This window comes from Embiotoca jacksoni, unplaced genomic scaffold, assembly GCF_022577435.1.
Source record: "Embiotoca jacksoni isolate LCO1_2020_lvr unplaced genomic scaffold, fEmbJac1.0.p SCAF_48, whole genome shotgun sequence".
Taxonomy (NCBI): domain Eukaryota; kingdom Metazoa; phylum Chordata; class Actinopteri; family Embiotocidae; genus Embiotoca; species Embiotoca jacksoni.
The window spans coordinates 1,864,317-2,111,607 of NW_027185401.1; the positions used below are offsets into that span (position 1 = coordinate 1,864,317).

General features: G+C 40.5%; 14 protein-coding genes, 2 long non-coding RNA genes and 2 gene segments (V, D, J or C); 9 read left to right on the forward strand and 9 right to left on the reverse strand.

Moving 5' to 3' along the window:
• Positions 1 to 6,542: 6,542 nt before the first annotated feature.
• Positions 6,543 to 10,861, reverse strand: LOC138210775 (uncharacterized). 2 transcript variants are annotated; one of them, XM_069170094.1, is made up of 6 exons: positions 10,771 to 10,861; positions 9,871 to 9,934; positions 9,301 to 9,740; positions 7,439 to 7,732; positions 7,248 to 7,322; positions 6,543 to 7,012 (listed from the first exon to the last, which is right to left on the reverse strand). In XM_069170094.1, exons 3-6 carry the CDS (start codon positions 9,419 to 9,421, stop codon positions 6,879 to 6,881), a joined length of 624 nt encoding a protein of 207 aa, XP_069026195.1. In that variant the 5' UTR covers positions 9,422 to 9,740; positions 9,871 to 9,934; positions 10,771 to 10,861; the 3' UTR covers positions 6,543 to 6,878. The 2 variants fall into 2 exon arrangements, with proteins under 2 accessions (XP_069026195.1, XP_069026196.1); XM_069170095.1 differs by lacking the exon at positions 7,248 to 7,322 and having other exon boundaries at positions 6,545 to 7,012; positions 9,301 to 9,934.
• A 6,677-nt stretch (positions 10,862 to 17,538) lies between these two features.
• On the forward strand, positions 17,539 to 22,712 carry LOC138210771 (immunoglobulin lambda-like polypeptide 5). Of its 6 annotated transcripts, XM_069170088.1 has the most exons (7): positions 17,539 to 17,647; positions 18,160 to 18,424; positions 18,518 to 19,325; positions 19,456 to 19,905; positions 21,470 to 21,763; positions 21,880 to 21,933; positions 22,169 to 22,712. In XM_069170088.1, the coding sequence occupies exons 4-7, from the start codon at positions 19,761 to 19,763 to the stop codon at positions 22,300 to 22,302; spliced, it is 627 nt and encodes a 208-aa protein (XP_069026189.1). In that variant the 5' UTR covers positions 17,539 to 17,647; positions 18,160 to 18,424; positions 18,518 to 19,325; positions 19,456 to 19,760; the 3' UTR covers positions 22,303 to 22,712. The 6 variants fall into 6 exon arrangements, with proteins under 6 accessions (XP_069026189.1, XP_069026186.1, XP_069026185.1 ...); XM_069170085.1 differs by having other exon boundaries at positions 17,539 to 17,714; positions 18,518 to 19,905; XM_069170084.1 differs by having other exon boundaries at positions 18,518 to 19,905.
• A 13,149-nt stretch (positions 22,713 to 35,861) lies between these two features.
• Positions 35,862 to 36,800, forward strand: LOC138210752 (zinc finger protein 233-like). Its single transcript, XM_069170047.1, has one exon. The coding sequence runs from the start codon at positions 36,024 to 36,026 to the stop codon at positions 36,735 to 36,737; it is 714 nt and encodes a 237-aa protein (XP_069026148.1). The 5' UTR covers positions 35,862 to 36,023; the 3' UTR covers positions 36,738 to 36,800.
• A 9,276-nt stretch (positions 36,801 to 46,076) lies between these two features.
• On the reverse strand, positions 46,077 to 51,434 carry LOC138210778 (immunoglobulin lambda-like polypeptide 5). 2 transcript variants are annotated; one of them, XM_069170098.1, is made up of 4 exons: positions 50,720 to 51,434; positions 48,810 to 49,118; positions 48,619 to 48,693; positions 46,078 to 48,382 (listed from the first exon to the last, which is right to left on the reverse strand). In XM_069170098.1, the coding sequence occupies exons 1-4, from the start codon at positions 50,838 to 50,840 to the stop codon at positions 48,267 to 48,269; spliced, it is 621 nt and encodes a 206-aa protein (XP_069026199.1). In that variant the 5' UTR covers positions 50,841 to 51,434; the 3' UTR covers positions 46,078 to 48,266. The 2 variants fall into 2 exon arrangements, with proteins under 2 accessions (XP_069026200.1, XP_069026199.1); XM_069170099.1 differs by lacking the exon at positions 48,619 to 48,693 and having other exon boundaries at positions 46,077 to 48,382; positions 50,720 to 51,432.
• A 443-nt stretch (positions 51,435 to 51,877) lies between these two features.
• On the reverse strand, positions 51,878 to 52,204 carry LOC138210701 (Ig kappa chain V-V region HP R16.7-like). The segment is given in 1 exon segment: positions 51,878 to 52,204. A coding segment is annotated over 1 exon segment (327 nt).
• A 6,743-nt stretch (positions 52,205 to 58,947) lies between these two features.
• Positions 58,948 to 150,344, forward strand: LOC138210754 (immunoglobulin lambda-1 light chain-like). Of its 6 annotated transcripts, XM_069170056.1 has the most exons (7): positions 58,948 to 59,238; positions 59,575 to 59,839; positions 59,933 to 60,739; positions 60,870 to 61,320; positions 62,885 to 63,193; positions 149,495 to 149,569; positions 149,805 to 150,344. In XM_069170056.1, the coding sequence occupies exons 4-7, from the start codon at positions 61,176 to 61,178 to the stop codon at positions 149,936 to 149,938; spliced, it is 663 nt and encodes a 220-aa protein (XP_069026157.1). In that variant the 5' UTR covers positions 58,948 to 59,238; positions 59,575 to 59,839; positions 59,933 to 60,739; positions 60,870 to 61,175; the 3' UTR covers positions 149,939 to 150,344. The 6 variants fall into 6 exon arrangements, with proteins under 6 accessions (XP_069026157.1, XP_069026156.1, XP_069026154.1 ...); XM_069170055.1 differs by having other exon boundaries at positions 60,676 to 61,320; XM_069170053.1 differs by having other exon boundaries at positions 58,948 to 59,126; positions 59,933 to 61,320.
• LOC138210765 (immunoglobulin lambda-like polypeptide 5) lies at positions 71,485 to 75,021 on the reverse strand. The gene is made up of 4 exons (XM_069170075.1): positions 74,271 to 75,021; positions 72,353 to 72,661; positions 72,162 to 72,236; positions 71,485 to 71,926 (listed from the first exon to the last, which is right to left on the reverse strand). Exons 1-4 carry the CDS (start codon positions 74,389 to 74,391, stop codon positions 71,793 to 71,795), a joined length of 639 nt encoding a protein of 212 aa, XP_069026176.1. The 5' UTR covers positions 74,392 to 75,021; the 3' UTR covers positions 71,485 to 71,792.
• On the reverse strand, positions 75,675 to 76,718 carry LOC138210785 (uncharacterized). 2 transcript variants are annotated; one of them, XR_011179281.1, is made up of 3 exons: positions 76,536 to 76,718; positions 75,860 to 76,124; positions 75,675 to 75,766 (listed from the first exon to the last, which is right to left on the reverse strand). It is a non-coding gene; the product is annotated as an uncharacterized lncRNA (long non-coding RNA). The 2 variants fall into 2 exon arrangements; XR_011179280.1 differs by having other exon boundaries at positions 76,603 to 76,716.
• LOC138210849 (zinc finger protein 233-like) lies at positions 77,466 to 78,341 on the forward strand. The gene has a single exon (XM_069170187.1). The coding sequence runs from the start codon at positions 77,628 to 77,630 to the stop codon at positions 78,339 to 78,341; it is 714 nt and encodes a 237-aa protein (XP_069026288.1). The 5' UTR covers positions 77,466 to 77,627.
• On the reverse strand, positions 104,891 to 110,121 carry LOC138210762 (immunoglobulin lambda-like polypeptide 5). Of its 4 annotated transcripts, XM_069170068.1 has the most exons (6): positions 109,944 to 110,118; positions 109,237 to 109,501; positions 107,767 to 108,400; positions 105,791 to 106,099; positions 105,600 to 105,674; positions 104,906 to 105,364 (listed from the first exon to the last, which is right to left on the reverse strand). In XM_069170068.1, the coding sequence occupies exons 3-6, from the start codon at positions 107,885 to 107,887 to the stop codon at positions 105,231 to 105,233; spliced, it is 639 nt and encodes a 212-aa protein (XP_069026169.1). In that variant the 5' UTR covers positions 107,888 to 108,400; positions 109,237 to 109,501; positions 109,944 to 110,118; the 3' UTR covers positions 104,906 to 105,230. The 4 variants fall into 4 exon arrangements, 2 of the variants coding, with proteins under 2 accessions (XP_069026168.1, XP_069026169.1); XM_069170067.1 differs by having other exon boundaries at positions 104,897 to 105,364; positions 105,600 to 106,099; positions 109,944 to 110,121; XR_011179273.1 differs by having other exon boundaries at positions 104,891 to 106,099; positions 110,011 to 110,119.
• Positions 120,160 to 125,542, reverse strand: LOC138210764 (immunoglobulin lambda-1 light chain-like). 2 transcript variants are annotated; one of them, XM_069170072.1, is made up of 6 exons: positions 125,363 to 125,542; positions 124,655 to 124,919; positions 123,063 to 124,561; positions 121,168 to 121,476; positions 120,977 to 121,051; positions 120,160 to 120,740 (listed from the first exon to the last, which is right to left on the reverse strand). In XM_069170072.1, exons 3-6 carry the CDS (start codon positions 123,199 to 123,201, stop codon positions 120,625 to 120,627), a joined length of 639 nt encoding a protein of 212 aa, XP_069026173.1. In that variant the 5' UTR covers positions 123,202 to 124,561; positions 124,655 to 124,919; positions 125,363 to 125,542; the 3' UTR covers positions 120,160 to 120,624. The 2 variants fall into 2 exon arrangements, with proteins under 2 accessions (XP_069026173.1, XP_069026175.1); XM_069170074.1 differs by lacking the exon at positions 120,977 to 121,051.
• Positions 129,853 to 134,047, forward strand: LOC138210772 (immunoglobulin lambda-1 light chain-like). The segment is given in 3 exon segments: positions 129,853 to 131,053; positions 132,909 to 133,202; positions 133,609 to 134,047. Coding segments are annotated over 3 exon segments (573 nt in total).
• On the forward strand, positions 143,167 to 144,685 carry LOC138210757 (zinc finger protein 22-like). Its single transcript, XM_069170062.1, has 2 exons — positions 143,167 to 143,298; positions 143,683 to 144,685. Exons 1-2 carry the CDS (start codon positions 143,274 to 143,276, stop codon positions 144,309 to 144,311), a joined length of 654 nt encoding a protein of 217 aa, XP_069026163.1. The 5' UTR covers positions 143,167 to 143,273; the 3' UTR covers positions 144,312 to 144,685.
• A 7,122-nt stretch (positions 150,345 to 157,466) lies between the features above and the next one.
• On the reverse strand, positions 157,467 to 162,228 carry LOC138210845 (immunoglobulin lambda-1 light chain-like). Of its 2 annotated transcripts, XM_069170181.1 has the most exons (5): positions 162,212 to 162,228; positions 161,617 to 161,881; positions 160,133 to 161,523; positions 158,294 to 158,602; positions 157,467 to 158,177 (listed from the first exon to the last, which is right to left on the reverse strand). In XM_069170181.1, exons 3-5 carry the CDS (start codon positions 160,278 to 160,280, stop codon positions 157,969 to 157,971), a joined length of 666 nt encoding a protein of 221 aa, XP_069026282.1. In that variant the 5' UTR covers positions 160,281 to 161,523; positions 161,617 to 161,881; positions 162,212 to 162,228; the 3' UTR covers positions 157,467 to 157,968. The 2 variants fall into 2 exon arrangements, with proteins under 2 accessions (XP_069026282.1, XP_069026283.1); XM_069170182.1 differs by lacking the exons at positions 161,617 to 161,881; positions 162,212 to 162,228 and having other exon boundaries at positions 157,470 to 157,866; positions 158,103 to 158,177; positions 160,133 to 161,234.
• A 1,202-nt stretch (positions 162,229 to 163,430) lies between these two features.
• On the forward strand, positions 163,431 to 166,432 carry LOC138210861 (transcriptional regulator Myc-2-like). Of its 2 annotated transcripts, none has more exons than XM_069170202.1 (3): positions 163,431 to 163,756; positions 164,649 to 165,270; positions 165,388 to 166,432. In XM_069170202.1, exons 2-3 carry the CDS (start codon positions 164,658 to 164,660, stop codon positions 165,912 to 165,914), a joined length of 1,140 nt encoding a protein of 379 aa, XP_069026303.1. In that variant the 5' UTR covers positions 163,431 to 163,756; positions 164,649 to 164,657; the 3' UTR covers positions 165,915 to 166,432. The 2 variants fall into 2 exon arrangements, with proteins under 2 accessions (XP_069026303.1, XP_069026302.1); XM_069170201.1 differs by having other exon boundaries at positions 163,434 to 163,756; positions 165,385 to 166,432.
• Positions 166,433 to 181,213: 14,781 nt separating this feature from the next.
• LOC138210725 (CYFIP-related Rac1 interactor B-like) lies at positions 181,214 to 190,827 on the reverse strand. 2 transcript variants are annotated; one of them, XM_069170013.1, is made up of 11 exons: positions 190,694 to 190,827; positions 186,701 to 186,774; positions 186,285 to 186,406; positions 186,072 to 186,177; positions 185,512 to 185,648; positions 185,327 to 185,404; positions 184,983 to 185,099; positions 183,963 to 184,042; positions 183,705 to 183,831; positions 183,268 to 183,338; positions 181,214 to 183,158 (listed from the first exon to the last, which is right to left on the reverse strand). In XM_069170013.1, the coding sequence occupies exons 2-11, from the start codon at positions 186,771 to 186,773 to the stop codon at positions 183,089 to 183,091; spliced, it is 981 nt and encodes a 326-aa protein (XP_069026114.1). In that variant the 5' UTR covers position 186,774; positions 190,694 to 190,827; the 3' UTR covers positions 181,214 to 183,088. The 2 variants fall into 2 exon arrangements, with proteins under 2 accessions (XP_069026114.1, XP_069026115.1); XM_069170014.1 differs by lacking the exon at positions 190,694 to 190,827 and adding an exon at positions 190,268 to 190,324.
• Positions 190,828 to 192,241: 1,414 nt separating this feature from the next.
• On the forward strand, positions 192,242 to 205,038 carry LOC138210726 (prohibitin-2-like). Its single transcript, XM_069170015.1, has 10 exons — positions 192,242 to 192,291; positions 193,298 to 193,427; positions 194,018 to 194,102; positions 194,210 to 194,289; positions 194,943 to 195,127; positions 196,762 to 196,891; positions 197,742 to 197,845; positions 198,923 to 199,000; positions 200,967 to 201,043; positions 203,684 to 205,038. Exons 1-10 carry the CDS (start codon positions 192,271 to 192,273, stop codon positions 203,697 to 203,699), a joined length of 906 nt encoding a protein of 301 aa, XP_069026116.1. The 5' UTR covers positions 192,242 to 192,270; the 3' UTR covers positions 203,700 to 205,038.
• A 28,246-nt stretch (positions 205,039 to 233,284) lies between these two features.
• Positions 233,285 to 234,908, forward strand: LOC138210821 (uncharacterized). Its single transcript, XR_011179285.1, has 3 exons — positions 233,285 to 233,582; positions 233,890 to 233,940; positions 234,817 to 234,908. It is a non-coding gene; the product is annotated as an uncharacterized lncRNA (long non-coding RNA).
• Positions 234,909 to 247,291: the final 12,383 nt, after the last annotated feature.

Genomic DNA, 247,291 nt, shown 5'->3' on the forward strand with positions numbered 1-247,291 from the left:
CATAAATGTTTTAAAATATGTTTGTACGTTATGGTCTTTTCTCAAAATGTCTTGATAAACTGTGATTTTGACTCAGATCAGAAAAACTCTATGACATAAAATAAACACCGACCTCATGAACTCTACTTTAATTGAGATTTACTGCAGCTTTGTAACTTCCATTTACACTGTGAATACAGATCAGATACAAAATCACATCAGTGTAGCATTGATCCCAAATGAAGCGAAAATGACTTAATAAGCTTAAAGATATATTATAATGCCAGAATCATGTGACACGTCATGAGTGAAACACAGACGGCTACAGCGGTAAAAAATAAACATAAATTTCCCGGAGAGAAGTGGGTCAATGTGTGTAGTGAGGTGAATTAATTAAAAAAAAATTGATTAAACTCACTAACATGTACAAACTCTTTTGATGGGTTAATTTCAATGTTTTTATAGCACCTAAAATAATGAGGCCTGAAGTGAACCAACACCGAACAAGTTGCAGGTTTTGTTAACGTGTGAAACGTCATGACTTGTTTTTCTCTGTGGTTTGTGTTTCTGGTGAAAAGGCCGGGCTCACTTGGACTATTCCGCCACACCCCCTCGGAGTGGTACGTTCCATCTCTCAGGTGTGAACCAGCTCACCTGTGCAGGGCAGCTCTCTCCTGCAACAATATGCTGGAGGTGGTAGTCGTGAATGTGTGTTACAGCGTTTGAAGACTTCATGTGTGCGTCCTTTGACATGTAAGTAGTGATGGTGAGATGAAGCCTCATGAGGCATCGAACCACTTCAGCCAATTGGTTCGAGAAAGGGTTCATTACTCGAAGCTTCATGTGAACACGAAACCACCTACTGGCCAAGTGTATAATCACAGGCAGCTGTATCTGAACCACATGTGATGCATTGAATTTTTGTGTCTGTTATGGCTGTTGGGAATGACTATGAATTACAAAAATGCATGACCAAATAATTTCTGTACATAAATTATCACATATGTGCATAATAAAATATTTTTTGAATATATTCTGTGTGTGTAAATTTTCCCAAAATGGTAGTATCTGATGATATGGCAGGTTGTGTAATCATGTTTTTCTGTCACTTTAGGAAAATGGCATGGGCTTAAGCAGGCAGAGGACAGTGGAAGTGCTTGTGGAACTAGGAAGAGGGGACTGAATATGCTTGTGTAACTTGGACAATGATGTACAGGACAGGGGACATTTTATTCATTTTCATTCAGAAATAACAGTTTCTCAACAGTTTTTGGTTTTAAACGATTCCTTTTTTTTAACACAACCTCTCCGGCCTTTGAAAACACCCTTTCACAGGGTACAGAAGATGCTGGCGTGCACAAAAACGCAAGAGCAAGTCTATATAAATTTGGATACAGTAATTTTTGCCTCTCCCAGTACTCCAGAGGGTTTTCCAGCCTGCTTATATTTGGCTCTGAAAGGTAGCGCTGGACCTCCACAGTGGCATCTGCTGTCACATTTTGAGTCTTCCGTGCCTCCATGACGCTGGTGTCTAAAGGATGCCACAGTTTGCTACCTAAGAGGAAACCACAGATCATGTTACTAAGTGTTCTCATAGGAATAATTGATCTCAAAATGTAAAATAATAGATTACCTCCTGTGACATCATGAGAGGTGGAAGCCTGGGGGATTTCCTCTCTGCTTTGTGTTGACCGTATAATGGTGGCACACTCGGAGGTCAGTCGTTTTATTGCTTCGGTGGCTTTTGTTTGGCTGAAAAATCCTATTGCTTTAAATCGGGGGTCCAGGAGGGTAGCAAGAGACACGATGCTCGTCGACTGCAAAGTGTACAGCTTCTCCCGGAGTTGCCTGATGAGCTGGTCTCCCATTTCCAATGCTGCTGCAGGTGCCGGCTTTGTTATTTCCTCCTGAAGGGTGTGCTCCAGCATCTTCACGAGGGGGACAACTTTGGAGACAGACACATTTTCCTCTGCCGACAGCTCTACGGTGGCATCATAGAAGGGAGACAGCAAAGAAAGGCACCCTCCAACAATGTTGAACTCTTCTGATGTTAGGAAGGGGATGTCATGTTGTAACCCAGCTAACGCTGCTCCTGCTGGCTCCCTTTGCTCCACCAAACGTTGCAGCATCAAATATGTGCTGCTCCATCTGGTCTCCACTTTTTGCATTGGCTTCATGTTTGCCATCCCCAGATGAAGTTGCACTTGTGTAAGCTTCTCCTTTAAAGATGCAGATGAGTAGGCCATTAAATCACTGCAGTAGGAACACAGACAAACTATTAGCGTTATTAGAAATTGAAATAAAGGGAAAGAGCATACCTTAGCAGTGGTGCTGCTTCTAAAGAAGCCAACCAGCTTCCGTGCTTTGGCCCGGATGCCAGAGAGCGCAGGCTGCTGGTCAAGTGCCTTCTTCACTATCAGATTCAGTGTGTGTGCAATGCAAATATGGTGCCGAAGCTTCAGCTCTCTCACACAGCCAACCATATTGGGAGCACCATCAGTGACCATACATGTCACCTTATTAGCGATTCCCCATTCCTCCATCAGGGAGGTTTTCACACGAGCTATATTTTCAGCAGTGTGTGATTGGGGGAATGCCTGCACTCCTAACAGCACTGAACTGAGTGTGGTTTTCTCACCCACAAAATGGCATGTTACAGCCAGGTAGGCATCCATATTGATGGATGTCCACATGTCAGAAGTAAGGCTAACAGCAGCCACCTTTTCCACTTTAGCCTTCTCCTTAGCTGACTCATACTTGGCCTCCACCGTGGCCTTCAGAGCCTAAAGGAAAAAATATATAGTGCTGAACTGTGAGACACAATAAAGTACTCATTTGTTTCATGCATGCAGCCATACATACCTGCCTTGTAGGGAGAACATAATTAGGATCCAGTTTGGACACAAATGCCCTGAATCCAACATCATCCACAATACTGAAGGACTGTGTGTCCTTCACTATCATGGAGACGAGGGCTTCATCCAGCTCTTGTTTTCTGGTGGCTGGTTAAAAGAGAATAAATACAGTGTCTGTTACCTGTCTTTATTTACACAATAAACAAAAGTGAACAGTGAAAAATTGTGATGGTGCATTTGTAATATTGTAATGACTTACCTTGGCTGGGTGAAGCTCCAGTTTCCTCCTTATTCTCATGCAAGGCACGGTAACGCCTCAGCATGGATGAGGTGTTGTTATTGTACCCCAACTCCTTGGAGCACAATAAACACCTCACCTTTGAATAAAATAAGAAACTGTGAAAAATACAGTTCTTGATAAGCAAACCTAATGTGTCTGAAATAGAGTTAGATTTAGCTTATTAGGAGTTATCAAATCAAAGTGTTCCCACACAGGGGAAATCCTCCTCTTCCTAGCTGGCTCCATCTTATCACCTCCTTCTCTCCTCACTCTCCTAAATCTCCAAACTATCTCTCTCTCTCTAAACTCTCCAAACTATCCAAACTCTCAACTGACCTCAACTCTCCACCAACAACCCACATTTTGAACGGAGCCTGAGGGGTTTATATTGCTGTCAAACCTCCCGGCAAAATCTGAACCACTTCCCGAAGCAGTCACGTGGTACAGCCGGGCAGCGAGGCTTCGGACGTCATCATTTTTGGCTCCTCCCCTAAATGAAGCAAGCCTCGACACGCGCTTCGAGGAAACGCCCCCTCCGTTACTCGACACGCTTCGAAGCGTCGGCACATCTCGTAACATCACTAGTAGTCGTCCTTAATCATGTTGTTTGTTGTAGCCTGTAATGCCGAGTGCTAGCGCAATGCAGCATCCATTCATTCTGCACACGTGGCTTAATTAACACTGCATGCTTTCTTCAGCGCTCTGTTGAGATCTTGTTTAGTTCATCACTGACGTATGATATGTGTTCCTGAGTCTCATTGTTTCAAGTATTCTGACTGTGTTTTTGTTCCTTGAATCGATGTCAACACTTTGTGTTAGTTATGCCACACGGCGTCGAGTTGCCATTAACTTATTCTTTATTAAGTTACATTATTCTTACGTTGTGTGTTCTTCTTCTGTTTCAGAACCACACAAACACACTAACCCACGAATGTGAGCAAACCCCCTCCGTTCTGGGTGACTAACTAAGTTGAATAAAAGTTCTTTCACTGGAACCTCTGGACTCAGTAGTGATTTGACCAGTCACTTCAGTGGTGGGCTGTGATTTCTGGAACCCCAGTTTATTATCGAGGCCACAGTCAGCCAATCTCTTCGTTTCAGTGAATACAGATCAGACACAAAATCACATCAGTGTAGCATTGATCCCAAATGAAGCGAAAATGACTTAATAAGCTTAAAGATATATTATAATGCCAGAATCATGTGACACGTCATGAGTGAAACACAGACGGCTACAGCGGTAAAATTTAACATATTTCCCAGAGAGAAGTGGGTCAATGTGTGTAGTGAGGTGAATTAATTACATTTTATTCGATTAAATTCACTAACATGTACAGACTCTTCTGACGGGTACATTTCTTTCTTTTTATGAGCACCTAAAATAATGAGACCTGAAGTGAACCAACACCGAACAAGTTCCAGGTTTTGTTAACGTGTGAAACGTCATGACTTGTTTGTCTCAGTGGTTTGTGTTTCTATCTCTGTGGTTTGTGCGCTGTTGCTCTTTGTATTAATAGCATAACCTTATTAACAGGTTTGACATGAACAAAAATGCCATGTCACCAATACCTCACTCCAAGATTCGTCACTATTATTCTCCAAGATTCATTTTTGGACTTTTTCTTGTCATTTCTATCAGACTAAAAACACTGTAAATATCGGGTCATAAAAAGAGAGCAGGAAGTTTATGGTCTCTGCTTTTATTCCGTCAAAGTTCATTTCTCCGATCTCAATTTACGGTTTGAGCTGTTTCTCTCTTCGATGAATAACACAGCTCCTTCCTGGAATCATTCTTCCTCCGGAGTGAACGGTTGTAACTGTCGACGTCTTATTAAACCCACAATGTGGAGGCTGCAGAGCAGAAACCCCCGCAGCCCGTCTGCTGCAGGAAAGGAAGTTTTCATGAGCAGTCAACAGTTTTTTTTTGTTTTTCTAACCACAGAGAACAGATTCATATCTGCAGCTGTTATGAGCTCCCCTCTCTGTCGTTGGTCTTCCTTCTTTACTCGAAATAACTTTTTCCACTGCGCCCCCCGTCTGCCAAGAGTTGAAACTGAACGTGATCGCCCACCTGAAGCTCGGGGCACGTTAGTTTTACACTTGACATTAATGCAGAAGTACTTCGGTACATCACAAAATGACCTGGAGGTTTTTACACCTTTTTATAGTTAAATTATGAATCAGCAGAACAGGAGAGAACGTACACGTATACGAAAATTAAATTACCCCGCTGTCCGAGCTGAATCACATGAATATACAACAAAACAAAAAAAGGAGAGATTTACAAAGAAAGAAAATGCAACACGAGAAAATTAAACTCAATCTACTCTAATTCAAGTTATCGCTATCAATGAGTGATTAAGATTCATGAATTAATTGACCCAGTAAGAGGAACATCAAAGTGCACTTTCGGTTGTCAACTTTAAACAAATTCACCTCATAAGTTCCACTGACACATCAACCTACTGGGAATTAAACTGATTCTCTACTACTAATAAACACGCCCTTCATCTCTTCAGCATTCAGACTTCAGCCCTGTTATATCAAAAAGCTGCATGATTGTTGTTTTTGAGCATTTGTAGCTTCAGAGCAGCTCAATCTGCTGTATGTTCATGTGTGTAAACAACAGTGTCATCAGCGTAGAGCAGGGGTGTCAAACTCATTTTAGTTAAGGGGCCACATACTGCCCACTTTGATCTCAAGTGGGCCAGACCAGTAAAATCATAGCATAATAACGCATACATAACAACAATATTTCTCTTTGTTTAAATCATTGGTGAAGGTTTTTGGATGATAAACCCTGTTTTAAGGTCTTTCTACAATAAACTAGAAACATAAAGACCAAAAACTCAGACATCAGCCCACTGTTTATCTGCCCCGGCTCTCCTCTGCAGATTCCCTCGCTTTGTGACGCGTTTGACGTCAAACGCGTCACAAAGCGAGCAGCGAGCGCTGCTTCCTGTGGCACCGAGCGCTTCTTCCTCCGGAGCAGACGTCGCATTTACGCTGTTTTTGAAGCAATTACTGGATCGATTAAAACAAAAATAACACAACGTTTGTGCTCATAAACCTCCATATTCTCATAGAAATGCAATTTATGTCTTTCTGTAATTTTCACACTTAGCAAAGTCATCCGGCGGGCCGAGCTGGACCCCCCGGCGGGCCGTATGTTTGACACCCCTGGCGTAGAGGTTTACTTTGACACTGACACAAGTTAAAACAAAATGATTCATACACAAAATAAATGATCAGGAGATGCAGACCTGAACCAGCTGGATCTCACACACCTGCTTGTTTAGATAAAAAACTGCACGTTCATGTTTATCTAAAATAGTACAGGAATGGTTTGTGTTTATTTGTACAATGATATTCGTATCAGCCTGAACGTTTCTCTTTTTTTTACTTCAGTTTTGGATGGGAGAGAATTTATGTACAATCACGGTAAATTACTGTATGCAGAGACCTGAAACAATAATGTTTTTTTGTTAGTTTATTGAGAATATTGTACTGAATAAATGAGAGGAACCTACAACCTACAATATTTAAAAATAAGAACAAGACGAAAGAAATGTTAACTGTTAAAATACCAACAAGGCAGCTAAAAATTCAGCTTAATTTCACGTTTTGTTTGTCACACTTTAAGTTTTTAAAAACATTTTGACAACTCTATCCAAGTCCACATTTAAACCAACCACACGTCAAAAATAAAATTTCTGAAAACTGATTAAAGTTATATTTAAGATGACCAGTCAGTGAGCATGTGTTCAGTTGGTGGACGGTCTCTTGTTTCTCAGGCTTGTCAGCAGAGAAAGTCCACAGCAGTACACCAGACTCTTCACTATCAGCACTGTGTACAACACGCAGAGCAGCTTCACCCTGCGCAGAGACTGGAAGGACACTGACAGACAGACAGAAAGACAGACAGACAGGTCATTCATCTCTCCACAGTCTGTTCAAATATATACATTTCTTTAGTATATCATTCAATTTTTAATCGCTTTAACATTTCCTGGCGGGAGGACCAGTTTTGCAAGAAGACACGTGTCCACTACAGTTTGACTGAAAGCTCAAAGACCCTTCAGGACCTGACCAAGCTTTAATATGACCCCTACACCGACAGCAGGTGATCTTACAGTCAGCTTGCTGCAGAGATGGAGGGCCTGTTGGTTCTGTCTCTGGAGGATCGGTGGTTGCTGGAGCTGGAACCTCTGAAATAAAATGGAGACAGATGTTTGGAGCTGCAGTGAGACATGTCCGTCCTCTTTGACAGAGTCTCCACATGAAGCTGAAACCCTGCTGAACACAGTCACCAAGCCTTCATTACCTTCTCTCTGGTTCGACTCATGCTTGACGTAACAGTGGTATTTAAAGGTGTGGAGATCATCCTGATCAACCACCCTGATGGAGGCGGTGCGTCCCGGCTCTCTGAGCTCCAGCTGTTCTCCCTCAGAAGAGAGAAACTTCTGAAACCAGTCGTTCTTCTTCTGTCTTTTCCAGGAGAACTGGACCTCAGGAGGAAACATGGCTGAGGCCAGACACAGCAGGAAGGTCCTCCCCTCCAGGTGGGCTCTGCATGCTGCTGGGTACATGATTACCTCCGGCTTCACCACCGGCTTATCTGAAGTTTGACAGCAGCAACAAGCAGCACAGACACACAGTGACACAGTCAACAGCAGCTTCCAGCACTGCATTCAGTCTGATCCTGGAAACTACATGGACTCTGATCAATAAACTACTCATCAATACAGCACAAAGTTCACTACATACTGTGTTCACCTTCATATCAGACACAATCATCACTTCATGTATTCAAGTGTCACATGTAGAAGACTGAAAATGTTTGAAACATTAAATCATATTACAGATTTATTTGCACGGTTATGATTTTACCAAATACTTTAATGTAACTTAATGAAATTTACATGAAATCAATGGAAAATATTTCTTCAATATAAAGGTAAATAAAAAAGTTTCCGTAGTTGTCTCTAAAGAAAGAAACATTGTTGTTTGATTTAAAACATTGTGTTGCACGTTAAATATTTAGCACCATTAACTTTAACTATTAAACACATCAAAACGCCAATAAGTTTTAGATAATTATATTTCATAACAATTTTAAGTAGTCTGTTATGTAAGACATTATTCTGAAATTGAAAATTCAAGTCATAAAATGTGTTCATTTAAATATCACCTTTTACATTTGCAAATATACATATATTTAAAATGCATATATATTTATTACATTTTTGTTGATGTATTTTCACGTTAAAGTTGTACCTTCATATAACAAATAGTTAACAAGAATTTAATGTTAACAATTTAGCTATTTATTGACTGTGCGATAAAATTAACATATATCCGTACTTTTCTTAAAAATACTTTTAAAAATATGAAACATTAACTTAAACTTAAAATAAAGTATAATATTGGTTTTCCAAAAGTTCAAGAGATGACTCAAAACTACTGAGATGATCGAACATTTAATATTCATTAAGATATTAATTATCTGTCCAAAACAATTAACAGAAATGTTTACTTCATTATTAACAACAGGATTTAATCTGAACAATTAAGCTACTAATTGATGATTGATTACAATTATTACTTTTCATAGTTTTGTTTCATAATTGTTTCTTTTTACGAAATTTTAACTTAACACAAAATACTACATACATATATAATAAATAAAATTATTTTGTTTTTCCAAAACATCAAGAGATGACACAAAACTACTGAGATGATTAAACAGTTAATATTCATTAAGATGTTCATTAACTATCCAACACGATGATTTAAAACGTGTACTTCCGTGCACATTTAGAAGAACAATACAATATTAAATTAAATTGACCATAAATCTCATATTGTTTTCAAAAGTCAAGTGATGATTTAGAACTACGCAGATAATCAAACACTAAATATTCCTAACAAAACTAAAATGTCACTTTTTGTGGATAATTTCATTCTCACGCAGAGAAAAAGAAAACGATTTAGTTGTTATGGGAGATTCAAACATATTTTCAGAGATTATAGATTTTTTCTGATGTAACAATGTCTGCAAGATGAATTCTCTGCTATCTGTTAAAAAAAATAACCTGTGAAGCCCGAAGCAGCAGAAACTGACTTTAAACACATTTTCAGTTTCTACAATAAAATAGCTGAAGCAAAATAAATGTTTGTTCTTACCTGTTACATACAGTTTAGTTCCAGAGCCAAAGATCCAAACCTTCCACAGAGAAACAGACTGATACAAAAACCTGTCTTCTGCTGAACGTGTCAGATGAAGTGAACGAGTCCAAAGTGTCATATTTCAGCTCCATGATGTGTTTCTTTCAGGTTCATATCAACATGACTGTCTCTTCTTCTGATGGATAAGATGGACGTGAGGTCACAGTGACCTTGACCTTTGACCTCGACCTTTGACCTTCCAGTCAGTTTATCGTTGATGTAGTGAACCTTTGTGCAACATGTGAAGAAACTACCTCCAGGCATTCATGACATATTATATTCACGAGGATGGATCAAAGTGAACTGACAGTGACCTTGACCTTTGACCTGTGACCCCCAAAGTCCTTGAGTACAGGTGCTGATTTTATCCAAATTTGAAGAAATTCCTTCAAAGCGTTCTGAAATTCAAGGTGACAAGAATGGGATGACGGGATAGGAAAGACATGAGGTCACATTAACTTTGACCTTTGACCCTTGACCACCAAAATCAAGTTGTAATTCATCCTTTAGCCCGGTAAACGTTTGTACCAAGTTTGAAGAAGTTCTCTGGAGGCATTCTTGAGATATCGCGTTCACGTGTCGGTGAAGGAACCTGAAAACATAAAGACTCCCGTTATGGTTGTCGCTAAAAAACAAGATTTAAAGTACTTATATTTACAGAAGATGCAGCCTGTGTGTTCAATAATATAGTCACAGACTCTGATGTAAAACTACGTCACTTTTCTGAATCAGCACTTTTTATTTGACATTTTAACCCAACTAATGGTTCTTTAACTTCAGAAAATAAAAATGAGAACAAAAATATTGATCTTGAAAGCTGCTGAAAACCAAATGAAATAAATCTAAAATAAGTTCTGACAGCAGTAAAGAAAAACTTCCCTCAGCTCAGTCTGTTTGTGAGATGGAGGTGAAATGTGAACCTGAGCTGTGGTTTACTGCTCTCTTCCTGTCACAAACACTGTTTGACATCTGCTGGTTTTTGTTCAGGCTGCAGGGATCATTTCTCACTGTGGGTAACAGACTTATAACAGGAGCAGTAGTAGGTGGCTGAATGATGGAGTTTAACGTTCTGGATCTGCAGCTCCCAGCCGTTCCCTTTATTCACTGAAGAGAAATCATCTTTCTGAGGATGATTGTACCCTGAATATATTTCTCCATCGCTCCTACGAATACCAAGAATAAGTCTGAATGTTTCTGTTTCTTTCTTCTGGTACCAGTACACATTAACACTATCACACTGGTGAGTTTGTTTACAGCTGAATGAGACTTTGTCTCCAACTTTCCTGGTCAGAGTTAAATCATCCTGAATGAGCTCTGCTGCCATGGCAACCAGCGCTGTGGAGACACGGACGGACAGATGAAGGTCAGCGTGACGGCGTTAGTTAAAGGTGAAGTTTGCCGGCTCCCGATTGGCTGGAAAACACTCACCTGAACACAGACAGCACAGAGCAGCAGCCGGGAGGAAAAACATTTCGTTTCTTCGGTGCGGCGGCGTTTCCTTCTGGTGAACCTGGAGAGAAGTGACGCTCCGACGCAGCCGAGGACGAACGAGGACGAGCCGTGAGAGACCAGACGAGGGACACGTGGTTTCTAACAGGTCCTCAAAACCCTCCCATCAGCCCCTGCAGCACAAAGATAAGACTGCTGCTGCTGATTGACAGCTCGGCTGAAGCTGCTCGTGCGGTTTCATCGTCTGGATTTGAAAAAAAAAGAAAAAAAAATCTGGGTCACATGATGCAGAAACACTGAAAAACATTCAGGTTGGTGGTGAGTTTATAACACGGACTGTTATCTGATGTTTAAAATACAAAACTACAAATCCTCACAGCTCCTCAGAAACTGATTGAACTGATGGATTTAAATGAATTTAATGAAGTAAAAAAAAATTATATTCTTTATTTTGATTCTTTTTATTGGTTGTCATATATCATATTATAAATATTTCCCATCGGATTCAGTCCGACATGTTTCAAACTTTATAATCTGCTCTCACATTTTAAATAAAGTTCTTCTTTGATTTATGAGTTCGTGGAAACGAAGCCGTCAGAGATTCTGCTGGAAACAGAGTCGACTGCAGCTTCTTTTTTTTTTTGTCTCCTCCACCTTCCAGCTGATGTGAAATTCATCTCCAACGAGTCGTCTGGATCTCGTTGTACTTGCGGTGACTCGCCTCAAGATGGCGCCGCCTCTCTTTGCTTCTTCATTGAAGACACAGACGGCAACAAAAATCCTCCTGATGATAAAATATCAGTGTCGCTGCTCATTCTGTCAAATCCATCACATAAACCCAGCGGAAGTTTCAGCTGGAAGTTGTGAGGTTTTACATTTAAAGGGATAGTTTCCTCACAAATGTTCCAGTTTTGAATGAAAGCAGTTAAAATCTGAAACAAATATTTTCCCCCAGATTCAGTCTGACCAATAGAAACTCCCGTCTCCAGCGTTGGCCCCGCCCACTACATCCAACTTAACCTTCAACAATGCTTTTGACTTGAGAGTGAAGGTTTTAAATTTGCAGCCAAAAGAATTCTAGTTTCACGAGCAAAATTCTTCATCTGTGACCAAAACTAACAAAACTTTAAGAGCAAATTTGTTGGCAATGCAATAATTTTATTCTCAGTTTATATATGTTTTACTTACAAACTTGATTTGTGATTGCAGTGCCAGAAATTTGCTTTTAAAACTATTATTTCATTTGCTTGCATAATAAAGACACAAAAATGCCCTTCATAGATGTTAATGTTCGCCAGCAGATGGAAGTAGCGTCAACAAGATCTCAATGAAGGCCGCTGTGCTCCTTTACAACAGTTCGGTCGACCCAGTCGACCCAGCGAGACCGTTGGGACGGACGTTAGAAACACAGATACTCAATCGATGCTACTTTTATTTGTATTTTCAGGTAAGAAAATGACTAAACAATCGTATTAAGTTTGTTCTTGTTCGATATGCCGTCTGGTACGTTTGGTTGTCCAAGACGGGACTCGTGAATGTTTTTTTTGTTTGTTTGTTTTATCACTGTATGATATTTAGATGAAGGTCAGTGTTTTAGTTTCCTGTCTGTTCCAGTGACAGAGAAGCTGATCGTGTGACCTTCAGGAACATGTTACATTTTCCACAGTAAACCTGCTCTGTGAAGGATTTGAACTGCTTTCATTCATAACTGGAACATTTGTGAGGAAACTATCCCTTTAAATGTAAAACCTCACAACTTCCAGCTGAAACTTCCGCTGGGTTTATGTGATGGATTTGACAGAATGAGCAGCGACACTGATATTTTATCATCAGGAGCATTTTAAGTTAAAGGTCAGACAATGGACCGTAATTTTTCCACGTTTCTGGCTGGGGCCATTGTTATTGTTTACTCTCGTGATCAGCTGATCGCTGAGTAGGCCTCTACTGCTGCTGCCCGGAGCGAGGCCTGAGATCCCGGACGAACTTCGGAGAAGACGTCGGGGTTGCAGAGCTGGAGCTAAGCTGAAGGCGAAAAGGAGGAAATATAAACCAGCGGTACCGGAGATCTTAATGGGGAACGTGAGGTCGTTGGCCAACAAGACGGACGAGCTCGGCGCGCTGGTAAAGACCCAGAGAGAGTACCGGGAGTGCAGCATCATGTGTTTCACCGAGACGTGGCTGCACTCACATCTCCCGGACCACAGCGCGGCCGTACCCGGCTTCAGGACTGTTCGGGCGGACGGAGACGTTGTTCGGAGCGGCAAGAAGAAAGGTGGAGGGATTGCAGTCTATGTGAACGAGAGGTGGTGCAATCCCGACCACGTGTGTGAAGGAACGTTTCTGTATCCCGGACATTGAACTTCTAGCCGTGGGGATGCGCCCGTATTATTTGCCGAGGGAGTTCACGTCCGCCATTGTTATCGCTGTGTACGTTCCTCCATCAGCTGACGTAGAGGCAGCAGTGGACACCATCTACTCCACCGTGTCCAAACTGCAGACTAAGCATCCCGGTGCATTTTTGGCAGTTACTGGAGACTTTAACCAGTCTGGATAAAGTACTGCCAACTTTGCACCAGTATGTTAACTGCCCCACAAGGAACAATAAAACTCTGGACTTACTGTATGCTAATGTCATGGATGCATACAGTACTACTGCCCCCCCCCCCCCCCTTGGTAGATCAGACCACAACCTGGTCCTGCTGACTCCCCAGTATGTTCCCCTGGTGCAGAGGCAGCCTGTGACCACCAGGACTGTGAGGAGGTGGACACAGGAGGCTAAAGATGCCCTGCAGGACTGCTTTGAGTCCACGGACTGGGATGTGGTGTCCAACATGGGGAGGACATCAACAGCAGGACGGACTGTATCACAGAATATATTAAATTCTGTGAACACACCACCGTACCATCCCAGACTGTACACTGCTTCCCCAACAATAAGCCGTGGATCACCAGTGACCTGAAAGTTCTTCTTAATAAGAAGAAAGCAGCCTTCAGGTCTGGGGACAGGGAGGAGCTCAGGAGAGTGCAGCGCCACCTGAAGGAGAAGCTCAGGGAGTGCAAGGACTCCTAAGGAGGAAGCTGGAGGCCAAACTCCAACAGAACAACGTGAGGGAGGTGTGGACCGGTATGAAGGAGATTACTGGGTTCAAGGGGAGAGAGAGACAACCAGGGGGAACCTGGAGAGGTCAAATGAACTAAACTGTTTCTTCAACAGGTTTAGTTCTCCGCCCTCATCTGTCTCCTCCACACACCACACCTCCCAAACACCTCTGCTGCCTCCCCCCTCCCCCCTCTGCCCCCCCTGGTGAACTGCATAGAGCCCTCAATCTCAAAGGGCTCTTCCTCCATCGATACCTCGACCCCCCCCCCCCCCCCCCCACCTCTCTCTGTGATGACTGGCCAGGTTAGGAGACAGCTGGAGAGACTCCACCAGCGCAAGGCTGCAGGACCTGACGGCATCAGTCCCGGGGTCCTGAAGACCTGCACCGTCCAGCTGGCTGAGGTCCTACAACACCTCTTCAACCTGAGCCTGAAGCAGGAGGAAGTCCCGGTGCTGTGAAAGACATCCTGCCTGGTTCCAGTCCCTAAGAGGACGACTCCATCTGGCCTCAACGACTACCGACCGGTTGCCCTCACATCTCATGTGATGAAGGTGCTGGAGAGGCTGGTCTTGGCACACCTCAGGCCGCTGGTGAAATCTTCTCTGGACCCGCTGCAATTTGCGTACCAGCCTCGTGTGGGAGTGGACGATGCCATCATCTACCTGCTGCAACGAGCTCAGTCTCACCTGGATGGAACCGGTGACTCTGTGAGAATCACTTTCTTTGATTTCTCCAGTGCATTTAACACCATCCAACCACTGCTGCTGAGTGAGAAGCTGTGGGTGGTGGGGGTGGTGGGGGGAGGGGGGTGGACGCATCCACCGTCTCCTGGATCACTGACTACCTGACAGGCAGACCACAGTTTGTCCGTCTGGGCAGTGTGCTGTCTGATATGGTGGTCAGTGGTATTGGAGCTCCTCAGGGAACTGTTCTGTCTCCTTCCTGTTCACCTTATACACAACTGACTTCCAGTACAACTCAGAGTCCTGCCATCTGCAGAAGTTCTCTGATGACTCTGCAGTGGTCGGTGTATAAGGGATGGACGGGAGGACGAGTACAGGACAGTAGTGGAGGACTTTGTGGAGTGGGCGGGAAGAAATCACCTGCTCCTGAACGTGGCCAAGACCAGAGAGATGGTGGTCGACTTCAGGAGGAAGACGACGGCTCCACAACCGCTGAGAGTCCTGGGAGAGGTGGTGGACATGGTTGAGGAGTACAAGTACCTGGTGTCTCCATGACAACAGACTGAACTGGAAGACCAACATCAACGCTGTCTACAAGAAGGTGATGAGTCGACTCTTTTTCTTGAGGAAACTTCGATCCTTCAATGTGTGCAGCAAGATGTTGGAGATGTTCTACCATCTGTTGTGGCCAGTGCTTTGTACTTCACTGTGGTCTGCTGGGGGAGCAGCATTGGAGCCGGTGACACCAACAGACTTAACAAACTGGTTAAGAAGGCCGGCTCCATCATCGGCTACAAACTGGACAGCCTGGAAAAGGTGGTGGAGAGGAGGACGCTGAACAAACTATTGTCCATATTGGATAATCCTGTCCACCCTCTCCACCACCTGCTGCAGGGACAGAGGAGCACTTTCTCCAAAAGATTCCTCCAGCTCCGCTGTCACAAGGACAGACACAGGAGATCATTCCTGCCGACAGCAATAAGACTGTACAATAACTCACCTCTGGCAAAATCCATCACAGTACAATAACACTGTTGACTGTGTGTCTTGGTTTGTTTGAATATAATATATACAGATATATGATGTACTGTATAAACTGTGCATTTTATATTTTATATTTATATTTTTCAATGCTATTTTATTGCTTTTCTATTATTATATTCCATTCTATTATTTTATTCTATTATTTCTATTATTATCTTATTGCTTCTGTTTGCTGCTGTAGCGAAAAAAATTTCCCCTCGGGGATTAATAAAGTAACTACCTACCTACCTACCTACGTACCTACCTACCTACCTGCCTACCTACTTAACCGGTGAAACTAGATGATCCTTTCATGCTAAAAACAAGACCGACTGGATTTAAAATGTAAATCTAAGATTATTTTACCCGGTTACACCGTTTTGTAGTCTAAGACTAGAAGTAAAAATCATTTGATGTCAAAAAGGCCTCTGGCCAGCTGGAAGGTGGAAGAGGTGAGAAAAACAAACTGACATCAACATGCACTACAGAACAACAACAACAACTGTGTGTTTTTCTGTCTTTACGTTAATAATCTTTTTCTCGCATCTTTTCGTCCCTCCAGACGTCCCACAGCAACATGTCTGTCAGGAGGAGGAGGAGTTTCTCTCAGACCTTCAGCTCTGGAACGAGGAGAGGAACTCCGGTTTGGACCAGGAGGAACCAGAACCTCCGCAGATGAAAGAGGAAGAGGAGGAACTCGGTCGGGACGGAGAGCAGCTCGTTCTGAAGCTGGAGACGGAAACCTTCACGGGGACTCCAACTTTTGAGGAAAGCGACCGCAGCGACCCGGAACCGGACAGCGATCGCAGCTTTCTAGTCGCCGAGAGCCGAGATCAAAAAGGAGGCCGGCGCGCAAAGGCCGAGATGAAGCCGAAGAAGAGACGCCTCAGGAGCAACGCAGACGAGTCGGTCGCGTCCCAAACGGGTAAAAAGCCTCTAAAATGTGACGTTTGCGGAAAGCGCTTCGACTACAAGTCCCACACGGACAAACATCGGAGGATCCACGCGGGCGAGAAGCCGTACTCGTGCCAAACGTGCGGGAAGCGCTTCACGCAGACGGCGCACGTGAAACGGCACATGACGATCCACACGGGCGACAAGCGCTACGCCTGCGACACCTGCGGCAAACGCTTCACCCAGACGTCGCACCTGAAAAAGCACACGAGGACTCACGCGGGGGAGAAGTCGTAGCGACCCCGGGGAACTTTTTCTCTACCGGAAGCGCTTATGAATCATAATGTTAATTATTTTATTTTTTATTGTTAAATCAGGTTTCAATCTGTATCAGACTGCACAACCCGTGTAAGGTTGTCTTGATTGTGGAGGAATCTTTAGCAGAAAGCTCATTGCATTTTTACTTTTAACAGTCCTGCATCTTTTTTTTCTTCTTTTTTTTTTCCACTAATAGTGTTTTTGGAAAACGTCACGTTAAAAGTCTTCACTGATGCGAACGCGTGGAAAAACGTTTACAAAGAAAAGGGGAAGTGTAACGTTGCCATGGTTGCGGCGAGTTACACTTTGGGATTTTATGGTGCGTTCATAATAAAAAGTAAAAAGACACGTTTTGTTGTATTTATTTTTTAATATTATATTTACTTCTAAATCGCTGTATTCCTCAGACAAATAATAAACTTTGTAGTTGGACTACTTTTAGTCATTTTATTTAAATAATATTAAGATAAAAAAAATAAATTATTCTCAGTTCATATATTTTTTACTTAAAAACTTGATTTGTGTTTGTAGTGCCAGAAATTTGCTTTTAAATCTGTTTTTTTTTTTTGTTTGCATAATGAAGACACAAAAATAACCTTCATAGATGTTAATGTTCGCCAGCAGATGGGAGTAGCGTCAACAAGCGTTAATGGAACATTTGTGAGGAAACTATCCCTTTAAATGTAAAACCTCACAACTTCCAGCTGAAACTTCCGCTGGGTTTATGTGATGGATTTGACAGAATGAGCAGCGACACTGATATTTTATCATCAGGAGGATTTTTGTTGCCGTCTGTGTCTTCAATAAAGAAGCAAAGAGAGGCGGCGCCATCTTGAGGCGAGTCACCGCAAGTACAACGAGATCCAGACGACTCGTTGGAGATGAATTTCACATCAGCTGGAAGGTGGAGGAGACAAAAAAAAAGAAAGAAGCTGCAGTCGACTCTGTTTCCAGCAGAATCTCTGACGGCTTCGTTTCCACGAACTCATAAATCAAAACAGAACTTTATTTAAAATGTGAGAGCAGATTATAAAGTTTGAAACATGTCGGACTGAATCTGAGGGGAAATATTTGTTTTGTGGAAACAACGTGAACAACATGACGATCAAAATCTGTGATGTTAGAAGAGAGAAAATAATTCAAATCAATAGAATTTAATTTACTTTATTGAATGAATTTAAAAACATTTCAGAGTTCAATCAGTTTCTGAGGAGCTGTGAGGATTTGTAGTTTTGTATTTTAAACATCAGATAACAGTCCGTGTTATAAACTCACCACCAACCTGAATGTTTTTCAGTGTTTCTGCATCATGTGACCCAGATTTTTTTTTCTTTTTTTTTCAAATCCAGACGATGAAACCGCACGAGCAGCTTCAGCCGAGCTGTCAATCAGCAGCAGCAGTCTTATCTTTGTGCTGCAGGGGCTGATGGGAGGGTTTTGAGGACCTGTTAGAAACCACGTGTCCCTCGTCTGGTCTCTCACGGCTCGTCCTCGTTCGTCCTCGGCTGCGTCGGAGCGTCACTTCTCTCCAGGTTCACCAGAAGGAAACGCCGCCGCACCGAAGAAACGAAATGTTTTTCCTCCCGGCTGCTGCTCTGTGCTGTCTGTGTTCAGGTGAGTGTTTTCCAGCCAATCGGGAGCCGGCAAACTTCACCTTTAACTAACGCCGTCACGCTGACCTTCATCTGTCCGTCCGTGTCTCCACAGCGCTGGTTGCCATGGCAGCAGAGCTCATTCAGGATGATTTAACTCTGACCAGGAAAGTTGGAGACAAAGTCTCATTCAGCTGTAAACAAACTGACCTGTGTGATAGTGTTAATGTGTACTGGTATCAGAAGAAAGAAACAGAAACATTCAGAGTGATTCTTCGTATTCGTAGGAGCAATGGAGAAATAGATTCAGAGTTCAATCATCCTCAGCAAGATGATTTCTCTTCAGTGAATAAAGGGATCGGCTGGGAGCTGCAGATCCAGAACGTTAAACTCAATCATTCAGCCACCTACTACTGCTCCTGTAAGAAGTATTCGTACCCACAGTGAGAAATGATCCCTGCAGCCTGAACAAAAACCAGCAGATGTCAAACAGTGTTTGTGACAGGAAGAGAGCAGTAAACCACAGCTCAGGTTCACATTTCACCTCCATCTCACAAACAGACTGAGCTGAGGGAAGTTTTTCTTTACTGCTGTCAGAACTTATTTTAGATTTATTTCATTTGGTTTTCAGCAGCTTTCAAGATCAATATTTTTGTTCTCATTTTTATTTTCTGAAGTTAAAGAACCATTAGTTGGGTTAAAATGTCAAATAAAAAGTGCTGAGTCAGAAAAGTGACGTAGTTTTACATCAGAGTCTGTGACTATATTATTGAACACACAGGCTGCATCTTCTGTAAATATAAGTACTTTAAATCTTATTTTTTAGCGACAACCATAACGGGAGTCTTTATGTTTTCAGGTTCCTTCACCGACACGTGAACGCGATATCTCAAGAATGCCTCCAGAGAACTTCTTCAAACTTGGTACAAACGTTTACCGGGCTAAAGGATGAATTACAACTTGATTTTGGTGGTCAAGGGTCAAAGGTCAAAGTTAATGTGACCTCATGTCTTTCCTATCCCGTCATCCCATTCTTGTCACTTTGAATTTCAGAACGCTTTGAAGGAATTTCTTCAAATTTGGATAAAATCAGCACCTGTACTCAAGGATTTTGGGGTCACAGGTCAAAGGTCAAGGTCACTGTCCGTTCACTTTGATCCATCCTCATGAATATAATATGTCATGAATGCCTGGAGGTAGTTTCTTCACATGTTGCACAAAGGTTCACTACAACAACGATAAACTGACTGGAAGGTCAAAGGTTGAGGTCAAAGGTCAAGGTCACTGTGACCTCACGTCCATCTTATCCATCAGAAGAAGAGACAGTCATGTTGATATGAACCTGAAAGAAACACATCATGGAGCTGAAATATGACACTTTGGACTCGTTCACTTCATCTGACACGTTCAGCAGAAGACAGGTTTTTGTATCAGTCTGTTTCACTGTGGGAGGATACAGCTACGGCTACACCTTTGGCTCTGGAACTAAACTGTATGTAACAGGTAAGAACAAACATTTATTTTGCTTCAGCTATTTTATTGTAGAAACTGAAAATGTGTTTAAAGTCAGTTTCTGCTGCTTCGGGCTTCACAGGTTATTTTTTTTAACAGATAGCAGAGAATTCATCTTGCAGACATTGTTACATAAGAAAAATCTATAATTTCTGAAAATATGTTTGAATCTCCCATAACAACTAAATCTTTTTATTTTTCTCTGCGTGAGAATGAAATTATCCACAAAAAGTGACATTTTAGTTTTGTTAGGAATATTTAGTGTTTGATTATCTGCGTAGTTCTAAATCATCACTTGACTTTTAAAAACAATATGAGATTTATGGTCAATTTAATTTAATATTGTATTGTTCTTCTAAATTTATACGAAAGTACACATTTTAAATCATCGTGTCGGATAATTAATGAACATCTTAATGAATATTAACTGTTTAATGATCTCAGTAGTTTTGTGTCATCTCTTGATGTTTTGGAAAAACAAAATAATTGTATTTATTATAAATGTAAGTAGTATTTTGTGTTAAGTTAAAATTTCGTAAAAACAATTATGAAACAAAACTATGAAAAGTAAAAATTTCAATCAATCATCAATTAGTAGCTTAATTGTTCACATGAAATCCGGTTGTTAATAATAAAGTAAACATTTCTGTTAATTGTTTTGAACAGATAATTAATATCTTAATGAATATTAACTGTTTGATCATCTCAGTAGTTTTGAGTCATCTCTTGAAGTTTTGGAAAAACAATATTAAACTTTATTTTAAGTTTAAGTGAATGTTTCATATTTTTAAAAGTATTTTTAAGAAAAGTATATTTATATATTTTTTTTATCGCATAGTCAATAAATAGCTGACTTGTTAACATTAAATTCCTGTAAACTATTTGTTATATGAAGGTACAACTTTAAAGTGAAAATACATCAACAAAAATGTAAAAAATATATGTGCATATATATATTTGCAAATGTAAAAGGTGGTATTTAAATGAACACATTTTATTACTTGAATTTTCAATTTCAGAATAATGTCTTACATAACAGACTACTTAAAATTGTTATGAAATATAATTATCTAAAATGTATTGGTGTTTTGACGTGTTTAACAGTTAAAGTTAATGGTGCTAAATATTTAAAGTGCAACACAATGTTTTAAATCAAATAACAATGTTTCTTTCATTGGAGGCAACTATGGAAACTTTTATATTTACCTTTATGTTGAAGAAATATTTTCCATTGATTTCATGTAAATTTAATTATATTTCATTAAGTTACATTAAAGTATTTGGTAAAATAATAACTGTGCAAATAAAACTGTAATATGATTTAATTTTTCAAACATTTTCAGTCTTCTACATGTGACACTTGAATACATGAAGTGATGATTGTGTCTGATATGAAGGTGAACACAGTATGTAGTGAACTTTGTGCTGTATTGATGAGTAGTTTATTGATCAGAGTCCATGTAGTTTCCAGGATCAGACTGAATGCAGTGCTGGAAGCTGCTGTTGACTGTGTCACTGTGTGTCTGTGCTGCTTGTTGCTGCTGTCAAACTTCAGATAAGCCGGTGGTGAAGCCGGAGGTAATCATGTACCCAGCAGCATGCAGAGCCCACCTGGAGGGGAGGACCTTCCTGCTGTGTCTGGCCTCAGCCATGTTTCCTCCTGAGGTCCAGTTCTCCTGGAAAAGACAGAAGAAGAACGACTTGCTGGAGGAGCTTCTCTCTTCTGAGGGAGAACAGCTGGAGCTCAGAGAGCCGGGACGCACCGCCTCCATCAGGGTGGTTGATCAGGATGATCTCCACACCTTTAAATACCACTGTTACGTCAAGCATGAGTCGAACCAGAGAGAAGGTAATGAAGGCTTGGTGACTGTGTTCAGCAGGGATTCAGCTTCATGTGGAGACTCTGTCAAAGAGGACAGACATGTCTCACTGCAGCTCCAAACATCTGTCTCCATTTTATTTCAGAGGTTCCAGCTCCAGCAACCACCGATCCTCCACAGACAGAACCAACAGCTGACTGTAAGATCACCTGCTGTCGGTGTAGGGGTCATATTAAAGCTTGGTCAGGTCCTGAAGGGTCTTTGAGCTTTCAGTCAAACTGTAGTGGACACGTGTCTTCTTGTAAAACTGGTCGTCCCGCCAGGAAAAGTTAAAGCGACATAAAAATGAATGATATTCTCAAGAAACGTATATATTTGAACAGACTGTGGAGAGATGAATGACCTGTCTGTCTGTCTTTCTGTCTGTCTGTCAGTGTCCTTCCAGTCTCTGCGCAGGGTGAAGCTGCTCTGCGTGTTGTACACAGTGCTGATAGTGAAGAGTCTGGTGTACTGCTGTGGACTTTCTCTGATGACGAGCCTGAGAAACAAGAGACCGTCCACCAACTGAACACATGCTCACTGACTGTTTTCTGCTCGTCTTTTACCACCAACAAATATCATCAACTCATCTAAATTTGTAACTTTGATCAGTGTTCAGAAATTTTAAAATGGGACGAGTGTGGTTGGTTGAAATGTGGAGTTAGATACAGTTGGAGAAGTTTGACTTCAATTTAATTCCAAGTTTAGACGCTTTATTTGCTGACTTGTTGATGTTTTAGCACTTAATATTGTTTTCGCCTCGATCTTACTTTTAATTATACTCAGCGTTGTAGGTTCCTCTCATTTCTGCAGTACAATATTCTCTATAAACTGAAAAATATCATTGTTGTTGTTTTTATCTATGCTTGTAGTAGTTTACTGTGATTGTACGAAAATGATCTCACATCCAAAACTTAAGTAAAAAAAAAAAAAAAGGCTGATACGGATCTCGCTCTTTCTTTTGTCTTTTCAAACAGTTATTCTAAACATACAAAAACATAAATACACATAAATCTTTAAAATTATTGTCCCTCTGCTCTGAGTGTTATTTTCTAATCCAATAATAAAGAAAATTCAATTGTTATCTGTCAGGTATTTTTAACAGTATATCTCGTTTTTCATATAGTAACCTCAATTAGGAATAAATCAATTATATTTTCTGACTTCATAAACTTAAGTTTAGAAGAATTTTTGTAAATGATATAAACTGTGAACAATCACAGCCTCAATAGTTTAACTCTGATTTTAAATAACATTTAATACATTCTCAGAGAATGTCCCGAAGAAAATCTAAAAGAATACAAATAAAAATAAACATCAGGGTCAACAACGTTAAATACAGATGTTCGTTTGGTTTGGTTGTAGATTATCTTTTATAACTGTATTACAGTGCGGATGTAAACCTCTACGCTGATGACACTGTTGTTTACACGAGTGAACAAACAGCAGGGGGATGAAAACATGATGGGTGGTTTTAATCTTTTCATGAATTAGTTTCATTTAATATATTCATGCAACACATTTAAAAAAAAAGGAAACACAAACTAGCAATAATGTTTTATAGGAAACTACTGACAACACTATTTCCAATAAATTTCTTAATTTGAAATATACTAAAAATTACAATCTAAAAACATTAATTACATGTGATCATTCCATAAATGTTTTAAAATATGTTTGTACGTTATGGTCTTTTCTCAAAATGTCTTGATAAACTGTGATTTTGACTCAGATCAGAAAAACTCTATAACATAAAATGAACACCGACCTCATGAACTCTACTTTAATTGAGATTTACTGCAGCTTTGTAACTTCCATTTACACTGTGAATACAGATCAGATACAAAATTACATCAGTGTAGCATTGATCCCAAATGAAGCGAAAATGACTTAATAAGCTTAAAGATATATTATAATGCCAGAATCATGTGACACGTCATGAGTGAAACACAGACGGCTACAGCGGTAAAAAATAAACATAAATTTCCTGGAGAGAAGTGGGTTAATGTGTGTAGTGAGGTGAATTAATTAAAAAAAATTTGATTAAACTCACTAACATGTACAAACTCTTTTGATGGGTTAATTTCAATGTTTTTATAGTACCTAAAATAATGAGACCTGAAGTGAACCAACACCGAACAAGTTACAGGTTTTCTTAACGTGTGAAACGTCATGACTTGTTTGTCTCAGTGGTTTGTGTTTCTGGTGAAAAGGCCGGGTTCACTTGGACTATTCCGCCACACCCCCTCGGAGTGGTACGTTCCACCGCTCATGTGTGAACCAGCTCACCTGTGCAGGGCAGCTCTCCCCTGCTACAATATGTTGGAGGTGGTAGTCGTGAATGTGTGTTACAGCGTTTGAAGACTTCATGTGTGCGTCCTTTGACATGTAAGTAGTGATGGTGAGATGAAGCCTCATGAGGCATCGAACCACTTCAGCCAATTGGTTCGAGAAAGGGTTCATTTCTCGAAGCTTCATGTGAACACGAAACCACCTACTGGCCAAGTGTATAATCACAGGCAGCTGTATCTGAACCACATGTGATGCATTGAATTTTTGTGTCTGTTATGGCTGTTGGGAATGACTATGAATTACAAAAATGCATGACCAAATAATTTCTGTACATAAATTATCACATATGTGCATAATAAAATATTTTTTGAATATATTCTGTGTGTGTAAATTTTCCCAAAATGGTAGTATCTGATGATATGGCAGGTTGTGTAATCATGTTTTTCTGTCACTTTAGGAAAATGGCATGGGCTTAAGCAGGCAGAGGACAGTGGAAGTGCTTGTGGAACAAGGAAGAGGGGACTGAATATGCTTGTGTAACTTGGACAATGATGTACAGGACAGGGGACATTTTATTCATTTTCATTCAGAAATAACAGTTTCTCAACAGTTTTTGGTTTTAAACGATTCCTTTTTTTTAACACAACCTCTCCGGCCTTTGAAAACACCCTTTCACAGGGTACAGAAGATGCTGGCGTGCACAAAAACGCAAGAGCAAGTCTATATAAATTTGGATACAGTAATTTTTGCCTCTCCCAGTACTCCAGAGGGTTTTCCAGCCTGTTTATATTTGGCTCTGAAAGGTAGCGCTGGACCTCCACAGTGGCATCTGCTGTCACATTTTGAGTCTTCCGTGCCTCCATGACGCTGGTGTCTAAAGGATGCCACAGTTTGCTACCTAAGAGGAAACCACAGATCATGTTACTAAGTGTTCTCATAGGAATAATTGATCTCAAAATGTAAAATAATAGATTACCTCCTGTGACATCACGAGAGGTGGAAGCCTGGGGGATTTCCTCTCTGCTTTGTGTTGACCGTATAATGGTGGCACACTCGGAGGTCAGTCGTTTTATTGCTTCGGTGGCTTTTGTTTGGCTGAAAAATCCTATTGCTTTAAATCGGGGGTCCAGGAGGGAAGCAAGAGACACGATGCTCGTCGACTGCAAAGTGTACAGCTTCTCCCGGAGTTGCCTGATGAGCTGGTCTCCCATTTCCAATGCTGCTGCAGGTGCCGGCTTTGTTATTTCCTCCTGAAGGGTGTGCTCCAGCATCTTCACGAGGGGGACAACTTTGGAGACAGACACATTTTCCTCTGCCGACAGCTCTACGGTGGCATCGTAGAAGGGAGACAGCAAAGAAAGGCACCCTCCAACAATGTTGAACTCTTCTGATGTTAGGAAGGGGATGTCATGTTGTAACCCAGCTAACGCTGCTCCTACTGGCTCCCTTTGCTCCACCAAACGTTGCAGCATCAAATATGTGCTGCTCCATCTGGTCTCCACTTCTTGCATTGGCTTCATGTTTGCCATCCCCAGATGAAGTTGCACTTGTGTAAGCTTCTCCTTTAAAGATGCAGATGAGTAGGCCATTAAATCACTGCAGTAGGAACACAGACAAACTATTAGCGTTATTAGAAATTGAAATAAAGGGAAAGAGCATACCTTAGCAGTGGTGCTGCTTCTAAAGAAGCCAACCAGCTTCCGTGCTTTGGCCCGGATGCCAGAGAGCGCAGGCTGCTGGTCAAGTGCCTTCTTCACTATCAGATTCAGTGTGTGTGCAATGCAAATATGGTGCCGAAGCTTCAGCTCTCTCACACAGGCAACCATATTGGGAGCACCATCAGTGACCATACATGTCACCTTATTAGCGATTCCCCATTCCTCCATCAGGGAGGCTTTCACACGAGCTATATTTTCAGCAGTGTGTGATTGGGGGAATGCCTGCACTCCTAACAGCACTGAACTGAGTGTGGTTTTCTCACCCACAAAATGGCATGTTACAGCCAGGTAGGCATCCATATTGATGGATGTCCACATGTCAGAAGTAAAGCTAACAGCAGCCACCTTTTCCACTTTAGCCTTCTCCTTAGCTGACTCATACTTGGCCTCCACCGTGGCCTTCAGAGCCTAAAGGAAAAAATATATAGTGCTGAACTGTGAGACACAATAAAGTACTCATTTGTTTCATGCATGCACCCATACATACCTGCCTTGTAGGGAGAACATAATTAGGATCCAGTTTGGACACAAATGCCCTGAATCCAACATCATCCACAATACTGAAGGGCTGTGTGTCCTTCACTATCATGGAGACGAGGGCTTCATCCAGCTCTTGTTTTCTGGTGGCTGGTTAAAAGAGAATAAATACAGTGTCTGTTACCTGTCTTTATTTGCACAATAAACAAAGGTGAACAGGGAAAAATTGTGATGGTGCATTTGTAATATTGTAATGACTTACCTTGGCTGGGTGAAGCTCCAGTTTCCTCCTTATTCTCATGCAAGGCACGGTAACGCCTCAGCATGGATGAGGTGTTGTTATTGTACCCCAACTCCTTGGAGCACAATAAACACCTCACCTTTGAATAAAATAAGAAACTGTGAAAAATACAGTTCTTGATAAGCAAACCTAATGTGTCTGAAATAGAGTTAGATTTAGCTTATTAGGAGTTATTAAATCAAAGTGTTCCCACACAGGGGAAATCCTCCTTTTCCCAGCTGGCTCCATGTTATCACCTCCTTCTCTCCTCACTCTCCTAAATCTCCAAACTATCTCTCTCTCTAACTTCTCCAAACTATCTCTCTCTCTAACTTCTCCAAACTATCTCTCTCTCTCTAAACTCTCCAAACTATCCAAACTCTCAACTGACCTCAACTCTCCACCAACAACCCACATTTTGAACGGAGCCTGAGGGGTTTATATTGATGTCAAACCTCCCGGCAAAATCTGAACCACTTCCCGAAGCAGTCACGTGGTACAGCCGGGCAGCGAGGCTTCGGACGTCATCATTTTTGGCTCCTCCCCTAAATGAAGCAAGCCTCGACACGCGCTTCGAGGAAACGCCCCCTCCGTTACTCGACACGCTTCGAAGCGTCGGCACATCTCGTAACATCACTAGTAGTCGTCCTTCATCATGTTGTTTGTTGTAGCCTGTAATGCCGAGTGCTAGCGCAATGCAGCATCCATTCATTCTGCACACGTGGCTTAATTAACACTGCATGCTTTCTTCAGCGCTCTGTTGAGATCTTGTTTAGTTCATCACTGACGTATGATATGTGTTCCTGAGTCTCATTGTTTCAAGTATTCTGACTGTGTTTTTGTTCCTTGAATCGACGTGAACACTTTGTGTTAGTTATGCCACACGGCGTCGAGTTGCCATTAACTTATTCTTTATTAAGTTACATTATTCTTACGTTGTGTGTTCTTCTTCTGTTTCAGAACCACACAAACACACTAACCCACGAATGTGAGCAAACCCCCTCCGTTCTGGGTGACTAACTAAGTTGAATAAAAGTTCTTTCACTGGAACCTCTGGACTCAGTAGTGATTTGACCAGTCACTTCAGTGGTGGGCTGTGATTTCTGGAACCCCAGTTTATTATCGAGGCCACAGTCAGCCAATCTCTTCGTTTCAGTGAATACAGATCAGATATAAAATCACATCCGTGTATCATTGATCCCAAATGAAGCAAAAATTACTTAATAAGCTTAAAGATATATTATAATGCCAGAATCATGTGACACGTCATGAGTGAAACACAGACGGCTACAGCGGTAAAATTTAACATAAATTTCCTGGAGAGAAGTGGGTCAATGTGTGTAGTGAGGTGAATTAATTACATTTTATTGGATTAAATTCACTAACATGTACAAACTCTTCTGACGGGTAAATTTCTTTATTTTTATGAGCACCTAAAATAATGAGACCTGAAGTGAACCAACACCGAACAAGTTACAGGTTTTGTTAACGTGTGAAACGTCATGACTTGTTTGTCTCTGTGGTTTGTGTTTCTATCTCTGTGGTTTGTGCGCTGTTGCTCTTTGTATTAATAGCATAACCTTATTAACAGGTTTGACATGAGCAAAAATGCCATGTCACCAACACCTCACTCCAAGATCCGTCACTATTATTCTCCAAGATTCATTTTTAGACTTTTTCTTGTCATTTCTATCAGACTAAAAACACTGTAAATATCGGGTCATAAAAAGAGAGCAGGAAGTTTATGGTCTCTGCTTTTACTCCGTCAAAGTTCATTTCTCTGATCTCAATTTACGGTTTGAGCTGTTTCTCTCTTCGATGAATAACACAGCTCCTTCCTGGAATCATTCTTCCACCGGAGTGAACGGTTGTAACTGTCGACGTCTTATTAAACCCACAATGTGGAGGCTGCAGAGCAGAAACCCCCGCAGCCCGTCTGCTGCAGGAAAGGAAGTTTTCATTAGCAGTCAACAGGTTTTTTTTGGTTTTTCTAACCACAGATTCATATCTGCAGCTGTTATGAGCTCCCCTCTCTGTCGTTGGTCTTCCTTCTTTACTCGAAATAACTTTTTCCACTGCGCCCCCCGTCTGCCAAGAGTTGAAACTGAACGTCATCGCCCACCTGAAGCTCGGGGCACGTTAGTTTTACACTTGACATTAATGCAGAAGTACTTCGGTACATCACAAAATGACCTGGAGGTTTTTACACCTTTTTATAGTTAAATTATGAATCAGCAGAACAGGAGAGAACGTACACGTATACAAAAATTAAATGACCCCGCTGTCCGAGCTGAATCACATGAATATACAACAAAACAAAAACAAAAAAAAGGAGAAATTTACAAAGAAAGAAAATGCAACACGAGAAAATTAAACTCAATCTACTCTAATTCAAGTTATCGCTATCAATGAGTGATTAAGATTCATGAATTAATTGACCCAGTAAGAGGAACATCAAAGTGCACTTTCGGTTGTCAACTTTAAACAAATTCACCTCATAAGTTCCACTGACACACCAACCTACTGGGAATTAAACTGATTCTCTACTACTAATAAACACGCCGTTCATTTCTTCAGCATTCAGACTTCAGCCCTGATTTATCAAAAAGCTGCATGATTGTTGTTTTTGAGCATTTGTAGCTTCAGAGCAGCTCAATCTGCTGTATGTTCATGTGTGTAAACAACAGTGTCATCAGCGTAGAGCAGGGGTGTCAAACTCATTTTAGTTAAGGGGCCACATACTGCCCACTTTGATCTCAAGTGGGCCAGACCAGTAAAATCATAGCATAATAACGCATACATAACAACAATATTTCTCTTTGTTTAAATCATTGGTGAAGGTTTTTGGATGATAAACCCTGTTTTAAGGTCTTTCTACAACAAACTAGAAACATAAAGACCAAAAACTCAGACATCAGCCCACTGTTTATCTGCCCCGGCTCTCCTCTGCAGATTCCCTCGCTTTGTGACGCGTTTGACGTCAAACGCGTCACAAAGCGAGCAGCGAGCGCTGCTGCCTGTGGCACCGAGCGCTTCTTCCTCCGGAGCAGACGTCGCATTTACGCTGTTTTTGAAGCAATTACTGGATCGATTAAAACAAAAATAACACAACGTTTATACTCATAAACCTCCATATTCTCATAGAAATGCAATTTACGTCTTTCTGTAATTTTCACACTTAGCAAAGTCATCCGGCGGGCCGAGCTGGACCCGCTGGTGGGCCGGATCCGGCCCGCGGGCCGTATGTTTGACACCCCTGGCGTAGAGGTTTACTTTGACACTGACACAAGTTAAAACAAAATGATTCATACACAAAATAAATGATCAGGAGATGCAGACCTGAACCAGCTGGATCTCACACACCTGCTTGTTTAGATAAAAAACTGCACGTTCATGTTTATCTAAAATAGTACAGGAATGGTTTGTGTTTGTTTGTACAATGATATTCGTATCAGCCTGAACGTTTCTCTTTTTTTTACTTCAGTTTTGGATGGGAGAGAATTTATGTACAATCACGGTAAATTACTGTAAGCAGAGACCTGAAACAATAATGTTTTTTTGTTAGTTTATTGAGAATATTGTACTGAATAAATGAGAGGAACCTACAACCTACAATATTTAAAAATAAGAACAAGACGAAAGAAATGTTAACTGTTAAAATACCAACAAGGCAGCTAAAAATTCAGCTTAATTTCACGTTTTGTTTGTCACACTTTAAGTTTTTAAAAACATTTCGACAACTCTATCCAAGTCCACATTTAAACCAACCACACGTCAAAAATAAAATTTCTGAACACTGATTAAAGTTATATTTAAGATGACCAGTCAGCGAGCATGTGTTCAGTTGGTGGACGGTCTCTTGTTTCTCAGGCTCGTCATCAGAGAAAGTCCACAGCAGTACACCAGACTCTTCACTATCAGCACTGTGTACAACACGCAGAGCAGCTTCACCCTGCGCAGAGACTGGAAGGACACTGACAGACAGACAGAAAGACAGACAGACAGGTCATTCATCTCTCCACAGTCTGTTCAAATATATACATTTCTTGTGAATATCATTAATTTTTTTTATCGCTTTAACATTTCCTGGCGGGACGACCAGTTTTGCAAGAAGACACGTGTCCACTACAGTTTGACTGAAAGCTCAAAGACCCTTCAGGACCTGACCAAGCTTTAATATGACCCCTACACCGACAGCAGGTGATCTTACAGTCAGCTTGCTGCAGAGATGGAGGGTCTGTTGGTTCTGTCTCTGGAGGATCGGTGGTTGCTGGAGCTGGAACCTCTGAAATAAAATGGAGACAGATGTTTGGAGCTGCAGTGAGACATGTCCGTCCTCTTTGACAGAGTCTCCACGTGAAGCTGAATCCCTGCTGAACACAGTCACCAAGCCTTCATTACCTTCTTCTGTCTGGTTCTTCACTGTGTCCCACTCATGCTTGACGTAACAGTGGTATTTAAAGGTGTGGAGATCATCCTGATCAACCACCCTGATGGAGGCGGTGCGTCCCGGCTCTCTGAGCTCCAGCTGTTCTCCCTCAGAAGAGAGAGGCTCCTCCAGCGAGTCGCTCTTGTTCTGTCTTTTCCAGGAGAACTGGACCTCAGGAGGAAACATGGCTGAGGCCAGACACAGCAGGAAGGTCCTCCCCTCCAGGTGGGCTCTGCATGCTGCTGGGTACATGATTACCTCCGGCTTCACCACCGGCTTATCTGAAGTTTGACAGCAGCAACAAGCAGCACAGACACACAGTGACACAGTCAACAGCAGCTTCCAGCACTGCATTCAGTCTGATCCTGGAAACTACATGGACTCTGATCAATAAACTACTCATCAATACAGCACAAAGTTCACTACATACTGTGTTCACCTTCATATCAGACACAATCATCACTTCATGTATTCAAGTGTCACATGTAGAAGACTGAAAATGTTTGAATAATTAAATCATATTACAGCTTTATTTGCACAGTTATTATTTTACCAAATACATTAATGTAACTTAATGAAATACAATGAAATTTACATGAAATCAATGGAAAATATTTCTTCAATATAAAGGTAAATATAAAAATTTCTGCAGTTGCCTCTAAAGAGAGAAACATTGTTAATTGATTTAAAACTTTGTTTTAAACACATCAAAACACCAATACAGTTTAGATAATTATATTTTATAACAATTTTAAATAGTCTGTTATGTAAGACATTATTCTGAAATTGAAAATTCAAGTAATAAAATGTGTTCATTTAAATACCACCTTTTACATTTGCAAATATATATTTTTTAAATGCATATATATTTATTACATTTTTAAAGTAATGTATTTTCACGTTAAAGTTGTACCTTCATATAACAAATAGTTAACAAGAATTTAATGTTAACAATTTAGCTATTTATTGACTGTGCGATAAAATTAACATATATCCGTACTTTTCTTAAAAATACTTTTAAAAACATGAAACTTTAACTTAAACTTAAAATAAAGTATAATATTGGTTTTCCAAAACTTCAAGAGATGACTCAAAACTACTGAGATGATCAAACAGTTAATATTCATTAAGATATTAATTATCTGTCCAAAACAATTAACAGAAATGTTTACTTTATTATTAACAACAGGATTTAATCAGAACAATTAAGCTACTAATTGATGATTGATTAAAATTTTTTACTTTTCATAGTTTTGTTTCATAATTGTTTTTTTTTACGAAATTTTAAATTAACACAAAATCCTACTTACATTTATAATAAACACAATTATTTTGTTTTTCCAAAACATCAAGAGATGACACAAAACTACTGAGATGATTAAACAGTTAATATTCATTAAGATATTCATTAACTATCTGACACGATGATTTTAAACGTGTACTTTCGTGCACATTTAGAAGAACAATACAATATTAAATTAAATTTACCATAAATCTCATCTTGTTTTCAAAAGTCAAGTGATGATTTAGAACTACGCAGATAATCAAACACTAAATATTCCTACCAAAACTAAAATGTCACTTTTTGTGGATAATTTCATTCTCACGCAGAGAAAAATAAAAAGATTTAGTTGTTATGGGAGATTCAAACATATTTTCAGAAATTATAGATTTTTTTCTTATGTAACAATGTCTGCAAGATGAATTCTCTGCTATCTGTTAAAAAAAAATAACCTGTGAAGCCCGAAGCAGCAGAAACTGACTTTAAACACATTTTCAGTTTCTACAATAAAATAGCTGAAGCAAAATAAATGTTTGTTCTTACCTGTTACATACAGTTTAGTTCCAGAGCCAAAGATCCCCCCACAGTGAAACAGACTGATACAAAAACCTGTCTTCTGCTGAACGTGTCAGATGAAGTGAACGAGTCCAAAGTGTCATATTTCAGCTCCATGATGTGTTTCTTTCAGGTTCATATCAACATGACTGTCTCTTCTTCTGATGGATAAGATGGACGTGAGGTCACAGTGACCTTGACCTTTGACCTCGACATTTGACCTTCCAGTCAGTTTATCGTTGACGTAGTGAACCTTTGTGCAACATGTGAAGAAACTACCTCCAGGCATTCATGACATATTATATTCATGAGGATGGGTCAAAGTGAACTGACAGTGACCTTGACCTTTGACCTGTGACCTCCAAAATCCTTGAGTACAGGTGCTGATTTTATCCAAATTTGAAGAAATTCCTTCAAAGCGTTCTGAAATTCAAGGTGACAAGAATGGGATGACGGGATAGGAAAGACATGAGGTCACATTAACTTTGACCTTTGACCCTTGACCACCAAAATCAAGTTGTAATTCATCCTTTAGCCCGGTAAACGTTTGTACCAAGTTTGAAGAAGTTCTCTTGAGGCATTCTTGAGATATCGCGTTCACGTGTCGGTGAAGGAACCTGAAAACATAAAGACTCCCGTTATGGTTGTCGCTAAAAAATAAGATTTAAAGTACTTATATTTACAGAAGATGCAGCCTGTGTGTTCAATAATATAGTCACAGACTCTGATGTAAAACTACGTCACTTTTCTGACTCAGCACTTTTTATTTGACATTTTAACCCAACTAATGGTTCTTTAACTTCAGAAAATAAAAATGAGAACAAAAATATTGATCTTGAAAGCTGCTGAAAACCAAATGAAATAAATCTAAAATAAGTTCTGACAGCAGTAAAGAAAAACTTCCCTCAGCTCAGTCTGTTTGTGAGATGGAGGTGAAATGTGAACCTGAGCTGTGGTTTACTGCTCTCTTCCTGTCACAAACACTGTTTGACATCTGCTGGTTTTTGTTCAGGCTGCAGGGATCATTTCTCACTGTGGGTATCATCCTTATAACAGGAGCAGTAGTAGGTGGCTGAATGATGGAGTTTAACGTTCTGGATCTGCAGCTCCCAGCCGATCCCTTTATTCACTGAAGAGAAATCATCTTTCTGAGGATGATTGAACCCTGAATATATTTTTCCATTGCTCCTACCAATACCAAGAATCACTCTGAATGTTTCTGTTTCTTTCTTCTGGTACCACCACACATAATAACCACACTGGTCAGTTTGTTTACAGCTGAATGAGACTTTGTCTCCAACTTTCCTGGTCAGAGTTAAATCATCCTGAATGAGCTCTGCTGCCATGGCAACCAGCGCTGTGGAGACACGGACGGACAGATGAAGGTCAGCGTGACGGCGTTAGTTAAAGGTGAAGTTTGCCGGCTCCCGATTGGCTGGAAAACACTCACCTGAACACAGACAGCACAGAGCAGCAGCCGGGAGGAAAAACATTTCGTTTCTTCGGTGTGGCGGCGTTTCCTTCTGGTGAACCTGGAGAGAAGTGACGCTCCGACGCAGCCGAGGACGAACGAGGACGAGCCGTGAGAGACCAGACGAGGGACACGTGGTTTCTAACAGGTCCTCAAAACCCTCCCATCAGCCCCTGCAGCACAAAGACAAGACTGCTGCTGCTGATTGACAGCTCGGCTGAAGCTGCTCGTGCGGTTTCATCGTCTGGATTTGAAAAAAAAAGAAAAAAAAAATCTGGGTCACATGATGCAGAAACACTGAAAAACATTCAGGTTGGTGGTGAGTTTATAACACGGACTGTTATCTGATGTTTAAAATACAAAACTACAAATCCTCACAGCTCCTCAGAAACTGATTGAACTGATGGATTTAAATGAATTTAATGAAGTAAAAAAAAATTATATTCTTTGTTTTGATTCTTTTTATTGTTTGTCATATATCATATTATAAATATTTCCCATCGGATTCAGTCCGACATGTTTCAAACTTTATAATCTGCTCTCACATTTTAAATAAAGTTCTTCTTTGATTTATGAGTTCGTGGAAACGAAGCCGTCAGAGATTCTGCTGGAAACAGAGTCGACTGCAGCTTCTTCTTTTTTTGTCTCCTCCACCTTCCAGCTGATGTGAAATTCATCTCCAACGAGTCGTCTGGATCTCGTTGTACTTGCGGTGACTCGCCACAAGATGGCGCCGCCTCTCTTTGCTTCTTTATTGAAGACACAGACGGCAACAAAAATCCTCCTGATGATAAAATATCAGTGTCGCTGCTCATTCTGTCAAATCCATCACATAAACCCAGCGGAAGTTTCAGCTGGAAGTTGTGAGGTTTCACATTTAAAGGGATAGTTTCCTCACAAATGTTCCAGTTTTGAATGAAAGCAGTTAAAATCTGAAACAAATATTTTCCCCCAGATTCAGTCTGACCAATAGAAACTCCCGTCTCCAGCGTTGGCCCCGCCCACTACATCCAACTTAACCTTCAACAATGCTTTTGACTTGAGAGTGAAGGTTTTAAATTTGCAGCCAAAAGAATTCTAGTTTCACGAGCAAAATTCTTCATCTGTGACCAAAACTAACAAAACTTTAAGAGCAAATTTGTTGGCAATGCAATAATTTTATTCTCAGTTTATATATGTTTTACTTACAAACTTGATTTGTGATTGCAGTGCCAGAAATTTGCTTTTAAAACTATTATTTCATTTGCTTGCATAATAAAGACACAAAAATGCCCTTCATAGATGTTAATGTTCTCCAGCAGATGGCAGTAGCGTCAACAAGATCTCAATGAAGGCCGCTGTGCTCCTTTACAACAGTTCGGTCGACCCAGTCGACCCAGCGAGACCGTTGGGACGGACGTTAGAAACGCAGATACTCAATCGATGCCACTTTTATTTGTATTTTCAGGTAAGAAAATGACTAAACACTCGTATTAAGTTTGTTCTTGTTCGATATGCCGTCTGGTACGTTTGGTTGTACAAGACGGGACTCGTGAATGTCCGTAAGTCAAGGAGATAACCGGTGAAACTAGATGATCCTTTCATGCTAAAAACAAGACCGACTAGATTTAAAATGTAAATCTAAGATTATTTTACCCGGTTACACCGTTTTCTAGTCTAAGACTAGAAGTAAAAATCATTTGATGTCAAAAAGGCCTCTGGCCAGCTGGAAGGTGGAAGAGGTGAGAAAAACAAACTGACATCAACATGCACTACAGAACAACAACAACAACTGTGTGTTTTTCTGTCTTTACGTTAATAATCTTTTTCTCGCGTCTTTTCGTCCCTCCAGACGTCCCACAGCAACATGTCTGTCAGGAGGAGGAGGAGTTTCTCTCAGACCTTCAGCTCTGGAACGAGGAGAGGAACTCCGGTTTGGACCAGGAGGAACCAGAACCTCCGCAGATCAAAGAGGAAGAGGAGGAACTCGGTCGGGACGGAGAGCAGCTCGTTCTGAAGCTGGAGACGGAAACCTTCACGGGGACTCCAACTTTTGAGGAAAGCGACCGCAGCGACCCGGAACCGGACAGCGATCGCAGCTTTCTAGTCGCCGAGAGCCGAGATCAAAAAGGAGGCCGGCGCGCAAAGGCCGAGATGAAGCCGAAGAAGAGACGCCTCAGGAGCAACGCAGACGAGTCGGTCGCGTCCCAAACGGGTAAAAAGCCTCTAAAATGTGTCGTTTGCGGAAAGCGCTTCGACTACAAGTCCCACACGGACAAACATCGGAGGATCCACGCGGGCGAGAAGCCGTACTCGTGCCAAACGTGCGGGAAGCGCTTCACGCAGACGGCGCACGTGAAACGGCACATGACGATCCACACGGGCGACAAGCGCTACGCCTGCGACACCTGCGGCAAACGCTTCACCCAGACGTCGCACCTGAAAAAGCACACGAGGACTCACGCGGGGGAGAAGTCGTAGCGACCCCGGGGAACTTTTTCTCTACCGGAAGCGCTTATGAATCATAATGTTATTTATTTTATTTTTTTCATGAAACTTTTATTTTTATTTTTTATTATTATTAAATCAGGTTTCAATCTGTATCAGACTGCACAACCCGTGTAAGGTTGTCTTGATTGTGGAGGAATCTTTAGCAGAAAGCTCATTGCATTTTTACTTTTAGCAGTTCTGCATCTTTTTTTTCTTTTTTTTTCCACTAATAGTGTTTTTGGAAAACGTCACGTTAAAAGTCTTCACTGATGCGAACGCGTGGAAAAACGTTGACAAAGAAAAGGGGAAGTGTTAACGTTGCCATGGTTGCGGCGAGTTACACTTTGGGATTTTATGGTGCGTTCATAATTAAAAGTAAAAAGACACATTTTGTTGTATTTATTTTTTAATGTTATATCTATTTCTAAATCGCTGTATTCCTCAGACAAATAATAAACTTTGTAGTTGGACTACTTTTAGTCATTTTATTTAAAAAATACTGAGATAAAAAAAAAATTATAATGAGTTTATATATTTTTTACTTAAAAACTTGATTTGTGATTGTAGTGCCAGAAATTTGCTTTTAAAACTATTATTTCATTTGCTTGCATAATAAAGACACAAAAATGCCCTTCATAGATGTTAATGTTCGCCAGCAGATGGCAGTAGCGTCAACAAGATCTCAATGAAGGCCGCTGTGCTCCTTTACAACAGTTCGGTCGACCCAGTCGACCCAGCGAGACCGTTGGGACGGACGTTAGAAACGCAGATACTCAATCGATTCTACTTTTATTTGTATTTTCAGGTAAGAAAATGACTAAACACTCGTATTAAGTTTGTTCTTGTTCGATATGCCGTCTGGTACGTTTGGTTGTCCAAGACGGGACTCGTGAATGTTTTGTTTGTTTGTTTGTTTTATCACTGTATGATATTTAGATGAAGGTCAGTGTTTTAGTTTCCTGTCTGTTCCAGTGACAGAGAAGCTGATCGTGTGACCTTCAGGAACATGTTACATATTCCACAGTAAACCTGCTCTGTGAAGGATTTGAACTGCTTTCATTCATAACTGGAACATTTGTGAGGAAACTATCCCTTCAAATGTAAAACCTCACAACTTCCAGCTGAAACTTCCGCTGGGTTTATGTGATGGATTTGACAGAATGAGCAGCGACACTGATATTTTATCATCAGGAGGATTTTAAGTTAAAGGTCAGACAATGGACCGTAATTTTTCCACGTTTCTGGCTGGGGCCATTGTTATTGTTTACTCTCGTGATCAGCTGATCGCTGAGTAGGCCCCTACTGCTGCTGCCCGGAGCGAGGCCTGAGATCCCGGACAAACTTCGGAGAAGACGTCGGGGTTGCAGAGCTGGAGCTAAGCTGAAGGCGAAAAGGAGGAAATATAAACCAGCGGTACCGGAGATCTTAATGGGGAACGTGAGGTCGTTGGCCAACAAGACGGACGAGCTCGGCGCGCTGGTAAAGACCCAGAGAGAGTACCAGGAGTGCAGCATCATGTGTTTCACCGAGACGTGGCTGCACTCACATCTCCCGGACCGCAGCGCGGCCGTACCCGGCTTCAGGACTGTTCGGGCGGACGGAGACGTTGTTCGGAGCGGCAAGAAGAAAGGTGGAGGGATTGCAGTCTATGTGAACGAGAGGTGGTGCAATCCCGACCACGTGTGTGAAGGAACGTTTCTGTAGCCCGGACATTGAACTTCTAGCCGTGGGGATGCGCACTTATTATTTGCCGAGGGAGTTCACGTCCGCCATTGTTATCGCTGTGTACGTTCCTCCATCAGCTGACGTAGAGGCAGCAGTGGACACCATCTACTCCACCGTGTCCAAACTGCAGACTAAGCATCCCGGTGCATTTTTGGCAGTTACTGGAGACTTTAACCAGTCTGGATAAAGTACTGCCAACTTTGCACCAGTATGTTAACTGCCCCACAAGGAACAATAAAACTCTGGACTTACTGTATGCTAATGTCATGGATGCATACAGTACTACTGCCCCCCCCCCCCTCCCTTGGTAGATCAGACAACAACCTGGTCCTGCTGACTCCAAAGTATGTCCCCCTGGTGCAGAGGCAGCCTGTGACCACCAGGACTGTGAGGAGGTGGACACAGGAGGCTAAAGAAGCCCTGCAGGACTGCTTTGAGTCCACGGACTGGGATGTGCTGTGTGGACCACATGGGGAGGACATCAACAGCAGGACGGACTGTATCACAGAATACATTAAATTCTGTGAACACACCACCGTACCATCCCGGACTGTACACTGCTTCCCCAACAATAAGCCGTGGATCACCAGTGACCTGAAAGTTCTTCTTAATAAGAAGAAAGCAGCCTTCAGGTCTGGGGACAGGGAGGAGCTCAGGAGTGTGCAGCGCCACCTGAAGGAGAAGCTGAGAGAGTGCAAGGACTCCTACAGGAGGAAGCTGGAGGCCAAACTTCAACAGAACAACGTGAGGGAGGTGTGGACCGGTATGAAGGAGATTACTGGGTTCAAGGGGAGAGAGAGACAACCAGGGGGACCACAGTTTGTCCGTCTGGGCAGTGTGCTGTCTGATACGGTGGTCAGTGGTACTGGAGCTCCTCAGGGAACTGTTCTGTCTCCTTCCTGTTCACCTTATACACAACTGACTTCCAGTACAACTCAGAGTCCTGCCATCTGCAGAAGTTCTCTGATGACTCTGCAGTGGTCGGTGTATAAGGGATGGACGGGAGGACGAGTACAGGACAGTAGTGGAGGACTTTGTGGAGTGGAAGGGAAGAAATCACCTGCTCCTGAACGTGGCCAAGACCAGAGAGATGGTGGTCGACTTCAGGAGGAAGACGACGGCTCCACCACCGCTGAGAGTTCTGGGAGAGAAGGTGGACATGGTGGAGGAGTACAAGTACCTGGTGTCTCCATGACAACAGACTGAACTGGAAGACCAACATCAACGCTGTCTACAAGAAGGTGATGAGTCGACTCTTTTTCTTGAGGAAACTTCGATCCTTCAATGTGTGCAGCAAGATGTTGGAGATGTTCTACCATCTGTTGTGGCCAGTGAACTGTACTTCGCTGTGGTCTGCTGGGGGAGCAGCATTGGAGGCGGAGACACCAACAGACTTAACAAACTGGTTAAGAAGGCCGGCTCCATCATCGGCTACAAACTGGTCAGCCTGGAAAAGGTGGTGGAGAGGAGGACGCTGAACAAACTATTGTCCATATTGGATAATCCTGACCACCCTCTCCACCACCTGCTGCAGGGACAGAGGAGCACTTTCTCCAAAAGATTCCTCCAGCTCCGCTGTCACAAGGACAGATACAGGAGATCATTCCTGCCGACAGCAATAAGACTGTACAACAACTCACCTCTGGCAAAATCCATCATAGTACAATAACACTGTTGACTGTGTGTCTTGGTTTGTTTGTATATAATATATATAGATATATACTGTACTGTATATACTGTGCTTTTTATATTTTTTATTTTTTACTGCTATTTACTGCTATTTTATTGCTTTTCTATTATTCTATTCTATTATATTCTATTATTTTATTCTATTATTTCTATTATTATCTTATTGCTTCTGTATGCTGCTGTAGCGAAAAAAATTCCCCTCAGGGATTAATAAAGTAACTACCTACCTACCTACCTACCTACCTACCTACCTACCTACAACACCATTTCCAATACATTTCTTATTTTGAAATACACTAAAAATTACAATCTAAACACATTAATTACATATGAAGTTAGAAAAGAGAAAAGAATTCAATTCAATAGAATTTAATGTACTTTATTGAATCAATTTAAATCCATCAGTTTCTGAGGAGCTGTGAGGATTTGTAGTTTTGTATTTTAAACATCAGATAACAGTCCGTGTTATAAACTCACCACCAACCTGAATGTTTTTCAGTGTTTCTGCATCATGTGACCCAGATTTTTTTTTCTTTTTTTTTTCAAATCCAGACGATGAAACCTCACGAGCAGCTTCAGCCGAGCTGTCAATCAGCAGCAGCAGTCTTATCTTTGTGCTGCAGGGGCTGATGGGAGGGTTTTGAGGACCTGTTAGAAACCAGGTGTCCCTCGTCTGGTCTCTCACGGCTCGTCCTCGTTCGTCCTCGGCTGCGTCGGAGCGTCACTTCTCTCCAGGTTCACCAGAAGGAAACGCCGCCGCACCGAAGAAACGAAATGTTTTTCCTCCCGGCTGCTGCTCTGTGCTGTCTGTGTTCAGGTGAGTGTTTTCCAGCCAATCGGGAGCCGGCAAACTTCACCTTTAACTAACGCCGTCACGCTGACCTTCATCTGTCCGTCCGTGTCTCCACAGCGCTGGTTGCCATGGCAGCAGAGCTCATTCAGGATGATTTAACTCTGACCAGGAAAGTTGGAGACAAAGTCTCATTCAGCTGTAAACAAACTGACCAGTGTGATAGTAATCATGTGTTGTGGTTCCAGAAGAAAGAAACAGAAACATTCAGAGTGATTCTTGGTATTCGTAGGAGCGATGGAGAAATATATTCAGGGTTCAATCATCCTCAGAAAGATGATTTCTCTTCAGTGAATAAAGGGATCGGCTGGGAGCTGCAGATCCAGAACGTTAAACTCCATCATTCAGCCACCTACTACTGCTCCTGTTATAAGTCTCGTACCCACAGTGAGAAATGATCCCTGCAGCCTGAACAAAAACCAGCAGATGTCAAACAGTGTTTGTGACAGGAAGAGAGCAGTAAACCACAGCTCAGGTTCACATTTCACCTCCATCTCACAAACAGACTGAGCTGAGGGAAGTTTTTCTTTACTGCTGTCAGAACTTATTTTAGATTTATTTCATTTGGTTTTCAGCAGCTTTCAAGATCAATATTTTTGTTCTCATTTTTATTTTCTGAAGTTAAAGAACCATTAGTTGGGTTAAAATGTCAAATAAAAAGTGCTGAGTCAGAAAAGTGACGTAGTTTTACATCAGAGTCTGTGACTATATTATTGAACACACAGGCTGCATCTTCTGTAAATATAAGTACTTTAAATCTTATTTTTTAGCGACAACCATAACGGGAGTCTTTATGTTTTCAGGTTCCTTCACTGACACGTGAACGCGATATCTCAAGAATGCCTCCAGAGAACTTCTTCAAACTTGGTACAAACGTTTACCGGGCTAAAGGATGAATTACAACTTGATTTTGGTGGTCAAGGGTCAAAGGTCAAAGTTAATGTGACCTCATGTCTTTCCTATCCCGTCATCCCATTCTTGTCACTTTGAATTTCAGAACGCTTTGAAGGAATTTCTTCAAATTTGGATAAAATCAGCACCTGTACTCAAGGACTTTGGGGGTCACAGGTCAAAGGTCAAGGTCACTGTCAGTTCACTTTGATCCATCCTCGTGAATTTAATATGTCATGAATGCCTGGAGGTAGTTTCTTCACATGTTGCACAAAGGTTCACTACATCAACGATAAACTGACTGGAAGGTCAAAGGTTGAGGTCAAAGGTCAAGGTCACTGTGATCTCATGTCCATCTTATCCATCAGAAGAAGAGACAGTCATGTTGATATGAACCTGAAAGAAACACATCATGGAGCTGAAATATGACACTTTGGACTCGTTCACTTCATCTGACACGTTCAGCAGAAGACAGGTTTTTGTATCAGTCTGTTTCACTGTGGGGGGATCTTTGGCTCTGGAACTAAACTGTATGTAACAGGTAAGAACAAACATTTATTTTGCTTCAGCTATTTTGTTGTAGAAACTGAAAATGTGTTTAAAGTCAGTTTCTGCTGCTTCGGGCTTCACAGGTTATTTTTTTTAACAGATTAGAGAGAATTCATCTTGTAGACATTGTTACATAAGAAAAAATCTATAATTTCTGAAAATATGTTTGAATCTCCCATAACAACTAAATCTTTTTCTTTTTCTCTGCGTGAGAATGAAATTATCCACAAAAAGTGACATTTTAGTTTTGTTAGGAATATTTAGTGTTTGATTATCTGCGTAGTTCTAAATCATCACTTGACTTTTGAAAACAAGATGAGATTTATGGTAAATTTAATTTAATATTGTATTGTTCTTCTAAATGTATACGAAAGTACACGTTTTAAATCATCGTGTCAGATAGTTAATGAACATCTTAATGAATATTCACTGTTTAATCATCTCAGTAGTTTCGTGTCATCTCTTGATGTTTTGGAAAAACAAAATAATTTTATTTATTATAAATGTAAGTAGGATTTTGTGTTAAGTTAAAATTTCGTAAAAAAAACAATTATGAAACTAAACTATGACAAATAAAAATTTTAATCAATCATCAATTAGTAGCTTAATTGTTCTGATGAAATCCTGTTGTTAATAATAAAGTAAACATTTCTGTTAATTGTTTTGGACAGATAATTAATATCTTAATGAATATTAACTGTTTGATCACCTCAGTAGTTTTGAGTCAGCTCTTGAAGTTTTGTAAAAACAAGATTTACTTTATTTTAAGTTTCAGTAAAAATTTCATATTTTTTTAAAGAATTTTAAAGAAAATATAGATTTATGTTAATTTGATCAGACAGTCAATAAATAGCTTAATTGTTAACATTACATTCTTGTTAACTATTTGTTATATAAAGGTACAACTTTAAGATGGAAATACATCAACAAAAATTTAATAAATATATGTGCATATATATATTTCCAAATGTAAAAGGTGGTATTTAAATGAACACATTTTATTACTTGAATTTTCAATTTCAGAATAATGTCTTACATAACACTACTTAAAATTGTTATGAAATATAATTATCTAAAATGTATTGGTGTTTTGATGTGTTTAACAGTTAAAGTTAATGGTGCTAAATATTTAAAGTGCAACGCAATGTTTTAAATCAAATAACAATGTTTCTTTCTTCAGAGGCAACTACAGAAACTTTTATATTTACCTTTATATTGAAGAAATATTTTCCATTGACTTCATGTAAATTTCATTAAGTTACATTAAAGTATTTGGTAAAATAATAACCGTGCAAATAAATCTGTAACATGATTTAATGTTTCAAACATTTTCAGTCTTCTACATGTGACACTTGAATACATGAAGTGATGATTGTGTCTGATATGAAGGTGAACACAGTATGTAGTGAACTTTGTGCTGTATTGATGAGTAGTTTATTGATCAGAGTCCATGTAGTTTCCAGGATCAGACTGAATGCAGTGCTGGAAGATGCTGTTGACTGTGTCACTGTGTGTCTGTGCTGCTTGTTGCTGCTGTCAAACTTCAGATAAGCCGGTGGTGAAGCCGGAGGTAATCATATACCCAGCAGCATGCAGAGCCCACCTGGAGGGGAGGACCTTCCTGCTGTGTCTGGCCTCAGCCATGTTTCCTCCTGAGGTCCAGTTCTCCTGGAAAAGACAGAACAAGAACGACTCGCTGGAGGAGCTTCTCTCTTCTGAGGGAGAACAGCTGGAGCTCAGAGAGCCGGGACGCACCGCCTCCATCAGGGTGGTTGATCAGGATGATCTCCACACCTTTAAATACCACTGTTACGTCAAGCATGAGTGGGACACAGTGAAGAACCAGACAGAAGAAGGTAATGAAGGCTTGGTGACTGTGTTCAGCAGGGATTCAGCTTCATGTGGAGACTCTGTCAAAGAGGACGGACATGTCTCACTGCAGCTCCAAACATCTGTCTCCATTTTATTTGAGAGGTTCCCTCCAGAGACAGAACCAACAGACCCTCCATCTCTGCAGCAAGCTGACTGTAAGATCACCTGCTGTCGGTGTAGGGGTCATATTAAAGCTTGGTCAGGTCCTGAAGGGTCTTTGAGCTTTCAGTCAAACTGTAGTGGACATGTGTCTTCTTGCAAAACTGGTCGTCCCGCCAGGAAAAGTTAAAGCGACATAAAAATGAATGATACCCTAAAGAAATGTATATATTTGAGCAGACTGTGGAGAGATGAATGACCTGTCTGTCTGTCTTTCTGTCTGTCTGTCAGTGTCCTTCCAGTCTCTGCGCAGGGTGAAGCTGCTCTGCGTGTTGTACACAGTGCTGATAGTGAAGAGTCTGGTGTACTGCTGTGGACTTTCTCTGCTGACGAGCCTGAGAAACAAGAGACCGTCCACCAACTGAACACATGCTCACTGACTGTTTTCTGCTCGTCTTTTACCACCAACAAATATCATCAACTCATCTAAATTTTTAACTTTGATCAGTGTTCAGAAATCTTAAAATGGGACGAGTGTGGTTGGTTGAAATGTGGAGTTAGATACAGTTGGAGAAGTTTGACTTCAATTTAATTCCAAGTTTAGACGCTTTATTTGCTGCCTTGTTGATGTTTTAGCACTTAATATTTCTTTCGCCTCGATCTTACTTTTAATTATTCTCAGCGTTGTAGGTTCCTCTCATTTCTGCAGTACAATATTCTCTATAAACTGAAAAATATCATTGTTGTTGTTTTTATCTATGCTTGTAGTAGTTTACTGTGATTGTACAAAAATGATCTCACATCCAAAACTTAAGTAAAAAAAAAAAAAAAAAGGCTGATACGGATCTCGCTCTTTCTTTTGTCTTTTCAAACAGTTATTCTAAACATACAAAAACACAAATACACATAAATCTTTAAAATTATTGTCCCTCTGCTCTGAGTGTTATTTTCTAATTCAATAATAAAGAAAATTCGACTATTATCTGTCAGGTATTTTTAACAGTATATCTCTCGTTTTTCATATAGTAACCTCAATTAGGAATAAATCAATTATATTTTCTAACTTCACAAAATTAAGTTTTGAAGAATTTTTGCAAATGATATAAACTGTGAACAATCACAGCCTCAATAGTTTAACTCTGATTTTAAATAACATTTAATACATTCTCACAGAATGTCCCGAAGAAAAGCTAAAAGAATACAAATAAAAATAAACATCAGGGTCAACAACGTTAAATACATATCTTCGTTTTGTTTGATTGTAGATTATCTTTTATAACTGTCTTACAGTGCGGATGTAAACCTCTACGCTGATGACACTGTTGTTTACACGAGTGAACAAACAGCAGGGGGATGAAAACATGATGGGTGGTTTTAATCTTTTCATGAATTAGTTTCATTTAATATATTCATGCAACACATTTCAAAAAAAGGAAAACACAAACTGGCAATTGTGTTTTATAGGAAACTACTGACAACACTATTTCCAATAAATTTCTTAATTTGAAATATACTAAAAATTACAATCTAAACACGTTAATTACATATGATCTTTCCATAAATGTTTTAAAATATGTTTGTACGTTATGGTCTTTTCTCAAAATGTCTTGATAAACTGTGATTTTGACTCAGATCAGAAAAACTCTATGACATAAAATAAACACCGACCTCATGAACCCAACTTTAATTGAGATTTACTGCATCTTTGTAACTTCCATTTACACTGTGAATACAGATCAGATACAAAATCACATCAGTGTAGCATTGATCCCAAATGAAGCGAAAATTAATTAATAAGCTTAAAGATACATCATAATGCCAGAATCATGTGACACGTCATGAGTGAAACACAGACGGCTACAGCGGTAAAATTTAACATGAATTTCCCGGAGAGAAGTGGGTCAAAGTGTGCTGTGAGGTGAATTAATTACATTTTATTGGATTAAACTCACTAACATGCACAGACTCTTTTGACGGGTACATTTCTTTATTTTTAGTAGCACCTAAAATAATGAGACCTGAAGTGAACCAACACCGAACAAGTTCCAGGTTTTGTTAACGTGTGAAACGTCATGACTTGTTTGTCTCAGTGGTTTGTGTTTCTGTCTCTGTGGTTTGTGCGCTGTTGCTCTTTGTATTAATAGCATAACCTTATTAACAGGTTTGACATGAACAAAAATGCCATGTCACCAATACCTCACTCCAAGATTCGTCACTATTATTCTCCAAGATTCATTTTTAGACTTTTTCTTGTCATTTCTATCAGACTAAAAACACTGTAAATATCGGGTCATAAAAAGAGAGCAGGAAGTTTATGGTCTCTGCTTTTACTCCGTCAAAGTTCATTTCTCCGATCTCAATTGACGGTTTGAGCTGTTTCTCTCTTCGATGAATAACACAGCTCCTTCCTGGAATCATTCTTCCACCGGAGTGAACGGTTGTAACTGTCAACGTCTTATTAAACCCACAATGTGGAGGCTGCAGAGCAGAAACCCCCGCAGCCCGTCTGCTGCAGGAAAGGAAGTTTTCATTAGCAGTCAACAGTTTTTTTTTTTGGTTTTTCTAACCACAGAGAACAGATTCATATCTGCAGCTGTTATGAGCTCCCCTCTCTGTCGTTGGTCTTCCTTCTTTACTCGAAATAATTTTTCCACTGCGCCCCCCCGTCTGCCAAGAGTTGAAACTGAACATGATCGCCCACCTGAATCTCGGGGCACGTTAGTTTTACACTTGACATTAATGCAGAAGTACTTCGGTACATCACAAAATGACCTGGAGGTTTTTACACCTTTTTATAGTTAAATTATGAATCAGCAGAACAGGAGAGAACGTACACGTATACGAAAATTAAATTACCCCGCTGTCCGAGCTGAATCACATGAATATACAACAAAACAAAAACAAAAAAAAGGAGAAATTTACGAAGAAAGAAAATGCAACACGAGAAAATTAAACTCAATCTACTCTAATTCAAGTTATCGCTATCAATGAGTGATTAAGATTCATGAATTAATTGACCCAGTAAGAGGAACATCAAAGTGCACTTTCAGTTGTCAATTTTAAACAAATTCACCTCATAAGTTCCACTGACACACCAACCTACTGGGAATTAAACTGATTCTCTATTACTAATAAACACGCCCTTCATTTCTTCAACATTCAAACTTCAGCCCTGTTTTATCAAAAAGCTGCATGATTGTTGTTTTTGAGCATTTGTAGCTTCAGAGCAGCTCAATCTGCTGTATGTTCATGTGTGTAAACAACAGTGTCATCAGCGTAGAGGTTTACTTTGACACCGACACAAGTTAAAAAAAACTGATTCATACACAAAATAAATGATCAGGAGATGCAGAACTGAACCAGCTGGATCTCACACACCTGCTTGTTTAGATACAAAAAAAGGAATGGTTTGTGTTCAGCTGTACAATGATATTCGTATCAGCCTGAATGTTTTTCTTTTTTTTACTTCAGTTTTGGATGCGAGAGAATTTATATGCAATCACAGTAAATTACTGTAAGCAGAGACCTGAAACAATAATGTTTTTTTGTTAGTTTATTGAGAATATTGTACTGAATAAATGAGAGGAACCTACAACCTACAATATTTAAAAATAAGAACAAGACAAAAGAAATGTTAACTGCTAAAATACCAACAAGGCAGCTAAAAATTCAGCTTAATTTCACGTTTTGTTTGTCACACTTTAAGTTTTTAAAAACATTTTCACAACTCTATCCAAGTCCACATTTAAACCAACCACACGTCAAAAATAAAATTTCAGAACACTGATTAAAGTTATATTTAAGATGACCAGTCAGCGAGCATGTGTTCAGTTGGTGGACGGTCTCTAGTTTCTCAGGCTCGTCAGCAGAGAAAGTCCACAGCAGTACACCAGACTCTTCACTATCAGCACTGTGTACAACACGCAGAGCAGCTTCACCCTGCGCAGAGACTGGAAGGACACTGACAGACAGACAGAAAGACAGACAGACAGGTCATTCATCTCTCCACAGTCTGTTCAAATATATACGTTTCTTCAGTATATCATTCAATTTTTAAGTTACTTTAACTTTTCCTGGCGGGACGACCAGTTTTACAAGAAGACACGTGTCCACTACAGTTTGACTGAAAGCTCAAAGACCCTTCAGGACCTGACCAAGCTTTAATATGACCCCTACACCGACAGCAGGTGATCTTACAGTCAGCTTGCTGCAGAGATGGAGGGTCTGTTGGTTCTGTCTCTGGAGGATCGGTGGTTGCTGGAGCTGGAACCTCTGAAATAAAATGGAGACAGATGTTTGGAGCTGCAGTGAGACATGTCCGTCCTCTTTGACAGAGTCTCCACGTGAAGCTGAATCCCTGCTGAACACAGTCACCAAGCCTTCATTACCTTCTTCTGTTTGGTTCTTCACTGTGCCCCACTCATGCTTGACGAAACAGTGGTATTTAAAGGTGTGGAGATCATCCTGATCAACCACCCTGATGGAGGCGGTGCGTCCCGGCTCTCTGAGCTCCAGCTGTTCTCCCTCAGAAGAGAGAGGCTCCTCCAGCGAGTCGTTCTTGTTCTGTCTTTTCCAGGAGAACTGGACCTCAGGAGGAAACATGGCTGAGGCCAGACACAGCAGGAAGGTCCTCCCCTCCAGGTGGGCTCTGCATGCTGCTGGGTACATGATTACCTCCGGCTTCACCACCGGCTTATCTGAAGTTTGACAGCAGCAACAAGCAGCACAGACACACAGTGACACAGTCAACAGCAGCTTCCAGCACTGCATTCAGTCTGATCCTGGAAACTATATGGACTCTGATCAATAAACTACTCATCAATACAGCACAAAGTTCACTACATACTGTGTTCACCTTCATATCAGACACAATCATCACTTCATGTATTCAAGTGTCACATGTAGAAGACTGAAAATGTTTGAAAAATTAAATCATATTACAACTTATTTGCACGGTTATTATTTTACCAAATACTTTAATGTAACTTAATGAAATATAATTAAATTTACATGAAATCAATGGAAAATATTTCTTCAATATAAAGGTAAATATAAAAGTTTCCGTAGTTGTCTCTCATAAAAGAAACATTGTTATTTGATTTAAAACATTGTGTTGCACTTTAAATATTTACCACCATTAACTTTAACTGTTAAACACATCAAAACACCAATACATTTTAGATAATTATATTTTACAACAATTTTAAGTAGTCTGTTATGTAAGACATTATTCTGAAATTGAAAATTCAAGTAATAAAATGTGTTCATTTAAATACCACCTTTTACATTTGCAAATATATATATGCACATATATTAATTACATTTTTGTTGATGTATTTTAAAGTTAAAGTTGTACCTTCATATAACAAATAGTTAACAGGAATTTATTGTTAACAATTCAGCTATTTATTGACTATGCGATAAAATTGATATATATCTATAGTTTTCTTTAAAATATTTTTAAAAATATGAAACATTAACAAACTTAAAATAAAGTATAATATTGGTTTTCCAAAACTTCAAGAGATGACTCAAAACTACTGAGATGATCAAACATTTAATACTCATTAAGATATTAATTACCTGTCCAAAACAATTAACAGAAATGTTTACTTTATTATTAACAACAGGATTTCATGTGAACAATGAAGCTACTAATTGATGATTGATTAAAAATGTTACTTTTTTTAGTTTTGTTACATAATTGTTTTTTTAACGAAATTTTAACTTAACACAAAATACTATATATATACACACATATATATATATATATATATATATGTATATGTAATAAATAAAATATATCTTGTTTTTCCAAAACATCAAGAGATGACACAAAACTACTGAGATAATTAAACAGTTAATATTCATTAAGATATTCATTAACTATCCCACACGATGATTTAAAACGTGTACTTTCGTGCACATTTAGAAGAACAATACAATATTAAATTGAATTTACCTTAAATCTCATCTTGTTTTCAAAAGTCAAGTGATGATTTAGAACTACGCAGATAATCAAACACTAAATATTCCTACCAAAACTAAAATATCACTTTTTGTGGATAATTTCATTCTCACGCAGAGAAAAAGAAAAAGATTTAGTTGTTATGGGAGATTCAAACATATTTTCAGAGATTATAGATTTTTTCTTATGTAACAATGTCTGCAAGATAAATTCTCTGCTATCTGTTAAAAAAAAATAACCTGTGAAGCCCGAAGCAGCAGAAACTGACTTTAAACACATTTTCAGTTTCTACAATAAAATAGCTGAAGCAAAATAAATGTTTGTTCTTACCTGTTACATACAGTTTAGTTCCAGAGCCAAAGATCCAAACCTTCCACAGTGAAACAGACTGATACAAAATCCTGTCTTCTGCTGAACGTGTCAGATGAAGTGAACGAGTCCAAAGTGTCATATTTCAGCTCCATGATGTGTTTCTCTCAGGTTCATATCAACATGACTGTCTCTTCTTCTGATGGATAAGATGGACGTGAGGTCACAGTGACCTTGACCTTTGACCTCGACCTTTGACCTTCCAGTCAGTTTATCGTTGTTGTAGTGAACCTTTGTGTAACATGTGAAGAAACTACCTCCAGGCATTCATGACATATTATATTGATGAGGATGGGTCAAAGTGAGCTGACAGTGACCTTGACCTTTGACCTGTGACCCCCAAAATCCTTGAGTACAGGTGCTGATTTTATCCAAATTTTAAGAAATTCCTTCAAAGCGTTCTGAAATTCAAGGTGACAAGAATGGGATGACGGGATAGGAAAGACAGGAGGTCACATTAACTTTGACCTTTGACCCTTGACCACCAAAATCAAGTTGTAATTCATCCTTTCGCCCGGTAAACGTTTGTACCAAGTTTGAAGAAGTTCTCTGGAGGCATTCTTGAGATATCGCGTTCACGTGTCAGTGAAGGAACCTGAAAACATAAAGACTCCCGTTATGGTTGTCGCTAAAAAATAAGATTTAAAGTATTTATATTTACAGAAGATGCAGCCTGTGTGTTCAATAATATAGTCACAGACTCTGATGTAAAACTACGCCACTTTTCTGAATCAGCACTTTTTATTTGACATTTTAACCCAACTAATGGTTCTTTAATTTCAGAAAATAAAAATGACAACAAAAATATTTCTGTGATGTGCAGTTTGCTGATTATCAAAGGAAGTGATGGTCGTACTTCAAAAAAAGGTCCCAGTTAAAAACAATAATTCAAATTCATGCAACTTTACCATCAACTTTCTCTTGTTTTTATCTTGAAAGCTGCTGAAAACAAAATGAAATAAATCTAAAATAAGTTCTGACAGCAGTAAAGAAAAACTTCCCTCAGCTCAGTCTGTTTGTGAGATGGAGGTGAAATGTGAACCTGAGCTGTGGTTTACTGCTCTCTTCCTGTCACAAACACTGTTTGACATCTGCTGGTTTTTGTTCAGGCTGCAGGGATCATTTCTCACTGTGGGTAACATCCTTCCCACAGGAGCAGTAGTAGGTGGCTGAATGATGGAGTTTAACGTTCTGGATCTGCAGCTCCCAGCCGTTCCCTTTATTCACTGAAGAGAAATCATCTTGCTGAGGATGATTGTACTCTGAATCTATTTCTCCATCTCTCTTATCAATATCAAGAATCACTCTGAATGTTTCTGTTTCTTTCTTCTGGTACCAGAACACATAATGACTAACACACTGGTGAGTTTGTTTATAGCTGAATGAGACTTTGTCTCCAACTTTCCTGGTCAGAGTTAAATCATCCTGAATGAGCTCTGCTGCCATGGCAACCAGCGCTGTGGAGACACGGACGGACAGATGAAGGTCAGCGTGACGGCGTTAGTTAAAGGTGAAGTTTGCCGGCTCCCGATTGGCTGGAAAACACTCACCTGAACACAGACAGCACAGAGCAGCAGCCGGGAGGAAAAACATTTCGTTTCTTCGGTGCGGCGGCGTTTCCTTCTGGTGAACCTGGAGAGAAGTGACGCTCCGACGCAGCCGAGGACGAACGAGGACGAGCCGTGAGAGACCAGACGAGGGACACGTGGTTTCTAACAGGTCCTCAAAACCCTCCCATCAGCCCCTGCAGCACAAAGATAAGACTGCTGCTGCTGATTGACAGCTCGGCTGAAGCTGCTCGTGAGGTTTCATCGTCTGGATTTGAAAAAAAAAGAAAAAAAAATCTGGGTCACATGATGCAGAAACACTGAAAAACATTCAGGTTGGTGGTGAGTTTATAACACGGACTGTTATCTGATGTTTAAAATACAAAACTACAAATCCTCACAGCTCCTCAGAAACTGATTGAATTGAAGGATTTAAATTGATTAAATAAAGTAAATTAAATTCTATTGATTTGAATTCTTTTCTCTCTTCTAACATCACAGATTTTGATCGTCATGTTGTTCACGTTGTTTCCACGAAACAAATATTTTCCCTCAGATTCAGTCCGACATGTTTCAAACTTTATAATCTGCTCTCACATTTTAAATAAAGTTCTGTTTTGATTTATGAGTTCGTGGAAACGAAGCCGTCAGAGATTCTGCTGGAAACAGAGTCGACTGCAGCTTCTTCTTTTTTTTTTTGTCTCCTCCACCTTCCAGCTGATGTGAAATTCATCTCCAACGAGTCGTCTGGATCTCGTTGTACTTGCGGTGACTCGCCTCAAGATGGCGCCGCCTCTCTTTGCTTCTTTGTTGAAGACACAGACGGCAACAAAAATCCTCCTGATGATAAAATATCAGTGTCGCTGCTCATTCTGTCAAATCCATCACATAAACCCAGCGGAAGTTTCAGCTGGAAGTTGTGAGGTTTTACATTTAAAGGGATAGTTTCCTCACAAATGTTCCAGTTTTGAATGAAAGCAGTTAAAATCTGAAACAAATATTTTCCCCCAGATTCAGTCTGACCAATAGAAACTCCCGTCTCCAGCGTTGGCCCCGCCCACTACATCCAACTTAACCTTCAACAATGCTTTTGACTTGAGAGTGAAGGTTTTAAATTTGCAGCCAAAAGAATTCTAGTTTCACGAGCAAAATTCTTCATCTGTGACCAAAACTAACAAAACTTTAAGAGCAAATTTGTTGGCAATGCAATAATTTTATTCTCAGTTTATATATGTTTTACTTACAAACTTGATTTTTGATTGCAGTGCCAGAAATTTGCTTTTAAAACTATTATTTCTTTTGCTTGCATTATAAAGACACAAAAATACCCTTTATAGATGTTAATGTTCGCCAGCAGATGGAAGTAGCGTCAACAAGATCTCAATGAAGGCCGCTGTGCTCCTTTACAACAGTTCGGTCGACCCAGTCGACCCAGCGAGACCGTTGGGACGGACGTTAGAAACGCAGATACTCAATCGATGCTACTTTTATTTGTATTTTCAGGTAAGAAAATGACTAAACACTCGTATTAAGTTTGTTCTTGTTCGATATGCCGTCTGGTACGTTTGGTTGTCCAAGACGGGACTCGTGAATGTTTTTTTTGTTTGTTTGTTTTATCACTGTATGATATTTAGATGAAGGTCAATGTTTTAGTTTCCTGTCTGTTCCAGTGACAGAGAAGCTGATCGTGTGACCTTCAGGAACATGTTACATTTTCCACAGTAAACCTGCTCTGTGAAGGATTTGAACTGCTTTCATTCATAACTGGAACATTTGTGAGGAAACTATCCTTTTAAATGTAAAACCTCACAACTTCCAGCTGAAACTTCCGCTGGGTTTATGTGATGGATTTGACAGAATGAGCAGCGACACTGATATTTTATCATCAGGAGGATTTTAAGTTAAAGGTCAGACAATGGACCGTAATTTTTCCACGTTTCTGGCTGGGGCCATTGTTATTGTTTACTCTCGTGATCAGCTGATCGCTGAGTAGGCCCCTACTGCTGCTGCCCGGAGCGAGGCCTGAGATCCCGGACGAACTTCGGAGAAGACGTCGGGGTTGCAGAGCTGGAGCTAAGCTGAAGGCGAAAAGGAGGAAATATAAACCAGCGGTACCGGAGATCTTAATGGGGAACGTGAGGTCGTTGGCCAACAAGACGGACGAGCTCGGCGCGCTGGTAAAGACCCAGAGAGAGTACCGGGAGTGCAGCATCATGTGTTTCACCGAGACGTGGCTGCACTCACATCTCCCGGACCGCAGCGCGGCCGTACCCGGCTTCGGGACTGTTCGGGCGGACAGAGACGTTGTTCGGAGCGGCAAGAAGAAAGGTGGAGGGATTGCAGTCTATGTGAACGAGAGGTGGTGCAATCCCGACCACGTGTGTGAAGGAACGTTTCTGTAGCCCGGACATTGAACTTCTAGCCGTGGGGATGCGCCCGTATTATTTGCCGAGGGAGTTCACGTCCGCCATTGTTATCGCTGTGTACGTTCCTCCATCAGCTGACGTAGAGGCAGCAGTGGACACCATCTACTCCACCGTGTCCAAACTGCAGACTTAGCATCCCGGTGCATGTTTGGCAGTTACTGGAGACTTTAACCAGTCTGGATAAAGTACTGCCAACTTTGCACCAGTATGTTAACTGCCCCACAAGGAACAATAAAACTCTGGACTTACTGTATGCTAATGTCATGGATGCATACAGTACTACTGCCCCCCCCCCCCCACCCCCACCCTTGGTAGATCAGACCACAACCTGGTCCTGCTGACTCCCAAGTATGTTCCCCTGGTGCAGAGGCAGCCTGTGACCACCAGGACTGTGAGGAGGTGGACACAGGAGGCTAAAGACGCCCTGCAGGACTGCTTTGAGTCCACGGACTGGGATGTGCTGTGTGGACCACATGGGGAGGACATCAACAGCAGGACGGACTGTACCACAGAATACATTAAATTCTGTGAACACACCACCGTACCATCCCAGACTGTACACTGCTTCCCCAACAATAAGCCGTGGATCACCAGTGACCTGAAAGTTCTTCTTAAAAAGAAGAAAGCAGCCTTCAGGTCTGGGGACAGGGAGGAGCTCAGGAGAGTGCAGCGCCACCTGAAGGAGAAGCTCAGGGAGTGCAAGGACTCCTACAGGAGGAAGCTGGAGGCCAAACTCCAACAGAACAACGTGAGGGAGGTTTGGACCGGTATGAAGGAGATTACTGGGTTCAAGGGGAGAGGGAGACAACCAGGGGGACCACAGTTTGTCCGTCTGGGCAGTGTGCTGTCTGATATGGTGGTCAGTGGTATTGGAGCTCCTCAGGGAACTGTTCTGTCTCCTTCCTGCTCATCTTATACACAACTGACTTCCAGTACAACTCAGAGTCCTGCCATCTGCAGAAGTTCTCTGATGACTCTGCAGTGGTCGGTGTATAAGGGATGGACGGGAGGACGAGTACAGGACAGTAGTGGAGGACTTTGTGGAGTGGGCGGGAAGAAATCACCTGCTCCTGAACGTGGCCAAGACCAGAGAGATGGTGGTCGACTTCAGGAGGAAGACGACGGCTCCACAACCGCTGAGAGTCCTGGGAGAGGAGGTGGACATGGTTGAGGAGTACAAGTACCTGGTGTCTCCATGACAACAGACTGAACTGGACGACCAACATCAACGCTGTCTACAAGAAGGTGATGAGTCGACTCTTTTTCTTGAGGAAACTTCGATCCTTCAATGTGTGCAGCAAGATGTTGGAGATGTTCTACCATCTGTTGTGGCCAGTGCTTTGTACTTCACTGTGGTCTGCTGGGGGAGCAGCATTGGAGCCGGTGACACCAACAGACTTAACAAACTGGTTAAGAAGGCCGGCTCCATCATCGGCTACAAACTGGACAGCCTGGAAAAGGTGGTGGAGAGGAGGATGTTGAACAAACTATTATCCATATCGGATAATCCTGACCACCCTCTCCTGACTTTGAAAAGTCAGGCAGAAAAGCAGGTACAGTTTTTCCAAAAAATTACGAAGCACTCAGAGACTGTCACGCTTGCATCGTATCAACTGGCTTGGAACATTGCATGGGCTAAAAAGCCATACAATGAAGGGGAGTTCGTTAAAAAATGCCTCAGTGACGTTGTTGAAATCTTGTCTCCTGAAAACGACAAACTAAAACGAATGGTATCAGATGTCCAACTGTCCCGCCACACTGTTGAACACAGAATATCGGACATTAACACGGCTGTTGAATCACAGTTGCACTCTGACCTTCAAGCATGTGAGTATTTTAGTGTCGCATTGGATGAGAGTTGTGACATACAAGACGAGCCTCAGCTGGCAATATTTGCACGGTCTGTGTCAAAAGATTGTGTGATCAAAGAAGAACTCCTTGATGTTGTGCCATTAAAAGACAGAACCCGTGGCATAGATGTGAAAGAAACAATGATGGCTGCATTTGCGAAAGCAAATCTGCCCGTACCGAAGCTAACTGCAGTAGCCACGGATGGAGCGCCGGCCATGATCGGATCTGTGAACGGACTTGTGGGGCTGTGCAAAGCTGACCAAACATTTCCCGAGTTTTGGAATTTCCACTGCATCATCCACAGGGAGCAACTCGTGTCTAAATCATTGAATTTAGACAACGTCATGAAGCCTGTGGTGGAAATCGTCAACTACATCCGCACACATGCGTTTAACCACAGGCAATTCAAGAATCTCATCGCTGAGCTGGACCAAGGACTTCCAGGTGACCTGCCGCTGCACTGCACTGTGAGGTGGCTGTCAAAAGGCAAGGTGCTCGCTCGCTTCTTTGAGCTTTTGGATGCCGTGAAACTGTTCATGGAAGAGAAGGACAAGGACTATCCCGAGCTCTCGGACGTCGAGTGGATTATGGATCTGGCCTTTTTGGTCGACATGCTGTGTCACTTGGACAGACTGAACCTGACCCTGCGGGGTAAGTTAAAAATGCTGCCTGACCTGGTGCAAAGTGTGTTTGCGTTTGTCAACAAACTGAAGCTGTTCAAGGCGCATATTCAAAAGGGAGATTTAACGCATTTTCCCACTCTGCTAAAAGCCAGCGGGCAAGTCACCAGCGCCGCCCTGAATAAGCAAAGAGCCGGATATGCAACACTGGTTGAAAACCTGCACGAAAGCTTTGTCATCCGGTTCCGTGATCTACAACTGAAAAGGCCACAGATTACGTTCCTCGTCGACCCATTTAATGCGGAGACGGACTGTTTGAAAGCCCCGCTAGTCACAGATGAGGCCGCGGCTGAGTTGGAGATGATCGATCTTTGTGAGGAGGACCAACTGAAACCTGCTTTAAGGGAAGGGACCATTGAGTTCTGGAAAAGTGTGCCAATGGAAAAATACCCCAATGTCAAACGGGCTGCGCTTAAGATACTGTCAATGTTTGGGTCAACATACGCCTGCGAGTCTGTGTTTTCTACCCTGAAACACGTGAAATCAAAGCATCGATCTGTTCTGACTGACACCCATGTGAAAGAATTGCTTCGAGTGGCAACAACAGAATACAAGCCAGATTTGAAGAGGATTGTTCAAGACAAGGAATGCCAGAAGTCGCACTAAGCAACATGCATAGTAAGTGAAAAACGCTATTGTAAATTATTATGTTTTTGTTTGTGGACTTTGTTGAACTGAGAGTTTGTGTGTGTGAGACAGTGCACACAATGTTCATTGTTGAAAATGACTGGCCTGTGGTCTTAGTACTGTAGGAGTCAATTTCTGTCATTATCATGTTGGTGTGTGACATGATAATGTCACACAATAAATTTGGCTGAGCAGAGGTGTGTGTGTAAGAGGAAGGGATGGGGTGATGTTCATGTGTGCCCATGTGTATGATGTGGCTCTTTGCGGTAACACAGTAAAAAATGTGGCTCTTAGTCTCTGACTGGTTGGCCACCACTGATCTAGTTTCACCGGTTATCTCCTTGACTTACGGACATTCACGAGTCCCGTCTTGGACAACCAAACGTACCAGACGGCATATCGAACAAGAACAAACTTAATACGATTGTTTAGTCATTTTCTTACCTGAAAATACAAATAAAAGTAGCATCGATTGAGTATCTGCGTTTCTAACGTCCGTCCCAACGGTCTCGCTGGGTCGACTGGGTCGACCGAACTGTTGTAAAGGAGCACAGCGGCCTTCATTGAGATCTTGTTGACGCTACTGCCATCTGCTGGCGAACATTAACATCTATGAAGGGTATTTTTGTGTCTTTATAATGCAAGCAAATGAAATAATAGTTTTAAAAGCAAATTTCTGGCACTGCAATCACAAATCAAGTTTGTAAGTAAAACATATATAAACTGAGAATAAAATTATTGCATTGCCAACAAATTTGCTTTTAAAGTTTTGTTAGTTTTGGTCACAGATGAAGAATTTTGCTCGTGAAACTAGAATTCTTTTGGCTGCAAATTTAAAACCTTCACTCTCAAGTCAAAAGCATTGTTGAAGGTTAAGTTGGATGTAGTGGGCGGGGCCAACGCTGGAGACGGGAGTTTCTATTGGTCAGACTGAATCTGGGGGAAAATATTTGTTTCGGATTTTAACTGCTTTCATTCAAAACTGGAACATTTGTGAGGAAACTATCCCTTTAAATGTAAAACCTCACAACTTCCAGCTGAAACTTCCGCTGGGTTTATGTGATGGATTTGACAGAATGAGCAGCGACACTGATATTTTATCATCAGGAGGATTTTTGTTGCCGTCTGTGTCTTCAATAAAGAAGCAAAGAGAGGCGGCGCCATCTTGAGGCGAGTCACCGCAAGTACAACGAGATCCAGACGACTCGTTGGAGATGAATTTCACATCAGCTGGAAGGTGGAGGAGACAAAAAAAAAAGAAGAAGCTGCAGTCGACTCTGTTTCCAGCAGAATCTCTGACGGCTTCGTTTCCACGAACTCATAAATCAAAACAGAACTTTATTTAAAATGTGAGAGCAGATTATAAAGTTTGAAACATGTCGGACTGAATCTGAGGGGAAATATTTGTTTCGTGGAAACAACGTGAACAACATGACGATCAAAATCTGTGATGTTAGAAGAGAGAAAAGAATTCAAATCAATAGAATTTAATTTACTTTATTAAATGAATTTAAAAACATTTCAGAGTTCAATCAATTTCTGAGGAGCTGTGAGGATTTGTAGTTTTGTATTTTAAACATCAGATAACAGTCCGTGTTATAAACTCACCACCAACCTGAATGTTTTTCAGTGTTTCTGCATCATGTGACCCAGATTTTTTTTTTTTCTTTTTTTTTCAAATCCAGACGATGAAACCGCACGAGCAGCTTCAGCCGAGCTGTCAATCAGCAGCAGCAGTCTTGTCTTTGTGCTGCAGGGGCTGATGGGAGGGTTTTGAGGACCTGTTAGAAACCACGTGTCCCTCGTCTGGTCTCTCACGGCTCGTCCTCGTTCGTCCTCGGCTGCGTCGGAGCGTCACTTCTCTCCAGGTTCACCAGAAGGAAACGCCGCCGCACCGAAGAAACGAAATGTTTTTCCTCCCGGCTGCTGCTCTGTGCTGTCTGTGTTCAGGTGAGTGTTTTCCAGCCAATCGGGAGCCGGCAAACTTCACCTTTAACTAACGCCGTCACGCTGACCTTCATCTGTCCGTCCGTGTCTCCACAGCGCTGGTTGCCATGGCAGCAGAGCTCATTCAGGATGATTTAACTCTGACCAGGAAAGTTGGAGACAAAGTCTCATTCAGCTGTAAACAAACTCACCAGTGTGATAGTGTTAATGTGTACTGGTACCAGAAGAAAGAAACAGAAACATTCAGAGTGATTCTTCGTATTCGTAGGAGTGATGGAGAAATAGATTCAGAGTACAATCATCCTCAGCAAGATGATTTCTCTTCAGTGAATAAAGGGAACGGCTGGGAGCTGCAGATCCAGAACGTTACACTCCATCATTCAGCCACCTACTACTGCTCCTGTTATAAGTCTGGTACCCACAGTGAGAAATGATCCCTGCAGCCTGAACAAAAACCAGCAGATGTCAAACAGTGTTTGTGACAGGAAGAGAGCAGTAAACCACAGCTCAGGTTCACATTTCACCTCCATCTCACAAACAGACTGAGCTGAGGGAAGTTTTTCTTTACTGCTGTCAGAACTTATTTTAGATTTATTTCATTTGGTTTTCAGCAGCTTTCAAGATCAATATTTTTGTTCTCATTTTTATTTTCTGAAGTTAAAGAACCATTAGTTGGGTTAAAATGTCAAATAAAAAGTGCTGAGTCAGAAAAGTGACGTAGTTTTACATCAGAGTCTGTGACTATATTATTGAACACACAGGCTGCATCTTCTGTAAATATAAGTACTTTAAATCTTATTTTTTAGCGACAACCATAACGGGAGTCTTTATGTTTTCAGGTTCCTTCACCGACACGTGAACGCGATATCTCAAGAATGCCTCCAGAGAACTTCTTCAAACTTGGTACAAACGTTTACCGGGCTAAAGGATGAATTACAACTTGATTTTGGTGGTCAAGGGTCAAAGGTCAAAGTTAATGTGACCTCATGTCTTTCCTATCCCGTCATCCCATTCTTGTCACTTTGAATTTCAGAACGCTTTGAAGGAATTTCTTCAAATTTGGATAAAATCAGCACCTGTACTCAAGGACTTTGGGGGTCACAGGTCAAAGGTCAAGGTCACTGTCAGCTCACTTTGATCCATCCTCATGAATATAATATGTCATGAATGCCTGGAGGTAGTTTCTTCACATGTTGCACAAAGGTTCACTACAACAACGATAAACTGACTGGAAGGTCAAAGGTTGAGGTCAAAGGTCAAGGTCACTGTGACCTCACGTCCATCTTATCCATCAGAAGAAGAGACAGTCATGTTGATATGAACCTGAAAGAAACACATCATGGAGCTGAAATATGACACTTTGGACTCGTTCACTTCATCTGACACGTTCAGCAGAAGACAGGTTTTTGTATCAGTCTGTTTCACTGTGGGGGGATACGACTACTACTACATCTTTGGCTCTGGAACTAAACTGTATGTAACAGGTAAGAACAAACATTTATTTTGCTTCAGCTATTTTATTGTAGAAACTGAAAATGTGTTTAAAGTCAGTTTCTGCTGCTTCGGGCTTCACAGGTTATTTTTTTTAACAGATAGCAGAGAATTCATCTTGCAGACATTGTTACATAAGAAAAATCTATAATTTCTGAAAATATGTTTGAATCTCCCATAACAACAAAATCTTTTTCTTTTTCTCTGCGTGAGAATGAAATTATCCACAAAAAGTGACATTTTAGTTTTGGTAGGAATATTTAGTGTTTGATTATCTGCGTAGTTCTAAATCATCACTTGACTTTTGAAAACAATATGAGATTTATGGTCAATTTAATTTAATATTGTATTGTTCTTCTAAATGTATACGAAAGTACACGTTTTAAATCATCGTGTCGGATAATTAATGAACATCTTAATGAATATTAACTGTTTAATGATCTCAGTAGTTTTGTGTCATCTCTTGATGTTTTGGAAAAACAAAATAATTGTATTTATTATAAATGTAAGTAGTATTTTGTGTTAAGTTAAAATTTCGTAAAAACAATTATGAAACAAAACTATGAAAAGTAAAAATTTCAATCAATCATCAATTAGTAGCTTAATTGTTCTGATGAAATCCTGTTGTTAATAATAAAGTAAACATTTCTGTTAATTGTTTTGGACAGATAATTAATATCTTAATGAATATTAACTGTTTGATCATCTCAGTAGTTTTGAGTCATCTCTTGAAGTTTTGGAAAAACAATATTAAACTTTATTTTAAGTTTAAGTGAATGTTTCATATTTTTAAAAGTATTTTTAAGAAAAGTATATTTATATATTTTTTTTATCGCATCGTCAATAAATAGCTGACTTGTTAACATTAAATTCCTGTAAACTATTTGTTATATGAAGGTACAACTTTAAAGTGAAAATACATCAACAAAAATGTAAAAAATATATGTGCATATATATATTTGCAAATGTAAAAGGTGGTATTTAAATGAACACATTTTATTACTTGAATTTTCAATTTCAGAATAATGTCTTTCATAACAGACTACTTAAAATTGTTATGAAATATAATTATCTAAAATGTATTGGTGTTTTGACGTGTTTAACAGTTAAAGTTAATGGTGCTAAATATTTAAAGTGCAACACAATGTTTTAAATCAAATAACAATGTTTCTTTCATTGGAGGCAACTATGGAAACTTTTATATTTACCTTTATGTTGAAGAAATATTTTCCATTGATTTCATGTAAATTTAATTATATTTCATTAAGTTACATTAAAGTATTTGGTAAAATAATAACTGTGCAAATAAAACTGTAATATGATTTAATTTTTCAAACATTTTCAGTCTTCTACATGTGACACTTGAATACATGAAGTGATGATTGTGTCTGATATGAAGGTGAACACAGTATGTAGTGAACTTTGTGCTGTATTGATGAGTAGTTTATTGATCAGAGTCCATGTAGTTTCCAGGATCAGACTGAATGCAGTGCTGGAAGCTGCTGTTGACTGTGTCACTGTGTGTCTGTGCTGCTTGTTGCTGCTGTCAAACTTCAGATAAGCCGGTGGTGAAGCCGGAGGTAATCATGTACCCAGCAGCATGCAGAGCCCACCTGGAGGGGAGGACCTTCCTGCTGTGTCTGGCCTCAGCCATGTTTCCTCCTGAGGTCCAGTTCTCCTGGAAAAGACAGAAGAAGAACGACTTGCTGGAGGAGCTTCTCTCTTCTGAGGGAGAACAGCTGGAGCTCAGAGAGCCGGGACGCACCGCCTCCATCAGGGTGGTTGATCAGGATGATCTCCACACCTTTAAATACCACTGTTACGTCAAGCATGAGTGGGGCACAGCGGAGGTCCAGACAGAAGAAGGTAATGAAGGCTTGGTGACTGTGTTCAGCAGGGATTCAACTTCATGTGGAGACTCTGTCAAAGAGGACAGACATGTCTCACTGCAGCTCCAAACATCTGTCTCCATTTTATTTCAGAGGTTCCAGCTCCAGCAACCACCGATCCTCCACAGACAGAACCAACAGCTGACTGTAAGATCACCTGCTGTCGGTGTAGGGGTCATATTAAAGCTTGGTCAGGTCCTGAAGGGTCTTTGAGCTTTCAGTCAAACTGTAGTGGACACGTGTCTTCTTGTAAAACTGGTCGTCCCGCCAGGAAAAGTTAAAGCGACATAAAAATGAATGATATTCTCAAGAAACGTATATATTTGAACAGACTGTGGAGAGATGAATGACCTGTCTGTCTGTCTTTCTGTCTGTCTGTCAGTGTCCTTCCAGTCTCTGTGCAGGGTGAAGCTGCTCTGCGTGTTGTACACAGTGCTGATAGTGAAGAGTCTGGTGTACTGCTGTGGACTTTCTCTGATGACGAGCCTGAGAAACAAGAGACCGTCCACCAACTGAACACATGCTCGCTGACTGTTTTCTGCTCGTCTTTTACCACCAACAAATATCATCAACTCATCTAAATTTGTAACTTTGATCAGTGTTCAGAAATCTTAAAATGGGACTGGTGTGGTTGGTTGAAATGTGGAGTTAGATACAGTTGGAGAAGTTTGACTTCAATTTAATTCCAAGTTTAGACGCTTTATTTGCTGCCTTGTTGATGTTTCAGCACTTAATATTTCTTTCGCCTCGATCTTACTTTTAATTATGCTCAGCGTTGTAGGTTCCTCTCATTTCTGCAGTACAATATTCTCTATAAACTGACAAATATCATTGTTGTTGTTTTTATCTATGCTTGTAGTAGTTTACTGTGATTGTACGAAAATGATCTCACATCCAAAACTTAAGTAAAAAAAAAAAAAAGGCTGATACGGATCTCGCTCTTTCTTTTGTCTTTTCAAACAGTTATTCTAAACATACAAAAACATAAATACACATAAATCTTTAAAATTATTGTCCCTCTGCTCTGAGTGTTATTTTCTAATCCAATAATAAAGAAAATTCAATTGTTATCTGTCAGGTATTTTTAACAGTATATCTTGTTTTTCATATAGTAACCTCAATTAGGAATAAATCAATTATATTTTCTGACTTCATAAACTTAAGTTTAGAAGAATTTTTGTCAATGATATAAACTGTGAACAATCACAGCCTCAATAGTTTAACTCTGATTTTAAATAACATTTAATACATTCTCAGAGAATGTCCCGAAGAAAATCTAAAAGAATACAAATAAAAATAAACATCACGGTCAACAACGTTAAATACAGATGTTCGTTTGGTTTGGTTGTAGATTATCTTTTATAACTGTATTACAGTGCGGATGTAAACCTCTACGCTGATGACACTGTTGTTTACACGAGTGAACAAACAGCAGGGGGATGAAAACATGATGGGTGGTTTTAATCTTTTCATGAATTAGTTTCATTTAATATATTCATGCAACACATTTCAAGAAAAGGGAAACACAAACTGGCAATTATGTTTTATAGGAAACTACTGACAACACTATTTCCAATAAATTTCTTAATTTGAAATATACTAAAAATTACAATCTAAAAACATTAATTACATATGATCTTTCCATAAATGTTTTAAAATATGTTTGTACGTTATGGTCTTTTCTCAAAATGTCTTGATAAACTGTGATTTTGACTCAGATCAGAAAAACTCTATAACATAAAATAAACACCGACCTCATGAACCCTACTTTAATTGAGATTTACTGCAGCTTTGTAACTTCCATTTACACTGTGAATACAGATCAGATACAAAATCACATCAGTGTAGCATTGATCCCAAATGAAGCGAAAATTACTTAATAAGCTTAAAGAAATATTATAATGCCAGAATCATGTGACACGTCATGAGTGAAACACAGACGGCTACAGCGGTAAAATTTAACATAAATTTCCCGGAGAGAAGTGGGTCAAAGTGTGTAGTGAGGTGAATTAATTACATTTTATTGGATTAAACTCACTAACATGTACAAACTCTTTTGATGGGTTAATTTCAATGTTTTTATAGCACCTAAAATAATGAGACCTGAAGTGAACCAACACCGAACAAGTTACAGGTTTTGTTAACGTGTGAAACGTCATGAATTGTTTGTCTCTGTGGTTTGTGTTTCTGGTGAAAAGGCCGGGCTCACTTGGACTATTCCGCCACACCCCCTCGGAGTGGTACGTTCCACCGCTCATGTGTGAACCAGCTCACCTGTGCAGGGCAGCTCTCCCCTGCAACAATATGCTGGAGGTGGTAGTCGTGAATGTGTGTTACAGCGTTTGAAGACTTCATGTGTGCGTCCTTTGACATGTAAGTAGTGATGGTGAGATGAAGCCTCATGAGGCATCGAACCACTTCAGCCAATTGGTTCGAGAAAGGGTTCATTTCTCGAAGCTTCATGTGCACACGAAACCACCTACTGGCCAAGTGTATAATCACAGGCAGCTGTATCTGAACCACGTAATGTGATGCATTGAATTTTTGTGTCTGTTATGGCTGTTGGGAATGACTGAATTACAAAAATGTATGACCAAATAATTTCTGTACATAAATTATCACATATGTGCATAATAAAATATTTTTTGAATATATTCTGTGTGTGTAAATTTTCCCAAAATGGTAGTATCTGATGATATGGCAGGTTGTGTAATAATGTTTTTCTGTCACTTTAGGAAAATGGCATGGGCTTAAGCAGGCAGAGGACAGTGGAAGTGCTTGTGGAACTAGGAAGAGGGGACTGAATATGCTTGTGTAACTTGGACAATGATGTACAGGACAGGGGACATTTTATTCATTTTTATTCAGAAATAACAGTTTCTCAACAGTTTTTGGTTTTAAACGATTCCTTTTTTTTAACACAACCTCTCCGGCCTTTGAAAACACCCTTTCACAGGGTACAGAAGATGCTGGCGTGCACAAAAACGCAAGAGCAAGTCTGTATAAATTTGGATACAGTAATTTTTGCCTCTCCCAGTACTCCAGAGGGTTTTCCAGCCTGTTTATATTTGGCTCTGAAAGGTAGTGCTGGACCTCCACAGTGGCATCTGCTGTCACATTTTGAGTCTTCCGTGCCTCCATGACGCTGGTGTCTAAAGGATGCCACAGTTTGCTACCTAAGAGGAAACCACAGATCATGTTACTAAGTGTTCTCATAGGAATAATTGATCTCAAAATGTAAAATAATAGATTACCTCCTGTGACATCATGAGAGGTGGAAGCCTGGGGGATTTCCTCTCTGCTTTGTGTTGACCGTATAATGGTGGCACACTCGGAGGTCAGTCGTTTTATTGCTTCGGTGGCTTTTGTTTGGCTGAAAAATCCTATTGCTTTAAATCGGGGGTCCAGGAGGGTAGCAAGAGACACGATGCTCGTCGACTGCAAAGTGTACAGCTTCTCCCGGAGTTGCCTGATGAGCTGGTCTCCCATTTCCAACGCTGCTGCAGGTGCCGGCTTTGTTATTTCCTCCTGAAGGGTGTGCTCCAGCATCTTCACGAGGGGGACAACTTTGGAGACAGACACATTTTCCTCTGCCGACAGCTCTACGGTGGCATCATAGAAGGGAGACAGCAAAGAAAAGCACCCTCCAACAATGTTGAACTCTTCTGATGTTAGGAAGGGGATGTCATGTTGTAACCCAGCTAACGCTGCTCCTACTGGCTCCCTTTGCTCCACCAAACGTTGCAGCATCAAATATGTGCTGCTCCATCTGGTCTCCACTTCTTGCATTGGCTTCATGTTTGCCATCCCCAGATGAAGTTGCACTTGTGTAAGCTTCTCCTTTAAAGATGCAGATGAGTAGGCCATTAAATCACTGCAGTAGGAACACAGACAAACTATTAGCGTTATTAGAAATTGAAATAAAGGGAAAGAGCATACCTTAGCAGTGGTGCTGCTTCTAAAGAAGCCAACCAGCTTCCGTGCTTTGGCCCGGATGCCAGAGAGCGCAGGCTGCTGGTCAAGTGCCTTCTTCACTATCAGATTCAGTGTGTGTGCAATGCAAATATGGTGCCGAAGCTTCAGCTCTCTCACACAGGCAACCATATTGGGAGCACCATCAGTGACCATACATGTCACCTTATTAGCGATTCCCCATTCCTCCATCAGGGAGGCTTTCACACGAGCTATATTTTCAGCAGTGTGTGATTGGGGGAATGCCTGCACTCCTAACAGCACTGAACTGAGTGTGGTTTTCTCACCCACAAAATGGCATGTTACAGCCAGGTAGGCATCCATATTGATGGATGTCCACATGTCAGAAGTAAAGCTAACAGCAGCCACCTTTTCCACTTTAGCCTTCTCCTTAGCTGACTCATACTTGGCCTCCACCGTGGCCTTCAGAGCCTAAAGGAAAAAATATATAGTGCTGAACTGTGAGACACAATAAAGTACTCATTTGTTTCATGCATGCAGCCATACATACCTGCCTTGTAGGGAGAACATAATTAGGATCCAGTTTGGACACAAATGCCCTGAATCCAACATCATCCACAATACTGAAGGACTGTGTGTCCTTCACTACCATGGAGACAAGGGCTTCATCCAGCTCTTGTTTTCTGGTGGCTGGTTAAAAGAGAATAAATACAGTGTCTGTTACCTGTCTTTATGTACACAATAAACAAAAGTGAACAGGGAAAAATTGTGACGGTGCATTTGTAATACTGTAATGACTTACCTTGGCTGGGTGAAGCTCCAGTTTCCTCCTTATTCTCATGCAAGGCACGGTAACGCCTCAGCATGGATGAGGTGTTGTTATTGTACCCCAACTCCTTGGAGCACAATAAACACCTCACCTTTGAATAAAATAAGAAACTGTGAAAAATACAGTTCTTGATAAGCAAACCTAATGTGTCTGAAATAGAGTTAGATTTAGCTTATTAGGAGTTATTAAATCAAAGTGTTCCCACACAGGGGAAATCCTCCTCTTCCTAGCTGGCTCCATGTTATCACCTCCTTCTCTCCTCACTCTCCTAAATCTCCAAACTATCTCTCTCTCTAACTTCTCCAAACTATCTCTCTCTCTCTAAACTCTCCAAACTATCCAAACTCTCAACTGACCTCAACTCTCCACCAACAACCCACATTTTGAACGGAGCCTGAGGGGTTTATATTGCTGTCAAACCTCCCGGCAAAATCTGAACCACTTCCCGAAGCAGTCACGTGGTACAGCCGGGCAGCGAGGCTTCGGAGGTCATCATTTTTGGCTCCTCCCCTAAATGAAGCAAGCCTCGACACGCGCTTCGAGGAAACGCCCCCTCCGTTACTCGACACGCTTCGAAGCGTCGGCACATCTCGTAACATCACTAGTAGTCGTCCTTAATCATGTTGTTTGTTGTAGCCTGTAATGCCGAGTGCTAGCGCAATGCAGCATCCATTCATTCTGCACACGTGGCTTAATTAACACTGCATGCTTTCTTCAGCGCTCTGTTGAGATCTTGTTTAGTTCATCACTGACGTATGATATGTGTTCCTGAGTCTCATTGTTTCAAGTATTCTGACTGTGTTTTTCTTCCTTGAATCGATGTGAACACTTTGTGTTAGTTATGCCACACGGCGTCGAGTTGCCATTAACTTATTCTTTATTAAGTTACATTATTCTTACGTTGTGTGTTCTTCTTCTGTTTCAGAACCACACAAACACACTAACCCACAAATGTGAGCAAACCCCCTCCGTTCTGGGTGACTAACTAAGTTGAATAAAAGTTCTTTCACTGGAACCTCTGGACTCAGTAGTGATTTGACCAGTCACTTCAGTGGTGGGCTGTGATTTCTGGAACCCCAGTTTATTATCGAGGCCACAGTCAGCCAATCTCTTCGTTTCAGTGAATACAGATCAGATATAAAATCACATCAGTGTATCATTGATCCCAAATGAAGCAAAAATTACTTAATAAGCTTAAAGATATATTATAATGCCAGAATCATGTGACACGTCATGAGTGAAACACAGACGGGTACAATGGTAAAATTTAACATAAATTTCCTGGAGAGAAGTGGGTCAATGTGTGTAGTGAGGTGAATTAATTACATTTTATTGGATTAAATTCACTAACATGTACAAACTCTTCTGACGGGTAAATTTCTTTATTTTTATAGCACCTAAAATAATGAGACCTGAAGTGAACCAACACCGAACAAGTTACAGGTTTTGTTAACGTGTGAAACGTCATGACTTGTTTGTCTCTGTGGTTTGTGTTTCTATCTCTGTGGTTTGTGCGCTGTTGCTCTTTGTATTAATAGCATAACCTTATTAACAGGTTTGACATTAGCAAAAATGCCATGTCACCAATACCTCACTCCAAGATCCGTCACTATTATTCTCCAAGGTTCATTTTTAGACTTTTTCTTGTCATTTCTATCAGACTAAAAACACTGTAAATATCGGGTCATAAAAAGAGAGCAGGAAGTTTATGGTCTCTGCTTTTACTCTGTCAAAGTTCATTTCTCTGATCTCAATTTACGGTTTGAGCTGTTTCTCTCTTCGATGAATAACACAGCTCCTTCCTGGAATCATTCTTCCACCGGAGTGAACGGTTGTAACTGTCGACGTCTTATTAAACCCACAATGTGGAGGCTGCAGAGCAGAAACCCCCGCAGCCCGTCTGCTGCAGGAAAGGAAGTTTTCATTAGCAGTCAACAGTTTTTTTTTGGTTTTTCTAACCACAGAGAACAGATTCATATCTGCAGCTGTTATGAGCTCCCCTCTCTGTCGTTGGTCTTCCTTCTTTACTCGAAATAACTTTTTCCACTGCGCCCCCCGTCTGCCAAGAGTTGAAACTGAACGTCATCGCCCACCTGAAGCTCGGGGCACGTTAGTTTTACACTTGACATTAATGCAGAAGTACTTCGGTACATCACAAAATGACCTGGAGGTTTTTACACCTTTTTATAGTTAAATTATGAATCAGCAGAACAGGAGAGAACGTACACGTATACAAAAATTAAATGACCCCGCTGTCCGAGCTGAATCACATGAATATACAACAAAACAAAAACAAAAAAAAGGAGAAATTTACAAAGAAAGAAAATGCAACACGAGAAAATTAAACTCAATCTACTCTAATTCAAGTTATCGCTATCAATGAGTGATTAAGATTCATGAATTAATTGACCCAGTAAGAGGAACATCAAAGTGCACTTTCGGTTGTCAACTTTAAACAAATTCACCTCATAAGTTCCACTGACACACCAACCTACTGGGAATTAAACTGATTCTCTACTACTAATAAACACGCCCTTCATTTCTTCAGCATTCAGACTTCAGCCCTGATTTATCAAAAAGCTGCATGATTGTTGTTTTTGAGCATTTGTAGCTTCAGAGCAGCTCAATCTGCTGTATGTTCATGTGTGTAAACAACAGTGTCATCAGCGTAGAGCAGGGGTGTCAAACTCATTTTAGTTAAGGGGCCACATACTGCCCACTTTGATCTCAAGTGGGCCAGACCAGTAAAATCATAGCATAATAACGCATACACAACAACAATATTTCTCTTTGTTTAAATCATTGGTGAAGGTTTTTGGATGATAAACCTTGTTTTAAGGTCTTTCTACAATAAACTACAAACATAAAGACCAAAAACTCAGACATCAGCCCACTGTTTATCTGCCCCGGCTCTCCTCTGCAGGTTCCCTCGCTTTGTGACGCGTTTGACGTCAAACGCGTCACAAAGCGAGCAGCGAGCGCTGCTGCCTGTGGCACCGAGCGCTTCTTCCTCCGGAGCAGACGTCGCATTTACGCTGTTTTTGAAGCAATTACTGGATCGATTAAAACAAAAATAACACAACGTTTATACTCATAAACCTCCATATTCTCATAGAAATGCAATTTACGTCTTTCTGTAATTTTCACACTTAGCAAAGTCATCCGGCGGGCCGAGCTGGACCCGCTGGTGGGCCGGATCCGGCCCGCGGGCCGTATGTTTGACACCCCTGGCGTAGAGGTTTACTTTGACACTGACACAAGTTAAAACAAAATGATTCATACACAAAATAAATGATCAGGAAATGCAGACCTGAACCAGCTGGATCTCACACACCTGCTTGTTTAGATAAAAAAAACCTGCACGTTCATGTTTATCTAAAATAGTACAGGAATGGTTTGTGTTTAGTTGTACAATGATATTCGTATCAGCCTGAACGTTTCTCTTTTTTTTACTTCAGTTTTGGATGGGAGAGAATTTATGTACAATCACGGTAAATTACTGTAAGCAGAGACCTGAAACAATAATGTTTTTTTGTTAGTTTATTGAGAATATTGTACTGAATAAATGAGAGGAACCTACAACCTACAATATTTAAAAGTAAGAACAAGACGAAAGAAATGTTAACTGCTAAAATACCAACAAGGCAGCTAAAAATTCAGCTTAATTTCACGTTTTGTTTGTCACACTTTAAGTTTTTAAAAACATTTTCACAACTCTATCCAAGTCCACATTTAAACCAACCACACGTCAAAAATAAAATTTCTGAACACTGATTAAAGTTATATTTAAGATGACCAGTCAGCGAGCATGTGTTCAGTTGGTGGACGGTCTCTTGTTTCTCAGGCTCGTCAGCAGAGAAAGTCCACAGCAGTACACCAGACTCTTCACTATCAGCACTGTGTACAACACGCAGAGCAGCTTCACCCTGCACAGAGACTGGAAGGACACTGACAGACAGACAGAAAGACAGACAGACAGGTCATTCATCTCTCCACAGTCTGTTCAAATATATACATTTCTTGAGAATATCATTCATTTTTTAATCGCTTTAACTTTTACTGGCGGGACGACCAGTTTTACAAGAAGACACGTGTCCACTACAGTTTGACTGAAAGCTCAAAGACCCTTCAGGACCTGACCAAGCTTTAATATGACCCCTACACCGACAGCAGGTGATCTTACAGTCAGCTTGCTGCAGAGATGGAGGGTCTGTTGGTTCTGTCTCTGGAGGATCGGTGGTTGCTGGAGCTGGAACCTCTGAAATAAAATGGAGACAGATGTTTGGAGCTGCAGTGAGACATGTCCGTCCTCTTTGACAGAGTCTCCACGTGAAGTTGAATCCCTGCTGAACACAGTCACCAAGCCTTCATTACCTTCTTCTGTCTGGTTCTTCACTGTGTCCCACTCATGCTTGACGTAACAGTGGTATTTAAAGGTGTGGAGATCATCCTGATCAACCACCCTGATGGAGGCGGTGCGTCCCGGCTCTCTGAGCTCCAGCTGTTCTCCCTCAGAAGAGAGAAGCTCCTCCAGCGAGTCGTTCTTGTTCTGTCTTTTCCAGGAGAACTGGACCTCAGGAGGAAACATGGCTGAGGCCAGACACAGCAGGAAGGTCCTCCCCTCCAGGTGGGCTCTGCATGCTGCTGGGTACATGATTACCTCCGGCTTCACCACCGGCTTATCTGAAGTTTGACAGCAGCAACAAGCAGCACAGACACACAGTGACACAGTCAACAGCAGCTTCCAGCACTGCATTCAGTCTGATCCTGGAAACTACATGGACTCTGATCAAGAAACTACTCATCAATACAGCACAAAGTTCACTACATACTGTGTTCACCTTCATATCAGACACAATCATCACTTCATGTATTCAAGTGTCACATGTAGAAGACTGAAAATGTTTGAAAAATTAAATCATATTACAACTTATTTGCACGGTTATTATTTTACCAAATACTTTAATGTAACTTAATGAAATATAATTAAATTTACATGAAATCAATGGAAAATATTTCTTCAATATAAAGGTAAATATAAAAGTTTCCGTAGTTGTCTCTCATAAAAGAAACATTGTTATTTGATTTAAAACATTGTGTTGCACTTTAAATATTTACCACCATTAACTTTAACTGTTAAACACATCAAAACACCAATACAGTTTAGATAATTATATTTTACAACAATTTTAAGTAGTCTGTTATGTAAGACATTATTCTGAAATTGAAAATTCAAGTAATAAAATGTGTTCATTTAAATACCACCTTTTACATTTGCAAATATATATATGCACATATATTAATTACATTTTTGTTGATGTATTTTAAAGTTAAAGTTGTACCTTCATATAACAAATAGTTAACAGGAATTTATTGTTAACAATTCAGCTATTTATTGACTATGCGATAAAATTGATATATATCTATAGTTTTCTTTAAAATATTTTTAAAAATATGAAACATTAACAAACTTAAAATAAAGTATAATATTGGTTTTCCAAAACTTCAAGAGATGACTCAAAACTACTGAGATGATCAAACAGTTAATATTCATTAAGATATTAATTATCTGTCCAAAACAATTAACAGAAATGTTTACTTTATTATTAACAACAGGATTTCATGTGAACAATGAAGCTACTAATTGATGATTGATTAAAAATGTTACTTTTTTTAGTTTTGTTACATAATTGTTTTTTTAACGAAATTTTAACTTAACACAAAATACTATATATATACACACATATATATATATATATATATATATATATATATGTATATATAATAAATAAAATATATCTTGTTTTTCCAAAACATCAAGAGATGACACAAAACTACTGAGATAATTAAACAGTTAATATTCATTAAGATATTCATTAACTATCTGACACGATGATTTAAAACGTGTACTTTCGTGCACATTTAGAAGAACAATACAATATTAAATTGAATTTACCTTAAATCTCATCTTGTTTTCAAAAGTCAAGTGATGATTTAGAACTACGCAGATAATCAAACACTAAATATTCCTACCAAAACTAAAATATCACTTTTTGTGGATAATTTCATTCTCACGCAGAGAAAAAGAAAAAGATTTAGTTGTTATGGGAGATTCAAACATATTTTCAGAGATTATAGATTTTTTCTTATGTAACAATGTCTGCAAGATAAATTCTCTGCTATCTGTAAAAAAAAAATAACCTGTGAAGCCCGAAGCAGCAGAAACTGACTTTAAACACATTTTCAGTTTCTACAATAAAATAGCTGAAGCAAAATAAATGTTTGTTCTGACCTGTTACATACAGTTTAGTTCCAGAGCCAAAGATCCAAACCTTCCACAGTGAAACAGACTGATACAAAAACCTGTCTTCTGCTGAACGTGTCAGATGAAGTGAACGAGTCCAAAGTGTCATATTTCAGCTCCATGATGTGTTTCTTTCAGGTTCATATCAACATGACTGTCTCTTCTTCTGATGGATAAGATGGACGTGAGGTCACAGTGACCTTGACCTTTGACCTCGACCTTTGACCTTCCAGTCAGTTTATCGTTGTTGTAGTGAAACTTTGTGTAACATGTGAAGAAACTACCTCCAGGCATTCATGACATATTATATTGATGAGGATGGATCAAAGTGAGCTGACAGTGACCTTAACCTTTGACCCTTGACCCCCAAAATCCTTGAGTACAGGTGCTGATTTTATCCAAATTTTAAGAAATTCCTTCAAAGCGTTCTGAAATTCAAGGTGACAAGAATGGGATGACGGGATAGGAAAGACAGGAGGTCACATTAACTTTGACCTTTGACCCTTGACCACCAAAATCAAGTTGTAATTCATCCTTTCGCCCGGTAAACGTTTGTACCAAGTTTGAAGAAGTTCTCTGGAGGCATTCTTGAGATATCGCGTTCACGTGTCGGTGAAGGAACCTGAAAACATAAAGACTCCCGTTATGGTTGTCGCTAAAAAATAAGATTTAAAGTACTTATATTTACAGAAGATGCAGCCTGTGTGTTCAATAATATAGTCACAGACTCTGATGTAAAACTACGCCACTTTTCTGAATCAGCACTTTTTATTTGACATTTTAACCCAACTAATGGTTCTTTAATTTCAGAAAATAAAAATGACAACAAAAATATTTCTGTGATGTGCAGTTTGCTGATTATCAAAGGAAGTGATGGTCGTACTTCAAAAAAAGGTCCCAGTTAAAAACAATAATTCAAATTCATGCAACTTTACCATCAACTTTCTCTTGTTTTTATCTTGAAAGCTGCTGAAAACAAAATGAAATAAATGTAAAATAAGTTCTGACAGCAGTAAAGAAAAACTTCCCTCAGCTCAGTCTGTTTGTGAGATGGAGGTGAAATGTGAACCTGAGCTGTGGTTTACTGCTCTCTTCCTGTCACAAACACTGTTTGACATCTGCTGGTTTTTGTTCAGGCTGCAGGGATCATTTCTCACTGTGGGTAACAGACGTCCAACAGGAGCAGTAGTAGGTGGCTGAATGATGGAGTGTAACGTTCTGGATCTGCAGCTCCCAGCCGTTCTCTTTATTCACTGAAGAGAAATCATCTTTCTGAGGATGATTGAACCCTGAATATATTTCTCCATTGACCCAATTAAGGTCAAGAATCGCTCTGAATGTTTCTGTTTCTTTCTTCTGATACCAGTACACATAAACACTATCACACTGGTGAGTTTGTCCACAGCTGAATGAGACTTTGTCTCCAACTTTCCTGGTCAGAGTTAAATCATCCTGAATGAGCTCTGCTGCCATGGCAACCAGCGCTGTGGAGACACGGACGGACAGATGAAGGTCAGCGTGACGGCGTTAGTTAAAGGTGAAGTTTGCCGGCTCCCGATTGGCTGGAAAACACTCACCTGAACACAGACAGCACAGAGCAGCAGCCGGGAGGAAAAACATTTCGTTTCTTCGGTGCGGCGGCGTTTCCTTCTGGTGAACCTGGAGAGAAGTGACGCTCCGACGCAGCCGAGGACGAACGAGGACGAGCCGTGAGAGACCAGACGAGGGACACGTGGTTTCTAACAGGTCCTCAAAACCCTCCCATCAGCCCCTGCAGCACAAAGATAAGACTGCTGCTGCTGATTGACAGCTCGGCTGAAGCTGCTCGTGCGGTTTCATCGTCTGGATTTGAAAAAAAAAGAAAAAAAAAATCTGGGTCACATGATGCAGAAACACTGAAAAACATTCAGGTTGGTGGTGAGTTTATAACACGGACTGTTATCTGATGTTTAAAATACAAAACTACAAATCCTCACAGCTCCTCAGAAACTGATTGAACTGATGGATTTAAATGAATTTAATGAAGTAAAAAAAAATTATATTCTTTGTTTTGATTCTTTTTATTGTTTGTCATATATCATATTATAAATATTTCCCATCGGATTCAGTCCGACATGTTTCAAACTTTATAATCTGCTCTCACATTTTAAATAAAGTTCTTCTTTGATTTATGAGTTCGTGGAAACGAAGCCGTCAGAGATTCTGCTGGAAACAGAGTCGACTGCAGCTTCTTCTTTTTTTTGTCTCCTCCACCTTCCAGCTGATGTGAAATTCATCTCCAACGAGTCGTCTGGATCTCGTTGTACTTGCGGTGACTCGCCTCAAGATGGCGCCGCCTCTCTTTGCTTCTTTATTGAAGACACAGACGGCAACAAAAATCCTCCTGATGATAAAATATCAGTGTCGCTGCTCATTCTGTCAAATCCATCACATAAACCCAGCGGAAGTTTCAGCTGGAAGTTGTGAGGTTTCACATTTAAAGGGATAGTTTCCTCACAAATGTTCCAGTTTTGAATGAAAGCAGTTAAAATCCGAAACAAATATTTTCCCCCAGATTCAGTCTGTCCAATAGAAACTCCCGTCTCCAGCGTTGGCCCCGCCCACTACATCCAACTTAACCTTCAACAATGCTTTTGACTTGAGAGTGAAGGTTTTAAATTTGCAGCCAAAAGAATTCTAGTTTCACGAGCAAAATTCTTCATCTGTGACCAAAACTAACAAAACTTTAAGAGCAAATTTGTTGGCAATGCAATAATTTTATTCTCAGTTTATATATGTTTTCCTTACAAACTTGATTTGTGATTGCAGTGCCAGAAATTTGCTTTTAAAACTATTATTTGATTTGCTTGCATAATAAAGACACAAAAATACCCTTCATAGATGTTAATGTTCGCCAGCAGATGGCAGTAGCGTCAACAAGATCTCAATGAAGGCCGCTGTGCTCCTTTACAACAGTTCGGTCGACCCAGTCGACCCAGCGAGACCGTTGGGACGGACGTTAGAAACACAGATACTCAATCGATGCTACTTTTATTTGTATTTTCAGGTAAGAAAATGACTAAACACTCGTATTAAGTTTGTTCTTCTTCGATATGCCGTCTGGTACGTTTGGTTGTACAAGACGGGACTCGTGAATGTCCGTAAGTCAAGGAGATAACCGGTGAAACTAGATGATCCTTTCATGCTAAAAACAAGACCGACTAGATTTAAAATGTAAATCTAAGATTATTTTACCCGGTTACACCGTTTTCTAGTCTAAGACTAGAAGTAAAAATCATTTGATGTCAAAAAGGCCTCTGGCCAGCTGGAAGGTGGAAGAGGTGAGAAAAACAAACTGACATCAACATGCACTACAGAACAACAACAACAACTGTGTGTTTTTCTGTCTTTACGTTAATAATCTTTTTCTCGCGTCTTTTCGTCCCTCCAGACGTCCCACAGCAACATGTCTGTCAGGAGGAGGAGGAGTTTCTCTCAGACCTTCAGCTCTGGAACGAGGAGAGGAACTCCGGTTTGGACCAGGAGGAACCAGAACCTCCGCAGATCAAAGAGGAAGAGGAGGAACTCGGTCGGGACGGAGAGCAGCTCGTTCTGAAGCTGGAGACGGAAACCTTCACGGGGACTCCAACTTTTGAGGAAAGCGACCGCAGCGACCCGGAACCGGACAGCGATCGCAGCTTTCTAGTCGCCGAGAGCCGAGATCAAAAAGGAGGCCGGCGCGCAAAGGCCGAGATGAAGCCGAAGAAGAGACGCCTCAGGAGCAACGCAGACGAGTCGGTCGCGTCCCAAACGGGTAAAAAGCCTCTAAAATGTGACGTTTGCGGAAAGCGCTTCGACTACAAGTCCCACACGGACAAACATCGGAGGATCCACGCGGGCGAGAAGCCGTACTCGTGCCAAACGTGCGGGAAGCGCTTCACGCAGACGGCGCACGTGAAACGGCACATGACGATCCACACGGGCGACAAGCGCTACGCCTGCGACACCTGCGGCAAACGCTTCACCCAGACGTCGCACCTGAAAAAGCACACGAGGACTCACGCGGGGGAGAAGTCGTAGCGACCCGGGGAACTTTTTCTCTACCGGAAGCGCTTATGAATCATAATGTTATTTATTTTATTTTTTAATTCAACTTTTATTTTTAATTTTTTTATTATTAAATCAGGTTTCAATCTGTATCAGACTGCACAACCCGTGTAAGATTGTCTTGATTGTGGAGGAATCTTTAGCAGAAAGCTCATTGCATTTTTACTTTTAACAGTCCTGCATCTTTTTTTTCTTCTTTTTTTTTTCCACTAATAGTGTTTTTGGAAAACGTCACATTAAAAGTCTTCACTGATGCGAACGCGTGGAAAAACGTTTACAAAGAAAAGGGGAAGTGTAACGTTGCCATGGTTGCGGCGAGTTACACTTTGGGATTTTATGGCGCGTTCATAATAAAAAGTAAAAAGACACATTTTGTTGTATTTATTTTTTAATGTTATATCTATTTCTAAATCGCTGTATTCCTCAGACAAATAATAAACTTTGTAGTTGGACTACTTTTAGTCATTTTATTTAAATAATATTAAGATAAAAAAAAAAAATTATTCTCAGTTCATATATATTTTTTACTTAAAAACTTGATTTGTGTTTGTAGTGCCAGAAATTTGCTTTTAAATCTGTTTTTTTTTTTTTTTTTGCAGAATGAAGACACAAAAATAACCTTCATAGATGTTAATGTTCGCCAGCAGATGGCAGTAGCGTCAACAAGCGTTAATGGAACATTTGTGAGGAAACTATCCCTTTAAATGTAAAACCTCACAACTTCCAGCTGAAACTTCCGCTGGGTTTATGTGATGGATTTGACAGAATGAGCAGCGACACTGATATTTTATCATCTGGAGAATTTTTGTTGCCGTCTGTGTCTTCAATAAAGAAGCAAAGAGAGGCGGCGCCATCTTGAGGCGAGTCACCGCAAGTACAACGAGATCCAGACGACTCGTTGGAGATGAATTTCACATCAGCTGGAAGGTGGAGGAGACAAAAAAAAAAAGAAGCTGCAGTCGACTCTGTTTCCAGCAGAATCTCTGACGGCTTCGTTTCCACGAACTCATAAATCAAAACAGAACTTTATTTAAAATGTGAGAGCAGATTATAAAGTTTGAAACATGTCGGACTGAATCTGAGGGAAAATATTTGTTTTGTGGAAACAACGTGAACAACATGACGATCAAAATCTGTGATGTTAGAAGAGAGAAAAGAGTTCAAATCAATAGAATTTAATTGACTTCATTAAATAAATTTAAATCCATCAGTTCAATCAGTTTCTGAGGAGCTGTGAGGATTTGTAGTTTTGTATTTTAAACATCAGATAACAGTCCGTGTTATAAACTCACCACCAACCTGAATGTTTTTCAGTGTTTCTGCATCATGTGACCCAGATTTTTTTTTCTTTTTTTTTCAAATCCAGACGATGAAACCGCACGAGCAGCTTCAGCCGAGCTGTCAATCAGCAGCAGCAGTCTTATCTTTGTGCTGCAGGGGCTGATGGGAGGGTTTTGAGGACCTGTTAGAAACCACGTGTCCCTCGTCTGGTCTCTCACGGCTCGTCCTCGTTCGTCCTCGGCTGCGTCGGAGCGTCACTTCTCTCCAGGTTCACCAGAAGGAAACGCCGCCGCACCGAAGAAACGAAATGTTTTTCCTCCCGGCTGCTGCTCTGTGCTGTCTGTGTTCAGGTGAGTGTTTTCCAGCCAATCGGGAGCCGGCAAACTTCACCTTTAACTAACGCCGTCACGCTGACCTTCATCTGTCCGTCCGTGTCTCCACAGCGCTGGTTGCCATGGCAGCAGAGCTCATTCAGGATGATTTAACTCTGACCAGGAAAGTTGGAGACAAAGTCTCATTCAGCTGTGAACAAACTCACCAGTGTGATGGTGTTTATGTGTTCTGGTACCAGAAGAAAGAAACAGAAACATTCAGAGTGATTCTTGGTATTCGTAGGAGCGATGGAGAAATATATTCAGGGTTCAATCATCCTCAGAAAGATGATTTCTCTGCAGTGAATAAAGGGATCGTCTGGGAGCTGCAGATCCAGAACGTTAAACTCCATCATTCAGCCACCTACTACTGCTCCTGTTATAAGTATGATACCCACAGTGAGAAATGATCCCTGCAGCCTGAACAAAACCCAGCAGATGTCAAACAGTGTTTGTGACAGGAAGAGAGCAGTAAACCACAGCTCAGGTTCACATTTCACCTCCATCTCACAAACAGACTGAGCTGAGGGAAGTTTTTCTTTACTGCTGTCAGAACTTATTTTAGATTTATTTCATTTGGTTTTCAGCAGCTTTCAAGATCAATATTTTTGTTCTCATTTTTATTTTCTGAAGTTAAAGAACCATTAGTTGGGTTAAAATGTCAAATAAAAAGTGCTGAGTCAGAAAAGTGACGTAGTTTTACATCAGAGTCTGTGACTATATTATTGAACACACAGGCTGCATCTTCTGTAAATATAAGTACTTTAAATCTTATTTTTTAGCGACAACCATAACGGGAGTCTTTATGTTTTCAGGTTCCTTCACCGACACGTGAACGCGATATCTCAAGAATGCCTCCAGAGAACTTCTTCAAACTTGGTACAAACGTTTACCGGGCGAAAGGATGAATTACAACTTGATTTTGGTGGTCAAGGGTCAAAGGTCAAAGTTAATGTGACCTCATGTCTTTCCTATCCCGTCATCCCATTCTTGTCACTATGAATTTCAGAACGCTTTGAAGGAATTTCTTCAAATTTGGATAAAATCAGCACCTGTACTCAAGGATTTTGGGGTCACAGGTCAAAGGTCAAGGTCACTGTCAGCTCACTTTGACCCATCCTCGTGAATATAATATGTCATGAATGCCTGGAGGTAGTTTCTTCACATGTTGCACAAAGGTTCACTACATCAACGATAAACTGACTGGAAGGTCAAAGGTTGAGGTCAAAGGTCAAGGTCACTGTGACCTCACGTCCATCTTATCCATCAGAAGAAGAGACAGTCATGTTGATATGAACCTGAAAGAAACACATCATGGAGCTGAAATATGACACTTTGGACTCGTTCACTTCATCTGACACGTTCAGCAGAAGACAGGTTTTTGTATCAGTCTGTTTCACTGTGGGGAGATCTTTGGCTCTGGAACTAAACTGTATGTAACAGGTAAGAACAAACATTTATTTTGCTTCAGCTATTTTATTGTAGAAACTGAAAATGTGTTTAAAGTCAGTTTCTGCTGCTTCGGGCTTCACAGGTTATTTTTTTTAACAGATAGCAGAGAATTCATCTTGCAGACATTGTTACATAAGAAAAATCTATAATCTCTGAAAATATGTTTGAATCTCCCATAACAACTAAATCTTTTTCTTTTTCTCTGCGTGAGAATGAAATTATCCACAAAAAGTGATATTTTAGTTTTGGTAGGAATATTTAGTGTTTGATTATCTGCGTAGTTCTAAATCATCACTTGACTTTTGAAAACAAGATGAGATTTATAATAAATTTAATTTAATATTGTATTGTTCTTCTAAATGTATAAGAAAGTACACGTTTTAAATCATCGTGTCAGATAGTTAATGAACATCTTAATGAATATTAACTGTTTAATCATCTCAGTAGTTTTCTGTCATCTCTTGATGTTTTGGAAAAACAAGATATATTTTATTTATTATATAAATATAGTATTTTGTTTTTTCGTAAAAACAATTAAGAAACAGAACTATGAAAAGTAAGAATTGTAATCAATCATCAATTAGTAGCTTAATTGTTCACATGAAATCCTGTTGTTAATAATAAAGTAAAAATTTCTGTTAATTGTTTTGGACAGATAATTAATATCTCAATGAATATTAACTGTTTGATCATCTCAGTCGTTTTGAGTCATTTCTTGAAGTTTTGGAAAACCAATATTATACTTTATTTTAAGTTTAAGTTAAAGTTTCATGTTTTTAAAAATATTATTAAGAAAAGTACGGATATATGTTAATTTTATCGCACAGTCAATAAATAGCTAAATTGTTAACATTAAATTCTTGTTAACTATTTGTTATATGAAGGTACAACTTTAACGTGAAAATACATTACTATAAAAATGTAATAAATATATATGCATTTTAAAAATATATATTTTTGCAAATGTAAAAGGTGGTATTTAAATGAACTCATTTTATTACTTGAATTTTCAATTTCAGAATAATGTCTTACATAACACCACTTAAAATTGTTATGAAATATAATTATCTAAAACTTATTGGTGTTTTGATGTGTTTAACAGTTAAAGTTAATGGTGCTAAATATTTAAAGTGCAACACAATGTTTTAAATCAAATAACAATGTTTCTCTCTTTAGAGGCAACTACAGAAATTTTTATATTTACCTTTATATTGAAGAAATATTTTCCATTGATTTCATGTAAATTTCATTGTATTTCATTAAGTTACATTAAAGTATTTGGTAAAATAATAACCGTGCCAATAAAACTGTAATATGATTTAATGTTTCAAACATTTTCAGTCTTCTACATGTGACACTTGAATACATGAAGTGATGATTGTGTCTGATATGAAGGTGAACACAGTATGTAGTGAACTTTGTGCTGTATTGATGAGTAGTTTATTGATCAGAGTCCATGTAGTTTCCAGGATCAGACTGAATGCAGTGCTGGAAGCTGCTGTTGACTGTGTCACTGTGTGTCTGTGCTGCTTGTTGCTGCTGTCAAACTTCAGATAAGCCGGTGGTGAAGCCGGAGGTAATCATGTACCCAGCAGCATGCAGAGCCCACCTGGAGGGGAGGACCTTCCTGCTGTGTCTGGCCTCAGCCATGTTTCCTCCTGAGGTCCAGTTCTCCTGGAAAAGACAGAAGAAGAACGACTTGCTGGAGAAGCTTCTTACTTCTGAGGGAGAACAGCTGGAGCTCAGAGAGCCGGGACGCACCGCCTCCATCAGGGTGGTTGATCAGGATGATCTCCACACCTTTAAATACCACTGTTACGTCAAGCATGAGTCGAACCAGAGAGAAGGTAATGAAGGCTTGGTGACTGTGTTCAGCAGGGTTTCAGCTTCATGTGGAGACTCTGTCAAAGAGGACAGACATGTCTCACTGCAGCTCCAAACATCTGTCTCCATTTTATTTCAGAGGTTCCAGCTCCAGCAACCACCGATCCTCCACAGACAGAACCAACAGCTGACTGTAAGATCACCCTGCTGTCGGTGTAGGGGTCATATTAAAGCTTGGTCAGGTCCTGAAGGGTCTTTGAGCTTTCAGTCAAACTGTAGTGGACACGTGTCTTCTTGTAAAACTGGTTGTCCCGCCAGGAAATGTTAAAGCGATTAAAAATTGAATGATATACTAAAGAAATGTATATATTTGAACAGACTGTGGAGAGATGAATGACCTGTCTGTCTGTCTTTCTGTCTGTCTGTCAGTGTCCTTCCAGTCTCTGCGCAGGGTGAAGCTGCTCTGCGTGTTGTACACAGTGCTGATAGTGAAGAGTCTGGTGTACTGCTGTGGACTTTCTCTGATGACGAGCCTGAGAAACAAGAGACCGTCCACCAACTGAACACATGCTCGCTGACTGGTCATCTTAAATATAACTTTAATCAGTGTTCAGAAATTTTATTTTTGACGTGTGGTTGGTTTAAATGTGGACTTGGATAGAGTTGTCCAAATGTTTTTAAAAACTTAAAGTGTGACAAACAAAACGTGAAATTAAGCTGAATTTTTAGCTGCCTTGTTGGTATTTTAGCAGTTAACATTTCTTTCGTCTTGTTCTTATTTTTAAATATTGTAGGTTGTAGGTTCCTCTCATTTATTCAGTACAATATTCTCAATAAACTAACAAAAAAACATTATTGTTTCAGGTCTCTGCTTACAGTAATTTACCGTGATTGCATATAAATTCTCTCCCATCCAAAACTGAAGTAAAAAAAAGAGAAACGTTCAGGCTGATACGAATATCATTGTACAACTAAACACAAACCATTCCTGTACTATTTTAGATAAACATGAACACGCAGTTTTTTATCTAAACAAGCAGGTGTGTGAGATCCAGCTGGTTCAGGTCTGCATTTGCTGATCATTTATTTTGTGTATGAATCATTTTGTTTTAACTTGTGTCAGTGTCAAAGTAAACCTCTACGCCAGGGGTGTCAAACATACGGCCCGCGGGCCGGATCCAGCCCACCAGCGGGTCCAGCTCGGCCCGCCGGATGACTTTGCGAAGTGTGAAAATTACAGAAAGACATAAATTGCATTTCTATGAGAATATGGAGGTTTATGAGTACAAACGTTGTGTTATTTTTGTTTTAATCGATCCAGTAATTGCTTCAAAAACAGCGTAAATGCGACGTCTGCTCCGGAGGAAGAAGCGCTCGGTGCCACAGGCAGCAGCGCTCGCTGCTCGCTTTGTGACGCGTTTGACGTCAAACGCGTCACAAAGCGAGGGAATCTGCAGAGGAGAGCCAGGGCAGATAAACAGTGGGCTGATGTCTGAGTTTTTGGTCTTTATGTTTCTAGTTTATTGTAGAAAGACCTTAAAACAGGGTTTATCATCCAAAAACCTTCACCAATGGTTTAAACAAAGAGAAATATTGTTGTTATGTATGCGTTATTATGCTATGATTTTACTGGTCTGGCCCACCTGAGATCAAAGTGGGCAGTATGTGGCCCCTTAACTAAAATGAGTTTGACACCCCTGCTCTACGCTGATGACACTGTTGTTTACACACATGAACATACAGCAGATTGAGCTGCTCTGAAGCTACAAATGCTCAAAAACAACAATCATGCAGCTTTTTGATAAATCAGGGCTGAAGTCTGAATGCTGAAGAAATGAAGGGCGTGTTTATTAGTAGTAGAGAATCAGTTTAATTCCCAGTAGGTTGGTGTGTCAGTGGAACTTATGAGGTGAATTTGTTTAAAGTTGACAACTGAAAGTGCACTTTGATGTTCCTCTTACTGGGTCAATTAATTCATGAATCTTAATCACTCATTGATAGCGATAACTTGAAATAGAGTAGATTGAGTTTAATTTTCTCGTGTTGCATTTTCTTTCTTCGTAAATCTCTCCTTTTTTTGTTTTGTTGTATATTCATGTGATTCAGCTCGGACAGTGGGGTAATTTAATTTTTGTATATGTGTACGTTCTCTCCTGTTCTGTTGTTTCATAATTTAACTATAAAAAGGTGTAAAAACCTCCAGGTCATTTTGTGATGTACCGAAGTACTTCTGCATTAATGTCAAGTGTAAAACTAACGTGCCCCGAGCTTCAGGTGGGCGATCACGTTCAGTTTCAACTCTTGGCAGACGGGGGGCGCAGTGGAAAAAGTTATTTCGAGTAAAGAAGGAAGACCAACGACAGAGAGGGGAGCTCATAACAGCTGCAGATATGAATCTGTTCTCTGTGGTTAGAAAAACCAAAAAAAAACTGTTGACTGCTAATGAAAACTTCCTTTCCTGCAGCAGACGGGCTGCGGGGGTTTCTGCTCTGCAGCCTCCACATTGTGGGTTTAATAAGACGTCGACAGTTACAACCGTTCACTCCGGTGGAAGAATGATTCCAGGAAGGAGCTGTGTTATTCATCGAAGAGAGAAACAGCTCAAACCGTAAATTGAGATCGGAGAAATGAACTTTGACGGAGTAAAAGCAGAGACCATAAACTTCCTGCTCTCTTTTTATGACCCGATATTTACAGTGTTTTTAGTCTGATAGAAATGACAAGAAAAAGTCTAAAAATGAATCTTGGAGAATAATAGTGACGAATCTTGGAGTGAGGTGTTGGTGACATGGCATTTTTGTTCATGTCAAACCTGTTAATAAGGCTACGCTATTAATACAAAGAGCAACAGCGCACAAACCACACAGAGACAGAAACACAAACCACAGAGACAAACAAGTCATGACGTTTCACACGTTAACAAAACCTGGAACTTGTTCGGTGTTGGTTCACTTCAGGTCTCATTATTTTAGGTGCTCATAAAAATAAAGAAATTTACCCGTCAAAAGAGTCTGTACATGTTAGTGAGTTTAATCCAATAAAATGTAATTAATTCACCTCACTACACACATTGACCCACTTCTCTCCGGGAAATATATGTTAAATTTTACCGCTGTAGCCGTCTGTGTTTCACTCATGACGTGTCACATGATTCTTGCATTATAACATATCTTTAAGCTTATTAAGTCATTTTCGCTTCATTTGGGATCAATGCTACACTGATGTGATTTTGTGTCTGATCTGTATTCACTGAAACGAAGAGATTGGCTGACTGTGGCCTCGATAATAAACTGGGGTTCCAGAAATCACAGCCCACCACTGAAGTGACTGGTCAAATCACTACTGAGTCCAGAGGTTCCAGTGAAAGAACTTTTATTCAACTTAGTTAGTCACCCAGAACGGAGGGGGTTTGCTCACATTCGTGGGTTAGTGTGTTTGTGTGGTTCTGAAACAGAAGAAGAACACACAACGTAAGAATAATGTAACTTAATAAAGAATAAGTTAATGGCAACTCGACGCCGTGTGGCATAACTAACACAAAGTGTTGACATCGATTCAAGGAACAAAAACACAGTCAGAATACTTGAAACAATGAGACTCAGGAACACATATCATACGTCAGTGATGAACTAAACAAGATCTCAACAGAGCGCTGAAGAAAGCATGCAGTGTTAATTAAGCCACGTGTGCAGAATGAATGGATGCTGCATTGCGCTAGCACTCGGCATTACAGGCTACAACAAACAACATGATGAAGGACGACTACTAGTGATGTTACGAGATGTGCCGACGCTTCGAAGTGTGTCGAGTAACGGAGGGGGCGTTTCCTCGAAGCGCGTGTCGAGGCTTGCTTCATTTAGGGGAGGAGCCAAAAATGATGACGTCCGAAGCCTCGCTGCCCGGCTGTACCACGTGACTGCTTCGGGAAGTGGTTCAGATTTTGCCGGGAGGTTTGACAGCAATATAAACCCCTCAGGCTCCGTTCAAAATGTGGGTTGTTGGTGGAGAGTTGAGGTCAGTTGAGAGTTTGGATAGTTTGGAGAGTTTAGAGAGAGAGAGATAGTTTGGAGAAGTTAGAGAGAGAGAGATAGTTTGGAGATTTAGGAGAGTGAGGAGAGAAGGAGGTGATAAGATGGAGCCAGCTAGGAAGAGGAGGATTTCCCCTGTGTGGGAACACTTTGATTTAATAACTCCTAATAAGCTAAATCTAACTCTATTTCAGACACATTAGGTTTGCTTATCAAGAACTGTATTTTTCACAGTTTCTTATTTTATTCAAAGGTGAGGTGTTTATTGTGCTCCAAGGAGTTGGGGTACAATAACAACACCTCATCCATGCTGAGGCGTTACCGTGCCTTGCATGAGAATAAGGAGGAAACTGGAGCTTCACCCAGCCAAGGTAAGTCATTACAATATTACAAATGCACCATCACAATTTTTCCCTGTTCACTTTTGTTTATTGTGTAAATAAAGACAGGTAACAGACACTGTATTTATTCTCTTTTAACCAGCCACCAGAAAACAAGAGCTGGATGAAGCCCTCGTCTCCATGATAGTGAAGGACACTCAGTCCTTCAGTATTGTGGATGATGTTGGATTCAGGGCATTTGTGTCCAAACTGGATCCTAATTATGTTCTCCCTACAAGGCAGGTATGTATGGGTGCATGCATGAAACAAATGAGTACTTTATTGTATCTCACAGTTCAGCACTATATATTTTTTCCTTTAGGCTCTGAAGGCCACGGTGGAGTCCAAGTATGAGTCAGCTAAGGAGAAGGCTAAAGTGGAAAAGGTGGCTGCTGTTAGCCTTACTTCTGACATGTGGACATCCATCAATATGGATGCCTACCTGGCTGTAACATGCCATTTTGTGGGTGAGAAAACCACACTCAGTTCAGTGCTGTTAGGAGTGCAGGCATTCCCCCAATCACACACTGCTGAAAATATAGCTCGTGTGAAAGCCTCCCTGATGGAGGAATGGGGAATCGCTAATAAGGTGACATGTATGGTCACTGATGGTGCTCCCAATATGGTTGGCTGTGTGAGAGAGCTGAAGCTTCGGCACCATATTTGCATTGCACACACACTGAATCTGATAGTGAAGAAGGCACTTGACCAGCAGCCTGCGCTCTCTGGAATCCGGGCCAAAGCACGGAAGCTGGTTGGCTTCTTTAGAAGCAGCACCACTGCTAAGGTATGCTCTTTCCCTTTATTTCAATTTCTAATAACGCTAATAGTTTGTCTGTGTTCCTACTGCAGTGATTTAATGGCCTACTCATCTGTATCTTTAAAGGAGAAGCTTACACAAGTGCAACTTCATCTGGGAATGGCAAACATGAAGCCAATGCAAGAAGTGGAGACCAGATGGAGCAGCACATATTTGATGCTGCAACGTTTGGTGGAGCAAAGGGAGCCAGTAGGAGCAGCGTTAGCTGGGTTACAACATGACATCCCCTTCCTAACATCAGAAGAGTTCAACATTGTTGGAGGGTGCCTTTCTTTGCTGTCTCCCTTCTACGATGCCACCGTAGAGCTGTCGGCAGAGGAAAATGTGTCTGTCTCCAAAGTTGTCCCCCTCGTGAAGATGCTGGAGCACACCCTTCAGGAGGAAATAACAAAGCCGGCACCTGCAGCAGCGTTGGAAATGGGAGACCAGCTCATCAGGCAACTCCGGGAGAAGCTGTACACTTTGCAGTCGACGAGCATCGTGTCTCTTGCTACCCTCCTGGAACCCCGATTTAAAGCAATAGGATTTTTCAGCCAAACAAAAGCCACCGAAGCAATAAAACGACTGACCTCCGAGTGTGCCACCATTATACGGTCAAAACAAAGCAGAGAGGAAATCCCCCAGGCTTCCACCTCTCATGATGTCACAGGAGGTAATCTATTATTTTACATTTTGAGATCAATTATTCCTATGAGAACACTTAGTAACATGATCTGTGGTTTCCTCTTAGGTAGCAAACTGTGGCATCGTTTAGACACCAGCGTCATGGAGGCACGGAAGACTCAAAATGTGACAGCAGATGCCACTGTGGAGGTCCAGCGCTACCTTTCAGAGCCAAATATAAACAGGCTGGAAAACCCTCTGGAGAACTGGGAGAGGCAAAAATTACTGTATCCAAATTTATATAGACTTGCTCTTGCGTTTTTGTGCACGCCAGCATCTTCTGTACCCTGTGAAAGGGTGTTTTCAAAGGCCGGAGAGGTTGTGTCAAAAAAAAGGAATCGTTTAAAACCAAAAACTGTTGAGAAACTGTTATTTCTGAATAAAAATGAATAAAATGTCCCCTGTCCTGTACATCATTGTCCAAGTTACACAAGCATATTCAGTCCCCTCTTCCTAGTTCCACAAGCACTTCCACTGTCCTCTGCCTGCTTAAGCCCATGCCATTTTCCTAAAGTGACAGAAAAACATGATTACACAACCTGCCATATCATCAGATACTACCATTTTGGGAAAATTTACACACACAGAATATATTCAAAAAATATTTTATTATGCACATATGTGATAATTTATGTACAGAAATTATTTGGTCATACATTTTTGTAATTCATAGTCATTCCCAACAGCCATAACAGACACAAAAATTCAATGCATCACATGTGGTTCAGATACAGCTGCCTGTGATTATACACTTGGCCAGTAGGTGGTTTCGTGTGCACATGAAGCTTCGAGAAATGAACCCTTTCTCGAACCAATTGGCTGAAGTGGTTCGATGCCTCATGAGGCTTCATCTCACCATCACTACTTACAAGTCAAAGGACGCACACATGAAGTCTTCAAACGCTGTAACACACATTCACGACTACCACCTCCAGCATATTGTAGCAGGAGAGAGCTGCCCTGCACAGGTGAGCTGGTTCACACGTGAGCGGTGGAACGTACCACTCCGAGGGGGTGTGGCGGAATAGTCCAAGTGAGCCCGGCCTTTTCAACAGAAACACAAACCACAGAGACAAACAAGTCATGACGTTTCATACGTTAACAAAACCTGTAACTTGTTCGGTGTTGGTTCACTTCAGGCCTCATTATTTTAGGTGCTATAAAAACATTGAAATTAACCCATCAAAAGAGTTTGTACATGTTAGTGAGTTTAATCAATTTTTTTTTAATTAATTCACCTCACTACACACATTAACCCACTTCTCTCCAGGAAATTTATGTTTATTTTTTACCGCTGTAGCCGTCTGTGTTTCACTCATGACGTGTCACATGATTCTGGCATTATGATGTATCTTTAAGCTTATTAAGTCATTTTCGCTTCATTTGGGATCAATGCTACACTGATGTGATTTTGTATCTGATCTGTATTCACAGTGTAAATGGAAGTTACAAAGCTGCAGTAAATCTCAATTAAAGTAGAGTTCATGAGGTCGGTGTTCATTTTATGTTATAGAGTTTTTCTGATCTGAGTCAAAATCACAGTTTATCAAGACATTTTGAGAAAAGAGCATAACATACAAACATATTTTAAAACATTTATGTAAAGATCACATTTAATTAATGTTTTAGATTGTAATTTTTAGTATATTTCAAATTAAGAAATTTATTGGAAATAGTGTTGTCAGTAGTTTCCTATAAAACATTATTGCCAGTTTGTGTTTCCCTTTTTTGAAATGTGTTGCATGAATATATTAAATGAAACTAATTCATGAAAAGATTAAAACCACCCATCATGTTTTCATCCCCCTGCTGTTTGTTCACTCGTGTAAACAACAGTGTCATCAGCGTAGAGGTTTACATCCGCACTGTAATACAGTTATAAAAGATAATCTACAACCAAACTAAACGAAGATCTGTATTTAACTTTGTTGACCCTGATGTTTATTTTTATTTGTATTCTTTTAGATTTTCTTCGGGACATTCTGTGAGAATGTATTAAATGTTATTTAAAATCAGAGTTAAACTATTGAGGCTGTGATTGTTCAGTTTATATCATTTACAAAAATTCTTCAAAACTTAATTTTATGAAGACAGAAAATATAATTGATTTATTCCTAATTGAGGTTACTACATGAAAAACGAGAGATATACTGTTAAAAATACCTGACAGATAATAGTTGAAATTTCTTTATTATTGAATTAGAAAATAACACTCAGAGCAGAGGGACAATAATTTTAAAGATTTATGTGTATTTGTGTTTTTGTATGTTTAGAATAACTGTTTGAAAAGACAAAAGAAAGAGCGAGATCCGTATCAGCCTTTTTTTTTTTTTACTGAAGTTTTGGATGTGAGATCATTTTCGTACAATCACAGTAAACTACTACAAGCATAGATAAAAACAACAACAATGATATTTTTCAGTTTATAGAGAATATTGTACTGCAGAAATGAGAGGAACCTACAACGCTGAGCATAATTAAAAGTAAGATCGAGACGAAAGAAATATTAAGTGCTAAAACATCAACAAGGCAGCAAATAAAGCGTCTAAACTTGGAATTAAATTGAAGTCAAACTTCTCCAACTGTATCTAACTCCACATTTCAACCAACCACACTAGTCCCATTTTAAAATTTCTGAACACTGATCAAAGTTACAAATTTAGATGAGTTGATGATATTTGTTGGTGGTAAAAGACGAGCAGAAAACAATCAGCGAGCATGTGTTCAGTTGGTGGACGGTCTCTTGTTTCTCAGGCTCGTCATCAGAGAAAGTCCACAGCAGTACACCAGACTCTTCACTATCAGCACTGTGTACAACACGCAGAGCAGCTTCACCCTGCACAGAGACTGGAAGGACACTGACAGACAGACAGAAAGACAGACAGACAGGTCATTCATCTCTCCACAGTCTGTTCAAATATATACGTTTCTTGAGAATATCATTCATTTTTACGTCGCTTTAATTTTTCCTGGTGGGACGACCAGTTTTACAAGAAGACACGTGTCCACTACAGTTTGACTGAAAGCTCAAAGACCCTTCAGGACCTGACCAAGCATTAATATGACCCCTACACCGACAGCAGGTGATCTTACAGTCAGCTTGCTGCAGAGGTGGAGGGTCTGTTGGTTCTGTCTCTGGAGGGAACCTCTCAAATAAAATGGAGACAGATGTTTGGAGCTGCAGTGAGACATGTCCGTCCTCTTTGACAGAGTCTCCACATGAAGCTGAAACCCTGCTGAACACAGTCACCAAGCCTTCATTACCTTCTCTCTGGTTCGACTCATGCTTGACGTAACAGTGGTATTTAAAGGTGTGGAGATCATCCTGATCAACCACCCTGATGGAGGCGGTGCGTCCCGGCTCTCTGAGCTCCAGCTGTTCTCCCTCAGAAGAGAGAAGCTCCTCCAGCAAGTCGTTCTTCTTCTGTCTTTTCCAGGAGAACTGGACCTCAGGAGGAAACATGGCTGAGGCCAGACACAGCAGGAAGGTCCTCCCCTCCAGGTGGGCTCTGCATGCTGCTGGGTACATGATTACCTCCGGCTTCACCACCGGCTTATCTGAAGTTTGACAGCAGCAACAAGCAGCACAGACACACAGTGACACAGTCAACAGCAGCTTCCAGCACTGCATTCAGTCTGATCCTGGAAACTACATGGACTCTGATCAATAAACTACTCATCAATACAGCACAAAGTTCACTACATACTGTGTTCACCTTCATATCAGACACAATCATCAATTCATGTATTCAAGTGTCACATGTAGAAGACTGAAAATGTTTGAAACATTAAATCATATTACAGCTTTATTTGCACGGTTATTATTTTACCAAATACTTTAATGTAACTTAATGATATATAATTGAATTTACATGAAATCAATGGAAAATATTTCTTCAATATAAAGGTAAATATAAAAGTTTCTGTCGTTGTCTCTCATAAAAGAAACATTGTTATTTGATTTAAAACATTGTGTTGCACTTTAAATATTTAGCACCATTAACTTTAACTGTTAAACACATCAAAACACCAATACAGTTTAGATAATTATATTTCATAACAATTTTAAGTGGTGTTATGTAAGACATTATTCTGAAATTGAAAATTAAAGTAATAAAATATGTTCATTTATATATCACCTTTTTATATTTGCAAATATATATATATTTAAAATGCATATATATTTATTACATTTCTATATTCATGTATTTTCACATTAAAGTTGTACCTTCATGTAACAAATAATTATCAAGAATTTAACGTCAACAATTAAGCTACTTATTGACTATCCGACAAAATGAATATATATCTATAGTTTTCTTAAAATTTCTTTTAAAAAAATTAAACTTTAACTTAAATTTAAAATAAAGTATAATTTTGTTTTTCCAAAACTTCAAGAGATGACTCAAAACTACTGAGATAATCAAACAGTTAATATTCATTAAGATATTAATTATCTGTCCAAAACAATTAACAGAAATGTTTACTTTATTAGTACCAACAGGATTCAATATTAACAATTAAGCTACTAATTGACAATTCATTACAAGTTTTACTTTTTGTAGTTTTGTTTCATAATTGTTTTTACGAAATTTTAACTTAACACAAAATACTATGTATATATATGTGTATATAATAAATAAAATATATCTTGTTTTTCCAAAACATCAAGAGATGACACAAAACTACTGAGATGATTAAACAGTTAAATATTCATTAAGATATTCATTAACTATCCGACACGATGATTTAAAACGTGTACTTTCTTATATATTTAGAAGAACAATACAATATTAAATTAAATTTACCATAAATCTCATCTTGTTTTCAAAAGTCAAGTGATGATTTAGAACTACGCAGATAATCAAACACTAAATATTCCTAACAAAACTAAAATGTCACTTTTTGTGGATAATTTCATTCTCACGCAGAGAAAAATAAAAAGATTTAGTTGTTATGGGAGATTCAAACATATTTTCAGAGATTATAGATTTTTTCTTATGTAACAATGTCTGCAAGATGAATTCTCTGCTATCTGTTAAAAAAAATAACCTGTGAAGCCCGAAGCAGCAGAAACTGACTTTAAACACATTTTCAGTTTCTACAATAAAATAGCTGAAGCAAAATAAATGTTTGTTCTTACCTGTTACATACAGTTTAGTTCCAGAGCCAAAGATCCAAACCTTCCACAGTGAAACAGACTGATACAAAAACCTGTCTTCTGCTGAACGTGTCAGATGAAGTGAACGAGTCCAAAGTGTCATATTTCAGCTCCATGATGTGTTTCTTTCAGGTTCATATCAACATGACTGTCTCTTCTTCTGATGGATAAGATGGACGTGAGGTCACAGTGACCTTGACCTTTGACCTTCCAGTCAGTTTATCGTTGTTGTAGTGAACCTTTGTGCAACATGTGAAGAAACTACCTCCAGGCATTCATGACGTATTATATTCATGAGGATGGATCAAAGTGAGCTGACAGTGACCTTGACCTTTGACCTGTGACCCCCAAAATCCTTGAGTACAGGTGCTGATTTTATCCAAATTTGAAGAAATTCCTTCAAAGCGTTCTGAAATTCAAAGTGACAAGAATGGGATGACGGGATAGGAAAGACATGAGGTCACATTAACTTTGACCTTTGACCCTTGACCACCAAAATCAAGTTGTAATTCATCCTTTAGCCCGGTAAACGTTTGTACCAAGTTTGAAGAAGTTCTCTGGAGGCATTCTTGAGATATCGCGTTCACGTGTCGGTGAAGGAACCTGAAAACATAAAGACTCCCGTTATGGTTGTCGCTAAAAAATAAGATTTAAAGTACTTATATTTACAGAAGATGCAGCCTGTGTGTTCAATAATATAGTCACAGACTCTGATGTAAAACTACGTCACTTTTCTGACTCAGCACTTTTTATTTGACATTTTAACCCAACTAATGGTTCTTTAACTTCAGAAAATAAAAATGAGAACAAAAATATTTCTGTGATGTGCAGTTTGCTGATTATCAAAGGAAGTGATGGTCGTACTTCAAAAAAAGGTCCCAGTTAAAAACAATAATTCAAATTCATGCAACTTTACCATCAACTTTCTCTTGTTTTTATCTTGAAAGCTGCTGAAAACCAAATGAAATAAATCTAAAATAAGTTCTGACAGCAGTAAAGAAAAACTTCCCTCAGCTCAGTCTGTTTGTGAGATGGAGGTGAAATGTGAACCTGAGCTGTGGTTTACTGCTCTCTTCCTGTCACAAACACTGTTTGACATCTGCTGGTTTTTGTTCAGGCTGCAGGGATCATTTCTCACTGTGGGTACGAAGACTTCCAACAGGAGCAGTAGTAGGTGGCTGAATGATGGAGTTTAACGTTCTGGATCTGCAGGACGCAGCCGTTCTCTTTATTCACTGAAGAGAAATCATCTTTCTGAGGATGATTGTTCCTGTATTCTATTTCTCCATTGAACCTATGAATATAAAGAATCACTCTGAATGTTTCTGTTTCTTTCTTCTGGTACCACCACACATGATTACTACCACACTGGTCAGTTTGTTTACAGCTGAATGAGACTTTGTCTCCAACTTTCCTGGTCAGAGTTAAATCATCCTGAATGAGCTCTGCTGCCATGGCAACCAGCGCTGTGGAGACACGGACGGACAGATGAAGGTCAGCGTGACGGCGTTAGTTAAAGGTGAAGTTTGCCGGCTCCCGATTGGCTGGAAAACACTCACCTGAACACAGACAGCACAGAGCAGCAGCCGGGAGGAAAAACATTTCGTTTCTTCGGTGCGGCGGCGTTTCCTTCTGGTGAACCTGGAGAGAAGTGACGCTCCGACGCAGCCGAGGACGAACGAGGACGAGCCGTGAGAGACCAGACGAGGGACACGTGGTTTCTAACAGGTCCTCAAAACCCTCCCATCAGCCCCTGCAGCACAAAGATAAGACTGCTGCTGCTGATTGACAGCTCGGCTGAAGCTGCTCGTGAGGTTTCATCGTCTGGATTTGAAAAAAAAAGAAAAAAAAATCTGGGTCACATGATGCAGAAACACTGAAAAACATTCAGGTTGGTGGTGAGTTTATAACACGGACTGTTATCTGATGTTTAAAATACAAAACTACAAATCCTCACAGCTCCTCAGAAACTGATTGAACTGATGGATTTAAATTTATTTAATAAAGTAAATTAAATTCTATTGATTTGAATTCTTTTCTCTCTTCTAACATCACAGATTTTGATCGTCATGTTGTTCACGTTGTTTCCACGAAACAAATATTTTCCCTCAGATTCAGTCCGACATGTTTCAAACTTTATAATCTGCTCTCACATTTTAAATAAAGTTCTGTTTTGATTTATGAGTTCGTGGAAACGAAGCCGTCAGAGATTCTGCTGGAAACAGAGTCGACTGCAGCTTCTTCTTTTTTTTTTGTCTCCTCCACCTTCCAGCTGATGTGAAATTCATCTCCAACGAGTCGTCTGGATCTCGTTGTACTTGCGGTGACTCGCCTCAAGATGGCGCCGCCTCTCTTTGCTTCTTTATTGAAGACACAGACGGCAACAAAAATCCTCCTGATGATAAAATATCAGTGTCGCTGCTCATTCTGTCAAATCCATCACATAAACCCAGCGGAAGTTTCAGCTGGAAGTTGTGAGGTTTTACATTTAAAGGGATAGTTTCCTCACAAATGTTCCAGTTTTGAATGAAAGCAGTTAAAATCCGAAACAAATATTTTCCCCCAGATTCAGTCTGACCAATAGAAACTCCCGTCTCCAGCGTTGGCCCCGCCCACTACATCCAACTTAACCTTCAACAATGCTTTTGACTTGAGAGTGAAGGTTTTAAATTTCAGCCAAAAGAATTCTAGTTTCACGAGCAAAATTCTTCATCTGTGACCAAAACTATCAAAACTTTAAGAGCAAATTTGTTGGCAATGCAATAATTTTATTCTCAGTTTATATATGTTTTCCTTACAAACTTGATTTGTGATTGCAGTGCCAGAAATTTACTTTTAAAACTATTATTTCATTTGCTTGCATTAGAAAGACACAAAAATACCCTTCATAGATGTTAATGTTCGCCAGCAGATGGCAGTAGCGTCAACAAGATCTCAATGAAGGCCGCTGTGCTCCTTTACAACAGTTCGGTCGACCCAGTCGACCCAGCGAGACCGTTGGGACGGACGTTAGAAACGCAGATACTCAATCGATTCTACTTTTATTTGTATTTTCAGGTAAGAAAATGACTAAACACTCGTATTAAGTTTGTTCTTGTTCGATATGCTGTCTGGTACGTTTGGTTGTCCAAGACGGGACTCGTGAATATTGTTTGTTTTGTTTTGTTTTATCACTGTATGATATTTAGATGAAGGTCAGTGTTTTAGTTTCCTGTCTGTTCCAGTGACAGAGAAGCTGATCGTGTGACCTTCAGGAACATGTTACATATTCCACAGTAAACCTGCTCTGTGAAGGATTTTAACTGCTTTCATTCATTACTGGAACATTTGTGAGGAAACTATCCCTTTAAATGTAAAACCTCACAACTTCCAGCTGAAACTTCCGCTGGGTTTATGTGATGGATTTGACAGAATGAGCAGCGACACTGATATTTTATCATCAGGAGGATTTTAAGTTAAAGGTCAGACAATGGACCGTAATTTTTCCACGTTTCTGGCTGGGGCCATTGTTATTGTTTACTCTCGTGATCAGCTGATCGCTGAGTAGGCCCCTACTGCTGCTGCCCGGAGCGAGGCCTGAGATCCCGGACGAACTTCTGAGAAGACGTCGGGGTTGCAGAGCTGGAGCTAAGCTGAAGGCGAAAAGGAGGAAATATAAACCAGCGGTACCGGAGATCTTAATGGGGAATGTGAGGTCGTTGGCCAACAAGACGTACGAGCTCGGCGCGCTGGTAAAGACCCAGAGAGAGTACCGGGAGTGCAGCATCATGTGTTTCACCGAGACGTGGCTGCACTCACATCTCCCGGACCACAGCGCGGCCGTACCCGGCTTCAGGACTGTTCGGGCGGACGGAGACGTTGTTCGGAGCGGCAAGAAGAAAGGTGGAGGGATTGCAGTCTATGTGAACGAGAGGTGGTGCAATCCCGACCACGTGTGTGAAGGAACGTTTCTGTATCCCGGACATTGAACTTCTAGCCGTGGGGATGCGCCCGTATTATTTGCCGAGGGAGTTCACGTCCGCCATTGTTATCGCTGTGTACGTTCCTCCATCAGCTGACGTAGAGGCAGCAGTGGACACCATCTACTCCACCGTGTCCAAACTGCAGACTAAGCATCCCGTTGCATTTTTGGCAGTTACTGGAGACTTTAACCAGTCTGGATAAAGTACTGCCAACTTTGCACCAGTATGTTAACTGCCCCACACGGAACAATAAAACTCTGGACTTACTGTATGCTAATGCCATGGATGCATACAGTACTACTGCCCCCCCCCCCTTGGTAGATCAGACCACAACCTGGTCCTGCTGACTCCCAAGTATGTCCCCCTGGTGCAGAGGCAGCCTGTGACCACCAGGACTGTGAGGAGGTGGACACAGGAGGCTAAAGACGCCCTGCAGGACTGCTTTGAGTCCACGGACTGGGATGTGCTGTGTGGACCACATGGGGAGGACATCAACAGCAGGACGGACTGTATCACAGAATACATTAAATTCTGTGAACACACCACCGTACCATCCCGGACTGTACACTGCTTCCCCAACAATAAGCCGTGGATCACCAGTGACCTGAAAGTTCTTCTTAAAAAGAAGAAAGCAGCCTTCAGGTCTGGGGACAGGGAGGAGCTCAGGAGAGTGCAGCGCCACCTGAAGGAGAAGCTCAGGGAGTGCAAGGACTCCTCCAGCAGGAAGCTGGAGGCCAAACTCCAACAGAACAACGTGAGGGAGGTGTGGACCGGTATGAAGGAGATTACTGGGTTGAAGGGGAGAGAGAGACAACCAGGGGGACCACAGTTTGTCCGTCTGGGCAGTGTGCTGTCTGATACGGTGGTCAGTGGTACTGGAGCTCCTCAGGGAACTGTTCTGTCTTCCTTCCTGTTCATCTTATACACAACTGACTTCCAGTACAACTCAGAGTCCTGCCATCTGCAGAAGTTCTCTGATGACTCTGCAGTGGTCGGTGTATAAGGGATGGACGGGAGGACGAGTACAGGACAGTAGTGGAGGACTTTGTGGAGTGGGCGGGAAGAAATCACCTGCTCCTGAACGTGGCCAAGACCAGAGAGATGGTGGTCGACTTCAGGAGGAAGACGACGGCTCCACAACCGCTGAGAGTTCTGGGAGAGGAGATGGACATGGTGGAGGAGTACAAGTACCTGGTGTCTCCATGACAACAGACTGAACTGGAAGACCAACATCAACGCTGTCTACAAGAAGGGGATGAGTCGACTCTTTTTCTTGAGGAAACTTCGATCCTTCAATGTGTGCAGCAAGATGTTGGAGATGTTCTACCATCTGTTGTGGCCAGTGCTTTGTACTTCACTGTGGTCTGCTGGGGGAGCAGCATTGGAGCCGGTGACACCAACAGACTTAACAAACTGGTTAAGAAGGCCGGCTCCATCGTCGGCTACAAACTGGACAGCCTGGAAAAGGTGGTGGAGAGGAGGACGCTGAACAAACTATTATCCATATTGGATCATCCTGACCACCCTCTCCACCACCTGCTGCAGGGACAGAGGAGCACTTTCTCTAAAACAGGCCTGGCCAACCCGCGGCTCCCGAGCCGCATGCGGCTCTTTGCCTGGTTTCATGCGGCTCTTTTACGTTCATATCAACATTTGTGTTTCTGGGTTTTTTTTTTGTGCGTGTTCGCTTCGCTTGAGTTCAATATGGTATTTTCGTCAAACGCGCATGAGGTGAAATTCCGCAAAGCAGGAGGGGCAAACCCATTCAAGTAAACAATTAGTGTCAATTTCGCTCTCAAAATGGCAGGAAAAAATGCACAGCTAAACGAAAATATGAAGATGAACACAGGACGTTTTTAACAGAGTGGGAAAGTTTATATTTTTTTGTTGAACGTAATGGCGAGCCATTCTGCCTGATATGTCAGACGTCATTAGCGCATTTCAAAGCTTCAAATCTTCAGCGCCACTTCAGCTCGCTCCATGCTAACATCGATAAGGAATTTCCAAAAGGTACAGAATTTCGCAAGCACAAGTTGGACACTTTGAAAAGTCAGGCAGAAAAGCAGGTACAGTTTTTCCAAAAAATTACGAAGCACTCAGAGACTGTCACACTTGCATCGTATCAACTGGCTTGGAACATTGCATGGGCTAAAAAGCCATACAATGAAGGGGAGTTCGTTAAAAAATGCCTCAGTGACGTTGTTGAAATCTTGTCTCCTGAAAACGACAAACTAAAACGAATGGTATCAGACGTCCAACTGTCCCGCCACACTGTTGAACACAGAATATCGGACATTAACACGGCTGTTGAATCACAGTTGCACTCTGACCTTCAAGCATGTGAGTATTTTAGTGTCGCATTGGATGAGAGTTGTGACATACAAGACGAGTCTCAGCTGGCAATATTTGCACGGTCTGTGTCAAAAGATTGTGTGATCAAAGAAGAACTCCTTGATGTTGTGCCATTAAAAGACAGAACCCGTGGCATAGATGTGAAAGAAACAATGATGGCTGCATTTGCGAAAGCAAATCTGCCCGCACCGAAGCTAACTGCAGTAGCCACGGATGGAGCGCCAGCCATGATCGGATCTGTGAACGGACTTGTGGGGCTGTGCAAAGCTGACCAAACATTTCCCGAGTTTTGGAATTTCCACTGCATCATCCACAGGGAGCAACTCATGTCTAAATCATTGAATTTAGACAACGTCATGAAGCCTGTGATGGAAATCGTCAACTACATCCGCACACATGCGTTTAACCACAGGCAATTCAAGAATCTCATCGCTGAGCTGGACCAAGGACTTCCAGGTGACCTGCCGCTGCACTGCACTGTGAGGTGGCTGTCAAAAGGCAAGGTGCTCGCTCGCTTCTTTGAGCTTTTGGATGCCGTGAAACTGTTCATGGAAGAGAAGGACAAGGACTATCCCGAGCTCTCGGACGTCGAGTGGATTATGGATCTGGCCTTTTTGGTCGACATGCTGTGTCACTTGGACAGACTGAACCTGACCCTGCGGGGTAAGTTAAAAATGCTGCCTGACCTGGTGCAAAGTGTGTTTGCGTTTGTCAACAAACTGAAGCTGTTCAAGGCGCATATTCAAAAGGGAGATTTAACGCATTTTCCCACTCTGCTAAAAGCCAGCGGGCAAGTCACCAGCACCGCCCTGAATAAGCAAAGAGCCAGATATGCAACACTGGTTGAAAACCTGCACGAAAGCTTTGTCATCCGGTTCCGTGATCTACAACTGAAAAGGCCACAGATTACGTTCCTCGTCGACCCATTTAATGCGGAGACGGACTGTTTGAAAGCCCCGCTAGTCACAGATGAGGCCGCGGCTGAGTTGGAGATGATCGATCTTTGTGAGGAGGACCAACTGAAACCTGCTTTAAGGGAAGGGACCATTGAGTTCTGGAAAAGTGTGCCAATGGAAAAATACCCCAATGTCAAACGGGCTGCGTTTAAGATACTGTCAATGTTTGGGTCAACATACGCCTGCGAGTCTGTGTTTTCTACCCTGAAACACGTGAAATCAAAGCATCGATCTGTTCTGACTGACACCCATGTGAAAGAATTGCTTCGAGTGGCAACAACAGAATACAAGCCAGATTTGAAGAGGATTGTTCAAGGCAAGGAATGCCAGAAGTCGCACTAAGCAACATGCATAGTAAGTGAAAAACGCTATTGTAAATTATTATGTTTTTGTTTGTGGACTTTGTTGAACTGAGAGTTTGTGTGTGTGAGACAGTGCACACAATGTTCATTGTTGAAAATGACTGGCCTGTGGTCTTAGTACTGTAGGAGTCAATTTCTGTCATTATCATGTTGGTGTGTGACATGATAATGTCACACAATAAATTTGGCTGAGCAGAGGTGTGTGTGTAAGAGGAAGGGATGGGGTGATGTTCATGTGTGCCCATGTGTATGATGTGGCTCTTTGCGGTAACACAGTAAAAAATGTGGCTCTTAGTCTCTGACTGGTTGGCCACCCCTGATCTAAAAGATTCCTCCAGCTCCGCTGTCACAAGGACAGATACAGGAGATCATTCCTGCCGACAGCAATAAGACTGTACAATAACTCACCTCTGGCAAAATCCATCACATAACAATAACACTGTTGACTGTGTGTCTTGGTTTGTTTGAATATAACATATATACATATATACTGTACTGTATATACTGTGCTTTTTATATTTTGTATTTTATATTTTTTACTGCTATTTACTGCTATGTTATTGCTTTTCTATTATTCTATTCTATTCTATTCTATTCTATTCTATTCTATTCTATTCTATTCTATTCTATTCTATTATTTTATTCTATTATTTCTATTATTATCTTATTGCTTCTGTATGCTGCTGTGGCGAAAAAAATTCCCCTCGGGGATTAATAAAGTAACTACCTACCTACCTACCTACCTACCTACCTACCTACAACACCATTTCCAATACATTTCTTAATTTTAAATACACTAAAAATTACAATCTAAACACATTAATTACATATGATCTTTCCATAAATGTTTTAAAATATGTTTGTACGTTATGGTCTTTTCTCAAAATGTCTTGATAAACTGTGATTTTGACTCAGATCAGAAAAACTCTATGACATAAAATAAACACCGACCTCATGAACTCTACTTTAATTGAGATTTACTGCAGCTTTGTAACTTCCATTTACACTGTGAATACAGATTAGATACAAAATCACATCAGTGTAGCATTGATCCCAAATGAAGCGAAAATTAATTAAAAAGCTTAAAGATATATTATAATGCCAGATTCATGTGACACGTCATGAGTGAAACACAGACGGCTACAGCGGTAAAATTTAACGTAAATTTCCCGGAGAGAAGTGGGTCACTGTGTGTAGTGAGGTGAATTAATTACATTTTATTTGATTAAATTCACTAACATGTACAGACTCTTCTGACGGGTACATTTCTTTGTTTTTATTAGCACCTAAAATAATGAGACCTGAAGTGAACCAACACCGAACAAGTTCCAGGTTTTGTTAACGTGTGAAACGTCATGACTTGTTTGTCTCTGTGGTTTGTGTTTCTATCTCTGTGTGGTTTGTGCGCTGTTGCTCTTTGTATTAATAGCATAACCTTATTAACAGGTTTGACATGAGCAAAAATGCCATGTCACCAATACCTCACTCCAAGATTCGTCACTATTATTCTCCAAGATTCATTTTTAGACTTTTTCTTGTCATTTCTATCAGACTAAAAACACTGTAAATATCGGGTCGTAAAAAGAGAGCAGGAAGTTTCTGGTCTCTGCTTTTACTCTGTCAAAGTTCATTTCTCCGATATTAATTTACGGTTTGAGCTGTTTCTCTCTTCGATGAATAACACAGCTCCTTCCTGGAATCATTCTTCCACCGGAGTGAACGATTGTAACTGTCGACGTCTTATTAAACCCACAATGTGGAGGCTGCAGAGCAGAAACCCCCGCAGCCCGTCTGCTGCAGGAAAGGAAGTTTTCATTAGCAGTCAACAGGTTTTTTTTGGTTTTTCTAACCACAGAGAACAGATTCATATCTGCAGCTGTTATGAGCTCCCCTCTCTGTCGTTGGTCTTCCTTCTTTACTCGAAATAACTGTTTCCACTGCTCCCCCCGTCTAATAAACTAATAATAAACACGCCCTTCATTTCTTCAGCATTCAGACTTCAGCCGTTTTATCAAAAAGCTGCATGATTGTTGTTTTTGAGCATTTGTAGCTTCAGAGCAGCTCAATCTGCTGTATGTTCATGTGTGTAAACAACAGTGTCATCAGCGTAGAGCAGGGGTGTCAAACTCATTTTAGTTAAGGGGCCACATACTGCCCACTTTGATCTCAGGTGGGCCAGACCAGTAAAATCATAGCATAATAACGCATACATAACAACAATATTTCTCTTTGTTTAAATCATTGGTGAAGGTTTTTGGATGATAAACCTTGTTTTAAGGTCTTTCTACAATAAACTAGAAACATAAAGACCAAAAACTCAGACATCAGCCCACTGTTTATCTGCCCCGGCTCTCCTCTGCAGATTCCCTCGCTTTGTGACGCGTTTGACGTCAAACGCGTCACAAAGCGAGCAGCGAGCGCTGCTGCCTGTGGCACCGAGCGCTTCTTCCTCCGGAGCAGACGTCGCATTTACGCTGTTTTTGAAGCAATTACTGGATCGATTAAAACAAAAATAACAAAACGTTTGTTCTCATAAACCTCCATATTCTCATAGAAATGCAATTTATGTCTTTCTGTAATTTTCACACTTAGCAAAGTCATCCGGCGGGCCGAGCTGGACCCCCTGGCGGGCCGGATCCGGCCTGCGGGCCGTATGTTTGACACCCCTGGGGTAGAGGTTTACTTTGACACTGACACAAGTTAAAACAAAATGATTCATACACAAAATAAATGATCAGGAGATGCAGACCTGAACCAGCTGGATCTCACACACCTGCTTGTTTAGATAAAAAACTGCACGTTCATGTTTATCTAAAGTAGTACAGGAATGGTTTGTGTTTAGTTGTACAATGATATTCGTATCAGCCTGAACGTTTCTCTTTTTTTTACTTCAGTTTTGGATGGGAGAGAATTTATGTACAATCACGGTAAATTACTGTAAGCAGAGACCTGAAACAATAATGTTTTTTTGTTAGTTTATTGAGAATATTGTACTGAATAAATGAGAGGAACCTACAACCTACAATATTTAAAAATAAGAACAAGACAAAAGAAATGTTAACTGCTAAAATACCAACAAGGCAGCTAAAAATTCAGCTTAATTTCACGTTTTGTTTGTCACACTTTAAGTTTTTAAAAACATTTCGACAACTCTATCCAAGTCCACATTTAAACCAACCACACGTCAAAAATAAAATTTCTGAACACTGATTAAAGTTATATTTAAGATGACCAGTCAGCGAGCATGTGTTCAGTTGGTGGACGGTCTCTTGTTTCTCAGGCTCGTCATCAGAGAAAGTCCACAGCAGTACACCAGACTCTTCACTATCAGCACTGTGTACAACACGCAGAGCAGCTTCACCCTGCACAGAGACTGGAAGGACACTGACAGACAGACAGAAAGACAGACAGACAGGTCATTCATCTCTCCACAGTCTGTTCAAATATATACATTTCTTGAGAATATCATTCATTTTTTAATCGCTTTAACTTTTCCTGGCGGGACGACCAGTTTTACAAGAAGACACGTGTCCACTACAGTTTGACTGAAAGCTCAAAGACCCTTCAGGACCTGACCAAGCTTTAATATGACCCCTACACCGACAGCAGGTGATCTTACAGTCAGCTTGCTGCACAGATGGAGGGTCTGTTGGTTCTGTCTCTGGAGGATCGGTGGTTGCTGGAGCTGGAACCTCTGAAATAAAATGGAGACAGATGTTTGGAGCTGCAGTGAGACATGTCCGTCCTCTTTGACAGAGTCTCCACGTGAAGCTGAATCCCTGCTGAACACAGTCACCAAGCCTTCATTACCTTCTTCTGTTTGGTTCTTCACTGTGTCCCACTCATGCTTGACGTAACAGTGGTATTTAAAGGTGTGGAGATCATCCTGATCAACCACCCTGATGGAGGCGGTGCGTCCCGGCTCTCTGAGCTCCAGCTGTTCTCCCTCAGAAGAGAGGAGCTCCTCCAGCGAGTCGTTCTTGTTCTGTCTTTTCCAGGAGAACTGGACCTCAGGAGGAAACATGGCTGAGGCCAGACACAGCAGGAAGGTCCTCCCCTCCAGGTGGGCTCTGCATGCTGCTGGGTACATGATTACCTCCGGCTTCACCACCGGCTTATCTGAAGTTTGACAGCAGCAACAAGCAGCACAGACACACAGTGACACAGTCAACAGCAGCTTCCAGCACTGCATTCAGTCTGATCCTGGAAACTACATGGACTCTGATCAATAAACTACTCATCAATACAGCACAAAGTTCACTACATACTGTGTTCACCTTCATATCAGACACAATCATCACTTCATGTATTCAAGTGTCACATGTAGAAGACTGAAAATGTTTGAAAAATTAAATCATATTACAACTTATTTGCACGGTTATTATTTTACCAAATACTTTAATGTAACTTAATGAAATATAATTAAATTTACATGAAATCAATGGAAAATATTTCTTCAATATAAAGGTAAATATAAAAGTTTCCGTAGTTGTCTCTCATAAAAGAAACATTGTTATTTGATTTAAAACATTGTGTTGCACTTTAAATATTTACCACCATTAACTTTAACTGTAAAACACATCAAAACACCAATACAGTTTAGATAATTATATTTTACAACAATTTTAAGTAGTCTGTTATGTAAGACATTATTCTGAAATTGAAAATTCAAGTAATAAAATGTGTTCATTTAAATACCACCTTTTACATTTGCAAATATATATATGCACATATATTAATTACATTTTTGTTGATGTATTTTAAAGTTAAAGTTGTACCTTCATATAACAAATAGTTAACAGGAATTTATTGTTAACAATTCAGCTATTTATTGACTATGCGATAAAATTGATATATATCTATACTTTTCTTTAAAATATTTTTAAAAATATGAAACATTAACAAACTTAAAATAAAGTATAATATTGGTTTTCCAAAACTTCAAGAGATGACTCAAAACTACTGAGATGATCAAACATTTAATACTCATTAAGATATTAATTACCTGTCCAAAACAATTAACAGAAATGTTTACTTTATTATTAACAACAGGATTTCATGTGAACAATGAAGCTACTAATTGATGATTGATTAAAAATGTTACTTTTTTTAGTTTTGTTACATAATTGTTTTTTTAACGAAATTTTAACTTAACACAAAATACTATATATATACACACATATATATATATATATATGTGTGTATATATATAGTATTTTGTATATATATATATATATATATATATATATATATATATATATATATATGTATGTATATATAATAAATAAAATATATCTTGTTTTTCCAAAACATCAAGAGATGACACAAAACTACTGAGATAATTAAACAGTTAATATTCATTAAGATGTTCATTAACTATCCCACACGATGATTTAAAACGTGTACTTTCGTATACATTTAGAAGAACAATACAATATTAAATTGAATTTACCTTAAATCTCATCTTGTTTTCAAAAGTCAAGTGATGATTTAGAACTACGCAGATAATCAAACACTAAATATTCCTACCAAAACTAAAATATCACTTTTTGTGGATAATTTCATTCTCACGCAGAGAAAAAGAAAAAGATTTAGTTGTTATGGGAGATTCAAACATATTTTCAGAGATTATAGATTTTTTCTTATGTAACAATGTCTGCAAGATGAATTCTCTGCTATCTGTTAAAAAAATAACCTGTGAAGCCCGAAGCAGCAGAAACTGACTTTAAACACATTTTCAGTTTCTACAATAAAATAGCTGAAGCAAAATAAATGTTTGTTCTTACCTGTTACATACAGTTTAGTTCCAGAGCCAAAGATCCAAACCTTCCACAGTGAAACAGACTGATACAAAAACCTGTCTTCTGCTGAACGTGTCAGATGAAGTGAACGAGTCCAAAGTGTCATATTTCAGCTCCATGATGTGTTTCTTTCAGGTTCATATCAACATGACTGTCTCTTCTTCTGATGGATAAGATGGACGTGAGGTCACAGTGACCTTGACCTTTGACCTCGACCTTTGACCTTCCAGTCAGTTTATCGTTGTTGTAGTGAACCTTTGTGTAACATGTGAAGAAACTACCTCCAGGCATTCATGACATATTATATTCATGAGGATGGATCAAAGTGAGCTGACAGTGACCTTAACCTTTGACCCTTGACCCCCAAAATCCTTGAGTACAGGTGCTGATTTTATCCAAATTTGAAGAAATTCCTTCAAAGCGTTCTGAAATTCAAGGTGACAAGAATGGGATGACGGGATAGGAAAGACATGAGGTCACATTAACTTTGACCTTTGACCCTTGACCACCAAAATCAAGTTGTAATTCATCCTTTCGCCCGGTAAACGTTTGTACCAAGTTTGAAGAAGTTCTCTGGAGGCATTCTTGAGATATCGCGTTCACGTGTCGGTGAAGGAACCTGAAAACATAAAGACTCCCGTTATGGTTGTCGCTAAAAAATAAGATTTAAAGTACTTATATTTACAGAAGATGCAGCCTGTGTGTTCAATAATATAGTCACAGACTCTGATGTAAAACTACGTCACTTTTCTGACTCAGCACTTTTTATTTGACATTTTAACCCAACTAATGGTTCTTTAACTTCAGAAAATAAAAATGAGAACAAAAATATTGATCTTGAAAGCTGCTGAAAACCAAATGAAATAAATCTAAAATAAGTTCTGACAGCAGTAAAGACAAACTTCCCTCAGCTCAGTCTGTTTGTGAGATGGAGGTGAAATGTGAACCTGAGCTGTGGTTTACTGCTCTCTTCCTGTCACAAACACTGTTTGACATCTGCTGGTTTTTGTTCAGGCTGCAGGGATCATTTCTCACTGTGGGTACCAGACGTCCAACAGGAGCAGTAGTAGGTGGCTGAATGATGGAGTTTAACGTTCTGGATCTGCAGCTCCCAGCCGTTCCCTTTATTCACTGAAGAGAAATCATCTTTCTGAGGATGATTGAACCCTGAATCTATTTTTCCATTTTTCCAATTAATACGAATAATCACTCTGAATGTTTCTGTTTCTTTCTTCTGGTACCACCTCACATAACTACCATCACACTGGTCAGTTTGTCCACAGCTGAATGAGACTTTGTCTCCAACTTTCCTGGTCAGAGTTAAATCATCCTGAATGAGCTCTGCTGCCATGGCAACCAGCGCTGTGGAGACACGGACGGACAGATGAAGGTCAGCGTGACGGCGTTAGTTAAAGGTGAAGTTTGCCGGCTCCCGATTGGCTGGAAAACACTCACCTGAACACAGACAGCACAGAGCAGCAGCCGGGAGGAAAAACATTTCGTTTCTTCGGTGCGGCGGCGTTTCCTTCTGGTGAACCTGGAGAGAAGTGACGCTCCGACGCAGCCGAGGACGAACGAGGACGAGCCGTGAGAGACCAGACGAGGGACACGTGGTTTCTAACAGGTCCTCAAAACCCTCCCATCAGCCCCTGCAGCACAAAGATAAGACTGCTGCTGCTGATTGACAGCTCGGCTGAAGCTGCTCGTGAGGTTTCATCGTCTGGATTTGAAAAAAAAAGAAAAAAAAATCTGGGTCACATGATGCAGAAACACTGAAAAACATTCAGGTTGGTGGTGAGTTTATAACACGGACTGTTATCTGATGTTTAAAATACAAAACTACAAATCCTCACAGCTCCTCAGAAACTGATTGAACTGATGGATTTAAATTTATTTAATAAAGTAAATTAAATTCTATTGATTTGAATTCTTTTCTCTCTTCTAACATCACAGATTTTGATCGTCATGTTGTTCACGTTGTTTCCACGAAACAAATATTTTCCCTCAGATTCAGTCCGACATGTTTCAAACTTTATAATCTGCTCTCACATTTTAAATAAAGTTCTGTTTTGATTTATGAGTTCGTGGAAACGAAGCCGTCAGAGATTCTGCTGGAAACAGAGTCGACTGCAGCTTCTTCTTTTTTTTTTTGTCTCCTCCACCTTCCAGCTGATGTGAAATTCATCTCCAACGAGTCGTCTGGATCTCGTTGTACTTGCGGTGACTCGCCTCAAGATGGCGCCGCCTCTCTTTGCTTCTTTATTGAAGACACAGACGGCAACAAAAATCCTCCTGATGATAAAATATCAGTGTCGCTGCTCATTCTGTCAAATCCATCACATAAACCCAGCGGAAGTTTCAGCTGGAAGTTGTGAGGTTTTACATTTAAAGGGATAGTTTCCTCACAAATGTTCCAGTTTTGAATGAAAGCAGTTAAAATCTGAAACAAATATTTTCCCCCAGATTCAGTCTGACCAATAGAAACTCCCGTCTCCAGCGTTGGCCCCGCCCACTACATCCAACTTCACCTTCAACAATGCTTTTGACTTGAGAGTGAAGGTTTTAAATTTCAGCCAAAAGAATTCTAGTTTCACGAGCAAAATTCTTCATCTGTGACCAAAACTATCAAAACTTTAAGAGCAAATTTGTTGGCAATGCAATAATTTTATTCTCAGTTTATATATGTTTTCCTTACAAACTTGATTTGTGATTGCAGTGCCAGAAATTTACTTTTAAAACTATTATTTCATTTGCTTGCATTAGAAAGACACAAAAATACCCTTCATAGATGTTAATGTTCGCCAGCAGATGGCAGTAGCGTCAACAAGATCTCAATGAAGGCCGCTGTGCTCCTTTCCAACAGTTCGGTCGACCCAGTCGACCCAGCGAGACCGTTGGGACGGACGTTAGAAACGCAGATACTCAATCGATGCTACTTTTATTTGTATTTTCAGGTAAGAAAATGACTAAACACTCGTATTAAGTTTGTTCTTGTTCGATATGCTGTCTGGTACGTTTGGTTGTCCAAGACGGGACTCGTGAATATTGTTTGTTTTGTTTTGTTTTATCACTGTATGATATTTAGATGAAGGTCAGTGTTTTAGTTTCCTGTCTGTTCCAGTGACAGAGAAGCTGATCGTGTGACCTTCAGGAACATGTTACATTTTCCACAGTAAACCTGCTCTGTGAAGGATTTTAACTGCTTTCATTCATAACTGGAACATTTGTGAGGAAACTATCCCTTTAAATGTAAAACCTCACAACTTCCAGCTGAAACTTCCGCTGGGTTTATGTGATGGATTTGACAGAATGAGCAGCGACACTGATATTTTATCATCAGGAGGATTTTAAGTTAAAGGTCAGACAATGGACCGTAATTTTTCCACGTTTCTGGCTGGGGCCATTGTTATTGTTTACTCTCGTGATCAGCTGATCGCTGAGTAGGCCCCTACTGCTGCTGCCCGGAGCGAGGCCTGAGATCCCGGACGAACTTCTGAGAAGACGTCGGGGTTGCAGAGCTGGAGCTAAGCTGAAGGCGAAAAGGAGGAAATATAAACCAGCGGTACCGGAGATCTTAATGGGGAACGTGAGGTCGTTGGCCAACAAGACGTACGAGCTCGGCGCGCTGGTAAAGACCCAGAGAGAGTACCGGGAGTGCAGCATCATGTGTTTCACCGAGACGTGGCTGCACTCACATCTCCCGGACCACAGCGCGGCCGTACCCGGCTTCAGGACTGTTCGGGCGGACGGAGACGTTGTTCGGAGCGGCAAGAAGAAAGGTGGAGGGATTGCAGTCTATGTGAACGAGAGGTGGTGCAATCCCGACCACGTGTGTGAAGGAACGTTTCTGTATCCCGGACATTGAACTTCTAGCCGTGGGGATGCGCCCGTATTATTTGCCGAGGGCGTTCACGTCCGCCATTGTTATCGCTGTGTACGTTCCTCCATCAGCTGACGTAGAGGCAGCAGTGGACACCATCTACTCCACCGTGTCCAAACTGCAGACTAAGCATCCCGTTGCATTTTTGGCAGTTACTGGAGACTTTAACCAGTCTGGATAAAGTACTGCCAACTTTGCACCAGTATGTTAACTGCCCCACACGGAACAATAAAACTCTGGACTTACTGTATGCTAATGTCATGGATGCATACAGTACTACTGCCCCCCCCCCCCCCCTTGGTAGATCAGACCACAACCTGGTCCTGCTGACTCCCAAGTATGTTCCCCTGGTGCAGAGGCAGCCTGTGACCACCAGGACTGTGAGGAGGTGGACACAGGAGGCTAAAGACGCCCTGCAGGACTGCTTTGAGTCCACGGACTGGGATGTGCTGTGTGGACCACATGGGGAGGACATCAACAGCAGGACGGACTGTATCACAGAATACATCAAATTCTGTGAACACACCACCGTACCATCCCAGACTGTACACTGCTTCCCCAACAATAAGCCGTGGATCACCAGTGACCTGAAAGTTCTTCTTAATAAGAAGAAAGCAGCCTTCAGGTCTGGGGACAGGGAGGAGCTCAGGAGAGTGCAGCGCCACCTGAAGGAGAAGCTCAGGGAGTGCAAGGACTCCTCCAGGAGGAAGCTGGAGGCCAAACTCCAACAGAACAACGTGAGGGAGGTGTGGACCGGTATGAAGGAGATTACTGGGTTGAAGGGGAGAGAGAGACAACCAGGGGGACCACAGTTTGTCCGTCTGGGCAGTGTGCTGTCTGATACGGTGGTCAGTGGTACTGGAGCTCCTCAGGGAACTGTTCTGTCTCCCTTCTTGTTCATCTTATACACAACTGACTTCCAGTACAACTCAGAGTCCTGCCATCTGCAGAAGTTCTCTGATGACTCTGCAGTGGTCGGTGTATAAGGGATGGACGGGAGGACGAGTACAGGGCAGTAGTGGAGGACTTTGTGGAGTGGGCGGGAAGAAATCACCTGCTCCTGAACGTGGCCAAGACCAGAGAGATGGTGGTCGACTTCAGGAGGAAGACGACGGCTCCACAACCGCTGAGAGTTCTGGGAGAGGAGGTGGACATGGTTGAGGAGTACAAGTACCTGGTGTCTCCATGACAACAGACTGAACTGGAAGACCAACATCAACGCTGTCTTCAAGAAGGTGATGAGTCGACTCTTTTTCTTGAGGAAACTTCGATCCTTCAATGTGTGCAGCGAGATGTTGGAGATGTTCTACCATCTGTTGTGGCCAGTGAACTGTACTTCACTGTGGTCTGCTGGGGGAGCAGCATTGGAGGCGGTGACACCAACAGACTTAACAAACTGGTTAAGAAGGCCGGCTCCATCATCGGCTACAAACTGGACAGCCTGGAAAAGGTGGTGGAGAGGAGGACGCTGAACAAACTATTGTCCATATCGGATAATCCTGTCCACCCTCTCCACCACCTGCTGCAGGGACAGAGGAGCACTTTCTCCAAAAGACTCCTCCAGCTCCGCTGTCACAAGGACAGATACAGGAGATCATTCCTGCCGACAGCAATAAGACTGTACAATAACTCACCTCTGGCAAAATCCATCATAGTACAATAACACTGTTGACTTTGTGTCTTGGTTTGTTTGTATGTAATATATATAGATATATACTGTACTGTATATACTGTGCTTTTTATATTTTTTATTTTATATTTTTTACTGCTATTTACTGCTATTTTATTGCTTATCTATTATTCTATTCTATTATATTCTATTATTTTATTCTATTATTTCTATTATTATCTTATTGCTTCTGTATGCTGCTGTAGCGAAAAAAAATTCCCCTCGGGGATTAATAAAGTAAATACCTACCTACCTACCTACCTACCTACAACACCATTTCCAATACATTCCTTAATTTAAAATATGCTAAAAATTACAATCTAAACACATGAATTACATATGCTCTTTCCATAAATGTTTTAAAATATGTTTGTACGTTATGGTCTTTTCTCAAAATGTCTTGATAAACTGTGATTTTGACTCAGATCAGAAAAACTCTATGACATAAAATAAACACCGACCTCATGAACTCTACTTTAATTGAGATTTACTGCAGCTTTGTAACTTCCAGATACACTGTGAATACAGATCAGATACAAAATCACATCAGTGTAGCATTGATCCCAAATGAAGCAAAAATGACTTAATAAGCTTAAAGATATATTATAATGCCAGAATCATGTGACATGTCATGAGTGAAACACAGACGGCTACAGCGGTAAAAAATAAACATAAATTTCCCGGAGAGAAGTGGGTCAATGTGTGTAATGAGGTGAATTAATTACATTTTATTGGATTAAACTCACTAACATGTACAGACTCTTTTGACGGGTAAATTTATTTCTTTTTTATAGCACCTAAAATAATGAGATCTGAAGTGAACCAACACCGAACAAGTTCCAGGTTTAGTTGACGTGTGAAACGTCATGACTTGTTTGTCTCAGTGGTTTGTGTTTCTGTTGAAAAGGCCGGGTTCACTTGGACTATTCCGCCACACCCTCTCAGAGTGGTACGTTCCACCGCTCATGTGTGAACCAGCTCACCTGTGCAGGGCAGCTCTCCCCTGCCACAATATACTGGAGGTGGTAGTCGTGAATGTGTGTTACAGCGTTTGAAGACTTCATGTGTGCGTCCTTTGACATGTAAGTAGTGATGGTGAGATGAAGCCTCATGAGGCATCGAACCACTTCAGCCAATTGGTTCGAGAAAAGGTTCATTTCTCGAAGCTTCATGTGAACACGAAACCACCTACTGGCCAAGTGTATAATCACAGGCAGCTGTATCTGAACCACGTAATGTGATGCATTGAATTTTTGTGTCTGTTATGGCTGTTGGGAATGACTATGAATTACAAAAATGCATTACCAAATAATTTCTGTACATAAATTATCACATATGTGCATAGTAAAATATTTTTTGAATATATTCTGTGTGTGTAAATTTTCCCAAAATGGTAGTATCTGATGATATGGCAGGTTGTGTAATAATGTTTTTCTGTCACTTTAGGAAAATGGCATGGGCTTAAGCAGGCAGAGGACAGTGGAAGTGCTTGTGGAACTAGGAAGAGGGGACTGAATATGCTTGTGTAACTTGGACAATGATGTACAGGACAGGGGACATTTTATTCATTTTTATTCAGAAATAACAGTTTCTCAACAGTTTTTGGTTTTAAACGATTCCTTTTTTTTGACACAACCTCTCCGGCCTTTGAAAACACCCTTTCACAGGGTACAGAAGATGCTGGCGTGCACAAAAACGCAAGAGCAAGTCTGTATAAATTTGGATACAGTAATTTTTGCCTCTCCCAGTACTCCAGAGGGTTTTCCAGCCTGCTTATATTTGGCTCTGAAAGGTAGTACTGGACCTCCACAGTGGCATCTGCTGTCACATTTTGAGTCTTCCGTGCCTCCATGACGCTGGTGTCTAAAGGATGCCACAGTTCGCTACCTAAGAGGAAACCACAGATCATGTTACTAAGTGTTCTCATAGGAATAATTGATCTCAAAATGTAAAATAATAGATTACCTCCTGTGACATCATGATAGGTGGAAGCCTGGGGGATTTCCTCTCTGCTTTGTTTTGACCGTATAATGGTGGCACACTCGGAGGTCAGTCGTTTTATTGCTTCGGTGGCTTTTGTTTGGCTGAAAAATCCTATTGCTTTAAATCGGGGTTCCAGGAGGGTAGCAAGAGACACGATGCTCGTCGACTGCAAAGTGTACAGCTTCTCCCGGAGTTGCCTGATGAGCTGGTCTCCCATTTCCAACGCTGCTGCAGGTGCCGGCTTTGTTATTTCCTCCTGAAGGGTGTGCTCCAGCATCTTCACGAGGGGGACAACTTTGGAGACAGACACATTTTCCTCTGCCGACAGCTCTACGGTGGCATCGTAGAAGGGAGACAGCAAAGAAAGGCACCCTCCAACAATGTTGAACTCTTCTGATGTTAGGAAGGGGATGTCATGTTGTAACCCAGCTAACGCTGCTCCTACTGGCTCCCTTTGCTCCACCAAACGTTGCAGCATCAAATATGTGCTGCTCCATCTGGTCTCCACTTCTTGCATTGGCTTCATGTTTGCCATCCCCAGATGAAGTTGCACTTGTGTAAGCTTCTCCTTTAAAGATGCAGATGAGTAGGCCATTAAATCACTGCAGTAGGAACACAGACAAACTATTAGCGTTATTAGAAATTGAAATAAAGGGAAAGAGCATACCTTAGCAGTGGTGCTGCTTCTAAAGAAGCCAACCAGCTTCCGTGCTTTGGCCCGGATGCCAGAGAGCGCAGGCTGCTGGTCAAGTGCCTTCTTCACTATCAGATTCAGTGTGTGTGCAATGCAAATATGGTGCCGAAGCTTCAGCTCTCTCACACAGCCAACCATATTGGGAGCACCATCAGTGACCATACATGTCACCTTATTAGCGATTCCCCATTCCTCCATCAGGGAGGCTTTCACACGAGCTATATTTTCAGCAGTGTGTGATTGGGGGAATGCCTGCACTCCTAACAGCACTGAACTGAGTGTGGTTTTCTCACCCACAAAATGGCATGTTACAGCCAGGTAGGCATCCATATTGATGGATGTCCACATGTCAGAAGTAAAGCTAACAGCAGCCACCTTTTCCACTTTAGCCTTCTCCTTAGCTGACTCATACTTGGCCTCCACCGTGGCCTTCAGAGCCTCAAGGAAAAAATATATAGTGCTGAACTGTGAGACACAATAAAGTACTCATTTGTTTCATGCATGCACCCATACATACCTGCCTTGTAGGGAGAACATAATTAGGATCCAGTTTGGACACAAATGCCCTGAATCCAACATCATCCACAATACTGAAGGACTGAGTGTCCTTCACTATCATGGAGACGAGGGCTTCATCCAGCTCTTGTTTTCTGGTGGCTGGTTAAAAGAGAATAAATACAGTGTCTGTTACCTGTCTTTATTTACACAATAAACAAAAGTGAACAGGGAAAAATTGTGATGGTGCATTTGTAATATTGTAATGACTTACCTTGGCTGGGTGAAGCTCCAGTTTCCTCCTTATTCTCATGCAAGGCACGGTAACGCCTCAGCATGGATGAGGTGTTGTTATTGTACCCCAACTCCTTGGAGCACAATAAACACCTCACCTTGGAATAAAATAAGAAACTGTGAAAAATACAGTTCTTGATAAGCAAACCTAATGTGTCTGAAATAGAGTTAGATTTAGCTTATTAGGAGTTATCAAATCAAAGTGTTCCCACACAGGGGAAATCCTCCTCTTCCTAGCTGGCTCCATCTTATCACCTCCTTCTCTCCTCACTCTCCTAAATCTCCAAACTATCTCTCTCTCTCTCTCTAACTTCTCCAAACTATCTCTCTCTCTCTCTCTAAACTCTCCAAACTATCCAAACTCTCAACTGACATCAACTCTCCACCAACAACCCACATTTTGAATGCAGCCTGAGGGGTTTATATTGCTGTCAAACCTCCCGGCAAAATCTGAACCACTTCCCGAAGCAGTCACGTGGTACAGCCGGGCAGCGAGGCTTCGGAGGTCATCATTTTTGGCTCCTCCCCTAAATGAAGCAAGCCTCGACACGCGCTTCGAGGAAACGCCCCCTCCGTTACTCGACACACTTCGAAGCGTCGGCACATCTCGTAACATCACTAGTAGTCGTCCTTAATCATGTTGTTTGTTGTAGCCTGTAATGCCGAGTGCTAGCGCAATGCAGCATCCATTCATTCTGCACACGTGGCTTAATTAACACTGCATGCTTTCTTCAGCGCTCTGTTGAGATCTTGTTTAGTTCATCACTGACGTATGATATGTGTTCCTGAGTCTCATTGTTTCAAGTATTCTGACTGTGTTTTTGTTCCTTGAATCGATGTCAACACTTTGTGTTAGTTATGCCACACGGCGTCGAGTTGCCATTAACTTATTCTTTATTAAGTTACATTATTCTTACGTTGTGTGTTCTTCTTCTGTTTCAGAACCACACAAACACACTAACCCACGAATGTGAGCAAACCCCCTCCGTTCTGGGTGACTAACTAAGTTGAATAAAAGTTCTTTCACTGGAACCTCTGGACTCAGTAGTGATTTGACCAGTCACTTCAGTGGTGGGCTGTGATTTCTGGAACCCCAGTTTATTATCGAGGCCACAGTCAGCCAATCTCTTCGTTTCAGTGAATACAGATCAGATATAAAATCACATCAGTGTATCATTGATCCCAAATGAAGCAAAAATTACTTAATAAGCTTAAAGATATATTATAATGCCAGAATCATGTGACACGTCATGAGTGAAACATTGACGGCTACAATGGTAAAATTTAACATAAATTTCCTGGAGAGAAGTGGGTCAATGTGTGTAGTGAGGTGAATTAATTACATTTTATTGGATTAAATTCACTAACATGTACAGACTCTTCTGACGGGTACATTTCTTTGTTTTTATAGCACCTAAAATAATGAGACCTGAAGTGAACCAACACCGAACAAGTTCCAGGTTTTGTTAACGTGTGAAACGTCATGACTTGTTTGTCTCAGTGGTTTGTGTTTCTATCTCTGTGGTTTGTGCGCTGTTGCTCTTTGTATTAATAGCATAACCTTATTAACAGGTTTGACATGAGCAAAAATGCCATGTCACCAACACCTCACTCCAAGATCCGTCACTATTATTCTCCAAGATTCATTTTTAGACTTTTTCTTGTCATTTCTATCAGACTAAAAACACTGTAAATATCGGGTCATAAAAAGAGAGCAGGAAGTTTATGGTCTCTGCTTTTACTCTGTCAAAGTTCATTTCTCTGATCTCAATTTACGGTTTGAGCTGTTTCTCTCTTCGATGAATAACACAGCTCCTTCCTGGAATCATTCTTCCACCGGAGTGAACGATTGTAACTGTCAACGTCTTATTAAACCCACAATGTGGAGGCTGCAGAGCAGAAACCCCCGCAGCCCGTCTGCTGCAGGAAAGGAAGTTTTCATTAGCAGTCAACAGTTTTTTTTTGGTTTTTCTAACCACAGAGAACAGATTCATATCTGCAGCTGTTATGAGCTCCCCTCTCTGTCGTTGGTCTTCCTTCTTTACTCGAAATAACTTTTTCCACTGCTCCCCCCGTCTGCCAAGAGTTGAAACTGAACGTCATCGCCCACCTGAAGCTCGGGGCACGTTAGTTTTACACTTGACATTAATGCAGAAGTACTTCGGTACATCACAAAATGACCTGGAGGTTTTTACACCTTTTTATAGTTAAATTATGAATCAGCAGAACAGGAGAGAACGTACACGTATACAAAAATTAAATGACCCCGCTGTCCGAGCTGAATCACATGAATATACAACAAAACAAAAACAAAAAAAAGGAGAAATTTACAAAGAAAGAAAATGCAACACGAGAAAATTAAACTCAATCTACTCTAATTCAAGTTATCGCTATCAATGAGTGATTAAGATTCATGAATTAATTGACCCAGTAAGAGGAACATCAAAGTGCACTTTCGGTTGTCAACTTTAAACAAATTCACCTCATAAGTTCCACTGACACACCAACCTACTGGGAATTAAACTGATTCTCTACTACTAATAAACACGCCCTTCATTTCTTCAGCATTCAGACTTCAGCCCTGTTTTATCAAAAAGCTGCATGATTGTTGTTTTTGAGCATTTGTAGCTTCAGAGCAGCTCAATCTGCTGTATGTTCATGTGTGTAAACAACAGTGTCATCAGCGTAGAGCAGGGGTGTCAAACTCATTTTAGTTAAGGGGCCACATACTGCCCACTTTGATCTCAGGTGGGCCAGACCAGTAAAATCATAGCATAATAACGCATACACAACAACAATATTTCTCTTTGTTTAAATCATTGGTGATCATTAGGGATGATAAACCCTGTTTTAAGGTCTTTCTACAATAAACTAGAAACATAAAGACCAAAAACTCAGACATCAGCCCACTGTTTATCTGCCCCGGCTCTCCTCTGCAGGTTCCCTCGCTTCGTGACGCGTTTGACGTCAAACGCGTCACAAAGCGAGCAGCGAGCGCTGCTGCCTGTGGCAACGAGCGCTTCTTCCTCCGGAGCAGACGTCGCATTTACGCTGTTTTTGAAGCAATTACTAGATCGATTAAAACAAAAATAACACAACGTTTGTACTCATAAACCTCCATATTCTCATAGAAATGCAATTTATGTCTTTCTGTAATTTTCACACTTAGCAAAGTCATCCGGCGGGCCGAGCTGGACCCCCCCGGCGGGCCGTATGTTTGACACCCCTGGCGTAGAGGTTTACTTTGACACTGACACAAGTTAAAACAAATTGATTCATACACAAAATAAATGATCAGGAGATGCAGACCTGAACCAGCTGGATCTCACACACCTGCTTGTTTAGATAAAAAACTGCACGTTCATGTTTATCTAAAGTAGTACAGGAATGGTTTGTGTTTGTTTGTACAATGATATTCGTATCAGCCTGAACGTTTCTCTTTTTTTTACTTCAGTTTTGGATGGGAGAGAATTTATGTACAATCACGGTAAATTACTGTAAGCAGAAACCTGAAACAATAATGTTTTTTTGTTAGTTTATTGAGAATATTGTACTGAATAAATGAGAGGAACCTACAACCTACAATATTTAAAAATAAGAACAAGACGAAAGAAATGTTAACTGCTAAAATACCAACAAGGCAGCTAAAAATTCAGCTTAATTTCACGTTTTGTTTGTCACACTTTAAGTTTTTAAAAACATTTCGACAACTCTATCCAAGTCCACATTTAAACCAACCACACGTCAAAAATAAAATTTCTGAACACTGATTAAAGTTATATTTAAGATGTCCAGTCAGCGAGCATGTGTTCAGTTGGTGGACGGTCTCTAGTTTCTCAGGCTCGTCATCAGAGAAAGTCCACAGCAGTACACCAGACTCTTCACTATCAGCACTGTGTACAACACGCAGAGCAGCTTCACCCTGCGCAGAGACTGGAAGGACACTGACAGACAGACAGAAAGACAGACAGACAGGTCATTCATCTCTCCACAGTCTGTTCAAATATATACATTTCTTGTGAATATCATTAATTTTTTTTATCGCTTTAACATTTCCTGGCGGGACGACCAGTTTTGCAAGAAGACACGTGTCCACTACAGTTTGACTGAAAGCTCAAAGACCCTTCAGGACCTGACCAAGCTTTAATATGACCCCTACACCGACAGCAGGTGATCTTACAGTCAGCTTGCTGCAGAGATGGAGGGTCTGTTGGTTCTGTCTCTGGAGGATCGGTGGTTGCTGGAGCTGGAACCTCTGAAATAAAATGGAGACAGATGTTTGGAGCTGCAGTGAGACATGTCCGTCCTCTTTGACAGAGTCTCCACGTGAAGCTGAATCCCTGCTGAACACAGTCACCAAGCCTTCATTACCTTCTTCTGTTTGGTTCTTCACTGTGTCCCACTCATGCTTGACGTAACAGTGGTATTTAAAGGTGTGGAGATCATCCTGATCAACCACCCTGATGGAGGCGGTGCGTCCCGGCTCTCTGAGCTCCAGCTGTTCTCCCTCAGAAGAGAGAGGCTCCTCCAGCGAGTCGCTCTTGTTCTGTCTTTTCCAGGAGAACTGGACCTGAGGAGGAAACATGGCTGAGGCCAGACACAGCAGGAAGGTCCTCCCCTCCAGGTGGGCTCTGCATGCTGCTGGGTACATGATTACCTCCGGCTTCACCACCGGCTTATCTGAAGTTTGACAGCAGCAACAAGCAGCACAGACACACAGTGACACAGTCAACAGCAGCTTCCAGCACTGCATTCAGTCTGATCCTGGAAACTACATGGACTCTGATCAATAAACTACTCATCAATACAGCACAAAGTTCACTACATACTGTGTTCACCTTCATATCAGACACAATCATCACTTCATGTATTCAAGTGTCACATGTAGAAGACTGAAAATGTTTGAATAATTAAATCATATTACAGCTTTATTTGCACAGTTATTATTTTACCAAATACATTAATGTAACTTAATGAAATACAATGAAATTTACATGAAATCAATGGAAAATATTTCTTCAATATAAAGGTAAATATAAAAATTTCTGCAGTTGCCTCTGAAGAGAGAAACATTGTTATTTGATTTAAAACATTGTGTTGCACTTTAAATATTTAGCACCATTAACTTTAACTGTTAAACACATCAAAACACCAATACAGTTTAGATAATTATATTTCATAACAATTTTAAGTATTCTGTTTTGTAAAACATTATTCTGAAATTGAAAATTCAAGTAATAAAATGTGTTCATTTAAATATCACCTTTTTATATTTGGAAATATATATATTTTTAAAATGCATATATATTTATTACATTTCTATATTCATGTATTTTCACATTAAAGTTGTACCTTCATGTAACAAATAATTATCAAGAATTTAACGTCAACAATTAAGCTACTTATTGACTATCCGACAAAATGAATATATATCTATAGTTTTCTTAAAAATTCTTTTAAAAAATTAAACTTTAACTTAAATTTAAAATAAAGTATAATTTTGTTTTTCCAAAACTTCAAGAGATGACTCAAAACTACTGAGATGATCAAACAGTTAATATTCATTAAGATATTAATTATCTGTCCAAAACAATTAACAGAAATGTTTACTTTATTAGTACCAACAGGATTCAATATTAACAATTAAGCTACTAATTGACAATTCATTACAAGTTTTACTTTTTGTAGTTTTGTTTCATAATTGTTTTTACGAAATTTTAACTTAACACAAAATACTATGTATATATATATGTATATTAAATAAATAAAATATATCTTGTTTTTCAAAACATCAAGAGATGACACAAAACTACTGAGATGATTAAACAGTTAAATATTCATTAAGATATTCATTAATTATCCGACACGATGATTTAAAACGTGTACATTCTTATATATTTAGAAGAACAATACAATATTAAATTAAATTGACCATAAATCTCATCTTGTTTTCAAAAGTCAAGTGATGATTTAGAACTACGCAGATAATCAAACACTAAATATTCCTACCAAAACTAAAATGTCACTTTTTGTGGATAATTTCATTCTCACGCAGAGAAAAAGAAAAAGATTTAGTTGTTATGGGAGATTCAAACATATTTTCAGAGATTATAGATTTTTTCTTATGTAACAATGTCTGCAAGATGAATTCTCTGCTATCTGTTAAAAAAATAACCTGTGAAGCCCGAAGCAGCAGAAACTGACTTTAAACACATTTTCAGTTTCTACAATAAAATAGCTGAAGCAAAATAAATGTTTGTTCTTACCTGTTACATACAGTTTAGTTCCAGAGCCAAAGATGACGTCGTATCTCCTCACAGTGAAACAGACTGATACAAAAACCTGTCTTCTGCTGAACGTGTCAGATGAAGTGAACGAGTCCAAAGTGTCATATTTCAGCTCCATGATGTGTTTCTTTCAGGTTCATATCAACATGACTGTCTCTTCTTCTGATGGATAAGATGGACGTGAGGTCACAGTGACCTTGACCTTTGACCTCGACATTTGACCTTCCAGTCAGTTTATCGTTGATGTAGTGAACCTTTGTGTAACATGTGAAGAAACTACCTCCAGGCATTCATGACATATTATATTCATGAGGATGGGTCAAAGTGAGCTGACAGTGACCTTAACCTTTGACCCTTGACCCCCAAAATCCTTGAGTACAGGTGCTGATTTTATCCAAATTTGAAGAAATTCCTTCAAAGCGTTCTGAAATTCAAGGTGACAAGAATGGGATGACGGGATAGGAAAGACAGGAGGTCACATTAACTTTGACCTTTGACCCTTGACCACCAAAATCAAGTTGTAATTCATCCTTTAGCCCGGTAAACGTTTGTACCAAGTTTGAAGAAGTTCTCTGGAGGCATTCTTGAGATATCGCGTTCACGTGTCGGTGAAGGAACCTGAAAACATAAAGACTCCCGTTATGGTTGTCGCTAAAAAATAAGATTTAAAGTACTTATATTTACAGAAGATGCAGCCTGTGTGTTCAATAATATAGTCACAGACTCTGATGTAAAACTACGTCACTTTTCTGAATCAGCACTTTTTATTTGACATTTTAACCCAACTAATGGTTCTTTAACTTCAGAAAATAAAAATGAGAACAAAAATATTTCTGTGATGTGCAGTTTGCTGATTATCAAAGGAAGTGATGGTCGTACTTCAAAAAAAGGTCCCAGTTAAAAACAATAATTCAAATTCATGCAACTTTACCATCAACTTTCTCTTGTTTTTATCTTGAAAGCTGCTGAAAACAAAATGAAATAAATCTAAAATAAGTTCTGACAGCAGTAAAGAAAAACTTCCCTCAGCTCAGTCTGTTTGTGAGATGGAGGTGAAATGTGAACCTGAGCTGTGGTTTACTGCTCTCTTCCTGTCACAAACACTGTTTGACATCTGCTGGTTTTTGTTCAGGCTGCAGGGATCATTTCTCACTGTGGGTACGAAGACGTCCAACAGTAGCAGTAGTAGGTGGCTGAATGATGGAGTTTAACGTTCTGGAGCTGCAGTTCCCAGCTGTTCCTTTTATACACTGAAGAGAAATCATCTTTCTGAGGATGATTGTACCCTGAATATATTTCTCCATCGCTCCTACGAATATCAAGAATCACTCTGAATGTTTCTGTTTCTTTCTTCTGGTACCAGAACAGATCACTAACACACTGGTGAGTTTGTCCACAGCTGAATGAGACTTTGTCTCCAACTTTCCTGGTCAGAGTTAAATCATCCTGAATGAGCTCTGCTGCCATGGCAACCAGCGCTGTGGAGACACGGACGGACAGATGAAGGTCAGCGTGACGGCGTTAGTTAAAGGTGAAGTTTGCCGGCTCCCGATTGGCTGGAAAACACTCACCTGAACACAGACAGCACAGAGCAGCAGCCGGGAGGAAAAACATTTCGTTTCTTCGGTGCGGCGGCGTTTCCTTCTGGTGAACCTGGAGAGAAGTGACGCTCCGACGCAGCCGAGGACGAACGAGGACGAGCCGTGAGAGACCAGACGAGGGACACGTGGTTTCTAACAGGTCCTCAAAACCCTCCCATCAGCCCCTGCAGCACAAAGACAAGACTGCTGCTGCTGATTGACAGCTCGGCTGAAGCTGCTCGTGCGGTTTCATCGTCTGGATTTGAAAAAAAAAGAAAAAAAAAATCTGGGTCACATGATGCAGAAACACTGAAAAACATTCAGGTTGGTGGTGAGTTTATAACACGGACTGTTATCTGATGTTTAAAATACAAAACTACAAATCCTCACAACTCCTCAGAAACTGATTGAACTCTGAAATGTTTTTAAATTGATTTAATGAAGTCAATTAAATTCTATTGATTTGAATTCTTTTCTCTCTTCTAACGTCACAGATTTTGATCGTCATGTTGTTCACGTTGTTTCCACAAAACAAATATTTCCCCTCAGATTCAGTCCGACATGTTTCAAACTTTATAATCTGCTCTCACATTTTAAATAAAGTTCTGCTTTGATTTATGAGTTCGTGGAAACGAAGCCGTCAGAGATTCTGCTGGAAACAGGGTCGACTGCAGCTTCTTCTTTTTTTGTCTCCTCCACCTTCCAGCTGATGTGAAATTCATCTCCAACGAGTCGTCTGGATCTCGTTGTACTTGCGGTGACTCGCCTCAAGATGGCGCCGCCTCTCTTTGCTTCTTTATTGAAGACACAGACGGCAACAAAAATCCTCCTGATGATAAAATATCAGTGTCGCTGCTCATTCTGTCAAATCCATCACATAAACCCAGCGGAAGTTTCAGCTGGAAGTTGTGAGGTTTTACATTTAAAGGGATAGTTTCCTCACAAATGTTCCAGTTTTGAATGAAAGCAGTTAAAATCCGAAACAAATATTTTCCCCCAGTTTCAGTCTGACCAATAGAAACTCCCGTCTCCAGCGTTGGCCCCGCCCACTACATCCAACTTAACCTTCAACAATGCTTTTGACTTGAGAGTGAAGGTTTTAAATTTGCAGCCAAAAGAATTCTAGTTTCACGAGCAAAATTCTTCATCTGTGACCAAAACTAACAAAACTTTAAGAGCAAATTTGTTGGCAATGCAATAATTTTATTCTCAGTTTATATATGTTTTACTTACAAACTTGATTTGTGATTGCAGTGCCAGAAATTTGCTTTTAAAACTATTATTTCATTTGCTTGCATTGTAAAGACACAAAAATACCCTTCATAGATGTTAATGTTCGCCAGCAGATGGAAGTAGCGTCAACAAGATCTCAATGAAGGCCGCTGTGCTCCTTTACAACAGTTCGGTCGACCCAGTCGACCCAGCGAGACCGTTGGGACGGACGTTAGAAACGCAGATACTCAATCGATGCTACTTTTATTTGTATTTTCAGGTAAGAAAATGACTAAACACTCGTATTAAGTTTGTTCTTGTTCGATATGCCGTCTGGTACGTTTGGTTGTCCAAGACGGGACTCGTGAATGTTTTTTTTTATTGTTTTTTTTATCACTGTATGATATTTAGATGAAGGTCAGTGTTTTAGTTTCCTGTCTGTTCCAGTGACAGAGAAGCTGATCATGTGACCTTCAGGAACATGTTACATTTTCCACAGTAAACCTGCTCTGTGAAGGATTTGAACTGCTTTCATTCATAACTGGAACATTTGTGAGGAAACTATCCCTTTAAATGTAAAACCTCACAACTTCCAGCTGAAACTTCCGCTGGGTTTATGTGATGGATTTGACAGAATGAGCAGCGACACTGATATTTTATCATCAGGAGGATTTTAAGTTAAAGGTCAGACAATGGACCGTAATTTTTCCACGTTTCTGGCTGGGGCCATTGTTATTGTTTACTCTCGTGATCAGCTGATCGCTGAGTAGGCCCCTACTGCTGCTGCCCGGAGCGAGGCCTGAGATCCCGGACGAACTTCGGAGAAGACGTCGGGGTTGCAGAGCTGGAGCTAAGCTGAAGGCGAAAAGGAGGAAATATAAACCAGCGGTACCGGAGATCTTAATGGGGAACGTGAGGTCGTTGGCCAACAAGACGGACGAGCTCGGCGCGCTGGTAAAGACCCAGAGAGAGTACCGGGAGTGCAGCATCATGTGTTTCACCGAGACGTGGCTGCACTCACATCTCCCGGACAGCAGCGCGGCCGTACCCGGCTTCAGGACTGTTCGGGCGGACGGAGACGTTGTTCGGAGCGGCAAGAAGAAAGGTGGAGGGATTGCAGTCTATGTGAACGAGAGGTGGTGCAATCCCGACCACGTGTGTGAAGGAACGTTTCTGTATCCCGGACATTGAACTTCTAGCCGTGGGGATGCGCACTTATTATTTGCCGAGGGAGTTCACGTCCGCCATTGTTATCGCTGTGTACGTTCCTCCATCAGCTGACGTAGAGGCAGCAGTGGACACCATCTACTCCACTGTGTCCAAACTGCAGACTAAGCATCCCGGTGCATTTTTGGCAGTTACTGGAGACTTTAACCAGTCTGGATAAAGTACTGCCAACTTTGCACCAGTATGTTAACTGCCCCACAAGGAACAATAAAACTCTGGACTTACTGTATGCTAATGCCATGGATGCATACAGTACTACTGCCCCCCCCCCCCCCCACCCCCACCCTTGGTAGATCAGACCACAACCTGGTCCTGCTGACTCCCAAGTATGTTCCCCTGGTGCAGAGGCAGCCTGTGACCACCAGGACTGTGAGGAGGTGGACACAGGAGGCTAAAGACGTCCTGCAGGACTGCTTTGAGTCCACGGACTGGGATGTGCTGTGTGGACCACATGGGGAGGACATCAACAGCGTGACGGACTGTATCACAGATTACATTAAATTCTGTGAACACACCACCGTACCATCCCGGACTGTACACTGCTTCCCCAACAATAAGCCGTGGATCACCAGTGACCTGAAAGTTCTTCTTCATAAGAAGAAAGCAGCCTTCAGGTCTGGGGACAGGGAGGAGCTCAGGAGTGTGCAGCGCCACCTGAAGGAGAAGCTCAGGGAGTGCAAGGACTCCTACAGGAGGAAGCTGGAGGCCAAACTCCAACAGAACAACGTGAGGGAGGTGTGGACCGGTATGAAGGAGATTACTGGGTTCAAGGGGAGAGAGAGAACCAGGGGGACCACAGTTTGTCCGTCTGGGCAGTGTGCTGTCTGATACGGTGGTCAGTGGTACTGGAGCTCCTCAGGGAACTGTTCTGTCTCCTTCTTGTTCATCTTATACACAACTGACTTCCAGTACAACTCAGAGTCCTGCCATCTGCAGAAGTTCTCTGATGACTCTGCAGTGGTCGGTGTATAAGGGATGGACGGGAGGACGAGTACAGGACAGTAGTGGAGGACTTTGTGGAGTGGGCGGGAAGAAATCACCTGCTCCTGAACGTGGCCAAGACCAGAGAGATGGTGGTCGACTTCAGGAGGAAGACGACGGCTCCACAACCGCTGAGAGTTCTGGGAGAGGAGGTGGACATGGTTGAGGAGTACAAGTACCTGGTGTCTCCATGACAACAGACTGAACTGGAAGACCAACATCAACGCTGTCTACAAGAAGGTGATGTGTCGACTCTTTTTCTTGAGGAAACTTCGATCCTTCAATGTGTGCAGCGAGATGTTGGAGATGTTCTACCATCTGTTGTGGCCAGTGCTTTGTACTTCGCTGTGGTCTGCTGGGGGAGCAGCATTGGAGCCGGAGACACCAACAGACTTAACAAACTGGTTAAGAAGGCCGGCTCCGTCATCGGCTACAAACTGGACAGCCTGGAAAAGGTGGTGGAGAGGAGGACGCTGAACAAACTATTGTCCATATTGGATAATCCTGTCCACCCTCTCCACCACCTGCTGCAGGGACAGTGGAGCACTTTCTCCAAAAGATTCCTCCAGCTCCGCTGTCACAAGGACAGATACAGGAGATCATTCCTGCCGACAGCAATAAGACTGTACAATAACTCACCTCTGGCAAAATCCATCACATAACAGTAACACTGTTGACTGTGTGTCTTGGTTTGTTTGTATATAATATATATACATATATACTGTACTGTATATACTGTGCTTTTTATATTTTTTATTTTTTACTGCTATTTACTGCTATTTTATTGCTTTTCTATTATTCTATTCTATTATATTCTGTTATTTTATTCTATTATTTCTATTATTATCTCATTGCTTCTGTATGCTGCTATAGCGAAAAAAATTCCCCTCGGGGATTAATAAATTAAATACCTACCTACCTACCTACAACACCATTTCCAATACATTTCTTAATTTGAAATACACTAAAAATTACAATCTAAACACATTAATTACAGATGAAGTTAGAAAAGAGAAAAGAATTCAAATCAATAGAATTTAATTTACTTTATTAAATAAATTTAAATCCATCAGTTCAATCAGTTTCTGAGGAGCTGTGAGGATTTGTAGTTTTGTATTTTAAACATCAGATAACAGTCCGTGTTATAAACTCACCACCAACCTGAATGTTTTTCAGTGTTTCTGCATCATGTGACCCAGATTTTTTTTCTTTTTTTTTCAAATCCAGACGATGAAACCTCACGAGCAGCTTCAGCCGAGCTGTCAATCAGCAGCAGCAGTCTTATCTTTGTGCTGCAGGGGCTGATGGGAGGGTTTTGAGGACCTGTTAGAAACCACGTGTCCCTCGTCTGGTCTCTCACGGCTCGTCCTCGTTCGTCCTCGGCTGCGTCGGAGCGTCACTTCTCTCCAGGTTCACCAGAAGGAAACGCCGCCGCACCGAAGAAACGAAATGTTTTTCCTCCCGGCTGCTGCTCTGTGCTGTCTGTGTTCAGGTGAGTGTTTTCCAGCCAATCGGGAGCCGGCAAACTTCACCTTTAACTAACGCCGTCACGCTGACCTTCATCTGTCCGTCCGTGTCTCCACAGCGCTGGTTGCCATGGCAGCAGAGCTCATTCAGGATGATTTAACTCTGACCAGGAAAGTTGGAGACAAAGTCTCATTCAGCTGTAAACAAACTGACCAGTGTGTTAGTGATCTGTTCTGGTACCAGAAGAAAGAAACAGAAACATTCAGAGTGATTCTTGGTATTGATAGGAGCGATGGAGAAATATATTCAGGGTACAATCATCCTCAGAAAGATGATTTCTCTTCAGTGAATAAAGGGATCGTCTGGGAGCTGCAGATCCAGAACGTTAAACTCCATCATTCAGCCACCTACTACTGCTACTGTTATCAGTCTTCGTACCCACAGTGAGAAATGATCCCTGCAGCCTGAACAAAAACCAGCAGATGTCAAACAGTGTTTGTGACAGGAAGAGAGCAGTAAACCACAGCTCAGGTTCACATTTCACCTCCATCTCACAAACAGACTGAGCTGAGGGAAGTTTGTCTTTACTGCTGTCAGAACTTATTTTAGATTTATTTCATTTTGTTTTCAGCAGCTTTCAAGATCAATATTTTTGTTCTCATTTTTATTTTCTGAAGTTAAAGAACCATTAGTTGGGTTAAAATGTCAAATAAAAAGTGCTGAGTCAGAAAAGTGACGTAGTTTTACATCAGAGTCTGTGACTATATTATTGAACACACAGGCTGCATCTTCTGTAAATATAAGTACTTTAAATCTTATTTTTTAGCGACAACCATAACGGGAGTCTTTATGTTTTCAGGTTCCTTCACCGACACGTGAACGCGATATCTCAAGAATGCCTCCAGAGAACTTCTTCAAACTTGGTACAAACGTTTACCGGGCTAAAGGATGAATTACAACTTGATTTTGGTGGTCAAGGGTCAAAGGTCAAAGTTAATGTGACCTCATGTCTTTCCTATCCCGTCATCCCATTCTTGTCACTTTGAATTTCAGAACGCTTTGAAGGAATTTCTTCAAATTTTGATAAAATCAGCACCTGTACTCAAGGATTTTGGGGTCACAGGTCAAAGGTCAAGGTCACTGTCAGTTCACTTTGATCCATCCTCGTGAATATAATATGTCATGAATGCCTGGAGGTAGTTTCTTCACATGTTGCACAAAGGTTCACTACAACAATGATAAACTGAGTGGAAGGTCAAAGGTCGAGGTCAGAGGTCAAGGTCATTGTGACCTCACGTCCATCTTATCCATCAGAAGAAGAGACAGTCATGTTGATATGAACCTGAAAGAAACACATCATGGAGCTGAAATATGACACTTTGGACTCGTTCACTTCATCTGACACGTTCAGCAGAAGACAGGTTTTTGTATCAGTCTGTTTCACTGTGGGGGGATACGACTACTACTACATCTTTGGCTCTGGAACTAAACTGTATGTAACAGGTAAGAACAAACATTTATTTTGCTTCAGCTATTTTATTGTAGAAACTGAAAATGTGTTTAAAGTCAGTTTCTGCTGCTTCGGGCTTCACAGGTTATTTTTTTTTAACAGATAGCAGAGAATTCATCTTGCAGACATTGTTACATAAGAAAAAAATCTATAATTTCTGAAAATATGTTTGAATCTCCCATAACAACTACATTTTATTGATGTTTTCTGCGTTGGAATAAAATTATCCACAAAAAGTGACATTTTAGTTTTGGTAGGAATATTTAGTGTTTGATTATCTGCGTAGTTCTAAATCATCACTTGACTTTTGAAAACAAGATGAGATTTATGGTAAATTTAATTTAATATTGTATTGTTCTTCTAAATTTATACAAAACTACACATTTTAAATCATCGTGTCGGATAGTTAATGAATATCTTAATGAATATTAACTGTTTAATCATCTCAGTAGTTTTGTATCATCATTTGATGTTTTGGAAAAACAAAATAATTGTGTTTATTACAAATGTAAGTAGTATTTTGTGTTAAGTTAAAATTTTGTGAAAAAAAAAATTATGAAACAAAACTATGAAAAGTAAAATTTTTAATCAATAATCAATTAGTAGCTTAATTGTTCACATGAAATCCTGTTGTTAATAATAAAGTAAACATTTCTGTTAATTGTTTTGGACAGATAATTAATATCTTAATGAATATTAACTGTTTAATCATCTCAGTAGTTTTGTGTCATCTCTTGATGTTTTGGAAAAACAAGATATATTTTATTTATTAAATATACATGTATATATATATATAGTATTTTGTGTTAAGTTAAAATTTCGTAAAAACAATTATGAAACAAAACTACAAAAAGTAAAACTTGTAATGAATTGTCAATTAGTAGCTTAATTGTTCACATGAAATCCTGTTGTTAATAATAAAAGTAAACATTTCTGTTAATTGTTTTGGACAGATAATTAATATCTTAATGAATATTAACTGTTTGATCATCTCAGTAGTTTTGAGTCATCTCTTGAAGTTTTGGGAAAACAAAATTATATTTAAAATTTAAGTTGAAGTTTAATTTTTTAAAAGAATTTTTAAGAAAACTATAGATATATATTAATTTTGTCGGATAGTCAATAAGTAGCTTAATTGTTGATGTTAAATTCTTGATAATTATTTGTTACATGAAGGTACAACTTTAATGTGAAAATACATGAATATAAAAATGTAATAAATATATATGCATTTTAAAAATATATATATTTGCAAATATAAAAAGGTGATATTTAAATGAACACATTTTATTACGTGAATTTTCATTTTCAGAATAATGTCTTACAAAACAGAATACTTAAAATTGTTATGAAATATAATTATCTAAAATGTATTGGTGTTTTGATGTGTTTAACAGTTAAAGTTAATGGTGGTAAATATTTAAAGTGCAACACAATGTTTTAAATCAAACAACAATGTTTCTCTCTTTAGAGACAACTACGGAAACTTTTATATTTACCTTTATATTGAAGAAATATTTTCCATTGATTTCATGTAAATTCAATTATATATCATTAAGTTACATTAAAGTATTTGGTAAAATAATAACCGTGCAAATAAAGCTGTAATATGATTTAATTATTCAAACATTTTCAGTCTTCTACATGTGACACTTGAATACATGAAGTGATGATTGTGTCTGATATGAAGGTGAACACAGTATGTAGTGAACTTTGTGCTGTATTGATGAGTAGTTTATTGATCAGAGTCCATGTAGTTTCCAGGATCAGACTGAATGCAGTGCTGGAAGCTGCTGTTGACTGTGTCACTGTGTGTCTGTGCTGCTTGTTGCTGCTGTCAAACTTCAGATAAGCCGGTGGTGAAGCCGGAGGTAATCATGTACCCAGCAGCATGCAGAGCCCACCTGGAGGGGAGGACCTTCCTGCTGTGTCTGGCCTCAGCCATGTTTCCTCCTGAGGTCCAGTTCTCCTGGAAAAGACAGAACAAGAGCGACTCGCTGGAGAAGCTCCTCTCTTCTGAGGGAGAACAGCTGGAGCTCAGAGAGCCGGGACGCACCGCCTCCATCAGGGTGGTTGATCAGGATGATCTCCACACCTTTAAATACCACTGTTACGTCAAGCATGAGTCGAACCAGAGAGAAGGTAATGAAGGCTTGGTGACTGTGTTCAGCAGGGATTCAGCTTCATGTGGAGACTCTGTCAAAGAGGACAGACATGTCTCACTGCAGCTCCAAACATCTGTCTCCATTTTATTTCAGAGGTTCCAGCTCCAGCAACCACCGATCCTCCACAGACAGAACCAACAGCTGACTGTAAGATCACCCTGCTGTCGGTGTAGGGGTCATATTAAAGCTTGGTCAGGTCCTGAAGGGCCTTTGAGCTTTCAGTCAAACTGTAGTGGACACGTGTCTTCTTGTAAAACTGGTTGTCCCGCCAGGAAATGTTAAAGCGATTAAAAATTGAATGATATACTAAAGAAATGTATATATTTGAACAGACTGTGGAGAGATGAATGACCTGTCTGTCTGTCTTTCTGTCTGTCTGTCAGTGTCCTTCCAGTCTCTGCGCAGGGTGAAGCTGCTCTGCGTGTTGTACACAGTGCTGATAGTGAAGAGTCTGGTGTACTGCTGTGGACTTTCTCTGATGACGAGCCTGAGAAACAAGAGACCGTCCACCAACTGAACACATGCTCACTGACTGTTCATCTTATATAAAACTTTAATCAGTGTTCAGAAATTTTATTTTTGACGTGTGGTTGGTTTAAATGTGGACTTGGATAGAGTTGTCCAAATGTTTTTAAAAACTTAAAGTGTGACAAACAAAACGTGAAATTAAGCTGAATTTTTAGCTGCCTTGTTGGTATTTTAGCAGTTAACATTTCTTTCGTCTTGTTCTTATTTTTAAATATTGTAGGTTGTAGGTTCCTCTCATTTATTCAGTACAATATTCTCAATAAACTAACAAAAAAACATTATTGTTTCAGGTCTCTGCTTACAGTAATTTACCGTGATTGCATATAAATTCTCTCCCATCCAAAACTGAAGTAAAAAAAAGAGAAACGTTCAGGCTGATACGAATATCATTGTACAACTAAACACAAACCATTCCTGTACTATTTTAGATAAACATGAACACGCAGTTTTTTATCTAAACAAGCAGGTGTGTGAGATCCAGCTGGTTCAGGTCTGCATTTGCTGATCATTTATTTTGTGTATGAATCATTTTGTTTTAACTTGTGTCAGTGTCAAAGTAAACCTCTACGCCAGGGGTGTCAAACATACGGCCCGCGGGCCGGATCCAGCCCACCAGCGGGTCCAGCTGGGCCCGCCGGATGACTTTGCGAAGTGTGAAAATTACAGAAAGACATAAATGGCATTTCTATGAGAACATGGAGGTTTATGAGTACAAACGTTTTGTTATTTTTGTTTTAATCGATCCAGTAATTGCTTCAAAAACAGCGTAAATGCGACGTCTGCTCCGGAGGAAGAAGCGCTCGGTGCCACAGGCAGCAGCGCTCGCTGCTCGCTTTGTGACGCGTTTGACGTCAAACGCGTCACAAAGCGAGGGAATCTGCAGAGGAGAGCTGGGGCAGATAAACAGTGGGCTGATGTCTGAGTTTTTGGTCTTTATGTTTCTAGTTTATTGTAGAAAGACCTTAAAACAGGGTTTATCATCCAAAAACCTTCACCAATGATTTAAACAAAGAGAAATATTGTTGTTATGTATGCGTTATTATGCTATGATTTTACTGGTCTGGCCCACCTGAGATCAAAGTGGGCAGTATGTGGCCCCTTAACTAAAATGAGTTTGACACCCCTGCTCTACGCTGATGACACTGTTGTTTACACACATGAACATACAGCAGATTGAGCTGCTCTGAAGCTACAAATGCTCAAAAACAACAATCATGCAGCTTTTTGATAAAACGGCTGAAGTCTGAATGCTGAAGAAATGAAGGGCGTGTTTATTAGTAGTAGAGAATCAGTTTAATTCCCAGTAGGTTGGTGTGTCAGTGGAACTTATGAGGTGAATTTGTCTAAAGTTGACAACTGAAAGTGCACTTTGATGTTCCTCTTACTGGGTCAATTAATTCATGAATCTTAATCACTCATTGATAGCGATAACTTGAATTAGAGTAGATTGAGTTTAATTTTCTCGTGTTGCATTTTCTTTCTTCGTAAATTTCTCCTTTTTTTGTTTTGTTGTATATTCATGTGATTCAGCTCGGACAGCGGGGTAATTTAATTTTCGTATACGTGTACGTTCTCTCCTGTTCTGCTGTTTCATAATTTAACTATAAAAAGGTGTAAAAACCTCCAGGTCATTTTGTGATGTACCGAAGTACTTCTGCATTAATGTCAAGTGTAAAACTAACGTGCCCCGAGCTTCAGGTGGGCGATGACGTTCAGTTTCAACTCTTGGCAGACGGGGGGCGCAGTGGAAAAAGTTATTTCGAGTAAAGAAGGAAGACCAACGACAGAGAGGGGAGCTCATAACAGCTGCAGATATGAATCTGTTCTCTGTGGTTAGAAAAACCAAAAAAAAACTGTTGACTGCTAATGAAAACTTCCTTTCCTGCAGCAGACGGGCTGCGGGGGTTTCTGCTCTGCAGCCTCCACATTGTGGGTTTAATAAGACGTCGACAGTTACAACCGTTCACACCGGTGGAAGAATGATTCCAGGAAGGAGCTGTGTTATTCATCAAAGAGAGAAACAGCTCAAACCGTAAATTGAGATCAGAGAAATGAACTTTGACAGAGTAAAAGCAGAGACCATAAACTTCCTGCTCTCTTTTTATGACCCGATATTTACAGTGTTTTTAGTCTGATAGAAATGACAAGAAAAAGTCTAAAAATGAATCTTGGAGAATAATAGTGACGGATCTTGGAGTGAGGTATTGGTGACATGGCATTTTTGCTCATGTCAAACCTGTTAACAAGGTTATGCTATTAATACAAAGAGCAACAGCGCACAAACCACACAGAGACAGAAACACAAACCACAGAGACAAACAAGTCATGACGTTTCACACGTTAACAAAACCTGGAACTTGTTCGGTGTTGGTTCACTTCAGGTCTCATTATTTTAGGTGCTATAAAAACAAAGAAATGTACCCGTCAGAAGAGTTTGTACATGTTAATGAGTTTAATCCAATAAAATGTAATTAATTCACCTCACTACACACATTGACCCACTTCTCTCCGGGAGATTCATGTTAAATTTTACCATTGTAGCCGTCTGTGTTTCACTCATGACGTGTCACATGATTCTTGCATTATAACATATCTTTAAGCTTATTAAGTCATTTTCGCTTCATTTGGGATCAATGCTACACTGATGTGATTTTATATCTGATCTGTATTCACTGAAACGAAGAGATTGGCTGACTGTGGCCTCGATAATAAACTGGGGTTCCAGAAATCACAGCCCACCACTGAAGTGACTGGTCAAATCACTACTGAGTCCAGAGGTTCCAGTGAAAGAACTTTTATTCAACTTAGTTAGTCACCCAGAACGGAGGGGGTTTGCTCACATTCGTGGGTTAGTGTGTTTGTGTGGTTCTGAAACAGAAGAAGAACACACAACGTAAGAATAATGTAACTTAATAAACAATAAGTTAATGGCAACTCGACGCCGTGTGGCATAACTAACACAAAGTGTTGACATCGATTCAAGGAACAAAAACACAGTCAGAATACTTGAAACAATGAGACTCAGGAACACATATCATACGTCAGTGATGAACTAAACAAGATCTCAACAGAGCGCTGAAGAAAGCATGCAGTGTTAATTAAGCCACGTGTGCAGAATGAATGGATGCTGCATTGCGCTAGCACTCGGCATTACAGGCTACAACAAACAACATGATGAAGGACGACTACTAGTGATGTTACGAGATGTGCCGACGCTTCGAAGCGTGTCGAGTAACGGAGGGGGCGTTTCCTCGAAGCGCGTGTCGAGGGTTGCTTCATTTAGGGGAGGAGCCAAAAATGATGACGTCCGAAGCCTCGCTGCCCGGCTGTACCACGTGACTGCTTCGGGAAGTGGTTCAGATTTTGCCGGGAGGTTTGACGTCAAACGCGTCACAAAGCGAGCAGCGAGCGCTGCTTCCTGTGGCACCGAGCGCTTCTTCCTCCGGAGCAGACGTCGCATTTACGCTGTTTTTGAAGCAATTACTGGATCGATTAAAACAAAAATAACACAACGTTTGTACTCATAAACCTCCATATTCTCATAGAAATGCAATTTATGTCTTTCTGTAATTTTCACACTTAGCAAAGTCATCCGGCGGGCCGAGCTGGACCCCCCGGCGGGCCGTATGTTTGACACCACTGGCGTAGAGGTTTACTTTGACACTGACACAAGTTAAAACAAAATGATTCATACACAAAATAAATGATCAGGAGATGCAGACCTGAACCAGCTGGATCTCACACACCTGCTTGTTTAGATAAAAAACTGCACGTTCATGTTTATCTAAAGTAGTACAGGAATGGTTTGTGTTTGTTTGTACAATGATATTCGTATCAGCCTGAACGTTTCTCTTTTTTTTACTTCAGTTTTGGATGGGAGAGAATTTATGTACAATCACGGTAAATTACTGTAAGCAGAGACCTGAAACAATAATGTTTTTTTGTTAGTTTATTGAGAATATTGTACTGAATAAATGAGAGGAACCTACAACCTACAATATTTAAAAATAAGAACAAGATGAAAGAAATGTTAACTGTTAAAATACCAACAAGGCAGCTAAAAATTCAGCTTAATTTCACGTTTTGTTTGTCACACTTTAAGTTTTTAAAAACATTTCGACAACTCTATCCAAGTCCACATTTAAACCAACCACACGTCAAAAATAAAATTTCTGAAAACTGATTAAAGTTATATTTAAGATGACCAGTCAGCGAGCATGTGTTCAGTTGGTGGACGGTCTCTTGTTTCTCAGGCTCGTCATCAGAGAAAGTCCACAGCAGTACACCAGACTCTTCACTATCAGCACTGTGTACAACACGCAGAGCAGCTTCACCCTGTACAGAGACTGGAAGGACACTGACAGACAGACAGAAAGACAGACAGACAGGTCATTCATCTCTCCACAGTCTGTTCAAATATATACATTTCTTGTGAATATCATTAATTTTTTTTATCGCTTTAACATTTCCTGGCGGGAGGACCAGTTTTGCAAGAAGACACGTGTCCACTACAGTTTGACTGAAAGCTCAAAGACCCTTCAGGACCTGACCAAGCTTTAATATGACCCCTACACCGACAGCAGGTGATCTTACAGTCAGCTGTTGGTTCTGTCTGTGGAGGATCGGTGGTTGCTGGAGCTGGAACCTCTGAAATAAAATGGAGACAGATGTTTGGAGCTGCAGTGAGACATGTCCGTCCTCTTTGACAGAGTCTCCACGTGAAGCTGAATCCCTGCTGAACACAGTCACTAAGCCTTCATTACCTTCTTCTGTCTGGTTCTTCACTGTGTCCCACTCATGCTTGACGTAACAGTGGTATTTAAAGGTGTGGAGATCATCCTGATCAACCACCCTGATGGAGGCGGTGCGTCCCGGCTCTCTGAGCTCCAGCTGTTCTCCCTCAGAAGAGAGAAGCTCCTCCAGCAAGTAGTTCTTCTTCTGTCTTTTCCAGGAGAACTGGACCTCAGGAGGAAACATGGCTGAGGCCAGACACAGCAGGAAGGTCCTCCCCTCCAGGTGGGCTCTGCATGCTGCTGGGTACATGATTACCTCCGGCTTCACCACCGGCTTATCTGAAGTTTGACAGCAGCAACAAGCAGCACAGACACACAGTGACACAGTCAACAGCAGCTTCCAGCACTGCATTCAGTCTGATCCTGGAAACTACATGGACTCTGATCAAGAAACTACTCATCAATACAGCACAAAGTTCACTACATACTGTGTTCACCTTCATATCAGACACAATCATCACTTCATGTATTCAAGTGTCACATGTAGAAGACTGAAAATGTTTGAAACATTAAATCATATTACAGCTTTATTGGCACGGTTATTATTTTACCAAATACTTTAATGTAACTTAATAAAATTTACATGAAATCAATGGAAACTATTTCTTCAATATAAAAGTAAATATAAAAGTTTCTGTAGTTGCCTCTGAAGAAAGAAACATTGTTATTTGATTTAAAACATTGTTTTGCACGTTAAATATTTACCACCATTAACTTGAACTGTTAAACACATCAAAACACCAATACAGTTTAGATAATTATATTTCATAACAATTTTAAGTGGTGTTATGTAAGACATTATTCTGAAATTGAAAATTCAAGTAATAAAATGTGTTCATTTAAATACCACCTTTTACATTTGCAAATATATATATATTTAAAATGCATATATATTCATTACATTTTTATGTTAATGTATTTTCATGTTTAAGTTGTACCTTCATGTAACAAATAGTTATCCAGAATTTAATGTAAACAATTAAGCTATTTATTGACTATCTGATAAAATTAACATATATCTATACTTTTCTTAAAAATACTTTTAAAAAATATGAACTTTAACTGAGACTTAAAATAAAGTTTAATTTTGTTTTTCCAAAACTTCAAGAGATGACTCAAAACTACTGAGATGATCAAACAGTTAATATTCATTAAGATATTAATTATCTGTCCAAAACAATTAACAGAAATGTTTACTTTATTATTAACAACAGGATTTCATGTGAACAATTAAGCTACTAATTGACAATTGATTACAATTCTTACTTTTCATAGTTCTGTTTCTTAATTGTTTTTACGAAAATACTATATTTATATAATAAATAAAATATATCTTGTTTTTCCAAAACATCAAGAGATGACACAAAACTACTGAGATAATTAAACAGTTAATATTCATTAAGATATTCATTAACTATCCGACACCATGATTTAAAATGTGTACTTTTGTATAAATTTAGAAGAAAAATACAATATTAAATTAAATTTACCATAAATCTCATCTTGTTTTCAAAAGTCAAGTGATGATTTAGAACTACGCAGATAATCAAACACTAAATATTCCTAACAAAACTAAAACGTCACTTTTTGTGGATAATTTCATTCTCACGCAGAGAAAAATAAAAAGATTTAGTTGTTATGGGAGATTCAAACATATTTTCAGAGATTATAGATTTTTTCTTATGTAACAATGTCTGCAAGATGAATTCTCTGCTATCTGTTAAAAAAATAACCTGTGAAGCCCGAAGCAGCAGAAACTGACTTTAAACACATTTTCAGTTTCTACAATAAAATAGCTGAAGCAAAATAAATGTTTGTTCTTACCTGTTACATACAGTTTAGTTCCAGAGCCAAAGATCCCCCCACAGTGAAACAGACTGATACAAAAACCTGTCTTCTGCTGAACGTGTCAGATGAAGTGAACGAGTCCAAAGTGTCATATTTCAGCTCCATGATGTGTTTCTTTCAGGTTCATATCAACATGACTGTCTCTTCTTCTGATGGATAAGATGGACGTGAGGTCACAGTGACCTTGACCTTTGACCTCAACCTTTGACCTTCCAGTCAGTTTATCGTTGATGTAGAGAACCTTTGTGCAACATGTGAAGAAACTACCTCCAGGCATTCATGACATATTATATTCATGAGGATGAGTCAAACTGAGCTGACAGTGACCTTGACCTTTGACCTGTGACCCCAAAATCCTTGAGTACAGGTGCTGATTTTATCCAAATTTGAAGAAATTCCTTCAAAGCGTTCTGAAATTCAAAGTGACAAGAATGGGATGACGGGATAGGAAAGACATGAGGTCACATTAACTTTGACCTTTGACCCTTGACCACCAAAATCAAGTTGTAATTCATCCTTTAGCCCGGTAAACGTTTGTACCAAGTTTGAAGAAGTTCTCTGGAGGCATTCTTGAGATATCGCGTTCACGTGTCGGTGAAGGAACCTGAAAACATAAAGACTCCCGTTATGGTTGTCGCTAAAAAATAAGATTTAAAGTACTTATATTTACAGAAGATGCAGCCTGTGTGTTCAATAATATAGTCACAGACTCTGATGTAAAACTACGTCACTTTTCTGACTCAGCACTTTTTATTTGACATTTTAACCCAACTAATGGTTCTTTAACTTCAGAAAATAAAAATGAGAACAAAAATATTGATCTTGAAAGCTGCTGAAAACAAAATGAAATAAATGTAAAATAAGTTCTGACAGCAGTAAAGAAAAACTTCCCTCAGCTCAGTCTGTTTGTGAGATGGAGGTGAAATGTGAACCTGAGCTGTGGTTTACTGCTCTCTTCCTGTCACAAACACTGTTTGACATCTGCTGGTTTTTGTTCAGGCTGCAGGGATCATTTCTCACTGTGGGTAACAGACTTATAACAGGAGCAGTAGTAGGTGGCTGAATGATTGAGTTTAACGTTCTGGATCTGCAGCTCCCAGCCGTTCTCTTTATTCACTGAAGAGAAATCATCTTGCTGAGGATGATTGTAGTTGTAATATATTTCTCCATTGCTCCAATTAAGGTCAAGAATTGCTCTGAATGTTTCTGTTTCTTTCTTCTGGTACCAGAACAGATCACTAACACACTGGTCAGTTTGTTTACAGCTGAATGAGACTTTGTCTCCAACTTTCCTGGTCAGAGTTAAATCATCCTGAATGAGCTCTGCTGCCATGGCAACCAGCGCTGTGGAGACACGGACGGACAGATGAAGGTCAGCGTGACGGCGTTAGTTAAAGGTGAAGTTTGCCGGCTCCCGATTGGCTGGAAAACACTCACCTGAACACAGACAGCACAGAGCAGCAGCCGGGAGGAAAAACATTTCGTTTCTTCGGTGCGGCGGCGTTTCCTTCTGGTGAACCTGGAGAGAAGTGACGCTCCGACGCAGCCGAGGACGAACGAGGACGAGCCGTGAGAGACCAGACGAGGGACACGTGGTTTCTAACAGGTCCTCAAAACCCTCCCATCAGCCCCTGCAGCACAAAGATAAGACTGCTGCTGCTGATTGACAGCTCGGCTGAAGCTGCTCGTGAGGTTTCATCGTCTGGATTTGAAAAAAAAAAAAGAAAAAAAAATCTGGGTCACATGATGCAGAAACACTGAAAAACATTCAGGTTGGTGGTGAGTTTATAACACGGACTGTTATCTGATGTTTAAAATACAAAACTACAAATCCTCACAGCTCCTCAGAAACTGATTGAACTGAAAGATTTAAATGAATTTAATGAAGTAAAAAAAAATTATATTATTTATTTTGATTCTTTTAATTGTTTGTCATATATCATATTATAAATATTTCCCATCGGATTCAGTCCATGTTTCAAACTTTATAATCTGCTCTCACATTTTAAATAAAGTTCTGTTTTGATTTATGAGTTCGTGGAAACGAAGCCGTCAGAGATTCTGCTGGAAACAGAGTCGACTGCAGCTTCTTCTTTTTTTGTCTCCTCCACCTTCCAGCTGATGTGAAATTCATCTCCAACGAGTCGTCTGGATCTCGTTGTACTTGCGGTGACTCGCCTCAAGATGGCTCCGCCTCTCTTTGCTTCTTTATTGAAGACACAGACGGCAACAAAAATCCTCCTGATGATAAAATATCAGTGTCGCTGCTCATTCTGTCAAATCCATCACATAAACCCAGCGGAAGTTTCAGCTGGAAGTTGTGAGGTTTCACATTTAAAGGGATAGTTTCCTCACAAATGTTCCAGTTTTGAATGAAAGCAGTTAAAATCCGAAACAAATATTTTCCCCCAGATTCAGTCTGACCAATAGAAACTCCCGTCTCCAGCGTTGGCCCCGCCCACTACATCCAACTTAACCTTCAACAATGCTTTTGACTTGAGAGTGAAGGTTTTAAATTTGCAGCCAAAAGAATTCTAGTTTCACGAGCAAAATTCTTCATCTGTGACCAAAACTAACAAAACTTTAAGAGCAAATTTGTTGGCAATGCAATAATTTTATTCTCAGTTTATATATGTTTTCCTTACAAACTTGATTTGTGACTACAGTGCCAGAAATTTGCTTTTAAAACTATTATTTGATTTGCTTGCATTATAAAGACACAAAAATACCCTTCATAGATGTTAATGTTCGCCAGCAGATGGCAGTAGCGTCAACAAGATCTCAATGAAGGCCGCTGTGCTCCTTTACAACAGTTCGGTCGACCCAGTCGACCCAGCGAGACCGTTGGGACGGACGTTAGAAACGCAGATACTCAATCGATGCTACTTTTATTTGTATTTTCAGGTAAGAAAATGACTAAACACTCGTATTAAGTTTGTTCTTCTTCGATATGCCGTCTGGTACGTTTGGTTGTACAAGACGGGACTCGTGAATGTCCGTAAGTCAAGGAGATAACCGGTGAAACTAGATGATCCTTTCATGTTGAAAACAAGACCGACTAGATTTAAAATGTAAATCTAAGATTATTTTACCCGGTTACACCGTTTTCTAGTCTAAGACTAGAAGTAAAAATCATTTGATGTCAAAAAGGCCTCTGGCCAGCTGGAAGGTGGAAGAGGTGAGAAAAACAAACTGACATCAACATGCACTACAGAACAACAACAACAACTGTGTGTTTTTCTGTCTTTACGTTAATAATCTTTTTCTCGCGTCTTTTCGTCCCTCCAGACGTCCCACAGCAACATGTCTGTCAGGAGGAGGAGGAGTTTCTCTCAGACCTTCAGCTCTGGAACGAGGAGAGGAACTCCGGTTTGGACCAGGAGGAACCAGAACCTCCGCAGATCAAAGAGGAAGAGGAGGAACTCGGTCGGGACGGAGAGCAGCTCGTTCTGAAGCTGGAGACGGAAACCTTCACGGGGACTCCAACTTTTGAGGAAAGCGACCGCAGCGACCCGGAACCGGACAGCGATCGCAGCTTTCTAGTCGCCGAGAGCCGAGATCAAAAAGGAGGCCGGCGCGCAAAGGCCGAGATGAAGCCGAAGAAGAGACGCCTCAGGAGCAACGCAGACGAGTCGGTCGCGTCCCAAACGGGTAAAAAGCGTCTAAAATGTGACGTTTGCGGAAAGCGCTTCGACTACAAGTCCCACACGGACAAACATCGGAGGATCCACGCGGGCGAGAAGCCGTACTCGTGCCAAACGTGCGGGAAGCGCTTCACGCAGACGGCGCACGTGAAACGGCACATGACGATCCACACGGGCGACAAGCGCTACGCCTGCGACACCTGCGGCAAACGCTTCACCCAGACGTCGCACCTGAAAAAGCACACGAGGACTCACGCGGGGGAGAAGTCGTAGCGACCCCGGGGAACTTTTTCTCTACCGGAAGCGCTTATGAATCATAATGTTATTTATTTTATTTTTTATTGTTAAATCAGGTTTCAATCTGTATCAGACTGCACAACCCGTGTAAGGTTGTCTTGATTGTGGAGGAATCTTTAGCAGAAAGCTCATTGCATTTTTACTTTTAACAGTCCTGCATCTTTTTTTTTTTTTCTTCTTTTTTTTTTCCACTAATAGTGTTTTTGGAAAACGTCACGTTAAAAGTCTTCACTGATGCGAACGCGTGGAAAAACGTTTACAAAGAAAAGGGGAAGTGTAACGTTGCCATGGTTGCAGCGAGTTACACTTTGGGATTTTATGGTGCGTTCATAATAAAAAGTAAAAAGACACATTTTGTTGTATTTATTTTTTAATGTTATATCTATTTCTAAATCGCTGTATTCCTCAGACAAATAATAAACTTTGTAGTTGGACTACTTTTAGTCATTTTATTTAAGAAATATTAAGATAAAAAAAATTAGTCTTAGTTCATATATTTTTTACTTAAAAACTTGATTTGTGTTTGTAGTGCCAGAAATTTGCTTTTAAATCTGTTTTTTTTTTGTTGTTGTTTGCATAGTGAAGACACAAAAATAACCTTTATGTATGTTAATTTTCGCCAGCAGATGGCAGTAGCGTCAACAAGCGTTAATGGAACATTTGTAAGGAAACTATCCCTTTAAATGTAAAACCTCACAACTTCCAGCTGAAACTTCCGCTGGGTTTATGTGATGGATTTGACAGAATGAGCAGCGACACTGATATTTTATCATCAGGAGGATTTTTGTTGCCGTCTGTGTCTTCAATAAAGAAGTAAAGAGAGGCGGCGCCATCTTGAGGCGAGTCACCGCAAGTACAACGAGATCCAGACGACTCGTTGGAGATGAATTTCACATCAGCTGGAAGGTGGAGGAGACAAAAAAAAAAAAAGAAGCTGCAGTCGACTCTGTTTCCAGCAGAATCTCTGACGGCTTCGTTTCCACGAACTCATAAATCAAAACAGAACTTTATTTAAAATGTGAGAGCAGATTATAAAGTTTGAAACATGTCGGACTGAATCTGAGGGAAAATATTTGTTTCGTGGAAACAACGTGAACAACATGACGATCAAAATCTGTGATGTTAGAAGAGAGAAAAGAATTCAAATCAATAGAATTTAATTTACTTTATTAAATGAATTTAAATCCATCAGTTCAATCAGTTTCTGAGGAGCTGTGAGGATTTGTAGTTTTGTATTTTAAACATCAGATAACAGTCCGTGTTATAAACTCACCACCAACCTGAATGTTTTTCAGTGTTTCTGCATCATGTGACCCAGATTTTTTTTTCTTTTTTTTTCAAATCCAGACGATGAAACCGCACGAGCAGCTTCAGCCGAGCTGTCAATCAGCAGCAGCAGTCTTATCTTTGTGCTGCAGGGGCTGATGGGAGGGTTTTGAGGACCTGTTAGAAACCACGTGTCCCTCGTCTGGTCTCTCACGGCTCGTCCTCGTTCGTCCTCGGCTGCGTCGGAGCGTCACTTCTCTCCAGGTTCACCAGAAGGAAACGCCGCCGCACCGAAGAAACGAAATGTTTTTCCTCCCGGCTGCTGCTCTGTGCTGTCTGTGTTCAGGTGAGTGTTTTCCAGCCAATCGGGAGCCGGCAAACTTCACCTTTAACTAACGCCGTCACGCTGACCTTCATCTGTCCGTCCGTGTCTCCACAGCGCTGGTTGCCATGGCAGCAGAGCTCATTCAGGATGATTTAACTCTGACCAGGAAAGTTGGAGACAAAGTCTCATTCAGCTGTAAACAAACTGACCAGTGTGATGATGTTTATGTGTTCTGGTACCAGAAGAAAGAAACAGAAACATTCAGACTGATTCTTCGTATTGATAGGAGCTATGGAAAAATATATTCAGGGTACAATCATCCTCAGAAAGATGATTTCTCTGCAGTGAATAAAGGGAACGGCTGGGAGCTGCAGATCCAGAACGTCACACTCCATCATTCAGCCACCTACTACTGCTACTGTTATAAGGATGTTACCCACAGTGAGAAATGATCCCTGCAGCCTGAACAAAAACCAGCAGATGTCAAACAGTGTTTGTGACAGGAAGAGAGCAGTAAACCACAGCTCAGGTTCACATTTCAGCTCCATCTCACAAACAGACTGAGCTGAGGGAAGTTTTTCTTTACTGCTGTCAGATCTTATTTTAGATTTATTTCATTTTGTTTTCAGCAGCTTTCAAGATAAAAACAAGAGAAAGTTGATGGTAAAGTTGCATGAATTTGAATTATTGTTTTTAACTGGGACCTTTTTTTGAAGTACGACCATCACTTCCTTTATAATCAGCAAACTGCACATCACAGAAATATTTTTGTTCTCATTTTTATTTTCTGAAGTTAAAGAACCATTAGTTGGGTTAAAATGTCAAATAAAAAGTGCTGAGTCAGAAAAGTGACGTAGTTTTACATCAGAGTCTGTGACTATATTATTGAACACACAGGCTGCATCTTCTGTAAATATAAGTACTTTAAATCTTATTTTTTAGCGACAACCATAACGGGAGTCTTTATGTTTTCAGGTTCCTTCACCGACACGTGAACGCGATATCTCAAGAATGCCTCCAGAGAACTTCTTCAAACTTGGTACAAACGTTTACCGGGCTAAAGGATGAATTACAACTTGATTTTGGTGGTCAAGGGTCAAAGGTCAAAGTTAATGTGACCTCATGTCTTTCCTATCCCGTCATCCCATTCTTGTCACTTTGAATTTCAGAACGCTTTGAAGGAATTTCTTCAAATTTGGATAAAATCAGCACCTGTACTCAAGGACTTTGGGGGTCACAGGTCAAAGGTCAAGGTCACTGTCAGCTCACTTTGATCCATCCTCATGAATATAATATGTCATGAATGCCTGGAGGTAGTTTCTTCACATGTTACACAAAGGTTCACTACATCAACGATAAACTGACTGGAAGGTCAAAGGTCGAGGTCAAAGGTCAAGGTCACTGTGACCTCACGTCCATCTTATCCATCAGAAGAAGAGACAGTCATGTTGATATGAACCTGAAAGAAACACATCATGGAGCTGAAATATGACACTTTGGACTCGTTCACTTCATCTGACACGTTCAGCAGAAGACAGGTTTTTGTATCAGTCTGTTTCACTGTGGGGAGATCCGACTACTACTACATCTTTGGCTCTGGAACTAAACTGTATGTAACAGGTAAGAACAAACATTTATTTTGCTTCAGCTATTTTATTGTAGAAACTGAAAATGTGTTTAAAGTCAGTTTCTGCTGCTTCGGGCTTCACAGGTTATTTTTTTAACAGATAGCAGAGAATTCATCTTGCAGACATTGTTACATCAGAAAAAATCTATAATTTCTGAAAATATGTTTGAATCTCCCATAACAACTAAATCTTTTTCTTTTTCTCTGCGTGAGAATGAAATTATCCACAAAAAGTGACGTTTTAGTTTTGTTAGGAATATTTAGTGTTTGATTATCTGTGTAGTTCTAAATCATCACTTGACTTTTGAAAACAAGATGAGATTTATGGTAAATTTAATTTAATATTGTATTTTTCTTCTAAATTTATACAAAAGTACACATTTTAAATCATCGTGTCGGATAGTTAATGAACATCTTAATGAATATTAACTGTTTAATCATCTCAGTAGATTTGTATCATCATTTGATGTTTTGGAAAAACGAAATAATTGTGTTTATTATAAATGCAAGTAGTATTTTGTGTTAAGTTAAAATTTTGTGAAAAAAAAATATGAAACAAAACTATGAAAAGTAAAATTTTTAATCAATCATCAATTAGTAGCTTAATTGTTCACATGAAATCCTGTTGTTAATAATAAAGTAAACATTTCTGTTAATTGTTTTGGACAGATAATTAATATCTTAATGAATATTAACTGTTTGATCATCTCAGTACATTTGAGTCATTTCTTGAAGTTTTGGAAAACCAATATTACACTTTATTTTAAGTCTCAGTTAAAATTTCATGTTTTTAAAAGTACGGATATATGTTAATTTTATCGCACAGTCACTAAATAGCTAAATTGTTAACATTAAATTCTTGTTAACTATTTGTTATATGAAGGTACAACTTTAACGTGAAAATACATTACTATAAAAATGTAATAAATATATATGCATTTTAAAAATATATATATTTGCAAATGTAAAAGGTGGTATTTAAATGAACACATTTTATTACTTGAATTTTCAATTTCAGAATAATGTCTTACATAACAGAATACTTAAAATTGTTATGAAATATAATTATCTAAACTGTATTGGTGTTTTGATGTGTTTAAAACAATGTTTTAAATCAAATAACAATGTTTCTCTCTTTAGAGGCAACTACAGAAATTTTTATATTTACCTTTATATTGAAGAAATATTTTCCATTGATTTCATGTAAATTTCATTGTATTTCATTAAGATACATTAATGTATTTGGTAAAATAATAACCGTGCAAATAAGCTGTAATATGATTTAATTATTCAAACATTTTCAGTCTTCTACATGTGACACTTGAATACATGAAGTGATGATTGTGTCTGATATGAAGGTGAACACAGTATGTAGTGAACTTTGTGCTGTATTGATGAGTAGTTTCTTGATCAGAGTCCATGTAGTTTCCAGGATCAGACTGAATGCAGTGCTGGAAGCTGCTGTTGACTGTGTCACTGTGTGTCTGTGCTGCTTGTTGCTGCTGTCAAACTTCAGATAAGCCGGTGGTGAAGCCGGAGGTAATCATGTACCCAGCAGCATGCAGAGCCCACCTGGAGGGGAGGACCTTCCTGCTGTGTCTGGCCTCAGCCATGTTTCCTCCTGAGGTCCAGTTCTCCTGGAAAAGACAGAAGAAGAACTACTTGCTGGAGGAGCTTCTCTCTTCTGAGGGAGAACAGCTGGAGCTCAGAGAGCCGGGACGCACCGCCTCCATCAGGGTGGTTGATCAGGATGATCTCCACACCTTTAAATACCACTGTTACGTCAAGCATGAGTGGGACACAGTGAAGAACCAGACAGAAGAAGGTAATGAAGTCTTGGTGACTGTGTTCAGCAGGGATTCAGCTTCACGTGGAGACTCTGTCAAAGAGGACGGACATGTCTCACTGCAGCTCCAAACATCTGTCTCCATTTTATTTCAGAGGTTCCAGCTCCAGCAACCACCGATCCTCCAGAGACAGAACCAACAGACCCTCCATCTCTGCAGCAAGCTGACTGTAAGATCACCTGCTGTCGGTGTAGGGGTCATATTAAAGCTTGGTCAGGTCCTGAAGGGTCTTTGAGCTTTCAGTCAAACTGTAGTGGACACGTGTCTTCTTGTAAAACTGGTTGTCCCGCCAGGAAAAGTTAAAGCGACATAAAAATGAATGATATCCCAAAGAAATGTATATATTTGAGCAGACTGTGGAGAGATGAATGACCTGTCTGTCTGTCTTTCTGTCTGTCTGTCAGTGTCCTTCCAGTCTCTGCGCAGGGTGAAGCTGCTCTGCGTGTTGTACACAGTGCTGATAGTGAAGAGTCTGGTGTACTGCTGTGGACTTTCTCTGATGACGAGCCTGAGAAACAAGAGCCCGTCCACCAACTGAACACATGCTCACTGGCTGTTTTCTGCTCGTCTTTTACCACCAACAAATATCATCAACTCATCTAAATTTGTAACTTTGATCAGTGTTCAGAAATCTTAAAATGGGACTAGTGTGGTTGGTTGAAATGTGGAGTTAGATACAGTTGGAGAAGTTTGACTTCAATTTAATTCCAAGTTTAGACGCTTTATTTGCTGCCTTGTTGATGTTTTAGCACTTAATATTCTTTCGTCTCGATCTTACTTTTAATTATTCTCAGCGTTGTAGGTTCCTCTCATTTCTGCAGTACAATATTCTCTATAAACTGAAAAATATCATTGTTGTTGTTTTTTAACTATGCTTGTAGTAGTTTACTGTGATTGTACGAAAATGATCTCACATCCAAAACTTAAGTAAAAAAAAAAAAAAAGGCTGATACGGATCTCGCTCTTTCTTTTGTCTTTACAAACAGTTATTCTAAACATACAAAAACATAAATACACATACATCTTTAAAATTATTGTCCCTCTGCTCTGAGTGTTATTTTCTAATTTAATAACAAAGAAAATTCAACTATTATCTGTCAGGTATTTTTAACAGTATATCTCTTTTATAACTGTATTACAGTGCGGATGTAAACCTCTACGCTGATGACACTGTTGTTTACACGAGTGAACAAACAGCAGGGGGATGAAAACATGATGGGTGGTTTTAATCTTTTCATGAATTAGTTTCATTTAATATATTCATGCAACACATTTCAAAAAAGGGAAACACAAACTGGCAATAATGTTTTATAGGAAACTACTGACAACACTATTTCCAATAAATTTCTTAATTTGAAATATACTAAAAATTACAATCTAAAACATTAATTAAATGTGATCTTTACATAAATGTTTTAAAATATGTTTGTATGTTATGCTCTTTTCTCAAAATGTCTTGATAAACTGTGATTTTGACTCAGATCAGAAAAACTCTATGACATAAAATAAACACCGACCTCATGAACTCTACTTTAATTGAGATTTACTGCAGCTTTGTAACTTCCATTTACACTGTGAATACAGATCAGATACAAAATCACATCAGTGTAGCATTGATCTCAAATGAAGCGAAAATGACTTAATAAGCTTAAAGATATATTATAATGCCAGAATCATGTGACACGTCATGAGTGAAACACAGACGGCTACAGCGGTAAAAAATAAACATAAATTTCCTGGAGAGAAGTGGGTTAATGTGTGTAATGAGGTGAATTAATTAAAAAAAATTTGATTAAACTCACTAACATGTACAAACTCTTTTGACGGGTAAATTTCGATGTTTTTATAGCACCTAAAATAATGAGACCTGAAGTGAACCAACACCGAACAAGTTCCAGGTTTTGTTAACGTGTGAAACGTCATGACTTGTTTGTCTCAGTGGTTTGTGTTTCTGGTGAAAAGGCCGGGTTCACTTGGACTATTCCGCCACACCCCCTCGGAGTGGTACGTTCCACCGCTCATGTGTGAACCAGCTCACCTGTGCAGGGCAGCTCTCCCCTGCTACAATATGCTGGAGGTGGTAGTCGTGAATGTGTGTTACAGCGTTTGAAGACTTCATGTGTGCGTCCTTTGACATGTAAGTAGTGATGGTGAGATGAAGCCTCATGAGGCATCGAACCACTTCAGCCAGTTGGTTCGAGAAAGGGTTCATTTCTCGAAGCTTCATGTGAACACGAAACCACCTACTGGCCAAGTGTATAATCACAGGCAGCTGTATCTGAACCACATGTGATGCATTGAATTTTTGTGTCTGTTATGGCTGTTGGGAATGACTATGAATTACAAAAATGTATGACCAAATAATTTCTGTACATAAATTATCACATATGTGCAAAATAAAATATTTTTTGAATATATTCTGTGTGTGTAAATTTTCCCAAAATGGTAGTATCTGATGATATGGCAGGTTGTGTAATAATGTTTTTCTGTCACTTTAGGAAAATGGCATGGGCTTAAGCAGGCAGAGGACAGTGAAAGTGCTTGTGGAACAAGGAAGAGGGGACTGAATATGCTTGTGTAACTTGGACAATGATGTACAGGACAGGGGACATTTTATTCATTTTTATTCAGAAATAACAGTTTCTCAACAGTTTTTGGTTTTAAACGATTCCTTTTTTTTGACACAACCTCTCCGGCCTTTGAAAACACCCTTTCACAGGGTACAGAAGATGCTGGCGTGCACAAAAACGCAAGAGCAAGTCTGTATAAATTTGGATACAGTAATTTTTGCCTCTCCCAGTACTCCAGAGGGTTTTCCAGCCTGTTTATATTTGGCTCTGAAAGGTAGTGCTGGACCTCCACAGTGGCATCTGCTGTCACATTTTGAGTCTTCCGTGCCTCCATGACGCTGGTGTCTAAAGGATGCCACAGTTTGCTACCTAAGAGGAAACCACAGATCATGTTACTAAGTGTTCTCATAGGAATAATTGATCTCAAAATGTAAAATAATAGATTACCTCCTGTGACATCATGAGAGGTGGAAGCCTGGGGGATTTCCTCTCTGCTTTGTGTTGACCGTATAATGGTGGCACACTCGGAGGTCAGTCGTTTTATTGCTTCGGTGGCTTTTGTTTGGCTGAAAAATCCTATTGCTTTAAATCGGGGGTCCAGGAGGGTAGCAAGAGACACGATGCTCGTCGACTGCAAAGTGTACAGCTTCTCCCGGAGTTGCCTGATGAGCTGGTCTCCCATTTCCAACGCTGCTGCAGGTGCCGGCTTTGTTATTTCCTCCTGAAGGGTGTGCTCCAGCATCTTCACGAGGGGGACAACTTTGGAGACAGACACATTTTCCTCTGCCGACAGCTCTACGGTGGCATCGTAGAAGGGAGACAGCAAAGAAAGGCACCCTCCAACAATGTTGAACTCTTCTGATGTTAGGAAGGGGATGTCATGTTGTAACCCAGCTAACGCTGCTCCTACTGGCTCCCTTTGCTCCACCAAACGTTGCAGCATCAAATATGTGCTGCTCCATCTGGTCTCCACTTCTTGCATTGGCTTCATGTTTGCCATCCCCAGATGAAGTTGCACTTGTGTAAGCTTCTCCTTTAAAGATGCAGATGAGTAGGCCATTAAATCACTGCAGTAGGAACACAGACAAACTATTAGCGTTATTAGAAATTGAAATAAAGGGAAAGAGCATACCTTAGCAGTGGTGCTGCTTCTAAAGAAGCCAACCAGCTTCCGTGCTTTGGCCCGGATGCCAGAGAGCACAGGCTGCTGGTCAAGTGCCTTCTTCACTATCAGATTCAGTGTGTGTGCAATGCAAATATGGTGCCGAAGCTTCAGCTCTCTCACACAGGCAACCATATTGGGAGCACCATCAGTGACCATACATGTCACCTTATTAGCGATTCCCCATTCCTCCATCAGGGAGGCTTTCACACGAGCTATATTTTCAGCAGTGTGTGATTGGGGGAATGCCTGCACTCCTAACAGCACTGAACTGAGTGTGGTTTTCTCACCCACAAAATGGCATGTTACAGCCAGGTAGGCATCCATATTGATGGATGTCCACATGTCCGAAGTAAGGCTAACAGCAGCCACCTTTTCCACTTTAGCCTTCTCCTTAGCTGACTCATACTTGGCCTCCACCGTGGCCTTCAGAGCCTAAAGGAAAAAATATATAGTGCTGAACTGTGAGACACAATAAAGTACTCATTTGTTTCATGCATGCACCCATACATACCTGCCTTGTAGGGAGAACATAATTAGGATCCAGTTTGGACACAAATGCCCTGAATCCAACATCATCCACAATACTGAAGGACTGTGTGTCCTTCACTATCATGGAGACGAGGGCTTCATCCAGCTCTTGTTTTCTGGTGGCTGGTTAAAAGAGAATAAATACAGTGTCTGTTACCTGTCTTTATTTGCACAATAAACAAAGGTGAACAGGGAAAAATTGTGATGGTGCATTTGTAATATTGTAATGACTTACCTTGGCTGGGTGAAGCTCCAGTTTCCTCCTTATTCTCATGCAAGGCACGGTAACGCCTCAGCATGGATGAGGTGTTGTTATTGTACCCCAACTCCTTGGAGCACAATAAACACCTCACCTTTGAATAAAATAAGAAACTGTGAAAAATACAGTTCTTGATAAGCAAACCTAATGTGTCTGAAATAGAGTTAGATTTAGCTTATTAGGAGTTATTAAATCAAAGTGTTCCCACACAGGGGAAATCCTCCTCTTCCTAGCTGGCTCCATCTTATCACCTCCTTCTCTCCTCACTCTCCTAAATCTCCAAACTATCTCTCTCTCTAAACTCTCCAAACTATCCAAACTCTCAACTGACCTCAACTCTCCACCAACAACCCACATTTTGAATGGAGCCTGAGGGGTTTATATTGCTGTCAAACCTCCCGGCAAAATCTGAACCACTTCCCGAAGCAGTCACGTGGTACAGCCGGGCAGCGAGGCTTCGGACGTCATCATTTTTGGCTCCTCCCCTAAATGAAGCAAGCCTCGACACGCGCTTCGAGGAAACGCCCCCTCCATTACTCGACACGCTTCGAAGTGTCGGCACATCTCGTAACATCACTAGTAGTCGTCCTTAATCATGTTGTTTGTTGTAGCCTGTAATGCCGAGTGCTAGCGCAATGCAGCATCCATTCATTCTGCACACGTGGCTTAATTAACACTGCATGCTTTCTTCAGCGCTCTGTTGAGATCTTGTTTAGTTCATCACTGACGTATGATATGTGTTCCTGAGTCTCATTGTTTCAAGTATTCTGACTGTGTTTTTGTTCCTTGAATCGATGTCAACACTTTGTGTTAGTTATGCCACACGGCGTCGAGTTGCCATTAACTTATTCTTTATTAAGTTACATTATTCTTACGTTGTGTGTTCTTCTTCTGTTTCAGAACCACACAAACACACTAACCCACGAATGTGAGCAAACCCCCTCCGTTCTGGGTGACTAACTAAGTTGAATAAAAGTTCTTTCACTGGAACCTCTGGACTCAGTAGTGATTTGACCAGTCACTTCAGTGGTGGGCTGTGATTTCTGGAACCCCAGTTTATTATCGAGGCCACAGTCAGCCAATCTCTTCGTTTCAGTGAATACAGATCAGATATAAAATCACATCAGTGTATCATTGATCCCAAATGAAGCAAAAATTACTTAATAAGCTTAAAGATATATTATAATGCCAGAATCATGTGACACGTCATGAGTGAAACACAGACGGCTACAGCGGTAAAATTTAACATAAATTTCCCGGAGAGAAGTGGGTCAATGTGTGTAGTGAGGTGAATTAATTACATTTTATTGGATTAAATTCACTAACATGTACAAACTCTTCTGACGGGTAAATTTCTTTATTTTTATAGCACCTAAAATAATGAGACCTGAAGTGAACCAACACCGAACAAGTTCCAGGTTTTGTTAACGTGTGAAACGTCATGACTTGTTTGTCTCTGTGGTTTGTGTTTCTGTCTCTGTGGTTTGTGTTTCTGTCTCTGTGTGGTTTGTGCGCTGTTGCTCTTTGTATTAATAGCATAACCTTATTAACAGGTTTGACATGAGCAAAAATGCCATGTCACCAACACCTCACTCCAAGATTCGTCACTATTATTCTCCAAGGTTCATTTTTAGACTTTTTCTTGTCATTTCTATCAGACTAAAAACACTGTAAATATCGGGTCATAAAAAGAGAGCAGGAAGTTTATGGTCTCTGCTTTTACTCTGTCAAAGTTCATTTCTCTGATCTCAATTTACGGTTTGAGCTGTTTCTCTCTTCGATGAATAACACAGCTCCTTCCTGGAATCATTCTTCCACCGGAGTGAACGGTTGTAACTGTCGACGTCTTATTAAACCCACAATGTGGAGGCTGCAGAGCAGAAACCCCCGCAGCCCGTCTGCTGCAGGAAAGGAAGTTTTCATTAGCAGTCAACAGTTTTTTTTTGGTTTTTCTAACCACAGAGAACAGATTCATATCTGCAGCTGTTATGAGCTCCCCTCTCTGTCGTTGGTCTTCCTTCTTTACTCGAAATAACTTTTTCCACTGCGCCCCCCCGTCTGCCAAGAGTTGAAACTGAACGTCATCGCCCACCTGAAGCTCGGGGCACGTTAGTTTTACACTTGACATTAATGCAGAAGTACTTCGGTACATCACAAAATGACCTGGAGGTTTTTACACCTTTTTATAGTTAAATTATGAATCAGCAGAACAGGAGAGAACGTACACGTATACAAAAATTAAATTACCCCACTGTCCGAGCTGAATCACATGAATATACAACAAAACAAAAACAAAAAAAAGGAGAAATTTACAAAGAAAGAAAATGCAACACGAGAAAATTAAACTCAATCTACTCTAATTCAAGTTATCGCTATCAATGAGTGATTAAGATTCATGAATTAATTGACCCAGTAAGAGGAACATCAAAGTGCACTTTCGGTTGTCAACTTTAAACAAATTCACCTCATAAGTTCCACTGACACACCAACCTACTGGGAATTAAACTGATTCTCTACTACTAATAAACACGCCCTTCATTTCTTCAGCATTCAGACTTCAGCCCTGATTTATCAAAAAGCTGCATGATTGTTGTTTTTGAGCATTTGTAGCTTCAGAGCAGCTCAATCTGCTGTATGTTCATGTGTGTAAACAACAGTGTCATCAGCGTAGAGCAGGGGTGTCAAACTCATTTTAGTTAAGGGGCCACATACTGCCCACTTTGATCTCAGGTGGGCCAGACCAGTAAAATCATAGCATAATAACGCATACATAACAACAATATTTCTCTTTGTTTAAATCATTGGTGAAGGTTTTTGGATGATAAACCCTGTTTTAAGGTCTTTCTACAATAAACTAGAAACATAAAGACCAAAAACTCAGACATCAGCCCACTGTTTATCTGCCCCGGCTCTCCTCTGCAGATTCCCTCGCTTTGTGACGCGTTTGACGTCAAACGCGTCACAAAGCGAGCAGCGAGCGCTGCTGCCTGTGGCACCGAGCGCTTCTTCCTCCGGAGCAGACGTCGCATTTACGCTGTTTTTGAAGCAATTACTGGATCGATTAAAACAAAAATAACAAAACGTTTGTACTCATAAACCTCCATATTCTCATAGAAATGCAATTTATGTCTTTCTGTAATTTTCACACTTCGCAAAGTCATCCGGCGGGCCGAGCTGGACCCGCTGGTGGGCCGGATCCGGCCCGCGGGCCGTATGTTTGACACCCCTGGCGTAGAGGTTTACTTTGACACTGACACAAGTTAAAACAAAATGATTCATACACAAAATAAATGATCAGGAAATGCAGACCTGAACCAGCTGGATCTCACACACCTGCTTGTTTAGATAAAAAACTGCACGTTCATGTTTATCTAAAATAGTACAGGAATGGTTTGTGTTTGTTTGTACAATGATATTCGTATCAGCCTGAACGTTTCTCTTTTTTTTACTTCAGTTTTGGATGGGAGAGAATTTATGTACAATCACGGTAAATTACTGTAAGCAGAGACCTGAAACAAGAATGATTTTTTGTTAGTTTATTGAGAATATTGTACTGAATAAATGAGAGGAACGTACAACCTACAATATTTAAAAATAAGAACAAGACGAAAGAAATGTTAACTGCTAAAATACCAACAAGGCAGCTAAAAATTCAGCTTAATTTCACGTTTTGTTTGTCACACTTTAAGTTTTTAAAAACATTTCGACAACTCTATCCAAGTCCACATTTAAACCAACCACACGTCAAAAATAAAATTTCTGAACACTGATTAAAGTTATATTTAAGATGACCAGTCAGTGAGCATGTGTTCAGTTGGTGGACGGTCTCTTGTTTCTCAGGCTCGTCATCAGAGAAAGTCCACAGCAGTACACCAGACTCTTCACTATCAGCACTGTGTACAACACGCAGAGCAGCTTCACCCTGTACAGAGACTGGAAGGACACTGACAGACAGACAGAAAGACAGACAGACAGGTCATTCATCTCTCCACAGTCTGTTCAAATATATACATTTCTTGTGAATATCATTAATTTTTTTTATCGCTTTAACATTTCCTGGCAGGACGACCAGTTTTGCAAGAAGACACGTGTCCACTACAGTTTGACTGAAAGCTCAAAGACCCTTCAGGACCTGACCAAGCTTTAATATGACCCCTACACCGACAGCAGGTGATCTTACAGTCAGCTTGCTGCAGAGATGGAGGGTCTGTTGGTTCTGTCTCTGGAGGATCGGTGGTTGCTGGAGCTGGAACCTCTGAAATAAAATGGAGACAGATGTTTGGAGCTGCAGTGAGACATGTCCGTCCTCTTTGACAGAGTCTCCACGTGAAGCTGAATCCCTGCTGAACACAGTCACCAAGCCTTCATTACCTTCTTCTGTCTGGTTCTTCACTGTGTCCCACTCATGCTTGACGTAACAGTGGTATTTAAAGGTGTGGAGATCATCCTGATCAACCACCCTGATGGAGGCGGTGCGTCCCGGCTCTCTGAGCTCCAGCTGTTCTCCCTCAGAAGAGAGAGGCTCCTCCAGCGAGTCGCTCTTGTTCTGTCTTTTCCAGGAGAACTGGACCTCAGGAGGAAACATGGCTGAGGCCAGACACAGCAGGAAGGTCCTCCCCTCCAGGTGGGCTCTGCATGCTGCTGGGTACATGATTACCTCCGGCTTCACCACCGGCTTATCTGAAGTTTGACAGCAGCAACAAGCAGCACAGACACACAGTGACACAGTCAACAGCAGCTTCCAGCACTGCATTCAGTCTGATCCTGGAAACTACATGGACTCTGATCAATAAACTACTCATCAATACAGCACAAAGTTCACTACATACTGTGTTCACCTTCATATCAGACACAATCATCACTTCATGTATTCAAGTGTCACATGTAGAAGACTGAAAATGTTTGAAAAATTAAATCATATTACAGTTTTATTTGCACGGTTATTATTTTACCAAATACTTTAATGTAACTTAATGAAATATAATTAAATTTACATGAAATCAATGGAAAATATTTCTTCAATATAAAGGTAAATATAAAAATTTCTGTAGTTGCCTCTAAAGAGAGAAACATTGTTAATTGATTTAAAACTTTGTTTTAAACACATCAAAACACCAACACAGTTTAGATAATTATATTTCATAACAATTTTAAGTAGTCTGTTATGTAAGACATTATTCTGAAATTGAAAATTCAAGTAATAAAATGTGTTCATTTAAATACCACCTTTTACATTTGCAAATATATATATGCACATATATTTTTTACATTTTTGTTGATGTATTTTCACTTTAAAGTTGTACCTTCATATAACAAATAGTTTACAGGAATTTAATGTTAACAAGTCAGCTATTTATTGACTATGCGATAAAAAAAATATATAACTATACTTTTCTTAAAAATACTTTTAAAAATATGAAACATTCACTTAAACTTAAAATAAAGTTTAATATTGTTTTTCCAAAACTTCAAGAGATGACTCAAAATTACTGAGATGATCAAACAGTTAATATTCATTAAGATATTAATTATCTGTCCAAAATAATTAACAGAAATGTTTACTTTATTATTAACAACAGGATTTCATGTGAACAATTAAGCTACTAATTGATGATTGATTGAAATTTTTACTTTTCATAGTTTTGTTTCATAATTGCTTTCACGAAATTTTAACTTAACACAAAATACTACTTACATTTATAATAAATACAATTATTTTGTTTTTCCAAAACATCAAGAGATGACACAAAACTACTGAGATGATTAAACAGTTAATATTCATTAAGATATTCATTAACTATCTGACACGATGATTTAAAACGTGTACTTTCGTGCACATTTAGAAGAACAATAAAATATTAAATTAAATTTACCATAAATCTCATCTTGTTTTCAAAAGTCAAGTGATGATTTAGAACTACGCAGATAATCAAACACTAAATATTCCTAACAAAACTAAAATGTCACTTTTTGTGGATAATTTCATTCTCACGCAGAGAAAAATAAAAAGATTTAGTTGTTATGGGAGATTCAAACATATTTTCAGAAATTATAGATTTTTTTCTTATGTAACAATGTCTGCAAGATGAATTCTCTGCAATCTGTTAAAAAAAAATAACCTGTGAAGCCCGAAGCAGCAGAAACTGACTTTAAACACATTTTCGGTTTCTACAATAAAATAGCTGAAGCAAAATAAATGTTTGTTCTTACCTGTTACATACAGTTTAGTTCCAGAGCCAAAGATGAGGTGGTCGTAGTCGTATCCCCCCACAGTGAAACAGACTGATACAAAAACCTGTCTTCTGCTGAACGTGTCAGATGAAGTGAACGAGTCCAAAGTGTCATATTTCAGCTCCATGATGTGTTTCTTTCAGGTTCATATCAACATGACTGTCTCTTCTTCTGATGGATAAGATGGACGTGAGGTCACAGTGACCTTGACCTTTGACCTCGACATTTGACCTTCCAGTCAGTTTATCGTTGACGTAGTGAACCTTTGTGCAACATGTGAAGAAACTACCTCCAGGCATTTATGACATATTATATTCATGAGGATGGGTCAAAGTGAGCTGACAGTGACCTTGACCTTTGACCTGTGACCTCCAAAATCCTTGAGTACAGGTGCTGATTTTATCCAAATTTGAAGAAATTCCTTCAAAGCGTTCTGAAATTCAAGGTGACAAGAATGGGATGACGGGATAGGAAAGACATGAGGTCACATTAACTTTGACCTTTGACCCTTGACCACCAAAATCAAGTTGTAATTCATCCTTTAGCCCGGTAAACGTTTGTACCAAGTTTGAAGAAGTTCTCTTGAGGCATTCTTGAGATATCGCGTTCACGTGTCGGTGAAGGAACCTGAAAACATAAAGACTCCCGTTATGGTTGTCGCTAAAAAATAAGATTTAAAGTACTTATATTTACAGAAGATGCAGCCTGTGTGTTCAATAATATAGTCACAGACTCTGATGTAAAACTACGTCACTTTTCTGACTCAGCACTTTTTATTTGACATTTTAACCCAACTAATGGTTCTTTAACTTCAGAAAATAAAAATGAGAACAAAAATATTGATCTTGAAAGCTGCTGAAAACCAAATGAAATAAATCTAAAATAAGTTCTGACAGCAGTAAAGAAAAACTTCCCTCAGCTCAGTCTGTTTGTGAGATGGAGGTGAAATGTGAACCTGAGCTGTGGTTTACTGCTCTCTTCCTGTCACAAACACTGTTTGACATCTGCTGGTTTTTGTTCAGGCTGCAGGGATCATTTCTCACTGTGGGTATCATCCTTATAACAGGAGCAGTAGTAGGTGGCTGAATGGTGGAGTGTGACGTTCTGGATCTGCAGCTCCCAGCCGTTCTCTTTATTCACTGAAGAGAAATCATCTTTCTGAGGATGATTGTACCTTGAATCTATTTTTCCATCTCTCTTATCAATATAAAGAATCACTCTGAATGTTTCTGTTTCTTTCTTCTGGTACCAGTACACATTAACACTATCACACTGGTGAGTTTGTTTACAGCTGAATGAGACTTTGTCTCCAACTTTCCTGGTCAGAGTTAAATCATCCTGAATGAGCTCTGCTGCCATGGCAACCAGCGCTGTGGAGACACGGACGGACAGATGAAGGTCAGCGTGACGGCGTTAGTTAAAGGTGAAGTTTGCCGGCTCCCGATTGGCTGGAAAACACTCACCTGAACACAGACAGCACAGAGCAGCAGCCGGGAGGAAAAACATTTCGTTTCTTCGGTGCGGCGGCGTTTCCTTCTGGTGAACCTGGAGAGAAGTGACGCTCCGACGCAGCCGAGGACGAACGAGGACGAGCCGTGAGAGACCAGACGAGGGACACGTGGTTTCTAACAGGTCCTCAAAACCCTCCCATCAGCCCCTGCAGCACAAAGATAAGACTGCTGCTGCTGATTGACAGCTCGGCTGAAGCTGCTCGTGCGGTTTCATCGTCTGGATTTGAAAAAAAAAAGAAAAAAAAATCTGGGTCACATGATGCAGAAACACTGAAAAACATTCAGGTTGGTGGTGAGTTTATAACACGGACTGTTATCTGATGTTTAAAATACAAAACTACAAATCCTCACAGCTCCTCAGAAACTGATTGAACTGATGGATTTAAATTCATTTAATAAAGTAAATTAAATTCTATTGATTTGAATTCTTTTCTCTCTTCTAACATCACAGATTTTGATCGTCATGTTGTTCACGTTGTTTCCACGAAACAAATATTTCCCCTCAGATTCAGTCCGACATGTTTCAAACTTTATAATCTGCTCTCACATTTTAAATAAAGTTCTGCTTTGATTTATGAGTTCGTGGAAACGAAGCCGTCAGAGATTCTGCTGGAAACAGAGTCGACTGCAGCTTCTTTTCTTTTTTGTCTCCTCCACCTTCCAGCTGATGTGAAATTCATCTCCAACGAGTCGTCTGGATCTCGTTGTACTTGCGGTGACTCGCCACAAGATGGCGCCGCCTCTCTTTGCTTCTTTATTGAAGACCGGCAGCAACATTCATCATCCTGATTGATCGTGAAGGAACGTGTGACTGACTTGACGCACATCGAAGATAGGTGTAACTTTATTTTGTTCAGTTTCAGCTGGAGGTTATGAAGTTTTACATTTAAAGGATAGTTGTGATCTTCAGAAGCATCTTCACTGAACCAAAACTTCTAATTCTGCTTCATTTTAAATAAAATTATTTCCTATAAATTTGGATGTTGTGCCTCTGAGTCAAAAGCTGTCAACAAATTAAGAGCCTGTGTTGTCACTGAGTCGTTTTTACCACTAGAGGGAAGCAGTGTGAAGATTGTTATTCTTGACAGCAAATAAAACATTTATTGAGCACATTATATTGAAGGTAAACTTAACGTTATTACAGCGTCATGGGGCCCCTGCGCTAAAACTTCTATGCAAGACATCTCTTGTTAAAACAAAAATTGAGCCCATTGTCTCGAAAGAGTTTTTTATTTTTTTATTTCATCATTTAATGAAACGTTATTTTACTTTTCATTTTTACTCTTTTTTTTCATTTTTTTATGTTGTGTGACTTTCTTTCCTTTTTGAAGAATCTTTATTATTATTTTTTTATTATACGTTATTTTGTATCCTGTTTTTATCACTAATCAGTCAAACCCAACAATCAATCCCGGTATGTTTTTTTTTTTTATTTATCATCATTTATTTGCCTTTAATCTTTTTGTCTTTTCCCTTTTAATCACTTCACTTTATTTATTTGTTGTTGTTTTTGTTTTTTTGTGTGACTTCATCACAAAATAAGAGCTGATTTCCGGGAACTTTGTTCCCGTGCATCATTTACAGTCAGCACGGACCACCCTGCGACCGCACCACTTCAGTACACATCCGCGGACAAAAACAGTCCGTCCCCCCCCCCCCCCCAAATTTTAACGCACTTCGTTCCCCGTTTTTGCACAAAACGTTATGAAAGTATAACTTTTCAATCGAGGTCAGTATCACTCTATCGAATCGTTTTTAGTTGACTGCGTACGTCACATTTGGCGGTAAAATAGTAGTGTGTGCGGATGAAGAAAGAAAGAAGAAAAAAAAAAAAAAGCCGGAGTATTAAAGGAGTCAGAGCAGCTGGCTGCGCGAGTCACGGCGCTGCTGAGCTCTGCGGCACTTCGGTGCGATCTTGTCGCTCGTCAAAAGATTATTGACTTGACAGAGGATATATATTTTTTCTCACGGCCGGGACTGTGTTGGATAAAACTCAACCTGAAGATTTAACCTTCCCTCACGGGAACACTTGGACTTTTTACTCCCGTTTTCGCAGCAGTCCCGTCACACGTTTCATCTTAGGAGAATAACCGTGAGTTTTTACGGTTAACGGTTTACTGAAACGGCTGTTGATGTTTGTTCCGTGCACTTTTTTTTTTTTGCAAACAAAAATATGCCGATTTATCCCTGAAGTTATTTATGACCTTGTTCACCAGCTGTCGTTTAACCGGTGACACTTAAAACGGGGATTCCTTTGTGTTTAAATAAAGTCACATTTCGATAACGGAGTTTGGCTTATCTGCAGAACACCTCGGTGCCTGTCAGTGAAGACGAGGTGGTGTCGCTTCTTTTTAATGTTAAACATTATCGGGGACAATTGGTTTCCCATACGGAACACCTTTATCAGAGTTTATTGCAGCTTTTTTTTTTTTTTTTTTTTTTTTTTGCAGCTTTTGGTGTTTTTTATACGAGGCAAAGTGTAAAGTCCTCTGGGGACCATGAATCTCTATATTTGAATTTAGTTTGTCTGTTTTTAACCTCGAACATTACAAAAGCAACTTTTACCCAGAATAATCCAACTATATTGTATTATTAATAGTGTTTTCCCCCCCAAATTTTCAGATTTCAGTTGTTTTTAATTTGTGCTTTTTGATGGATTATGAATTATACAGAGTCGTGTACTTGTATATAATCTTGGTATTCGAGTCACCTTTTGTTCTGTTAACTTGGTCCATAAAGAAAATGAGTCTAAAATACAAATTTTTTTTAATGAGGTTTGGTGTGACTGTTGTAAACAAACCACACTACGATTCTTTTTTTAATGCCAGACAGTCGCAACTATTGTGGTTTGTTGTTAAATCTGAGACTTTAAAGCAATTGTAGAATCGTTATGGTATTCCTTTTTCTTTTTTTCTTTTTTTTTTCCCCTCTCTTCAGGATTATTTCCACTCATCAGCCTTATCTCATGTTTTCTTCCCCCACAGGCAGCCATAATGCCGCCGGTGTTAACCAGCACGAACTACGATTACGACTACGACACGGTGCAGCCCTACTTCTTCCTGGATGGCGAGGAGGAGGATTTCTACCCTCCCCGGCGCAGCCAGCTCCTCCCGGGTCCCGGCGAGGACATCTGGAAGAAGTTCGAGCTGCTGCCGACGCCGCCTTTGTCCCCCCGCCGGAGCCCCGGCCTGTCCGACGCCGACCACCTGGAGGCGGTGTCCAGCCTCCTGGACGAGGACTGCAACCCCTCCGCCGCCTTCCTCCAGTCCTTCATCATCCAGGACTGCATGTGGAGCAGCAGCTTCGACGCCGGCAAAAAGCTGGATAAGGTGGTGTCGGAGCGGCTGGCCTCGCTCCGCGCCCGCCGGGACTCCGCCGACGACATCGCGCACAGAGCGGCTGACCAGCAGGTGGGCGGGGCTCATGTGGGCGGGGCTCAGGTGGGCGGGGCTCAGGTGAGCGCCGGGTACCTGCAGGACCTCCACGCGGCAGCGACGGACTGCATCAGCCCCTCCGCGGTGTTCCCGTGCGCCGCGGCGACGGAGGTGGTGTCGTCGGCGCCGTGTCTGGACTCCCCGTCGTTCAGCGGCAGCGACAGCGAATCAGGTGGGAAGCCGGGCTTTTATTTTGAAAAGTAACTTCGTTCCTTGTGTTTGAGTGCTTTTGTTTCGAACAGCGATTGCTTGTTTTTTAAACCAAAATGTTGTTTTTTTTCCTCAGAAGAAGAGGATGAGGAGGAGGAAGAAGAGGAGGAGATCGACGTGGTGACGGTGGACAGGCAAAAGTCGTCCCGCCGCTCGGACGCCTCCCCTGTGGTGCTCAAACGCTCTCACGTCGACATCCACCAACACAACTACGCCGCCCAGCGGCCCGCCGGGAAACGGGCGAAGTTGGAGAGCGGCTGCCCGTCGCCGAGGCGGAGCGGTGGCGGCGGCGGCGGCGGCGGCCGCAGGTGCTGGAGCCCGCGGCCGGACGGCGCCGACGGCGACGACGACAACAAGCGCAGGACTCACAACGTGCTGGAGAGGCAGCGGAGGAACGAGCTGAAGAGGAGCTTCCTGGCTCTGAGGGACGAAGTGCCGGCGGTGGCCGACAACGACAAGGCGGCGAAGGTGGCGATCCTGAGGAAGGCGACGGAGTTCGTCAGGGAGGTCGGAGAGGACGAGAGGAGGCTGCTGAGGACGAAGGAGGAGCTGAGGAAGAGGAGCAGAGAGCTGAAACGCAGACTGGAGAAGCTCAGGACTTTATAACGTTTTCTTTCACCTTTTGTGACGCTTTATTTTGGAAACCGAACTGAAATTCCAGTCCGACTGTTATCAGCAATAATGACTGACGGGAACCTGAACGCAGCACGGTCTGTGTTGGTCTGTGACCGGTGCGCTGGCGGCTGGTCTCAGATCTGTGATGTCTCGTATTTATTTAGTTTTTATTGAAATGTTTTGTTTTTTAACTTAAAATTAGTTTTGCAAATTGTTTTTGTGCGTAATTAAGTTGCAGCATCCGACTGCGTGTCACTCCTGATCACCGATCAATAATTTACCGACTTCTTTTTATTGAATCAATAATGACCTGTATTTCTTTAATCCTGCAATGTCATTGTGCAAATAGTTAATTTTTTTATATATATATATATATATTTCCCAACATTTGACTGATTACTTACAACAACAAAAAAATCCGCCACGCGGGGAGGAAGTACGGCGGAAAGCAATCCTTTCAGAATAAAAGCCCTTCATACGCTGGAGGTTCTGTCAGCGCTGCGAAAGGTTCAGTTTGTTTTTCTTCACGCGTCTGTTGCACATCTCAAGAGAAAGTCTCGTAATTTATCGGCCACGAGGTGAAAAGCGTGCCGTGATTTCACAACGCCGATGTTTACCGCGCAGCTGCACGGCTCGACTATTTGCGGTAGCAGCCGAGGATCCGGAGGAGTCGGGTTTCGGCCTTGTTATGAAAGCCTCCTCGGAGATGAATCGGGGAGGAGGAGGAGGAGGGGGGGGGGGGGGGGTTTCGTGTAGACCGACCACAACGATTTCCAGGGATGGAGTTCGGCTCGGTGACTTGCAGATTAGTCAAGCCGGTTGTGTCATACGTGAGCTGGCAAACAAACTCGCGCTGAAGCTGCTGTCGACCCACTGTTGATTTTTATTTTCCCTCCCGAGCTGAGAGGGAGGTGGAAAAAACAAAAAAAACTGGTGAAAGTTCAACTCCAGTCAACAAAAAAATAGGACGGCCAAAACACACCGAATGAGATAATCTCTCGTTTTAAGAGATGAATGTTTGATTAAACCGCTCAGAAAACTCCCTTCATTTTTTTTTTTTTTTTTTTTTTAAGCCAAATAAAGATCCATTAATTTCTCCGGTGAAGTTAAAAGAAAACACATGAAAAAATGAATTAGTGAACTAAGCAGATTGTAATTTACACATGGAGAGAATTGACAAATAAGATTCAATGTTAAAACTAGTGGATTATAATATCTTGAGGGATTTTTATGGGTAAAACCTTTAATATTTGCCAAGTAACTGGTTCTTTTGTCTTTTAAAAGTTCAGCCCAAGGCAGCGTATCGTCTTCATATCGCTTGCTAATAACACAAATAGAGAGTCTGACGAGTCCCTGCTGAGTCATAAAAAGAAATTCCAGACCGCCGAGTCACGCTGAGCCTTCGTCCAGCGCGGTCAAGCGACGAGTGAGAGCGTTTCCCGTTTCCACTGATGACCCATCCCACATTCCCGCAAAATGTCACTGATAAATGTTTCAGAAGGAGGATAAAATCTTGTTTTTATACCCGAATGACAGAAAGTCCTTTACAGACGCTTAAAACAGACTCCCAAGGCAAAGATTGATCAACTATGAGGAAGAGAAACATGGATGTTTTCTTTTCTTTTTAAATGTCTTACAGTTTGTATTAAAGACATCAGAAACAGAGAACAACTTTTTTTTTTTTTTTACTTTTCTTTCTTCATGGGAGGAATTTGTAGAAAGTGGAAAAGCTGCAGGTTGTGGATCTGATATCAGAGGGATGCAATAAAATAAATAACGTCATTATGGTGTCTTTCGCTAAATCCACTACTTCTTATTAGTTTTCTAGTGGTTCTTCTGAAAATATTTCCATTAATAATTAGATATATTATTAGATTATTAGATTAGACTCCGCTTTTAGAGACCTGATATCTAAAAATGTATTGACTTTGTATTTCATGAGAAAAGTTGAATGGAAGTCTATGACTACTTTTTTTTTTAAGCCGATCTCCCGGTGGTCCTCGGCGGTATTGCAGTTTAAGGCACTCTGCGTCTTTTTTTACGACCCGGAAGCTATACATCCACTTTGACATGCAGAGACAGTCGGTTCTACGTCAGACTCGCCAACCACTCCGTCCCAGCGTTCAAATTGTGTTTTTTGTCTTTTTTCTTATGGTGTTTTGAAAAAAAAAAGCAACAGATCTCGAGGTTTGATTGTTTTCTTAAAACTTCAGACACCAAAAGCCCGACGTTTACAGTGTCGACTGTTTTTTTTTTGTCATCCAATTTATTTTAAAACGCACAACAGCATCCTAAAGAAGCCCGCTCTTAAAGAAGCTGTCAAATGTGCCTCCTCGGTCCAGATTAATGGAGCATCGCTGTCAAATGTTCTGTCGATGCAGCGGTGTGTGTGTGTGTGTGTGTGTGTGTGTGTGTGTGTGTGAGTTGGTTCAACAGCTGGTGTGACACAGCAGGTGGTATCATGCCACGAGGGTGTCGTGAGGGCTGTTTTAAATGTCCTTTACGAGCTTCCCGAGGAGGCCTTTCAGATGACCTTCAGACGAAGGTGAAGGTCACAGAGAATCACAATTTTCATTCATGAGCTCCCGAGAACTTCTGGCATGAATTTGTTTTTTTGTTTTTTTCAGCTTTTGATTTAAGGGAACTTTTACCATTGTAAACATGAAATATTCAGTTTCCATATTTAGAAGAAATATATCCCTTCGAGGTTTTTCTGGTGGTTTTTAACCGGCCTTTTTATCTACTGTTAAACGACTTTAATGTATAAAAGACAAACACGAGAGGTCGGTGAACCTTCCCGCATGAATGCAGGTTCAATGATTACCAGTTTTATCCGGAGATTCCACGCTTCCTCTTCACAGAAACTGCTGTTTAACCGCATAGTTTGAGGTATTCAAATAAAAAAGCTAACAGGAAAGTGATTTCCTGGAACAGTTTGCCGGAGAGTGAGATTTTGTATTTGAATTTTGATTCAGAGCTCTGATTGGTTCCTGAGTTAAAAATTGTTTGGGAGAAGTAAATCAGGTATTATGGATGTGGGTTTAAACTTGTTCAGGTTCCTAATGGTGCAGAAAATTGTAAAAAAAAAAAATTTAAAAAAAAATCACGACGTGGTCACATGACACCCCCCCCCCCCCCCCCCCCCAAAAAAAAAAAAAAAAAAAAAAAAAGCTGACGAGCGCCACCTGAGAGGATTTCAATCAGGTGAACATGCGGCAGCCCGGAGGACATAAAGACACAATGGAGGAGCAGAAAGTAGCAAAAACAAAGAGTGAAGAGTGAGTCTGGCATCATATTTTACACGATTTATATTTTTTAAATGTCATGTGTGTCAGAAAGTTGCTGCGTCTCGCTTTCAATTCAATTCAACTTTATTTATATAGAGCCAAATCACAACATAGGTTGTGACTTTACAATATTATACAGAGAAACCCAACAATTCAACAATTCCCGCATAAGTTAGGAGGGAAAAAAAACCTCCTCTTTAAGGGAGAAAAACCTCCAACAGAAGGAAGAAAAACTCCCTCTTAACAGGAAGAAACCTCCGACAGAACCAGACTCAGGGGTGGAGAACATCTGCCTTGACCGGTTGGGGTGAGAGGAGAGCAGAGAGAGAAAAGGACAGCATAGAGATACAAGAGATGAACTGTTGGTGGAGACATGCAGCTCCATGACGGGACATCTGCAAAAGAAAGAAGAGAAACTACACGAGCGAGGGAACTGAATGGAGACAACAGACAATAAGAAGAAACTATTGGAGAGAAAAAGATGGTGAGGTATGAGTCAGTTAAAGAGTAGGAGGAAAGAAAAGATCAGCATGTAACGAGGTCCTCCAGCAGCCTCGGCCTATAACACCACAACTAAGGGTTGATTCAGGTCTACCTGAGCCAACCCTAACTATAGGCTTTATCAAAAAGGAACGTTTTGAGTCTAATCTTAAAGCTAGAGAGGGTTTCTGCCCCTCGAACACAAACTGGGAGCTGGTTCCACAGGAGAGGAGCCTGAAAACTGAAGCTCTGCCTCCCATTCTACTTCTGTAAACTCTAGGAACCACAAGTAGACCAGCGTACTGAGAGAAGTGCTCTGCTAGGATTATATGGTTCTATAAGATCTCTACGATATGATGGAGCCTGGTCATGTAGAGCTTTGTAAGTCATCAAGAGAATTTCAAATTCTATTCTTGATTTCACAGGAAGCCAGTGAAGAGAAGCTAAAACTGGAGAAATATGATCTCTCTCGATAAATCCCGTCAGTACTCTTGCTGCAGCATTTTGGATCAGCTGTAAGGTTTTTAATGAGTAATTTGGACATCCTAACAACAAGGAATTACAGTAATCAAGCCTAGAAGTAACAAACGCATGAATGAGTTTTTCTGCGTCACGCTGAGGAAGGATTTTCCTGATTTTATTAATATTACGTAGATGAAAGAAGGCAGTTCTGGAGATTTGCTTTATATGGTGGCTAAAGGACAAATTCTCATCAAAGATGACTCCAAGGTTCCTCACAGTTTTGCTGGAGGCCAAGACAACGTCATCTAGACTAACTAAGTGATTAGAGAAAGAGTTTCTGAGGTGTTTAGGACCAAGTACAATAACTTCTGTTTTGTCTGAATTTAGAAGCTTTGTGGCGTTTGTCTCCAGAACCATCGATTTCGCCTCGTGAATACAAAACGGCTCTTTGTGCTCACTCAAACTTTGTCATTGGAACCGGGGGATGAAGAACAGAGGCATCATTTTATTCTCAGTACAAAAAGTACAAAGTCAGCAAAAAGTTCTCCGTCATGTGAGCACGTCGGTTCAAACTGAGCTCATTTCTTGTAAAAGTTCATTTGAATTGCTTCCACATTTTTTTTTATTTATTTCCTCTCGGATGACGTCTTGCTTTTTTGTGCATCCTTAATGGACCCGGTACACAGCCAACCGTACTGATCCAGTGAAATAGTGCTTTAATATTCAAACAAACTGGGCTGTTTCTTTTTTTTCTCCAGTTTTCCAGGTGACGCAAACAGCAGCCTTCCCACCCGAAGCACTTAGACAGTTCAAAACATTAGCATGCAAATTAGCCTGCATGCAAAGCGTGGTAGCTTTCGCGTCCGGTCAGACGGTCAGAGTCGGTTTAACATCCCCCCCGCGGGGCAGAAACAAACCGGCCGTTCTTTATTAACATATCGGCAACACAGAACTGCAGGAAACTCTGAGGACACCTTTGAGTTCACCGACGAGCATCGCTGTAAAACCTTTGTTCTTATTTGCAATCAATAGATTTTCTATTCATTTCTAAACAAACGCAAAATAAACACTGTCTTCACCGGTGCTCTGATTTTTGGAGCCTACTTTACATTATTGTGATTTTAATTTTTTTTTTCTTCTTAATGAAAGGTGAAGTAAGATTTTGATGTTCTTAAAGTGGAGCAAAAAAAAAAAATGTTTTTTTTTAATTTTGTAATATAATCTATCAAAGTTCATCTTTTTATATATATATATATATATATATATATATATATACAAGCGGATGAATTAACATTCATAAAATCTTATTCCGAGAGTTTAAAAGTAACAATAAAATCTTGATATTGAGCTGAATGTTTGTTGGAAAAATTACTCAGAGGCTTGGTTTAAAATCAAACACATCGGACATTTATTCTTGCAAGAAGGAGCAAATACATGAACACTCAAAGAGAGGTGTCCAGCATTGCCCCCCCCCCCCAGCAGGGATTCCCCCAGCAGTCCTTCCAGTCACTCCTCCGTAGGGCAGCTTTTATACAGTGTGACAAACAGTAGACCGTCACCCCCATTCCCTTTGTATCTGCTTTCGTATGGTAATACTGAGCTGGTTGCAGGTCACAAGATAAGGACACAAAGGAGTCGTCAATTAGATGTGGAAAGTAAAACAAAAAAGAATCACTTGCAAATAAGACAGAAGCCAAAATAGACTTTCCGGAGCCACAATGCAAACAAGAGGAAGAGACAAATCTTTTTTTTCCATCAATGTTGATTGCAACAATTGTTTATGAAGATTATATAGTTGCATTTTTCGTGGACCGGAGTTTGTGTTTTTAGTTTAATATGTAAAACAAGCCGCGAACGCAGTATCATTTTGTTGTTGTTCATATTAAAAGAAGCTTACTCAGCCGGTTTGGTGGAGCTCAGCTATGTGAATAAAATGCCACTCATGCGCCGGATTTAAAGTGACGTTGGTGTTCCCTAACTGTCAAAACGTTGTCGTTTGATTGCCAGCATTGAGAGGGCGACTGATTGACATTTCCTTCTTCCCTGTTTTGTCACACCTGCTGAGGCTTGAAGCTACTTCTTCTTCTTCTTTTATTGTATATGCATGAAGACTTTTGGTAAACTAATGTTTGAGCAGATCTAATCGACTGAAGCAGCAGCTGGTGGGTTAAAGAACAGTTGAAACATGAACATGAAATTCAACTTTCACAGCCCCTTGTACTCCCCCTCTGAGTTCTCGTGGGACAGCGTGATGGTCCCCCTCCCTTTTAAACACCACCACTCCCTCCCAGCGGGGCCCCCCTCTTCTTTGCCACCCCACTTCACCCCCCTCTCAGCACGTCTGCAGCCGGGTTTTCCCGAGCGTGGAGTCGCTCCCCACGCTGAGCGGAAAGTGAAACCTTGTCTGTCTGCAGACCAACAACAGCAAAAGAAAAAAAAAAAAGAAATCCTGCCAACCACAGTGCAGTGTTCAGTTTCCACAGCTGTGTTGTTGACATCGGAGTTTTTCTGTTGCAGTGGGTTTGTTAATACGGGGGAAGAAAAGGATCTTATAAGCTAAAGTTGTTGTTTTTTCCTTTAGACCGGGTAAAAAGTATTAACTTGACTGACGTCGTGTCAAAAAGGATGAATGAACCTCTGTTTTGCTGGTGAAGATCTCGCAAAACGACAGAAAAAGCTCAGGAAACCCGGCATTTGAATTTCAGATAATTTTTTTATTCAAATCTTCGCCACCTCGTATTTTTCACCCGGAGGTAATTTCCTGAAACGTTCGAGAAATCAGCTGATTTGCAATTCAGGGAGGGGGGGGGGGGGCGAAGGTCACGTGACCTCAAAACACAACTTTTGTGATACAAATTTTACTCTGAAGTCTAACGGGACAAAACGACCCGAGGACATTTTATATCCAAAAGGTCAAAGGTCAACTTCACCAAGACACGATAATGTTCTGCAGGCAAATATCTTCCGTGTTGTCGGGTCGAAGGTGTGTGTGAAGCGTCCGTGTTTTAGACTTTGTGGCTTCTTCAGTGACGTCTGTTGTCATGGCGACAACTTTTTTTGTTGTTGTTGTTCAGAGTCGGGGTTTTATCGTCTGCTTCGGTCTGCTTTCAACTCGCCGCCCTGAGCCTTCGATTCAGGTTTAAGCGGAGCGTCGAGCAGCCGCACCCCACTGACAGGATTAAAAACGCCGCGGTTTAAATCCCGTCAGTCACTTTTTCAGATTGAAGAATTATGATTGAAGTTGGGACGAAGGACTTCGTTAAATAGATTTCGAAGCACCGAGTATTTTTGATTTTAAAATGTCGCGCTACAAATCACGGCGGATATGACCGAGAGGGTCAAAGTTCAAGGCGCGTTTTTAATGACGAAAGCAGTACGTCCCAATTGCTTGCAGCAGTTCGTACTTTGAAAGCAGTACCTGCCGTACGTACTGAAAGTAGAAAGGAAAAATAATGCGATTCAGAGCGTAGCCATATTTACTTTTCTCTTTTTAAATTGAAGTAAAGCTGCCGTTAAAAATCGAGAGACTTCCCGCAACCCTTTAGTCAAGGCCTCACTCCGTCTTCTCCCGATGCTTTTATTTTGAAAGAACACAAAATCAACATTTTCAGAGAATCAGATCCAAAACAAGGTTTCTAAATTAAAAAAAATTGAAGACCAAATATAAAACGCATCTCATCATCATCATTTTGAGAGTTTCCATTGAGTATAACACGCAGGCACAAAATGACATTAAAGAAACAAAGCAGCAAACGCACAAAACCAGAAATATCACAGCTGGAGGATTTCTCAAGATCTGACGTGGAATCTCCCTTCAGAGAAAAAAAAAAATCAAATCTATGGCCAAACAAAGAAAACATGCAGTTATATTTGGAAAGTTTAGACGTGTCAGAAATTCGCATGTGAGTAAACCCGTGAGTCATCGGTGTCTCCCCGTCGCCTCGCCACGCTCCGTTCCAGCTCGGAGGTTTCAAACGAAACGACTTCTGCAAAAAAAACACAAACACAACTGAGGCGGAGAAACGCTTCGACTCTGGCGCTGCTCGTTTAGCGTCGGCGGACGTTAACAACGTGGTATCTCGTAGCAGAAGAAGGCAGGTTTGGCTTTGAGAAGCTCGTCACTGTGAATTTTGCAGAGACTGAAAGCAATACTTTGATTCACCTTTACAGAACAGGTATCTTCACGAGTTCTCGAAATCGTCTTCTTTTTTTTATCTTTTACTTCTCTATTTTTGGGGAAGTTCCCAGTTTCAGAAAGGCTTTAAGTGAGATGGGTTACATTGCATACGAGTTGTGGTTTTGAACACATGATCATCACGTCCTTTGAGACACCTGGAGGTCGCCGATAGAAACCGTGAAACTGTAGGTTGGGTTTCCAGCCATCTGTTTTTACGCTCGTTGTCAAATTGCGTATTCAGAAAAAAGTTGGAAAGTCCGCGAACAAACTTTTATCGTAATATCATAAAAAAAAAAAAAAAATTGTTTTTTAAGTTGGACGTAGATGTATGAATATTACCAAAATAAGATGTACGTGACTTCAACGTCCACCAAAGTTTTATGGACGGATCAACTTCCAAGTTACCAAGGCAACAATTTTTTTTGGTGTTGAACACATTCGGTAATTTATGAATCATTCGAGTCAACGTCTGGTTAGTTCAGTGTCCGTAATAAGAGTTGGACAGTTGAGCATCTGGTTAGTTCAGTGTCTCCACTCAGCAGACACCGTAGAGGTGAAGGAAGGAAAAAAAAAATCGTAGAAGTACATCAAGCATCAGCTGAGACGTGTCAGGAAGATGAAACAAAATCTAAAAATACTGCTGTTGTTTCCTGAGCTTCAAACGCTTCATGTTCCTCCGAGAAGCTTCATCTGCTGTGGTTTCCCACATCGGCTCGTTTTGTTTTTTGTTTTTCACTGACGTTTCTTCTGCTCAGGTGTGAAAGCTTGAGAGCAGCCGTTTGTCTTCAAGGTGACGGCGATAAGTCTTCACGTGTAAATGTAGCCTGGATGTTTTAATCACTTTAATAACTTTAATAAGAATTGTATGGCGCTATTTTCCACGGTCGGTCTTCGTTACTCACCTTAAATTCTTTCGTCCGATTTCAGTCACAACGCCTTCCTGCAAACATTTCACAACAAAAGCCTTGTTAAGAAATGCCTACTAATGTGCTGGAGGGATTTTAATTTGAAAAATATCTGTCAATATCGCCTTCATCCTTGTCGTCGTCGTCGTCGGTTACATGGGCGTGTCAATGTTAATTCGTTCGTAGACAGCATCCATTTTAGATCAAGAAAAAAATAATTAACAAATTCACTTTGTTGACACGATATCATCTTTATTATAACAGTACAAGCAGCCCCCCCCCTTTTTTTTTCCTCTCGTGAAAAAACATTACACAACTCGTTTGAATGCTTTTTTTTCAAAGTCGACTTTTGATTTTCTTAGTTGTGGACCGAATAACAGAGAAATACTTTGTCTCCTCTCCGTGTGCGACTCATTTCTCACTTCTTTTGCAAGTTCTTTGTCTTCCTCCATCGTTTAGCGAACAACGACAGCCTGTAAATGGTTTTGAAACTTTTCAAGCATCCAGAAAGTGTTTCCACGCTGCAAGTGAACCAAACCGTGGTTCGGCTCGGTCGGGTCCGAGACCGCCAGTTTTGGTTCGACAAAATGTTGGGTCTTTTGGTCCGGACTAGTTATTTCAGGTTTGACCAAACTAAAAATGTAGTCTAAATCTATCTGCTAAAGCAGCCTTAGACGTATAAATCAGGCAGCAATAATATACATAGTCTACTTTATTTATGTAAACGCTAGGAAACCTACAGCGTACAATGGTGCAAGTACCAGTCGGTATTTTATTAGTAGCTTATTCATACAACCGAGTTCAACCATAAATCCTGAGCTGCGTTATAAAGTGTATTTTTGTAGAGCAGCGATGAACTGAGGACTGAAAAAGTTCGGCATGACTGCTCAGTGTGTGCGTGTGAAAGACAACGAAGCCGCGGGACGGTTGAGACCTAAAGATAATAAGTCCTATTAGTTTTTGGGCGCAATCTAATCAGGCAGCTGTCTCCTGGCTGAGCAACGAAACAACTAAAAGTAAAACTCAACACCTGACAGCCCGAGCTGATAAAGCTGGAAACAGCCCGCTGATAAGCCCCCCCACTCCCCATGTACCCACGATGCCAAGCGGCATTATCAGTCAAACAGAGGAGTGGTTTCCTGTTCACCCCCCCCCCCCCCCACCTTGCCATCATTTCCTCTGATCGACCAGGAAGGAAACTCCTTATATGGACAGCAGGTGTGTGTGTGCATGAGTGTGTAGTGTATTAATAGAGTAATACATGTAATAAAGACAAATGAAAATGTAACCATTCAGGTTAGTATAACAGGAAAACAAATTCATCTCCTTTAGAAAAACGTTTTTAATCATAGAAATTCTGGAGAAAGGATGATCAAATTTGCCGTGTGTGCTAGCTCGAAATATAATTTAAGTTAACTTAAGAAATTGCATCCATTAGTCTGTAAGAGGATGTAGATTTGGGTTCAAAGGTTATTAGATTATGTAAATGTATCAAATTATGATTGAGTTGGTTACTGTTTGATAAAAAAAGGGCAAAATTACAGTACATTTCTAACATCCACAAAAAAACCTTTAAACTCAATAACTAGTGCTTGTTTTTGTCTTCTTTTTTTTTAACAACGAGCAACTGTTGAATCTTAACAAATCAATTAGTAAGTTGTTTGTAAAGACATTATTTTTGATAAAACGGTAACTTTCACACCTCGACAGCCCAAAACGTGGCCGTGTCACGTTTACTGGGTTGAAAAGGTAGAGCGGGAAAAAACGAAACATGTTTAATATTATATAAAAATACATCTTACAATGATTAAATGCTGTGATGACTAAAGGAAACATTTTACAGAAAAGCTGTAAACAAAATATAGGGTTTTTTTTAAAGACTGAATCGGGTTCGATGACCACTTTTCTCACTAACGTGACTAATTTCTAACTCTGAATTTGCCTCGTCGGCAGTTTTTAAAAATTTTTTTTAAAAGAAGCATCCTAAACAGGCGACAGGATGCAGCAGGAGTGTGTGCGGCAGGAGGGAGAGTTGATCCACCTGTTGAGAGCGTTTTGTTATCTGCGTCTTGATAATAAAAAAAAAAACCACACACGGGTTTATTTTTAACTGCCACAGCTGGCGGGAGATCATGTCTGATGTGTTATTAATATCTGACCTGACTGGAGTCAATGAAGTGAAATATCTCACGGGTTCGATTTTTTTTTTTTCTCTTCTTCTCTACACGTCTAATCGTGAAATCTGTATGATAAAAAAAACATTTCTTCATGTCGTCTGTGTGACGTTTTTCCCAGGTAAATAATTGACAAAAGGAGTTAGTTTACAGGTACTTTTATTTTTTTTCCTCTATTAGTGCACAAAGTGCAATCCTGTGACGTTTTATGGTTTTGTCTTTGCAGCAAGATAAAAACGCACGTGTGAATCGGTGTTATTGAATTGTTTTTCTACCTTGTTTCTCACATAATCCAGAACGAGTGAATCAAATATGACAACTGCAAAAGTTCTCTCGCGTACAAAATTTTATTTATTTTAATCGTTCTTCCATTTAAATACGTACGTAAATACGGGTCACTGTTTGTTTATTTTTTTCTTTAATTTTGTGTTTGACATATTTGATGAGAGTCGTCTCTCGAGTAATTCACGGGTGTCGCTGCAGGCATTTCTCTGTGGAGACACATTATTATTATTATTATTATCATATTTTATACCAGACATGTCTTTTTTTGGGGTCAGCTGGTTGTTAAAGTTCAGCCTGCGGGAGAGTGTGTGTGTGGGGGGGTGGGGGTGGGGGTGGGGGGGGGGTTAACGTCCGAAACCAAATTTCATCACATAGTCATTGAGAAATTTCAGACTTCACGGAGCCCGCTGAAAGAACTGTTAGCTTTTGGTCATTGTCTTGCATGTCAAACAGTTTGTTGTTGTTATCAGCAGGACGTGGGCGAACCGTCACCTTCACCGCCGAGGCCCCGCCCCCGCTGTCCAACTTACTCTCTCTTTGATCTTCAGGTATGAAACACACCTGAAGCGCACAGGATGTCTCATTCCTGGAATCTTGCATAAACACACACACAGTTTATTACATCTAATCTTCAAACACCTTCTATAAAGATAAGATTGTGTTCAAACTGCCGCCTCCTGATAAGATGAACCACATCCAGCCGCCCTCTGGGCTTTATCGCCGTGTCCGCTGAAGGCTACTGCCCCCTACAGGCCGCACCGGTCATTACAAACCACTGTTTGTGTTTTTCCAATGTTTGAACGTGTTTCTGGTATCTTTACATTTCGTTGCCTCGTTCTAAAATGATTTGGACATCACATGACCTGCTGCTGCTTTGCCGCCGGGCCGCAATCGACCCCGTCAAATCCTCTGGGGAGCAGCGGACGTGAACTGAATTGATCCAACAAAGTAGTCGGAAGTTGAAGTATTTTTTTCGAATCTCTTTCGTCGAATTCAAAACTGAGATCCCTCTAAAGACTTCCGGAGATGGAGTGTCAGACTTGTGCTTTTAATAGTTTAAAAGTTATGAAAATTGCATAATAGAAACATTATATTATTTCGCCAATTTGGAAAAACATCTTTAAAGTTATTAAAACAGTTCTCAAAATCACAAAGAGCGACGCCGATTCTGAAACGCTGCATGTAGCACGAATCTACAGACAAAAAGCATCTGCCAAGTTAATATAGTTTAAACTGGGAATTATTAAGCAAACTGCCAGCGACTTGGACTCTAAACCATCAAAACCTTCATTCACTTAACTTTGTGTCCTACTTTTACAACATATAAAGTGACAGAATTTCATTTTATTCCCCGTCATGCAGACCTCATAAGAAAACTGGAACTAGCGAGCCCCGCCCCCTCCCACCAGCGCCTGTCAATCAACTGTCAGGAGCCCACCAGGCTCAACAGGTGTGTATGTGTGTCTGTCTGAGATGAAAACAGGTGATAAGTTCACTGTAACCTGATCTGAACATATACGAGAAAGTCAGAAGAACATTTCTAAACCTGATGATGTTTTGGGGGACATTTGCAATGTTTTTGTGGATGTTCTTCATGTATAATGTGCTTATTGTTTTTTGACAACTATTAACTGTAAAAAATCTTTAGAGTTCAATTTGTTTTTTGTTTTTTTTTGTTTCTGTCTGCGCCGGGCAGATGGTCCATCCATCTGTTCGAGTCTTTTAGAAAACAAATGTGGCGCATGCGTTCACTTGGACTCAAAGGATGAAGCGGTAGAATTTGACACAAATGCCTGATATAGTATTCAAATAAAAGCCAGGTACGGTTCGGCGTGTGCGGACGCCTGAAATCTGAGCTTTTTCGTTTCGTTGCTGTCGTCATGTCCGACGACCTCAGATATGGAAGTGAGGAAAAATGTCGTCATGACTCAAACGATCCTGAAATGAGCCTTCAGATTCTTTGGAAGCTCGTAATGCCGGAGAAAAACAGCTGATAGGAAGCTGCACGTATCAGGTTCACGCATGTGTGTGTGTCTCTATAGTTGTGAGGACTACTTAGTTAAAAAACAACAACATATTTATGAGGACAAACACACCCTTTAAGGGCATTTGGGCTGGTCCTCGCAACTTTAAAGGAACATTTTGGAGGTTAAGACCTGTATTTAAGGCTAAGGTTAGAATTAGGTTTAGGTTAAGGATTGGAGTTAGGCACTTAGTTGTGATGGTTAATATTAAGGGAATGATTAATGCCAATGAGTGTATGCACAAAGATAGAAAGACTTAAGATCAGAGTGTGAACAAACGGTCGAAAAAACATCTCCTTGTGAAATCCTGAGTCAAATTTTATTTATAGATCATCCTTTTTTTATTTTATTTTTTAAACGACTGAAGTGCTTTTTCCAAGAAGGAAGTTTAAAAAAAAAAATATACATCGATGTTATTAAAAATCAATGGAAATAGAATGAACAAAAGCAGAAGTAATCAATAACATTCAAGACGACGTGTAAAGTCGCAAAGTCAGCATAAAACAGAGACACACAGAATAAAAAAATCATCATCTCGTCTGGGGAACGTTTGGGTCATCAGAAAAGCAGAAGAGTTTTAATTTAAGGATTTTTTAAAAATACCAACAGAAGAGGAAGAGCCGACGGTGACTTCGACCGTCACTCAGTCAACAATGGAAAACAATTGATCTGCCTTTGATTTTTAACTGGCAAAAGTAAATGGAGGCAGGCTGGGTGGGTGGGTGGGGGGGCAGAAATCAATTATAAACTGAATCGAAAACCAGCAAAGAAAATACCAGTACGAGAACAACAACTAATTGACTTTTTGGAGCCAAACAAGAGAATCCGTCTCTTATTCTATTCAGCCGTGAAAAGATTTTCCGTCATCCAGCTGTAATATTCTCAGTATTTCTAAGAAGATACAGCTCAGTCTAACCCTTAAATGTCCATCAGGTGAAGCTGCATTTAATTGCTGCTTTGTTTGTTACGTTTTGCCGGAGCAGCTCACGCCTCTTGAAAAGTTAAGTTCACTGGTGGATGTATTTAAATGCTCGTACAAATTCACAATTTACTTCTGAGAGCCGCACGTTTTAATGGTCCCTGACTTTGTCTTTGCATACAAACAAAAGTTTTATTTTCTGTCACTCCTTTGAAGTTTGTGAAGCGGAAACGCTGCAGTTTACCTGCCATTTAATATTCAATATTCAGATATAAGCAAAAAATTAATTATTTGAATTGGCACAGAGATGCAAGCAAGTAGCATATATAGAATAAAAAGGGGATTAAAGATGGATCCTTGTGGGACTCCGCTGGAGGAAGTGTGTACGTCCATGAGGCTGTATCATCGGTTTACTTCTGAGAAAGCAGGTCAAGGTCTGAGATTTTCCTTTTTCCGGCTGTAGTTATAGTTTTTAATTTCTAATTTTGTTTTTATTTCCTGCTCTGCCGAGCTTATTCGAACCGGATTTCTTATTATTGTTTGATTATTTATTATCAAACAAATCACGAGACGGATGTTTCTTAAAAACTTAAAATCTTTATTTTGGAAAACACAGACATGGTTTAAAACACTTAATGCCATACAATCCCTGATACTCGCAGCGCTGACATACAAAGCCAAACAAATAATAAGCTCGTCAAAGTTCCAGTCGGCCGTCCCACTGATCACATCAGTTCAAATGTCTAGAGAGGTAAAGTCCACGTCAGTCTGAGGTTTCCCCTCATATCAGTACCGCATTAACTTCGTCACAGTGGTTCTTTTATCAGCTGATTCCCAACCGTCCCCCAAATAAGTAAAACACGCTCAGTTTTTCGGTGGTTTTCCTCCCGTACAGGCAGCTCAGTCGACTTTTAACTGACAATCAAACTCAACTGGGTTTAAAAAAATATATATAAAAAAAAGGTTACAATTATATATATATTTTCTTTTTTTTTCTGGTTTGCGATCGAAAACCGAGTAATACACCAACAGCTGGTTTTCTGAGGCACAATTGGCCGTTTCTAAAAAAAAAAAAAAAAAAATGTCTCCAGAGCTTTTTAAACCCGACGGTCGAACACCGGGAACTGCTTTAATTGTGCTTGATTTTTTTTTAATTTTTTTTTTTTGAGAAGTGAGCGCCGTCAGTAAGATCCAGAACTTGTTAATACGACAAAGACAAAATAATTCCCAAAGTGTCCCAAAGAGCGTCTTAATTCTGGCAGGTTTTTTTTTTCCGCCAGCTCGTCTAAAAACGTAAAGGCTCGTACCGTACAACTTAAATATTAATTGCAATTTTTTTTTTTTCTTCTTCACTGTTTCAAACTACGATACCGAATCAGTTTCCTCGATGTGGTTAGATCGGTTACGGCTGCGACCTACGTCACGTTCGGCTAACCTAAAATTTCAGATTGAGGCTTTATTTGACATGCAGCTGTTTCTTTATGTGCTTAAAAACAGTTGATGGAAAACTATACTGCATCAGAACTTGAGTTTTATTATCGTACATATCTGTGTGGCAGTAGATTTCGTCCGCTGTTCAATTAATTGCAGAGATATTTTGCTTCAATCCTCTGAAAACCTATTTTATAAGATCGTATTTTCGTCTACACGTCTGAAAAAAAAAATCCTTTGATTTTTATCGATTGTGAGTTTAACACTCAAAAAAAAAAAAAATCTGCTTCATCAGGACTGCGAGGGTGTTCTTTGACTTGAACATAAGCTAACCACCAACCCGGTATCACGGCAAAGCGTGTAATACACACGCCCGTCCACTAGAGGGAAGCGTATCGGTGTCATGTGCTTTGGGAAAACAAAACCACGGGAAACCCCCCCGAGGTCAGGATTACAAATTCCTTGGTGAAGGATAAGGAAAAATAAAACTGCTTGATAGTCAAACTTATTTGTAAAACTGTATCATAACTAATAAAACTGATGTCTGGAGTTACAGAAATATAATCCAAGTTGTGATGAACAATAGTTTTCCTTTAAAAGTTTGACGGAGGTTTTTGTTTGTACCAACAAGTTAAAAAAATACAAATTCCCTCAGTGAAAAGTCGAGCGTTCTACTGTTGATGTCCACTAGGTGGTAGAATAAATATCACTTGTAAATCCAACACGACCTGAAGGCAACGATGAGCCCAACAGCTGATTTTTTTGAAATATTTTTTTTTACTGCAACTTTTCTTGGTTTCTGTCTCCTATTCTTTTTTTAATTTTTTTTTTTTTTTTTTATTATTAAACAACAAAAATAGTTTGTTTTTTTTCAAAATGACAATTTAAAAAAAAAAAGAAGAAAACAATCACAAAAGAAATATTTCGCCACAGGTTTTTTTCAGTAGTTCTTTTGAAATTTTTTGGACCAAAACACTTTCCCGTCTATCCCTGCGTCGTTCCAGTTTCAGTGCTCGGGGGTTTAATTTGGCAGCAGCATGTTTTTGATCTGCTTGGAGGTAGTCTCATCGTTCAGATGTTTGGTCGTGTACCTGCAAGGGGTGGAAGGGGCAGTTTAATTCGAGCGGGCTGTTTTTTTGTTGTTTTTCTTCCCCCCCCCCCCATCTGTTAAGAGTTTGTGTTTGCGGAGGTTTTACGGACCTGAGAGCGTTGAGTAAACCCTCCACGCTGCTGGGCGGCTGGTCCTTCAGCACTCTGATGCAGCCTTTCATCTAAACACAAAAACAACGACAAAAAAAAAAAAAAAAAAGCTCGCTTATCCCGAAACAGGAAGTCAGAATTTTCTTCCTTTCCAGATGATTTTGGTTTTTTTTTGTCATTTGGGAGTTAGGATGACTTTTTTTTTAATGAAATATAAAAGCGGATCTTTAAACTGTATAAGATCATTTACTGCATGCTTTAAGAAAAAAATCAAATTCATCTCTTAAATCTCCCAACAGAGCTGCTTAAAAATGGCCAACTGTCCCCTGAAGGCATCACATACCCCCCCTCAAACTGAATGTGTGTGTGTGTGTGTGTGTGTGTGTGTGTGTGTGTGTGTGTGTGTGTGTGTGTGTGTGTGTGTCTCGTTAACACACGTCTATATTGGAGGTCTTGACGAAGGCTCCAGCTGGGTGAACGTGGTCGTACAGGATGATGACGCCGACCATCACGCGGAGGCAGAACAACACCGTCTCCTCGCTGTTGAAACGACTGCGGTACTCCCTGAACACACACACACACACACACACACACACACACACACACACACACACACACACACATACACAGAGAGTCAAAGTGCTGTGTCATAAAGATGATGATGATGGTGCGTTCAGGAACACGTCAGGACTCACGGCGTCTCCAGCATCACTTTACACACACAGGCCATCGTGCTCAGACAGTCTGTCGTGTTTTCAATAGGCAAGTCCGGATTCTGGACAACAACAACAACAACAATGTCAATAAAGTTCAATTAAAAAAAAGCACTGCAGGTGAACAAGTGTCAAAATCTTTACGGCTCGTTCAACATGCATGTTAGAAACGGGTTTTGCCGTCCAATGAGTCAGTTTGTTAAATATCGAAGGCATTGACTCTGCTGTGTTGTTTCAGTAAAATGTACTGAGGGCGCCCTCTGCTGGTGGTTTGTGGAAAATAAAACAAAAAAAAAACATTTCAATGTTCTGCCAGCGGCCCCCTACAGGCTGGAATAGTCATTACAAATATATATATATATATATATAAAAACCTGTTCATGATGTACATTAGCAGGAGAATTATGTTTCCTGTTTGTTTGTATTTTTGTCAACAACCACAACAACAAGAAGAAACACACTAATGTTGTACACACTGTGAATGAATGAACAGCTCATCTGATGCATGTATTCATTAATTAAGCACAGGATGGACACAAAATTAATTGATAATTAATTTGTTGAAAATGTTAAAAATGTCAAATATTTCATCTTTCCAGCTTCTAAACTTTCAGCTTTTCTTATTAAATCCTTGAATTAATCTTTTAATGATTTTGAGGTTTGGATCATTTGTAAGATAAACGAAGCATTGTGACGATGTAACTTTTGGTGACTGTGATAACACTTTTTTTTTTCCCAAACCAAACCAAACAATTGATTCATAAAATATAGAATAATTAATATCACTCAGATTACATAAAATATTCTGCATTTATTCCTTCTCAAACCTAAAATCCATTTTCCTGATTACACTTTTATTTCAGCAACATTTTAGTTGCGGGAGTGCTTTCACAGTGTGCGATCACGGTGGTACTTTTAGTGAAGTAAGCAGTATAACAAAGAATAAATTAAATGCACGAATCGCCCCCAAAAAATATAAAGAAACCGTACGATGAAACTCACGTCTGAGACGAACTTCGACGTGGCGTCGCTTAGCGTCTTCAGCATCGGCGTGGCGCTGGCGTAGAACAGAGACATCCGATTGGCCAGCTCGTTGTTGACCTCGCCGCCCGCGCCGGCCTGGAATAAAAAGCACAGGTTGCCGTGGAAACCAAATCACGTGGACCTGAAACTCAAGCATCATCTTCCTCCGTTGGCGTTTTAATGACACCTTTTTTTTTTCCCATATATATATATGTAAAAAAATATATATATCTCCTTTTTGATCACTTATTTTCCATTTATTTTGATCTCATTGAACAGTTTTGACCCATTTATAATTTTTTTTTTTTTTTTTCGCGTCTTACCGACAGGTTGTTGATCCGCATGCGGCTGATGGTCCGGCGGTAGTAGCTGAAGTCGTTCTGGATGGCGGGGTTGGTCATCTGAAGAACATAAAAAAAGAAAATGGATGAAGAACACGAAGGAGGAGGGTTGGGAGCAGGAGAAGGGTAGGACGAAGAAGAGGAGGAGGAGGAGGAGGAGGAGGAACCTTGAGCTCGTCGAAGCGCAGCGTGAAGTGCAGGATGTGGGCGAACTGACGGGCCAGAGCCTGCTTCTGCTCCAGGTGCTGCGTGGGAGTTGAGCCGGAGCTGGTGAGGACGTCCAGGAGACACTGCAGACTGGACTCTGACGGGGGACACGAACTTTAAGGTAAGAAGCACCGATGACACTAAACGCTACCGTTTGTATGACCCCATATTTGATTGCAAATAGACAAGTCAAATTCACAGTAAGCATTTTTATATATATATATATATGTATATATATATAACATGTCCCCCAAAATATTGGTTCGTGTGATTTGCAAATCATTGCGTTGTGTTTTTATTGACTTTTTGGGAAATTGGGTTTGTACCAAAAATATGTAATTTGCTTTTTATACTTTAAATAAATTGTAGCTGATTTTACTTGTGTACTTTTCCTTCAGTGGGATTTGAAATGCAAAACTTTTACGAGTAATCGAGAATTTTTTTTTTTTTTTAATTGTAGTATTCGTACTTTGACTCGAGTATTAAAATTTGAAGGACAGACCGACCGACCGATTCTTACCGAGCTTCTGTGAGAACTCGTAGAAAGTTTTGAGTTTAATGACCAGAGGAACGACAGCGGACCAGGCCTTCTCCTGAACACCCTCCACACCGGGACTCTGGATGGCCTGAACACACACACACACACACACACACACACACACACACACACATCAGTCGGTCGTACATCATCTTCTAATATAAGACGGTTATTGATTGCTGCCCTCAGGTTCACCTGCCGGATCTCCTCTCCCGCTCCTTGGTACGCCTGCAGGTCGTCCAGGACGACCCGAGCCTCCGTCAGCACCTGGTTCACCGTCTCCCACATCTCCGTCTCCGACTGCGAGGGCTGAGCATCTGGGGGTGGGGATACGCGAGGTCAAAGGTCAAACGCGCTCTCTGCCAACTCGGGAGGAACGATCGCGCGCGGTCCGTCGCGTCCGGCCGCCGCTCCTTTTTAAAAAGGTGCGTTCAAAATCGCACAACGTGCAGAATAAAAAGCATCGTCGCCCCCATTTTTATTTTTTATTTTTTTTAATCTCACGTGCACCTTTTCGGTAAAGAGTTCGACTCCTGAAGAGATTTAGCTTTTTCTACGAGGCGAAGGATGAACTGTGCGTGTCGGATTGTGTGTGTTTTTGCGCGTCTTACTCTCAAAGTCCAGGAAGAAGTTTCCCCCGTTGTTGTCGATGTCTCTGGTCAACACCTTGATCAGGTTCCCCATGCTGTTTGAACGACACGCGGGAAATACAATCAGACGTGACGAAACAAATACAGAAGAGCTGATTAAACGCAGCGCAGGCGTGTTTAACGGAGCCGCGCTCCTCGGTCGGAAACATCAAAACTATATGCATAAAAAAAATTAAAAATAAATAAAAAAGACTTTGTGCCACAAACTCGTCAGAGAAAATTAAACTTCATCAACAGTTTTTAAAGAAAAATCGACAAGATTAAAGCTTTAATAGTCGACAGCAGAACAATGAAGCTGGATTTATTCTTGACGCCTGAAGTTAACGACAGATTCACTGAACATAAAAGGAGGAAATACACTTTTTTGTTGTTTTTTTTTACTTCTATTTTCTTTTGAAAGCTAAAATTCAAGTTTTTCATGAGAAGATTTGAGGGTTTTAAGTGATAATTTACCTTTTTAACTTCTGCTTATTAAAACGAAACAGACGCATGGACGGGGATTTTCAAAGTAAAAGCTCTGCCGTGTCAGACTCTCTTTCAATGAATAATACTGAAGGTTCATTTGAACAGATGCAGGCAGATGTATTTAAACGTTTGATGGATGATCGGTACAGATTGTGACCTTGAGTCCAAAATATTTTTTGTCAGGTCAAATATTTGTACATTAAAACTTTTTTTTTTTGGGGGGGCTTGCAGTGTGAGAAATTTACTCTCAAAACTGTTTTGCTTGTATATTAAAGACAGAAAAAAACCCCACCTTCGTACCTTTTTATTATCATTATTTTCAGTTTTCAAGATCAACATAGTGACTCAGAGTACGTTTCATATCGAGACACTTTTAAGTTCAGGCTGCTGCGCGTCAGGGGAGGCTGAAGATAAATTCGAGCTGCGGCTTCGTCGAGGTTTTGCCTCCTGCAGCCCGAAGTGCGAGCGGTGTGCCCTCTCGTTGAAAAAAAAAAGAAACGGTGAAAAAGAGGAAGTGATGAAGTCTCTGAAAGTTCGGCCTAAATTTAAAACAGAGGAAGTAAAGCAAACCGAGTTGGGGTCAGGTGAGCGTGTAAAAAAAAACAACAACCAATAACGCCGCGCTGCACAGAAAACAGATCCGGCTCACAAAATACTGAGTTCGAAAAAGCATCAATGGCACTAAGACACTTTATTTTATCCCCTAAATGTCCTTAAATTCTCAGTGATTATCGCTCTGACGTAACTAACTCCCGTATTTAAGGCATTTTTGACGCTCTCTGTGCAGATTTCAGGTTGATTTCAGCACATTATTGACGACTTTCTCTGCATTTAAACTTTCTACCGTTTTTCAGCACAAACTGCACTCAAAAGTTGAAATTGTCATTAAGTGGCGGTTTAACAAACCGTGAAGCCGTCGAGAAGCGAAACTGAGATTAAAGAAAATGACACGGCCACCGACACAAACGATCTTTACATAATTACTTCTCGTGGAGACGTTCAAGGTGTGTAAAAATATTGTTTCGTTGTTTAAATGCACAAACGCAGCAGAAAAAGCGAAGAGACGCGACCGCGTTTTTCTTTCTTTTTAAAAGTCGTTTAAAATCTCTACACTTGGTGATTCCTTTTAAATGGTCAGAATGAAAAGTAACGTGTTTTTCAAAACAGTATTTTCTTTTTTAAAGGTCAGACAGAAATGAGATGTGAGAGTGTGAAAAAAAAAAAAACTCCCCACGAGTTCTTCTACTTTTTTTTTGCATTTGCTTGGTGTTTGAAATAAAGTTCTGTTACCATAAATAAAACACGCTCAGCGCTCATTGAGGAAATAAACTCCAGTTATTATGTTCAATCTGACAAACAGTTAAAGTTGCTCTTTTTACTTTCTGATTTTTGTTCTGTTGTAAAGGATGAAGAAGAAGAGGCATCAAAAAAGAAGTGTAACATTAAGTGTGGCGCTGGTTCCAAATCGCATCCTTTTAGCCTTTTACTTCTAATGTTGGCCAAGAAGGTCAAACTTCATTTGTCCACGAATGAGGAAACTGCACGCAAACATACTTCATAAAAGGAACCTGCAGTACGAACTGAAAGAAGAGAAAAAGTATGCGATTAAAGTTTTGTTTTTTGGAGTTTTGCACATCTTTGGTGACACCGACTCCCTCTAGTGGACAGGTGTGTGTATTAATGTGGATCAGCATTGACGCTCTGCCGTTACTTGCGATACTTTTTAAGTTAATGTACTTTTCCTTCCCTGAAGTTTTTTGTTTTTTTTAAACCGGGACTTTAACCTGTAAGGAAGCGTTTTAACTGTGTTGAAATGACTTTTAATCAAGTAAACAATCTGAAATATTCTTCCAACAGAAAATGAATCGCCGACTCTTTGAGACGTTTCATAAATGATCAAATTCTCTGATTGCAGCTTCTGAAATGTGAAGATTTTTATGGTTCTTTTACTCCTTTATGATGATAAACTGAATATGTTCTGATTGTGGGCATGTCAGGCTGCACTTTGGGAAACACTGGTCGACCATTTTTCGCCATTTTCGGACACTTTAAAGACCAAACGTCCGATCGATGGATCGAGAAAACGATCGTCAGATAAATCCATGAGGAAAATAATGTTGTTGTTTTGCAGCTCTAGTTGTTTTCATTACGTGCTCATTACTTTCTCCATCGATCATTCGGCCTGTAACGTTTTTAGAGCAGAGAGTCAGCAGAGTCCGACACGACGACTTTAAACATCTTGTTTTGTTTTGACTAAAAGCAAAAAAAGGGACATTCGGTTCACACAAAATCAAGAAAAGCAGAAATGCCCCGAAGAAACTGAAACGACAAACGTGTTTTTTGTTTAATTGAAATGGTGATTAATCAACTCTCAACATGTTTGCAAGTTAAACTTCTGCCTGTTGAATTATAACATGCAGTATAAGGAACTCTATAATAAGTGATTATCTTACTCTATTTAAGGAGGTGAAGCATCTACTTCCTCCCCTGCTGCTGAATATTCATGTCCCAGATTACCATGTTGTTCTGGCTCCAGTTAAATTAAGACTAAGTGTAAATGCTCTTTTCTTTTTTTTTTGGTACATTATATGTGTCAGGTTTTGCACTAAAACACGAGGCTCTGCTGCAGATTAAAACAGACAGCATGAAAATCCTGCTCACACATCAAACGGTTTCCTGAAGCTACTTCTTTCACTTCTGATGCTTATTTTTAGGCGGTGCATGCTGCTGCTCGCTTTGTCTGCGCTTTTATTCTTCTTATTGTGAGATCTATACGTGCATAATTCTGCGTACATCCTCCTTCCACCAGTGATTGTCAATACGTGATATTGATCCGAGGGAGCTTCTCGCATCATCTCCGTGCAGCTCTGACAGAGTAAAGCTGGGTTAAAACAAAAACACACGCACACACACACACACACACAAAAAAACGGAAACCCCTCGCCAGTAGTTCAAGTAGCTCCGGGCTGTTCCGGGGTGTAAAATACGCGGCACTTTGGCTGCTTTTTACGCACAAGCACGGATTCATATGTTGTTGTTTTTTTGTCGGTGAACGTCACGTACCTTCAGGTTGAACCGCTGGTGATGTTTGAGGGGAGGGGGGGGGGATGTTTCGACGATCTGATCTCAGAGCAGTAATACAAATAATAATAATAAAAAAAAAAAAAAAAAAAAAAAGAGGTAAACTGCGCCTTCCGGACTTCAGGCTGCGGGCAGAAAAACAAAAAGTGCTGCTGAACTTTGAACCCTGAAGTCGGACTGCAGAGTTTTCCTGGTGCGTCTACTGCGGTCTGCAGGACCTGACATGTCTGATCTGAGACCAGGATCCACCCAGAGAGGACCGATCCGACCACCCTCCCCTCCCCTCCCCTCTGACTCCACCAGCCCCCACCCCCCCCTCCTCCCATCCACTCTCTACCCGGAACACAGCCACCACCACCCTCACCCCCTCCTCCTCCTCCCTCCCTCCCTTCCCCAGCCGCTCCTCACCTTTCACTGATAAACTGATCGATATCCGCGGATCGATGCCGTGTCTACCGGGGGGCTCCTCGGTGCGTCCAGGTGTCTTCCCGGCGGTCCGCCTCCTCTACATGCTGAGTGACTGTGAACCCGGAAAAAGCGCCGCTCGGCGCGCCGTTAACTATAAAAGGAGTGATCTTCTCAGGAGGAACTGAGCACGGAGCCAATCAGCGGACGGCGCCTGCCGAGCGCAGCAACCGCAACTGCAACTGCAACCCCACGAGGTCGGCCGACGGAGGCAACCTTGAAGAACGTCTACTGCAACTAAACGCAGAGACGGAGAGGAAGGAGGAAGCTGAGGAAGACCACGGAGGAGAGGAAGAGTTGTCAATCCATGCAAGTCAAAAAGAGTCTACTTCAAGTATTTAAAGTTTTGGAGTAAAAAAAAAAAAAAAAAACAATAGCAAAATGTTTGGATTTTCATTGTCATATTTATAAGATAAATCAAAATTATGAAATCATTATTTTAATCATCGTCTATGAAGTTTGACATTGGACTCCAACTTTAATTATGTTTGAAAAAGTGCTAATATTGACATTACAAGCTGCAATGTGATCAGGCATGTCATCAAATTCAACTCAATATCATGTTCCTGACTATAAAAGTCATGAATTTTTAATTAGTACGTCACAATGTTGAGTTGGAAGTTATGATTTGAGGTTTTTGTCTCTTCATCTTGACTTGAAACGTCACAAAATCCCCATTATTGTCTTCTAATCTAAATTGCAGCACCTCAAGATCTCGATTTATAGAATATTATTTTACAATGTTATATTTCTATTTTTAAATATTTATTTTTCGCTTACTATCTCCTAATTCTGACTTTAAAAGTCCTCATTTTTATTCAGTAGGTCATAATGTTATAATTTGGTAATCTTAAAAAAACAAGTGTTTTTGTAATTTCACAAATAGTATTTGAGATAATACCCAGTTTTCAGCTCATGATCTTTCTTAAGAAATTTTCATTTATCGAAGCATAATTTGGATTTACAAAGTCATAATTTCAACATCGTCCATCATAATTTTTAATTGAAAGGTGATACAGTTTCATTAAAATGTCACTGTCCGAATTTCCAAGTTAGAATTGTTTTTGTGCGTCTCATAATTTGACATTAAAAGTCAAATATTAAACTGATCCTCTTGAACGATCATAATATATAGTGTCTCATTGAGTTGAGTGAAAACTTGATAATTTGAACTTTATGTCTCTTTATTTTGACCAATTTGACTCGATGTCTCCTAATCAGGAGTTTAGTATCAAACATGTTGTTTTTTTTAAACCGAGCACAGCTGTGACATTTAATCACTGAAAACTTCTGTTTATTTATCATCAATAATGTGTTTTTTATTTATTTTAAAACCAGATTTAATACAAAAATACCAGAAATTCCTGTATTCTTTATCGTAAACACAATGTAGTCTCTCACGGACGCGAATCCTACATTTCCCATGGTGCCTTTTGCGCACGGAAATGCGTCATCACGCGTGACCTTGGCTCTCTTCTTCGCTTGTTTTTTTTAATAATCAACAGGCAAAGAGGACGAGCATGGCGAATAAGGACCCTGCAGTAAGTGTGTTCTTCTTCTAAATTGTGTTCTTAGATGTATTTTTGGCACGTTTTGCGCCGTTTAACCAACTGGTGTCCAACGGGACGCCAGTTGGTTCTTATTGGCGTTTTTGGGGAGGGGGGGAGAAAAAGCGTAAAGTTTGACACGTGAGTCCGGCTGAATCTGATGTAAGCTAGGTTACAGTCGATAGTACTGTTAGCTTTGTTACATTCACGGCTATTTCAACGAAGACAGAAGTCGCAGATTTTTGTTAAAGCTGACTAATGTTGGTTTTGCTGATATTGCACGAGTTTTGCAATGAGTCAGCCTCGCTAGTTGCGCAGATAAGCCAGGGTCCGTTTACAAATCTTGCAAATCAACACGTCCTCGCCTGTTTACACGTGTGCACGCGTGATAGATTAATTTCAATTAAGTTGATTAAATGTTCCGGAATCCCTTCTTCAATTCGGCATACGGTGTAGTCCACTGAGCATCCTAACTTTTGACAAAAAAAAAAAAGCATCATAGGTGCAGACAGCTACGCCAGAAGCAAAGTAAACCACTTTTCCATAAGCAAACAAATACCTTTATATTCTGTTAAAGTCATGTGGCTTTGTGGATTTTCTCCGAGGCGAATTTAAGTTTTGAGTCCATAAATTAAAGACAGATAATCAGTTATTTTCACCTGTGTCTTTATTTGCTTGTTTCCCAGGAATCACCAAATGCAGCCAACCTTTCAAAGGCAGTTTGGTTTGTCCTGTAACCACAAATAATTATGTTTATCTGACTAGAAACAGGCCTCGTGAAGTTTTTGGGAGGTGTCAACCTTCATCGTGGTTACCCAGCCAGCCGTGAAGGTCATCCAGTGTCGTGTCATAATATGTTTTAATCATTAAGGAGTACAAGTGGGAGTCGTTTTAGTTCTTTTTTTTTTCACCCAAAAACTGCCACAGTGTGGGTCACGTTTGGAGATTAGTACTTCATTTCACAAGCTGACTTGTGAAACCGGTGATGCTTGTGTTTCAGGGATTTCTGCAGCAGCTGCGTCAGATCGCAGGCAGGATGTCGTCCGGACCTCGGGGTGCGGGACTCGGACTCAAACTGCTGATCGGTGCCGGAGCTGTGGCGTACGGAGTGAAGGAGGCCACGTACACAGGTAGTCCGCTGAGCCTTTTGTTTTTAAACATTTTTTTGCAATACTACACCATATCTTTCGAGTTTCCTTCGGTTTTGCGGTGGTTTGAAACCCCCCCAAAAAATGTTGAAGAAACACCTGATTTTTAAGCAGACTTGGAAATAAAGTCACCTTGAGTTGACTTGCGAGAAGCAGCGATACGAAAAACCGTTTATACCATTTAAGCGGCGAAGAAATTATTGTTAGTCGGTTGTTTTGTTTTTAAAATCGCTGGATTACGGCGGAGCCTCGACAAAGGGGCCCAGCAGAACGTGACCGACGTCGGGCAGCGGGTTAGTTTCCAGCGTCTGTTCACGTTGTGCACCCGTGAATTCGTTCCCCACAGGGTCAGACCGTCAACACCGAGTTCTACTGGGAACCTTCTGAGGCGCAAAAACATTTGCTGCAAAGTCGACATGAATAATTCTTTTTACACGTAAACTGCGGTATTTATCGAAGTCGAAACTGTAACTTTGATGAGCGAGGGACGGTTTGTTTTGAAACGGGATTTGTCGGGTTTGAAGTTCAGATTTGCTTCTAAAACGTTGGGTTTTCATCTCCTCCGTGCGCAGTCGAGGGAGGACAGCGAGCGATCGTCTTCAACAGGATCGGGGGGATGCAGATGGACACCGTGCTCTCTGAGGGACTCCACTTCAGGTGATTTTTGTTTTTGTTTTGTCCTCACTGTCTCAAGCTGAACCGCATTAATTCTCGTCTCACATCCTCTCTGTTGTTGTTGTTGTTGTTGTTGTTGTGGTGTTCAGGATACCCTGGTTTCAGTATCCCATCATCTACGACATCCGAGCCCGACCCAGGAAGATCTCCTCGCTCACTGGGAGCAAAGGTCAGACGGCTTCACCCTTCAACAGCAAAAACTAAACTCCTAAAAAAAAAAAAAATCAAACCTGATGGTTTTGTCGGAAAGTTTAATAGAAGAAATTAGACATTTTCCTGTTCAACGTTAAACTGTCAAACCAACTACAGCTTTATTACATCAACTGAGCAAAATGTTTCCGATTGAATTTATTTATTTAGAGTCATTTTTTATAACAGAAAAAAATTTGGTTCATTCCCCAAAGACAGATAAATAATGTTGATAAATTGTCATATTTTCCATTGGACAAGAAGTTTGGAGTTTTAATTAAGATATTTATTTATTTATTTTTTTATTTTTTTATCATTATTGATTTATCTGATCTCTTGATTAAACCTCGAAAGTCTAAAACTCCGATTTGAGAAGCTGAAAAAGATAATTTTTCTGACTGATTGTTTACTCGACTAATTGTTGCAGCTCTGAATCACTTTACTTTAAAACTAATTTTGCCAAAATAAAAGGCAGGAAATATTTTTACAAAAGCCTTTAAAAAATGCCTGTTTGATGATAATATGATAGAGTTCAAGCTATTTTTTTTTTTTTGTCTATTTTATTATTTTGTCATCAGTCTAAACCCCAAAATATCTGTATTAACCGTTATAAACTTTATATGAATAAACCAGACCTCCAGATGGTGAGCCTGACGCTGCGAGTTCTGTCCCGGCCGCTGGCGTCCAACCTGCCCATCCTCTACCAGCAGCTGGGACAAGACTACGACGAGCGCGTGCTGCCCTCCATCGTCAATGAGGTGCTGAAGAGCGTGGTGGCGAAGTTCAACGCCTCGCAGCTCATCACGCAGAGAGCGCAGGTACGAACGCCGGCTGCCGCTCGGTTCGCGCTTGAAATGAATAATAAAATTGTTTTTTTTGTTGTTTTTTTTGGGGGGGAGTATTTTGTCAGTTCAAGAATACTGTCATCACAGAAAGACCTTGAAATATTGAATTATTTTGACTCGTATCGCCCACTTGTGTGAACATTTTAATCTTTTAAAAGCGGAGTTCCACAGGGATCGATACTGGATCCACTTTTGTTCTGTTTACCGTGTGTAATTTGAAAAAACATCAATTCTCACTGCTGTGCTTCGTCGACATAAAACTATCTTCCTGAAGCACTTAATTGGTTCCTTTCAGCGGGTAAATTATAGATTTACTCGCGCAATCATTTCCAACATTTATATTAAAATAAAACTTGAAAAGCCTTGAGATAAATTTTTTGTTTAATCTTAATGGTTTGCACGATTCCTCAGAGGAGTAAAGTTAGAAATCGGTAATCGTTTTTTCATCGACATAAATACATCCCATTTTTATCCAGTTTAAATCCTTGTTCAGGCTTTTACAAGTCTTCTCTGGTTTCTATTTGGTCCCAAAAAAAAAAAAAAAGCAGCTTGAAGAGTCCTTAATGAGATCTACGAACTTTGACCTTCTGTCCCGTCTACCGTCCTCCTCGTCTTTTATGAGGCTTTAAATGGATCGACTCCTTCGTAAATCTTCCGGCCTCGTTATTCACGTATCGCCGCCGTTCCTTGATTTAACAAAAAACATGATCATAAATGTTTGATTTATTTATTTTAGGTGGATTTTGTTAAAAAATTACGACATATTTTGCAGTTTTAAGTGAGTTTTTTTTTTTGCATAAACTTTGAAAAAAATTGCAAGACAAAGAATATTTTTTTTATTTTTTTTTTGTATTCATATTATTTATTAATATCACTGCCTGATAAAGGAATACATATGTAATCACTTCCTTTAATTATAATCATGCTGCAAATCACAGAAATATTTTTGTTCTAATCTTTTAAAAAAAATATATATATTTATTGAATTTAGAGCTAACAGCTGCAAAACAAAAATCATAAAAATGACATCGCTCGCAGAAATACAGAACAGACAGTCTGACTGTAATATAGGAAACGGACTACATCAGCTGTCAAAATAAGAGCTTCACACGCTGATTAATTCATGTTAATTCAACGCAGGCGCAAAATTTAAAGTCTCTTACAACTTGAAGTGTGTATAAAACTAATTTAACGTAATCGCTTCCATTTTTTCACCCCCCGAGTTTTATCTGGTGATGAGAAAAACAGGAGCAGATGCTTTCTGATTTGTAAATGAGGAGTTATTGTTGTTAATAAAAACGAGTTTTGTTTGAAAAGACCTACTTTATGCCGTAATACTTTTCAGCACATCCCTAAATCATCGAAATAAAATAAAAACAAATTCCAAGCTCCCGCAAAATATTGCCGATCTTGCTTGAATTTGCGTTAATTACTACGATTGCGAAATCGCGACCTGCTGGGAAATTTGTCACTTTTTTTTTTTTTTTTTTCTCCTTTCCCAGTTATAGGAGCGCCAATTTTTTTATTTTTTTGTAAATTGGTGACGTGGACTTTAAATGATCTCGTGGTTGTTTCCCCTGAGTTGTACGTACGCGTCGTCCCTCCAGGTTTCTCTGCTGATCCGTCGAGAGCTGTACGACCGAGCCAAAGACTTCAACATCATCCTGGACGACGTGGCCATCACCGACCTCAGCTTCAGCCGAGAGTACACCGCCGCCGTGGAGGCCAAGCAAGTCGGTGAGTAGACGGAGGAGGAACTCTTCATAACTGCTCGACATTTTTCTAAATCCTCCCGTCGGGTTTTAGATTCGAGCACGGTGGTGAATTCTTCAAATTTGAAGCGCATATTTTGTGATTTTTAAACTTTTAGATTAAATGTTCACTCGCTAAGCTTTTCCCAGCGCTTTAAAGAACGACCAAACTAATTATTATTTTTAAATCTGCCTTTTCTTTTCTTTTCTTTTTTTTTTATCAATAATTACATCACCTGTTATTAAATTCCTATTTTACTGACATCATGCAACCCTGCTTGTGTTGTGTATGTTTTAAAAATCTTTGACTGCACCATCTGGTTAAAAAAAAAAGGGATACAGTCGTAACACAGAAAAACTATTTAAAAAAAAAACAACAGCGTGATTTTTTAATAAATAACTGTCAGCGTTATTGACTCCACCGGTCAACTTTTTTTTTTTTGTATCTTGTATGACTGAAATTTGTATTAAATTGCATAATAGGAGGCTTTTTTTTTTTTTTTTTTTTTTTTTAAACAGCTGATGGTAGATTGGATCTGCAGGGACGCTCTGTCTCTGATTGGTTGTCATTTTCCAGTTGCCAGTTTCGATTAAAAAAAACACCAAAAACTTTCACACAAAAGAATGAAAAAACCAGGTCCATATTGAAAGATACTGAAGTTTCCCTTTAAGTTGAATTTTCTGAACAGTGCAGAAGCCCTGATTTTAAAAAAAAAATTCATTAAAAAAAAAAAAATCTGCATGTATATTTATTTACGGTCTCAGGACCTACAGCGTAGTTTAAAGATCTTCTTGTTTGAGTTTATAATGTGACTGTTGTTGTTGTTCCTCTGCAGCCCAGCAGGAGGCGCAGCGAGCTCAGTTTTATGTGGAAAAGGCCAAACAGGACCAGAGACACAAGATCATTCAGGCTGAAGGAGAAGCTGAGGCTGCCAAGATGGTAAGCTGACCTCATCTGTCCCAGCTGACGGAGGAAGTGATGTCATATGTAAATCATCGTCTGCTGAAAAAGCTGTTTGTTCTTCACTTTGTAACTGATATTGTCCTGAACACTCTTTTACATTTGTTTTAGCTTTAACTTACTTAAAAAAAAAAAAAAAGACTGTTAAAAATTCAAACGGTGGTTTTCAACGACTTCTTAAAATGCAAAAAACAGCAGCGGGCTGCTCGGGTCCACTACAGCAGATATCTGTAGAATTAGTCACGTGATTGAATTATTATTATTATTATTATTATTATTATTATCATTCGGAATTATTTTCTCCCTGTTCAAGTTAGCGAATGAAACGAGACATCGTCGCTCATGTTCATGCTCCACCTGTCAGAATTTTTTTTTTTTTTTTTTTTTTAAATGTCTGAACTCTCAAGTTTGTAATTCATGACCCGATCACGTCGGGTTCGGGCTTCAGATTATCGAATTATTCCAGCGGGTTCACACTTCCGGCCGACCGCTTCGCGATCGCATGTCAATCGGCAGGCGTTGCCCGAGGGTCTGTCAAAAAAAAAAAAAAAAGTCGTACATTTAAGAGATTGTGCAAAACATTGGTTAAAGATAAACTCCCTGTTGTCGTGTTTTTTTTTGGGGGGGGGGGGGGGGTTTCTCTCGGAAAGCCGAACTGTAATTTATCTGGTTTATATCACAATTAAACCCACCTTCTTTTTAAAAACAAGAAAACGCCTCCGGAGCTCCGCCTCGGCTGAATTCCTGTCCCGGCTTGAACCCGTGGTTGAATTGTGGCGAGAAACAGAAGCGTCTTGAACAAACACTTCATCCAAATATGCGCTAATTATTTTTCCCCCTTCGCTCGTCAACATGCGTGAGAAACGTCGAGGCCGGCGCGGCGACACGTGGCGACACGCCCTTCAGCCCTGATCCTCGCCGCCGAGCCTTTTTAATTTGGTCTCCGCCCAGAGAGAGAGAGACTGTTTGTAACAGTACTCGCCTGTGAATACACTAACCGTGTGTGTGTGTGTGTGTGTGTGTGTGTGTGTGTGTGTGTGTGTGTGTGTGTTGCAGCTGGGCGAAGCCGTGACGAAGAACCCGGGCTACCTGAAACTCAGGAGGATTCGGGCGGCGCAAAACATCGCCAAGACGGTAAGAAAACACCCAACCCGTCGTTTTGTTTATTTTTGATATTTGTCCGGGACTTTTGTTTGTTTGTTTTGGTATGTTTGTCTCAGACTTAGCTGCTCGTTTCTTTCCACCTTCAGCCCTCAAGCAGGAAAACACAAAGTGTACAAATGAGCACAAATGCATGCACTTATGATATATGATGAACATGTAATGAAGCAGACATGTGAAGTTTTTAGTTTCTGCATCATTTTGAATCTATTTGTGACTATTTTTGCTCGTCTTTGTGTTTATTTTCCGTTTCTTCTTCAGTATTTTGCATCTTTCTGTAGTTAGTTTGATTTTTTTATCATTATTTTTATGTCTCTGTTTATCTTTGTGTCACTTTGTGGTCATTTTGCATTTTCCATTCCTTCAGAATTAACAGGATTATTTAGCCTCAGGTTGTTCTTTGATCCATATTGATGCCACGTTAATGTTTGTGCTGCTCGTTCTGTCGCAAGTAAATAAATACCTGACTTTCTTTTTCGAATATGATGAAAAACACAAATGTTTCTACTAAATCTTTTCTTCCTTTGAGCAATATTCAGACGAGGTTGTCACACATGTTCTTGGCTGCTGCTGATAATTACTTTAATTATCAAGCAGGCTGCTCGTGGTTTTTTTCTATCTGATGCTCAAAAATGTAAATAAACCATTTTAATTAACATCTGGGAATATTCCAGATCTATCAAACCCAGACGTCAGCAGTCCCTAAAAAAAAAAAAAGACATATCAGAAGTTCAACCTTTTAATTAAAAGGCCTCAAAACTATTTAATTCTAAAATTTAAATAGTCATTTCATTGTAAACACTTGAGTTTTAAGTTGAGGTTGGTTGAACTCTGCAGTGCCGTTCAATGCTGCTGCAGCACAGCTCGTCCACTAGGTGGCGCCAGAAGAACACGAATGCCAACAGTGAAGGCGTCACGAGACCGAAACAAAAGATTCATCCTCTAATCCTCTTCTTTTCTTTCCTTGTTCTCTGCTCCGACCTTTGACATCCACTAATCAGAGCCGAATCCAGCTGAAAAGTTTTAAAGTTTTATTGTTGATATTATAATTTTTTTAATTCCCCTTCTCCCCCCTCCAAAAAAAAAAACGTATAAATGTCACAATGTTGATTTAGACGCTTTTGGAAAAGAAGGGTAAAAGAGTTCAAGCAAAAAAAAAAGAAAGTTTACAGTTTTATTAATGATCTGCAAAAAGCAGAAGTTTCCTGCCAAATCTGCTGGAATATAAAAAAAAAAAGTGTAAAAAATTCATGAAATCAGTCTAAATGAATGTTTTCATGATGGTTTTCAGAGAATGTTTTTCTTTTTATTGCACATTAAAACTTTTACCTCCATAGACACGCAGCGTTTAACACAAACAGAAGAAAGTTACTTCATAGATTTGGAGAGGGGAAAAAAAAAAAAAGTCAAAATATATCTTATTACAATCAAAACTGTCGCGTTCAGAACGTCCACGTTGAATAAAATACACGTTCAAAACCCAGAAATGTTTTCGTCAATAAAAGGAATCCGATCATAAACAAACAAAAAAACCAAACGTAAACACCGAGTGTCTAAAATGAATTAATCGCAACTGATTTGAGGTTTTAATGTTGAGATAAGGAACCTCGTGAGCGACCGCATCACTGATCGCATTCATTCACGAGCGCCTCTTTTTTTCTTTCTTTCTTTCTTTTCTTTTTTTATTTATACGACGCCGTGACCTCGCGGCCGAGTGTGACGCGTCGTGCGTTCGGTTCCCTGCGTGGAGCGCCTCTCTCGCCCCGCTGTGAATCAGCTCAGTGTTGTGAAGGCCGAACAATGTTCCCATTGTGCTCGGCGGCGGCGGCGGCGGCTCGACCCGACCGACCGGCCGGCCGCCACGCTCGCAAACTTTTTCCACCTGTTGTTTTCTCTCCCGCTCACTTTTCACGTGTGTGTTTTTGTGTTTGACCTCCAGGTGGCGACGTCCCAAAACAAAGTGTACCTGAACTCAGACAGCCTGGTGCTCAACCTGCAGGACAGAGACAGCTTCAAGTGAGTCTCCTGGGCGGGGGGGGGGGGAGGGGGGAGGTGAGGGGGAGGTTTAATACGATGCAGTCGAACTCTGAGGTCATGCAGTGGGACTTCGAGGTTGTTGTTTTTTTCCTAATGAAGTCTTGTTTTTGTTTTCAAACGCGGACGTTAACGTCGATATCGCCTGATGAATAAAATCGCCGACTCGGCTCCGCGTTTCGTTCTTGTTCAAACTACAATCGCCCACCGAACCGGTCGAGCTGTTCAGACTCCTTTTGTTTTTTTTTAAATATACACACGGCGAAGACTTTGGAGGAATTTGTCCGATTTTTAAATATGAATCGCCGAAGTCGTTGCCGTGACGACGGACGATGCTGCGGCAAAGCTACTCAATTTTCAAGGCGAAAGGTCGCTCGGCGTCGCCGCCTCCGTTCCTCCGTCACGACGCCGAGCGACGACGGACAGAGAAGTCTTTGTGCAGAACGTCGTGAGGTCGCGGTGACGTTGACCTTTGGTGTGAAATCTTCCTCGTGATTGGCCGATAACGTCTCGAGTTGTGGACACGCAGGCTAATTATTCTAATTGTTGCGTTCTTCGGTCCACGCGCCGAGAATTTCCCCTCTTGAGATTATTGTTGCTTGTATATTATATATATAGATATATACTGTACTGTATGTATATATATACATATATATATATATATGTTGACTGTGTTTATTGGGTTGTTGTATATTGTATATGTAGATGTATAATGTACTGTATATATACTGTATATACTGTGCATTTTATATTTATATTTTTTACTGCTATTTACTGCTATTTTATTTTATTGCTTTTCTATTATATTATTCTATTCTATTATTTTATTCTATTGTTTCTATTATTGCTTCTGTATGTATGCTGCTGTGGCAAAAAAATTTCCCCTCGGGGATTAATAAAGTATATACCTACCTACCTATTGTGTTCACCAGAATGAGACGGAAATAAATAGACGGCACAGAAACTGTTTTAGAAAATTATCAGTTGAACTTTGTTCAGCTTGCAGTGTTTCCAGACCATAATCAGACTGAACCTGTGAGCAGTAAGTGGGCGGAGCCAGGTTAAGTCCACACCATGTAAAACAGGCCGTTATTGGAAAGTGTATTTTTCCCGTTTGATGGAGCCAGGCTAACGGTTTCCCCCGTTTCCAGTCTTTGTGCTAAGCTAGGCTAACGGTTTCCCCCCTGCTTACAGTCTTTGTGCTAAGCTAACAGTTTCCCCCTGCTTTTAGTCTTAGTGCTAAGCTAGGCTAACAGGTTCCCCCTACTTCCGGTCATTGTGCTAAGCTAGGCTAACATTTTTCCTTTTCGTCTTTGTGCTAAGCTAGGATAACGGTTTCCCCCTACTTCTAGTCATTGTGCTAAGCTAGGCTAACAGTTTCCCCCTGCTTCCGGTCTTTGTGCTAAGCTAGGATAACGGTTTCCCCCCTACTTCCAGTCATTGTGCTAAGCTAGGCTAACAGTTTCCCCCTGCTTCCGGTCTTTGTGCTAAGCTAGGATAACGGTTTCCCCCCTACTTCCAGTCATTGTGCTAAGCTAGCCTAACAGTTTCCCCCTGCTTCTGGTCTTTGTGCTAAGCTAGCCTAACAGTTTCCCCCTGCTTCTGGTCTTTGTGCTAAGCTAAGCTAACATTTTTCCCCTTCTTCGTCTTTGTGCTAAGCTAGGCTAACAGTTTCCCCCTACTTCGTCATTGTGCTAAGCTAGGATAACGGTTTCCCCCTACTTCCAATCATTGTGCTAAGCTATGCTAACAGTTTCCCCCTACTTCCAGTCTTGGTGCTAAGCTAAAAGTTTCCCCCTGCTTTTAGTCTTAGTGCTAAGCTAAGCTAACATTTTTCCCCCTTCTTCGTCTTTGTGCTCAGCTAGGCTAACAGTTTCCCCCTACTTCCAGTCATTGTGCTAAGCTATGCTAACAGTTTCCCCCTGCTTTTAGTCTTAGTGCTAAGCCAACATTTTTTCCCCTTCTTCGTCTTTGTGCTAAGCTAGGCTAACAGTTTCCCCCTGCTTCCGGTCTTTGTGCTAAGCTAGGATAACGGTTTCCCCCTACTACCTGTCATTGTGCTAAGCTAGGCTAACAGGTTCCCCCTACTTCCAATCATTGTGCTAAGCTATGCTAACAGTTTCCCCCTACTTCCAGTCTTGGTGCTAAGCTAACAGTTTCCCCCTGCTTTTAGTCTTAGTGCTAAGCTAACATTTTTTTCCCCTTCTTCGTCTTTGTGCTAAGCTAGGCTAACAGTTTCCCCCTGCTTCCGGTCTTTGTGCTAAGCTAGGATAACGGTTTCCCCCTACTACCTGTCATTGTGCTAAGCTAGGCTAACAGTTTCCCCCTACTTCCAGTCATTGTGCTAAGCTAGGCTAACAGTTTCCCCCTACTTCCAGTCTTTGTGCTAAGCTAGGCTAACAGTTTCCCCCTACTTCCAGTCATTGTGCTAAGCTATGCTAACAGTTTCCCCCTGCTTCCAGTCTTGGTGCTGCGTGTCCTGGTTACCTCACAGATGAAACTCGTATCCAACCGAAACTGCTGACTCAGACAAAAACTGAAGAAGTCGTCAAAACGTCAATCATTTGACTGAATGCCGATAATTACATCGTTGTAATTTTTCCTTTTCATCTTCTTTTTCAGTTTGCTGTTGAAGTGAGAAGTCGCCTCCCGGCCGGTTTGTCGTCATTCCTTCAGTTTCACCCCTCCGGTCTTCTCCCAGCGCCGTCGTCTCTCGTCTCTCGTCTCTCGTCTCTCGGCCGTCTCCACGCCAGGTTTCTCTGTGACTCGGTCACGTTTTACAAGCCACCAAACACTGACTCTTGACTTGAGGATCCACATCCGCTCGAGCTCCAGCGACACGTAGAGCAGAAAAGAAAAAGTTCCTCCTGGTGCTTCCGGAAACAAAAAGTCTGATTCTCCTGTTTCGTCATCAACGGTGGATGTTTGCGGTCTCTTTTTTTTATTTTATTTTATTTTTTTTTTAAAGATGAAGGACAAAAATCCTGCTGCTTTACGATAAAGAACACAAAACCTTGTTTCATTAATCTGCAATTGAACATGTCGCTCTCGCGTCTGAATAAATTCCCTCCTCAGTCGATTGTAGTATTTTATCTATCCAGCAGGGTGCGCTGACGATCGATCTCTTCGTCGTACCGGCCGACGAACTGAAGACATCGTTACTTTAAAAACTCCCGATATTTATTTGCGATACGACAACGTAGCCGTCTTCAACACGCTTTTTTTTTTCTCCATCATCCGGTCGAAGGAGTTATTTTTCTTTTTTTTAACGTACTTCACATTCACAGATAGTTTAACTTGCACGTCTTATTTTTGGTAATTTTCTTGTGAGTAAACTACAGCCGCGCGGCACTTTTTGTACGTGGAGTACAAGTTTAAGATGCCGATGGATGTTTTGACCGATCACAACAGCCGAGGAAGCAATTTAATCATAGTAACTATTCAGAAGCGTCAGAAAAGGGATCATTTTGGAAGGTTTTGAGCAACAAGACGAGGAAAACCTCTGAATAATGTTGGCGTAACCCTAAAAAAACAACAACTGGACGAACACGTCCCCCAAATAAATGTTGAACTTTTCCTTTAACCTCCCGAAAATACAGAATCATGTTCAAATCCAGCTGAAAAAACAAAACAAAAAAGTGACCGAGATTAGTTTCGGTTGCTCTCGTGAGTCCCGTCAATATCGACGAGTCAGCGCTGCGTTCAAAGACCGCGCGACTCGGCTTTGCTGTTTCGTAACACTTTCAAATAAGCGTTTCATTGAGCGCGGCTTTAAAACCTTGTTGAGTCACCATCGTTAATGCCGGACAAGAATTTATGTCGGTATGCCGCCTCGTACAGTTACCACACACACACACACACTGTTTTCTTGGTTACAGCTGAGTGTTCATGAAAAGCCTGTTTGTTTGTTTGTTTGCTTCAGAAACACTAATAGAATTTATACTGAATAAATATCTCGAGTTTTTCGGAGACCTTCAGCTGACGTGGATGATTTTTGTTCCCGTTATATATCTGATTTACTTCTTTAACGTCTTCTTTAAGTTACTCGGCTCTGAATTGTAAAGTCCATATAAAATTATAGATGGTCTGGATTTCCCTGAGTTTTTTTTTTTTTTATGTTATGAATAATTGAATAAGCCACATTTTCAGATCTTAACTGAACCCCTATATATATATATATATAGATATCTATATAGATATATCCAGACCATCTATAATTTTATATGGACTTTACAATTCAGAGCTATATATATAGATATCTCTATATAGATATATATCTATATAGAGATATCTCTATATAGATATATCGATATATATCTAGAAATATCTATAGATATATCTATAGATATATATATATATCAATATATATATATCTATAGATCGCTAGTGTAGTACAGTGGTTCCAAACCTTGGGCTCGCACCTCATCTAAGGGGTCGCAGGATCAGTGTGAGGGGGTCATGGGATTGTTTTTTGCTTTCTCCCCCCCCCCAAAAAAAATTTCACAAGATTCAAATCATAATCTGAAAGTAATGAGCCGTCAGATACAGGTAGTTAAGTTAAAAAGTACGTTTTTAGTGGGCAGACGTCCTTCTGACGTTATCTGTATAATATGATATAATTTGTGTGTATTATCGCAGTGCGAGGTCACCTTGACTGTGATATTTCTTGTATGTAAATGGGACTCGCCGACCGTTTCCTCCTCTCCGAATCTGAACACGCGACTTGACGGGTTCGTGAATATTCATGCGAACGCGTGTCGTCCGTCTGAATTATAAGAAGCTAAACTTCCCCGAAGTACCAGTTCAGCATCTGGTGTCGTGTTCCTGTTTTTACTGAACAAACAGTTACAATACACGTCCGATGATGGGGGGGGGCGAAAAAACAGCGGGACATTATGAGACAATTTATAGACGGGAGTAGGAAGCCGAGATCAAGATTACATGAATGAAAGTATTAAAAGTCAAAATTTTAATCTATATTTATTTTTATTACGATAAAAGTGCCGCTGATGACGCAGTTGTTTTGACGACCGACTCCATCTGATTGGAACTCCGGCGATACTAAGCCCCGCCCACCGATAGCCCATAAACCTGTCATAAGGCCTGTCAATCAAGCAGACACGCCCCCAAAAACAGCTTCTTCTTTTTTTTTTTAAAGATTATTTAATAATTAATGACGGTATTATTTTCAGATGGACTTCCAGAAAACTAAGAAGAAGCAGCGACTTTAGCTAATGACACCGAGGTAACTTTGATTTTGAATTTCACGAGAAGTTGAGTGGAAGTTAATGGAGATGGAGGCTTTTTTGGAGCCGACCTCTAGTGGCACTCGGTGGTATTGCAGCTTCAGACACTGCGTCCACATTTATATACAAGTCAATGGCTAGATGTCATTTGCTGCATAAACACAAGTGTTTATATACATGAATATATATATATATTGAGCCATGCAGAAACTAAAAGACTTTATATAGTTTTTAAAACAGCTCATTTTCCATCTATTTAATCGCTTTCATGTTCATTGTCTCGAGGGGAAATCGAGATATTAAGAAAAATGTTTGTTATTTTTCTTATGTTTTTTTTTTTTTTAAGTATCCGTCTCGGTGTCGACTCAAAAAGCTGGAAGAGCGACAGCTGTTCGTTCATCGTATGAATGAAGACCTCCGAGCTCCAGAAAGAAAAACAGAAAAGAGACCATCTGCACCGCAGGGGGGAAGTTCAGGGAAAAGAGAGAGAGACTCAGATTTATGCAAATTCCCTCTGACGCTTGTACAAGCGACAATCGGGCACGAGGCGATCGTGACAAATAATACCGGGGCGGGGGGCGGGCTGGGTGGGGTGGGGGGGGCGACCGGGATCGCGTCCAAAAGGAGATAACCGGAGCGAAAACGCCGATTTCTCGACCCGCGGGTCGCGACAAGTACCGGAGGATAAAACAAAACAAAACAAAACAAAAGTCGGGAAATAACGACGCCTGACAAAAACACGCACCGAGTGCTTTAGTTTTTATTATTATTATTATTATTATTATTATTATTAAGATGTTTGCTGGCTCAAAATAGGTGAGGATTTAACCTTTTTTTTATTATTTATTTATTTTATTTTTATTGAAAACCTTTGTAAAATCGTTTAATCGCAGCAAAAAAAAAGAAAAGAAGTAAATGTCATTGGTGGTTAGTTCACTGCCTGTTTGGGTAGATCTACGTTCAGCCTTTAAACGGCTCAGTAACACCGAGGACTCGAAGGCCTTCAGCTAATTTCATCATCGTGTTTGTCCCCTGAGCCCCCCCACCACCACCACCACCACCACCACCACCCTTCCTCCTCCTCCTCCTCCTCCTCCCCTTTCTCTCCTCTACATGACAAAAAAAAAAAAAAAAAAAAACAACAGAGGAGAAACGATAAGATGGCTGCCGAGTTATTTATAGCCCAAAGCTGAGCTGCACTTCGTAACAGAAGCTGCTGCACTGCAACCCCCCCCCCCCACCACCTCCACCCCCCCATTACAAAAAAGGAGGACGGGGGAGGGAGGTGGGGGGGGGGGTCCATTGTCTGAGTGACACAAAGCGAGCTGCCGTCCCCTCCATGTTTGAGAGAAGAGGCTGCTTCTACATAAGAAAAGAGGAAGGAGGAGGCGGACGCAGATTTAAATCACACAGGGGTGCTTTTTTATTTTTTTATTATCATTATTCAGGCAGGATGGAGGGGGAGGAAAGGAGGGAGGAAAGGAGGGAGGGAGGTTATGGGGGTGAATATTCATGTTTTTACACAAAAAAAAGGAAAAAGGGGGCTGGTAGGTGGAGAGAGCGCCCGATTGGCCGCCACTCCCCGCCCCCTCACACCGAGCCCCGTCGGCCGGCCAATCAGGAGCCTCCGCAGCGTTTTGAAAGATGCCAGAGAGAGAGAGGAAGAGGAAGAGGAGGAGGAGGAGGGTTTTAAAGAAAAGAAGAAATAAAAAAAATAGAAAAATAAATGAGTCAGATGATAAATGTGCTGCCGGAGTCGATGTGCAGCGGCTGCAGTTTGTAAAAACAGAAACAAACGATTCTTTCTCTTTTTTTTAAATTTATTTATTTTATTTTTGTCACGCTGGAAAAGCTGCAAGGTACGGTCGACTCTTCATCAGGGCTTCTTCTTTTATTTATTTTTTTTCGACCACAGAGCCTTCGTCGTTTGCAGTTTTTTTTTTTTAATCTTAATCGTGGAAAAAACGATTCGTGTTCGTCTAAATATCTGCGTACGGTCTTGGAGGGAGGGGGGGACGGGCGTGACATTACATCGTCTCATCAATCACGTCATCGATTATAAAAAAAAAGAGGCATAGGCAAAAAAAAACAAACTCTTTATTGACATCTGGTGGCGGCTTCGGGGAACTGCAGCTTCATCTGCAAACTCCCTCCTCCTCCTCCTCCCACTGCCTGTTTGTTTTTTTTATTATTATTATTTAACTCGTGATCTTCATTTAAATATTCGCACGTCACGACATGAAAAAAAAAAAAAAAGTAACTTTCGTAGATAAATATTTTCTCTTTCGCGCTTCAGTAACAACATTTTAAAGGAAGTGAAAGTGAGAGATTAAATTAAATTCAGAGGGAAAAGGTTAACGAGGAAAAACAAAAAGGTGCCTTCGACGTCACGGTGAAATGACCACAGAGGTCGAGTCCCCGCAGCCTCGTCCTTCGCCGTCCTTCGCGTCCCGTGTCGCGTCTTAACGCTGCGCCTCTCCTCCGGCTTCCTGCTGCTGCGGCTGATTACGGCGAAATGCCGCCCGTTTGCGGTGACCTCGTTTTTTTTATTTATTTATTTTTTTTGCTACAGATCGTCAGCGCCCTTTTTTTTATTTTTTTATATATCTTCCTCTGGCTCTCCTGCTCGATCTGCAGTGCATGATTGTACATTCACTATTAAGAGCGAGGAGGAGGAGGAGGAGGAGGAGGAAGAGGAGGAGGAGGAGGGCTGCAGCTTTAGTGAGAGATCACACACACATGCTAACACGTGCTCACGACTCCACCTCCCTCCCCCACCCTCACCCCCACCCTCCTCCTCCCTCCTCAGCCCGCCCCGCTCCTGTTTCCACGGCGCAAAAAAAAAAACAAAAAACAAGGACGGATTACCGTTCATCTGCTCCATCGCCATGGAAACACTGACCTCACACTGTGGTGACCGGCAATCTGGGCCGGTCGTCATGGCGATCGGCCGCCGGTGCCGTGCCGTTTCTTTTTTTTGCCAGGGAGGGACTTAGAGCGGGGGGGGGGGGGGCCCTGCAGCTCTCCGCAGTGTCGTCAGAGAGGAATCTTCCTCCGTGTGACCTGCAGAGGGCGCTCAAGTGCAAAAATGAATTACAGGAATCTGACTTGAAGGACTCATTTCTGAGATGTAATTGGTGGACAGTTTCTTTGGAGCGTTTGTGGTTTGCAAAGACCTCCAATATCATATTATTACTACTATTATTATTATTATTATTATTACTGTTCAGTGTTTATTATTTAAAGGTCACATGTCACAGGTTTGGCCTTGTTGACGTCATCCTGTCATACTTGTTGAACTGGACAGCAAATGTCTAATCATTTTCATAACCTCGACCTTTGAGTTTGGAGGCTGTTTGTACAAGAAAACGTTGAAGATTTGAGTCCGTTTAAGCTTTTTTTTTTTTTTTTTAAACAAACACAACAGCAACACTGACCTTCAAAGACAAGACGAGGTAAAACCAGCATCTACCTTTTTTTTAACGTCGTTATATTAAGGCTAGTTTAAGCGAGCCTCCATTTAAACAACTTTTTCCCTGCGTCCTCATATTAAAACATCGTGATGCTCCAAACTCGTAATTTAGTTTTTCAATACAACATGATTAAGACGAAATCTAAATATGACATCATATACAGCGGAAGTGCTTTAAAGTGCAATACCACCGAGGGCCACTAGGGGGCTGCCTCCATAAAACCTCCGGCTCCAATGGACTCTCATTCAAAAAGCATCAGCTTCTTTGATGATAAACAAAGTCAATAAATGTTCTCCACTAATTAGTGCCTGGTTTGATTGACAGGCCAGAGGGCGCAGTTAGGTGCCAGGTTGGTGTCAGAAAATTTGAAACGCGACAAGTTCGTTTTCCACGATAAAAAAAAGCAACGTTAAAAAAAACAAAAACGTGCATCATTATTACGCTCGTTGTTGTTGTTTGAATTCGTGGAGAAAATGAAGCAAAACTAAACGAGCTGCAGTAACGACGCAAACATGCAGTTGTTTATTATTATTATTATTATTATTATTATCATCGTCGTCATTTTTTCTTTTTTACGACAAGAGGCATATTTATACGCTGCAGGACGACAACACGGCAGTGAACTGCAGGGCGTGAAGGAGAGTCGGTTTCCCAGAGGCCTCGGCTGTCTGATTTTTACCCACAAGCCCCTCCCTCTCCTCCACGTGCAGAGGACGTTATCTACTAATTTATTGGTTGTTGTTTTTTTCACACTAACTTAACCGTACAAACATTGGATAAATTAGGAAAGAAAGTAGTCGGGGAAACGCCAAACTAGGGGAAAGGAGATCTTAACATTTTAATTTAATACAATAAAAGTCCTTTATTTAAAAAGCTGCTGCTCTCAGAGCGTTAATCTTTCCCAGATTACGACCCGTCGCAGCTGAAGATAAGGAGGCCGCGGGGCAAAGGTCACGATCACCCCCATCCCCCTCCTCCCCCGACGATATCCTTCAGACCTCCCGCCGGGGACGTCTTCCTCGTCAGGATCAGGCTTTGTCAGTCCCGCTCCGTCCTCCTCCGTCTGTCTCGGGCGGCTTTAACGTGCCGTCCTCCTGTTGAATCGCAGCTCCGCTGTTAATTTCCTGATCTGATCGAGCTAATTAACCTGCTTCTCTTTCCTGCTCCCCGTCGCCACCGAAGGGGTCCGCGGGGGACCGATCAGGCGCCGGTGTCCCAGTTCGGAGACACCAGCCACTTCTGTTTTTTTTGGATTATGTGCAAACGGGTCCTCGCGACCGCTTTTACTCGCTCACTCTTTGCTCTCGTGTATAACTCAAACGTTGTTGTTGTTGTTTTGTTTTTCTTCCTCTTCGGTTATTTCCTCGCCTTTGTCGTCACGATTGCCGGTGAACTGAAGTCCAAAGTCTCGGTTTTGATCACATTTCACGCAGATTCGTTTGAAGTTCCCCGACAGAGTCTGGAGCCTTTGTTTGAAATGACTCTTTAAGATTTTTTCGGTCAATCAAATTAAAAGAGACTCGACCACAAAGAGCGGCCACAAAAGGACACGAGTCGACCGTTTAAAAAAAAAAAAAAAGGCACAAATCCACCGTGAAGAGACAAAAATGAGCACAAAAGGACAAGAAATAGCCAAAAAAAGACGCGATTCGGCTACAAAGGGACACAAAAAGACACCAGAGACATAAGACCAATGAAAAAAAAAAAAAACAACAACCAGGAAGACACAAAAACAACAACACGAAACCAAAAAAAGACGCAACTCGACCGTTAAACCGAGAGACTCGAAAGACGTCCGCGGACAACAACCCAAAATGACCGACGTGAGACACAAAACGACGAGAAAGAAGACGCAGGTTAAACTGAGAGACGCATGACAACCAAAAAGAGACAAAATGTCCACGTACAGAGGATGCAAGACAATTACAAAGAAACCCAAAACAAAGGACGCACTAAACTCCCTCAGCTGACCCGATATGTCAAAATCCACTTTTTTTTTATTTTTGTATTGACATTAGCTCGATGTTTCTATGGTAACGAACTAAAACAATCTTTCACTTTTCAGTCTGATTACAGCGGGCCGTGTTGATGACCTCATTGTTTTTTTCACGGTTCGCGTCATCTTCCACTTTCACTTCTTAATTCGTCGCCGTTAATCAAACCGACAACAGCAAATCCACACAAGACTTCAGATATACATGGAGTAGGTTTATATATATATATATATATATATATATATATATATATATATATATACACACAACTTTTTTTTAATTTTTTTTTTCTTATTATTATTTTTCTCATGAAACTCAGTCAACTATCAGACAGGAAACGATGAAATCTGACCTCCGATCAGCCGCCGCCGAGAGAAACTGAGCGAAACTGACGAGCCACAAATTCACTTTTCGTCTTGTGTTCTTTCAGCTGACACGGCAGACTGGAAAATGAGGAGGCGCAGGAGTCAAACCGGTGACCTTTTTTTTTTTTTTAGTGGCCTGGTTTGGTCGAGCACTTCAAATTAATAATTAAAAGGGAAACTGCGCACACAAATTTCTGCTTTACTGCTCGTCCTCCGACTGTGCGAGTCCGTTGTATAAACTCCTCTCTGGCTCTGGAGGAAAAATGATGATGATGATGATGATGATGATGATGATGATGATTATACCACCCTTCCAGGCAGGGGAGTTGGCTTTGAGTTGCATTATGGGAAATGTGCAAAGTATAAAAAAAATAAAAAGAAGAGCGTTCTTGCCAAAGGTCACTTTATTTTCCAATTTCTGTATCCTGTTTCCCTCTAAAAGGCCATGTTGTTACTTCCTCTCTTTTTTTTCATAGTTTTCTTGGACTTACAAAAAAAAAAAAAAAAAAAAGTAGTACAGTCGCACAGTTATAATTTGCTTCTCGGTGAAGGCAGGGTGCATGAAATTGGTGTTGGTTTCCCCGGTCGGTGCTCCAGCTTTGAGAGTCCCGATGGCTGCAGAATATATTCGTCTAATCGGGTGGTGTCACCGAGTGGGACCGGGCCATTTATCCGAAGGGGTCAACAAAGGTCAGGGGAGATGTTGTGGAAGTTGTGTATTCATCGAGCACTTCACCGGAGCCACGCGGGATAAAAAAAAAAACATCGATTATCGGACGTGTAAATTCTGTTTTGAGGCACTTTTTGTTTTTCTTTCATGTTGGTAAATTTGATGCCGCAAGAGGTCATCTCCAAAAAAAATGTTCCCCCCACGAGTTATCTTGGTGATGTCGCTCCTTTTTTATTTGTTTTCTAGCGATACATCTGGAAAAAAAAAATCTTATTTATTAGAGAATTTGCTGTTAAAAAAAAAAGCTGTTTTTTTTTTGTTGTGGGTGGGGAGGGGAAGGCTCGGGGGGAGGGGTTTGATTGACAGGCCTGTGCCGCAGTCAGTTTTCCGAATTGAAACTCGCTCCACCTTTCTCGGTCGCTGTGAAATTCATTCATGACTTCATGAAGTGACGCTGCTGCTTTCAGTACTTTGTTGCGTTTCATCGGGTTTCATTTCTATCTTCTATTTAAAGAAGAAAACGTGAGGTCACCAGCTTGCGTGTTGTTGTTGTTGTTGTTTATCCTCATGGTTATGGGAGGTTTTTTTTTATCATCGAAAAAAAGCCCATAGCTGAACATGTAATACACACACACACACACACACACACACACACACACACACACACACCCCTGGGAGTTATTAGGTTCTGTGTTGCGTTCAGTGTCGTGTGATTTTTCGGTGGGAAACGTCGCCTCCGTCACCGGCGAAACCCGACGCTCCTTCTCTCCGTCGGTCGGAGCAGTTGTGGGCTTTTGTTGGGGTTTTTTTTGTTGGTTTTTTTCCATTCCTGACGTTCTTTTGTCACTTTCGCCAAAGAGGACAGACGGAGGCCGTTGACAGGTTGGAGGGGGGGGGAGTGGTGGTGGTGGTGGTGGGTGGGTGGGCGATGGTTTCAGGTGCAGCAGGAACCGGCTGTGGGCGGACGGGGGTTTTCCGGCTGAGCGCTCTCACAACCTCTCCTCTCCAAAAACGGGTCTCGACTCAAACCGCCAACTTTTTTGACTTCACGAACCACTTTTAAGCTTTCAATGTAAAAAGCTAACAGCTTTTTTTTTTTTAAATTTATTCACCACACACACACGTCTGACTCAAATATCTCCCCAAACACCGCGTGTTGTTTTAAAGGTACAGTCCGACATTTTTAGCTCCTCGATGGAGTCGGTCCGACGGTGTTGCAGCGTATAAAAGCCGACGTAGCTTCCGGGTCTGAATAGTGAAGCCGGTGCAAAAGTGCCGTAAAACTGCAATACCACCTCGGGGCCACTAGGGGCGCAGTGTACTCGAGTTTCTGAGTCAGATCGGCCTCTTGCTCCTCCACCCAGCTTGTCCAAATATGGTCACTTCTGGCTCCAAAAATAACAAGATGGCGGCAGGCGGGTGCTCGGTTTGCCATTTTGTTTTTCAGCCGAAACTAGGCTCAATAAATCCCGAGTTAATCTCTGATCTGGAGAATAAAGGTTCTCGGGAGAATCGGCAAGAATTACATTTTTATCTGTGGATCGTAAACATGATGCGGTTCGGATATCAGGTGACATCACGGTGACGCCGGATGGCGCCGGGCGTGACGGACAGGTGCTGAACACGGGAACAAAGAATAAAGGTGAGGTTGTTGTTGTTGTTGTTTTTTCATTGGATGGTTGATGGACATTAGGACCCAGCGGAAATAATCAGTGGTCGTCAAGCTGCTGCTTTGAAAGACTTCAGGAAATGCATCTCAAATTACCCCCCCCCCCCCATCCCTCCTCCCCCTGACCAAACACCATCCCACCCACCCCTTCCTGTGTGTGTGTGTGTGTGTGTGTGTGTGTGTGTGTGTGTGTGTGTGTGTGTGTGTTTGCCCGCCTATCTTTGCGAGGACCCCCTTTGAGTTTTCAGATCTCGGTGGCGAGGACGTTTTGCCGGCCGTCACTTCAAAGGACGGTTCCAGACGTGGTTTTTGGAGTCGAGTTTATGTTCGGGTTAGCGTCGGGCTCTCGGTTCTGATTGGTTGGGAGTCTGATAAAAGGGCCTTGGAGCGCCAGGGTCCCCGCAAGCATAGGAGTACGCGAGTGTGTGTGTGTGTGTGTGTGTGTGTGTGTGTGTGTGTGTGTGTGAGAGACATGAAGGAGGGAAGTCGAATCGATTGATAAGCTTCGTCTCAGCGAGCTTTGAGCTGCAGCAGCAGTTCGTTCCTTTTGACATAAATTGAATACGATCTTTCATCGACCTGCTGACTTTGAGACAAACTCGACACCGAAAATCTAATTGTAGGAGGTCCTGATCCTATTCCTGCTCTCCAGAGGATGAACGCTTCAGCTTTGATGATCCCCTGAATTTTCCTGCAGCGCCGACTTGAGGACAAACAGCTCAGTGGATGACGCTCACTTTGGTCAATCTGATGAAATAGGTGTTCATGTTCCCCAGACGATGATCCCCACTGACTTTGCCGGTCCTCCGATTTGTATTATAAAGGCCGACTTTTGTGTTGCAAAGTAAAATATCTGATCAACTGTCAAGATAGATTGTCATAAAATCTGCTGCAGGTGTTGAAGGTCCCCAGGGGATGATCCCCAAGGACGTTGCTGATCCTCTCACTTTGCCTTAAGCACCAACAGGAAGTCAAAATCTTCCATTTATTTATTGAAAGATTTCAACATCCAACCCAAGGGATTGGGTCCAGATATTCATAGTTCCCAGAGGGTGAATTCTAACATAACTTTGGTTTAGAGGTCTTCACGTGTCCAAAAAACTGACACGAGGACATTTATTTTCAGAAAAGTTCAAAAACTGACTTTTCCTTGATCAAAAAACTACAACCGCTCGGGGGCTCTAGCTGTAACGTAATGATTCGTTGGGTTATTTTTAAGGTGTTTAAAAAAAAAAAGGTTGTTATAATCAAAAGTGCTTGTGGTTTTATTATTCTGCTGTTGTTCAAGTATAAAAAAAAATATTTTTTTAAAACTAGTTCATTTATGTCAGAATTAATACGGGTTTATGTTGTTTTTTTTCTTCTTTTTTTTGAGTTGACAAGGAATCAATCTCACACAGCAGAAGTTAAACCTGTTGGAGGTTCAGGAGACAAAGACAGACGCTGTCCAGAGGGGGAAAAAAAAAAAAAGTCCCGACAGCTGCTGAGGACAGACAGCTACAGTGTCTGAAACACGAAGCAGCATCAATAACATGTTAAATAAGACACCGTCTAAGTGATAATCTAGCTGGATGTAGTAAACCGGTCATTTGATGCTACATTAATGAAAAAACAAACGACAACAAAAAAAACGGTTCTAACTTCTTTTAAAACTAAAAGAGCCGGCCGACATTCGCAGTAAAAAAAAGCTTTTGTTTTACATCATGTCGGCTCTATTTTTAGCGCTGGTTCACATCAGCGGTCTATTCGTGTCACTTTCGCTCATCTCATCCACAGTCGAGCTTCAGCAGTCTCACGGGGTGCTTTTGCTTTTTCTTTTTTTTTTATTAAACGTTTCTGTTTTCCATTTTAATGCAAAGCCGCGGAGGAAAAAACAAAAACAAAACAGGAAGTGTGCAAAGTGATCTCAGCCAGGCCGACCATGTTTCGCGAGCCCTGCAGGCCCGTCGTCTCCTGCAGCTCGCCTCGCCTCGATCCGCACAAACACCAGCACTTCCTCATTCTTCACATTTCCGCCCTTCGAAGCCAGCGAACGGCAAATATTTGTTTTTTGTTTTTTTTATCTTGAGCAGGAAGAAAGCTGCTGAACGTTGCTGCTGCTGGAACATGTGTTCACAAAAAAATAAATAAAAAATCTGCACAGGTTGTTATTTCTGCCATTGGAGGGTTGTTTTTTTTTTTGGGGGGGGGTTTGGTGAAGATATTCACACAAACAAGTGTCAGGCAGCAAATAAGACATCCTGAATGGGGCGCACCAGTAAACGTGAAGCTTTCCTGTTTGTTACATTTAAAAAAAAAGTGGTTATTACCCTGTTTAATCTGCACTGCATCACATTTCTCTGCACAATTGAGGGTTAGATTACCGACCCAACCGGAGTGGGGAGGTGATACTGCAGGTTGTGAAGTGACTGTTCACGTTTCCTGTTCAGAGAGAGAAACAAACAACCACAAAGCCACTCATTATATTTCAGTCTGGGAGTTTTGTTTCTATTTAAGAAAGTGAAGCCGACGTGTCTCATGACCTGTTCATTAGTTACAAACTCGCCCATTTTGATCAGTATTATTTCATAGTACAATATTTAAGTTTCATTACCATTCATTTTCTTGTTTGTTTTTTTTGCTGGTATAATTCTACCTTTTTTTTTTTAATTTTCTTTAAAACTGATAAATACCCAATATTTTCTTTCTTATTCCTTTAAGGAGGACCCTAACCTGCGACGAGGGATGGTGGCGTTTCCCCGTGAACTAGTTTCACCCAACCACATCTTGGCCTCGAGGCAGATCCTCCGGTTTTTTTTGGTCTCTGCACTATTTATTGTTACAAATTTCCGACGCATCTTCAAACGGTGGCTTCCAAAGATTCATGAAAAGATGACGGAAGAGCTACGTTTAAAACCCCGCCCACTTTTAACGCTCTATGTACAGCTGACCAATCGCAGATTAAAGTGGGCGGGGCTCTCTGTAAACGATCACTAACGCGCTTCGACTCGTCGCTCATTGGTTTTGTGAATTGCCATTTTGAAAGCTTTTAGTTAAATACATATGTCTGAATTTTACACTTCTCTGATAATGATTGTGTCTTTTAGACACATTTAAATTGTTATGCTGCTAGGCCTGTTTTATCAAACTGTAAGTACACTTTTTTTTTGTTTTTTAACTTGGTAGCATTTCCTAAGTTAACTTAACACACATCAATGATAATATTAAGTGACGTTGGCCTCAGCAGGTTGGTTAACAACTGTGTTAGCTGTGGTCGGATCCACCCTTTGCTCCGAATATGGTCACTTCCTGCTCCAAAAAAAACCCCAAATTCCAGACTGGAGAACTTTGAAATGACGGTTCACAAACCAAATGGTCACATCACACTGAGTTTCCACTTGGTGAGGACCGGTGTTTGTGGTGGGCATTTTGGCAGTTGGGGTAGCAATTTATTGTCCCAACCACCCCCCCCCCCCCAAAAAAAAAAATCGATTGTTGTTTCTGTATGAGAAAAAAACCTATTCAAAAAAAAACAACAACAACCTCACAAATATATACTTTCTTTTGGCCCCACTGGTAGTTTTAAACGAACAGGAGGAAATGGGGACTATTTTCAGCGGCGGATGAATCCACGTCTGGTCTCCTGGTGAGTATTTGGCAGCAGGATGTCGTGTATGTGGGACTGAATCAAATCAAACTACAGCGTGTGTGTGTGTGTCCTAGAATTGGACTGTGAGATGTGTGTGTTATATCATGTATATATGAGGGACGTGTTGTTTTTCTTTAATTACATAGCAGACATTCACCTCCCTCTGCCCTCGTGGAGGCAAGCAGGTATAACTCGTGGATGGATGGATGGATGGATGGATGGATGGATAGCTGTGGAGAGCTTGAACGGAAATGTTTCGGAACAGATGGCCGATGAAAACCTGAAAAATAAATTGTTAAAAAATCTCCACATATCCAAAAGTTATCTCCACAAATTAGTTGTTTTTAAAGAAAACGTACATTTATTTTCATTTTGCCCACCCAGCCTGACCTACAGCAGCTGTTCATGTTTGTGTTCATGTTTCTCAGGACTCACCCCCACCCCCCACTTCCCTCACCCTTCATCACCACCTCCTCCTCCTCCTCCTCCTGGCCCAGGACTCCATGTATGGTCTGAGGGGGAAACTTTTCAAACCTCCAGCCACCAAAAACCCTCCAGCAGGGAGTGACTCCGCTTCCCCCGAAGTCTCAGAGGGCGAGTCCTGTATATTTAGAAACGCAGACTTACTGGCTATTATGAAAGAGGGCGTATGTGTGTTTGTGTGTGTGTGTGCGTCTCTCTTTCTCTGTGTGTGTGTGTGTGTGTGTGTGTGTGTGTGTGTGTGTGTTTCTCTGGGAGTAAAACCTGACAGTGATAGATGGATCATCATGTCTCTTCATGTCTGGAGCTCTCGGTTGTGGGCATGAATCAGCTGCTAAAACTGGAGGGAAACTTCTTCCCTCAAACAAAGGTGACAAGTTACACAAAGCATTTAATGTACTTACTGTATAGTACTTTTTTTTGGGGGGGGGGGGACTTCACCTAAATTTCCTTCAAAAGCTGAAGTTACAGGTTTTCACACTTATACATTCGATAACTAGTTTCCTTTGTTCTTCTCCCCCTTCTGCTTTTTATTTTATTTTTTTTAATATCTCGTTTCTTCTTTCGCTGATGTGACAGCAGGGAAATTCCCAGAAGCGGAGATGCGAGGTTCACCCCCCCCCCCCCTGAGAATAACAATAGTGTGATATAGGAGGTTTTCCCCCCGACGGTAACAAACAAAAGTCCTCCGGAGCTTTTTTTTAAAAATTTTTTTTTCTAATTTACTAGATTTCGCTGGTGTGAATAAACATGAATCATAATTCTTAAGTAGTTTTCCACCGAATGAAGGAAACAGAAACTAAGTTAGTGCTTTGATAACAGATGTAGATAAAACTGATGTCAGGTTGTTGTTGTTGTTTTTTTCCTTGTGGAAAGATTCAAAGGTGTGTTCTGAAACGTTGCTTTTCAACAGCTGCAGGTTCACGAGAAGCAGCTTTCATTTCCTCCGAATTAAAACCAGCAGCTGATGGCGGCCAAAAGAACATTTCATTACCCCAAATAAACCTTGTAACATGCAAATTAACAGTTTATTAAAATTCTTACAAAGGAAATGAAAAGACACCTGGAGGATGTACTGACTTTGAAAGATCCTGAAGTTTTATTTTATTTGCGGTCTTGTTTCTTTAAGATGATATTTTTGTAGTTTTAGCAACAAAAAAAACAAAAAATTTTTTATTTTAATTTATATACTTTTACATCTCTTCAGCTTTTCTCTGGAGCGACGGGCTGTTTTGTGTCTTGAAGGCGCACTGATATCAACGACCCTCTCTTCTGATTGGCCGACCCTGTTTTCGTCTCAGCCAATCGCAGGTTTTCTTCGGTCTTATCAGCTTGAGTTTGTGACATCACAAACTTACAGAAGTCCAAACGGGCAGGTTCTGCAGGCTTTCTCCTGGGGAATCTCGAAGGTGTTTCCGAAACCAGATGAGATTTATAATCCCAATGATAATACAACCATCTTATCTCCAAGCTCCCTCTGGACGTCGGAGCTCTTCACCCCCTGGGGTGTCACGGCCCTCTGAGGCCGGAGCCCAGCAAACTCGCGTCTATCGCTCGTATCCGCAGTCGATGTTCTTGCGGTTACTTCCCAAAACCGTTCGAGGGGTCAAAACGGTAGATCGACTGCTAAATCGACTCTTCGAGATCTGTCTTCCCACCCCATCCTTCCAACATGGATATTATTGATCACATCACCAAAGAAAAAACTTTTTTAAAGTCCCCTCAGAGGGTTGTTTTCAGTACTCGAAAACCAGTCTTTTCTTCTTCTGTGCCTTTGCTGGTGCATTGATGCTTAGACTTCTTACCCATTTACATTATAATATACAGACAAAAATAGGAACCGACACTGTAAAAAATGTCTCCACATGGGTGCTTTTTAAATGAGGACGTAAAACAAACTGAGGAACCCAAAAGAGAGTTTCACTTCCCTCACAGGTGTCTGCGGGAGGCGTTTAGTTCACTTTCGTATCGCCCAATCACTACATCGTGTTTCCGGTTCTCCGATTGGTCAAGTGAGAAACGGAGCTAAAGCAGTGACCTTTGACCTCCACGCTGTGATTGACGGGAACCACCTGCAGAAACTAAAAAAAATATCCTGAATCCTTTTTGTGAGGCTAAAAATATTGAATTTGGGCTCCTGCCACTAAAAGATTTACCGCCTGTCTGTAAGTTTGATGGGAATATTGTCAGGTGTTTTTGTTTTTTTTCTAGGTATGTTGACCAGATGGCGGCTTCAGATGAAAAACCCAGAAAATAACAAAAATGTACTGATTTAACAGGAAAAATGCACAAAAATTTCAAAATTTTACTTAAGATTTAATGTAATTTAACTGCCTCTTTTTTAAAAAACAAAACAAAAAACATTACAACATTTAACCAGACGCCGCTGAATATAATCTTTACTGCCAATACAAATTCCTTGAATGTGTTTTTTGACTTCTCTGAACCCTCGAACAGACATCTCGTGCTTGCGGCAACACCGTGGTGCGATTCAGCACCGAAGTACTTTCATTTTCACTTCGGGGAAAGAAAACTGCCGTTTGACTCGACGTTCTGCGTCATTTGAATTGAATCAAGCTGTCAAACAGGCCTTTTAAACTGGATATGTGCGACTCGGGATGATAAGTGAGCAACAAAAACAAAAAAAAACAAAAAACTGAAACCAGATCTGAATCCAGATCCAGCCCGAGCTCTGAGATCCACTCCGGGCTTTCTGTCCTCCCCGCCTCAGCCTTGCTCCTTCAGCCACGGCCGCCATTTCAGGAGCTGCAGAGGCCTTTTTCTGTCATGGAAGAACAAAAGCAGCCCTGTCTTTGTCTGCAGCTTCACGTTCACGAGCTGCAGAAACACCTCTCCACCAAACAGGCCACAAGAGCAGAAGCAGGGCTTTTTTAAAAACGGTTATACCCCCCCCCCCCTGCAACCCCCCTCCTCCCCCCCTAACCATGTTGGCTGCAAAATTCATGAGTAGAAAGGTCAGCTGCAAACACACACACACACACACACACACACACACACACACACACACACACACACGCACTCGCACATGTGTTTGTGTGTTTGCCAGCACTTCTCCAACCATCTGCATCGCATTTCGAGATTATATATATATATTTTTTGCAAGACTTTAATTCTGTAAAATGAAGATAAAAGAGGTCCAATATCTCCAGAAATGCTGTCGAAATGTGGTTTTCCTGAGCGTCCTTTTTGTGATGACACGTTCAAATATGTTAATAACCGTGGAAATATTTAGTTCGGCATCGAATTCAGGTTTTTCTTGGCTGAAATGGTGTTAAGTGTCCCTCCAGGGGAGTCATAGTTTAGAGATCTGTGGAATTTATGATGCACTTCAGGGTCTTTTTTTTTTTTTTTCTTCTTCTTCTTCACATCCTTAGTGTCTCTAACTTAATCAGCCAATGAAAATCCGAACGTTGCTGCAGAGACTCGCCGTAGGAGTTTGCAGTTGTTGTTTTTTTTATTTTTTATTATTGCATCAGTGCAGCCAACTCGCGTGTGGAGTTCGGACATCAACCTGCTGAATGGAAATGTCTTCCCGTTTTTTGTTTTTTTTTTAAGCCTGAATCCACCTAAAATTTTACAACAACAAAAAAAACAACAACATGAGGGCTGAAAAGGTCTTTTACTTCTATGACATGGAAACGCCTTCCAACTCCCCCGACCCCCCCCCCCCTCACACACATAAAGGCCATCCCATATCAAAGGAGCGTTTGATGTTGGTCTGTGTGGGCCTGTTTAGGAGACTGGGGGGGGTGGAGGGGGGGCAGACAGACGACAGCAGATGAACAGGGTGGTGGGGAGGGGGGGCGGGTTCATGGTAAACAGCAGGAATACCAAACCTACACTGTTGCATGACTCTGAATGGTAACAGTGTACTTTAAACCCACACATGCATGTAGAGGCAACAACAGAGGGGAAACGCTGCAGTCACGGTGGCGACATCTGCTGGCCGAAGCGTTAAATGCAGGCGACAAGAACCGCGTGATTTAAAAGATTACTTCAAACGGTGCGGAAAGTTAACATCGTGCAGGTCACATTTTTACAGCCTTAATCCAGTCTTTTTTTTTTTTTTTTTTTTTTTCATTTGTACATTTTTTTCTTTGTGTTACTACATTTTTGCTTTTGAATCAATAAATCAGTATTTTATTTTATTTTTTTTTTCCAGATTTTTAATTCCTGAGTTGTGCAGAACATTTAGGCCTACTGGAAAAAAAAAAAAAAAAAAAATAGGTAACAACAGGTGTTGATGTTATTTACCATTACGACACATCACACACTTTTACTGCTGACCCAACAGTATAACTAATATAGGTGAACTGAACTTATTCATAATATAAAAATCTAATTCTTACCATTTACGATATAAATATTTTTTTTAAATATGTATTTTTATTTATAAAATATACGCAAATGAAGAAAATATTCCCGAACAGTTTAAAACTTAAAGCAAATTCACAGGTTTGTTATTTGTTTCCGTTATTTTTATGTGGTGATATTATGATGTAAACTTTGTATTTTCTTTAACTATGAAAACAGTTGTTAGTTTTATTTGCTGTCAGGCTGTTGACTTCTTTTGTTTTTGTTTGTTTGTCACAAAAAAAAAATCCTTAACTTTTAAAATAACTTTCGGGAATATAATGAGAATGAGATATGTCGGTTACCGAGCAACACTTTTTTAAAAATCTTTTTAGAGCACCATATCTCTTTATATCGTCGAGCTCTGCATTCAGCTTGTTTTTGTTGGACAACAAATTTTTAAGTTAAGTTTTAAGTTAAGTTAATTTTAGTCGGATCTATTTCTAGCGTTAGAGCTGGCTGCGGCTAACTTAGAGCTAGCTTCAACTATCTCGAGCGTTCAGCTGCCGGTAGTTTTCTTAAGCGTTAGCTAGCACTAGCTAGCTGTAGTTTTCTTAAGCATTAGGCTAGCTGTAGTTTTCTTAAGCATTAGCTAGCATTAGCTTCTGTAGTTTTCTTAAGCATTAGGCTAGCTGTAGTTTTCTTAAGCATTAGCTAGCTGTAGTTTTCTTAAGCATTAGCTAGCATTAGCTAGCTGTAGTTTTCTTAAGTGTTAGGCTAGCTGTAGTTTTCTTAATCATTAGCTAGCTGTAGTTTTCTGAAGTGTTAGGCTAGCTGTAGTTTTCTTAATCATTAGCTAGATGTAGTTTTCTGAAGCATTAGCTAGCTGTAGTTTTCTGAAGTGTTAGGCTAGCTGTAGTTTTCTTAATCATTAGCTAGATGTAGTTTTCTGAAGCATTAGGCTAGCTGTAGTTTTCTGAAGCGTTAGGCTAGCTGTAGTTTTCTTAATCATTAGCTAGATGTAGTTTTCTGAAGTGTTAGGCTAGCTGTAGTTTTCTTAATCATTAGCTAGATGTAGTTTTCTTAAGCATTAGCTAGCATTAGCTTCTGTAGTTTTCTTAAGCATTAGGCTAGCTGTAGTTTTCTTAAGCATTAGCTAGCTGTAGTTTTCTTAAGCATTAGCTAGCATTAGCTAGCTGTAGTTTTCTTAAGTGTTAGGCTAGCTGTAGTTTTCTTAATCATTAGCTAGCTGTAGTTTTCTGAAGTGTTAGGCTAGCTGTAGTTTTCTTAATCATTAGCTAGATGTAGTTTTCTGAAGCATTAGCTAGCTGTAGTTTTCTGAAGTGTTAGGCTAGCTGTAGTTTTCTTAATCATTAGCTAGATGTAGTTTTCTGAAGCATTAGGCTAGCTGTAGTTTTCTGAAGCGTTAGGCTAGCTGTAGTTTTCTTAATCATTAGCTAGATGTAGTTTTCTGAAGTGTTAGGCTAGCTGTAGTTTTCTTAATCATTAGGCTAGCTGTAGTTTTCTGAAGCGTTAGGCTAGCTGTAGTTTTCTGAAGCATTAGGCTAGCTGTAGTTTTCTGAAGCATTAGGCTAGCTGTAGTTTTCGTAAGCATTAGGCTAGCTGTAGTTTTCTTAATCATTAGCTAGCTGTAGTTTTCTGAAGCGTTAGGCTAGCTGTAGTTTTCTGAAGTATTAGGCTAGCTGTAGTTTTCTTAATCATTAGCTAGATGTAGTTTTCTGAAGCATTAGGCTAGCTGTAGTTTTCGTAATCATTAGCTAGCTGTAGTTTTCTGAAGTACTAGGCTAGCTGTAGTTTTCTTAATCATTAGCTAGATGTAGTTTTCTTAAGCATTAGGCTAGCTGTAGTTTTCTGAAGCGTTAGGCTAGCTGTAGTTTTCTGAAGCGTTAGGCTAGCTGTAGTTTTCTGAAGCGTTAGGCTAGCTGTAATTTTCTTAATCATTAGCTAGCTGTAGTTTTCTGAAGTGTTAGGCTAGCTGTAGTTTTCTTAATCATTAGCTAGATGTAGTTTTCTTAAGCATTAGGCTAGCTGTAGTTTTCTTAAGCATTAGGCTACCTGTAGTTTTCTTAATCGTTAGGCTAGATGTAGTTTTCTGAAGCGTTAGGCTAGATGTAGTTTTCTTAAGCGTTAGGCTAGCTGTAGTTTTCTGAAGCGTTAGGCTAGCTGTAGTTTTCTGAAGCGTTAGGCTAGCTGTAGTTTTCTGAAGCGTTAGGCTAGCTGTAGTTTTCTTAATCATTAGCTAGCTGTAGTTTTCTGAAGTATTAGGCTAGCTGTAGTTTTCTTAATCATTAGCTAGATGTAGTTTTCTGAAGCATTAGGCTAGCTGTAGTTTTCTTAATCATTAGCTAGCTGTAGTTTTCTGAAGTACTAGGCTAGCTGTAGTTTTCTTAATCATTAGCTAGATGTAGTTTTCTTAAGCATTAGGCTAGCTGTAGTTTTCTGAAGCGTTAGGCTAGCTGTAGTTTTCTGAAGCGTTAGGCTAGCTGTAATTTTCTTAATCATTAGCTAGCTGTAGTTTTCTGAAGTGTTAGGCTAGCTGTAGTTTTCTTAATCATTAGCTAGATGTAGTTTTCTTAAGCATTAGGCTAGCTGTAGTTTTCTTAAGCATTAGGCTACCTGTAGTTTTCTTAATCGTTAGGCTAGATGTAGTTTTCTGAAGCGTTAGGCTAGATGTAGTTTTCTTAAGCGTTAGGCTAGCTGTAGTTTTCTGAAGCGTTAGGCTAGCTGTAGTTTTCTGAAGCATTAGGCTAGATGTAGTTTTCTTAAGCATTAGGCTAGCTGTAGTTTTCTTAATCATTAGCTAGCTGTAGTTTTCTTAAGCGTTAGGCTAGCTGTAGTTTACTGAAGCGTTAGGCTAGCTGTTGTTTTCTTAATCATTAGCTAGCTGTAGTTTTCTTAAGCGTTAGACTAGCTGTAGTTTTCTTAAGCGTTAGGCTAGATGTAGTTTTCTTAAGCATTAGACTAGATGTAGTTTTCTTAAGCGTTAGACTAGCTGTAGTTTTCTTAAGCGTTAGGCTAGATGTAGTTTTCTTAAGCATTAGACTAGATGTAATTTTCTTAAGCGTTAGGCTAGCTGTAGTTTTCTTAAGCGTTAGGCTAGCTGTAGTTTTCTTAAGCGTTAGGCTAGCTGTAGTTTTCTTAAGCATTAGCTAGCTGTAGTTTTCTTAAGCATTAGGCTAGCTGTAGTTTTCTTAATCATTAGCTAGATGTAGTTTTCTGAAGCGTTAGGCTAGCTGTAGTTTTCTGAAGCGTCATGCTAGCTGTAGTTTTCTTAAGCGTTAGGCTAGCTGTAGTTTTTTTTAATCATTAGCTAGATGTAGTTTTCTGAACCGCTAGGCTAGCTGTAGTTTTCTTGAGAAGCAGGGCTAGCGGGGTCTATTTCTAGCTAGTTATAAGTGTCTAAATCTCTGTAAATGTCTTCCAGTAATATTCTCGTCTGGAATAATGTTTGCGTAACTATGAAGTTGTCGTATTTGAGCTTATTCAGGCAGAAAAAAAAGGTTCATTCTGGAGCTTGCTTTGGTTTGTGTTCCAAAGGTTGTTCATGTCATTTACAAAGACGTGTTAGATTGGTTTCAGGCTTCAACAAGTATCAGACGAGTTTAAAGTAAAGAGGGAGAAAAAGAAAATTGTCATCCGACTTTTTGTTTTCGTGACCTTCCCAGTTGATTTCGCCGGACAAACAGCAGAAGAGAGATTCAACAAGAGTCTCTGGTCAGACGTTAAACCAAAGATGTTGCAGTTCATGATCGATGCCGTCGTCCACAGACAAGCAGGATGCCTCATGAAGTCAAATTTAATGGATGGTGTTATATCCTCATAATATTCTAAACCCTCATACGACTACAGTGTCCAAATGTAAATTTACAACGTCAACATTGCCTTAATCTCTTAAATCCAAAGCTATTTATTTTAATTTCCACCAACTCCTCCCCTCCCCCCCACCTCCAAAAAAATAATCTCGAAATAAAATCGGTAACAGCTGCAAGTTGTAAGGCCAAAATGATCAACTTTGGACAAGTGACTCTTTGAAGGACTTTGTGATGTGTGTGTCTCTATAAACGGTATGAAATGCATTAATATACGTTCTTCTTCCAGGTGAAATCAGTCTGTGAGGGTTGAAGTCTTTAGAGCTCAGGATGTTTAAAACACGGCTCTCTTGTTTTTTTTTCCTGATGCTTCTTTCTTTAGCGCAGCTGCTCTTGATGCATCATTTCCAGCTTAAATCAGACCCGATAATGGAATTGGAAATGTTTGATGGCGGGGCGAGAATTGGCGTTAGTCTGGTTCAGGTTGAGGCTTGATGCTGAAGGCCTCAACGGTCTTTCTGTCATTACACAGTTAGAGCCTGAATAAATATGACGGCACACTTTTGAGCTATGCTGAAAAAACTCTATTTAGATTTAAAATATGGTTTTGGTTTATTTGACTTATATCTTAAGCTCTGAATTTTTAGGATGGTTGTTTCTGTCTTTTTACTTGTATAATGATGTATTCTCAACTTTTTCATGGCAAAAATATATATATATTTTTTTTTTAAAGTAAGAATCTGAAAGATTTTCTTTTAAATAAATGTCTGTGAAGTCACTATCTATTGACGAATGAGGTAACACAATTGTTATGGTCATCCTCTGGGTACCATGAATGTCTGCATCAAAGTTCGTCTTCATCTATCGAGGTGATATCAAGCTATTTCACTCGATAAGTAAAAATGTTGGCCAGCACGTTGGCGCCAGGAAAATGTCAGGGGATTACACAAATGCTTTGGATTCATCTTCTGGTAACAATGAATGTCTGTTCCGAAACTTAATTTATTAAGCACATCCTGAGGTGCTTCTGTGAACATGTGAAAACCTTTACGTGTGGGTGGTGCTAGAGGAGAGGTCAGAAGTAATTGAGAGTCGTCCTCTGGGAACCATGAATTTGCATATCAAATTATGTTCCAATCTATCAACTAGAAAGTGAGATTATTTTTTTATTATCAAAGTAAAAACTTTGGCCAAGTGGTGGTGCTAAAGGAAAAATCAGGAGATCGTAAAAGTAATTCGGGATTCATCGTCTAGGTACCATGAACGTCTGCACCAAATTGTGTCCTAATATACTGAGTCAACGTTGAGATGTTTCACTATAAGTAAATACTTTGGTCAGCTGGTGGCGTCAGTGGATTAAGTGCTAGGGATTCATCTTCTTGGGATGTTGAATGTCTATATCAAACTTTTATTAATACAGTAGATAGTGAGATGCTTCGCTGGATAAGTGAAAAATTTGACGTACGAGTGGTGCTTGAATAAAAGTCAGAAAATGACTAGTAATTCAGAGTTATCCTCTGGGAATCACGAATAACCATACAAAATTTAGTCCCAATCTACCAACTGGATGTCAAGATTTTTTTATTAGATAATTAAAAACTTTAGCCAAGTGGTGGCGCTAGAGGAAACATTGGGAGATACACAAAAGTCATTGGGATTCATCCTCTGGGGACCATGAATGTCTTTACAAAAATTTTAGATACTTAAATAGAAAAGTTGAAACTGACCTGCTGATGGTGCGAGAGGACAAATATTTCAAAATCAAATATCAAATACAAATATCTGTGAAAAATGTGGTCTCAATCTACCTCGAGGATTTGAAATTTAAAAAATATATTTACATCACATTTCTTAGTACGTGAAATACACGTCCGTAAAAATATCAAGTGTCAAAATACCCAGTTACGAGTAAAAGTCCTCCATGTAAAATCCTAATTTAGTAAAACACATTTTTGCGGCGATATAAAACTCTGTGGTTCCAGCTCTCAACATACAAACACCGTGCCAAAGATAAAAGTGATGAAAACTTGTGTTGATTTATAAGCAACAACTACAGAAACACCTGTGGAGGAAAAAAAAAAAAAAAAAAAAGATATATTAAAATAAAATGAAGGAATAAAGTATGAAAAATTAAAAAAAAAAATCCATGAAAAAGAATGCAATTATAGAAACTGTCAGTAAAATGAAAAATAATGAAATAAAATATTTAAAAAATATGTAGCGATATGTGTAGCTATCTATACATACATATATATATATATATATATATAATTCTAATGTATAGGCACTTAAAATACAAAACAAAAACTCTCCGAAATATATTTAATTACATGTACTTATTAGTTAAAATATTGTAATAGATTTTTAATCAAATTTGTACTTCTCAAAATTACTGTCTTTGTTCCCTACAAATCGTCTTCTCATCAAGAATCTGTAAAACTGGACATAAAGTATTCTTTCATAAGCATTCATGCAGAACATCATTATTTAGCTAAGAACTTTATAACCCTCATTATCTGGCCAATAAGAAAACAAAAACAATGTTATAACAAGAATAATGTGCTGTTTGGGTGTTGGCCACCAGAGGGCAGCAGAGTAACACAACAGGGTTTAATACAGCCTCAGCCTGCAGTAATACATGTAGTACTACTGCTACTTCTTTACTGTCCAATATCATAAGAGCTTCATTAAATCTATTTAACTTGAATCACGTGACAGTTCTGACTTTAATAAAAACTTCTAGTTGTTACTAATGAGAAAAAAAGAACAGCTTCAAGTTATTCAATACAAGTAAAGAAAGTAAACAACCTATAAAATTGCAATAAATGAATATTCAGACAAATCATGCAAAGATTATGAATGCTAATACAAAACAAATCATATTAAGTAATTGGAAGAACAACAACATCAATACAGTGTTTTGTCCATTAAATGCACACAAAAAAAATAAGCCAATAACAAATTATTAAAAGATGAGATGGTTTAATGATTTAATTATAAAGTTAAATAGCAAGTAAATATGTATTTTCTTTCTTTGTTTTCTCCATCTATAAATAACCCCATAAAAAGAAGAGCATATATGCTGTATACAGACACTTAAAAAAAAAAAAAAGGCTCACATTGAGTTATTAATATTTAATGATAATTAACTAGGAAAACCATCTGTCGTGTCCCCGGACGAGGGGAAGTAGAGACAGAGCACAGACATCCCCGACCACTCCCCAAAAAATGGCCGGCAGCACAGTTGAAGACTCACAGAAAGTGGATAATTTGTCTCCGGAAAAATGCCCAAAACAACAAACAAAAATGGACTATTTCCTGAACTATGTGCTGAACTCACCAGATTTCATGAGAAACAGAAAAGAAAACAAAAGACAGTTTCTGTTTCTCGGCTCCTGACTCAAAAACGAGAGAAGAAGATGCGTCAACAACAACAAAAAGTGGATTTTCATTCTTTCTTAGAGATTTAAGAGATTTTTATTGTCGCGTGCACAGTAAAAAAACAAACAAACGCAGGCGGTTAAGCTGAATAATGAGATTCTTACTTTACTAAACCTCCTTTCACCTTTAACAATTTTAGAAAAATATATATAAAATCTAAAAACTTCAAATAAATACAGAAAATAAATGAATATTGATAAAATAGTTGAATGGCAAACAAAGAATTTCATAGATTTTTTTTTCAAAAGGTTAACCCAAACTATAAAAAAGGGATTTTCCTTAAATTATTCCTAAATTTGGGGGAAAATGTAATCATGTGCTTATTTTTTAACCCCCAAACAAGTGTTTCTGCAAAAAAAACTTTCATGTCCTTGTAAATCACATGACTCAGGTTTAATTTTACTCCACTGCAGGAAAACGTGTAACTTTCACGCCTGGACAAGTCAAAGCGTGGCTATCTCACGTTTTTATTTTTTTGCTGTAGTGGATGGGCGTGTCTATTTCACGCTTTGGCTTGTGATACCAGGTTGATCCCCCCCCCCCCCCCCCCCCACAAGCTCCACAAAAATATTAATATATTATTTAATAACAATGATGTTTAATTAGAGTTAAATTGACAGTAAAATTTAAAAAAAGAAGGCCTTCCTGATATGATAAATAACACCATTAATCCTCATGCATCACAGCTTCAGCAGCATTTTACTGGTGGAGTCAGCTGGTTTGGTCCTGTGATTCTCAACCTGAGGCGCGGGCCCATCCAAAGGGTCACCAGGTAGATGTAAGGGGGTCACCTCAGACCAGTCGAGCTCCTCATAAACAGTTTCCCAGCAGGCGATTACAAACTCAGGTCGCGCATCATGTCGTGTTTTCATCTCCGTGTAAACATCGTGCAGATTTGATGATTCAGCTGATTCCGTCAGTCAGCGAGGAAGACGATGGTGTGAATGACCTCAAAGTAGTAAAAAAACAGGAGAAGAAACAGGCGTAAAAGGTCCAACAGGCTTCTGATTTTACTGCCAGGGGTCACAAGACGAACACATCTGGAAACACTGAGCTTTAAGAGTACTTTAAAACTACATTATTCTTCTTAAAACCTACTAAAGCTGTCAAATAATGAAAGCTCCTCGTGCATGACACTTGAACAGAAAGTATAAATGTTTGAACTCGAGACTAAAACATGTCAGAAGCGCCTTTCGTCTCTGGACAGCTGTTGGACAGCTGTTTTGCGCAGCGTGATGTCCGTCTGTCTGCTGCCAGCAGATGGAGGCAGAGGCTTGAACATTGACTGAAGCACAGACAGAAGCTCGTCACTTCACCGACTCGTTTTCAAAACATGAAGTTTAAAAGCGGTGATGTGCAAACAGAATACAAGGAAAACAAAAATAACGACAAAAAAAGAGGACGATTAAAAAAAAAAAAAAAAAGTCACACAACTTAAAGGACCCGACGTCGAGGTGACAGAAAAATGGATTCAAGTTGTGAAGTATATTTTTATATAATATAATTTATATGTAAAAGTACCAGAGTGAGATTAATCTCAATAATTTTTTTTTTTAAATATTCCAAACATTTAAAAAAAAATCATAAAAATACCCCCAAAAAATTATTGATTGATGACATAAAAAAGTAATATCCCCCCAAAAATATGTGCTTAATTACATATAATAAATTCAAAAATATGCAATAATATTGCTAAGGTATGCATATTGAACATTTTGGAGAAATATTAAAAACATGTAAACAAAGCAAAAAAAAAAAAAAAATCTAAGTAAAGGGAAGGGAACAGCTGTGTTGCGGTTAGTTGTGTTTATTGAATTTATGTATTTGTATTTGATAGTGAACCACAATGAAGCCCCGCCCACCACTAAATTCAAACCACAGGATTGGACGCTGCTCTCTCTTTCAAGTTGATTGCCGTTATTGTTTGTCATCACATGCAGCAGGTAAACCACTGGATATTTATTCATAAATAGATTTTTTTTTTATTTTTTTTTTAATTTTTTTTCCAGGTGTATTTTCAACTGCAACTTAATCCTTCTTTTAAAATAATCTAGTCATTTTTCACAAACCAGAGACTGGATTGAAATATTTTTAGTCTCAGACCTCCGACAAGATGCCGGACTCATTGTCCTGATGAGATTATTGGAGAGAAGTACACACAACGACTGATGACATCATAACACATAAGTGAGTGTATAGTGTGTGTGTGTGTGTGTGTGTGTCTCTCCCTCTCCATCTGCCTGCTGGAGAACTCTATAGAGATCAATAATTAAACACGGCTAATGGGCTCGAGCTGCAGCCTGGGACATCTGTCTGACTGTGTGTGTGTGTGTGTGTGTGTGTGTGTGTGTGTGTGTGTGTGTGTGTGTGTGTGTGTGCGTAGACCGGACTGAGCATGCTCAGTCGAGCCGTATCATAACGAGGTCGGCGCCCCAGTTTGACCTGCTGACCTCCAGAGACTCGACATCGGCAGAGATCGGGTTAAAATATTAATGCTACCGATGTCGGCATCACTGATGCTGCACTAACACCGACAGCAACACCGTTATCAATCACACGGACGACTTAAAGCCACTTTTACGATGATTTTTCACTGAATGAATGAACTTTCATGAATTATTTCAAAATAAAAGTGATTTCAAACGTTATTGGAAGGAAGACAAAAGCTGCAATATGATCATCAGGCGGCACTAATTAAAATGGGCAGGTTACAGAAACCAAACACCGGTTTCTCTTCCGAGAACGAGCCGGAGAGAAGTTAAAAAAAAACTTGTATAAAGAAGAAGAGAACGATCAGAAATCAGGAAAAAGCTTAAAAAAAAACCCCACAAATGTGAACCTCGTGGTGGCGCTAGAGGGGGAAAAAACTCAAAGGATCACCAAAATCTGTAAGATTCATCCTCTGAGGATCATGAATGTTCGTTGAAAAATGTCACGTGGAGCCGTAAAACAATCGCAGAGCCTTTGTTTACTTCCTCGATTGCGTCACGTTTCATTCGTCCTCTCTAAGTTCAATATTTTGTAAAAGCCAATAAAGTCTCTCTAGTAAAATGAGGATTTGACTGGAAAAAAAAACGGGAAAGGAGGGGGGGGTCCTGTTTGTCCCGCTTCTTCCCACGTGACCTGAAGGCACCGTCGGCTGCAGCTCTGGGAAAAACCAGCGTGGACCTCCCCGCTCACATGCATGAGTAGCTGCAGCGCTCGGCTCCACAACAGCTCTACAGTTCATCAGTAATTGTGCAGAGAAGGGCGCATTATCTTTTCCCATCATTCCCATTCAGTAACCGGGTCTTTCAGCTGGGCAGATAAAGGCTTGTTGTCTCACTGGGAAAGAGAGAAGATTCACAACACAAACTGAGACCGATGGATTCCTGCAACGAGATCTCGACGCTAAACACGGAGGGCGTTTTCGTAAGTTCAATTTTTGAAATTTTGAAATTTTTCTTTGTTTGGTTAATTTTGCGTTAAAATACTATAAAGGTGTTTTTATTGATTCAAATATTCAAATACAATATAATTGTATATATGTATATATATATATATATATAACTGTGCATTTTTATATTGAATATTTTTTACTATTATTTTATTTCTTTCCTGTATCTATAAATGCTGCTATAGCGAAAGAATTTCCCCTTGGGGATTAATAAAGTATCTGTCTGTCTGTCTGTCTGTCTGTCTGTCAGCTTTGACCTGTTTTGTTTTGGTCCCTTTTCAGCTGCCGTCCGTCACCTCAAGCTACAGAGTTTCTCAAAACTCAGATGTGATGGTGAGCGAAGCACTCCAGTGGCTTAAACCGCGGTTTTGTCATTTTCAGTTTCGACTCCTGTTAAACATACAAGACGTGACTTCTAAGTTTTTTGTGGCTTTCAGGTGTCTGCGAGCGTCTTTAAAAGAGTCTAAGGCACGTAAACGACGCGTAGACACGTAGGGCGCAATATACACATTGACCAGCGAGGGGCGCTGTGGAGGCGGTATACAGATGTGACGTGGGAACTACACGGAAACGAGTCCCGTGACTGTAACGTCCCTGGAAAACGCTCGAAATATAGAGGACGGTTGCAGATGACGAGTTTTGTCCCACCTGTGATCGCAGAATCAGCAAAGTAGTGCCCCCCCCCCACCTCGATTGTCGCCATGGTGATTGTTTACATTAATTGTGATTGATTGATTGTGGGAAAACCCACGTTGACTTTTACTTTATCGTGGTCTGGGCGACTGCGGCAATTTCTTCCACGTTAACTTCTGTCTGCCATATTGTGCCTTTTACGGAGCATGTTTGAAATTATTGGACTTTATAATTGCAGTACCACAAACGGCCACCAGGTCAAGCCGGCCACGAGGGTTTAGCGGTGTCGAAATCCAGCTCTTCCATGCCAGCTCGTTTTTCCCCGCCTAAATTACACGCCGCGGGGGTTTTGCCGGAAAAAAAAATCCCCACCAGCAAGTTTGTTGTACCAGCTGTCTGTCAACGACACGTCAATCAACAAATTGACATCTTCCTGGTTGGAGGGGAGTTTTTTTTCTACTGAAGGGAGATCTCAAGGGGGGGGTGACAGAAGGGACACATTGTGGTTGCAGTTCCCTCCAGCTGCCACTAGATGATAGTAAAGACTCTTTTTTTCTTTTCTTTTCCTGCTCTCAGGTGCAGATTTACACTTTTTCTACCTGCCGTCACCAAGCAGACCTTCATGTGGCTGGATCGCCCGGAGCAATCATTTGAGTACAGGCAATCAACCCCCCCCCCCCCCCCCCCCCCCCCCCCGTCTCACCCCCTTTCCTCAAACACCTCCACCCTTCCACTCTTCCACCCCCCACCGGCAGCCCCCCCACCCCCAACGAGGGTTTGGACCAAACAACTCCTTTTGTTACGAGCTGTTAGCTGCAGGCCTCTTAAAGTCCCTCACAAACACCGATTCCTCTTTTCACGCTATTGCAGCCGGCACAAAAGGCAGGTGACGCCTCGGCGGGACAAACTGGAGACGGTGTTGTGCGGAAGAGTGATTTGTAGGACATAAAACAGAAAAAAAAACAAAACCCTGTCTGTTTCAACCGCTCATAAACAAAACAGCTGTTCTCTTTAAAAGTCGGATGTGTTGTTGTTTTTTTTCCTTTGGGTGTAGACCAGGACTTTTAACTGTGAAGCAGCTTGCATTTTGGATTGAGAATAAATAAAGACTTAATTAACTCTACATGTTTGCTGATACCTCGGATGTTTGTTAGCCTCGGGTGGTGGCTTCATTCACGAGAAAGTCTCGGAGTCCTAATTTGGTTTTATACGGCTGATTTTATGTCGTTTTACTCATCGTCATTTTAATTTGCGTTAAATATTTAGTGCTTATAACTTACGGTGTCATTATTAATTTTTTTTCTTTAAACTGTAAACTGGTTTAAAAAAGTTCATTCATAAAAGTGTTGTTTATCTGTATATAAAAAGCACAGAACAGCAAGAGACTACATGAGCCTTCAATTAAAGATTGTTTTTTAAGTGTGAACTTTGAACCTCAAATTTTTTTAAGACAGCGGAGATGAAAAGTCTCTGAAGGGTTTTTGAAAGTTTGCAAATTTCTAAAGTCCACCTTCCGATGAAGATCGAGTGATCTGATCAAAAGCTCCAGAAAAAGTGATTGAAAAGAAAACCGTGATCTAAACATATTTTTAGCGAAGGATGAATTTTTAATATCAGTATCATTATCCTGATAAATACGCTGATAAAGAACTTGGGACTTGGGGATCATTGGTGACGAGGAGGCCGTGAAGGGTTTCTTTAAAGAATGATCACCAACGATCCCAAAAAATATTAAAAAAATATAGAAATAAAATGGAACTTGGTTGAACACAGCTGCGGGTCATTTTGACCCGAGGACAGCAGGAGGGTTAAAAGGGTCGTCGGTTTGTCGGGAGCCGGAGCCGAGTCACATAAACGCCCCCAAGTGACGTCTCTCGACTCGACGGCGTTTGGAGCTGAAGGCTGCAAGTTTTTTAAAGTAAAGGGTTTTTTTTTTTGGTGTGGAGTGAGAAGGAAGTGGTCAATTATCACCCGCTGATCTTAGAAAAGGGAAGAAGCTTCAAACTGCCTCTATTGTCCCCAGCAATGAATACGAAAACAATGAAGTGAATGCAGACTCCATCTCGCACCAGGATCCGTGATGCGGCTTCTCCGGACCTTTGGAACGACTGAAATGATCTTCATCGCGAGAGTTTGTTCCGGCTGCCGAATTTCCAAACTTTTGGAGCACTTTTAAAAACTTCACGTCGGCATTTCTTCACCTCAAACTTCTCGTTTGGATTCTCGGGCCTCGAATTTGAACTTGTAGTGTGCATCGTGGAAAAAGAGTTTTTTTTTTTTAGCAGCAGCAGTAGTCGTATTTGTGGTGGTAGTACTCGTAGTACCGGCAGTAGTAGCATTAGTCGTACTTTTAGTAGTAGCAGCAGCAGTAGTACTTATAGTAGCTGCAGTAGTACTTGTAGTGCCATTTTTAGTAGTGTCTGAGTAGCAGCAGTAGTAATACTTGTAGTAGCTGCAGTAGTACTTGTGGTACATGCTGTAATATTACTAGTAGTAGCAGCAGCAGTACTTGTAATATTGGTAGCAGCAGTAGTACTTATAGTAACTGCAGTAGTGCTTGTAGTAGTATTGTTAGTAGTGTCTGAGTAGCAGCAGTAGTAGTACTTGTAGTAGCTGCAGTAGTAGTACTTGTGGTACATGCTGTAATATTACTAGTAGTAGCAGCAGCAGTACTTGTAATATTGGTAGCAGCAGTAGCGCTTATAGTAACTGCAGTAGTGCTTGTAGTAGTATTGTTAGTAGTGTCTGAGTAGCAGCAGTAGTAGTAGTACTTGTAATAGATGCTGTAGTATTACGAGGAGGAGGAGAAGGGGGAGAAGGAGGAGGAGAAGGAGGACAAGGAGGTCTGGGGGCCAAAAAAAAAAAGAAAAAAAAAAAAGGAACAGTGGAGGTCTGTAGAAGGAGGCGAGGAGCTGTGGAGGAGCAGCGGGGCCGGTGAGCCCCTCGCTGTCTCAGCTTGTTCTTTCAAACTGAATTCCAGCCGGTGAATGTGGAGCCTCGGGCGACGGGCTCGTAAAAGCTGCGGAGACGCCTCTGAAACGCCGACCCGGAGACAAACGTGCAACTGTACCGCCGTTATATCCGAACGCTTCGTAGCCGCTCGTTGCTCCCGTCTCGTTATTTACTCGCGAAATCGATATGTGTATCGGACGGGAAATCCTCCGTCCTGTTTGTTTACCTGAATCTTTGAACCCCTTTTCTGTTCCCAGATTGATGGCCGGTCATTCTGTGAGTGCCGCGCGTTTGAATTACCGCTTCGCCCGAAGGCAACAACAAAAAAAACCAGACATGCACACACACTCAGGTTTGAGTGTTACGGTAGTCGTCTGGTCTGCCATCTTTAGGGCCCGAGCACCAAACCGAGGGGGGGGGGGGGGTGATGATAAACCGTAGAGTGTGTTTAAAAAAAAGGGGGCGGAGTCTCCGGGTTTGAAAAGCGGAAAAGTGGGTTTTACAGTCGTCTATGATGTTTTAGTCAGCAGGCTGTGGTTGGGGTGGATGAGTGGCGAGCAAAACGCACAAAGCTGGTTATGGTTTAGAAAAAAAAGTTGTATTTTTTTATTCAATTGTGTTGTCTCAACCGTAGACTGTATGTCAAAGAAGGACGTAGCTTCCGCATCTGAAAAATATATAAAAGGCAGATGCGGAAATGCTTTATTTCTCTCTGGCGGTGAAATCTGAAAAAATATTCAATCGTTAAATTTGATTTTAGGCCTCAAAAAGTGTTATGTTTGGGAAAGTGTCTGTTTGATTGACAGGCAATTTAGAGTCATAGAATCTTATGTTATATTTATTTTTTGATAAACCGTTGCAAATTCACATTGCTGCCGATATGAAAAAGGTTTTATGTAAAATATTCGCCAGCAAGTATTTTTCATTTTATTTTTTTAATTATTTATTGATTTTGGATTTTTTTTTTCCTGAAATTTAAAGACCCCCGCAGACCAATATGACCTCAAAACATCCACTTGCTGTGCTCTCCAGGCATTTGCATTTTGTTTTCACACATCCTTTAACATCGACATATTGGTATTCATATTTTTTAACTATCCGTTTGCCATTAGCAGCTTGAAGAGGATCCCTCTGGGTGTTCGAGGTCATATTTTAACCCATTACGCTGATAATGGGGAAAGCTTTAGACCATTTGTAAAAAGAATCACTTGGAACAAAAACACCTTTTAGCATTTATTATTGACGCAGAGGTTTCTGATATAAATTTTCCATGCAACATCCCTCTTGCCGTGCACCTCAATTTCATAATTGAAAAGTTTTCCATTAGGGTCATGAAGAATATTTTTGGCTTGTTCAGACAGGAACGGCTTTTAAAAACGTTTTGACATAGATATTTTAATGAAGTTGTTCTTCTTAGCACTTTTTTGTTTTTAATATTTCCCATATTTTATTAACATCTTTTTTGTATTCGTAAAATGTTGGGACCATTTTATTTGGTCATTTTACGCCATAAAATAAAACTATAAATTGAATTGAAACTCACAAAATCCCTTCTATAGAATCCATGTGTGGTTTGTCCCTTCTGAGCTGCCGTAGAAACATGGCAGCTCAGTGGAAGAGGGACCCGCTCCTTTATGTAGATACGAAGGGCCGAAACCACAACGATCCTCCATTTCAGGTGATTAAACGCCAATGAAAACACAATTGTGAATATCATATTCCATTATACTACCAGTAGAGCCCTCTAAACCCTCATTTAATCGATTATCCTGTCTTTAATGCTGCCGTGTCCGAGACTTTAGGATGCGGACAAAATAATTAAACGGGGAAAAAGTGAACGCGGTGATTTTATACCCGACTCGTATTTGTGCAAAGATGTGACTTTTTTTTTTTTTTTTAACGGAATAACTGCAAAAGCAACGAATGGAGCCTCGAACGCGGACACCTCGAGGTGATAGAGAGAGAGAGAGAGAGAGAGAGGTGATAGTGAATCAACAGGGAACTCAAGCTGTGGGCGAGCGAGCAGGATGGCAGAGTCATGTGACCCTGTGGTGAGAGAGAGAGAGAGAGAGAGGCTGTGGTTTCATTGGCTGCTGGTTACTAAAGACGACAAACGGATGCAGAGAAACAACCTTTATCAGTGTCAGGAAGAGGAAAAAAAAAAAACATCCAGTTGGACGTTGACAGGGAGGTGAGGGAGGGGGGGGGGGGGTCGCGCGCCGCCTACACACCGTCCTGTTTTCGGTCTTTGCACCAGATGTTGAACCTGCTGCAGGCATTTGATCCCATTCAGACCGGCACAGAGACGAGGGCTGCTGGTGGGGGAGGTGGGGGTGGGTCTGACTTTGTGGGTCAACCTGCTTCATCTGACACCCGCAGGTCTGGTGCCCGTCAAATTTAAAAACAGTAGCTCATTTGGCCTCAATTCTTACTGTAACAGCAAACAGCTGTGAAACGATGTCGGTAAGAAAAATAACCGAAATGAAAGTAAAATCAACAAAAATGTCCATGTTTGTTTTTCTAATTGAAAGTCTTTAAACGAGTTCACGCAGGTCGAGTTAACAGGATTCACCTTCAGCCTCGAAGTTTTCCGACATTCAAAGACGCGGGTTTTTTTTTTTTCTTGAGTTAATTGATATGATAAATCACGTGTTGAATCATTTCTTCTGTTCGTTAAGCGGAGCTGCAAGTCAATGAACTGGTCATCAGATGCCATGTTTGGTCCAAAACTCCCAAATTCTTCAGTTTATATCATTAAAAACAAGGAAAATTAATTAAATTTAGATTGATGACTAAATGAATACAATTTGCAGAGTCATTTTGTCCCAATCAACTAATCCGTGAACTCTCTGATATCGAACGTAAAAGAGGAACAAAGAGAGCTTCTTTAATGAACAAAAAAAAAAAAACCTGAAGGACTGAACTACAACTCCCAGGATGCATTTGGGCAGGAAACCTCCAATGCACAGCTTTAAAACTCTGTAACTTGAGACGCTTCAGATCTGAGTCTTATTGTAATTTAAGGGCTCCGTTTCCCACCTTTTTCCTTTTTCGTCATGTGAGACCCGAACCCTTTCTTGCCCAATGAAAACCACGCATCTCCAAATTTGGTGATTTTTACATTTTGTAATTTTTTTTTTCTGATTAACAGAAGGAGTAAATGTTCCATTATAGGCTTAAAGAATTCTCCTACTTTTTAAGTAAAGTTAAAATATTTCAAAAGCCACTTGGATTCGCTGGAAAAGGCCTCTAATGCCAGCAACTACTTTGTTCAAACTTTTTCACAGCCTCCCAACTTTTTGTGAAACGGGGTCGTAGATTAAACTGACCAACAGGACATAAACGTAGTTAAAATAAGCACAACCTTAAAAAAAAAAAAAAAAAAAAAAAAAGCATCATATGTTATCGTAAGACTTACTACACAGTTAGTACTTTTTTACTTTCGATACTTTAAGCATATTTTGGTGAGCATACTCAGAACTATAGTATAGTATTTTTTACAGTGTGGTGTCAGTACTTTAAGTAAAGGGCCTGAATAGTTTGTTATGAGGCCTATAGAGTGGTTAAGGGATTTAAAGTAAAGTGTGACGACTTTATAAAATAAATAAATAAAGATATTGTGTTTAAAATTTGAATCAGACTTTTATTTTCGCTGTGTGTGTCCTTGTTTGATTCCACCAGGAGGAATTTTCATGTCCTTCACAGAGCCCTTTGGACGCTCCAGCAGACGATCACCTCGCCGCTGATGTTTGTCTACAGGGGGGTGGGGGTGGGGGGGGGGCCCTCAGCACTTCCTCTTGTGCCAGATAACGTGGGTTTAACACTTCTCACGGGCACCGTTTTTATTATATTTCATTAATGTTAAAAATGCATGACGTCATTTATTTTAGTTTTATTTTTTTCCTCCAGTAAAATGTGAAATAGTTTAAATCTTTTCCCCTCCACAACAAAGGATGACGAGCCTTTTTTGTTGCGTTAAACCGCAGACGTGGAGTCTAGATTTGAAACTCGTTTTTTGCGTTTTGTACACCCGCCATCCGCCCCGACCACCGCCGGCTGACTCCAGTGCGGTAGCTTCAATTAGCCGAAACCAAACGTTGCCTCTTGACAAAATCGAGTCGGCAAATTACACCACACCCGAAAGAAAATGGGAAATTTCCTAATTTGGTTGTGTAGGAAACCAACCACCAACCCCCCCCCACCCCCCGTCCCCGTCCCCCCCCGTCCCCCTATTGAAAAATGTGGCACTCGATTCAAAACAAAATGTCGCCCCTGAGTGTGATGCAGCGACATTGAACAGTTCAGTTGTTTCGGAATGTGATTTGCAGCAGATGATTGATTAAAAACAAAACAATTAAAACATTATTAAACAGTCGCTGCAGTTCACACGACTTTAATGCAGATATACAAACCGTATCTGCTGGGTGTGACATCAGTTTTGTTGTCTTGCCACACATTTGCGAAGCGTAAGCATCGATGAGGATGTGTGAACATCTCCGTGTTTATCATCTGAACGACATCATGCTTTTATTTTGAAGGGATGTTCATATACTTTTGTCCATATATATATATATATATATATGTGTGTGTATTTGTGTGACTTTCGTTTGCTTATGACATTTAAAAGAGCTTTTATTTTGACACACATGACCGGAGCCGTGCATTTCCTGCAGGTTGGGCTTCAGGTTTAACGACGACACTCCCACTTCATCTGCAAAACGCTCCAAACGTATCGGACTTTGTCAGGACTGGAACTATAAAGTTCTGGGCTTCTTTACCGTCGTCGTCCCGGTTTCTGCTACAATAAACCAGCTGACATCGACAGGCAATCCATGTCAGACATTCAGATAATCCCCCCCAAAAATTCTGTCAATAAATGTGTCAAACCATTAAAGTCTTCTCAAAGGCACAGAAATATGTCAAGGGCACATTAAATAGAAAAAACACTGGTTGCTTGACATCGATGTGAATATCAATTAATTACGCAATACTATTGATCACCTACTGTTTAATACAGACATTGATTTAAACAGTTAAAAAAAAAAGTGGGCTGTCTGACATTATCCATCTGTTTTGTCGGAATCCATCATTTTGATCTCTTGTAAAGTTCAAACTATGACTACCAATTCATGCCTTCAATATTTTTCAGTTCAGTAACAGAAGTCTAGTCGTATAATTTATTTCCAAGGTTCTGAACAAGCGGCGGCCAAATGTGACGTCGTGACCTGCGTTATGAAACCTCGAGTTTGGATTTCGGTCGTCGCCGTCTTGCTATTTTGGAGCCAGAAGTGACCATATTCGGACACACCCCCAAACATACCGCTTTTCCGATGACTAATATCTCATTAATGACAGGATTATTTTTAGAGGAACCACCAGAAAACTAATAAGAAGGAGCGACTTTAGCAAATGACACCATAATGACTCGTGGGAAAACTTGACTGACTTTGCATTTCATGAGGGAAGTTAAATGGGAGTCTATGGAGCCTTTATTTTTGGAGCCGACCTCTAGTGGCCCTCGGTGGTATTGCATTTTAAAACACTTTCCGCATTTGCCTCATTTTTTCAGACATGGAAGCTACACATCCTCTTTTGTATACAATCTGTGGTTTTGAAAAGCAGACAAACCTTGAAGTAACAACATTTATTACATTTGTATATTTTGCCCAAAACATGAAGTATCCAAGATCAAAATCCGGCTGTCGACTAAACCTTCCTGTTTTGCCTTTTTAAACTCCAGCGCATTTCTCGATATTCAGCTGTGAACTGATCTGAATCCGCGTTGTGTGTTCTGCAGCGGTAAGCGTCCACTTCACTGCGTCGCTGTGACGCGTTCAAACACGCCGGCTGCACGCTCCGACCGATACACAGTCGCCAGAAGAAAAGAAACAACAACAAAAAAAGCGACTCCTTCATCTCGCGCTGCTTTTCCTTCCAGTCGTGGCGATGGGGGGAACGCTACTGTTATCAGTGTGTGGGACGGAGCAGAAAAAAACCTGAAACAAAACATTTAAACACTTTTTCTTGTTTGTCGTCATGTTGACCAAATCTACCCCCTCGGCCACACACACACACACACACACACACACACACACACACACACACACACACACACACACACACACACACAGTGCAGGGTGAGTTGGATTAACTCGAAACCTGGATTAGTGTCATCCCCTCGAAGCTCCAAATATTTAAACTCCAGTTTAAACACTCGTCGTTGATGAACTTTAAACCGAGTTCATGTTGTTTAATATTCAAAAAGACGTCTGCGAGTCTGAGAGCCGGAGAAGCGAGTGAGGCGAAAACCAAAACTGAGTTTTATGGTAATTCTGAGTTTTAAGCAGTTGGAGAGGAAATTGACGTGTTTTTTTCATTCAGACTTACGCACAGAACACTGAAGGTTAAATCGCAGCTCATGTTGTTGTTGTTGTTGTTGTTTTTATCAAATAATCAGATTAAGTGTTACTATGATGAGCATCTTTAAGTTAAGGGGCAGACGACGCAAGTACACGCGACAGAAAATAAATCCAGACGAGATTAAGACCCAGCGCCAACGCTGGTTGGTTTGAGCCTTTGAGTTTCGCATTTCGGCCGTCGACTGTGTCAATCAAACAGACCCCGCCCCCAAACATACCTCATTTTGAGGCTTTCTATCTAATTTTATTGTTTTCAGACGGGCAATCAGAAAACTAATGACACCATTATGACATGAAAAAAATTAACTGACTTTGTTTCACGAGAGAAGTTGAATGGGAGTCTATGAGAGCCTTTCATGGAGCGGACCCCCTGGTGGCCATCTGTGGTACTGCACTTTAAAGCATTTCCGCATTGGCGTCATATTCTGACCTGGGAAGCTACGTCCGCTTTTATTTACAGTCTAGGTAAAACTTAGTTAAAACTAAAGCCAAATATGATTTTGACATTTTAATCCAAGTTCAATCTGGTTAATCCTCATGTTGATGCAACTCACACTACAATGTGTCAAAATTAATTTCCCGTTTATTATAATGTGCCAATATTTACATAGTCAAAGTAAAAACACCGCCTATTTAAAGTGCATTAAGACACGTGTCCTCGTGTTTTTTTGTTAATCAACACGTAAACAGAAGTTTTCATTTCATATTTATTTCTCGAGGCCCAAATTTTCCCGTCTAATGCAGTATTTCCTCCCACAGAAAATGTATTATTAGATGCAGCTGTTGGTGGTGACTGTGTTATTGTCTGCGTCCGTTGCTGATTTGCATCAGCGGCCATGCGACTCCACTCGATAGATTGATAGAGATAGATAGATAGATAGATAGATAGATAGATAGATAGATATTTTATTAATCCCTCAAAGGGACATTTTTAAAGTGAGGATGATCTGCACAAGTCGCATTAAACTGATTTGCAGTCGTCGTTCAAAGTGAATGAAGTTGAGGCTGCATGTAAAAATACAATATTCTAAATATATTTACCAGTAAATACAGTAAATCCCAGCATTGACAGCGGTGAGCCGGCTGAATGTCGGCAGCTGCATGTTGGCCGCGGAGGATCAAACGCCGTCCGACATGACATGATCAACCAGTTAAGCCCCCCCCCCCCCCACCGACCCCTCACCGATTAAAAATAAATTTGTTATTTGGCCCCAATTATAACTAAAATAACTCCGGCCTTAACGAGATTAAGTACCTGTTTTAGCTGATATTGTACTGTAAATTCCTAAACAAAACTTTAGTTAATCAAATTATGTACAAGCAATTGACACGCAATGGACCCGGGGCTTTGTTGGGACCTCTCTGAGGTCTGGAGGCCCCCCCCCGAGGCAGCTGACAGCTCTGCCGGGCCAGGAAATCCAAAACCTCGGCGACCGGCGTTGCGCCTTCTGGAGGCTTGATAGATTCGTGTTGGTATACCCAGAATTGGACCATCACGAGCCGCGTTTAAGATCACGTTTGGGACAATTTTTGCACTTTTTTTTTTGCAGCGGGAAATCAACCTGTCGCCTCACGACGTGAACTTCAATGAGATGAATTTGCCTTTCGGCGTGAGGACTCGTGTTTTCGCTGCGTTTTTACAAAGAAGACGGACCTTGCTTGCTGCTTTGGTGGTCCGTAATCGAAAGCGGTGATGCCGATGATGTCATGGATTTTATTTTAATTTTTATTCTGAGTGCAGAATCCATTGCAGGTGCCATTTTGTAGTTGTTGTTGTTTTTTTTTTTCCGCTGCTCTGTCAGTGCAGAGATTCGTTAAAGTTGTCTGTACGCTTCCTGCTTCTTTGGAAAATCCCAACAAAAGACCACAAACAGTCACCCTCAATAATGTTTGTTTTTATTGGTTTAAATTTGAACAAAGTTATGGAAATAAAACGGCCAAAGAAAATGTGGATTAATGCCATTAAACCGGGACAAAAAGGAGAATATATGTATAACCAGTTACAGCTTCCTCATCGCTCAACACACAGCGGATGTTTTAGTCTTTTACGTGTCGCCGTGGAGGCCACGTTATCTTTTATTTTCTAACTTCGTTCCCATTTTGCTTTTATGATCCCATTAAGTGTACAAACGGTTTGGTAATAATTAAAATCTTCTTCATTTCCAGTTTTTTTGATGACAAATTGAAATTGCACATAAAAACATCCGCTTGGGTGCATTAAGGGTGCATTGATGCAATTTTAACCTGCATGTCAACAAATTCAAATCTGCTTGAATTTGATCATTTTCCCAGTGTGATTTGGTACCACATAATCAAAACATGGTTAGAGGGACAGAGTTTGGTTCTGTTGGAGGATCACTTACTCCATCTCCTCTCTGATACCTGGTTAAATATTTTATAATAGCAGGCTTGCCGCCTGATGAAACAGGAAGAGCTTAGCTTTTAATGACTGTGGCTCTCAGAGATCATGGCGGTAAAAGTCAAAAGGCGCTTTTTGCTCGGCAGCAAATGGGAAAGGTAACATCTCAAAGTCTGACGTGAAACTCTCCACAAATCCGGATCCACAAATCCGGAGCCGCCGTTTCCGGCCAGCCGCCAGGAGCCCAGTTTGAATTGACGGACGCCCGAGGTAGCCAATCAGAGCCCGCCGTGCGCCGAAAGCCGTGTTTATTCCACTTTTAAGCGACCAATCAGAGTCGTCCTCGGCGGCCCGAGTGCGTTATCGCAGCAGAATGTGAATGTGGGCTGCCTGTTACCGGAGCACACTCCGCTCCCATCCCCCCCATCCCGACCGAGCAATGGCGGCTGCACTTTGCCGCTTTTGTCCTTCTCATATTCCGCTTGTAAAAGCCATGTGTTACAAAAGTCGGTAAGGAAAAAAAAAAAAAAAAAAAAAAAAAAAAAAAAATACGTGTTTGCCCTCGTGTTTCATAACAATGTCGGTTCATGAGCACATTAGAATTATTTTTCTTTCCGCACTTGTCTCATCGCATGTCCGTTAATGTCGCACTGCTTTTTTTTTTTTGTTTTAATTTATTTTTAATTTATTTTTTTTACCTCCTCGACGGGGCATTTCTCTTCCGTGGCTTCTAACAATGGAGGCGGGAGGAAACGAGGCCAAACCAAAAAAAAGCGAACTTGCGCTGCCGCCCGCTTCCACTCCGCCGGGGCCCGTTGTAAACACAACCGGCAAAACGCTGGCTTTTTTTTTTTTTATTATTTTTTTTCTGTCGGTTTTGTTCGACGACGGAGATTGTGTGTTTATTTGTGTCTCGACCTTGGCGCACGAATTTATGGGATGTTATGTAAAAAAAAAAAAAACCGTCAGGAGTGTCAAGTGCGCACATAGAGATGAGAGGGAGCTTCAAACATGGCCGTCTGAAAGGGGCGGGGCGAACAAGTCGACGACGAAGGGCTGTGATGGCGGCGCTGCTCCGCATTTACATTATCTTGCCCCTCTCTCTTTTTTTTTTTTTTTATCTGATTGATAGAGTTCACGGAAATGTGGCACGGACGTAACAAACACCTTTAATCCACTAAAAACCCGAGTGTGCCCTCGACATTTTGCCTCTTCTCCTCCCCCCCCCTCCGCCGCCATGAACAGTTTTTTTTTTGTTTTTTTTTTGCCTCTTATTCCCTCGTCGCGGCGGTGGGCGGGACAAAGCGGTCCGTAGCCGCCG

What these genes read in the sequence shown, in the direction of transcription:
- LOC138210765 (XM_069170075.1), bottom strand. Translation starts at nt 74,391, where the DNA reads ATGACACTTTGGACTCGTTCACTTCATCTGACACGTTCAGCAGAAGAC. An exon ending in AACTAAACTGTATGTAACAG is followed by an intron (nt 72,662 to 74,270) that starts GTCAGAACAAAC and finishes GTCAAACTTCAG; the next exon opens with ATAAGCCGGTGGTGAAGCCG. An exon ending in GAAGAACCAGACAGAAGAAG is followed by an intron (nt 72,237 to 72,352) that starts GTAATGAAGGCT and finishes ATTTTATTTCAG; the next exon opens with AGGTTCCAGCTCCAGCAACC.
- LOC138210861 (XM_069170201.1), top strand. Translation starts at nt 164,658, where the DNA reads ATGCCGCCGGTGTTAACCAGCACGAACTACGATTACGACTACGACACG. An exon ending in CGGCAGCGACAGCGAATCAG is followed by an intron (nt 165,271 to 165,384) that starts GTGGGAAGCCGG and finishes TTTTTTCCTCAG; the next exon opens with AAGAAGAGGATGAGGAGGAG.
- LOC138210752 (XM_069170047.1), top strand. Translation starts at nt 36,024, where the DNA reads ATGCACTACAGAACAACAACAACAACTGTGTGTTTTTCTGTCTTTACG.
- LOC138210764 (XM_069170072.1), bottom strand. Translation starts at nt 123,201, where the DNA reads ATGGAGCTGAAATATGACACTTTGGACTCGTTCACTTCATCTGACACG. An exon ending in AACTAAACTGTATGTAACAG is followed by an intron (nt 121,477 to 123,062) that starts GTAAGAACAAAC and finishes GTCAAACTTCAG; the next exon opens with ATAAGCCGGTGGTGAAGCCG. An exon ending in GAAGAACCAAACAGAAGAAG is followed by an intron (nt 121,052 to 121,167) that starts GTAATGAAGGCT and finishes ATTTTATTTCAG; the next exon opens with AGGTTCCAGCTCCAGCAACC.
- LOC138210775 (XM_069170094.1), bottom strand. Translation starts at nt 9,421, where the DNA reads ATGACACTTTGGACTCGTTCACTTCATCTGACACGTTCAGCAGAAGAC. An exon ending in AACTAAACTGTATGTAACAG is followed by an intron (nt 7,733 to 9,300) that starts GTAAGAACAAAC and finishes GTCAAACTTCAG; the next exon opens with ATAAGCCGGTGGTGAAGCCG. An exon ending in ATCTCTGCAGCAAGCTGACT is followed by an intron (nt 7,013 to 7,247) that starts GTAAGATCACCT and finishes TCTGTCTGTCAG; the next exon opens with TGTCCTTCCAGTCTCTGCGC.
- LOC138210771 (XM_069170085.1), top strand. Translation starts at nt 19,761, where the DNA reads ATGGAGCTGAAATATGACACTTTGGACTCGTTCACTTCATCTGACACG. An exon ending in AACTAAACTGTATGTAACAG is followed by an intron (nt 19,906 to 21,469) that starts GTAAGAACAAAC and finishes GTCAAACTTCAG; the next exon opens with ATAAGCCGGTGGTGAAGCCG. An exon ending in TGAGTCGAACCAGAGAGAAG is followed by an intron (nt 21,764 to 21,879) that starts GTAATGAAGGCT and finishes ATTTTATTTCAG; the next exon opens with AGGTTCCAGCTCCAGCAACC.
- LOC138210757 (XM_069170062.1), top strand. Translation starts at nt 143,274, where the DNA reads ATGCTACTTTTATTTGTATTTTCAG. An exon ending in ACTTTTATTTGTATTTTCAG is followed by an intron (nt 143,299 to 143,682) that starts GTAAGAAAATGA and finishes TCGTCCCTCCAG; the next exon opens with ACGTCCCACAGCAACATGTC.
- LOC138210778 (XM_069170098.1), bottom strand. Translation starts at nt 50,840, where the DNA reads ATGACACTTTGGACTCGTTCACTTCATCTGACACGTTCAGCAGAAGAC. An exon ending in AACTAAACTGTATGTAACAG is followed by an intron (nt 49,119 to 50,719) that starts GTAAGAACAAAC and finishes GTCAAACTTCAG; the next exon opens with ATAAGCCGGTGGTGAAGCCG. An exon ending in GAAGAACCAAACAGAAGAAG is followed by an intron (nt 48,694 to 48,809) that starts GTAATGAAGGCT and finishes ATTTTATTTCAG; the next exon opens with AGGTTCCAGCTCCAGCAACC.
- LOC138210849 (XM_069170187.1), top strand. Translation starts at nt 77,628, where the DNA reads ATGCACTACAGAACAACAACAACAACTGTGTGTTTTTCTGTCTTTACG.
- LOC138210726 (XM_069170015.1), top strand. Translation starts at nt 192,271, where the DNA reads ATGGCGAATAAGGACCCTGCA. An exon ending in CTCGCTCACTGGGAGCAAAG is followed by an intron (nt 194,290 to 194,942) that starts GTCAGACGGCTT and finishes TGAATAAACCAG; the next exon opens with ACCTCCAGATGGTGAGCCTG. An exon ending in AAGCTGAGGCTGCCAAGATG is followed by an intron (nt 197,846 to 198,922) that starts GTAAGCTGACCT and finishes TGTGTGTTGCAG; the next exon opens with CTGGGCGAAGCCGTGACGAA.
- LOC138210754 (XM_069170056.1), top strand. Translation starts at nt 61,176, where the DNA reads ATGGAGCTGAAATATGACACTTTGGACTCGTTCACTTCATCTGACACG. An exon ending in AACTAAACTGTATGTAACAG is followed by an intron (nt 61,321 to 62,884) that starts GTAAGAACAAAC and finishes GTCAAACTTCAG; the next exon opens with ATAAGCCGGTGGTGAAGCCG. An exon ending in GGAGGTCCAGACAGAAGAAG is followed by an intron (nt 63,194 to 149,494) that starts GTAATGAAGGCT and finishes ATTTTATTTCAG; the next exon opens with AGGTTCCAGCTCCAGCAACC.
- LOC138210762 (XM_069170067.1), bottom strand. Translation starts at nt 107,887, where the DNA reads ATGACACTTTGGACTCGTTCACTTCATCTGACACGTTCAGCAGAAGAC. An exon ending in AACTAAACTGTATGTAACAG is followed by an intron (nt 106,100 to 107,766) that starts GTAAGAACAAAC and finishes GTCAAACTTCAG; the next exon opens with ATAAGCCGGTGGTGAAGCCG. An exon ending in ATCTGTGCAGCAAGCTGACT is followed by an intron (nt 105,365 to 105,599) that starts GTAAGATCACCT and finishes TCTGTCTGTCAG; the next exon opens with TGTCCTTCCAGTCTCTGTGC.
- LOC138210845 (XM_069170181.1), bottom strand. Translation starts at nt 160,280, where the DNA reads ATGGAGCTGAAATATGACACTTTGGACTCGTTCACTTCATCTGACACG. An exon ending in AACTAAACTGTATGTAACAG is followed by an intron (nt 158,603 to 160,132) that starts GTAAGAACAAAC and finishes GTCAAACTTCAG; the next exon opens with ATAAGCCGGTGGTGAAGCCG. An exon ending in GAAGAACCAGACAGAAGAAG is followed by an intron (nt 158,178 to 158,293) that starts GTAATGAAGGCT and finishes ATTTTATTTCAG; the next exon opens with AGGTTCCAGCTCCAGCAACC.
- LOC138210725 (XM_069170013.1), bottom strand. Translation starts at nt 186,773, where the DNA reads ATGGGGAACCTGATCAAGGTGTTGACCAGAGACATCGACAACAACGGG. An exon ending in CGAGTTCTCACAGAAGCTCG is followed by an intron (nt 185,649 to 186,071) that starts GTAAGAATCGGT and finishes GTCCCCCGTCAG; the next exon opens with AGTCCAGTCTGCAGTGTCTC. An exon ending in TGCGCTTCGACGAGCTCAAG is followed by an intron (nt 185,405 to 185,511) that starts GTTCCTCCTCCT and finishes TATGTTCTTCAG; the next exon opens with ATGACCAACCCCGCCATCCA.